A 262,088-nucleotide genomic window follows, 5' to 3' on the forward strand; every position below is an offset into this window, starting at 1 on the left:
AGGCTCAGTGGTTTAGACCAGTGTTTCCCAAACTTGGATCTCCAGCTGTTTTTGGACTACAACTCCCATCATCCCTAGCTAGCAAGACCAGTGGTCAGGGATGATGGGAATTGTAGTTCACAAACAGCTGGAGACCGAAGCTTGGGAAACACTGGTTTAGACCACATCGCCACCCGCTCTCTTTTACACACACACACACACACACACACACACACACAATAATCAATTTAGTCAGAATAACTGGTAGGGTTTTGGCAATGAGATAATAATCTTTTGGGGGCTGAAGGCCACATTACCATGAAATCAAATTCCCAGAGTGTGGTGCCATACAAAGACATGCAGTCACACACACACCACTTAGCATGGATACATCCTTAACATATGCGTAACACAGATGCAACCTATCTCCCCCCCATTCATAGATTATTTATGAATAATGTGGAAAATCAAAACTATTTCCTTTATTGTTTTTAGGATGTTTACATGAACTTCCATCAACAGCTCTAATCTCTGAAGCATCTTGAATAGCTCATCCTGTGAGATTTCCATTCTATATCTGTCAATAGCCACAGAGAAGAACCAACGGGAGTGGAGACAACAACCATTTTGTAGCTGCTGGGGAAAAGGTCAGAGTCGGAAAGTGTGCTGAAATGTCAGAGATCATGGGCTGATGCAGTTGTTACTTAGTTGTTGCGGGAATCCAAACATCATTCTCTCAGCAGCCCATCTGTTGTGATAAATGTCACTTTATTTCCCCCCTGGCACTTAACCGCAGTCCGTTGTTGCCGGGAAATTTTTGCAGGAAGAATTGGTGCAGGGGAGGGGCAAAGTAGCAGCGGCAAGCGAAGAAGGGTTTTCCAGGAAACAAAAATCTTTTGCACTATCAGGTTGCGGAAGTCAGCGGTGTTGTACGTCCTACCTTTGACCTTGTGGGATCACGTTGACAGCAAATGCTTCCTAATGCTGGCATGAATGCATGCAGAGACTTGGAGCCAGCAGGACTAACGGCCCATGCACGACAGCACCGAAACTTGAGTCAAGCAAATGTATGGCTCAGATACCTTCATACTTTGGTGTCAACATGGAGCCCTTCTAACAAGGCTTCTTTTTTTCAGTATTAGTTTTCTTACAATTATATCCTGCCTTTCCTCTGTCATAGGGCCGAAGGATGCTTCTATCTCATAGAGCCCAAAGCTACATATAGTTCTCCACATCCAGAAACTGACCAGACCAGCTTAGCTTCAGCAAGGATGTAGCTTTGTGTTAAGACTATACCCTGGATCAGTCCAAAGACCAATCTAGCAACCTGTTTCTCACAGCTGTCATCCAGATGCCTCCAGGAAACTCATAAGCCATGAAGACCAAACCTTGCCTCTCCCACTATGTCCCTCCCAGCACCTGGTATTCAGAGGTACTCAGAGTTGGTGTTTTGTGGTAGAGCATCTGCTTTGTATGCAGAGGTTTCCGGGTTCAGTTGTTGCCATCTCCAAGTAGGGAGGGGAGAAACCCGCTCCCTACTATCCCAGAGACTTCTGCATGTTGTCTTCCCTCCTTGTGTCCATTTGGAGTCAGTGCTGTATGGAATTTGGCTCCATGAATATCATTTTTTTTTTCCTTTAAAGGAGGAAAGAATTCTAATAAGTCTATTCCATCTCCTGCTATTATCCCCTATAACTTTTCTATCCTTTTTGTTGTTTTCTTTTGGTTCTAAGCAGTCCCCCTCTGCAGCATTGGAATAAATGTTTCCTGTGATTTTAGGCTCCCCTTCCAAAAAAAAGGTGGTAATGCCCAACCCCGCACCCTGCCCAACATGGTTATACTTTCCCCACAGCATGACTAACTCCACCAATTGTGTGAGGACATACTATTGTACTATGAATGAAGATATTGTGAGTATTGCATTAAAAATCCTGCTTTCCCCACTTATCATCTAGAAAGGTCCCATGTTGCCAACAAAGTATAAAGATATCAAATTCATAGGTTAGCTTGACTTTCATTCAGGAGCTTTTGCACATGAACCCCTTGTCCTGATGCAAGTCTCTGCATGCACTGATGCTGGCACTAGGCAGCATTTGTGGTTGATGTGATCCAAAAAGTTCAAGGCAGAAGATAACACCACTTGACTCTTCTTTGCGCAGAAGGTCCCAAAAGATAAATATCCTGGCATCGGCAGAAAAACTTACCAGCCAGTGAAGATCGAGTAGAAATGATCATTATGAAGATGTCTTCATAGCATAGTGGTTTGGATTCATTAATATGTTTATACGCAAAGAGGAATGATCTCACCACTAGGAAATAACAGATGGACCTCTTGGGCTGAGTTCCACACCTAGGGCAGGATTCACCTGATTAGCCCCATCAGCAGAAGCCCTGTGCCCTTTTGTAGAATCGTGCTTCCTCCCTCCTCCCTCTATGCTCCTCCAAAATTGGCTTGAGTGGGTTGGGAGAACCTCCGAAACAGTATACAGGAGGGAGAAGAGGGATTGTCCACCTTGCAAGTTGAAATCCTTCCACAGATGGGACATTCATCATAGTGCAACACTGAATTCCACCCTTAAAGTAGAACTGCTGGTAACAGACAAAGCTCCATTGGATTATAGGGAGCCACCCACCTGGACCAGAGATTTACCAATAGCTATGTGCACACCATGCACTTAAAGCACATGACTTCTCTCAAAGAATACTGGGAAAGGTAGTTTGTTAAGGGTGCTGTGAATTGTAGCTCTGTGAGAGGTAAGGCACAGTTTCCAGGATTATTTGGAAGAAGTCTTGTGTAAGAACATGCTGCACATTTATTGCTGGGATGGATGAGCATTTGTATTTCATGGTTTTAAATGTGATAAAACAATAAAAAATACAATATATTTTATGTACCCAGAGAAATCCCCTTTTACTTGCAAATACTGTTTTGCCCACTCAGTTCTTCTTGCAAGCTCTCTCTCTCTCCCCATCCTACCTTTGTCTTTCTATACCTATCATCAACTTGATAGGTATAGTCCCCTGGGATAGTCCCCTGGGATACTGCTATGTCCTACTGCTATTGATTCTTATTGCTTTGCTATTGATTGTAAAGAGCTGAAATTGGCCTAGAGCTAAACACTTTTCTAGTGTTAAGGCAATCAGCACATGATCTTCAACTTGCTGAAGTCTAGGTTCTTATGTGATGTTGACTGAATGGCAACAAAATCTATATTATTGATTTTCCTCCAGCCGCTTTGTTACATGTGTTCCTTCAGCTCATCTTTGCACTATCTGATTACACAGCTGATCCTATTTGATCCAGAGGGATGAGATCTATTCTGACAGCTGTGAAGCAGGAACTCCAAAAACGGGCCATTATAATTCTTATTGTTGTCCCATGTAACCCCTGCCCTCTAAAATAAGGGACAGAAGCGGTAATGGACATGGTATCTTGAAATGTGGGACATCACATTGCAAAGCCTGTAAACTCAGTCCCCAGGTATTTTAGCCCATCTTTTCATATTCAGCTCCGAAGGCAGCTGATGAAAGAGCTTCTCACAACATCCACAATCATTCTGTTGTTAAGTCTTCTATGTCAGAGCTTTCCAAACTTTTCATGTTGGTGACACACTTTTTAGACATGCATCTTTTTGCGACACAGTAATTCAGCTTTGCATTATTTCACGACACGGTAATTCAATTTTACTAGCAAACTGGAGGTTAAACTAGCCCCTTTCCAGCCCCGGGAGGAGTACCGGGAGTGTTTGTGTAACACACCTACACACTGCAGCCGACACACTAATGTGTCACGACACACAGTTTGGAAAACTCTGTTTTATGTAGTCTTGTGTGTGACATTTCTGACCTCACCCTTTACTAATTCTCTCTTCTTAACATGGGTATTGCCGCAATTGCTGGTAGTTGTCACAGAAATAGTTTAAAGTAAGGATTGGAATCATTTGCATGAACTGTGATAGGGTGCTGAGGGCTGCACTGGGGACCTGCATTGACATGATGTGGTTCTTGGACTTTACATTTGACACCTCCGATTTAGATGCATCATCTTTTTTTCCATTTGTTTTTCAAGTGCAAAACTTCACATTGGCTAGATATTTTTTAAAGAACTCTTTCCCACTTTCTGCCTTGCGTGAGCAAGCTTGAAACTTACAAATTAATAGTAGGACAGAAGTTCAAAGGCCACTTTAGCAATAACTACTACATATTTCATGACAGGGACCATGATGTCATCTCTTGGGCACTGCTTGCCAGGACTCTGCATGCCAGATAAGCTTTTGCAGGGAGAAATCCACCCAATAAGCCAGATAGAGGAGGAGGTAAGTTACATTAACATATGTGTCTTATAGTTAAAACTGCCACTTTTATTTTGAAACTTTCCAAATCTCTTTAATCGTGACCAACTGAAATGTTGACTCACCTCAAAAAGGATACTGCAGAGTTGGAAAAGATTCAGGAAAAGGCAACCAAAATGATCAAAGGGATGGGGGGCAACTTCCCTGCGAGTAAAAGGTTGCAGAATTGGGGAGTTTTTAGTTTAGAGAAAAGGTGAGTGAGAGGAAACGTGATCGGAGTTTATAAAATGATGCATGGCATAGAGAAAGCAGATGGTGAAAACTTTTTCTCCCTCTCTCATAACGTTAGTACGCCAGTGAAGCTGTGTGTTGGAAGATTCAAGACAGGTAAAAGAAAGTACTTCTTCACACAGTTAAACTGTGGCACATGCTCCCATAGGAGGCAGTGATGGCCACTAACTTGGGTAGCTTTAAAAGAGGCTTGGGCAAATTCATGGAGGACAAGGTTAGCATCCGTAACTAGCTGCTATGGCTATGCTCTGCCTTCCATGGTCAGAGACAACATCTGAATACTAGATCCTGGAACCCAGAGGAGAAGCAAATGCTCTTGTGTCCTGTTTGTGAGTTTCCCAGAGGCATCTGGTTGGCCACTGTGAGAAGAAGCTTCACCAAATGGACCATTGGTCTGATCCAACAGATTCTTCTTATGTTTTTTTGTCACAAAATAGTGAGCAAGCTTTTGAGTTCACCAGGTTGAATGTTAAGCAAAGCAGTGAGTGGAGTGAGAAATGGGCAGCAAGGACACATTTCATCCATGACTGCCCACTGGTGTGTTCCAGCTAGGAAAAACATGGCATGAAACCATACATGTGTGCAGACCCTTGTATACCAGCCACACACACAGGTTGCTTCTGGGTTGTATTTTTTTTTGGGGGGGGGGATTCAGTTGCATAGTGGAAATGTAGGTTTGCACAATTAAAGTGCCCTGTTGCTCTGATGGAACAAATCCATTAACACACACACACTTTTGTGGTTCAGAAAGTGATGGAGAAATCCACTGAAAGGTGGATGAACAAAAGATTAATGGGGAGATGTATAACCCAGTGCAAGCAAACGGAAGCTCATTGTCCTATAGCCACCCTACATAGAAATTAGAATGCTCAATAAAGGTTGGATATAGCCTAACTTCCACATAAGCTTTGTGCAAGCAAATCAGGATGAATGCTCAATGAGCAGGTCTGGAGAAGCCCACAGAAAAAGCAGATCTGGACAGGCCTGTGAGTTCAGTCCTGATACTGCAGACAAATTCCTGGGCTGAACATCTACTCAAAGGCAAATGATGTTTATGGCTTCTAAAAGCATGTCGTGTCCCCCATCACTACCACACACACCATTTTTCACCTGGCTTCACTTGGTGGATCTCCCAGTTCAGGTAGATCCCACAAGCCTGAAGTCTGCCCAACTCTGCTAGAGCATTTCTTTGTGGGAAATAGACCACCGGTTGCTCCCGGACTTCCCTATACGTAACTCTTGGGCTCCAAGACAGCAATGATCGTTCTTTAAAAACAGTAGTAACAAATCGTTTGACTAATGAGGGATTGCAAATCAAGGCCGGTCCAGAAGGACGCACGAGGAATGGGATGGTGACCTTCCTTCAGGAGGGAAATCGCCCCTCCCCCAGGGGGAGTATTCCTGGAGGAGTTTAGTAGAACGTGGCAAAGACTCTGTCGAGCGTTTCTGTTTTGTTTTGTTTTTAAGAAATTATTTCTGCCTCCTCGCAATCCCACCCTTCCCCCTCCGTTTAGCCGAATAGGGGGGGAGAGAGCGAGAGAGCCCAAGGCTCTTTGATCTGGAGTTTGCATTGATCCGAGAGCACGTCTCTTGCCTTCAGCCTAGGCACACCAAAAAAGTAAAAAGAGAGAGAGAGAAGGGGGGGGGGACTAAAGTGTTGCAGGTCATGGCATCTGCAAGCTGGTTTCTCGCCCCCTCCTCTCCTTCCCTTCTTAATTCTCTTTTCTGAGCACAATCCCCCTTTCTCATGCCCCTCCCCTCTTTCCTCCCGAGCCGGGCAAAGTAGGGGGAAGAGCCTGCGAAGGGAGCTTGTTGGGTCTGGAGCTCGCACGGGAGTTTGCATTGATCCATTGATTGCACATGGTCTCTCGCCTGACCTCCTTGCTCCCAGGGAAGCGGTCTCCATGGCTACTGGCCCGACTCCCCCAGTGGCAGACTGTAAATTCCTGCAGGCAGAGCTGAGCGCAGCCCGGGCGGGTGGGAGGGAGTGAGGCAGGAGCAGCAGCAGGCGAAGGCAAATAGAAAGAAAGGGAGAGGGAGAGAGAGAAAGGGGTGGGGGGAAAGGGCGTTGCTTGGATGGACCTTTCACAGGTCCCCAGCACTAGAGAGCAAGGCACTCTGTGGCTTTTTTTAATCTCTCCCCCTCTTTAACCAAACTGGAGCTGGCTGGGATTCCTTCTTCCAAAAGGAAGCAGCTGAAGGGAGAAGGACGATCAAGTCCACTTAAAAAAGATACCGCGGCGGGTCTGCCTTCCTACTTAAAGTAGCATCAGGGAAACCCAACGGAATCCTGAGCAGATTTGGCCATCCTTTTCTCCTAAAGCGCTTTCTCCAGTATACACCACCAGGAAAGAGTAGACCTCTCTCTCTCTCTCTCTCTCTCTCTCTCTCTCTCTCTCTCTGTCTTTCTTGGCTTAAAGTTTGCATGCGCTCAGTGCGTTGTTTGAAAGCATCAGAGGAGACCCCCCCTCTCTTTTCCTGGCCCGACCTTTCTGCATATACAAGCCAATTGTAATGGGGGCCCTGGAGATTGTTGGATTGTACACGCTTTCCTTTCTCCTGTACTGTGGCAACACCATGGCTAAAGCCAGTCAAGGTAAGAAGAATCTCTCTCTCCCCCCCCCCTCCTATTAACCCAACTGTGTATGTATGCATCGTCCCCCGATTTTTAACCCTTTAGTCAGCCAGTGAGATTGGCAAGCACCAGCAAAATACCTAATTTGATGCAGACCTTTTACTGCCACCCTTTAAACTTTTTTTAGTAGCTGTGTTTTGTCGGAGATTCTGTTAAAATTGCTGTTTGGTTGTGGGGGTGGATACTGTAAAAAGTTTCACTCCTCCCATGAGCTAGAAAGGAGGAGATCGTTATCTGTAACCCCTTCCCTGGTTCCTCTTATCTGTTATGGGATCAATAATGGTTTTAGAAATAATTACCTGTGAAATATTGATGAGACATGCACGTGCGTGATTATCTTTGTTGAATCCGATGAGTTATTGTACGCTGTGCATATATAGCTTGAGAGCTAGACACAGATATTTGGAGCAAAGAGACATATTTTGCATGTGTCTACCTGCAAGTTGCCTGATTACTTTGTAGTCTCTCCTCATGAAAAAAGCAGATGCACACATGGACAATTATATAGCCTATCTCTTTATAGTTTTCCTTTTGCTGTAATAGTAGCATATCACCTCCAGATGAAATGGACGGAACAGCATGTGATGGAAGTAGGGGAATGATCTGGAGATGTTTTAAAGGACTCCACCATATAAGTATTAGGTGATATGACAATACATTAGCCATGTGGCTTGTACCTCTTCCCTTTCTCCTAAAAAGTTTTTTGTTGTTGTTTTTTTGAGGGGGAAGCACTCTCAAGGTTACTGTGACATATCTTTAGAAGTATCTATTTTTTAATAATGAAAGCAAACACACAATAGATGATAAAGGAAGTCAGACTGGGAAAGTAGAAGAGTGTGTTCTTTATAGAGGACAAAATAAAAACAATAGAGAGAGGACCTGGCTTCATGTAAAGCTGTATGCTTTTAGCTTAAAAAGGAATGCTCAGGCTTTCCTCTCCTTTCTGATTATCTTTGGTTCATACATTGCTTTCATACCCTTATCACAATATTTATTTATTAAGGCCTTTTGGTTTCAAATTCCATTGAAGCCCTGGCCAGATTTATGCTAAAATAGCAAAGTAAAATTCCATCCTGTAGAGACTTGACGGATACCTTCAGGGGAAGAAGGGGAGGAGAACGTGATGTGGAGCTGGGCTAGATTCTTGGTTGGTTAAAAATGAGCAGGTTAAAAACAGCCATTGCCTCAGTTTCCAGTAGAAGAAATCTGAAATGACATTTCAGTGGAACAATGCTGACTTACATTAGTACAAAGTTACTAACCTATCTAAACCAATATCAATAACTTAAACTTTTTATACATAAGCGTGTATTTTTATAATACTTTAAGTTGTCTGTTGTTGTTTCTGTTTTCTGTACACTGCTTAGAGATATACTTAATATATTAAGTAGTATAAACAACAAATAATAGTAATAATAAAAATCAATACATTGGCTGGGGATCCTGACCATTTTTCTTTCTTATTTTATTTTCTAAAAAATTATTCCTGATGTATTGAGGTCATTCTATTTCAAAATACCCAGAACAGTAGCTCATCTTGCAAGACGTGTACATTGGTTATGTTGCTAGCACACTTGCTGCTGTTCATGAGAATGATATTTACTTGGGGAGGAGTGAGCGATAGCCACAGACAAAAAGTTTGAACTTGAGGCTCTTTGTCCTCTCCGTCCTTCTGGAGACCGTTGTGATTATGAATCAAAATGGCACGCTTTTCCTAATCCCTCAAAAGAAGGAGAGATCCAAGTGTGGTGCATGCACACTGCCTTTCCAGTGTCGCCAAACGTTGGCAGTAGAGAGCAACTGGTGGGGTTGGCAGTGAAGCTGACAGCACAATCCTATATATGTCCACTCATAAGTGAGTCTCGTTCGAGTTCAATGGGACTTACTCCCAGGTAAGTGGGTCTAGGATTGCAGCCTAAAGGAACCATGCTGTTTGCATCTCTGTGGTCCGAGGCCAAAACAAGGGTGAACTCAAGCAGAGGTGCTGCAGTAACTGGTTCCAGAGATTGCTCCATACTGCCCTGACCCTCTGCTTAGAGATCTGCAGGCTAGAACAGTGCTTCTGAGCATGTGTGACCTACTGGATCAGAAACTGAGGATCAGCCAGATCGATGCCCATCCATGCCGCTGCAGTTTGCCTACCCTGCTTTTAGTGGTACCTGCATTTGGATATGCAGCCCTCTGCGGATCTCTGTGCGCAGATCTCTTAGCTGAATGGGGGTGAGATAGCAGTGTGTGGGTGATGTGGATGTGGGGAGGCAGGGGGGAAAGGAAGCAACATTTCCTCCTCTTTGCTCTGTCCCTTTTTATTCCAGTTCCACAACTTTCTGTATGTGAGATCCACCCTTAAGATTTAAAACTTAAAGAACATGATTAATTTACGGTAAAAAAGGAGGTAAGAAAAAAGGTGTCAGGGAAAAAATGTGGTTTACACTTGAGCTGAATAAGATACTTAGGAAGCACATTTATTTTTTCCACCTACATTGTTGTGCAACAGTTGGGCACTGTGGCTCTTACGAAAGGTTTGCCCACTACCTTCAAGAATCAGAGTGGGGCCCCAGGGTCACACCTGGCCTCATGCAGATTGCTGGCTCCATGGCTCAAAAGAGGATATGGAAGAAGCAGTGCCTCTGGCTATGAAACGTGGCAGCTATGAAACTTTGAGGGGTAGGGTGGGGAAGAGGCTGGTCTATCCCTCACCCTCCGACAATCAAATTGGCCCTCATCCATTGCTGAGCAGGCTTTCAAATTATAAATCTGTCCAGCTTCCACCTGTCTACTGCCCAGTCACAGCGGTGCTGTAGGCATCACAGCTATATGTTACAGGATTTGCCTACATTTTAATAAACAATCTAAAACAACAATGATTCTTGCATTTGTTTGGCTCACTGATTTATTTGGAATATTAGACTGCTCCTTGCTGACATTCTTAATAACATTATGAATTTCCCACTGGTTGTTTAGTCTGAAAGAAACAGCTTTATTTCAATCATTCTCCAGCACTCTTTCAAGAGAAGCCAGGGGATACAAGAATGGTTGGATCGCTACTAAACTTGCTGGGTCAGTTTTGGAATGGTGGGCAGAATTATATAAACCCACGTAATCTGGATTTCATAAACAGACAACAAAAGATGGTAACAAAGAATTGTAAGTGTTGAATGTCCAGCACATTCTGTTTCCATTTCATAAACTTGGAGGCAAAGTGCTCAGAAAGTGGAATTTTGTGTGGCTGTTCACAGATGTAGAAAAGCAGGACTGGCTAAAAGATGAGGCAGTGCTTCAACCTCGTGGCCAGAAAAAAATTAAAAATTGTTTGGGGGTGTTTTTTTCATGCTTAATGTGCAAACTTTGACAATTCAAATAGGTTGCAATTGAACCCAAACCGACAAATCATGTAGACTGGCACTCCTTTGCAGTAAGTGGATTTTATCTTACTAGGCCAGGCTTCATCTGGAAGTGAGTATAGTGATGATAACATTTCTACTAACGTTGGAGTCGATATGCTTTGGCAAACATGGATGGGGGAAAACATCTCATGTTCATGGTTTCTGTTGTTTACATCAGTGAAGCCTGCCAGTGGAGTTTTGCCTTTGTGGGAGGCTCATCTATCAAATCCTCCCTTTTCTGAAAGTAGGGCCACTTGGGCAGATTTTTGCCCAGCATTCTCTCTGATGACAGACTTAGAACACACCCACCAGGTTCCTGTGATGTCCTGATACCTGTCAACCCATCTTCTGGGAATGACTAATTCAGATAGTTAGAAGTTTGCTTCTAACATTGTGGTGTTAAGGTAGTGGATGGGGATGGATGACTCACTTCATATCTGGAATACCCATCCATTACAGCTTGCCACCTGATCACCATTTTGTCCCCCTTATTGGGCTAGGCTGGATCCCGTTTTATCTTTGTGAAAATAGGCAGTGGTAAGATACACAACTAATTCGACTCAGTGCTTATCTTCTCAAAGCATTCTGCTCCTTTAGATCTTCTTCAAATCAGGAAGTCCAGTGACAACCTCCCTGTGTTCAGAAACAGATAACAATGCATTGGGTTAACCCTTTGGCCCAGAGTTCAAAAAGAACATTTTCTGCTAACAATTTTAAAATGCACCTTTGTACATGCTAGTTAGCATATAAATCCTTCTGGTGCCAAAAGCAGTGAAGCTAAATGAGATTTTGGAAGATCTAGTGAGAATTAGATATGGTAAGCCAGTAACTCAAATAAATTGTTAATGCACTGTTAAAATCATTAATTTGGCTATGCTAAAATCTTAATATTCCTGTGGATTGTGTTTCAATGGAATTGAAGGGACTCTGCCTCCCATTACAATTTATACCTTCCCAGAGGCAATGGTGCAGAGTATGATTATGAGAAGGCTGATGCAGAGCATTGATGGATTTGGGAGATAATGGGTTGGGTTCTTTTAAAGTCAGAAAGCACCTGCAGGGCCTCAAACAAGGGAATTTTTTAAGAATATAATTCACTTGATTGCAGATACATCATGATCTACTCCTCCCCCCTCCCATCTCACTACCTTTTACTGTAACTCATGGGTAGGCAAACTAAGGCCCGGGGGCCGGATCCAGCCCAATCGCCTTCTCAATCCGGCCCGTGGAAGGTCCAGGAATCAGCGTTTTTACATGAGTAGAATGTGTCCTTTTATTTTAAATGCATCTCTGGGTTATTTGTGGGGCATAGGAATTTGTTCTTTTTTTTTTTTTTCAAAATATAGTCTGCCCCTCCCCACAAGTTCTGAGGGACAGTGGACCGGCCCCCTGCTGAAAAAGTTTGCTGACCCCTGCTGTAACCTCTCTCTCTCCCCCCATTCCCTATCTCCTCCTCCTGCTTATTCACTCAGAAAATCATATGGGATGATAGTCTTCCGCACCCCTGAAATATAAAACCGTAAACATTTCAACATGAAGCAGTTCAAAGAAGAACTTTGATTGAAGACGTCTAACATGCCTGTACTTAGATTTGACAGGGGGAGGGGGCTGGGAAAGGGGCTGAAAGTCTTTTTTTGTAACACCGAAACGTACAGACACCTTGAATCATCCTGTCCTGAGGGGCATTACTGTCTCCCAAGTGCAAGGGTTATATTGTTTTGACTACCACCACCACACACACAAAAAAAGAGGCACACTGGAGTAATCTACATAGGAAAATATTCCAGAATAATTTTAACCTTCATTTTCAAAGTTATAAGTCCCCAGAGAGGCTTAGGAGAAGCTTACGATGATGGTAAATAAAGTGTACTCTGTCTGCACAATCTTAAAACTAGCCTCAGTGTGCTGGCTTCTCTTCAGCTTACGCTGCAAATATCATGGGCTTCTTTTCCATCCTCGAGCTCTTGCAACTCTCGCTTTATCCAACTGAGTGTTAATACTTTAAGGATAGTTTTAATTAGTTAAAAACAGCACGCAGAAAAGTGCAGGTTTCTATCTTTGCAGAGGTGGGGGTGGAGAGAAGGTAACTTATTAGCTTTTATGACTAATGTGTCATCAATTTATGTAGAAATTTAATTAATGATGCAAGACCCTAGCTGTAAGTTAGCACGTTAATGCCTGTTCCCCCCCCCCAATATGCAGACTTAAGTATATGCAGTAATCACTAATCCTAATGTTTTTCCAGGATAGATCATAGCAGAGGTGCCAACTTGTGAGGGTGATTTGGAGGGCCTGGATTCACACTTGCGACACTACATGCATGCATGGTGCAGAGGAGCTTGGGGTGCTAAACATGGCAGTAGCGCAGCTTCATTGGCTGGGACCTGCTTTCCTTCTCCTTCCCCTCCGTGGCAGAAGGAGGAATAGGAGAAGGAGCTGGCCACTTAAGCCCCTCCAAAATATTGAGGGGTCAAAAGGTTTGGGCCCCAGGAGTTGGCATCCCTGGACCATAGAAAAACAGTTTGAGGCCTTACTTAAAACCAAACTTGCATCTTAGGGAAGACAACAGTAATTTAACAAAATATGTGAAGGAAATATAAGCTTTAGGGAGGCATTTGATTTTGCACAGCCCCAGTTTGTCAGTGTTAAATCAGAGGACCACAATCTGATTGTAAAAAGCAGCAAGAGACACAGGACGCTTCCAGACATTTTTCAGGGGGGACTTAGTCATATATAAGGAAATTCATATTCCACGATTATAGTTGATTGGAAGATCTTGTGCCACAAACCTACTTCTTCCAAACAGCAGATGTTTTGTGATAAGGAAAATGAGGAGAAAATGCACTGGAAGATGGGAGAAAACACTTGGTGTTGATGCAATGTCATCTAACCTCTTTGCAAACAAATCGGGATGAATCCACAAACAGGTTGTCTGGAAGCACCCAGGAAGTAGACGGCACGTTTTGAACACAGAAAGTTCTGTCAGATGCTTCATTTTTAATATTTGGCCCCAGCAGACCTCAGGAGTGTTCAGAACCTGCTCCTCTCTGTTCCCATGACTTTAGGGGTGTTCAAACTGACTTTATCAGGTCCAAGAAAGTAGTGGGAGCTTCATTTAATGACTGGTTATTCAGAGGAATGCAGATGAGAGTGGAATTAGCTCACTGAGTCCTCTTAATGGTAGGAAAAAAACTATACATCACATATTTTATGAACTTCAAAGACATGCCAACCGTATAATGCTGTCTCATGATTTATGTTTACAAGGTCTGCTATCTTAGTGTAATCATACAGTATAATTACTTTTCCTTGCTTAATGTGCCTAACAAGAAGCAAGGCATGTATCAACACAATGCATTATGATTCAGCCTTTCAGCAAAATGCTCCATGTATGAATGTGGACAGGACACCTTTGGGGAGAATCATATGCTGGGGACTTGTATGGATCAGTTAATTATGTACTGGGCTTTGGTTGTAGCATCTCAAATTCTGTTTTCTGAGCCTTTGTTTCACTGTTCTGTAGGTGGAATTGTGGTGCTCCATTGCGTGGATGATACTTATTTAGTGGACCCACCTTCTCTCCCATGAACTTGGAACCTTGCAGACTTCTCACATTTTATGTTTTTTTTCTGTCTAAATCAGCAAACTGGTTTGAGCAAGCCCTCCAAACAGTGATTTCCAATCCTGGTTTGGAGGGCTCATCCAAACCATAGTCTGCTGGTCCAGACAAAACACCCAAGTGTGTTTTGAGTGTTTAATACATTGAGTAATGTATTACGAGGGGAGAAGAGAGTGCTTGAGCCCCGTGGTGCAGTGAGGAAATTTTTAATCCCAGGACTTAATGGTTTTATTGCGGGGGGGGGGGGGGCGGCAAAGGCTTTGGATAGCCATGTTCAGTTGTGAAAATAACATTTCTCCCACCACTACTCCATGCTTTATAACTGCTTCAGCAGTCCTGATGTGTTAGAGCAGAAAACAGGTTGTCAGCCCTGTTAAAAAGAAATAATCTGAGCATGCGCGGTTTCACATTTTAAACTCACTTAAATCATAGCCCAGTCATGGCTACAGGAATACGTGGGGCTGGCTTCTGCTATCCTGATGCTAAACACATTTACTTTGGAATAAGCACAATATAAAGTAAAAATAATAAAATGAGTACTTGTAACTATGTACATGCCTGGCCGGTTGCCCCTTAAGTTTTTTATAGTAGGAAATGACACCCCTGAGGTCCAGCCTAGCTGTAGCACGGCTTCAGCCCTCAGTGTATTTGGTCAGTTGTCTGAAATCTTTCGATGTGTCAAGTAAGGTTTGGAGGATAGAGTTGCTTCGTTTGGCACTCACCACTGAATATTGCTAATAGAAAGAAGGGTACGGTTAAATGACTTAGACTACCTAGATCAGGGGTAGGCAACCTAAGGCCCGTGGGCCAGATGCGGCCCAATCACCTTCTTTCTCTCTCTTTTTTTCCAATTTTTTTTATTGATTTTCCCAAATTTTAAACAAACAAACAAACAAACAAACTTACATCTTAACTGTACTTAATCCAATCTTAGTGATATTGTTAAATGACTTCCTCGAATCCCCCTGGCTAGTTTCATTGTATATCATTGTAACAGTTTTCCAAAGCCAATTTTCTCATAAAATTAACTTAGTCACTTTATCATCTTTCTTCCTTTTCATTTTAACTTTAAACATACTATTCTTTAACATTACATATTTAAATCCTAAGCCTATCTGGTATTTGCAAGTTTTTCCAATTAAGTTATCTTAGCATATTTAACTACTGGTAAATAGTCTTTGAATTTCATCCAATCGTCCTGGTACTCCTCCTCCTCCTGGTCACGGACTCTTCCAGTCAGGTCGGCTAGCTCCGTAAAGTCAATCATCTTCATCTGCCATTGGCCCAATCACCTTCTCAGTCCGACCCTGGGAATCAGCATGTTTTTACATGAGTAGAATGTGTCCTTTTGTTTAAAATGCATCTCTGGGTTGTTTGTGGGGCCTGCCTCGTTCTCGTGTTTTTATATGACTAGAATGTGTGCTTTTATTTAGAATGTATCTCTGGGTTATTTGTGGGGCATAGGAATTTGTTCATTTTCCCCCTCCAAAATATAGTCCGGCCCACCACATGGTCTGAGGGACTGGCCCATGGCTGAAAAAGGTTGCTGACCCCTGACCTAGATATATGTTTTGGCTGTTGTGATTCCCTATTCCCATTTGGTAAGGGGAGCAAAAGGACTCTCCCCAGCCAGTACGGCCAGTGGTTGGGAAAAGCTGGAATGTAGTAGAATGTTGGGGACTAGCTGTTGTATATGCAGATGATTCTGCTGAAAATCTGCCACAGAATGCCAAGTTCTTTGTGGATGCCCCACAAATGCCTCCTCCAGCTCTTTCAAGCCATCTTAGGAGGGAGACGAGAGTTTCAGCATTTCTGACACCCCTTTTCATCTTCTTCCAGACAAAGCAATGTGTTGTCTTCTGACCAGACTCCTTAAGTGCAATACAAATTGCCTTAGCTCCTTCGTCTTCTCCCTTGCTGTTCTCTGAGCCAAACAAACTGTACCACAGTGTCTGAGGTGGTTATTAGTGCACTGGTAAAAAAGAAAAGAAAAAAAAAAGAGGGGGGGGGGCTGCTGAAGTTATAAAGCTTTAATTTGGCCTTAACTCAAGTGGAAACTCTGCAAGACTGCCAACAGCTACACATACACATTCACTAATTATTATTTTTTTAAATCCTGTTAATGTACATTATATTAAATTAAATAATAAAAGTTGCTTTTAAAACCTATGAAGTTCTTTGAGACTGAAGAAAATAATGATTTTTTTTGGTTTAATTTTCTATTTTTATTAGCTGCCCGGTTCCCATCTCCCCCCCCCCCCCACTTTACAATAATTGACTAGAACTTTAAACATAAAACACAGCAATTAAATACCTGGAGGGGAAAGTAGTGTGTCCGCATGCAAATTCTAGGTATTTCATACTCATTTAAGAGAGTTGACAAGCATGTGAAGTGGGATAATTCTTTTCTGTCTGCCTATGTAAAGAAAATAATATATAAATCCTGCCTTGGCGGGGGACAGTCACTGATAGCATGAACTGGGGTTCCTCCAGTTTCATCATAGGTGAAGCAACTTGACCACTCCCCTCCAGAAACATCCCTCTTAAACTGCTAACAAGAAGGACCAAATGATTTTATTCCTCTACAGAAGTGTTTGTTTAATAGGGCCTTGTATATAGCATTCTAATAATCTGTCTTTTTGTGGGGGGTAATGTTATGTGTGTTTGTAATGTTGTAAGTAGGCAGCATTTGGATTAGAGAAGCCAAGGGGCCGAGACTTAATGGGAGAATATCAATGGCTTCTGGTCATGGTGGGTATATGTAGAGTTCCTGTGTCCCAAAAAACCAATTGCTGAGGAACAGAGGCAGTGAGCAATTATTATCCTCTGTGTGTGCTCCCAAGGGAACCCGGTTTGCCAGCCTGGGAGACATCATGATGAACTAGATAGGTTTTTGGTCCTCTTCTGTTCTTAGTGGGCATTCACATGTGTGAATGCATATCCCCCCTTTCTTTCTACAGTGGTGCCTCGCAAGACGAAATTAATTCGTTCCGCGAGTTTTTTCGTCTTGCGATTCTTTTCGTCTTGCGAAGCACGGTTTCGGAAAAGTTTTGGAAAAGCTTCAAAAATCACCAAAGTCTTCAAAAACCTCAAAAAAGGCTACCACACCGCGTTCTATGAGTTGCTCCTCGAAGTCAAGTCGCAACTGTATTAACGGTTTTAAGAAAAAGGAAACAAACTTGCAAGACGTTTTCGTCTTTTGAAGCAAGCCCATAGGGAAAATCGTCTTGCGAAGCAACTCAAAAAACCAAAAACCCTTTCGTCTTGCGAGTTTTCCGTCTTGCGAGGCATTCGTCTTGCGAGGTACCACTGTACTTCAGTAATCTGGTTTGAGAGCAAGGGTGGGGGACCTCCAGCTCCAGGACCAAATGTGGTCCCCTAGGCCTCTCTCTCTGGCCCTTGGGGACTCTCCCTGGGCTGCATCCATTGCTGATTCTATTATGTGTTCTCCTTGAGTGCTTTTGCCAAGCTCCACCCACTTTTGCCTCTGCCCCTATCTACCAGCGACATGCATCCCCAGGAAGTTACTGGTGAGGGATTGAAGAAGGTTGTGCTACCTGAGATGCAGTGCTGTCGGCACTGGAAAACAGAGGGCCAATTCACGCAACTTGGGGCAGATCCAAACCACACATTCAAAGCACATCCAACACATGACTTCCCCCCCAAAGAATCCTGGGAAGTGTAGTCCCCCCCCCCCCCAAGGACTGTACTGTAACAAACTACAGTCCCCAGGATTCTTTGGGGGAAGTAATGCACTTTGAAAGTGCTTTAAATGTGTGGTCTAGATCTGCCTCAAGTTGGTATGCTGTGAATATGGATTGAGTGGATCCGATCCGTGGAGTATTCAGCACTTGCGGAAGCGGTTGTGCAATTGCTTCAACATGCAGTGGTACCTCGGGTTAAGTACTTAATTCGTTCCGGAGGTCTGTTCTTAACCTGAAACTGTTCTTAACCTGAAGCACCACTTTAGCTAATGGGGCCTCCCGCTGCCGCTGCGCTGACAGAGCATGATTTCTGTGCTCATCCTGAAGCAAAGTTCTTAACCCGAGGTACTATTTCTGGGTTAGCGGAGTCTGTAACCTGAAGCATATGTAACCCGAGGTACCACTATATTGCTGAAACCTGCTGCTCTCAACCCATAGTCATTTTGTGACTGCTTAGCTGGTGAAACTTAACTGCTTTAGCTTGAACCAAATTGTTGTTGGATCCATTCAATTAATGCACATTTTTAGCACTACGAGTTTGAGCCCTTAGTAGCAGTAGCAGCATAGCTACTGCAGCCCAATAATTTTAGCCACACAACAACCTCCTAAGAAATCGTTGCCTCGCAGAAGGGAGCAGGATCTTCAGGGCAAGGGCTGTGGGTGTAGAGCGCTGGTTGAATAATAAGTTCAGAATTCTTCCCAAAGGTAAGAACGGCAGTGTGATCACGTGCGACAGAAAAGAAAAGTGCAGTGGGAGCCACCAAATACAAATAAAAAAAACTGTGTTTGTTGAAACTTCCTTGTATGAGCTTCCAGTGTGCTTTACAAGGGCACCCACAGAGCTCATATCACATATGAGAAGGCCTGTTTCAACTGGCACTACACAGGGGCAGAATTAGGCTTTATTTCACCCAGATCAAACACGTGAGTTTGGCACTCCTAACGCACATTCGCACACGCACACACTGGCTAAAAACCTCAATGGCGCCCCTCTGGAGGCTTCACCCGGGGCAAAGAACCCAGCTTAAACCCTCCCCCTGCCCTGTAGCTATGACACTGCAGTACGTACATAGGTAAAAATCAGATTATGAACAGTTGCAGATTGAGCAATATATGCAGCCATCGGTATAGTGGCCACATAAACCATAGTCACAAAGATAGGACTCTCATAGATAAGCTAGTCATGTGTGGTGGCGCCACATATAATTGCAGTGATTTCAATGATGTGCCAAGTCAAATTAATCTCTCTCCAGACTTGCTGTGGCCCAATTGAAATTACCGCTGCTGTTTGAGGAATCTCATAGCGTAAAAAGCTTAACATGTGATTGCAGCTCGTGTACATGGCTGCAGTGTGGGGACATGGAGGGAAGGAACCTTTGACGTCTATTTTTTTTTTAAAAAAAACCCATGGAATTTCTCCAGTTACAGAGATGCACACTCCCCGGCTAACAACAACCCTGTTGATGTGTTCAATGTCCTAAATAAAGTGCCCCATCCCTTTTTAAAAAAGAGAACTTCACAGCCATACAAGTATATAGTCCAGGACTGCTGTGCTGTAATTTTATTTGCTTGGTGTTACACTTGTTTTCCTAGTTTTTAGACTCCTTGTTCTATTCATATTGGGATGGCTGTATGTTTAAAGTACACAGAGTTCCAGAGAGTCTCTGTCCTAAGTTTGGTTTTCCAAAGGCAGCCAAGGTAGGAAGGATCAAGTGGGAGAAAGAACATTTCTTCCACTTAGGTAACTCATTCCACAAATGAAGACTCCATTGATTTTTTGGGGTGTGTATGTGTGTCAAATGTAGTTCTAGGTTTTTATCATCATCAAAAACCTTGCATTTTAAGTACTCAGTGACCCAAGGTACTGTACAAATGCCACTGAGAAAGTATTTTTATTGCAGTGGTTCTATTACTCAGTACACTAAGACAAAACCTAGAGCCACCCTACCTTTGACACAGTGGAGATAACTGTTTGGTGTTCAGTCAAGATAAGCACAAACTTTGTAGCATCCTGATGAAATAATAATAAGACATACCACAAGGACTGCCTCTGCCTATATGAACTGACCCAGACCTTGTGATCATCACCTGAGGCCCTTCTTTGTGTGCCTCCTCTGCGGGAGGAACGGGCCTTTTCTGCAGTGGCTCCCCACTTGTGGAATACTCTCCCCAGAAAGGCTTGCCTGGTGCCTTGGTTTCATATACTTAGGCACCAGGCAAAAGCATTCCTCTTCTCCCAGGCCTTTGGGTAATTAAATAAATCTATGAACTTTAAAACTTTTCTGGGGGGTTGGGAGTGTTAGTGTTTTGGTTTTGTGATGTATTTTTGTGGTTTTTGTGTTTGTGTTTTTGTGTAAAGCATCCCGTGATGCAATTGTAGTATGCCAGAGAGAGGAAAGGCCCCTTTGCAAGGTGGCCAGAGGGCTTTCTGCCCCATCGCAATGTTGATGTCAGAGGAGTGGTTCTCCTTCTCTCAGCCCGGTGCTGTGAAGGGGAGGAGAACCAGTTTCTCTGCTCTTCAGACACCAGCCTCTGAAGAACAGGGAGAGCAGTTTTCCTCTGAAGAGCAGCTCAGCTATTTGGATGTCTGAGGGTCTGGTAGTTTGCCATGGATTGCAATATCCTACTAGCTTTGCAGTTGCAAGCCTTGGAAGTTGCCAACAAATCAGAAGTGCCTGTGAAATCCAATTGTTAACACATAAACTTAGCTTTTGTTTTTGTTTTTATATTATATTTTTATTAGTTTTCAAATACAAAAACAAATTTATACATTCCATACATCTTAACTACATCTTACTTCTTCTTTTTACTTCCCTCAATTTGTCTGCCATTCCTTCCTATTGTTACTTTTTACACATTTCTGCCCTTTTAACCCTTTCCCCTCACAGATCTTCCTTAAAGCTTGCAAATGTAATTTTATTATCACTCAGTTTTTGCATAAACTTAGCTTTTGGGGGGAATAGATGCTCTTTCATGACTTTTATAATGTTTCCCTTACCGTTTCCCTTAGCCAGTGTCCCTAGAAGTCCCTAGAATATAGAAACATAGTTGTATTGGAAGCAGCCTGATACTGGTTCATCTACCTCAGTATTTTTAAAGCTGACTGGTGTTACGGTTTCACACATGGGACATCTCCAGCCCTATGTTGGGGATTAAACCCAGGACCTTCTGCTGCAAGACAGATGCTTTAGCCCTAAACTACAGCCCTCCTTGGTCAGAATGGCAGACAGCAGTTATGCTTACTGCCCTCAATGGCCCTTCAAAAGAGAAGGAAAAGGTTACCCAAAGTTAAATATTCCTTTGCAGACGGATGCAATGCCAAATTATTAAGGCCAGCCGATTCCAGGACTTCTGTCTTTGCTGAATTGCCCTTTGAATGTGAAGCAATTTAAATGCATCTTGGCAAGCCCCTGCGGTGAGATCAGGCTTGCTGCTGCCCAGGGCTCTGGTACCTGCACCTAGAATTACTCAGCACCAGCGGCAATTTGCTGGGGGACAAGTTGCTATTGTTTATGCCAAGGCCTTTGCCAAAGTCTGCAGAAGCCCTAAATCTGACTTGGGCCAGAAAGTGGAGCCTGTGGCTACATGTGGGCAGCAGCAACCGCTTTGAAGCGGAAGGAAAGGGTTAGGGGGTGCTGCATATCCTGCTGTGAGCATTTAGTATTTAACTTATGAACCCTCAACCACAGCCTCACTCGTGGGTAACTGGCCTAATATCTCCAAGGGTCTGGAGCCGCTCCCATTTTGTGGCATGCTCTCTATGAACCCCTAGTCTCATTTAGGAAAATGTGGTCACAGAGTTTTCTGTATGGTCTTGTTTGGAAGGCTGGGTTTTATTCCCAGGAGTTAGAAAATATGACTCAAAGTAGAATTTACTTTCTTGAGGGCTGTTGCCATTTCCCCCCTCATCCGTTTTATTTGCACACATTTTAAATGTGAAAAATGATGTCATTGCAGGTGTGTCGGGTATATCTCTGTGTGCATTGGTTACATGTATATGTAGATTTGAATAGAAACAAGCGTCTTACACCAGAAATGTTTCAGAGGAAGAGAGAAGTCTTATTATTTTACTATGAGTTGCCAGTATCCCAGATCCGTAAATCTGGAAAGCATAATTGGGTCTCCTGCAAAGCAGATACAAGCGCACATTGCCAAATGATGTTTAATGTAACATGTAGTTTTGGACCACAGGCTTAGACCCCAAGTAGTGTTAAGTCTCTCCTTCTATTAGTGCAGTGATTTACCCGTGCGGAACTGAGCTCCCCACCTCTCCCCTTCCCGCACTTCTGAATCTGTTCTGTGGTTTCCCCCAACCCTCCAAAGCAGATTTGAGGAAGGTATGGGTGGAGGTGGTGAAGGGTGGCAAGTCCCATTGCACAAGGGTAAATCCTTGCACTAATGGAATAAGGGCTAGGACTGCTTTGTCAGAGGTCATGGCTATCTGTTCTCTCATGAATGAGGAATTTGTGCTTTGCAATACATTAGGCCTAACAATGGAAAACTAATAAATGTACCATTTCCTTCAGCATCTTCTGGTGCTATCCTCTTTGTCTTTTTCTGACTGGGGACTGAGTTTCCCTCAACTACCATCTTGCTCGCTCTGAAAACTTGGTAGCGGGGTGAATTAATAATACAGGCCCCACCCTTTGATGCAAAAACATTTCCAATGTGGCTTACAAAACTTGTGATAAGCACATGGCTGTGCTCATACACACGTGGCTCTCTTAATTCTGTAGTGAGCACACTGCACATTCTGGGTCCTATGTACATCTCTGTGCTAAACAGAGCACTACACTGTGCCAGCCATGCAAAGAGATCTGCTGTGTGGTGGTGTTTCAAAGTTTGTAGTTTAAGAAAGGACCCCACTCTCCCGAGCACACGCAATTATTCAAATACATACAATTAGTTCTACTTCAAATAAAAGTATATTTCCATATGTCCCTATGAGTTTCTGGTGGTCTGTATCCATGTTCTTTTGTAGTTTCATAGGAAGTAAAGCTAAACCAAGTTTTATAAAACTTTGTATTGTTTCTTTGGACTTGAACTTTCTTAGCTAGCTTTTCCATTAATATCAAGTCCCATATGTGTATAAACCACATTTCAGACAAATCAGTGTTTAAAGTTCTCCATTGTCGATCAATTGCAAGGTGTGTTGCTATCATGAGGTAAGTTATGAGGTACTTTTGGGTGAGGTCCTGGGCACCTGCTGATTAAATGGAAAGAAGAACAGTCTTTGGGTCTGTTTGAGCTTTGGTAAGTTCTGTTTCCCAAAAAACATAACCCGAAAGGCTATATACTCAGGGGCAGGATCACCAGTCTACTGCTGTGATTGGTGATCTGCATGTCCCGTGGATGCCCACAAGAGGGCATTTGCTTGGGACAAACCCAGGTTTAAAGAAACATCTAATTTTAAGTCGCTGGGATTTACCGGTAAGTGCAGTTTTTTCAGTTCTACCATAAGCTTCCTAGAACTTGTAACATTTTAGTTGGCCTTCATAAAATCATTATCCTAATGTGGTTTTTGGAATCTCCCTCCCCCCAAGTATGTTACCCAGATGCCCAGTCATGTTGGTGCCCCAGTCTTTCCCCATCCCTACTTGACGCCTTTAGCTTCATTCTACAAGTGACCATGCGAAGCATGAGGCTTTGACAAGCACAACAGAGGGAGCAAACAGTGGCATAAGCCATCCATCCATCCTCATTAATAGGAGACAGACTTGCTCTCACAGTCTGGGAGGAGTAAGAGCTCTGGATGCATGCAAATGCCTCTGTTCACTCATTGTGAACACACACTGCAATTGGACCACCAGATAGCCCTGTTGAGAAAGAAGCAGAGCACCTCCATCTGTAATCAACAGCTATTTGCATTATTTAAGGATAGGATTCTCGGTCTTCGTTTTGCACTGAGAAAACTGTTGGCACCCCACAGCCAATAGAACTACAGAGCCCATGATGCTACCTCAGCAAACATCATACCACTATACCTGGTTGTTAAAAACAACACCATCCACCCTCCTCTTGGCTAGTTGACATTAACACTAACAAAATTAACCTTTCAGTTGCACATTAACCCTCTCTGCTGTTGTACTTCCAACACCTCAGTGTAAGGATGAACAAGCTCATTAAAGTCTGGCTTATCTCAGGTCTCAGAGATAGCATGCAGGGGGAGATTATGTGTGCCTTCTCAGGGCTCTTAGGATTTCAGGTCAAGTCTAGAACACATCAGTTTTGAGTGTTGATAATTGCACGTTTTAGCCAGTATAGTTTTACAACCCAAGTACTGATCCAGGAAATGCAATAAAGGAAACTAAAATAAATCCCTACTTCAGCATCACTTGTGAAAACAGCCTTCCTTGATTTAAAGAAGCTGAGATTTTCATTCGGTGATTAGTTTTGGCTTTCGTATATGTGGTGAAATAAGGAAACTTGGCAATGCCAAGCGTCACCCCATGCCAGTTTAGCAATCTAGTCATGTTATCAGGCCAAATTACAATAGCACAATGCTCCTTTACCACAAGACAAGGAAGTGAGGCTCTCAACAAAAAGTTGGATTCAGCTTTCCTCTCCCCGTTGTAAATCTTTTCATGTCTCCTGTGGTTTGGGTCAGATTGTAATTCTTGATTGATGGCCCAGGGATGTGGTGGTTACCCTGGGCTGTGGTTAATGTAAAATAACAAATATGAATACATTGTGTAAATGTTTATATAGCACATATGTATGTACTGCCTTGCTGATGCAAATTTAAGCTTCCTAGTAAAACATACTGGAAATATGAGAATAATAGTGGGGGGGTTGCATTATTACATGTAGGGGTTTCTCCTGCTTGATATGTGACCTTTTTCATAGCACACAGCAGTTTACGGAAGCTATTTTTACATCTCTCCCTAGTGCAAAAAGTCAAACCTAGAACCGTGCTCTGGGTTCCTCGTGTTGGACAATAGGCTTGCCTTTTAACATCTAGTGAAGTTTGTTCTTGCAGTGACTATTCCTGCCTGCAGGGGTGAGGGACCAATTCTAATGGTCCACCCCCAGACACTGATGTGCTCCGATGGGTTTCTTCTGATGGCTCTGGATGGACTTCCCAATGTATAGAGAGTCTGGTGGTGGAGAGGGTTGTGATAGAACAACTGCAGGTGTTTCCAGGTGACACTGATTACCTAGATCCACTCCAGTCTGGGTTCTGGGTTGTTTTTAGGAATGAATCCACCTCTGATGCTCTGGTGGAGGACCTTTATTCAGGGAGAGGGTCAGAGAGAGTGAAACCTAGTCTCTCAGTAGCTTTCAATATCATGGACCTTGGTTTCCTCCTGGACCAGCATTAAGGATGGGTATCAGAAACACTGTATTGGAGTGGGTCCATTTCCCACCTGCATGGTCAAGTCCAGGAAGTAGCCTTGGGGGAGTGCACTTTCCCTGGCACTTGTGCTACGTTCCACAGAGCACTATTTTGTCCCCAATGCTCTTTAACATCTACATGGAGCTGTTGCCATTAGGATTTTTGGACCATGATGTTGTTAGTATGCTGAAAACATGTGGCTCCATAACGTCTGAATCTGGAAGCCTGTATTAGCTGTATAAGTGGTGCTAGATTGATGCCTGAATTCAGTGGTGGACTGGATGAGGGTCAATAAACTGAATTTGAATTTTGGGAGGACAGATGCTTTGTGGGTAGAATAACAGAAGTGTAGATTTGGAAGGGACCATGAGGGTCATCTACTCCAACACCCAGCAATGTAGTAATCTCAACTAAAGCATCCAAGGCAGATGACCATCCAACCTCTGCTTGAAAATCTCCAGTGAAGGAAAGTAGGTGGCCCCCAAGTCTGGATGATAGGCCAATTGCCTGTTTTGCTTTGTTCTGTTCTGGTATGCCAGCTGTAGCTATATTTGGAGCAGGATAGCCAGACTGCTTTAGTCCACGTGTTAGTAACCTTGAGACTGGATTACTGCAATGCATTGGATTCGGGGGCTGTCCTTGAGCCCGGTCTGGAAACTCCAGTTAGTGTGGATTGCAGTGGCTGGACTGCTGCTGAGAGCATGTGACATCTCTGCTTAAAAAAACCTGCATTGGCTGCTCATATGCTACTGGGCTAGGTTCACAGTTTCTCTATTAATATACAAAGCTCTGAACAACTTGGGTCCAAGGTACCTTAAGGACCACCTGAGCCTAGGGGCAGCACAACCCGTTTTGCTGCCTGAGGAAAAATGAGAATGTGCTGCTGCACTATACAGGCAAGGGAATCTGTCGTGAAGGTGTGGCAGTGCCCACAAAGCGGTGGTGGCTTCCAGCGAGATCTTGCAATATTCTAATGAGATCTCACAAGACCTTGCCAGAAATTGACACTGCTGCTGGCACTGCTTCTCCACTGATGAGTTAGGCAGGGTGCCTGTGGGGGTGACACTTCTTCAACTTCTGTCATCCAAGGCGGCTGCTTCGCCCCACCTTATGCTGGCCCTGCCTCAGCCCTTATATCCCACCTTGAGCAGTGAGATCTTCTCAAGGGGCACCTTTAATTGTCCCCCATGATTCAGAAACTCATTTGGCTTCAATGAGAAGTCCGGCCTTTCGTATCTCTGGCCCCAAGCTGTGGAGTACTCTTCCAGAAGAGTATTGGCAAGCATCTTTTCAACTGATTTTCCAGACATCTCTTGAAGACCATTTTATGCCAACGTTAATATTATTATTAGTTTATATATAGATATACCCTGCCTTTTTCCCTGACGGGACTCAAGGCAAAATTACAGATTAAAACAAGTACCTCTAAAAACATAGAAAAATCAATTATTAAAATGCAATTAAGCATTGAGAATTGAAACTATATACTTATATAAATCTGTTTAAAAACATATCAATGATTACAACAAAAATAGCACAGCACCAGCCCCTTAATTAAAAGCAGTCAATTCCCAAAAGCCTGTTGGAACAAGAAACACTTCATCTGCCAGCGGAAGGACAACAAGGAGGAAGCCACTCCAGCTTCTCTAGGCAGGGAGTTCCAAAGTCTGGGAGCAGCCACCAAGAAGGCCCTCTCCTGTGTTCCCATCAAGTGTGCCTGGTGGGACTGAAACACACTCCCCCCCCCAAAAAAAATCTCAAAACCTGGGCGCTTTTGCATGAGAGAATACGGTCTTTCAGATAGCTTGGACTTAATCCATGTAGGGCAGGGGTCCTCAAACTACGGTCCGTGGGCCAGATTTGGCCCGCCAGGGTCTTGAACCCATCCCGCACGGCAATTGCAGAACCCGCCGCTGTCTAAGGTGAAAGGAAGTGTGGTGTCCCGTGCGTGAGCGCGACCTTAAGCCTTATTGCAAGCGATATCAGCAACGTGGGAGCAGTTGCGAAGCTTGAAGCAGCGGAGGTGAGAGAGCACAGGACTGTTAATTGTGCAAAGGCGGCCCTGGGGGTCTCTGATAACCCTGCTCCAATCGTGGGAGCCAAAGCAAGCAGCCTGTGCGGTGGCAATGCCGTGCCCCAGCCTGGGGCTGCACTCGCTCGCATCCAGCTGCCCGTGGGAAGCCACTACTGCTGCCGCCCCTGCCGTGGTCAACTCCGGGAGCAAGGAGCACCATCCCGCCCTGTGGGTGAGGGGGTGGGAGTTTGTGGCGGTGGCAGCAGATTCCCTTCCAGCGTCAGCGAGGAAGTGAGCGCTCTGACTGCTGATATGTAAGTGAGGCTGAGCATCACAGCAGCAGCTTATCCACTTTGGGTGTGGGTGTGTATGAGAGAGAGAGAGAGAGAGAGAGAGAGAGAGAGAGAGAGAGAGAATCGTGTTTATCTATCCATCTTTAATTTAGCTATCTGTGGCCAGCTGCCCCCCTCCACCTAAATCAAGTAAATCAATAAAAATATTGATCCTGCCCCCCCAACATGAAGCCTCCCTTCCATAAATCCTGGCTATGCCCATGTAGCTATCCCTCCCTTGAAAATACCATTTCTTCCTGTTCAGTCCATCCCTACAGCAATGATGTTCGTGATATAAAATATATGTGCAGTGTGCATAGGAATTGGTTTGTATTTTTTTCCAAACTGTAGTCTGGCCCCCCAACAGTGTCTGAGGGACAGTGAACTGGCCCCCTGTTTTAAAAGTTTGAGGACCCTTCATGTAGGGCTTTATAGGTGAAAACCAGCACTTGTGCCCAGAAACAGCTGGGTGGCCAGTGGAGCTGTTCTAGCAAGGAAGTCATATGTTCCCTATAACCAGCTCCAGTCAACAATCCAGTTGTTTAAACTTTTTCAAGATGAGCTAGTCATTTTTATCATAATTTTTTATTTTGTATTGTATTTTATGTTTATTGTGCCTGCATATTTTGTTGTACACTGCCTCAGTATTTTATATGAAGGGGAGGTCTTTAAGTAAGCTCATCAATCAATCAATCAATCAATCAGTCAGTCAAAATCCTGCCAAACAATAGAAATTCAACCTGTGAAGATTTCCTAGGAACATCTTCTCTGTGGCTCACCTGTTGATTTTCTGTTTGCTATGCAGCTTTTTAAATTTTAGGAACTCTGCCAGAGATAGTAACCCTACAGAAGTGAACAAAAGAGGCCATTATAATATTTGGGGCTGCTTTTCTTTATACAACAAGCAATGAAACCCAACCCCTACACAAGTGCTTCCTGAATAAATAGACCATGGGTTGGAACACATCCCCAAACACAAGATCAGCTGTTTAGGTAAATCTGGGCAATTGTTGCATTGGTTTTAGAATGTAAGTTGTACTGCTCTTTGAGGATTATGATGAGAAAACTTGCACGTTCTTCCCTACCAGTGTATTTCAGGCTGATCTCTTTTCCACCCACCAATTTTGAGATTGATCTCTCACTTCTGCTTTTCCTCAGATTAGTTTCATCTTCTCTGAGGTTTTCCAGTGGCTACTAAAGCAATATTTTCAAGAGTCAAAGATGGGAGGTAGAACAAAAACTATCCGAATCAGTTTTCCTGCAGCTCAATGAAATAAGCTTTATAAAACCTGAGTTTATAGATCAAAACAGAGCACCTTGTGAAATTTCTGCTGCATACATTTTGCTAAATTTGAGCAGTTTGGTAGCTAAGAATAAGCTCATATACACAGCCAATTTCTGAAAGCCAGATGCAACATAGCTGTTGGATAAACTGGACTTGGGAGAGGATGAGGAAGGGTTTAAGTTTGTCTTTGCATTTCCTAAGACTTGGTGCCAAGTGGAGACTGGCAGACTCCCTTTAGTTGTCTTCCATTGGGTAAAATGATTTTATTTTTGGTTAAAATACACACTGTGTAGTTTGGAATCTCATGATGCACACACATAGGTAAAGCCAGAAATAATAACTTTGGCTGGGAATACAGCCAAAGTTATTATGTCTGGCTTATGATGGCAACAGATCAGGGGGAAATGAGGAGGACAGGGGTAAATTCTTCCCCATTCCCTCTTAGCACAGGGGGACGGACGGATGGGCCTTTCACCCTCCAGATGTTGTTGGAATCCAACTTCTGTGAGCTCCCAGCCAGCATAGCCAATGGTGAAGGGTGAGAGAAGTTGCAGCCCAACAACTTTTGGAGCTTCACAGGTTCCTTTCCCCTGTCCTACAGATTCAGGTGTCTGTTTTTGTTGTTGTTGAGTAACTATTTAGGATCTGGCTTTTTTCACACACTCATACTTTTTAAGAAACGTAAAACTGTGGTGTCCTGTCCAGATGTCCTGTTCCCTGCAGCACCAAATACGAATTGCAAGTGTAACAGTAATCACAGGTGAAACACCGCAAACAGAATTCAGTCAGAACTGAGATGAAATATACAGTGGTACCTCGGGTTACATACGCTTCAGGTTACAGACTCCATAACCCAGAAATAGTACCTCGGGTTAAGAACTTTGCTTCAGGATGAGAACAGAAATCGTACTCTGGCGGCGCGACGGCCGCGGGAGGCCCCATTAGCTAAAGTGGTGCTTCAGGTTAAGAACAGTTTCAGGTTAAGTACGGACCTCCGGAACGAATTAAGTACTTAACCCGAGGTACCACTGTAATGGAATATTACATGACCTAAGAAGATGCATGTTTTGAAATAGTCTTCCTTTCTTTATTTCCCATATTTATGAAGAGTTCTGAACTTGTTATTCCTCTGCAGCATCCTATTGGGCAAGTCCAGACCTGTTTAACTTCAGCACCAGATCATGTACCTTTTGACTATTCTCTGGGCCTTAAGACCTAAAGCGTTGAGCACTCCACCAACAATGCCTGGATTACAACCAGTAGAGGAAAAGCTGTAAAGGCTGTCATTGACAGAGCTTTATTCAAGATTCAGGCATGACCCAAATCTGACCATTTACCAACTGAACCACATCCTGAGCAAAGCCAGAGCTTATAGTTGTTATTAATCATGTTATTTCCTGAAGGACCTGAGAACAAGAGTTAGTCACTGTACTGTTGAGGCTTGGAAGGAGCCAGGTGAGCAATCTTAGTAACAATGCTTGGTAGAAGGAAGCCAAAAATTATTCACTTAGAAGAGGCCACAGTCATCTGCACTCACCACTAACTATGTCTCCTGCTGGCTTTGTAGATTCACAGAATTGTAGTGCTGAAAGAGGCACAAAGGCCGTCCAGTTCAGCTCCATGCAAGGAAGTGGAATCCTCTATACCAGATCACTCTGTGATGGAAGAATATAATGTAAATTATAGGGTTCTACAAGCAGAGCAGAAAGAGTCATAGTGAACCTTGCCAATAGTATATGTGGCATAAGGAATATGTTTAACAAGACAAAAGCTGCATTCCTCTTGCTGAGAATCTTGCCATTGATTCCCTTATTTGAATACTATTAATTGCATATCATATTTATATTTATTACATGCAAACTGCCTGATCCTATAAAAAGTTAGGTGTGTCTAAACCTATTAAACTCAGTAGATTTAGATATGCCTAATTATTGCTAATGTCAGGCTAAATTTTTCCTCCTTTGCTATATAATAAATGCAACAATTCAAAACAGTTGCCTGGTTTCTTATTAAGCTGAGATGTGCACAAGCTTTGTGCCCACTCAATTGGTATTTGTATTTCTCCTTCCCTCTTCACATCTTGGTGTATTGTGATTAACCCAGGAAGTTTCTGTCCACCATAGATTCCCTTTACATAGGGATGGGAATCTATAGTTACTATGATTGGAACAAGGCAGCATCTTAAACCAGCTGCAAACTATGGTTTGTAATCCTAGCATGTGCAAATCCTGGTAACCATAATTTCCAGTTCAAGTTTAACAGGACACTATGGTTAATTCATTCAGGAAGTGTTGAATCATGCTGTAGGCGCAGGCATGGCCAAACTTGGCCCTCCAGATGTTTTGGGACTATAACTCCCATCATCCCTAGCTAACAGGACCAGTGGTCAGGGATGATGGGAGTTGTAGTCCCAAAACATCTGGAGGGCCAAGTTTGGCCATGCCTGCTGTAGGGGAAATGAAGAGGAGGAGCAAGGAGGAGTATGTGGCACAAGGCTTGTGCTTATCTCAGCTAATTAAGATGTGATAGGTGCATCTGAATTGCAGCACTCTCTTGTATCAAATGTTGTGCTCTAATATAGCATATTATTGATCTCCCTGTTTCGTGTAATGGCTGGATATTAATAGCTTATGTTTGATATACTGTCAGATTGACTAATGCCATTATCTCTGTAATGTATGAATTCTGAAGCCATTCCCTTTTATTTAGTTCTGATTGTGCTCATCAGTGTTTAGCAAAGGCTAATTTTGCATCAGCCAAGGAAACCAGAAGAGAGACTGGGGGTAGGGGGCATTATTCATTTATGTGTGAGATTTTGTACCCAAACTTCACCACTAAGTCCCAGGGCAGAATTACAACAAAGGTTTGCTGCAATGGGTTTTCGCTACTGAGGAAGGTTTTGCCATAATCCTGGAAACTGACGTATTGCTCCAAAATGGGATCATCCTGGAAACTGGCTCCAAAATGCGATCATCCTGGAGCACAATCTTGATGCCTGGGGAGATTCAGCTGATAGGCCTGCTCTTCTGAATTCAGTTTGCAGGCTTCCCGACATAAAGGTTGTCTGGTGTGTTTAATGAAACTCAATAACTCAGGCTTTTATGATGTCATTTCCCCCCTCTCTTTCATTTGCAGATATTGACGAATGTGTTGATGGGACTGACAACTGCCACATTGACGCCATCTGCCAGAACACTCCCAAATCTTACAAATGCATCTGCAAATCTGGCTACACCGGAGATGGGAAGCACTGCAAAGGTAGGGAGAATAGGTCAGCCCATTGAAGCAAAGATGGGGAGGAAATGCTTGCACGCTCTTTTATGCTGTTTTATGCGGAGGGGCAAAAACCCATTATATTTCAAAGAGTTTTTTTATTAGTTGTGTCTTAGCTGCAGTGAAGTTCCTTTGGTGTCTCTGAAAAATGTGAAGATCACTCTGCTACACTCACAGCCAATGTGGTCAGAATAATGGCTCTTCCAGATGGTTTTAATTTTATTTATTAAGCTAAATAAATGGATTATTCATTTTGTGCGGGGGTGAAACAGCATGGGGCTACCAGACTGCCTCTGGTTAGGCACTGATGAGGGAGAGGCTTGCTTAGCTTTAATAAGTATTCTTAGATAATTTCAGGGCCCTAGAGAATTTGGTGAGTTCTGTTTCAGCTTTCATTATCCTCCTTACCACCACCGCCGCCACCGCCACTGTCAGATGCAGTGGTCTCCACTGGTCAGTGTGGCTGAAAGAAACTTGCCCATGGTTATGGTGGACTGTGTGTACCTGTGTTCATGACAAGGGTGCTGATAAGTGGGGTTCCCTTCTACAACACAGGGACCCCACTTATGGGACATGCCCTGAAGGGTTTGTGGATCATAGAATGATAGAGCTGGAAGGGACCATAAGGGTCATCTAGTCCTGAGATCTCGTGCTCCACCAACTGAGCCATCTCAGTTTATGTTCATCATGTTTGATAGCTTCCATTGAGATACAGTGGCTTGGGGAACGGCTGTAGCTCCATGGTAGAGTATCTGCTTTGCCCACAGGAAGCCCCCAATTCAATCCCTAGCACCTTCAGGTAGGGCTGGGAAAGTCTTACTTGTCTGACAGAAACCTGGAGAGCTGCTGTGAGTCGGTGTAGACAGTACTGAGTTGGTTGGATCAGTTGTCTGATTCAGTATAAGGCAGCTTCCTGTATCCCTGTAACCAGTGCTATTTTTCTAGAAAACACACAGCATGAACGCCTCCCTTGTTCTCTTATAATGGCAATGGCGCCCACCTTGACAGGTGCCGGAACTGAGTTCCAGCTGACAAAAAGCCCTGCCTGTAATCTACCTCCCCATTGATGTGGAGGCCGCTCCCGAACAACCATAAACCCTGACCGCTGCAAATTGGCAGATACTGGGAGCTCTCGCACCAGCCAAGAAGTTCTTAAGCTGCAGCTGTGACTAGAAACAGGGTGGCCATCCCACCGTGCGGCTCTAATTCAACTGCATCTGTCAGGAGGAGGAGTGAGAGGCGAGGAGAAGGAATGGAGTGAAAGTAAGGAGGGACAGAGGACAGGGAAGAGAGTGGAGGGGGTGACCAGGAGCTGAGGGGATGGTGAGGAGGGGAAAAGAAGCAGAAGATAGTAGAACAGTCAAGCCAGAGGAGAATGTGGGGAAACTGAAACGCTGCACAATAAAGGACCTCAGGCAAGAAGGTTGTTGGGCTGATGCCAGGGACGCGGACTTATAAAAAATATTGGGGGGGCCCGGGAAAGCTCATGAATAATAAATAAGCTCATGAATATGCAAATAAAGTGGCGCCGCCTCCTCGTGAGCGAATAGGGGAGAGCGTGCTGCGCCTAGCCCCATGGAGTCGGCGCCTATGAGAGAGCCAGAGAGAGAGAGAGAGAGCCCGAGAGAGAGCGAGAGAGAGAGAGAGCGCAGCCAAGCCCCCTTCACCGCCTGCCCCCCCCCGCCAGCCCCCTCTCCCCTCCTCCCTAGGCGGCAGCTCCGCCATGACCACAAACGGCGGCGGCAGCAGCAGCAGCCGCGCGCGGCCCGGGCTCCCCTCGCCGGCCGCGGGAGCCAAGGCGCGCGATAATTTGCTTAAATTATGTCAGCGGCGCCCGGCAGAGCAGCCCTCTCGGCCACGGCAGCCCGGCTCTCCCAGCCCCCGGGGGCCGCCCTCCTCCCTCGCGCAACCGCAGCGTTCCCGCCCGGGGAGGCGGCGCCCCCAGGAGAGGCGGCAGCAGCAGCCGCGCGCGGCCCGGGCTCCCCTCGCCGGCCGCGGGAGCCAAGGCGCGCGATAATTTTTTTAATTATTGGGGGGGCCGAGCCCCCCCAATAAAATTTTTGAGGGGGCTCGGGCCCCCTCAGGCCCCATGGGGTCGGCGCCTATGGCTGATGCTCCCTCTTACTCTGAGACACCCCAAATAGCAGATGAATAGTCCCCAGATGTTTCTGTGGAGCACCCCTTTCCAAATTCCAAACTCATTTTAAAAACATTCTTAAAAAAACAAACACCAACCTATTTTTTGCTTCCTCCTTATCCATGCAGTTCTTGCTTGCAGTTTGGGCTTTTGTTGGGTGTCCAATAGGCTTTTCCAATAGGGTGGGTAGGTGAGTTGTGGCTATCTGAGTCTCTGTGTGTGTTATACATGTGGTATGTGGGCCTATGTGAGTGTGATCCTCAATGCAGCCCTTGGACCTTAAAAGGTTAGCCATCCCTATGTTAAAATCCCTGCAGATGTGGCTGCCTCTGCCCTTCACAGATATCCAGCGAAAACGGTCAGGGAATAATCTAATCTGTAGGACCTGAAGTGGTTCCCAGACTGGACTGAATAGCCCTCATAGGCTTTCCTTACAGCAAAAAGGCTGCTACTAAGGCTCATACTTACATGTTGACCCAAGGGCTGAAACTTGGGTTAAATATAATTATGGGATTTTCCCCCAGCAAACAGATTTGGTTTTCATGAACAGTCTTTCTAAATCGTGATGAACGTGGCTCCTGTACCCAAAGTGCTGTCACAGTGTCATCTCATGTGACATTTTTTTCTGGCCCTTTCTTGCTGAAATCCTGAATCAAAGGAATGGCTAAATTACTCTGTGCGTCTGAGTTACTGGATTTCCCCCCTATGTGGTTCCACCAATTATTTTCAATTAAGCAACTTAGCCACCTCAGTGTTGGAGTTTTATCTCCAGTGAATGATCAAAGTATCAAGCCCATCTTGAAACAGAACTGAGAGAGCTAAACTCTGAGATCACATAATAAACAAGGACTTGTTTTGAGTGCATCCCTTTATCAAGCTTCCAATAGTATTGCATGCATAAATTCCTGATTGGATAATCAAAAACTAAAGGCTATATTTCTGGGATTATGTTGGACAATGGTAGAGATGCATCCATCTTGCATTTAATATAGAAAACACAATTATGGTGGCTTTAACAAATGACCTGATGCCAAAGTTTTGACCATGAGTGGCAGTTTCTGACAGGATACATAGTGGGTCATTTTGAACCATGTGACGTGTGAACAATTTCGTTGTAAGCTGCTTTGAGTTTATTGACGGTGAATACAATTGTTTGAACAATACTATTGATGGTCTAGTAAACTTATAAACTCTAGCTAAAGCCCTTCAATGATTTTCATGCATGCGCTCAGTGAAAAGTTGGTAATTCTTGGACCGCTGATGTTCTCCATTCTATGTACAGATGTTGATGAATGTGAGCGTGACGACAATGCTGGCTGTGTCCATGAATGTGTCAACATCCCAGGGAATTATCGATGTACCTGCTACGATGGCTTCCGCCTGGCACATGATGGCCATAACTGCCTCGGTAAGAGATTCATGCATTGTCAAACTGTTTATATTCAAAACATATGAAAACAACAGTGTAAGATTTGCCATATAGACTTCCTATTTCAGAAGCAGCCTGAAACAAGAGCTCTCAGAGATATGAATATTTGCATTCTGGATCCAAAAGTTGAATTCTTTCTGTGAATTGCTGAGTGCAACTTTTCTGACTCAATTACATTGGCAGGCAGGTGTCCTCCAGAAATTCCTTTTTTGTGTGTGTGTGTCTCATAGCTGTTACGTATTTGGTCATAGAGCTCTGCATTGTTCAAAGCAGACAGAGGCAATGAGCTCTGAAATGTGCACTGTATCTGCTGAAGCATGCTTTCTTCAAATCCATTGTTTCTTCTCTGTTCTTTTGCACTGTCTTACGTATATTCAGTGGAAAGATGAAAAGCATCTTGGCCCAGAACTACAGTTGAAATGCAGCAGTTTTCTATTTCTGCTGACTCTGCCATCACGTGGCATTGCATAAACACCCCAGCTGTGAAGTTTTGCTGCAGGGTAGATTGATTCTCTATCTCATAGAGAAATACAAACTTTTCTGAAGTGGCTTCTTCTGTCAGGTTGAAGATTAAAGTAAAGATCATTAACACTTTCTTGGGAGACGGAGATAAGGCAGCTGGATTTATTTTCCAAACAACCTATGGAGAAAAATCATGTTAGTGAATAAAGCTTCTTTTGTCTATCATTTTGTTCCAGTGGGAAAAAACAAGGGGTGGGGGAGAGATGGTAAAAGTTAATGTATGTTGAGTGAGTGCCTGTTATAAAAGCTTCTTCCTTTCCTTGCTTAAGTTATGTTAATATCTTATCTTTAAGGATAGTGATCCCGGTTATAGTTCCCCATGTAGGAAAAGATCCTCTGCTGGGGCCTGGGATTGCCTGCCACCTCTGCTGCTGCCATCTTCTACCCCAGGCGTGAGAAAGAGAAAGTGCAGTGACTAGTACCCTTGAGCATTCAGATTGAACCTTTGTGGGGTAAACGCTGGGAGCATCTTGGTCCCTAATTCAGACACTCCTTCAGCTCTTGTTCTAGCAAGTGAGCAGGGCTACAGGTTTTCCTGAATACCGTCAGAGGCAGCATTCCTAGAAAAGTTGCCTGTCTGCAGCAAGTCTTGGCGAGCCCCTGGATTCTGCCAGCTGGCAAATGGATTGCCTGCCTGCCAGGGTGACTCACCGAGGCACTTGCGCAGGGATGAACAAAATCATTAGACTTGCAGGCACAAATGATGAGAAGAATTTAATTACGGGCTACAAAGTGCTTTCTTTTCCCTTTTGATTTCTGTGTTTTCAGGTGGTGTGCACCACTTTGGTTTTTACACTTCTGGAACACGTTGTAAAACAACAAAGAGGAGCGTATGGAGCATCAGGTATGGAGAACCTTTGGCCCTCCAGAACTACTACTCCCATCAGCCCAGTGGTCAGGGCTGATAAGTGTTGCAGTTCAGCAACATCTGGAGGACCAAAGGTTTCCCACACCTGTCCTAGATAGAAAGCATATGCACTGCCACTGAGTCATAGTGGAAGTGGAATGATTCAATTCCCCCCTCCCCAGATTGTAATGATCAAAAGGGTTTCCATTCTTGATATGCAATGTGTTGCTCACCATATGTTGTTGTACTACAGCTCCCATCAACCTTAGCCAGCAAGGCCAGTAATCAAGGATGATGGAAGTTGTTGTCCAACAGCATGCGGATGGCACCACATTGAGAAACCTCAAAAAATCACAAGCTTGAAAATAAGGTTGTTAAAGCTAGTGTTATTTTTCTAGAAAAAGAGGTGCCAGAACTCACCATGGACATCTTCCTTGTTCTCTTATAATAGCAGGGGTACCCACCTGAGAGAGAGCTGTCATGATATACATATAGGGTGAAGCAGTACCCTATCCCATAGGATCTAGAATGCCATTGGGTTGCAAAAGTAGCATAGCCAAATCTGAGTTTGTCTCAATATTGTCCTCCCTACATGCATGAGAACTTTTCTTAAAGCCACAAAGACTCTAGATTGCTGACATCACAAATCCACCTTCACACCTCTCATAGTAGCAAAAGTCTATATCGCTCTCATTGCTCATCTGTTAGGCCAAACTTGCTTTTCCGTTGAGATGTTTCCGAGCACAATTCAAAGTGCTGGTGTTGACCTTTAAAGCCCTAAACGGCCTCGGCCCAGTATACCTGAAGGAGCGTCTCCACCCCCATCGTTCTGCCCGGACACTGAGGTCCAGCACCGAGGGCCTTCTGACGGTTCCCTCATTGCGAGAAGCAAAGCTACAGGGAACCAGGAAGAGGGCCTTCTCGGTAGTGGCGCCCGCCCTGTGGAACGCCCTCCCATCAGATGTCAAAGCGATAAATAACTACCTGACATTCAGAAGACATCTTAAGGCAGCCCTGTTCAGGGAAGTTTTTAATCTGTGATATTTTACTGTATCTTTGGTTTCTATGGAAGCCGCCCAGAGTGGCTGGGGAAACCCAGCCAGATGGGCGGGGTACCAAAATTTTATTATTATTATTATTATTATTATTATTATTATTATTATTATTAGCCCCCTGGAAGCAAAAACCATTCACACACAGAAATGTAACTGTTCTGTCCTGGTTGCCATGCAGTTACTAAGTCTTGAACTACAGTATTTTTTTTTTTGCATGTTTTTAAAAGTATTATGTGTGATTATACCATAAGCATAAATGTCTCTAATAAACATTAACTTACTGTTGTTGTTTAGTCGTTTAGTCGTGTTCGACTCTTCGTGACCCCATGGACCAGAGCACGCTAGGCACTCCTGTCTTCATTAACTTACCGTTGCCAAATATACAAGTTGGCCCTAGTGCTTCTGCATATTAGGGTTGCCAGCTTACTAAAGTCACACTTAAAGATACAGTATGCATTTTAATTGTGACACTTGTAGGAAAGATGGAATTTAAATAAGATGGGGAGGTATAAAAACAAACAAACAAACAAACAAACAAACAAACAAACAAACATGGATCTAGACCTCTAGTGAATGCCAGGGTGTTTAGTCACTTGCTTTTCTGTCAGTGACTTATCTCTGCCCCCTTTACCCCCTCTCATTACCAAATGCTCTGTTTCCTTCTCTGAGATGGGTCTTGGCTTCCTTGTGCGAATTTGGGCTGCGGGCGCATTCTGTAGCCCTGTATCCTATTCCACAGTTGCCTGCTTTCTGCAGCTATATGGGAGTAGTTTTCTGCAGGAACTGTTTTGTAAAACTTTGCTGTTAAAGCCCTGTATACTATTTTTGTTGTGTCTGGACATATGAGTTTAAGTAAAAACAGCAGCAACAGCTGGGATTCTTCAGAGTTATTTAAACACTGACATTTCATCAGTGAAATGCTGCCCCTCCCACCCTCACTGCCCCAGGGTCTCATGTTGAAAGATTGTAATCTCCAAGTTATATATTTCAAACACATTTTTAGGGGAAATTGCTGACAGGGGAGGTAGCTGGCTCTGAATTCTTACTCCCATGCAGTAAATCTGTGAGTGGAGAGCCGCTGATGGGATGATAGCAGTGTACAAGCCTTGAATGATTTTCTCCCCTTCTGTCCCTTCTCCGTTTAAGGCACTTACACACCAGGTATTTCTGCACATTTGCAGTGTCCAAAGAACTTTTTTTTTTTTGAGGAGGAAGACACAATGATATGCTTGAGTTTTATCCCATTTTTCCTCTTCCTGGAATAATCTGATCAGTACTGTATAGATGTGAAAACTCCAAAGATGAGGCTGTTTCAAAATGGAACTATTCAGTGTTTGGAAGCAGTTTGTTTCTAACGTGTTATGTGATGTTTCTGGAGGGTGATTTCTAATGCCACACAGCCTTGGTTCCTGCTTGGCATAGCTAGGCACACCTGAGCCATTTTATTTCTGGGAGCAGCTATGGTAAGGTTACCAGAATTTTTTCAATAAATCCGGGGACACTTTTCAACTTCCTACTAAATAGATGGATTTTGTCCGGGGACAGATATGTAAATCTGGGGACTGTCCCCGGGAAACGGGGACGTCTGGTAACCTTAAGCTATAGAAAGGTTGTTGCTTTTGCTTCAGAGGTGGCAACCTTGCTCCATATAGAATTTTATTTTATTTGTTTTTAGTATTGTAATGGGACTTGCATAACATCAGAAAGCCTAGCCTGGAATTTATGAATGGCCCCTGCCTATCTTTCCTCACTTGGTTCTATAACATGAAAGCATTTGAAGGTTGTCTGCTCTTCCTTGGTTGATATAACTGCACTGATTTTGGCATAACCTGGATGAGCTGTGTTCTCTTTTGATACTTTGCAAATTCTGCTGGCTTACATAATTGCCTACTAGCTCAGAACAACCTTGTTCCCACTAAGACCACAAAACTGGCCTTTTTTCTTTTAAACTGAGCACCATGTAAACAAAAATATTTGCTTATAGGCAGAAAATATAATGGAGGAGAGGTTTCCCCCTGATTTCGAGTACAGCCACTTACTGTGTGCTGACGTAGGAACGATGGGCAGAACTTCATTCTGTATCACAATGTGAGAATCAAATGCTGTGATTCCCAGCGCTTTACAGTCTTTGTAATAATCTGCAGCTTCCCACAAGGATCATTTAACATCTTTAATGTATCTAAATATCTAACATCAGTTGCCCCTGCTGCTGTGTGGGAGCTCACCTCTTTTTCCAATTAGCCCTGCTGTGGGCGGATGGGGGGGGCAGGTTTTCCTCCCAGTGTAGAAGCCCCAGGATCCTGCTCTACTGACACAGGGTGAGCCCCACATCTGACCAAACAAATGAGTTAATAGCAAACATGATGAGAATCATAATATGGGGGGGAAGTGTGCAAATAAAGCCCAGGCCAAAACAAACCTTCAGCCTCACTTTGGAGAGCTTGAGCTCGCCTTGATCCGGCAGTATGTATGAGCCACACTGTTGTCATTCATTTATAAAAACAAGAGATATCAGTGCTCAGGTTTGCTTGGAAATCACAGCCCGACATGTTAGCCTTTCCCCACTCCCTACATCCAGATGCACGGGCATGGTGACTGTGGGAAAGAATTGTTTGTTTTATTGAGACAACTTATATATCCTGCTATTCCAATGCACTTGCGTTGTGCAGGGTGGCTTGCAGGAAATTAAAAACAAAACAGCCCCATAAGAATAAAATCAACAGCATAAAAACAGAAACTAGCTTGGCAGATAAAAACAATTTTAAGCCAAGCATCATTCTACCAGATAAAAATCAAACTGCCAGAAAAGGAAAGTTTTAACCAGTCATCAAAAAACAATAAAAGGGGTGGGTGTCAGACAGATCTCATGGGGTAAGGTGGATACGACCGCTGAGAAGGCCTTTTTATTTTACTTTTTGGTTCTGTCCAGTTGTGCCTCAGCTATGGCTGGGAAATGGAGAAGAACCTCTGCAATAGATCCAAGCCATTTAGGGCAGGCATAAGGAAACAGCCCTCCAGATGTTTTGAGACTACAAATCCCATCACCCCTGACCACTGGTCCTGTTAGCTAGGGATGATGGGAGTTGTAGTCACAAAACATCTGCAGGGCTGAGTTTGCCTATGCCTGATTTAGGGCTTTAAAGGTTGTTTTTATTGTTGTTCTGTGCTTCTTACTTCTCCAAGAGTTTCTTGTTCTTTATTGCATGTTCATTCTTATTCTCTTGCTACTCCATATACTTGAAATCATCTTCTGGAAGATTTGTGGGTCCGTCCCCCAACTCTGAATGTTCAAATCAGCCTTAAAAACATACCCCCCATTGGTTTTTTAAGATAGGTAATATAACTAACCATATTTTATCCCCCTACAGACCCATGTGTGTGGGTTAACAGACAAATTAATCAGCCTACCCCTTGTGTTTAAAAGCATGGGGCTGAGGAGAGTTTAAATACCATCTTAAGCAGTTTAATTGAAAGCATAGAAAGAAATTAGTGGTTAGGCCGATCACCCCCTTTCACTAACCCGTTTATCAAAGAAACATACTACAGACTGTTGCAGAATAGGTGTAATATGACCCCATGGATCATATTGCCAACTAACGCAAAGCACAGTGCACATGCTCAGAAGCACTATTTCCCCCTGTTCAGACTATGTTATAAGAAAAACGGGGCTAAAGGTAAAGGTAAAGGTACCCCTGTCCGTACGGGCCAGTCTTGACAGACTCTGGGGTTGTGCGCCCATCTCACTCAAGAGGCCGGGGGCCAGCGCTGTCCGGAGACACTTCCGGGTCACGTGGCCAGCGTGACAAAGCTGCATCTGGCGAGCCAGCGCAGCACACGGAAACGCCGTTTACCTTCCCGCTAGTAAGCGGTCCCTATTTATCTACTTGCACCCGGGGGTGCTTTCGAACTGCTAGGTTGGCAGGCGCTGGGACCGAGCAACGGGAGCGCACCCCGCCGCAGGGATTCGAACCGCCGACCTTTTGATCGGCAAGCCCTAGGCGCTGAGGCTTTTACCCACAGCGCCACCCGCGTCCCTCTTAATTAATCTCAGAAGATTCCAGGGCATTATTTGATTAAGGGCTCATCTATGCCTCTTGTTTTCCCCACCATTGCCTTCTGGGGAAACCTGCTGTTTACCTCTAAATCAGATCAAACAGCATATTGCTGTTTGTTCCAATTCAGTAGTAAAGAGTGTGTTTTCCAAGGGAAAGCTATATGTCAAATGCAAGACCACCTAGGAAGCATGGGACCAGTGGAAATCTGCTCGGACTCATGCTTTCTAGGCACGGCACAAGTGGAAGTGTGAGTGAGCCTGTATTCTAGTTGTAAAAGCAAAGCTGGTGAATATGCATTCTCCATTAAGAGAGATTGATTCGTTTCTGTAGTTTATCACAAGACCTAGAGCAGTGTCCAGACAAGATGCTAGAATGGCTGGGAGGTACCAACTTCACAGGTTTCAGTGCTGGCACTTGGTGCTAAAACCAGATTGCTGTGCTGAGTTTAAGAACAACAGCAGCAAACTGTGTTTCCCAGTATACAATCTCCTGTCCACTTACTCCCTTTGCATTCTTTAGGCTTGCTATGCCAGGTATTGCTTTGACCCACGCATAGGAGTGGGCTTTTGATGTCTTGTAAGTTTGAAAGAGAAGCAAGGGGGGAAAAGGACAATTCTGGAACTATCTTCAAATCCTCTTGAAGTGGGAAAAATGGGCAGGGCAGATTTCATTCCAATTAGTGTATGTGGGGGAAATCGCTAGTGAGCTTATTATGCGAGGATTATTCATGCATAAGCTTTCCATTAAACACAATCCAGTGGATTTGTCGCTCAACCCTAAACTCTACATTTAAAACATCTGGAACTAGCCAAGGGTGGGGCAATTCTCCTGCTTTCCTTTCCCATTATATGGTGAGTCCAAGAAAAGGAAGGGAGGAACAAAGAGAGGCTGAATGGAAGAATAAATATTAAGTCAGATCCATGTTGAATATGGTTTTGGCAGAAGCGACAATGGGGCCGGTTGTCAGTGCACCTGTGGTCTTTCCTCCCCTCCTCTATGGCTCCATATGACACATGCTTTCCAGTTGAACACTTGAAGAAGGAAGAAGAGAAATATTGAATTGGTTCTTTCTTGGGAGGAAAAGTGGAAGATTCACTCTTAGTCTTTTTACATCTTGTGTAAGGACTGAAGCAGCAACACCACACATTTCAGCCCACAGCGAAATGCGTGAGTGACCCACATGCATGGACCGTGTACATATCACTATGGGTTGTTTATGTTTCCTTGGACATCTTATGCTGCATTATTATGAACTAATCCAGTAATTTTGGTTGTTATTTTAAAGATGCTTTTATGGTAATGGTTAACGTGATTTGTGTTAGCCTAGTTTGTTTTATGTGGGTTTAATGTTTTAACACACCTTTGGATCAAAGGGAATCAATCAGTCAGTCAGTCAGTCAGTCAATGTACAAATGGCCACCAACTTGATAATGGCTTTAACATGGAGGATAAGGTTATCAATAACTATTAGCTGCAATAGCTGTTGGAGGCACAGTGCCTCTGAATACTGGTCGTTGGGTATCCTAGGCGGGGAGAGTCCAGTTGCACTCAGGTCCTGTTTATGTGCTTCTTGTTTGGCATTATGAGATCAGGATGCTGGAATAAATGGGCCTTTAGTCTGATCTGGCAGGGCTACTCCTATGTTTTTAGGTTCTATGAGACAGAAAGATGATGGAGTACAGAGGAAGAACTAGATTCCATCAGGCTTTCCTCTCAGACATGTCATTCCACACACTGTTTTCATAGTCCAGTTTACTGTACACCAATAAAAATGAAGTTTTTAGTATAAACTAATAGCAATCCAATCACTAAAGGGGCACAAAAGTGTACAGCAGTAATGTTCAATGCAATGTTTTAAATGCAGCTTTTAGAAAACTGGTCGCTGCAGACTATACTGCTATCTTTTCTCATGACAAACCTGGGTCATTTCCTTCTGGTTTCTGCCTCCTGCAGAGCTGGTTTATTAACAGTTGATTTCAGGGAAGCTGAGTAAGAACTTTGACATTTAAAAACCAAGATCATTAATTTACTTGGTCTTGGCAAGAACATCACGTGGGACAAGTACTGTAGGAATTAAGTGGCTGGGCTACACTTCTTTCTAGATATTTCTCACATCCATACACTCTTTTCTTACTGTCACCCAGTCAAACCTGTAAATCCATCTTCTGCTTCGTCTAACTTATCAGAGAGACACTAATTTCCTCAGCTTGAGGATCTCACCCTTCAAGCAGATGAGAGAAGAGAAATGTAACTGTGTTCTGTTTATGTTCTGAAATGCAACATGGCCTAGTGGTAAGGATATCAGTGACACAATTGGGAATAAATACATTTTTGGAAGTATGTAAACAATGCCTTCCAATAGCTTAGAAGAGCAAAATTTAGCTCATAGAACTCAATGGGACTTACATCTTCATAAAACACAAGCTTCTTTTCTTCTGCTCTGGAGAGTAGGACCTGAACCAGTGGATTCAAGTTACAAGAAAGGAGATTCCAACGAAACATCAGGAAGAACTTTCTGATAGTAAGAGTTGTTTGACAGTGGAACAGATTTCCTCGGGAATTGCTAAACACTCCTTCCTTGGAGGTTTTAAAGCAGAGGTTGGCTGGCCATCTGTAATGAATGATTCAGTTGAGATTCTTCCATTGCAGGGGGTTGGACTAGATGACCCTCATGGTCCAACTCAACAATTCTATGATTCTGTGAATTGTACAATAAACGGCTGATTTATCATGCTGTTGACTGAGAAGGGGAAAGGAAAGTCTAATTTAAGGTCAGTAGCTGGGAGAGGCATGAGCTGTTTTAAACCCAAATAGGGAAGCAGAAAATGACTAAATAAGGGGCCTGTAGCTGAGAGAAATGAAAGCCACTTTAACACACTCCAGACAGGAGGATCTATACTGATTGAAAGGTGCAGTCCTAAGCACCTTTTCTAGGGGTAAGTTCTATTGAACCAAATGGGATTCACTTTGGAGTAAATGTATTAGGCTCTTGCCCCTGGCTTGTGTGTTGCAAGATTGTTACAGGGAAAAGAAACCTATATTAAGCGCTGAGTGGAACCATTGTTTTGATTCATCTTCCAGATGATTGTGGAGGAGTTTTGCCCCAGCTGTACTAAAGAATCTATTGTGGAAAGATCTACATAACAGGCTGCGTTCTGTATTTGGCCACCTTCCTGTTCTGTAATATGGGAGAGAAAAATGTATAGGTCTAAAGAAGGTATTACAGACTTGCCTCTTCCGAGACCTGTGGAAGTTTTTTTGGAACTTGGTTATTGCTAGAATAAATCCCATTATCGTCCTTTTCTTTATCCCTAATAAGATTCCGAGTGACCTTTTGAACCAGAACAGGAATTTGAGCTGTTGTCCAAATCAAAGATGGGGATCTTTAGTCTTCTGCCTGTCTATGTTGCCTTTAATAAAATAGGCATTAGGTCTGCCGTCTCACTTTAGCTACTGGTTTTAACCAGCATCTTGTCTTTCTTGGGTTGACTTCAGGGAAATTATGGTTTCTTTATCAGTAAGAGTTTTACAGACTGTTATTGGCATGCAGGGGACTTAATGTGCCTAAGATAAAAATCACATTATTGAGAAAACACAGGAGCACAAATGATCACAAACACACAGTGCTTTCTGCCTTGTTGAAGCCATCTGATGTAATCTGGCTATGGCTTAATCTAGCTGGAAATATATAGAGAGCTCCTTCGCACAAATGCATATGCAGGATGTATGTTTCCCTTGGGGACTTGAAATCAGGCATCCAGGTCCAGGTCTGTCTACTAAACCAGTTGCCTAATCTTGCCACTACTCAAAGAATAGTTCAGAAAGGGAAGTCCTATTTGGGCTTTTCCCTCTATGCAGCAATTTCTGAAGGGAGAGAGCTGGCTGGCCTCACATCCACCACCACATCCTGCACCACCCTTACCACTGCCATCCTATCGCTGCTGGGAATGCCTGTAAAAGGGAGCCTGCTGTATACCTACCAGTGTCTACTATTAATTAGGAGCTGTTGTCAATTGTGGGCCTTAAGCAACCATTGAGGAAGAAACAGGAGTCAAGCTCTGCAGTGTAGGCAAAATCCCTGACAGACTGGGAGACCTTTATCTTCCTTCCAGATCACAGAAGAGCCAATGGCCTCCTGTGGATGCTTTCCCTTGAAGCTTGATGGCTCACCACAGAGGGTGGCAGCACACAAACCATGGGTCTCTGATTTTAGAGTTGGCAACTTCTGACACAACCTCAGCTTGGATTATGAGTCTTTCTTAGCCCCCAACTACTGATTTACTTTGCTATGAGGTTCTATGGACAGGTGAAAAGGATATTACTCGTTCCCAGAATATTTGTCCATGCATAACTGCCACATTTTGTGGTGATTTTCCTTACTTTCACAGTTGGTATGAATATATTTGGTTCTTTATGGATATTTTTGACGGTGGAATGGACTCCCTTGGGAAGTTGTGGACTCTTCTTCCTTGGAGGTTTTTAAGCAGAAGTTGGATGGTCGTCTGCCATGGATGCCTTAGTTGAGATTCCTGCCTTGCAGGGGGTTGAACTTGATGACTCTTGGGGTCCCTTCCAACTCTATGATTCTATGATTCTGTGTTTCAGAATCTGGAAGATCATGAGGCAAGACTCCAAAACACGCTGGTGCTATTTTAGAATGTTATTATTTGACAAATCATTGAGGAGTTTCTTTTGTTCTAAGCCATTTGCCTATAGTTTATATCTATACATCTTTCCTTTGGCGTCATAAATCTAGACATTGGCTCTGTACACATCATACCTCACATACGAACCACATTTCCCCCCCTCCAAGAATTCTGGACACTATAGTTTATTAAGGGTTGCTGGAAATTGTAATTCTGCGAGTGGTAAACTACAGTGCCCAGAATTCCTGGAGGCAAATAATGTGCTCCAAATGTGCTTTAAAAGAACACTGTGTTGAACAACTTGGTTAAGCAGTCCTTAAAATGTTCATGTTTTGGGATAGAATCTTAATAGTTGGCAATAGTCTGCAAGACGCCATTCATGACAGTGCGTTTGACTTTTCTGTGCATATGAGCTAGTCTGTGTGTTTTAATTAGCCCCTTAGACATTTGTTCAGGTATTCGGGTCTGATCTGAAATTCCTTCTCTCTGCATGCTGTCATCGACATGCTATTCTGACTTTTCCGGAGTCCGCTCCATGGCCCCACGGCTGATGTCCGAAGGGCTCAACTTTCCACTTAGCTGTTGGGCTTCAAATGCTCGAGTTCACAGGAGGTTTTCTTTGGCACTGGGCCTCTTGCCTTCTGTGTGTGTGTGTGTTGAGAAATGAGTTTGGTTATATTTCGCTTCTGTTCTATGATCAAGTATGTGAGGGATCCTGAGAGCAAGAAAATGCACCTTTCTCCTGCCTGAGGCACCAGCTCAGCACTCTACTTGGTCATCTATGATAACTTGAAGGAGAAGGTGTGCATTTCTAGCCACCAATATTTCAAAAGATCAGACGTAAAGTGGCAGGCAGATACTGGATAAGCTTTCACAATACAGTGGTACCTCAGGTTAAGTACTTAATTCGTTCCGGAGGTCCGTACTTAACCTGAAACTGTTCTTAACCTGAAGCACCACTTTAGCTAATGGGGCCTCCTGCTGCCGCCGCGCCACCGGAACCCGATTTTTGTTCTTGTCCTGAAGCAAAGTTCTTAACCTGAAGCACTATTTCTGGGTTAGCAGAGTGTGTAACCTGAAGCGTATGTAACCTGAAGCGTATGTAACCTGAGGTACCACTGTAGGCTGAACCACTGCCGTGATTAGATCTACATGTTTTGCTGGAAACTCGGTTATTTTTGGTTTTCCAAAAAGTATTGGATCAGAGATTAATATTAGTCAAGAAGGAGACATTGGAGTAATAGCAGCTTACAGAAAATGATAGTTTGTTGGACTGCAGGCAGCAGAAATGACAGGAAAAAGATGTACATTAGTCACAATTTTAGTAGTATGTGAAGTTCTGGTCTTGAAAAGGACATAGGACAAGCAGGAAGTGGTGAGCAACAATAGTTGGGGGGATGTGAGACATACCAATAAAAAGTTAAAATAGTTAAGACATTACCTTAGACAAGAGATGAGTAAGAAGAAATGTGATTGAATGATATGAAGTCATAAGTCACTTGGAAAATGTGGCCAGCAACTGGTTGTTAATGCTTTCATGTAAACTGTTGCCAAATTCGTTTGCTGGGTGTGTGTGTAGACACAGCCAACCTGCTGAGAGGCTGTTCATGAGGGGTGATGCTATTCTGTCCTCTGGAATACCTTGGTCAGAAACAATCCAAATCCTTATGATGGTAGACATTGGAAGCAGACCTCCTAGTGCAACCCCCCCCCCCCAACAACACCCAACCGCCTTTAGGGTGGCTTCCACTTACTCTCTGAAAGCAATGCCTGCTGGTTCAGAAAAGGTTAGTACAAATTGTCATTTTAATGTTGACTGACAGTAACACCAGTGTTGAGAGGATGGCTCTCTGGGGCTCTGCTCCACAACACCAGCCGTTCCTTTTTTAGAAATTTTTTTTTATTGAATTTTCAATTTTACAAACAAAACATTTTACATACCATTGAATATGCAGTGACCTCCCTCCCTCTCCTTCCTTGGCTCATTTTACAGTGGTACCTCAGGTTAAGTACTTAATTAGTTCCAGAGGTCCATTCTTAACCTGAAACTGTTCTTAACCTGAAGCACCACTTTAACTAATGGGGCCTCCCGCTGCCACCACGTCGTCGGAGCATGATTTCTGTTCTCATCCTGAAGCAACATTCTTAGCCCGAGGTACTATTTCTGGGTCAGTGGAGTCTGTAACCTGAAGCATATGTAACCTGAAGTGTATGTAACCCAAGGTACCACTGTATTTATATTCTCTTCCTGCATATTTTACTAAAACCATTTTTGTCAGTTCTCCATTTTTACATCCCTCGAACAATAATGACACTGTTGATTTTATCTTAATGCTGCCAGCGTTTTCAACTGTGTACAGTTACTTTCCATATAGTCACTAAATATTTTCCACTCTCCTTGCACTGATCCCCTTTCCTTTGTTCCCTTTAATGGCCCATCACCCAGGCAATCACCTCATCAAGAAACTGGCCTGGCTTATATTTTAAGACTTGCTGGATCCAGCGGTTAGAAGGGTCTCAACCCCGCCCCAAACTCACAACACTATCTTTTAGCACCCTGGGCTCTGCCTGCCTAAAGTACTAGTGTAGGGAAGCACACAGCAGTATGTTTTAATCAGGCTAACAAATCTTTAAAGCATTATGCCATGTTTACAGCTTTGTTTTATTAAATTAAAATAGACAAGTGGACAAGAGCTCACAAGAGTGGATTGGATGTGTGAGGTTCCTTAAAATTAATGAGTTCTGAGGCTTTTCTGCTCCAAATAGCAAAACATCTGTTATGTTCTGGGCCCTTAAAGAAGCCAGAAAGAATCTCTGCCCAAGATTTTGAAAGTCTGTGTTGCTTAAGGTTCGTGCCTTCTCTCTCAGAAATAAACAACCCCTCCCCCCCAAAACCAACCCAACTTTTTTCTACTTTTCTTGTAAGTGAAGCCTATTTCCTTCTAGGCAAAACTGTAGAAATGGTGGCTGTTATTTTCTGGTGCTGTGCTGTGTCTTGAGTTGCCACCAAGCGATTTTGGGTAACCTTAACACCTTGGCCAGCACAACAGCTGCAAAGGTGCACCAGACCTATGAAAACAACACTCGGAAAAGTGTGCTCTTTTCCACTGACCAATCAGGGAAGTCCAGCATGTGTTTGAAAATAAGCCATAGAGCCAAAGAAGGGAATTGTGTGTCTGGCTTGGGCTGAGGTTAATTGCCAGAAGTGACATACAGCAGGCTGCAGTTGAGGTCTAATCCTGGCACAGAGAGGTGAAAGTCAAATGGGCCATAGGGAGGAGGCAGGCTGCAGATCAGGCACTGAATCAGGCAAACAGAAGCCATGGTCCAGAGGCATAATCACATGTGGCCCAGTGGCAACATACTGGAGCAGCCAGGTGGGGCAAAGCAAGGGAGTCTTATGTGCTGCTTGGTTCAGTGAGTTGCTGACTATGAGGAACTGGCTTCCATGGACAGGTTTTATAAGGTCTGATGTGTCTCTGTTAGCTTGTGAGGTCAGTTGACTGGCTTCAGGCTATGGAGGCAGCTGAAAGTAGTTAGCCCAGTAATTCAGCCTAGGGGCTGCCCTTGCCCCACAGACCTTTGGCTGTCTGGCTGAACAAAACACTGAATTGCAGTGGGTAAACAATTACTCAGAAAATGAAATGCAGCGAATAAACAGTGGTGTCATGTGGATGAACAAAATAATGGCAGTTTCGGGTGGGGGGAGCCACTCCCAAGTCTCCACATTTGTTTTTGCCCATCGAAACAGTGTTCTGTAAGGGGGTTTATTAATGCTGGTCAGTCACCAGCATTTAGGATTTATAATGCATGGTGTGTCTGTTGATAGAGGATGGGGCACCCAGCATTACCTGAAAGCATGTCTAAGAGTGGCACTTACTTTTCCCCGTGGGAAAGGTAAATGAATGTACTCAGGAAGAACACTGGATTTGGGTGTAGCCCTGTTTCCTTGTCCCTGGTGGTCCCAACCACTAAAGATCAAGGCATCTATCTCCATTATCTCCATCCACTATTTTGTTACTTAACTGTGCTAGAATGTTGGGTCAGTTTAATGGAATATGGGAAACTGCTTTTTATAAAGTGATATGTTTATATACTTTGATGTCTTTCTGTTGTATAAATAGTGTGATGTAAGCATCAGACTCTCATTCTCTCCTTTGCTTCCCGAAACAGATGTGGATGAGTGTGCAGAGGGGAATGGTGGCTGCCAGCAAACATGTGTCAACATGATGGGGAGCTACGAGTGCCACTGTCGTGATGGCTTTTTCCTGAGTGATAACCAGCATACCTGCATCCAGCGCCCAGAAGGTTGGTCATTAACGCCTTTATTTCCTGCCAGGCATGTCACCCTCTGCCTCGATTGGATATTAAGGTTACATAAATAGATGGATAAACAGCTGTATGGGCATTATGAGATGTCAGATTTGTGTGTGTGTTATTATATGGTTGAGCACACTCTAGCTTACAAGTTGGGCCCTTTCCAATATCACTCCAAACAGTGATGGACTGATAGCATCAAACTGGAAGTCAAGGCCAAAAGGAGGCTGGGGTAGGGTAGTCATTCACTCTGATTTTGCTTCTCTGTCTTGGATTAACAGTGATCATCATGGGGATGGTTCAGTCCCAGTCCCCATATGAACTGCAGGTTTTAATACGCTGATTAAAAGCATTTGTCAACCACAAAACTTGGAAGTGCCCCGAGTTAACAGCTGATTGTAGTCTTGGTTGGAGAGCCCGGCTCTTTAGCTTAAGCTGCAGAATTCTCGAGACTCTCTTCACTTAATATATCACATGTTGTATTTTGTCTCTTGGATACAGATGTGCTAATAAAAACAAATGCATTTACAGCGTAATGTTAATAATTACTACTAAACCATTTACAACCAGGGCTATTTATATAAAGTGCCAACTTCTTTGGGATATGAGATGTCAGAAATCATGTGCATGTGTTTAAATAATTGTTTTAAAGTTTATTATCAACAGAAATGTAGAATATAAATGTGTGTGTGTGTGTATGTGTATATATATATATATATATATATATATATATATATATATATATATAAAAAAAACTTGTACCCATTTTATCATTCACCCTGCATTTACACTTGTCTAGCCACATTGGGCACTACAGTAGTGGTGATGCTGTGATGAATATGGGTTATGTTGGAAGCTGGGAGTGGGCAGTCAATTATACACTTGATTCATCTAATGCGAAGTTTGCACTGAACTATTTAGCCCACATTATCAACATGGCAGATTGGTAGTTTGAACTGATACTCATACTGTGCCCACCACAGTGATATATAATCATTACCATGTCATCATCCATAAGCTTTGTAGAAGAATTATGATTTAGTGTTTTTCCTTAAAGGAAAGAAGAAAGAACAGCTGGATTAGGTAAACCTAGTAGCTATACCTAGATTTACATAAAGACCTAGATTTACATAAAGTTTTTGGAGTGTTCAAGGAATTTCACACATTTCTGACCCCCATGAAATTTATATATCACTTGATGGTAAGAAACAAAATTCAGTGTGGTTGCATCTTGTCATCCTCACAACCACCCTATAAGAAAGATCAGTAAGGGTGTCGCTCTCTTATTGCAGTTGGGGAAACTGAGGCTGAAAAAAAGTGACTTCTATAAGGCTGTTTAATGAGTTCATGGAAGAGCTGAGATAAATATCAGGTGTCAAGGCTGACAGCTGTCAGAGGTGAGCCAAGAGCAGGAAACTTTGTGTTGAACCAGGGTGTCAAAGCCAAGGGCCAGGGCCAGGAGATAGCACAGAAGCACACCAGAGCCAGGATGACCTTGCTGCTCATGCAAGATCCCAGCCCAAATGGGAAGTCTTCCTAACCTTTCTTGTTCAGGAGGACCCAAAGCCCAGCCTGGGTGGATGAAGCCAGTCTAGAACAGGCTTCCTCAACCTCGGCCCTCCAGATGTTTTGGACTACAATTCCCATTATCCCTGACCACTGGTCCTGCTAGCTAAGGATCATGGGAGTTGTAGGCCAAAAACATCTGGAGGGCTGAGGTTGAGGAAGCCTGGTCTAGAACCTGATAATACTTCACTGCCAGAAACAACTGCCAGCTGCAGTTCTGATAGTTCACTGCTTGGGGCAACTGCCTGCAGAACAAACAGTTCTCAGTTGTTAGCTCTGACAGCTCTCTGATATGTAGTTCAGTCTCATAGTCATTCTGCTAGATAAGCTCTATGCAAGCAGAGCAGAAGACTCCAACATCAGCTTTGTCAGGAACAGGCTCGTCTGTGTTTGATGCTGACGGTCAGGCTTAGTTTTGTTGGAGACCATGTCAGTTAGAGAAGCTGCGGCAAAACCAAACAAGCTTTTTGATGCAAGCATCAAAGACCTTTCAAAAGCCTGTGAAACTCTAATGCCAAGTAGTGGCAGCTAATGCATATCCCTAACAATTTACCGAAGTAAAAGAGGGAAATATCTTGCCACAACAACCCACAGGACTCGCCTTTTCTTGTCATTTCTTGTGTCTTGGTTTTACCACCTCATCTTTGGCATTTATTTTCAGTTGCTTGGAATAGCCTCTAAGAAAAGCTAAAAAGCCAAGAAAGAAAGAGTTCTTGTTTTTGCCATGAAATTTGCAGTCTCCAGCTGGCACTGGATTCTGTTTTGATTTGTCTGTCCCCCTCAATCCCTGCTTTAGCCACAATAGTTTATTGAGGTAACTTTTTTCTTTGGAGTTTCTGTGCACCTGGCACAATTCAAAATGTTCTGAATTGATTGAACCATGATCTCCGGCATTGTAATCCCAGATCTGACTCCTGCTTCTTAATGCTTATAGTGGGGGGGGACCTGTGGCCCACCAGATGTTACTGTTGTTGGACTCCAATTCTCATCAGCCCCCAGCTAGTGTTCCCAGTGGTCAGGGATTGTGGGAGTTGCAACCCAACAACATCTGGGGTGCCACAAGTTCCCAGCCCTTGGATTGTTTTTTTTTTTTAATGGCTTTCTTGCTAATTATTGACAATTCTTTTCTGCCTTGAGCAGAAGTGTTTTTGTTCATGTGATGAGTTCATGTGATGCAAGATAACAAGGTCAGCAAGATTGTGATCTATAAGAAGCAAACAGTAATCCTCAACTCTTGCAGTAGGGTAAGGAGACGAATTTCCCTCAAATGGAATGCATTAATAGTACTGTATCAGGCTCTGGTAAAAGAAATTGTCCTCATGGGAAAATGTTCTAAGTAGAAGGAAGAGAACCTTCCATACGAGATATGATTCAAAGATACAAACCTATCATAGGTTCAGGGAAGACGATGGCTTGCCACGATGACGTGCAAATGAGGTCAGTGGCTTGCTTCAATTTTCTCTTTATTTTATTTTTGGACTCTCTCAAGCTCAGCCCTTCTTTATCCTCTTCCTCTGGGTAATTTGACTGTTCTTTGGCCTACAATATTTCTGATGGTATCCTCACAAAATCCAGCTGTCTCTTCCCTCGTTCTTTCAAATTTTCATATAGCTACTTCTGTTTACATGTCTGATCATTGTCTTAAACTCAAACGTTAGAAGTATAGTGTTTCTCACTTTTATTTCTTCCTTGTCTCTCAGTTATCAGCTGTCCAGTGCAGGCATTGCCTTTAATGCTTCTCTTTCTTTCTCAGCTCACAATACTGTTTGCAAGATTCCCCCCTTTAATACTTCTCAGATTTGTCCTCTTACCTGCTTCTTCTACCATAACCCTTTTTCAGACTCTCATTCTGTCTTGTGTTGATTAATTGTTGATGAGTAAGTAGTGTTTTGCTTATTGGTCTTCCTGCCTCTCAGCTACTTCGAGAATAATTATTTTGCTTATTTATTTTTTGCAGTTGCATCGTGGTATATACCTATACGCTTCTTGTTTCTGGCTTTCTTTATTGTTCTTTATACAGTTTAAACTTCTTCTAACCTTTAAATCTCTTTGTGATCCTGCCCCATATCTGTTCTGTTCCTCGGTTCCTCCATTTATCAAATACTAATCTTTTTGCTAAACTTCCACACCCCTCTGCTGTTTCCCATCTGTGCTGTTCATTATGTGTAGCATTTTCTGCCTTTGATATTCAGTTGTCCTCCTCATTGTCCTACTTTAAGAAAAAGATTTCTCTCTCTTTTATTTCTTCCTTAGATCCCTCTGATTTTTTAAAAGAATCACTTTTATCAATTAATTACTGAAGAGGTGTTGTTGTGTTGCTGTAACTCTTTTGCTTCACACACAGCACATGCAATTCTCCACTCCCTCTACACTTCCTTGGCTTTTGCCCGTGGGCAGATCAATAAATAACAGCATATGGCAGATTCTGATTCTCAGGTTATGATGAGTTCTGTCACATTAAGCAGATATGCCTGGTTTTATTCTACTGTCCTGCTCCCTGTGAGACCAAAGAGAAAAGCAGGAGGAACTGGAGAAAAGCAATGGAGAAACTGGCTGAAATTACTGGAGACTGAAGGGATAGGCTGACTCAGGCACCCATTCTCAGAGTCTCCCTTTCCTTATAAGTTAGTTGTTTTTTAAATTTTTATTTGTTGTCGGAATGGTTATTGACATAGCACATAAAATTGCAGTAAGAATGATAAGTGTAATATATAAAAATAGAAAAATAAAATGAGAATACAGAGGGGAGGGGAAAACCAGGAAACAATTGAGAGTGCAATGCTGTATACAATTGTCACATATAAGAAGAAAAAGGTGAGTCAATTTAGTTCTCAATAAAGCCTCTCCATTTATTTATCTGTAAAGCAGGAGGTTTAGTGGGCTGTGCAGATAAGTTAACATAGGAGAAAAACTTATACCAATTAAAATAAAATCATCTATTTTTAATGAACCATTAAGGGCTCTCCGCTTGTATGTCAGGTGTTCTGAAGTGCAATGTCCCATACTTTTGCTACCCGCCTCTGTTGGGAAGCAGGTGAGTCGGATTTCCAATGGGAAACCACTGACATTCTGGCTGCGGCAAGAAGCATAAACAGAGATTTATGCATAATGGGAATTGGTACCACACTACAAGGATAGGAGAACTAGGAGGTGATGGTGGAAATAGTGTCAAAAATTGGGGTCCAGAATCTCTGAACTATGCAGCAATTCCACCACATGTGAAGCAATGTTCCAATGTTTCCACAATCCCACCAACATAAATTAGAGTAACCTTTGCCAATTCTTGATAGGTGGAGTGGAGTCCAATGCCATCATAACACTGTTTTCAGCGTGACTTCCTGTATTCTTACAGAAATCATTTTAAGTGGGGGTTTGGACCACAACTCTTCCCATAGTTGTTCCTCTATCGTGAAATCCACCTCACTCTCCCATACTAATCATAGCCCCTGAAAAGATCCTAATTCCACGCTAAGTAAAATTCTATATACAGTGATACCTCTAGTTGTGTTCCACTCTGGTTACGGACTTTCAGCTTACGAACGCGGCAAACCCGGAAGTGTTTACTTCCAGGTTCAGCATGCGCAGAAGCGATCTGCACGCTTCGCAGAAGCACTCGATCGAGCTGCACACATGTGCGGAAGAGGCACTCTAGTTGTAGACTTTTCAGGGTGCAAACAGCACCCCAGAACAGATTAAGTCCGCAACTAGAGGTACCACTGTATATTGGAAGCCATGCTCTTATTACATGAGGTAGCATTAAGACAAAATGATTCATAGAGTGTCAGGGAGTAGTGACCTTCTCCTCTGCTCAGCAAGAGCCAGGCAAAAGAGTAGACATGAGTTAGTTGGAGCCAGTTGTGCAGGCTATCGTTTAGTTTTTCTTTTAATGAAGTTGCTGAACTAGGACAACCATTAGGCAGAATATCTTTGATCCTTTATACTCTTTAGTTCCCAACATCAATAATGGAGGTATTTGTCATTAAAACAGAACGCTGGATGGTCCAGAATGGGTGTTAATCTTTTAAAATAACATTATAGCATTATTGTGTTATAGCACTATACTCTTTCTTTCTTTCTTTCTTTCTTTCTTTCTTTCTTTCTTTCTCTTTGTTGAAATGTATTTCGTTTTGTTTCGTTTAGTTGTTTAGTCATGTCCGACTCTTCGTGACCCCATGGACCAGAGCACGCCAGGCACTCCTGTCTTCCACTGCCTCCCGCAGTTTGGTCAGACTCATGTTTGTAGCTTCGAGAACACTGTCCAACCATCTCGTCCTCTGTTGTCCCCTTCTCCTTGTGCCCTCCATCTTTACCAACATCAGGGTCTTTTCCAGGGAGTCTTCTCTTCTCATGAGGTGGCCAAAGTATTGGAGCCTCAACTTCACGATCTGTCCTTCCAGTGAGCACTCAGGTCTGATTTCCTTAAGAATGGATGCGTTTGATCTTCTTGCAGTCCATTGGACTCTCAAGAGTCTCCTCCAGCACCATAATTCAAAAGCATCAATTCTTCGGCGATCACCCTTCTTTATGGTCCAGCTCTCACTTCCAGTAGTGATGTATGGAAGTGGAAGTGAAGTGTATTAGTGCTAATTAAAAGATTATGTGAGGGGAAAACCTGGTTCATAATATGGCATCCACTGCAAAGGGTTATAATGAATGTTTGTTGAGCTATGATAGGTTTAGTTTCTCAGTATGTCATTGCCTTTGTCAAAACCACATGACTTTAAAAAGAGTAATGCTAAAGGCATGGAGATTGTGCTGTTTTGAAAAAGCCAGACTTTCTACCATTGGAGAGATTGGATAACCACAGGATGAGAATGTTCAGATGATGAAGTTGTGTAGATGCCCTGTAAAAAGGTGAATCCATGAAGCCTGGCAGTTCCACCTAATGTGGAAGCACCCTTTGTTTTACTACATTCAGGATGGGAAAGAATGTGTCCAGCTGATCATTTAAATCTTAAATCTTCCACTGGCAGTTGCTGATATAACAGTGTTGTTGTTTCAGCTCCCATTCAGATATCTAGAGTCAGCCAGTTTCTGTTGAACTTTCTATGGACCTTACATGAAATTATAAGCCTTTGACCTTCTATAGACTTCATCTCCAAATCTTACGAGTGGTCAGTGTTTGCTACCCTCTCTTGGAACTCAGGTATGTCTGGCTAGGCTCTGGTGAACTTAGTCTAGTAGTGAGCCATTGGCTTAACTATTTGTCCCAGGAGGACTGCTCCAGTTTTGCAGTGCTGGAGCTGCCGATTGTTTGCACTCATCTGTATGTGGATATTGAAAGTTCACTAGAAATGAGCACTATTATGATTTGTGAATAAATTTCTCTCTCTGACATACCACCATTCCTCCTTAGTGCTGCCATGGATGCTCAGTCTATCTTTCCTGTTTTTGCTTTCAAACTAAGACTGCCAGAAAGGGGGAGGTGTTGGTTAAAGTCTGCAGTGGCAGCAGTTTTTACAATGTAAGCTGATCATAAACTGCTCCTTCTCAGAAACTGAAGCAAGCTCTTCCAAAACTCATTTCATGCATCTAGCTGGATAGCCATGAGATGGAAACAGACTTGATTTTAATGACTCAGGCTGGATTCAAACCAGTAACTTAGAATTGGAGGCACTATTATTTCTTACTCATTCCCCTTCCAAACATGGTGTTGGTTTTAGGTGTTTTTAACCCTAGTTCTGTGAACCGCTGGGCCTCTTCATGTTTCTTCGTCCAACCCCTGCACTCTACAATGAACTCCATCCATGTTGCCTCTCTGTAGTCTTTTGCAGTGCTTTGAAAGGGGGTTTGTGTAGCTTTTATAGTCTGCTTGAATTGATGCACAGTCTTGTCACAGATACTTTAGAAAGCATTCTTGCTTTTTCTACTTATGTTTCCTCCATACTCGAAAATACTCGAAAACATTGCAGATATGCTTCCTTTGTGCTGCAGCACTGAATACAGGAAGCCACTGAGCAGAGGTCCCCTCAGTAGAATTAGGGAGATTGTGTTGCATAAGGTTTGGAGCCGCTTCTCTGAGTTTGGGTGTGTGACCCAGTCTAGCTTTCATGCCTTTTGTTCTGCATGTTCTACACACATGTAAATGGCCAATTGCAAAAGAAATCCAACATGGTCAAACTTTTGATTTCAAATGATGAAACATATGGAACTCGTCCACAGTAGGCAGTGATGGCCACCAACATGGCTGGCTTTAAAAGAGGATTAGACAGATTCATGTAGGGATAATGCTATCAACAGCTACAAGCCACAATGGCTGTCTTCTGTTTCCACATTTAGAGGTGGTATGCCTCTGAATAATAGCTGCTGGGAATCGCAGGTGGGCAGAGTGCTTGTCTTGCTTGTATCTGGTTGGCCACTGTGAGAACAGGATACTCGACTCTGTGGGGGCATTGGCCTAATCCAGCAAGTCAGCATTTCTTCTGACATTTTCTCATTGCATCAAAGACTTTGGGTTATATTAAACACAGCATTAAAGTGATTGTTCTATCAGCACAAGGATTTCTCTTTGTGCAGCAGAACATTTCCCCCTTCTCCCACCACCTTCCAGAGCAGATTTAGGGACATGGGGTGGTGGGGAGATTGGGGCGGGGGAGACCTGTTGTGATAGTGGTCATCCTTGTGCAGTTAGCTGAATACTGCCATTTCTCAGCTCCTTGCATCTTCAAGGAATGGAGAAATAGATAGAGGTTGAACAGTTAAACTGAGGAGAACTGATCCATGAATAGCTTTCATGCAGAAAAGCCTTCTGACCATGAACATGTCCGTATCCTCATTAAATGCACCTTGTTTACCAGAGGGGATCTTTCTTGGGTTTCCCTCCCCACCTCAGGACCCCTCAGTGTTGTTGTTGCTGGCCCATCCACTACCAGTATCTGCCCTGAAGTCAAGTAGCTTTTTGGCTCAGTTTTGGCACTCTGTGCCGACAGCACCTCCAAGGAAGCTTGAGATTATACCCTGGGTAGACTGTAAAATAGTCAGACAACTGTTGCGGTTGCATCAATTACCCTCTTGACGCTGTAAAATGGCATGAGAAACCCTGCGCTTCCTATGTAGTCTTTCCCAGAGGGAGCCAACCAGCAGCTGCTTGCTTGGATACTCATGCTCAAAATGAGATGCTTCTGAGGGAACGCGCCAGAGTATTCTGCGTGCAATCTCTTACTGGAATCACGCTGTGTGTGACCACACTAGCTGTCTCCATTCCTCCTGTCTGCCTGTGGATTTTGTTAAATAATATTTAAAATCCGTCGAGTGTTATATTCGGTGTCCGCAGAACCCAGCTTTTAGAGCTGAGGTTCTGGCAACTTTTTCTTGTCTGCAATAGTAGTGGGATAGCGAGGCTGTGGGTATCATCAGATCCTTGGTTTTCCAGTTGTGATGGAGCCAAAGAGCTCAGGTAGGGACGGCAGGGGGAGGAAAATATTCAGCAATTGGTTGGTTCTGAAAAAACTTCAGCATAAAATAGGGAAGGAAGTAGGGAAGCGTGTGAGAGAATGTAAGGTATTGGGAGAGCAACTGTAGACAGAAAAAAACCAAGATCATAAAAAAACTGTTTTCCCAGATGCCTATCCTAGTTATTCCTCCTTGCTTATTTTTCGGTTGCTGATCCTGGACAGTGAGTATTTCATAAACTATGTTTTAGCATATTTGTGGGACTGGGTCCCATAAAACGCTGTTCGTTTTCCAGGCCATGTGCAGCAGTAACAAACTTCTGCTGGTACTGGTCCTTCTCAACCACTAGCTCCCCTGTCCCTTGGCAATGTCTGTAACATGCTCTGATTGTGTACATGGTTAGGCCTATAATGACAGCCACGGTTTCCCTCTTCTCTCTCTCACACACAGCCCTATACTTTCATATTACTGGTAAACAGTCACATAGGCTGAATTAATTTCTGGTTATAGGCCTTTGTTAGCCAATAAATATTTTTGTATTGGTGCATTTATTTTTGTGTGATATGCTTATAAAAACAGTGTGAAGAGGAAGTGAGGCACATGCTGCATTTCACAATCTGTCACTATTTCTGCTCTACTTTCAGACTTGTCTGCACAAAAGCTTTTGCGTAATCTGGGAAAACCATGATTACGTACTTGCACCTCTGTTTTCCTATAGGGTTGAGACTTCACTATTTACTGTACTATGCTTCAAAAAATATATCAGAAGTGATTCATTCCAAAGACAAACATAAAGAGAGCCAGCAGTAAGTGGCAAATTGTGATTTCCTACACATTTCCCTAAATCCTTGTTCCAAGCATCCCTAAACCAGCAGCAGTTGTGCTTATCACAACCTTGCTCTGAGCATCCACTTTGCAATGTGTGATGCAGAACCCTCTTCATGTCCTAATACTACCACATGGCATGCTTTACGCAAGCTTTTATTTGGGCAGAGGTCCCATTCTCTCTTCCTTGCCATTGCTTTGTCCCTCCTCCTTCATTAGTAGTTAAGGTCCTTGCATAGTAAAAGACCCATGAAATGTCCATGATGGGTAGTGTTTAGTGGGGAAGGCTTCCATGCTTCCTTAAGATGCTTAATGTCAAATGCCTCCAGATTTGAAATCCAAGCTGTGCATATATTGTTCACTAGAGCAGTGGCTAACGAATGATGGGTCTTGTTTAAGGGGTTGCTTAATGTGCTTCTGTCAGCAGTTCTTTGGCAGGAGAGGGGTTGCAAGCGCAGAGAGCTCTGCCCTCTCCTGCTACGAGATGCATTAGACTGCCAAGAATAATAGCAGTGGCGAGGAATGAAACAGATCCGAATTGCTGCCGACAACTTTCAGAAGTCTGTCTGGGTTGGTGCTACAGCGCTCTCCTTGAAACACGAGTTCCAATATGACTTTTTTAAAATGCAAATTGCAGGCACGGGGTTGCTGGTCTGGATTAGGAACTCAGCAGGTGGCAAAGGGTTAAAGCCGCCTGCCCTCCTCCCGCATTGCTAGCTTCCAGGTGGGTGGAGCCCTTGCTGACAATTTGTGAAGGCCAAAACTGTATACATACTCAAGAGCAGAACCATACAGTTAGGATTAGATGTAGTTTGACCCTGTGTGATGCCTGCGCCCTGTTATGTGGAAAATCAGCTCCATTTGTTCACCTGCTGCTGCATCTGCTGGTTTAGGTTTTCAGTATAAGAGAAGAATTGATAGTCCTCCTCCATGAATTAATATGCTGTTTCTTCTTTTCAGACTTCAACATCAGCCTTGCACAACAAGGCAAGCAGACAGACCCAATCCCTGTGGCTCCTAGTCTGTTTCAGCCCTTCCAGGCCATGAGACAGGGGGCATGGCCCTCCTGGCTCTGGTTTCTGCCTGTGGTGGGTGGCCGACATGGAGAGATGGATGCTAAAACTCGGAACTCAGCGGTCCTCCGTGCCAGAGCAAAGCACAAACAATCCAGGGGCATGAGTCAGCAGCAGCACCCTGTTTTGTTTGCAGCTTGGATGGGCCAGACAGCAGTGTCTGTAGCTAATGCTGCCTCTGGCAGATTTACAGCACAGAGAGAGCCTGAGAGACTTTTGACCCCTCTTGGGGCCGTAGTTGGCTGTCTGCCTACAGCATCATTGAAGAATAGAGCTAGGGATATGGAATGAGAAGGCTAACTAGGGTACTGGGCAACTGGAAAGATGAAGGGAAGAGGTTGGTCAATAGAGATGGCTGGAACAATCTAATTGAAGAGAAAGTTTGCTGCTTTGATGTGGGATTTATAATGCGAAAGGTTGGAGGACGCTCAGTTTTGGGCACAATGGAGCAGTGGCAGTGGAGTGAAATGGCAAGGAATGCAGTGTTGAGTGGTGATCATCTCCATAAAACATACAATTCATCCTAGATTTTTCATCTAGTAAAGTATGAACAATAAAATATCCATACTGTAGCACATTTTACTGAAATTGAGACAGAGGCTGTGCCTGTATTTAGCATGAAACTTACTGGTACTTTTCAAAAAAGCTTTTTGGTGGTAATCTGTAGATCTCAAATAACTTATTCTTCATTATTTGGTATCTTGGGACTTTGAAGTTAGTAAGATGCTTTACTCTGCTGGGTATTATATTTTTCTTTACTATGTGCATTGTATATATTTTTAATTTGTATATGTTCAATGAACGGTGGTCTAGATTGCTGCTGAAACAATTGGGAACCAGAGGTTTTTACTTTTCCTTAGTACACTTTCCCCGTATACTTTAATTTCTACCCAGAGATAGATTTTCAGAAGCTGGCTGGCCAGCCCCTTGAGCCAGGGCTTTCTTGTATTTAGTAATGGGAGCTTCCAGACAGCTCACATTAACGGGATCAGTGTGCTGTTTCAGTACACCCAAGCCTTCCATGCTAGGCATGCAAGGAACTTCAGCCACATGGCTGCTGCCATGGACTAGTGTCTGGGTCAGGTGTGGGGTGTGCAGTCTAGTCTTCTTGCTGTGAATAGGAAAAGATACTTTACTTTCCACAGAACACATCCTTTCCAATTCTGGCACCCTGTGGAGTACAACTCCCATCAGCCACAGGCAGCATGGCCAGTGATCAGAGCTGATGGGAATTGTAGTCCAGAACATGTGGAGGGCACCAGATTGGGAAAGGCTACTTTACAGTAACCTGCTCCAGAAGTTATTTATGCATGACTTTTCACAGTTAAAGAGTATATTCTCCATGTATATATACCTGGAGCTTTTCCTTGCTTCCTTTAGTGTCTTTTGGGTAGCTTTTATGTTGCTTCTTTTCTCTTTTAGAAGGAATGAACTGCATGAACAAGAATCATGGTTGTGCCCACATCTGCAGGGAGACCCCAAAGGGTGGCATTGCTTGTGAATGCCGACCCGGCTTTGAACTCACCAAGAATCAGCGAGACTGCAAGTGTAAGTTACTGCCTGGGGACCCTCTCTCGAAAGCCCATATAAAAGCAGCATTGGGTGGTTTTTAAATGAAATTGTGCTATTTTGCAGAAGAGGCAGGAAACACACAACTGAAGTCTTGTATTCTTTGGCTAAGACCTGATTTGGCAAAACCACACAGTCAATTTTTACAATATATTTTTTTTAAAAAATTGCACATCCTTGTATCTATACACCTAAAGGTAAAGGCACCCCTGACCATTAGGTCCAGTCATGAATGAGACTGGGGTTGCATGCTCATCTCGCTCTATAGGCCAAGGGAGCCGGCGTTTGTCTGCAGACAGCTTCTGGGTCCTGTGGCCAACATGACTAAGCCGCTTCTGGTGAACCAGAGCAGTGCACGGAAATGCCGTTTACCTTCCCGCCAGAGCGGTACCTATTTATCTACTTGCACTTTGACATGCTTTCGAACTGCTAGGTGGGCAGGAGCTGGGACCGAGCAAAGGGAGCTCATCCCGTTGTGGGGATTTGAACCGCCAACCTTCTGATTGGCAAGCCCTAGGCTCTCTGGTTTAGACCATAGCACCACCCGCATCCCCATCTATACACCTAGTTATACCCAAATATATATGATGCAGTGCCCTAGCTTAAAGGGGTGAGCCTTCTCTTACAAAGTAGATCTCAAGTTGGCCATCTCCAGATTGTGAAATTGTCCATGTTTTAGCATGCTGGACATGTGGCAGGTGTATTGGTGCCAGTTCCCCATTTTTAAAAAAGAGGGGGTGGGAGAGCTGCCGGGAATAGTGATAGTAGTAGATTCCCCTTAACATCCATCTTAGAGCATACATCTTTAAGGATGTATGAGCTTTCATGCAAGAAAGGGAGAAAGTGGTGTATAAACCCTGGCAAATCAAAGATTTGTGTATAGAATACCTGCTCATTGAATAATAGGTTGTGTGAAAATCTGGTCTGGTTATACCTTCACTTTAAGCAGGTTCACTAAGGTAGGACTCCAACACCTGAAAGGTGATTTTTGCACACATACATGGGCCTGTGTCCCTGGCGGGGACTGGTTTCACTGACTCCCCAGGTACACCTATGCTTTCTGCAACAATTCCTGCCTTCTATCTATATCTTCCTCTTGGTGCCACGTTATACAAATAGTTTTCCCCTTCTATGTGGCAGGGATAATGGAGCCAATTGTTTTTGATTTGGTGAAGTACATTCTACTGCACAAAATTGTATGTTGTTATAAATTTGTTAAGGTCTTTAAAAAATATTGGTGTTTTGGCTGCTGCAAACTCAAAAGGCTACCTACATTATTTGATGAGTGTCCTTGGAGTGCATAAACCACTGAATTTTATTTAGATCGATATTTTCAGTGTCCTAACAACTTGGACCCAAGTTCCCGAGTAACTGACTTCATGATGATAACATTTGAGAGCTATCATTTAGTATGTGCATGTTTTATTGCCCCTTCCAGTGACCTGCAACTATGGAAATGGAGGATGCCAACATACTTGTGATGATACAGATCAAGGGCCAAAGTGTGGTTGCCATGTGAAGTTTGTACTACACTCTGATGGGAAGACATGCATAGGTAGGTGAGAGCTATAGTGCATACCTTGGCTGAAAGAGCTTTTGTGTATTCTCAATGGGGAATAGAGTGCAGTACTTATTAAATGTCATACATATAAGGCTGTATAAGGCTTCTGCCATAATAAATTATGGGAGTTTATATTTTTCCACCTAGTATCAATTCCAAATTATGTTCAAGATGAAAATAATATAATGATATAATATTAATCTAATTGCCTCTGTCCCTCTAAAAGTCACCGTTGAGAGAAGAGAAGAAAAAAGCTAACAGTAAAAAAAATGTGTAAGGTGCCAAACATAAAGACTGTGTTTGGACATCACACTAAACTATGCCTTAGAGAGATGTGAACGAACCCAGCTTCTTTGAGATTGCACACTTTTGCCCTCCATACTTCTCCCTCACCCCATGTGTTTGGAAGGAGGTGGTCAGAAGTTTTCACCTCCATTTTTTGTTAGCCTCAGTTAGTTATGTCATCCAAGCATGAGAAACTGTGGTTAACATTAACTATAGTTAGTTTCAAATGGGCCTCATTTAAACCATGGTTTCTGAAGATGGCTTGTTTAAAATAGCCATAGTTAACATTCATTACAGAGCTGGATTTGGACAACTTTACAAGTACTTAACCAAATGTTTTGGCAGGGTAGGTGGTTTGCCTTTGTGGAGGGGGACTCTGAGCATCAACAATCCCCCCCCCCATGAAATTGTTGTTTTTGTGGTTCCCACAGCAGTTTTAGATTTTCAAGTGTGTCCCTGGGCCCAGAAAGATTAGGGAACTATATATTAAATCATAAGATACCATGATGTCACAACCTAGCCTTTGTAAAGCATTACTCTGCACTTAACTGTAAATGATTTCCAAAAGACTGCTTTCTGCCACCTTCCACCATTCACATTAGGAATAGAATCCATAAAAGTTCAAAATGATTCTATATTGCATCCAAAGGTCCAGCTGCTCTGAATTGTTCGCTGTCTGGTACATTTTGAAAGGAGATGGAGTTTAAAAACAGTATTTTTCCACAATGACAAGTTATTGAGCACAAAAGGCTTCACCTGGCAGTCATTTTGTATTGAGATTAATGTAATATGTTGGTTGACCTGGCTATATAACTAGGGTATGATGGGTCTGTCTGATTCAGTTTTCTCTGTATCTCAGTTTTCCAGTCTTCAATTAAGTTCTCAACATTTTTACAGCAATTTGTGATTTAAAAAACCCCCTGATGAATATTCATCACCATTTTAGTGTGAATTTCTCCCAATGTCTCCGAAGACATTTTTGTCTTCGATTTTGCCTAATAAACTGTTTTGCAATTTCCCCTTACAATGCATTTTTTATGTTATCTTCACTAATATATGCATTTGGATTTGGATTTACTTGGCTGTGAATTTTAAAGGATGGCTGTGTTTTGGTTCAGAAAGTAAGAATTTGGTAGGTTTGCCTTTAAATGTGGACTTAAATCAAGTTTCTCCCACCATCCCTATATAGAACATAGGACCACTTGGGGCCATTTCTGATTACACATTTTGTGAAGCACATCTTCTACACAAATATATACGCCCACACAAATGGATGAGCATGTTGGAGATTGTAGCCCTGCCGGACTTGGGTCATTAGTTTGGCACCTGAGCCTTTCTGCAATCTCCTAGTACAACTTTTTGCCCTCAGGTAGAGCATCTTCACTGACATATTCCTTTATTTGGAACACACACACACACTCATTCTGAGAGAGAGGGGGGGGGGGGAAGGTGACTTCATAGTTTCTTTTGGCAACTTGATCCTTTGCTGAACTACTTTTTAGAGTTAATATGTTCTTTTCCATCCAAGCTTCAACTTAAATTGCCATGGTATGATTATGTTTCTTCTATTCTCTTCAGATAATACTGTGAAGAAGAATTTTCCCCACCCCAACCTGTTTTAATATGGGCTCATCCACACCTCTGTTTGCATTACCACTTTCTCTGGGGAAAACCCACTCCTTATTGCTGAATTGGAACAAATGGCAGTTGTGTTTCCCACAGGTTCAGTGGTATAGAGCAGGTTTTCCAGGGGAAAGCTGCAGAGGCATACCTAAGGTCCCTTGCTCACTTGGCAAAGAGTTGCATCAGTGCCTCCCCTCCAAAAAAAATCACTTTAGCACAGTAGCCACATTAGAAATTACAACATTTTACTTGAAGAGTCCAGAGTGAGGACAAGGCAAGGAGGGAAGGTGAAAAAAGTCACACACCCGTGTGCCATGGCACAGGAAGAACTGGAAGTTTCTCCCACATTTGATCTCACTGCAATAGCAGTGGTACATCACCACACACATATACACCAAAAACTTCATAGTCTGATGGGTGATTTTTGTCGTCGTGCCCCAACCAGGCCTGCGCCCCCCAGCAGGGGCCAGTTTCACCAACGCCTGGATATGTCTCTGGAAAACTGCAGGGCAAATGCAAAATATCTTGTGCCTATGCCTAGAAAGTGCACAAGACAAGTTGAAATGTGGACAAGTTTTACATAGAAGTTGTCACTGTGCTGCTTGCTCTCCTTCCTCTTTTTTCTGGGATGGACATACACATTTCCTTCAGCCTTTCCACATATGAGTTGTCTCCTAGACTTTTCATTCCCCATATAGCTTGACTCTGAAATGTGTGTTGGCAGAACACAGATATTCTGTTTGCTAAGCTCTCACACAAATGTTGTCTTGATACAAGTAGTGCAGGAACACAGAGAGCCTTCTGTAATATCAGCAATGCTACAAGTTCCTAATGCAGATGTACACATACCTCCTCACCCTGTGAGGAAGATGTCTATTATTCTGTTTCTGGCTGGTTCCAGGCTGCTGCTATTTTTTTCAGCTGTGATTCAGTCACAGACCAGCAAATTCAGGTTACACAATTAAAGTGGATTTGCTGTTCTTGCACAGGAAATCCTCTTCCAAAAACTCCAGGTATTCTGCAGGAAGAAAAGCAATGGGAAAATGCACTAAAAAGTAAGGGATAACAAACTGCTTGATGCAATGTCATATAAGTCTCCCTGTAAGCAAATCAGAATGAATGCACAACAACCAGTGCAGGGCATATAACCTCTGTACAAACTTTGTGCAGGAGGAATGCTCAATGAAATGGTTGTCTGACTATTATCAGGGGATGCTATTATATCAGCTCCAGGTTTGGAGAGCCATTGGACAAGATGCCCTCTGAAGGGAGAAGAGCCCTTTTCTCTGAACACCCCCCACTACACCACCTTATTTCTGTTCCTGTTACTCATTTGCTTGCTTTCCCCCTCTAGACACAAGTTTCACTACCAACCAGAGGAAAAGAACAAGATTAGGTCCCTTTTCCTTGTTCCTGTCACTGCTCACTCACATGGAGAGGACAAGTGAACCAGCTATGCCTCTGTGTGTGAGCAACTTGACAGACACCCACAAACTAATCAGGAGAAGCTTTTTGATGCACACATTTTGGCTGCCATTTGCTTCTAGGGAGAAATGGCCCCTGTGAGACAAATAGCATGAAGATGCAACAAGCTAGGGACAGGGAGGAAAGATTAATTCCCTCCTAACTAATGTCCAGAGGGGGAGACATGAGGGATGGGAACAGCAGCAATGCCAAGCAGAAGCCTTGGTGGAAGTGATGATGATTGCCCTTTCTAAACCCTAGGAGCCAAGCTGATGCCACCCCAAGACACTGTATAGGGTGGCAGTCTTAAGCTCTTAAAAAACAGCCAGCGAGAGAATCACAGTTCTGTCTTGAGTAGTTTTGAGGATAGCAGTGGGACAGATGAACATAGGAACACAAAGGCTACAAGTACAGGATTGTTCTCTGTGGTGGCTCAGCCATGCTTCAGGTTTCTAATAGAAAATGGAGTTTAAACACACATGCACGCACACAATTTTGCTTGCCAAAAACATCCACAAATAAAATGTGGTTGCTTAATACTACAGATGCGCAGTTGTGCTCAGTAAGTTTGGAAATCCTTATGGGCTGAATAACAAAGACAGTTTCGACTTCAGTCAGTAGATGCTGCAAGAGTTAGCTGGGAGTATACGACATGTTTGGAACTTGGCGTTCATACAGTATGTCTCTTTAAAACTGAATTGCAAACAGAGATAAAAGTCACGGCTAGTTTTGCCCTTTAGCTTGATGTTGTATAGTTGATCTTTTTTTTTAAAACCAATTGAAAATGGGGGGACGACAATGACCAGCTTGCAAGCATGGTATGGTATGGGGTACTTCAATGCTTTATCCCCAACTTGTGGTCCCAATCTGGATCAGGTCCCCACTCCTAACTATCAGCAATGGGATAAGCCCCCAATTGTTCCAATGGCAGCTTTCTTTCCCAATGCAAACAGCAAGTATGGTCAGCCTCCTACCCCAGCTATTGGTTTAACAAAAAAACAGTGACACAATGCCAAGCTATGTGGTAGAACTCACGTTTAGTCCAGCTCAATCCCCTGCCAGCTATTGGTTAAACAAAAACAGCAACACAACGCCAAACTTTGTGGTAAAAGTCACGTTTAGTTTGGCTAAAATAGTTAGCATTGAGTCTGAAATAAATGGAAGAATGTATAATGGAACAAATGGAATAATAAATCAAGTAGCGTGGCGTTCTCTGGTCCATGGGGTCACGAAGAGTCGGACACGACTAAACGACTAAACAACAACAACAACAAAGTGTGGATGAACACCTCTTGTATCTGTCTGTCTAATATAATTTTAATTTAAACATGCCAGTCAAAAAAATAGTTTGAATGTTTCAGACATGTAGTCTTGTCAATGCACAGGAATTTCAGAATTTTAAAACACATTGAATGAATGAGTCTGCATGTTGCACCAGATAGTTGTTGTCTTCTCTTTATTATCCTCTTTTTTCTCTTGGAGAGGTTAATATTAGAACATAGCAGCCTGTTCTAACCAAAAATTTGGCATCATGATCTCTCAGCCTGAGAACAATTGTTGGAATGAAAGAAAACCCAACACATTTGATTTGTGTGTGTTTTGGAATAATAAAACATCAGAGAGAGATAGAAGCTTTACTGGTTTCAGATGCATGTGCAGCTTGACAGCAGATTAATTTTAAGACGCCCCATGTGGGAAGTAATCAAGCCACAAATTGCTGTAAATAATTTCTATTCTTATTGTAGTTTTTTTTTAATGGAATAAAAACCAGCTTAGATATTGCCTTTGAGTGCATCTGCTGAGGTTCTCCGTGCTCTCCATACAGTTTTCACATGATAGTTTCTTGCTGGAATCAAGCAAACCTTGACCCTTGCACTGAATACTTTGATTTAACATCCAGTGTGATGATGCTCCCATACCAACCAAAATCAGCCCAAATCCTGCTCTCCCTCCACCTCCATTATTGTAAGTTTAGAGTACATATCTGACCTCAGTTGTGGCAGTAGCTGAGTGTCTTACAACTAGTTTGTATTCCCAAGACATCCATTTAGTGCTGTTATTTTTATGTTATGTATGGAGAATTGTGGTCCAGAAACACTGGCGCCTGGATTCTTAGCAAATAAACTTGGAAATAAGTCTCACTCATTTCAATTGAACTTCCAAGTAATGTGCTTAGTAGTGCAGCTTAAAAGCTCGATCCCAAGCATGGGCCAAGCCTCATCTTTAATTTTGCTCATATGGAATAATGATTAGTTTTTTATTTACCAAAGTGGAATTCTAAAAAGTAGTTCTCTCATCTCATCTTGTATGGCTTGTCTTTATGCCACATCCTCCTTCTTGCCATGCAATACTGTGTACAAACTTCGTTCTGTGCATTACATAAGCATGAAAGAGAAAACTCAACATAGATATCTTACAGTGAAGGTTCTTGTTACTTTATATATACAATCCTCTGGGCTTTCTTTAGTAATGTAATGGTATTAATTCACATCTAAGCTAACTGACTGATCCATCCATTTGCTATGATTACAGGAGATGTTGTACTCAAAAGCCAGTTATAACCTTTCCTAACAATCAGCTTACAGTGTAACACTTGATCTATAGTTGTTTTTCATTTATAGTTGGAGACTGAGACTTTTCCCTGAAAGTAGCACTTCTATTGAACAACACTTTTATTTTCCCAGAACCCAAACAGCAATATTTTGTTGATGAGAAAAATCAGATGTTTTTCACTCAGCTAATGCATTGAGCAGGGTGGATAGACTTAAATTGGAGCAATTTAAAGCAATGAGTTTTTAAAGATCTACCCCTTCCCCTTTTAAAAATCACCAAGTAAAAAGAAAGTTTAAATCAACTTTTCCATTTTGAAAGTCAGCGCGCACACTAACTGCTTGCTAAACAATTAAAACATATTAACAACTAAATATATACTTTGTACCAGGGATGAGAAAGCTGTGGGTTCCAACTCCCAGTTCCCATATCGGTGTGTGAGGGATGATGGGAGTTGTAGTCCAACCAGTAGCAGTTTATGTGGGGTAGTGCAGCAAAGGTACCCTTCCAGTGTTAGCACAACTACAGTTTATGTGGATGGGTGGGTACATTGGTGGGAGCACTGAATTGGCTCTGCCAGCATATCCATAAAGCTCTGAATTTGCCCCTGCCCAACCCTAGCCTTGCCCTGCTAAGCTGCAGCAATGCTGGGTATTGAAGAGCAGCTCTACAGATCTGCCCCACCTCACTTGCTGCTACTGCTACATCTCGGCCAAAACTTCCCCAGCCTTGCTTTGTATAGTCTAGGGGTCAGCAAACCTTTTCAGCAGTGGGCCAGTCCACTCTCCCTCAGAACTTGTGGGGGGCTGGACTATATTTTTTTGGGGGGGGGGGGAATAATGAACGAATTTCTATGCCCCACAAATAACCCAGAAATGCATTTTAAATAAAAGGACACATTCTACTCATGTAAAAATGCTGATTCCAGGACCGTGGGCCGGATTAAGAAGGCGATTGGGCCACATCCTACCCCCGGGCCTTAGTTTGCCTCCCCATGGTCTAGAAGCATAATGTAAATCCTTTCATCATGCAACCCACATGCCTTTTGCACTACAGATTCATGTCTCCTTCAAAACAGGAGGCAGATTTCTCTATGTACACATGCAAGGCTACCAGCTACTCTGTGAAAACTTCCAAGAGTAAGAGAGGATAGCTAAGAAATGCTGGCTCAGGCCAGACGTGGCTGTTTCTTGGGATCTCGTTGAAGAATCGGTGGCTTTTAAAAATGTATCCCTAGTATTCAGGTCTTCAGACAGAAAAAAGGCTGACAGTTGTACAAAAGTACTGTTTTGTTTAGGAACTTATTCTGCACTCCAAAATGGGGAGCACATCAAAGAATACATTGAAAAGGCGGGGAACATGACACACGGGACACCCCTGCACCGAAAATGAAAACCTGGCCTTGCAGAGCACATAGCCTGAGCTTTTCCTTCATTTGCCCCTGCTTCTAGCTGCGTGGATGGGAAGGAAAGGAGTGAAGTCTGAAGCATCCCATTCATGTGTACTGCAGGGTACTCTCTGCTCATAGCTGCTCTGCTTGTAAAACACTGTCGGATTGTGCAGGCAAGGGTTATTACAAGGCATCTAATCTCCCCTCCCAGTGGGGGAAGCCCAGGGGACAGATTTATAGCTAGGCGAGAGGGTAAGATACCTGCTTGGATATTTATAACTGCCCTTTTTTGTTTTATAGCCGAGTCTTAGCAAACAGCCATCCTCACCCACCCCCCTTCACCCATCCTTCATTTCCGCTGAAATATTTCATCATTTCACAGGGAATAAAGTTTCCAGCAAGGCAAATGCAAACCCACTCCCTTGACCGAGCACTTTGAAATTGAATGCGGTGTGTCTGAAAGGCTGCTCCAAACAGGTCGCCTAATACAGGTCCCCTTCAGATCACGCCGTGGCAGGAAGTGCAGTGAACTTGCTTGAATGACAGTTTCATTAGGCCATGGCTGGTGTTTTTCATTCCCCCCCTACCCCATTTTTTTTTAATGCTGCTTTTAAAAATGTAGATAATGAATAACATTCCTCTTGTAGAGTTGGGTCAGTCCTAATGAAGGTTGCCTTGTCCCTGGGATCAAAGGCTGGGGGAAGAGAGGGCAATAACTTTTAAGTATCAGTTATTTATCCTCTATAAAAATGATTAGTGAATAAAGAGCTGCACAATGGTTTTGTGGAAGACTAGCCTCTAACACATGGCAGCAGAATGAAAAGAATGAACTTGTATGTGTATTTAAATGCATTGGTGCTGATAGCAGTGTATATTGCGCAGCATTCTGAGGATTTAAAATATTTCATTCTTTAAAAAAGTAAGACAGGTTTCTAGTCCTTATGGCTGCAGAGGTAAGCATGACTAGTAAAATCTCAAAAAGTAAGCAGAAGTTTGAATAAGCGAGAGACTTTTACTTAGTGGTAGATTATATTCTTTGCATACAGAAGGTCTCAAGTTCAATACCTGGTACCTCCAACTAAAAAGATCATGTAGCGTTTGATGGAGAAAAACTCTTCCTCAGACTCTTGAGAGCAACAAATGATCTGATTCAATATGTCAGCTTCTTACATTCGGTCATGGGGGGGGGGGGATTGCTTTACATATCCCTTGTCTCCTCCCATCATGGCCAACAGGAGACGACAAATGTAAATATATGCAGTTTTGCTTTATTGGCATAATTTATTGGGCACAGAATATTCCAATATGTACATATGTAATAGGTGTATGTGTTGCTATGTTGATTGTAGACAAAATTTACACTGTCCCCCAAAATTAGTGGAGATCATGGTGATTTCAGAAAGTGGTAGATCTCACAGTCTTGTGCATTGATTTTACTACTGTTTAATCACATGCTTGGTAAGCTTGGTATTCAATTTTTTTTTTAATTTGTCGGTATGAAAGTACTGGCAAGAATGCAAGTGGAAGGTGCAGGAGCAAAATAAAAGTTTTTTTAAAAAAAATATTTGCTATACATCCATAAAACTGAAAAACGATTGCATTCTTGGGGAGTAGCTATGAAGAAAACAACACCTTCTCTCTGCTGTAGAGGAAAAGAGAACATCTCCTTCCGCCGCCCCCACCCCCATGTAGGCACACATTCACCCAAATGCTTTGCATGAAGGGGAGGGCTGATTCTTCACAATCTGCTTGATGTTCACAAAAGCTCTGCTTCACAAAAGCTCTGCTTGTCAAGCACAAGATACGGAGATATTATTTGTAGCAAGATATGCTGAAAAGTGTGGGCTCCACTTCATCAGGAGCAATGGGGAATGAACTATTCCTGCCCATTTATTCTTTCTCATTTTCAGGGTGCATCTGTCTTTTCTCCACACTCTTGACTCTGGGATTTGGTACTCATTAGGTCTAACAAGCCAGCATTCAGACGCTATGACTCTCTCTTGCTCCCTTTGGGATAACTTATTCCACATGCTTGGTGTACGCTGCCCGGTCGCATGCTCTCTTGTGCTGCCAGCTTGTTGCGCTTTGGGTTAGGTTTGTCCAATTAGCTGTTTCTTTGTGTTGTTTGTAAGTGCAAGGCGTTAATATGGGTCAGCCTTGTGATGTCCCAGGAATAGCAGATGGTTTCATAAAGTCGTCCTCCCAGTGCTGCGGCAAACTTCACATATTCATGTCCCTTTAATGGAGGAACTGGAGGTTTGCACAAGTTCAATTCTTAGGAGGGTTCAGTGAATCCAAAATAGGCCATAGCTCCAGGCTGGGATAAGTTGATCCTTATCTCTTAGTATTCCCTATTCCTTTAGCCCAAAAGGCCTTGTGCAGCTCAGTACAGTGGTACCTTGGGTTACATATGCTTCAGGTTACATACACTTCAGGTTACAGACTCCACTAACCCAGCAATAGTACCTCGGGTTAAGAACTTTGCTTCAGGATGAGAACAGAAATCACATGGCAGCGGTGCGGCAGCGGCAGGAGGCCCCATTAGCTAAAGTGGTGCTTCAGGTTAAGAACAGTTTCAGGTTCAGAACGGACCTCCAGAACGAATTAAGTACTTAACCCGAGGTACCACTGTATCTGTTCCAAATAATCCTTAATGACATATGTTCATCTCAGGCGACTTCAATGTGCTTTGAACCTTTGCTTCTTCCACTGAGCATACTGCTGGTCTTCAGTTTCAATTGGTTTCTTTCAGAAACAGGATTTTGGTTTGCCACTCTTTTTGAGGCCATTTGGTTGCTATTCCAACATGAAAGTGTGGCTGAATTACATAGCATCTTTTTTTCTTTTTTTTAAAGCCACTCTTGGCCCCAGATCAGCAAACCACTTTTGATATGGCGACGCTTAAAAAAGCATTGCACAATTCAGCACTGGCAAATAATGCATGGAAAACCTTGAGGAAGCCTTTGCATGTGTATAGTTCATTATGCACTGTAGATCATGGCCTAGTTGTCCACAATCGTTCCCAGGCATCAGCCCAGGTATCTAAAACATATGTTCCTTAGAGAAGACGCATGTTCAGTAAAGCACTGGAAGCAGACTTGAGAGAACTCAACTTCCCTAGGAAATAGAAAAGTGTGGTACCTTTTATGCATCTCTAGCCATGAGTTACGCACAGCCAATTCTTCAGATGCTGTTATCTGAAGAGTCCCATGTCAAACTCTGGTTAAGAGGACCTGGGGAAAGGCATTTATAGCCAAAATATGAGAGGTTGCTCAGAGCAGGACTGTTTTGAATTTATATCCCTTGATGTGAAATAAGTTGTAATCCTTTGCACACTTACTTGGGAGTAAGAATAATTTGGCAGCCTCCAGCTTATGCATCCTGACAGTGCAAGGATTTCTGCTTCTGCAGTAGGACTCCCCCAGCTGCCGTGTTCCCTCCTAAAACCGCTTGGGGAGCATAACAGATTTAGGGGGCATGTGGGGGATAATTGCAGTACCCCTCAGGCATTTGGACCCCTAAATCCACCTCTGCTTAGTGCTACTTTGGATACAACTATTTGAATGCAGTGGGACCTACTGTTGAAGGATCATCATAGGATAAAACTGTTGTCATTCATTTATCTTCTGCTGAAGTAGCTCAGCTGATTAACTAGCATCAGCAGAGACCTACACCTAAGTTTGCAGATGAAACATGACAGATAAGCAGATCTTGGGTTCCAGAATACCTCTTAAAACAGAAGCTGATGGGTGGCTTGTTCTGTATTAGCTGAGGTTCTGTCTTTGCTGTTTTGAACAGTCAGGTTTTCTTTACATGCATGCTGCCTTACTGCCCAAATGTAGTTCTCCTCCTCTGTGATAAACAAGAGCTCTTTCAAAGCTGCTTCTACATCTGGCTTGAGAAACTAGTTTAATATAGTAATAGAGTTCAGTTTTCTCTCTCTCTTTTGTCTGTCTTTTTATTCTCAGCCTATGCTCTGGAAAAACCCACTAGTTAGTATTCTAGCACAGCCTGATATATGGTAGTAGACAAGCGGGGGTGTATGGTGATTGGTGAACAGGAAGGAAACCATTATGAAATTGATCCATTGGCCAAGTGATTGGGTAGTTTCTTTCAGCCAGATTTGTGGGGGGAAAGGGGAGGGGAATCACTGAAATTTTGTGACTCATCTGTGCTTTGGGAATATTTACATTTTTTAAAGCCAAGCTCCTTGCTAGATACTGTTTCTAAACCACTTTTTTATAATATTAAACAGGGGAGAGGCACCTCCAGCAGCACGTTACCCCCCAGACGTTTTCTAATGGTAAATATTTTTGTTCTCTATCTCTATGAGGAGTTTTAACTATAGCTGCATTTTGTATTTTTGAATATAATAACTGGGCACAGGGGCCTGAGCTGTTGTACTAACTGCATGCCTCACTTTGCACCCTAGAGAGTAGGGCAGAAGGGCCACTCAAAGGGGCACTGGTGCTTACTAACTATCTAACCTGTCCCATCTCTGCTATTTCTAAATCTCTTTTTAGCCTTTGTAATCTGCATGGTCCCCAGCTATCAGGGAAGAGCGTGCAGGCCTGGAGCTACACAGATAGTGGAGAAAAAGACATGCATGGCAACAGAATTATCCCACAAATAACAGAACTTTTATGCAATGTGGGGCTTCAGATGGCTGCTTGCTTTGCTTGGGCTAATGGACTGTTCTTTTGCTAGAAAATATAGCCATCCGCTTTTAGGGGTAAGGGGCAGTGTGTGTTCTGTTATTTGCTTCTGTATTGTGTAATCGCTAAAGCAGTTTCCAGAAGCTTGTCTGTCTCTGCTAGGTACTTAGCTGACTTTCATCGCTTACGTATGCAAAATCTACAGCAGTCTTTAATGTGCCATTAATGTGTTCAAGGATAGCGTTAATTACATCAATGGAAACACAAAGGCAACAAGGATTCAATGACTTGCCCCAAAACGGTGTTAAGATTCTATGGCAGAGCCAAATGTGGAGCCTGCATTTGGGAAACTTGTTTTTGAGTTACCTTTCTTATTGCCGCCATATATTACAGCAAGTATTGGCTTCTGTTCTACTACCTAATGAAAGATTTGTAACTTAAAATAGCATGCTAACAGACCTGGATAAAGATGGGGGATTGTACTTTGATTACAGTAGCAACTATGAGCATTGCATCCATATTAAACCTAAGGACACAACAGGAAACTTTGAAAAACCATGCCTACATTCTGTGGATGTCACCAGCTAGTCCCTACTTGACACTTTTGACTTGATAATGCTGGGTTAGCTCTGATTCACATTGTTTTATGCAGCTCTGAAGTATAGACCGAAGCATAAGGCTGAGCTGAGTGCATCATTACTCACTTCTTCCATGAGGATTCACATGAGATGAAAGGCTATGTGACTGTGAGAAGGATGGGGATCTGCCCTTTTCTAAGCCGCCTTATTTTGTAATGGTAGAGTTGAGGTAGGAGATAAGCACTGATGAAGCAGAATGGATGAAGGGAAAAAGGAAGGTCATTTTGTCTCTTACCAATGATCAAGACAATATCTGCAGAGACTTAAGGTTACCACCACACACACAATAAGGCAAAACTCTTTCAAATGGGTTAGTGCCATAATTGGTGGTAGACAACCACTATTTTTACAAACTTAATATGCTACATAGTCTTCCAAGGCCTCTTCCAGAAGATCATTTTTTGATACTATTTCATCACTCCTTGATGCTAGATGATTTGCACCAGATATGTGCAGTCTGTGTCTCAAACTGGAGTAATTCTCAGTTGTTTTGCTTGTCCCATGCTTGAAATGAAGGATTCCTATTACTAAGTGATAATAATTTTTGTAGGGTCCTGGCATCATCTTCACATTTTTCACAGCACTAGTAATAAGCTTTCTTTCTTTTCCTGTCTGTCTGTCTGTCTTTTTCTTTTGCATCATAAGAATGCTAAAACTTGATTACTCCCCAACCATCCCCCAGTATTGTACTTGGACCACCCACTGTCTATTTAAATCAAACCAAAGACTGCATTTCCTCCATGGGGAATATGCTTTTGTTTGTTTGTCATAATGGTATCAATATAGCAGCCCACCGACATGCTGAATATGCTTGTGGGGAATATGCTTTGAATGTAATAATGCTTCTGAAACAATTTGGTGGGTGATGCTAGGGAGGCTACTTACAATTTTGAGGGGGGAAATAGCTGATGAGGAAAGGGTGAAATTTTCCCCTTTTTCTTCCTCCTTCCTCCCACCTTGCTGCTCAGCTGAACAAAATTGCTTCCCATTGTTTGGGGCTTCATTACACACATCAATTACCCATCAAACATTTTTGCACCATAACTAAAGTCAACATTACCCCACACCTGTACTCTGGACTGGAGATTGCAGACCAAGGTGTCGGCTTTGTGGTACTTCAGAGTAAGGCTGGCCCTGGCTGTTGTACACTCATCTTTGGCAAATGTTTCCTTGTCTTGGCAGCTCACATGTTTTGCTCAACAGTTCTGCTCTGACTATAGAAACATTTGTTTTCAGCTTGGAGATGTCTGGTTGACTCATGTTAAACAACTCCCATGTTCCATCCTGGAAGGCATTACTTCTTAGTGAAAGAGCCAGTGTGGTGTAGTGGTTAAGAGCGGTAGACTCGTAATCTGGTGAACCGGGTTCGCGTCTCCGCTCCTCCACATGCAGCTGCTGGGTGACCTTGGGCTAGTCACACTTCTTTGAAGTCTCTCAGCCCCACTCATCTCACAGAGTGTTTGTTGTGGGGGAGGAAGGGAAAGGAGAATATTAGCCGCTTTGAGACTCCTTCGGGTAGTGATAAAGCGGGATATCAAATCCAAACTCTTCTTCAAACTCTTCTTTCTGTATACTGATGGCAGTCAGCATTCTTCACCTGATCTTAACATTGGCAAAAGGTCTACAGCCTTAGCTCTCTGGAGATCCTTTGTCATTCAGTTCCTGTACAAGAGAAATACTAAACACTGGAAAGGGATGCTGCCCCTGAAGATCCTGATCAAAATTAGAATTGATTCTCACTGCAGGAAGAAGTTACATGATGCTCCTCCATAACACAAAAAAACCAAAGACAATTCAAGGTTTCAGGGAGAAGGATTACAACCTAGACTTTTCCTTGACACACTAGATTTTAATATGTAGAAGTATTTTCTATGTTTTCCCCTCTGTGGGGCAGCATTTTACTATGTGAGCTCCCACCTACAGCCTCTTAAGTGGTGCATCCAAGACATAGGTCTTCTACTTCATTAAGAACTATAATTACTGATTTGGCAGGATCTCACAAAACAGAGACAAGAGATGTCTGGGATGCTGACTTAACACGTATGGAACTTTTCTGTTTGTTAGCCAGTTGTGCTATAGCCTGGTGTATCTGCTGCGTAGTGCTCCAGAAGCAAGGTAGTCTTGCTTTTCCCACATGCATGCTCTTTGTGGTTTTGTGGATCATGTTGATTCTCTGGAGAGCCATGTTCCCCATAGTCACTCAAGATGAATAGAAAATATCACAGATTCTGCTGTCTCTTAATTTTGGAAGAGAAAGTACAGTAAATTGGTGTCTTCCACTATGGTGCCTTCCAGATGTTATTGGACTGCACCTCCCAACATCTCTTGACAATTGGCTGTGCTGGTTGGGGCTGGACGGAGTTACTAGTCCAACAATATTTGGAGGGCACAACATTGGCCACAGTAGCAGCATGAAGATTGAAAAATGCTGTTGTATCTTAGAGGTAACTGGTCACTGTGATGTGTACGCTTTTGTAAATAACAGTCCATTTCATCATACATTTGATTTATCATGTTTCCTCTCTCCATGAGCCATGTTGCCTGTCTCTATTGATTTGCAACATTTTCTTTTCCTATATGGCTTATTAGTCCATTTCCTAATAGAGAGAGGTTAACAGCGTGATTTGCTGTTTCTTAATGTGCTGCATAAGATATTCATTAATATGAACAAATGACATATGCAAATAATACAAAATGCCTCAAGGCAATTAAATTCAATACAGACTGTAAAGATTTACAGAAGGATCATGTAAAACTATGCTAGGACAATAAAATGCAAAATAAAAATTCATTGTTGATGGGTTTAAAAACGTCTAAACATTTTAACAGCTTGATTGTATAGCAGTAATTGCATAGCTAATTATGTAATAGCTACATACTAACTTGGCATATGAGAATATAGTTAAACACCTCATTAGTGCTTATGGCTCAGTGGCCCAGAAAAGATCTTAGTTATTTTCCCCAAGTTCTGAGCACCGCAGGATGTTGATGACCTTTTAAAATTCTGTCTGCTTTAAGGCCACTGCGTTCTTACACAAAAAATGTTCCATATGTGCATTGGTGCCTGTGGATCTGCCTCATATGATAATGGTTACTATGGATCTGCTATTGATATAATCAGCTCAGGGTACACCCCGTCCAAAGTTTAAGATGGCAAATAGATGTAAATCTAAGAGTGGGATATAAATTTAAAGAATAAAACATTAGGCTGTTTGGAAAGAGAGAAGATGATGATCATGACAGTGATGATAATGATAAATATTATGCCAGTTTGGTCTGAATATTTCAGGTTGCATGTTATAATGGGCGCACAATTGCAGTGGGAATGTAACCACCTACATTGCTTAGTCTGAAACCAAATGATTGATCAACATGTGCTATATTAGTGGAATTAATTAGTCTCGGAATCATATTTGTGGATTTGTACATGCAGAGAAAAACCAAGTTTACAGTGCACTAATGGTGCTGAGGTGTGTCCCCCAAAAATTGTCCTACAGGGTGCAGCAGAAGAGCCAATGTGGCACCCTCAGATATTGCAGACTCCAACTTTCACCTGCCCTGACCACTGGCCATGTTGGCTGGAGCTAATAGGGGCTGTAGTCTAGGCCATTGGAAGGGCACCACATTGGCTACTCTGGATAACAGAATGTGCAACTAATATAATCCGTCAAAACGCTGATTAGTAAATTTTGGGGCTTGCTTGTTTTCTTTGTTTTATTAAGATCAAGCTGCCTAGACTACGTAAGCTTGGAGTGGGAAGGAGGAGTTGTCACAGGGTGACAGGGAGAGAGAGGCAGCTTCAGTGATGGAATGTTTAGGGAGAAATGTAATTAGCAAGTTGCTTCACTTTTATGCCCTGCAGAGTGCCTAGCAAAATACTGGTGCAAATGAAATGTGTGACGCATTTCTCCTAAAGCTCCCATTAAATTTAATTGAGGTAGATTGCACTCTAAAATGTGTAGTAGTTGTAGAAATTGTAAATGAAACTGATATAAAGTTCTAGTGCAAAGAGGTGCCCAGTTTGGGCAAAGTGGCGAGGGTGTGTGTGTTCAAAAAGTATGATCAGAATTCAACACACCTTTCTTCCTAGTTGGAAGATCAGCTCAGACCATTATATAATAGTCTAGTTATTATATTGTAAGAAAAATGCTATTGTCTTAGCTACCAGCCCTCCATAACTACACACCTTATCAATAGTTGTGACATTACCTAATAACTGTACGGAGACTATGATTTTTTCACTTCAGTATGTAAGCAAATTGCTGGTTAAATATGTTAAGAGGGACACGTAGGAGCTTTTCTATGAAACTGGAGTGTTCTTAATGAGGGCCACCCACAACGTTCTGTTCTGAACTTCCTTGTTCTGGAATAAGAGATTACGTGTTGCCCTAAAATAAAGTCTTATGTAACCACTGGTACCCTGAACATGAACTCTTGCTGCCTTTGGAACATATTGTTTGCCTTTTCTATCGGCCTCATAACAAACCATAACTGGCCCTTTTGCATACCAAAAGCCTAGACTTCATGGATGCTTTTCACAAAGTATATTTAAGAGGAAATAGAATCTTCAGTGACTTGCTTTGCTTTGGCCCAGCCCTGAAACTACAAGAGTTAAAGTACAACATTTGCTTTGATGGGTTACATTACATAAACTGAGTAAGTATGTTTATAGTATTTTAGTTTCATAGGCATGGGTCACTTTTAGACGGAAAGCATTCCAGTTTCTTTGCTCACTAATACCCAAAACAGATTACATTCCTTAGAGCCCAAGACACATACTGTAGTCACTAATATTTTCAAATATGAATCTTCATTAACAAGCTACTCCATTTCTATGCAATGTACTTTGTGGCAAGAACAACAAATGAAGATTGATTTGCAAGCACATTTTGTCAAGATGTAAATGATGTGTGTTAAATACTTCCCTGTCCTGAGTAGCAAGCATCTGAGTTGGTTAGAAGAATTCAATTAAAGTAAAAGCCCAGCCAATGCTGCTATTATTCATGTACGCAAAGGCAGATTATGTATGTAACAGCAGTGGGTGGCATAGTAGGGTGGCCCCAGTCACCTAACTTCTGATTGGTCACATAACATCTGCTTGTGGGGAGGAAGAGGGAGAAGTGGTGAAGAGTTTGGCATAGTGCAAATGCACCAGCAGAGCCAGTCCATGTTCCTGCTGGTGTGTTTGCACTGTGCGAACCTCTTTACCACCTCCCTCTCTGCCTTCTGTGTACTGCCAGCCACACAAACGACCAGAGGTCAGGTGAGAAGCAGAGTCCCACCATGCTGTCTGCTGCTGGTATGTATGTATGTATGTATGTATTCATTCATAGCATTTGTATCCCACTCTTCAGCCAGAAAGGCTCCCAGAGTGGATTACATATCAATATCAATATGTATATATAAACAGTAGCTACCAATTACTACAATCCAAAAAGTTACAACATAAAAAGAAAACAGGGTGGGGAAGGAAGATGAAATCAAGCAAACTTATGTTACCAGGTTCTCATATCAACTAACTGACATCGAAGCAGATAGGTCTAAAAACAGGCCTTGTTGGACCCTTTAGAAATAGCCTGGTTTCCCTACCTTCCCTGTGGTGTCTGCAGCAGAAATGTGTTGATCTTATGGGGAGTGGTTTGGCTTTCTAGAGCCTAACTGGCTTCTCTTTACTCCACCATTCAGAGCAGATGGTTCTGCTGCTCCATCTCAGTCAGTTCTGAAATCCTTCATAAGTGGGGAGGAGCAGCCCAGGCTTTCTGGTGAGAGCAGTAGCATGATGAAATGGCAGTTCCTCATGTCTGCTTGTTCTTCTTTTCCTCACATGGCTGTTGGAAATGATGGGCGGTGGGGGTGGCAAACCAATTATTCCCTTTTTAACTTTTCTGCCATGTACACACTATGACAGGAGTGTCCTGAACTATTTTTTGCAATGTCTTTGGCTGACAAAATGAATTTCTGTGAAACCGATTATCTTACAGGATAATATTGGGCACTCTGCTTTCTTTCTTTCTTTTTCTTTTTGAAAGTTTGATGTTTCATTTCCATTCATAAGCAGAAGTGGATTATTTTGTATACCTCAGTCTAGCACAGTTCATGGGAAATCATTTGCCTCAATATTCCCATTTTGTATTTTTTTGTGTGAACTGCCCTGGGATCTTTGGATGAAGGGTGGCGTACAAATTTAATAAATAATAATAACAAGAAGACTGAATACCACCCATAAACTTTATAAAAATTTCATATCTATCCTGTCAACACTCGTATAGTCTTCAGGAACTGTTGCTGAAGTTTTGAAGTATTTACGCATACCTTAAAAGTGTTCTCCATTGTTGGTTTATCTTCTTTCAGAAACGTGTGCTGTCAACAATGGAGGCTGTGACAGCAAGTGCCATGATGCAGCCACTGGCGTGCACTGCAGCTGCCCAATGGGATTCATGCTTCAGCCTGATAGAAAAACGTGCAAAGGTAAATGGCAGCCAAATGTATATCCAGTGTATGGGACAACACGTTCCACAGAACAGGACTGGGCCTTGTAGAGTTCCTTCTTCAGTTTACAACTTGGAAAGTCAAATTTTACCTAGATGGGGCACTATAATTGTGTGACGTCTCCCAGTGCCCCTTTCCATGAACTGCCTCATTTAGCTGTTGCCTCCACAGAGCCGTCAATGGTATCCTCATCAACTGAGTTCCATAGTAACTCTGTCCTTAAAATTTATTGTGACATTAATTAAAACTGTTGATCCAAATCTAAGAGATGATTGTAGCATTTTCACCAGAGACTGCTGGTGACAACTGTCTTAGCCCATAGCTGTCAAGTGTCCCTTATTTGAAGGGACAGTCCCTTATTCCAGCGCCATGTCCCGCTGCTGTCCCTTATTGATGGATGTCCCTTAAATGTCCCTTAAATGATGTCCCTTAAATTTCAAAGGAAGCAGCTCCTCTCCCTCCCTCCCTGCCAGCCAGCCAGCCAGCCAGGGAGGAGGGAGGCTCCAACTGTGTTGCTTGGCTGTGTTGCTCACCCAATAAGAAGTCTAAGAACGACTGGGGGGTGGAGCTTGAATGCCTTGTGTGTGGCTAGTTAATGCAAGCTGAGGGGGGGGGGTTGAATGCTGGACGCCATTTTGTTGCACGTGCTGCTGCAAACTTTGCAGTGCAAAGCCAGACCGGGGAGCCATCTTAAGTTGAGGCTGCATAGGCCTTGTGGTGCATGTGATTCAGATTCTATTCAGTTGAACCTCTGGTTACAAAGTTGGTTGGACAGTGTTCTTGAAGCTACCCAGCATGAGTTTGACCAGACTGCAGGAGGACAGGAAGACTGGAATGCCTGGAACAGGTGAGGCTGCAGGTCCCTTATTTTGGCTGCAGGTCCCTTATTTTCAAATCTGTAAGTTGACAGCTATGGTCTTAGCCATTGCTTTGACCTGGTTTTCCAAGTGTAGCAATGGGTCTGGTGAGCAGCCCAAGGTAGTGAAACCTCCATGTTCTAGCTTCATTCCCTCTTCACAGCTCTACCAAGCATCATTATTTCAAAAGCCTGCCAACCTTTTCATTATTTCTTGACAAAGAAATGGGAAACATAGAAAATTGCCTTCTATGACATCAGACCACTGGTCTACACTGACTGGTGCTTGAACTCCAGAGTTTCAGACAGGAGTTTTTTCCAGCCCTGTTTGGAGATACAAGGGATTGAACCTGCAACCTTCTGCATGTAAAACGTGTGCTTTGCCGCTAAGCTACAGCCCCGAGGACTTTCTCAAAAGATTCTCCCCTCTTCCTCTGCATCCCCCACCACACGCAAGTGCAGTTGTTACTTATTTGTTGAATGGGACATTTTCAACACAAGGTAGCACTTCTGTTGTGGGGATTTCACATTTACCCAGCACTCAAAACTGCTGATTTTTTGCTAAGAAAATTCTGTTTCTGCCCCTACTTCTCAGCTATGGTGTCTTTTTGCAGCTGGGAGTGTTGAGTGAAATATCATTCCTGTCTCCTGAGTGTTTATTGAATAGTGCCCATGGCCCCAAGCAACACAACTCCCCAAGATGCCAGTGCCATTTAAAAAGGGGATCCATTTATTTTTTTGTTACTTTTGAAGCTGAACGTCAACCTGCTATACAACTCTCCTGGCCTTATGCTGCCTCCCTCCCCGCACCCTCCTTCCCATCACAGCAATGTTCATCCATGGACTGTTGGCATTTTGGAGACTGGGCCTTCCAGAGTTAAAGCTATATCTCCCACTGATGAATATGTACATGCGTGCACACACACGGCTTCCCTCCCCCTTGGTTAATTACATGAGGACAGGGTATCACGCTATTGCTGCTGGGTTGGCATTAGCATGAATACGAGTGAGAGAAGCGTGCGGGCTTTTTTATCATCTGGAAAGGCTTGCAGAGAAAAAGGTGAGACTCCACAAATGGAGGGCGTCTGTGTTCTGTCTCTGGCAGCTCCAGGGAACGTGACCTTAGTTAAAAGGGGGGGGGGGGAGCCCTTCTGCTGAAAGCTGTCTAACCGCCTTACTGATTCCAGACCCCATTTGCTTCATTATTATTTTTCAGAGCTCACCGCCTCCAAGATGCTAGAGTTCCAGGAAAGCATAATAACCCAGAGCCATATCCCCTGTGTCTGGGATTTTATTACAGTTTGGAGCTGTTTTACTGCTAGTTCACTTCACTCACAATAACAACAACAACAACAATAATGATAATAATAAAAAGCTCCAACTTCATAGTTCCTGCTAGAACTGATGGGATGGGGGAGACACAAGGGAGCAGCCTCAGATGAGGTTTGCTTGAACTTTCTTTCTGGGATTCATCAGCCTTGGTTCATTCTATTTTACAGACCATTTCCTAGCAATAAATTCTCTGGCTTGTAAGTAAAAATATATCTTAACAGGTAGCAGAAGCTATTTGAGAATTTAGGGAATCGTGTGTGTGAGAGAGAGAGGGGTGTGTGTGGATGTGGGAGAGAGAAATGTTGGTTTTTGCAAAACAGCCAAATTGTAAAGGTTTGGTTTTTTTAGTCTACGTTTATTTTCAAATTCACTGTTCTTTGAAAACTATTTCCTCTTCCAATATAGTTATTTGCAATCCCTCCTGTTCATTATTTGAGTGCTCAGAGCTAGTTAACCATTGCATCCAGACAGTGATTATTGTGATTTTGGACCTAAGACTGGTCTTAGCCTTCATGTGCAGAGAGCTAATAAGGCTAAGCCACTGCCACTTCCCCACCCCTCTCCACTTAGGGCACAATCCTAAGGGGGCGTTGCAAGGATCATAGGATACAGCAGATCTTTTCCTCTGCCTATGGAGAGGGAGGCCAATGAGCAGATAAGGGGATCTGGTCATACAAGCCTCTCTGCTGCGGGCACAGAAACCCCACTCGCCCTTGCTGCTTTGCTGTTTGTGCTCCGATAATAGTAATGGCATGTTGGGAACTCAGCAGAAGAGGCTTTGGATCCAGCCAATTCAAAGGTCTCTCATTCCTCTAACACATTCTAGGAATTGCCAGGTTGGTGGTGGTGCGTCAAGTGCTAGTCCTGGGACTGTACTTACTTTCCAGCTCAATGGGGCAGGCAGGTGAAGAAAAACACCAGATCAGGGGGAACACACCTTTTTTTCTGCTGGTGTGAACCTACCAAGGTGTTGGATATGACAGTTCCTCCATCTTGGATTCTCTCTTTCCCATAAGATTGTCCTGCTCAACTTCTCATCCAGATACAGTAGCAGACAGCCTGCTGGGGCAGTACTGCTCACTTAACCTCCAGTTGATCACACTATTGCTGCTTACCAAGAAGTAGAAGGTGAGGTGGCAGTGAGGTCAGTGCAGTGCAGACTCACTTGCAAGAGCATCGGATTGACTCTGCCAGTGTGTTTGCACTACACTGACCTTACTCCTGCATCGCCCCTCTACCTCCCAATAAACAGCAGCACAACCAACTAGGAATCTTGTAAGTGGCAGCAGCCCACCATTGCTACTGTCCAGTCATTGGTTGTTGTGAACCTACAGTCTTAGCCATATATCTGTCCCTTCTCAACAACTGGTGGCTTCCTGCTCATCTTGATCATAACGCTTCTGCTTCAGAACAATGCTCTGGGTAGCCTGCGCACTGTGTGCATGACCAACATCAACTTAGGCAACAGAACTTGTTCACAAGGATGTATTTTGAGCAACTGCCTCTGAGGAAATGCCATGGTGGGCTACACTATACCTACAGGTTGGGCTACATTCTTCTTACTATAAACAGCTTCACATAGCCCCCTTTGAAGTTCATCTCTCTCACCTTTCCGGTGCTGTTCTGCTTTCCCCACCCCACCCCAAAAGTGGCAATGGATGCCACATTTTGGACAGAACTTAATTGCACATCTAAGTCCCTGCTTGAACTGGTTCCTTTTGGCTCAGTGCACAGCTAAGCCAAGGTTTGGCTTAGCATGTTTGTTCAAATCAGGGCATGTGGTTATTACTGAGGACCCCTTATTTTTCAAATGCCAAGCAGATCAGAAGGAGTGGAGGTTGGATGGGTGCAGGGAGGAGAGGAAGTGGAGTCCCCTCCACCACATGGGTTGAGTGGGAGGGGATGGGGGGTGCATCAAGCTGCTGTCAGTGGGGCAGCCAGCAAAGCTGCAGGTCCACTGTGGCGGCTGCTGCTGCTTTTCTGCTACTGAGAAAAGCTGCTCCACCTCAGTGCCAGGGGAAGGTAGTGCCTGGAAGTGAAGGATGCTCAGCTGCCCCATTCTCTGTCAGCGTGAGGGAAGGCAGCTCATGTCAGCAGTGTTATCAGCTAAGATCATTGTGCGATATTGGTGATGCCTTGAAATTAGCTGCTCTGTTCTCCCTTGCGCGAAGAGTGATATATTGCCAAGTCAAAATTGTTAATCATGATGTGATTTCAAAACTGATTTTGGCCAATACAGTATATTGAAAAATTGTACACTGCTAAAACAGACCATAAAATATGTGGTATCACCATGCAAAAATGACAAAAAATAGTTGGAGGGAAGGCAAGGGATGGGGCCGCGAATCCCATGGGTGCATTCCGTGGATTCCCAGGGGTCCCCGGACCCCTAATTGGGAACCACTGGCCTAGAACAAACCTTGATGACAGCATATGGGGGAAGGAGGAGAGAGCTTAATCAGAAGCTCAGGTTCAAATGGCATGCTAGACCAAATTTTGGTTTAGTTGTTATGCCACGCTGAGCTAAAAGGACCCAGGAGGAGCAAAACTGCTACAGTTCCCTCCCTGAGATCCTACACATTCATGCTAAGCCATGGTTTAGCTTCATGTTAACGTCACCTGTGTTTTGAACCCAGGAGTACCACCCACCAATTCCATTTCTTTGTTGAGTGGGCATGCATTCAACTCTCACAGTTTCTTAACTGTGTTTTGCCTTGTGTTTCCCCCCTCCCTACTGCAGATATTGATGAATGTAGGTTGAACAATGGCGGCTGCGACCACATCTGCAGGAACACAGTGGGGAGTTTTGAATGCAGTTGTAAGAAAGGATATAAGCTGCTGATCAACGAAAGGACCTGTCAAGGTAAAGTCATCTTGGGACCTTTGCTGAAAAGAGTGGTGCAACTATTGTATGAGTTCAAAGGCTTTAGGCACTGAGCTAGATTTGCTCACAGTTGTGGCCTGCAGCATTGGAATGCTCCTTCTCCTAAGCACACAACACGCTCCAGAGCTAAGAAATTATGGGACAGTTTTCAAGGAAACATGATAGCCAGTCATTTGTTCTGTTCTCCATAAGAGTAAAAAACAGTTGAAATTCTTTGGAAGATCCTGAGATAGGCATGACTGCATGAGCAGGCCAGATACTAACTGGCCATGCTTTCAGGCACCCACCCAAGTAGAAAGGGAAGATGCTAAAATACTGCTTCAAAGATGGAAGAGGGACCTGATGCAGAATGGAACTGTATCAATTAGTCTCCACTCCTATTTACACCTGGCAGCTTTTTATTAAGCAGCAATATAATGAACTTATCTGTATGGCAGTTAATTAACACCCTTAATCCCCTCAGGCTTCTTTCCTAACTTTCTTAGTCCTCAGTATACTTTGTTGGAAAAAAATAATGTAAAGTTTGTATTGCTGTCTTGATTTAAAAATAAACAAACAAATGCATAAACATGAATTTTAGTTCATCATTCTGAGCACTATAAATCTGGTTTTCTTATTTTGAAAAAGAGTTTAGAACCAGGTGGAAAAAAATGAACTTTGTAGTGTAGAAGAGGGAATTTTGCCTGCTGAAGTTCCCTGTTTAATGGTTGTGTAAAACAGGAGTTTTTGTATAAAGGAGTTCTGTCTTTTTTCACCTGGGCACGCTGTTTAAAACCCTGCTGTCCTGAAATAGATGTTACTTCAGCATATCTTCAGAGTACATGCAGGAGAGGATCCATAGGTGGGGGGTATTTAAGCTGGTGGCTGCTTTCCAGGGGCCAGCCCTAGACATTTTGCTGCCTGAAGCAAAGGACAAGATGGCTCCTTCCTTTAATGGACAAAAGTCAGTAGGGCTGATCAGCATCGTCCACCAGACCTGAGGGCACCAGGCAGACCACGTGTCCTTCAACAGAGTAGAATGAACAGGGTCTTGGAAGGAACGGCAAGGGAGAGAGTTGATGCCACTGTCCCCATAACCCAGCATCTGCTGCCTCACTCTACTGTTTCCCTGTGGGTTGTTCCCCTGTCCAGTAGGTTTAATTGGGGTGTCGAGAGGAGAATTTTGGTGTATATATATATATATATATATTTGCTTTCGTAGATTTTCACGGGTACAGGAATGCAGGTTTTGGTGTCCTCGGATGTCTTCCCGTGTAAAAGTTGGGGTGTCTAGGCGACGTTTCGACGAGGTCTCACTCGTCATCTTCAGGCTGGTGCTTTCGGCTTCTTGTTACTGGAACAGAGCAGGATCTCAGTGTTTGAGTTCCTATAAATACTGTTGAAGGTGTGGTGTATAGCCTCCAATGTTCTGGGCAGAGAGGAGGTTCCCAGGCTAGTGTGCCTTTTCTTCTTTTGTTCCTTAATTACTTGAGGGATATCTTGAGTGATTTCTCCACACCTAATGACCCACCTAAGTGGGATTCAGGATATCACTCAAGAAATCACTCAAGATATCCCTCAAGTAATTAAGGAACAAAAGAAGAAAAGGCACACTAGCCTGGGAACCTCCTCTCTGCCCAGAACATTGGAGGCTATACACCACACCTTCAACAGTATTTATAGGAACTCAAACACTGAGATCCTGCTCTGTTCCAGTAACAAGAAGCCGAAAGCACCAGCCTGAAGATGACGAGTGAGACCTCGTCGAAACGTCGCCTAGACACCCCAACTTTTACACGGGAAGACACCCGAGGACACCAAAACCTGCATTCCTGTACCCGTGAAAATCTACGAAAGCATATATATATATATATATATATATATATATATATATATATATCCCCAAAATCTGCCAGCCCAGCTTTACAGAAGTAGATTTGTTCAAATTTTCTAATTTGAACAAATTTACTTCTGTAAAGCTGTTTGATCTTTTCATTCAGGGGGAAGGAAAACCCCAACATTTAGTCTGCAATCCTGTGTGCACTCACCATGGAGCAAGCCTAGTTGAACTCTGTAGGGCTTACTTCTGCGTAGGCATGCATTGCACTTTTATTAAGATATTTGATCAATTTCATTGTAATTTTTTTTTAAAAAAATCAAACATTCAGAAATAAGGTGCAGATTTTTGGGAGATCAACAGCCAAGTCCTCAAAACTGTCATTTCCAAGATAATGGGAATTTATTCTCACTTCTGTGGTTTTTCTCTCTCTTTTGAATAGGAAATGTATGGTTAATTTGTGCTTCCATGCAATTAATGTGGCTAGTCTATTTTACTGACTCATGTTTAGTTGCTGCCTTTTCACTGTAGAGGCCCTTATAGAAAACAGTCAAAAGCAACATTTTAAGAAGTATTAACATTAAATAATTACAGTACAAAAAATGCAATTAAAATATTTAAATCCAATTAGCTCAAAGACCACAGCCAGATCTGACAGAAAAGGGACGTTTTCCCCAATCATCTGTAAATCCCAGTAGTGCTTAATCCCACTCTGCTAAAGAAATTGTCCCTTCCTATGCTTTACCTCAGCATGACTAATCATAAAAAAGGGGAAAGTATTTCTCTTCCTGTACAAATACCTTGGAGACACATAGCACTTTGGGCATGCAAAGTGTTAGCTAGCCCTCATACACTTCACCGCTCACTGACATGATACCAGGTCACAACCCAGGCCTCAAGAGGCAACTGGCTTGGGTCTACAGCTGGGTTCAACATCAGGGCCTGTTTCCCTCTCCAAATCAGCAGCTGTAAGTTCTCCCCTCCCTTCTGGCTGGGGAAGGCAGCTGCTAACATGTGATGCAGTGCAGGTGTTTTATTCTGACTGCATAAGGCCTGGCCCTAGGGAAGCTGGGCGTGTGTTAGGAGTTGAGGCGGGAAGAGTTGCTTTATGCTTAGGTTATGGCCCCTTTCATCTCCATCCAGGTTCTGCCTTCATGGCTTTCTTTTTATGAGTTTGTGGCAATTAGGTTAATGAAGCCAATGACGTAAACATGAAGCCAGTAGGCTGGCTGTGGCCAACAGACTGTGCCTTCCAGCGCCAGTGAACTTCCCTTTAGGAAAAGAATAGGTGGCCCTGGCATCTCCCTCAGCAAAGACTCTACTGGGAAAGCATATTTTCTGCTTCTGGTTACTTCTGAGCATCTCACTGGGAAAGTGGCAGTGGAAAACTTGCCACTTCCAGCCCTTTTGCTCCATTTGGGGTTCTTGTTTCAGCCCTGAGATTCAGCCCTTTCACTTGCATACAAAGTTGAGGAATGTGTTGGCCCTAATCTTGTGACGCACTCCCAAGCTGATACCTCTGTCCTAATTAGTCAGAAACGATTTCCACCTTTCCTCCCCTCCCCAGTTCTGTACTTGTAGTCACTGGCACGGTTTAGAACCACTTTTTCACTCATAAACATTATGTACTAAAAGGATGGGGGAAAGATCCCTTTATTCAGGCAGGCAGATAGGCAGTTTTTATCCCAGCATTCCTCCAAGGAGCTCAGAGCAACACACATGGTTCCCTCTCTTTTATCCTCAACAACCCTGTGAGATAGGTTAGGCCGACAGAAAGGGAGTGTGACTGGCCCAGTTGTCACCCAGTGAGTTTCATAGCTCTGGAGATTTGAAGCTGGGCTTTTACCTTTTTTCAACCTTCATGATTTTTAGTGTAACATTGTGGTTAAGAGTATTAAGGAGTAATTGCTGTGCATGAAATAATATTGAATATGTGTACTTCAATGCTTATTTTACTTGAGGGGGTTAGGTCTTTCAATGCAGCCTGGACTGCAGAGGAAATAATGGCAGTTGGACATATACATATACATATACATATACGTACACACACACACACACACACACACACATATGTGTGTTTGCTTCTGTTAGAATGACTTTGACAAAAGACTGCTGGCAATGGGTACAGTTTCAAAATCTCTGGTTATTGAGGAAGTAAAATAATCCAGGCCTCAGGGATGTACTGTCTACTTGGTGGAATGTGGCTTATACACTCTTTTCCTGTTCCCAGATATTGATGAATGCTCCTTTGACAGAACCTGTGACCACATCTGTGTAAACACACCAGGGAGCTTCCAGTGCCTGTGTCACAAAGGCTACACACTCTATGGACTCACCCACTGTGGAGGTATCAGTGTGACAGATAAGGATGAATGGGACTTGGCTGTTCTTTGTGACCTCTTTGGCACCTCTTTCTTGAACTTTAAACCTTCTACCTCTCTCAGGTATAACTGTCCTCTTTCTGTTCTAAGCTGAAGCCTAGTGACCTTTGACCGCCAAGGGACCAGTTCAGACTGGTTTTCATTTATGGAAGCTTTGAGAAAGTCTCCATTGCTCATGTAGTTTCTGCTTCACCCAAAGCAGGGTCCTCCCTGTAATTTTGTCAGTAATCATTCAGCTCTAAGCTGAACACAGAACCTGGAGAATATCAGCAAGCCCAAAAGCTGGATAGAAGTTAGAAAACAGTTCTTGCAAAGGGAGGTTCTTGCACATTGGGTAAGTAAAGTCATTTTTAAATTCAAAGATGGCTAAAAACTGTTCCCATTAATGTGCAAGGTAATATTCATTACCTTTCAGAGGTACCTTTCTTTCAGAAGACACTGGTGCTGGCTTCAGTTGGAAATGAGACACTTTACTATATGATGGTGGATCACAGGCACAGTAAGACAACTGCTGTTATCACAGTAATATAACTCTCCCGTATCTCATGTTGGATGGAAATCTTTAGGCAGGATGCTAATAGCTCAGATTGAGGTCAATCCATTGATTGGGATCTTGCATTCTAAACACCGAGGCCGTGTCTGCTGTCATGCATTGCAGTTTGACATTCCCTCCCACTCCGTGAAGTTGTTAGTAATGAATTTAGACTGTGTAAAGAAGTGACCATGTAGAGTGGTGTCTCTGACATGATACAGCACATTACTGCAGTTTAGACCCAGCAGCTCCTGCCTTCATGGTCCTGCAGACATTAGCAGAATAATGTAGTTCGGGATCAGCTCATAACCAGGTTAACAGTGGGTGGCCATACAGGCAGTGAAGTTACCAACATAGACCTGTGAAAATCTGAAAGCACAGACATGGAGAGCCTTTCAGAGTACAGGTCATTCACTGTTTGTGTACCACAAATTACTGGGTGTCTGGTATCCCAGTGCTTCTGTCTGGATTATACTGGTGGCTTATCCCTTAAGACAGGAAAACAAAAGCAGGTCTGTTCACTGCAAGGATAAACTCTGCAAATCTAAACACTTGTTGGATCTCACATCATCAGCATAAGCATATGTATGTACAGTAGGGTGCTGTCTATAATGAGTCACACCATTGGGCCATATAGCCCAGAATGATCTGTTCATATTGATAGTGGCTCCCCAGTATCTTGGACAGAGATGTATTCTAATCTTGCTGAGATCCTTTTGATAGTAATCACTAAGGGTGGAACTTCTACTTCTAATACATGTGCTCTACTACTGAGCTCTTCTCAATGCATCTTAGTGGCCCTAGTCAGAGAATCTTTGTATGGTGAGTTGCTTATCTGATGGATTTTATGGACTGTGTTTGCCCTTGCTTGAAGTGTAGAGAATACTATAGTTTATGCAGAAATGTTTCATTTGAATGTTATTTATAGTCTCTACATAATTTGTCCACAAAACAGCTCTAACACAACAATTCCAATTTTAGACAAAAATTAAACCGAGACTTGCCAATGATTGAACCAAGCAAGGGCTGAACAGGTTTCTTAAAGCCTGGTCTACCATTCCTGCACCAGGACCACAAGAGAGATTTCTGCTCCACCCCCCTCTTTCTTTCTTGTGAGACCACATTTAGTGAATTATGTTTCCTAAAATATGTTTGCTACTCTTTGCAGAGAGTGGCAGGACCAGACATTTGTCTCTGCAGCTATAAACAAGGTGACAGGAACGATTTGTGTCTTGTCCAGTGGGATGTGAGTAGGGAAAACCCCACTGTGAGTTTTTGGCAGCGGATTTGAGGTGGGTGGAGGGGAACTTCAGAAAGTTTTATGGTTTCTCAATGGAGGGGGAGGAAAGGGTTGGGGTTGTGCCAGCAAGAAAAATGGAAAGACAGATGGAAGGCGTGGAGGGGTTTGTTGGAGCGTGTTGCTGCAGCAGTGTGGCTTGCCACGATAAATATAAGGGAGAGTTATTTCTCTCAAGATGCCCTAGATTATACAGACTGAGGCAGATGCATAAACAGACTGCAGCAATTACACGCACACAAACATGCACGCAAGTAAAGTATGCAGACTGGCAAAAGTGAAGTGCACCTGAAAACTGAAAACACAAATTCGCCCGTTGGGCTCAATTTGCCACTCCTGTCAAATTGGTGCAGATTCATGGTCTTCAGTGTGGTAAAATGTAATCACAAATCAAAAACAGCATATTGTCCGAGTGCCAGTGTTGTCACGCTGCTTCGTAAGTATTGTTTAAACTGGATGCTAGACCTTTACTTGATGTCTGTCCAAAGTGTGCTAACATTCTGTGGCTGCCAAGTACAGATCCCCTCTGTACTTGCTTGAGATGAAGCTGTTTCTGCTTAGGCAACCAATTTTGTTCAGTCCTTTGCATGATAACAGGCAGAGCCCAGCTATGGGTCACAGGTGTGGACACAGAAATCACATTGCAAAGAGACAGTTGTAGATGGAGTGTGTCTGCATCACTAGCATATTTTGTGAGAAATGTCACATTTAATTGTCCTGCTAGGAGAGGCTTATTGTATGGAATTAGTTGCTTGCAAAGGAAGGTTTCATTTCATTTTTAATCATAGACCTGAGATGCATATGTACAGGAGGCTGCACGCTTCCGGTGCACTATTGCTAAATGGGGGGGGGGGGAGAGAGAGAGAGAGAGAGTGTGTGGAAACGCTCCTAACAGAAACAAGGGCTATAGGGCTAAGCAAAGGTTCCTCCACCCTTTAATCTTATTATGGTTCTGGGAGTGGGACTGGCGACTATGTACACACCATACATACAGTTCTCTATGAAAGCTCTGTAATGGATAAACTACAGCTCCCAATATACTTTGCAGGAAGTTATGCACTATAACATTTTTTAACAGCGTTTCCATGCACTGCTCTGGTTTCGCCAGAAGCGGCTTAGTCATGCTGGCTACGTGACCCGGAAGGTGTACGCTAACTCCCTCGGCCAGTAAAGCGAGATGAGCACCGCAACCCCAGAGTCGTCTGCGACTGGACCTAACGGTCAGGGATCCCTTTACCTTTATGCACTATAAATATGCTTTAAATGTATAGTGTGATCACAGCTGAGAGAGAAGGTTTTACTCAACACATACCTATGATATGAAAGTACAGCTGCCTTAGACTACCTAAGGAATTTGATTTGAAGGGTGGGCATCCAGGCCCATAGCACATCTTCTTTATGCACTGTGTCATGTTACCTGTTGAGGAAATAAACCAAACAAATCAGTACACAGGGGAGATGGGGGCAACTGGCTAGGTCACACACCAGAATAGAAAAGGAGCTAGATGCTATATCACAAATTGAAAAATGAGTGAAAGGGGGCTGTTTCCTGTTGAAGAAATCAAGCATCATTTTGCAATTTTTATCAAGAGAAATGTAGGCAGCACAACAGAAGATAGCAATTCTGCTGCTTTGCTTGGCGTTGTTTGGGCCCTAGCCTCAGTAACATGAAGGCAATGAAATATTGCAAAGCTTGTAAGTCAAGATGGAAAGGTTTTGGTATTTGGGGGGCTTGTCTACATTTTGCATTCCTTGGCTCAGCTACAGTAAGTGATTAAGAATTTAAATTATATACCAGACACCTGCAGCCAGAGATTTGCCCAGTTAATCTGAAGTAATATGCAAATTTCTGCCTTCCTCACTTTTTCACACTGTTTTCAAAAACCGTCCTTCCTGCTCCAAGGCTTTGTATGATGAGGTTTCCTGCATCTCTCTTCTGCTTCCTTGATCGCATGACCTTCAGCCCTCACCCTCTCAATTCCAGTGCAACATATCATCCATACATCTTGTGTGGGACTTTCCCCGTCTTCTTCCTTCCTCCATGAACCATACCCTCGGTTATTGTTCCTTGTAGGCTCTGTGTCTCCCTTACAGTAGACTGCACTTCTAATCCCAGGCTCTTGTGTGCAGTGTTCCCCCCATCTTCCACCTTATTTTACCTCAAGAACAACAACTTTGCATGGTTTTACATTCTACCTGCAGCAAGCATCCCTACAGGTTTCTAGGCCCTGCCTGATATTTTATCCCTTCTGATTTCCCCACAACAGATGTATATACCAGTGCTGGTCACATCCAATGTTTAGCCATAAACTTTATCACTTGAAATTATTTGAAAAGAGAGGATCAGGCAGACACCATTAGGTAGTTTGATTGTCATTCATCTTGCTTTGCCAAAGTAGGACTTAACTCTGTGCTCTCCTGCTTTAACTTATGGCCTTATTTGAACATTCATTACTCTTCTTTGGAATTCTCTGATTCACACTGAAAGCTGAAAAGGAATCTTATCCAAGACCACATCAAACAATTAATCCATTTTTCATTGCTGGTTTAGGACACTAAGCTCCAGGAATACTTTGTTCCCACAGTAAATGGGATTTAACCCTGTGGAGGAAGATAGAAGTGAAATTAAAAGGAATATGCTAGACAGGTCTTTTAAAATAAAAAATTAAAGATATGTCCCATCAGTATCATTATTAGACTTCAGAGATAACTCGGACTCATGAGTGCAACACGATTATTAACCCAACCCAGTGCTGGGCTATTCTGTGCCCTAGACAAAGCTAGCTACTTGCACTCCACAATTGTTTTAATTGCTAACTTCAGTGCTCAAAAACTGATGTCTTGTAGAAAAAATTGAAAAGCACAAAATTTGAAACTGCTAAATAATCTTTGTGAATTATGATGTTAAAATTTAAGTCTCTTAATAGTTTCAATTTCAGGCACATCAAAATCTCAATTTGTGTGCTTTTTCTTCTTGTGGTGGCATAAGCCTTGGAAGTCTTCGAGCTATTGCTGTAAGTCCACAGCACAGAACTTCAGCGCCAATATCTTTGTTTCCATTGTGCATCCAAATGCTTGCAGCCCTTAAGTACATCTTCAGTAGATATTTTGTTGATAGATACTGCATATATGATACAGGAAGCCAAATAGGGAATTATAGTGGAGCTGTTGTAGCTTGTATGGCCACGACTGAAACAACATAGTAGAAACCTACTTTGAATTTCTGCTTTGGTCCTCGCAGTGCCTCTTCTTGGGCCTCATACTCAAACTGCCATTTCTTCCTCCTTTTTCCTAACCTGTTCTGTCTCAAAGTTTGGTAGTATTTCTAGCTCCTTTGCCATCTCAATAAGATCTATCAAAACTTGTTGAAAATCCTCATCATACCTGGAGTAATTCTTGGTCACTTGCAGTTGCCCTTGTCACTGAGTTTAAATCAGCTTCCTTATTTTGTAGCATTTTGCTCGTGAGTTGCACATCGAAAAGGATGTTATAACATGTGATACCACAAACTATTTTATTTATTGATTTATATAGAGCATTTGTAGCCTGTTCTTTCACCAAAAAAAAGCCTCCCGAGTGGCTTGCATAAAAACAAAACCAGACAATCGCTACTCACGGGTTTACGAGCTTACAAAAAGTGGCTTGCAAAAAGATGAATTGGCACAAACATTAGTTTGTGTGTTCCACAGATTGATTTTTGCTCTGTGTTTTAGAGGCAGTATACTTCTGCATGCCAGTTGCCATCTTGTAGTACAAGAAATGGGGTGGGGGTGTCAGATCCCCCCAAATAGCCCAATGAGGATTGAGATTGCTTAGTGGCTGTGGAGGGAGGCTGGGAAATGGAAAACTAGGGTGGGGAATGGAATGCACTGGAGTGGGTGGAATGTTGAACAGCAACACTGCACACTCCTAACGTTTTGCTGCAGGTCCCATTTGTTGACTGCATGAGGCATCTGGACACAAAAATGGGAAATAACTGGAGACAGCTATCACCACCATGCTTTGCTTTGTGCCCTTTGTTGCCCTCAGGGGAAGGTTGTCACATTCCACTCAGGATTATGGTTTTGAACCAGAATTCTAAAGGGGAGTGACATTCAGAAAATACTGGGGGCGGTGGATTCTTTACCACTGAAATTAGGTGAAGCAAAGTGTTACCTCTTTCCATCTTCAGGGAACTTCACAGACTTGCATGTGTTGCCATGAAGAGTGTGAGAGCTAAGAGTGGCAGACCACGTGCTTTGTATGAAAATGGTTCAGTCCCTAGCATCTTCATGTAGGGCTGGAAAACACATCTTGGAGACCTGCTGTCAAGTCATTGTGGAGCACAGCCGGGCAGCCAAGTGCAGCCCATTGCCGCCCTCAATATGGTCCATACTGAGAGCATACAAAGAGAACCCTGCCTTTTAAAAAAAGCTGCGTTAGAATTGCTGGGGAGTTCAGACTTTAACCTCCCTGGTAATCCCAAGCAGCTGGGGAGGGGGAGGTACTTTAAAATGGGGGGGCAGCCTAGGAGATGCCTGTCCTGCCCCTGCTCATGTCAGGAGCTGGAGTCTAGTGTGAGTCAGTAATCAAAGAAAAATGCGGTGTCAGTGCAGTTAACTCTTTATTCAAGATACCAAAACGGCACAGGCCTAGTGATCCCAGCAACTCTTCCCAGTAGGCCTGCTCCAACAAGTTGCAAGGATTGAAGATCCCTGCTTTTCCACCACTCTCTAAGTGTCCCCCTCTCCAGGGTCTTTCCCAAGCAGTCACAAACAGCACCAGCACACAACCCCCCTCTTCATTTCTCTGCGTGTTCTAGGAGACCGGGGGGAGGTGAACTGCTTGCACCAGGAGGGGGAGACTCCCTGGCTTCTTCAGCAGCCTGCCCCTCACTCTCCTGGCCCCTTTCACCTCCAGCTTCAGAGTTGGAACTGCCCTCTGCCACAGCCTCTTCCTGCTCACCAAACCCTGTTACCTCTTCTGCTTCTGGCACCTCCTCCCAGTCTGCTCCTTCTTCTCCCCTTGGCTGCTCATCGTCATCCTACCACCAATCCCCTGGCTCTGAGCCTTCTTCCCCTGAGGTGCTCCAGCTGGTGCCTCCCACCACTCCTATGCATCCAGCCAGTCTGTGACAGCCCAGCACTAGGTGCAGCCCTGCCCATTATATGTGGCCCTGGACACCCACCCGCTGCTGCATGTGGCCCTCAGGAACAAAAGGGTTGCCCATTCTTGGTCCAGGCAGTACTGAGCTAGATGCACCAAGGGTACAAGGTGCATTCCTAACTTTCTCCTAGCTAAAAGCTCCCTTGGGATGGGAGAAAGTGAGTTACATAAATAAACAAGATGAAATGGAACCAAGCCCAAGAATGGCTTGGCAGTGCCATATGAGTCAGCACCCAGCCTACTCCAAAGAGTTGGGAGCAAAGCCCATGACCTTAGTGTGCCCCATTGTGTGGGAGTGTGCTTTGGCAAAGCCTGGAAGACTGAAGCCTTTGTAAGTGGAGGTTTCAGAACAAAGCCCTGCCTTCATGAGTTGTTTTGACTCTTCCTCTCCCATTGTTTGCTCGCTTCATGCTAGACCTTTAGCATTGATTTCCATGGTTGTGGTTCTCTGTGTGCCATAATGGGGAGAGCTGCTGAAAGGGGGCAGCATTGGTAGACTGTCTGACACAGCTGTCTTTTGAACTTTAGCAACCAAGCCTTTCCATTTTATTCTGATCTCTGCTCACAGTCACACTCTTGATTTCTGGAATGACTCTAAAGCAGGGTCTGATGAGTTCTTTCTCTCATCGTTGATTACCTATTCTTGATTGGCAAAGGTAGGGATGAGGCAGGCTTCCTGTACAATGGATGGGATTAGACATTTTCTATTGTGGGAAATATTAGATAGACTAAGCAGGCAGCAGGTTGCATTTCCTGACAGTTGCTAAGTTTTCCTAGAATAGGTTTAGAGCAGTTTTCCCCAACCTAGTGCCTTTCAGATTCCCCCACCCTGATTATAAATCTTATCAACATATCCAGTGACCAGGGATGATGAGAGTTGTGGTCCAACAACATCTGGAAGGCACCAGATTAGGGAAGGCTGGTCTAGGGAAACAAGCAATATTTTCAAAATGTGCCTGCCCTATGTATTTTGGGGCCTATTTATATCTCTGGACCTCCATTACCTCTAAAACATCACTACCACCAGCTGATGGGGTTGTGCAATTACATGTTTAGCGATGAACTTGGCTTTTGGCAGACCACCTAAAAGATGAATTAGCAGTAACATATCAAAAGATGAATTTAGCCTGTGGCAATGCAGCGACACAAATGGCAACATAACTGGGAGTCAGGATGGGCTGGCAGAAAAAGGGCTGGCACAAGCTGAAAAGGTCATATTACTGACTGGGCTGCAGTTCCACCAGATGCTTGGGAATGTGTGTGGAACAGGTTTGTATGTGGAGGTTAAGCATTACTTAGCAGCAAGCTAATTTCCCATGAAGCTCTAGTTTGGCCTTCCCAATTACAGTATGCTTTAAAAAATAAATTGTCCACCAGTCTAAATCTATAATAGGTGTGTGCACACTGGGGAATGGGACATAAGAAGCTGCCTTACCCTGAGCCAGATCTAACTCAGTATTGTCCGCACTGACTGGCAGTGGCTCTCCAGAGTTTCAGGCAGGAGGATTGAACTTTGGACCTTCTGCATGCAAACAAGATGCTCCACCAGAGCTACACACTGAATGGAAAGCCCTTGTGACCATCATGGAGCGCAGCATTCTAAATGTGCAAGGGAGGACTGTCATCATTTCTAATCACTCCACTCAGTATCAATACCTCTAGCTACATATTTTTCCCATTCTTTGTTAGCCTTTCCAGTTTGTTTTCCTCTGTTTTCTCCTCCACTAACAAACTTGTAAACTGTTGGAAGTGCTGCAGAGATCATCTAGTTTGTACTCTGTTTTATTTAAGAAACTTTGCTAACAGAAGCACCTCAAGGCAGGACCTTATGTCTTTGACTTATGCTGTAAACTCCCATGTATGCTGATGGCGCAATATATACAGTATATGAATATTTGATCTGGCAGCTGTCTTTCCTGAATGACAAGGTGAATCAGCAGCAGAGGTTATCGTATGTTTTTATTGTCTTCTCTCCCTCTCCCTCCCTGGTCTCTTTCCCACTTACTCTTTAACACTTGGTTCTTTTTTGTCTGATTACCAACCCATATTATAGTTCTGGAACCAGAGTCTTGGATACTCTAATCAGAATGTTCCATTTGTACTATGTTGTCATATACTTATTCATTGCATCTCTTCGTTGCCCTTCAGATGTCGATGAATGTAGCATCAACCGAGGAGGCTGCAAATTTGGCTGTATAAACACCCCTGGCAGCTATGAATGTACTTGCCCTGCTGGGTGCAAACTTCATTGGAATAAAAAGGATTGCATAGGTGAGTGTAGAAAAGGGGCTGAGGTCATGCTGCCCTCCAGAGGCAGAATGTATTTCAGCAGGCAATGTTCTAGCTGAGGACAAAATTTCTGTAGTAGCTGAACAGAGAACAAGGAGACTAATTTTAATGTGGCATTGTTGTATGGCACTGTTTTGATAGTTTAAATTCTGATGCTGTTAAAAACCACAAAGTTATTAATGAGAATTCCACACGCTGGCCTGGTGCTGTGTGATTGCCAGTAATGCAAAACTTCTCACCATGCTGTGATTTATTGAGAGGAGTGAGATTGCAGAATAGGCAACCACAACATTTTGCTCAAACACAGAAAACTAGCTTAAGTTTCGCAGAAATGTGTTGAACATTCCCATGTGTTTTTTTCTGCAATACAATAAAACCTAGCAGAGGCATGTCCAAAAATGAAATATGAGATTCTTAAACAGCTGTCACAGAATCTGTGTTTGGAAATTCAGGCATTCTTAATTTTTAGCAGATTCTGCTCTTGCTGGTCCAGTAGTGACCCTGCATGCTTTTAGACTTTATTCCTTCAGCAGTGAGCTGAAAAACTCAGTACAACACATGCAGAGAAGTTGCTGTAGCAGATACAAGTGGAAACAGTAGTACAGTAGTAGTAGTAGTGGACTAATGCTTATTTACTTCCACTGGAGAACAAGGTTTGGCTTTGCACTGTAGCCATCCCAATATTTGTGTGCTCTTTTTAAAATTACACCATCTCACCTGCATATTGCTATCATTGCTGTCTGTTGTTGCTTGTTCTTCAGAGCTGGTGATATGTTTGGCTGGCGCAGTATCTCCACGAGCCACACTTACCTGCAACAAGAATGGCAAGAAGGACAGCTGCTCCCTCACCTGTGCCTCTAAGGCTCGCTTCCTGCCTGGTAGGTGCACCAATCTGCCACTCCTTCACCCCAGGAAATTTAATAGCTTCAGATGCAAGAAGCTGCAATATTTGGAGGCTTGTGGGCATTGTGCCATTATGGGACCCTGTTATTCTCTTGCTAAAGGTAAAGGTAAAGGGACCCCTGACCATTAGGTCCAGTCGTAGCCGACTCTGGAGTTGCGGCACTCATCTCACTTTATTAGCCAAGGGAGCCGGCGTATAGCTTCTAGGCTCTTGCTACTGGGTTTTTAATCTTCTGTCCCCTTTGCTCTCATTTTTCTACTGCATTTGAAGCCTTATTCAATTCCATTCCTCAGTCCTATGGCCTGTTCCCTTTTTTATCCCCACACAAGCTCTTGGAGGTTTTCGGCTTTGATTTCAGTGGCACTTGCAGGAGAAGGAACAGTTGACAAAGAACTAGGATGTGAATGGAGGTTATTTGTGCTTCTTTAGTATAGCACTTAACCCATCATCAGTACTTAGTATCCTTGGGCAACTGCCAAGGCCCTGATACCCTAACAGAGCCCACCACTGATGCCTACCAATGATGTTGTGGTCCTGTCCATAAGGTGTTCACCTGATTCCAAAGGCTGAATAATATACACATTGGGACATAAGTTGTCACATTAGCTTAAGGATGTAAGCTTGCAAAACGGGAACTCTCCCCCTCTCCTACCACTGTGTGCACCCCATGCTCTTCCCAATTCTCCCCTGGAGGGTTGTGGAACCCTTTAAAACAGATTTAGGGGGTACATGGGAGGTGATGGATGGGGACGTTTCATTGCACAAGTGGAAATCTTTGGACTGGCAGACTGAGTTAACTTAACCACTACATCAGATGCAATCCCTGGCTGATTGGGGACTTTTTAAGTACTCTTCATGCATTTAGCTTTGGCTCACTCTCCCTCTGGCAAGGCATATGTGATCTCACTCATGAATGGCTCCCACAAGGCTGTGAGCCATGAGAATTTTCTCAGATTATCCACACTCTGGCACCATCTGTGCTCCTTTTATGTGCTTGTATTGCACTGGGATTCTTTGGTGGGTTGTTTATTCTTTCTGAATGGAAATCATGGGGGTGGGGAAACATAGTAACGGGTTCTGGCCCAAACTGGGCTGCTTTCATCCATATGATTGATGGGCAAGATCAGGCTTGGGCTAATCTTTCGAAAATACATTTGGGGTTTGGGTTGGGCTGGGCTGGGCTTGCAAATACAGGCCCATGCAGGCATACATTTAGAAATATCTGGCCACAGGCCTCCGCTGATTACGACTTGATTCTTTCTCTTTGCAGAGTCTGACAATAGCTACACAGTGAGTTGCGGTACCCCAATATTGCGGCAGGGACCTCCACAGAGGCCCAGCAATGTCAGCCATCCCTGTGTTGGTAAGTTTGGTCTCCTGAGTCTTCAGGGCTCCTCCCGAGACGGTTGGCTCCCCTGATACTTAGCACCTGCCTTTTCTTTTAGAGACTGTCGCTGCTCCAATCAAACAAAAGGCTTCCTTCAAAATCAAGGATGCTAAGTGTCACCTGCACCCACGCATGAAAGGCAAGCAGGATGAGGTGGGCAGGAATGCTGCACTAGGTGAGGTACTCCCTCCTTCGTATGTCTTCTCAAAGTCTTCCCTTGGGTCTTGTATGTCACGAAAGTAGCTCTCTGGATTTAGCCTGCAGTCCTTGTAAGCATTCTCTTGTGATGCTTTTAAGGACCAGGGAACTGTGCTTTCCACATTTGCCATAGTTGCATACTGCAACTATTAAAAACCAGCCATACACAGAGAGAGCTTGAGGCTCTGGGAGTCAAGTCTTCCTGCACTCACTCATGGGCATGTGGTTGGGAAGCTGTGGAATAGCTGAGGCTTTTGTGCCTTTGAATGTGTGAGAGCCCAGAAGCAGAAAAGAGAGGATAAAAGGATGAAAAGAACCCTACGCAAGGGGGCCCTCCCCTCCACAGAGGATGATGTAGTGCGGAGGAAAAAACTGATAGCAATAACACCACGAATGGCTGTGTGGGATTGTATCATTGGGAAGTCGTGCCTGAGAAAGTGCCTTAGCTAGTGTGGAGCTAGTGTGGAGTGAGTAAAATGATGAGCTTCCTGTCACGGGATAAAGGAGAGAAGCCCTGCTTAATTGTCACAGAGGAAAATGCCTGTCAGGATTTCAGAGAGATCTTGCTTGGAGGATATTAACACCGCACCCCATCTTTCCTAGGTGGGGCAGCCCCTTGCTCAGATTGCCAGGTGACATTTGTGAACTTAAAGTGTGATTCATCCAAGAAGGGCAAAGGACGCCGTGCCCGCAACTCCCCCAACAAGGAGGTGACTCGCATCACGTTGGAGTTTGAAGCTGAAATCAAGCCCGAAGAAATTACAGGTAGAGGAGGTGACTGAGAAAGCTTGGCTTTCCCCTCAGGGGTAGGGGACAACATCACAGAGTAATATGAGGAAGAGACCTCATGTTCCAGGAACACCCATCTCAGAAGAGAGTACAAGAGAAGGACTGGTCGACCCAACTTTCCTAGATATTGTTAAAAGATTGTTTAGAAAAGGCAATGTCTTGTTTTATTTATGCATACACACACTGTCATAAATATATACATACACAAATTCATTGAAATTAATGGACGTGATTACTAGCTTAGGCCCATTCATTTTAGTGGGTATACTTAGTTGGATACAACTTTATAATATGATGAGTTCTTTAGTTCACAACATCTGGGGGGTGGGGCGATGAGGTTGAGGAAATTTGAAATATATGAAGCTTCCCTTTTCTGACTCAGACCATTGGTCTGATTTATCCAGCATGGTGCACTCTGATTGGAAGTGGTTCTGCTGGGCCTCAGACAAAGGTCATTCCCTGTTCCACTACCTGAGATCCTGTTAAGTGAGGATGCCTGGGATTTCAGCCGGAATCTTCTGCATGTAAAACATGTGCTGTACTATTGAACTATGGCCATTTCCCTAGCATGAGACCGGAATAGATTATGCTGATTGAACAGCAGCTGGAAATAAAAAGGGACATCAGGTTGTCTTTGGAAATGGGGTTTTTTCTTCCTAGTGCTAGGTTAAACAGCGCAGTCTCATTCCCTCATCTCCAGCCAGCTGCAATCTGAACTGTGTGCGGCAGAAGGTTGAGAAAAAACTGAAATCAGCAATCAAAGCACTGAAGAAATCCATAAACCAGGAACGATTCCTGATCCGCTTTTCGGGGATGGAATACGAAGTGGCACGGAAGCTGAGCATGACTCCCGAGAGGCAGGAGAGTTGTGGGCCGGGACAGGAGAGACTGGGACCTAAGTGTGGTAAGGAAACAACCTGAATTGGTTGGGGGTGAGGAAAGGGAGAGTAAAAGAACCATTTGCATATTAACTGCAAGCCTTTAGTGCTACACTGCTGCTCTGATGCCACTGCTGCCAACTCTAACATCTATGGCAGCCACATGTGCTTACAGACAATAGATACGGTTCCTGTGCTCATTCTTTTGAGGGCCTGAGCTGTATTATTGTAACATGGGCAAGGAGAGATCCTGGGGTCTCTGTCCTACAAGAAAGACAAGGGTTATCTTGGGCATTGTCTTGGCACATGTGTCACTAGCGCTTTTGCCTCTCTCTTAGTTAGCTGCCTGCAAGGAACGTATTACCATGGTCAGATGGAGCAGTGTGTCCCTTGCCCTCCAGGGACCTACCAGGAGAAAGAAGGCCAGCTCTCCTGTGACCTTTGCCCTGGAAGTGATGCTTATGGGCCAGCTGGAGCAACAAATATAAGCGCCTGTGCAGGTACAGGGATGAGCTGCAAGGTACTCTAAACCTATAGCTGAGGTCCAATATCCTAGGACACTTGATAACCCGTCCCAGAGTAGCCAACAGTAGCTCTCGGAACTAGAATGAATTAGTGGCCACAGCAAAGGGAATGGAATTGATAACACCCACACAAAAATAGTACTGCAGTGATACCTGCACTTTCCCTTCCACACCAAAGAATGGCAACTAGTTCATACGTATTGGCCCTAAACACAACATTTACAAGAGGCCTAGGATGGTGGTTTTGTATGTAAGTAACTGGCATGGTAGCCACTTCTAGCTTTGATTCACTACTGCACCCTTCGCACAACCCTTTGCACAACCTCCAGATGTTGGGGCTACAATTCCCTTCATCCTTCACCACTGGCTGAGCTGATGGGAACTATAGACAAAATATCTGGAGGAGAAGGCTGACTACAGCAGTATCTCAGTGTTCCCTCAGAAAAGGGCCCCAAAGATAGCTGCCAGATTGTGCACAAGATGCTTTACTTCCCCTCTAGCATTCCTCCTGCCCTGTCACTCTGGAGCCAGTTCCACTTTGAAGTATAGAAAAAGCTACAGAGGCTACAGCTGCTCATATGTTCTAAACTGTTTCCTAATTCCCCAGCTAATGACAGGAAAACAGCTGTTGCCATTGATTGCACTCAGAAGTAGGGCAGGACGGGCAGCTCGGAGGTGCACCTATTATTGCCGTCCCTGGCGGTTACTCTTAAATGGCAAACTTTATTTAACATAATTTGTTAAATAAAGAATCTGGGTTTGTGAAGCTGCAGCCACGGGGTAGTTCAGCTTCATTTCTTCCAAATCTGTTTCGGGGGAAATTCTTCACATCCAGGACTTGGATAAATGGATCCGATTGTGGCGTTTCTCCTTCATACCATGGGCATTATCACATTCCAGTACAGAGGCAGAAAGGTTGCCCTAGGCAATTTCTGGGATGGCCAACGGTTCTCATGGTGCTCTCACATGGCTCAGTTATATTATAGTGCATGTTGCATGCTGCTGGTACATTAGAAGCAATGTGTATAGGGAGTCAATACTTAATCTGGACCAATGAGTATCTCTTTTCTCCTGCATGGCCCACAGGTCAGTGCCCCCCCGGCCAGTACTCTGTAGACGGTTTCAAACCCTGCCAGCCATGTCCACGTGGCACCTACCAACCTGAAGCAGGCCGAGCTTTGTGCTTCCACTGTGGCGGGGGACTGAACACTAAGCATGATGGAGCTTTCTCCTTCCAGGACTGTGATACCAAAGGTATGCTTGGGGCAACAGCACTGTATAAGACAGGGATGAGGAACCTCAGGCTTGGCCCTCCAGACCTCTCTGTTTGTCCCTCGGGCCTCTCCCTATGCCGCATCTCTCACTGCCCTGAATTGCACTCAGTTTGAGTGTTTTTGAGCCTGGCTGGAACAAGTCCTTGAACTCTGGTAATGTGTCTTCCTTGACTGGATGGAAGACAAAGAGGTGTGTGTAAAGAAACTAGCTTAGAATAAATCATGCTAGTGCTTCAGAATGTTCAGTAACCCACCAGGAAGTCCCTGGTTGAATCTTGCCTTTGGCATGAACTCACCAGGTGGCCTAAAGCAAGCTACCGTTAGCCCCAGCCCTTCCTATCTGCAATATGGGGGGTTATAATGCTGACTGGGATGCGGGTGGCGCTGTGGGTAAAAGCCTCAGCGCCTAGGGCTTGCCGATTGAAAGGTCAGTGGTTCAAATCCCCGCGGCGGGGTGCGCTCCCGTTGCTCGGTCCCAGCGCCTGCCAATCTAGCAGTTCGAAAGCACCCCCAGGTGCAAGTAGATAAATAGGGACTGCTTACTAGCGGGAAGGTAAACGGCGTTTCCGTGTGCGGCTCTGGCTCGCCAGAGCAGCTTCGTCACGCTGGCCACGTGACCCGGAAGTGTCTCCGGACAGCGCTGGCCCCCGGCCTATAGAGTGAGATGGGCGCACAACCCTAGAGTCTGTCAAGACTGGCCCGTATGGGCAAGGGTACCTTTACCTTTACCTTTATAATGCTGACTGACCTTTCAGGATTGTTCTGAATATTACAACTACATAGCCTATGGGAAGTACTTTGGACACTTAAAAGTGCCGTACAAATTTTTAAGTATTATATTAATATCAATATGGTAATAAATGGAATCCCTGTATTACAAGGGATTCCATATGTCAGATGGTAAAAAAAGCATATTTAGGACTAATGTACATTTTGTCAGGAGGCAGAAAGAGAGGTTAGAATCATAGACTCATAGAGCTGGAAGGGACCACAAGGGTTATCTAGTCCAACCCCCTGCAATGAAGGAATATTTTTGTTCAGTGTGGGGCTTGAAGCCACGACCCTGAGATTAAGAGTCTCATGCTCTGCCGACTGAGCTATCCATGTTCAGCCACTGTTACTATGCAACTTAGGGCTCCTGCTCAATTTGCCTTGCATCCTTTCAGTGATATTCATCAAGCCTTCTTGCACGATTAGAGAAAGCAATGTTACCAGCAAATTAACTGCCCCAAATAGCTTTTCATTTACATGAATGCTTGCTGGTCTTGTATTATTTTGGCAGTCTCTGACACTTTTTCTTCTCTTCAATGTAAAGTTCAATGTTCCCCGGGCCATTATTATAACACCAGTGTCCACCGCTGCATCCGCTGTGCCGTAGGCACTTACCAACCTGACTTCCGCCAGAACTACTGCATCACATGCCCTGGGAATACCACCACAGACTTTGACGGCTCAACCTCTGTGTCACAATGCAAAAGTATGTTTTGTTCTCTGCAGACTGCACGTAACAGAATTCATTTGCTGAAATTATCTCTGTTTCATTAGCTTCCTATTGGTTTTCCTTATGCATGCAATAGTAAAGTTTATGGACCAATCTGTACCTGTGTTTACACACAACCCTTATATAGCAACACTGGCATAGACTTGTGTCGCATCTGGTGCTTATACAGTGCCAAGACCCCGTGTCCCAGCTCTCCCTTGGCAACCAATCAGGTTCTGCTTCCCAGATAACATCCTAGTGATCCCTGCATGTTTTGTTGCAGACCGTCAATGTGGAGGGGAGTTGGGAGAGTATACTGGTTATATTGAGTCTCCCAACTACCCTGGAAACTACCCTGCAAATGTGGAGTGTACTTGGAATATCAACCCACCGCCAAAGCGCAAGATTCTCATTGTGGTGCCTGAAATCTTCCTGCCGTCTGAGGATGAATGTGGGGATGTCCTGGTCATGCGGAAAAACTGTAGGTAACCAAATGCTGTGTAGGGGCCATGCAAAAAGGGCAGTGTGGCGATGGGGACTGGCCTAGGTTTCCTCCCCAATTTCTGGACTATGGAAACCTCAGGAGCTATGGAGACTTTGTCTCCCTGCCAGCACGAATAAGTGATCAAACCAAGGGATTTGTGTGCCTGCCCTGGCTTGATGGAGAGACAGGATGGCAGTTCCATGACTGGGGACCAAGCCAGTGCAAGCAGCTTTGTAGGTCAGCTGAACTGCTTCCTGCAATGCCATCCCCTGGTGGTGCTGCAAAGTAGTAATGAGCAGGCGAGAGCTCCTTCTCCAACAAAGTGTCATAGTGTGCAAAGTGCTTGCATTCTGCTGCTGGAGATTCTGTTTGAGACTTCTGGTGGCTTACAGTGCTGACACCTACAGGATATTGGGGCAGCTGCAAATACCTGATGTATCCTGGATTAAGTGAAGCAGATTATACCCTTGAACTGAGAATGCAGAAAAAATGATTCTAAAAATCAGGTGTACAATATATGCTTTGAGCAGTCCCTGAACTAACATCACAGTAAGGGTGTAGCCTGCACAGCCCTCACTGATCTTACAGCTCCGTTGTCTCTGACAGCCATGCTGATGGACTTGGGACCATTGTATATTTTCCTCCCTGCATCCATCAATATGGCTCTTGTGGGGATCTCTGGAGCAGTTTCCCCATCTTGGGCATGGGGAACCTCCAGTCTTTGAGCCGAATTAGAACCAGCAGGGGTCCACATTTGGCCCATGAGGGCATTTCCTCCAAACTATGCTCACTTGACATCAGATGTGGGGCAGGTAAGGATGTGGCTATGAAGGAACAGTCATGAATTTGAAGTCTGCTCTTAATTGTTCCATTGCAAATGGCACTAGCTGACAGCATAGATCAGTGTTGACAGTGAACCCCACTGGGATCAAGTGCACTAGGAAGTTCCTGATACTGGAGCCAAGGGGACTCGCTGTCAGCACTGATCAGTGCTGAAAGGGAGCCTGTTGGAACACATGCTTTCAGCACCAACCAGCTAATTGGCACCTAAAGTGCCCCTCCAAAGGGGCTTGCTGCAGTTCCCACTTTGAATCCAAACCATGCCAGCAAAGGGGCAAAGTAGAGAACCCGTTTGAAGGCATGCTGTCAGCACAAGCCAGCTGACTTTGAATTTGTCACCTGGCAGCATACAGAAATCAGATGACTGACAGGTGAGTGGACTCACCCACCTGTCAAAGTAGCCCGTGGAGTATATGGCAGGGGCTAGGTCCGCTAGCCAGGAGTTTCTGCACCCCTGCCCTAGATGGTGCACCACATTTGGCTCCGCAAGCTCTCTCTTTCCTGATGTCTCTTCTGCTTGCTTTACCACTAAGCAAATGAATCTGCGCTTCTTTACTTCTGCCTCACCACCCCTGAAAAGGAAAGTTGCCTTCAGTAGTTAAGCTGCCAAATGGCATTAAGCTATCCTCAAAGTTTATAACCTTGGAAAGGAAAACACACTCATTTTTGTCTCGCAGATGTTAGGACTTCAGCAAAGGTGTGAGGCAAAGGAAGCAGGAAGAGCTTTGCTTAGATTTCAGCGGTGTTTTCCTTTTTGCTCAGCCTTCCTAGATCTTTTAATGGGGTTTATCTTGGGATGTGAGATCTGGGTGATTCCACACAACACATGGTCCTGTTCTGTTCTGCCTTGCAGCATCTCCTTCCTCCATCACCACCTATGAGACATGCCAGACTTATGAGAGACCCATCGCCTTCACTGCAAGGTCCCGGAAGCTGTGGATCAACTTTAAAACTAGTGAAGCCAACAGTGCCAGAGGCTTCCAGATACCATACGTCACCTATGACGGTAAGAGAAAGAAAGGACTGCAGGTGAATGAAGGGCAAATACCTAGAGGATGAAGTGGGGCTGTAACCTCCTGCTTCTGACGCTACACTGTCCTCACTCCTCAGAGACCATGCACTAAGCCTTCCTTGCCAAGAGAAGGCAAGGCACATACAACTCTTTGTTCATAGGCTTCTGCAGGTGTCTGTGCTCAATGCATGGGCTTTAGGAATCAAGGCTAGCATGATGTCTGGGGCAGTGCTAGGAGGCATAGCCCCTCTGCATCCTCCATGTGCTTGCCCTACATATGGATGAGCATCTGCATAGGACGAGCATTTTGAGGCCAGTGAATGGTTAAGAATGGGGGCATGGTCTGAGGTGCTACTCCCCCCTTCTGCATTCTGATTTGCATGCAAAACCTCTATATGGTTGGATGACACAGCCTCTCCTCCCCCTCTGCTGTTGCCTCTCCCATCTTAGTCCATGATGTTGCTCCCTTCATCTCTTTCTCTTTCTGACCTGGATTGCACCTGGCTGAGGGAGGGAAGAATGAGGCGAGTCCCTTGAACAGTCTCCCTGACCTGTGGTCACTTGCAAACTCAGAGCCAGTGTTTGGCTGCCCTCCTTTGTACACCCCAAGCCAGTGAGCCGTTTTAGAATGTGGAATTGGGTCAGAATTTGGGGGGAAATAAAGGAGCTACTCCAAAGAAAGAGACCATTGAAGCAGCTTTGTGCAGCATCAAATTCCTTTTGCTATTGTTTGTAGGTACGTGTTTCTTTCAAGTAATAGCAGGTGTGTTAATCCCTTGCTTTTTCTTCCTCATTATCCCTCCCACTTACTTTCTCAACAATGTAGAGGATTATGAACAGCTCGTTGAGGATATTGTACGAGATGGCAGGCTATATGCTTCTGAAAACCATCAGGAAATACTGAAGGTGAGGCTGCCTTTTTTTGTTATTGGGGTAATAGAGCATGTGCTTAGCATGCATATGATTCCACATTCCTGCCCAGGCATCTCCTATTGAAAGAGGATCCCAGACAGCAGGACTCGGAACTATTATGTGACTTGTCCTTGGGGAGCTCCTTGCAGAGGGTGGGGAAACACTGAATTGATGATATAAAGGGCCAACTACACATTATGTTACATGTGCACTTTAAAGGTCATAGGTCCCTCAAAAGCCATCTACAGTCGTACCTTGGTTTTTGAACAGCTTAGTTCTCGAATGTTTTGGCTCCCGTACGCTGCAAACCCAGAAGTGACTGTTCCGGTTTGCAAACTATTTTTGGAAGCCGAACGTCTAACAGGGCTCCCGCGGCTTCTGATTGGCTGCAGGAGCTTCCTGCAGCCAATCAGAAGCCGCGCTTTGGTTTCCAAACATTTTGGAAGTCAAACGAACTTCTGGAATGGATTCTGTTTGACTTCCAAGGTACGACTGGATTCTAGTCCCTATAGTGGGAGAGCAATGATTGAGTAGCAGTAGGAGCTATCTGTCTGCAAGCAGCCCCTGTGGAGTTCTGCAGTGTGTGCTACACACCCTTGCTCCTAAAGTTAACATGTCCATTCTGTTTGTTTTCCCTGCAGGACAAGAAGCTGATCAAAGCTTTCTTTGATGTGCTGGCTCACCCACAAAACTACTTCAAATACACAGAGAAACACAAGGAAATGCTCCCACGATCCTTTATCAAACTCCTCCGGTCCAAAGTTTCCAGCTTTCTCAGGCCTTACAAATAGCCTTGTGACACTTTTCACCAGCCTTCCAGGCTCCTCGACAGCCAAGAAAACTTTTTCTTACACTTAATTCTTATTTTTCAATGACTTTTTCCTACAAATACAAACCCCATTTTCTCACTATGCAGATGACTCTAACCATTGGTCTTCCCTTGGCTTTTCTCCAAACCAAATTCACTGATGACATTGCCCTTGGAAGAAGCAGCTGGCAACCATCCCCTGAGCTTTCCATACTGGTGTCTCAGCCCATGGAGTTCACATATCCCAGTAAGTGATACACTCTTCACAAGTGGCCTCTACTGGGACCTGTAACTCCAGGGCAGTTTCCGCCTTCTCCCATATATGCAAATTATGTACGGCCCCTTCTGCTGCAAGGCAGCTGCCAAAGAGGCTGTTTGTACATCTCTCTGCACACGATTGTCTGCTTCTAGATAGAAACACCCCTGCTACCATATCATGCTCCACTCCTGGGACACAGAAGAAACGGGGAGACATTGAGCAGCTTCTAAGCAGTGGAACCGGTCCAGCTGAACTCTTTCGTAAAGAATTGGGGGCAAAGGACACCCAGAATGCGGAAGGTTATGCCTTATTTATCAGACTGTTGGGGGGGGGGGTTAAAAGAGAAAAATAAACCAAGCACAGTCTTGCAGAGAGGATCAGACAAAATAAAGCATAAGTTGTGGGGAGGAAGATCATGTAAAAGAAAAAGACGTATCACAGAAGTGTGAAAGTAAATCGCCCATGTTCATGATGGCAAGTTTGGTGACTTAAGAGCATCGTTTCGTGACGGAGTCTTGACTTTTTGCATTCAGAGAAAACATTGGCCTAGCCACAATCTCACATGGAATGATGTCTGGAAAAAGGGGAAGAAAACATGGTAAAAAGTGAGACTTTCCAATGTGATTTCTCCCCCATGGAGACTGGTGCTGAGAGATCAGACTTCTTATAAGCTCTGCCAAAGAGTAACTCAATGACACACAAAAAAGCAAGCAGTGTGAAGGGCAGGAGTGAGTGAATGTTTGTGCACTAGGACGTTCTCCTTTCTACCTTTTTCATATTATTAAGTGCAATCATTTTTGAGTTGTCTTTATATTATTTAGAGGGAAGTTTTTTTTTCTCCTAGAAACTACAATATTTATACCTGCCTGAGAAAAGAGAATGTGTGTGTGTTTGTGTGCGTGTGCGTGCATGTGTTAAAATGAAACAGAAATGAATACAGACAAGGATTTGGGGAAATGGTGACTAAATGTGACGTAAGTTTTCAGCTCTTGGAATCTTTTGTTTTTCCTCACCACAGTAAATTCCAATGTAAATCCTGAAGATCAAGCTCCTTGATTATCCTGTAACCAATGAAAGGGACACAGGACTTGCGCAGAATTTTTCTAGTGACTTGGAAATTACGTTTTGGCCACAAGCAGCTCTTGAGAGTAAATTCAATTCAATATCAAGAATGCATATTAGGTATCTCATATTGGAATGCATCCCTGTGTTAAAGTCTTCTAGCATTTGCAAAGTGTCATCTAACCTCCACTCTTTCTGACAAGTTAGCTTTGCACGGGCAGGGAGGTTTTGATATATTTGAACCTGAGGTTCCCCATTTAGATATTGAGGTGGTGTAGTTCATTTTCTGAATGTTTCAGTAGGCTCTTATTTCTCAAGAGGTGCTGGGGCTCAAGTTTCATGGGAATTTGCATCGTCCACCTGAAGGCTTTCCCCCCTAAACTCAGAGCCGTAGCCATGAATTCTCAGTGAGAAGGGGATGCTCTCTGCCCCTGCTCAGAGGCACTGTAGTCTTCCCTTTTTCAAAGCCTGAGTTCAGCACTGAACTCAGGTTTTGAGATGAGCTGTAGTGAGCCCTAACTTGAAAACTGAAGTATGCCATTGTGAGTTTAATTCTTCCCTATGTAAGGTCACTTGTCAGTCACTGATCCATAATCCAGTGCAAATACTAGTGATGAAATCCCAACTTCTATGGGTGAAATTGTTGCCTTCTCTGAGCCATGACCTGAAACTTACAATTGGAAATGTGTCTTAAAAAGCTGCGAGGCTGCACTTGGATCAGATCATCTCTGTTTCCTGTAGTGGTATTGAAGCTTTTCTGCCTGAGTGTTAATAGTTTGCTTTTCTTCTCTTTCGGATCCAGAATTGGAATTTGCCCCATTAAATTTACTCTAATCATCTCAGCATTGAAGTTGAATTGCCTCTGATGTGAACATTTTTGCAGTACTTCAGCAGGACATATGGCATCATAGTAACACCTAAGAATTCATATCTGGCTCTGATGTCATCATATTCAGCAATTTCTTACGGCATATAAGCATTTGTTTATCTGGGGAGGGGAGGGGGAGATGCTCAAGTCCAATTGCTTACTGTAGGCAAAAGTACAAGGCCAGCTCTGAAGGAAAAACTTGTATTGAATTTGGCTTAGAAATTCTACCTGTTTTCCTTCTAGCTAGAGCCCTTCTTTCCATTCTATCCTTAATGAAATGTAGAAAATCTAAAGGTTTGAAAAGCTGAAAATTCCATCTCAACATAGGAAATATAACAATTTAAAACAACAAAGCTGAAATATTTATAATTGCATTGTGCAGTAATCCACAGTCCAGTATCTCCTATAAAGTAATGATTAAATGATGAAAAAGGTGTAGTCCATAAAGTTATTTGCACTTGATAAAAGAAATTGTATCTGAACTTGTAAAAAGAAAAGTTTGCATTTCATATTGTCTTTTTTTAATTATTAAATGGAATTTCTTGGTGTTGTGTTGATCTTTCAGAAGTGCTTTCCACTGCTCTTATTTGTAAATTCCAAATTCATAGCATTGCTACTGCTTAGAATATTGTTCTGTTCCTTTCTCTCTCTTTCATTCCCCTCTGGAAACTGACTGATTTTGGCACTACAGTGGTATCTCAGGTTACATATGCTTCAAGTTACATACGCTTCAGGTTACAGACTCGGCTAACCCAGAAATAGTACCTTGGGTTAAGAACTTTGCTTCAAGATGAGAACAGAAATCGTGCTCCGGTGGCACGGCGGCAGCAGGAGGCCCCATTAGCTAAAGTGGTGCTTCAGGTTAAGAACAGTTTCAGGTTAAGAACAGACCTCCGGAACGAATTAGGTACTTAACCCGAGGTACCACTGTATAAGGCTTTAAGATACCAAGAGTTCTTTGAGCTTCAAAACCTCAAAAAAAATTTGAGTATTTTGGTATGGCCCATAATTATGCCAGATGAAGTAAAATAAAGCCTAATTGGTATTTTTGCAACCTTAAAAAGGCAAAGGACCCTTGAGTCCAGTCACGAACGACTCTGGGGTTGTGGAGCTCATCTCACTTTACTAGCCGAGGGAACCTTAGTTTGCTTTAAAACTTGGGCTAATAGCAAAGAGGACCATACCCAGAATGGATCCTGTTAGGATAGGAGCTTAGAATTACTGTTGCTTGCACATCGTTGTTGCTGTCCTTGCATGTAGTGCTGATCCTGCTAGTATATTTTGATTAGTGGCAGGCAGGCCACAGACACAGCTGATGTCTGGCTTTTTGATGGGCAGCATATATACACGCCAATCATCCACAAAAGCACTATTATAATCTTTGGAGAAATGAAACATTTGCCAGTATTTTTAGCAACTAATGGTCCCTATCAATAAAAGAATACTTTCACTCCTGCGAAGCATAATCCACCAGCAATTATTTCCCTTGTGCAGTCCTCTCACAACTCTCCTTCAGGGTAAAACTAGATGTTATGGAGAAGGGGTTCTTAAACTTTCTATTCCCAATGTTCGCCTGAGACAACAAAATTCCTGAGGCTCGCTTTCCACAAAATGGTGTGGGGGCAGAGCCAGTCAAAAATTGGAGGCAGTGTCTGGCAAGTCAGCTGGAAATTGCAGACATCACTTTTTTCTTTCTTCTTTGTCAGGTCAAAGGAATTGCATAGGTAAGATGACCTCAGGAGGCTCTTGCTCAGGCTTCCTCAAATTCAGCCCTCCAGATGTTTTGAGACTACAATTCCCATCATCCCTGACCACTGGTCCTGCTTAGATAGGGATCATGGGAGTTGTGGGCCAAAAACATCTGGAGGGCCGAGTTTGAGGAAGTCTGCTCTAGCTGAAGAAGCCTTTTTCTTTTGTATTTTTCCCTTCCCACCCCCACGTGCCCCTCAAAGAATTTTTGCCCATCTTCTTAATTTCTTCTCCCATTTTCCAAGATCCTGTGTCTTGCACTGGCACAAGCAGGTCAAGGGAGCCGTAGCCTATCCCGCAATGTTCCGCAGCAGCTGGCATTTAGAGGAATCCCACCAGTGATCCTGGGTGTACCATAAAGCCATCATGACTAGTAGCTATCAAGAAAAAAATAAAATAAAAGGTCTGGGGAAACAATGGGGCTGTGTGTGGAAGAGACAGATGGTTTTTCTAATGCTTGGCACAGGGTTCATTTAAAGGGCTGGAAAAGAGCTCCACCACTTTAATCAGAGCTGTCTCCAGGATTTGGGGGGCGGGGGCTGTTGGTTCTGGTACCCTCAACAGAGCACTCCCTAACTTGAAAAGGTGGAACATGCTGAGAATTCTTTTAAGCTGTGCCTGATCTTTTTGAATATTCTGTGTACAGTGAAATGGTAGCACTGTTAAGACCATGGGTAGGCAAACTAAGGCCCAGGGGCCAGATGTGGCCCAATCACCTTCTCAATCTGGCCCGTGGACGGTCCTGGAATCAGCATTTTTACATGAGTAGAATGTGTCCTTTTATTTTAAATGCATCTCTGGGTTATTTGTGGGGTACAGGAATTCATTCATTTTTTTTCTTCAAAATATAGTCCGGCCCCCCACAAGGTCTGAGGGATGGTGGACCGGCTGAAAAAAATTGCTGACCCCTGGTTAAGACACTACAAGTGGTTTGTAGTGAGGTTTATAGTGAGGAAAGTGTTCTTTCAGTAGAATAAATGAGTCCTAAAAGCTACACAAAACAGTACATGCATGGAAAGGGAGGGGAGTAGAGCCACTTGTCACCAGTGGCACTTATCTCATGAGTGCACATGGCACTTAGAATTGTAGTTCGAAAGGACCCCAAAGGGTAATCTAGTCCAACCCTCTGCAATGCAGGAATCTCAGCTCAAGCTTGACTGATTATAGTCCACCATACAGCTCTCTCAAAAAATAAATGTCATTTGGGAAGGAAAATCGAATTTTTCCAACAAAAATACTTTGTGGCTTGAAGAAGATTTCTTTGCAACACAATCACTATCTTAAAACTAAGCCCAGGGCTGAGCGCTGAGGTGGTCAAACTTCCTGACCGCACCAAATAATTCAGGGTGGTAAAAACAAGAAAGGAATTACCGGTATGAACTGCTCCAGGGGCATCTTCACCAAATCAGGTAAATGGGCATTAAAATGTGAAATGGCAAATACCTCTTCAATAATTTCTCCTTTAATACCACTTTGCACCATATGATGTGAACTAATTGAAAATAAAATTACAAGAGCAAATTTCTGGTGCGATGTCCGCTGGGCGGCCCTAAGGATATATTCTTGCCGTTTGCATTCTACCAAGACAGAGAAACTCGATCTGTGGTTTTCGCCACGTGGCCAGCAGAGGGAGCCGCTCACCCACGACTTGCGCTTCCTTTCGAGGCATCGTTTGTTTTTGTCGCACCTGCAAAGGTGGGTATATAAATAGAAGGAAGGGCAGATGCTTCGCCGGGATATCTGCGCATGCCGAAGAATCCGGGGCATGCGCACTAGCTTTGCTTTCCTTTTCCGGGATTTGGAAGCGACCTTGGCGGGGCCCCGGAACCTGGATAACAAAAACGACAAGCAGGTTGGCGAAGCTGGATAAAGCTTCGTCATACAGGTTGCAGGGCAGGTGGCTGCGGGCGAGGCCTGGTGCATGGCGGTCAGGCGGCGGACTCGGCCCTCCACAGGTCGGTGCCGGCAGGGAGGCGGGGATGAGATGGGGAGATGCTCATGTGGGGGGTGGATTTCCATCTGCTCCGCCGAGACGCTGCACCCTGGGAGAGAAAGAGGGGGTGCCCCCGGGTCCCCTCCACCAGCAGAGTCCCCATTGCCCCCTCCGACGTCCCAGAGCCCTCCTTTTTTGCGCAACTTACCCCTCAGGTTCCTGCCCCGCTTTCTTTTCCCCCCTTCCCGGACGCCTTGCAACAGCTGCTTGGCAGGCAGAAATTCGAGTTGAGATCTCCCCGACTGTGTGGGGCAGCTGTACCTGTTGGGTTTCTGCCTGCCTAAATCAGAGGAGCTCTTTCTCCATGGAGGGGACTATAGATGGGCACCCCTTTCCAACTCTACCATTCTGTGGGGAAAGGTGGCTGGCTCCCTTTTCTGGGAGGGCTCTTGCGTGCAGGCAGAGACGAAGTGACCTGATCATTTCCCATCAAGCGTGCTGCGTGCTGGTAAAATGTATGGCCAGGAAAAGAAAAGAGAAAAGCGACCACAGATGGTTTTCTGTGGAATATCTCCCAGCTCCTTTCCCGATTGGTAAAATCTCTCCCAGTTCAGCATCCCTCACCTACGTGGAGCCCCAGTTATATCTCTTCAATCCAAATGCTAACACTTCATCCGTGATTTAGGTTTGGTTGCTGAACACCCATCTATAACCCTTGGTCTGTTAATGTACAATACCATTTGTACCACAAGACCCCTGCTAGTAAAATTTTAGAGAATACATTGGTCAACAGAATTTACCAAAATCAGTGCTGTCATTTCCCTCTTTCCTAAAGCTTTTCGCAAAAAAGTAAAGCTTCCTTACAAGTTCTGTTGATCTTATTGTATGTTTAAGCAAAGAATATGGAATGATGCCCTTCAGGAGGCTACTTAGCAAATGCCAGTTATTTTCCTGGCAACAGGAAAGGGGAGAGGAACACAAATGTATAAAAAGCGCAAAAAAAAAAAAAGTTTCTGTAGCTCCATGGCAGATCATGCAGAATGTCCTAGGTTCAATCAATATATGGCATCACCATATAGGCCTGGGAAAGCCCCTGAAACCCATGGAGAGCCACTGCCAGTCAATTTAGAAAATCCAGAGCGAGATTGTCAAGACTCCATAAGGCAGCTTTTTGTGTCCCAAATTATGGAACAGTAACAGAAAGGAGACTACTTGCAATGCTAGCCTGAGTTTCTTCCAGTTGTATGACTAAAGTTTCACCACAGGAGGTGGGGGGGGGGTTAGTTGAAATGGCTTAATTGACCAGATTCAGTTTGCAAACTGCCAGTTCATCACTCCAGACTGAAGTTGGTGCTATGCAGTTATTGTCTTTCATGGGTCTAAGGGTGTAGTTGTGCCAGTTTATGGACCAAGAGATTTTGACGAGTCAGTAAAGCTGCAGTCTTATGTTTACAACATTGGCCAGCCAGATATCTTTGGGGAAAACCACAAGTAGGACATGAAGCCAACAGTACTCCCCTGTTGTTTGACCTGTATCCGAGGTAGGCTGTCTCCGAACATGGAGATTTGTCATGGCGAATAGCCTTTGGTAGACTTAAATTCTAATCCTGTCCAAAGAATTCTACTCGGATTACTTTTTATATAAATGTGAAGAAGTTTATATATAACTTGCTGTTTATGTTTTAGTTCTAACATGGAGAACCATCTTATATGTGGAATACATGTCTAAGGAGCCACCACCAGAGCGCAATGGAGAGCTTTGGCTTACAGGAAACGACCCTTTCTGATGGAACAACAACCTATGTTCAGCAAGATGCTAATGGTGAGTAACTTTGGTGCTGTAGTGGCTGCCTTCTTGTGGCTGGTGAGATTGGGACTGATCCAACCATATGATTAATGTTCAAAGCACTACACATGCAGGAAGATCTTGGACATATACACTAGGTTAAAATATTTTGTTGGACAAAATTATAGTGGACAAATTGTTCATGTTTTTCAATTTAAATAAAGATAAAAACACAGTAGAGTTTAATGTGGTTTTAATGGTGAGCTTTTAGAAAGAAGAATGTGATCTGTGAGTCCTGATTGACCACAGTATGTGTTTGAATGACCAATATGGTACAGATGCAACAAACAAAGCAATTTGACATCAAACTGCCACACTGAATTGGATGGATATATGCTACAGAAGCAAGAGTGGAGTAAAAATGTTCAATTTTAAGGATGTCTCAGTTGGAATGTGGTTTCTGACTAAGTGATTCTAAAGGAAAGTGTTTCTAAAGGAATCTCTATTTAACCAAATGAGGGAAAGGAGAACTCTCATTTCCTTGTTTAAAACCATTACAATATCTTTTTTAAATGATGTGCATAATTGATTGCAAAAGGCTATTGGCAGAAGAGTTCTGATTTTTATTTTTTTAAAGTAATGTTTGGGTTTCTCTATATTTACTGACATGCCAATTCTTGTACCCAAATAACTTATGGCCATGGTTGCAGTTTTATATATACATACCTGGGCATAAGTCTCATATAACTCATTAAGACTTATTTCTGAGACAATATACTTAGATTGCACTGTGAGGCTGCAGTTCAATTCATGTTGCTTTTGAAATTACCTTGCTTCTGAATAAACATGCAGTGGCTGAGCTTCCGAAAAGCACTTTGCTTTGTAATTATTTTCCTTGAAAAGAGATTGTCAGGTGAGCCTGGGTGAACATGTTGAATCTTGTTAACCTGGAGGGCTTTTTCAATGCTGTAACAAATTCTCTTGTCATCTGTTTCAGGAGAGAAGTTAATTGAAGGGCAAGTGATTGAACTTGAAGATGGATCCACAGCTTTTGTCCAACAAGTAACATTGCAGAAAGGTTAGGAGTAATAGATGTATACCTATTTCAGAAATTTGGGGAGCTTTCACTGCTTTTTTCTGTTTGCAGTTTTCTCTGTGAGTGAACCTCTTGTGAAATTTGCACCAAGCAGTAGTGCACTTCTCACAGTTAGAGATGCCTATTTCAGGTTGAAACTGTAAATCAGCAGGAGGCACAAACTCATGTAGAGCAGATAAAATGTGCTGGATTTCAACAGGGCTGCTAATTAGTAAATTTCCCTAAGGGCATCTGTTTTGGACCTACTTGATATTAATCTTCCGCAAGAATAATATTTTGTGTGTAAGCTGCTGTAGCATTGCAGTGCAATCCTGTTCATGGTTACTTAGAACTGAGATTCATTGAGTTCAGTGGGCTAACTCCCATTTTGGTGTGCCTAGAGTTGCAATCCTATTCATATTGTCATGGGGGTACATACCATTGTTTCCTTGAGAAAACATGCATAGAATTGAGCTGTTAGTTTGATCAAATATACATCACAACTTAAATACTCCGAATTTCTTATCTGAGACCCATGTTGTACATCATGAGGTAGACAGGTTGTAGATTTCAGCTTGTAGGAATCTGGACTGTACTAATTCTGGTTGTAAGCTATGTGTCGTTTTCCTTTAATGCCCAGAAGGCAGGAGGCTTCTGAATGCCAGTTGCTGGAAATTGAAGGAGCGAGTGGTCTTGTCCTCACATCCTGCTTGTAGGCTTCCCATAGACACCTGGTTGGCCACTGTGATAACATAATGCTGGATTAGATGAGCCATTGACCTGATCCAACAATCTATTCTTACACCTCCATGTAAAAACAGATACCTTGCATGTAGTCATGTTGTAAAGAAGGGAGAAAGGTTCCTCTCCCTGGTGTCATCATTCATCACATGGAAGAAGCTTTGCAGTGGGAGGAGCACTGAATACTAGCTGTGATAATGGGCTGCGTTACTGCCTTTTTATGCAATTAGACTTTCCCCCCCACTTGTGTCATTGAACTGACATGGACTGGCTTCTCTTCAAGGATTATAGAGCAAGGGCCCTGTAGGCCTTTGAGCAAACCATGGCTAGAATTCTTGAGTTGTTCTTGTAAAGTCAGCTTTGTTTACTTTCTGTTGCATAACAACCTTACAATGCATGGTGTTTATTTTTGTGTATGTTCTGATTTGTTCTGTAGAGTCCATCACATTTGAAGATGGTCAGCCAGTAGCGTTGGAAGACGGCACTATGGCTTTTATACATCATGCTCCCCAAGGTAACGATCAGTCTTTGAACCTTCCTTTCCACATACTAGGTAAAATAATTCATACACAGTGGGTAGTATTCAATGATAACGAGTCGCTTGATTAAAGTTAATAAATATTACTAACTTCAGTTAATTCATTTCAGTGCATCAACTCTGAGTATAACTTAGTTGAATGCAACCCAGTACTCTAATAAATGTGATCACAGCTGTGTGTGTAGCTATTGGGCTGGACTCAACTTAATTGTTGCACTAGCAGGAGCCTGTGAAACAAGTCCCATTAGCACAATGGGGCTTCATCCTCCCCATATGCCTCCCAGTTGGCTCTGGGGGTTTGGGAAAACTTCAGAACAGTGCATGGGGGGAGGAGATGGGAGCTCATGCTGTCTGGGAAGCAGAAATGCTTGTGCTGACAGAACGATCATAATACTGTGACACTGAATTCCTCCCATAGTCTTTTTAAACTTACACCTCTGTGACTTAGAATATTTATTGTTACCTCACCCTGAGTCAAGGGTGACCTGAAAACAATTCAGGTTAGTGATGAAGAGAGAGAGCTCTGAAGGAAACTCTCAAGGGGGGGGAGGAATCAGATGTGCAGATAGATGGTGTGGCTCTTTGCATCACTGCCAAACCTTAAGTTAGGGAACAGAAAGAGTCAGCAAGCTTAAGAGCTCTGTCCTCCCCTCTCTCAGGATCAATCCTGATTTGGAGAGATAATTGAAGACTACCCTTGACTGGTTTAGATATCATGGTAAATGGTGGTTTAAGGAAACTAGGTAACTTTTATGTTAAGAGTTGGAAGGGCAAGTGCTTGAGCATATCATTTACTCTTGATGCTTCACAGTATGGTTTGGTAACAGGGACTGTGTTCTGTTTCAGTATCTTATCAAATCCTTTCCCTGTAGCCATACAAAATCGTCCTATCCAGATTGACAAATAACTACCAAGCAAGTAGATTGCTCCTTATTGCTCTACAAACAATTCAAGGATGTGTGGAAATCATTCTATGGTGATTGTATAATGATTCCACACAGCTTTTGATTGTAGAATGTGTTTCATGTTGCAATTTGCAGCCATAAATAGAGTTGGATTCTATTGGTGTTTGCAATGATTGAATTTTGAACTGCCGTGAAGATTTTGCCATTGATGCTTTTAACTCTTCATCTTTTTGCCAGCTCTAAATGATCAAGAGGTAGATAAGTAGCAATTAGAGCTGACATGTGCTACTACAGTGTTTGTGGTCCCCTCCAGAGGGTTATGACCCCAACACCTTAGAAGCAATCCAGCTGGAAGATGGATCCACAGCTTTCATTCATCGTCCTGTCTCCCTGTCAGTGGGTAGCACCACACTGACAGTGCAAGCAGATGTGGGACTGGAGGAATTGGCTGTAGGAGAGAAAGATGATTCCTTTGAACTTGATTCCATTACTGCCCTCAAGGACTGTGCCAGTAAGGTGAGGATATTATTCTGCTTCTGTGGAAGGTTCAAATCATCCTGCTTTGTGATTCTGCAAACAGAATGAAATACCAAATTTCTAGAATAATATAAAAGTATTAAATGTATTTATTTGAAGCATTTATATTTTGCCCTCCATCAGTATTAGCCCCCAATATCTGGCACTCGTGGCATCAATTCTCCTTGTCTGGTGACATGACTCCACTTTTAGAGTATGTGTGTTCGTAGCAGATGGAATGGTGACTTGCAGGACTCGTTCAAGCTTAACTTCTTCTTTATGTTGCTTGGCAGGGCTTCCACGAGGAGGAAGTGGAGAGCAATGGGAAGGAACCAAAGGTTCCTGATAGAGTTTACCGCTGTGGTTACAGTGGTTGTAGCCGCCTCTTTACCACATCTCATCATTTGAAGGTAAGTCATCGTTGTAAGCTCACAATGTTGCCTTTTAAAAGCTCTTCTGTACCTATAATGGGAAACCATTGATGCTGTGGAAGAGACAGTAATTCACCAGTGCAAGCTTTTAAAAAAAAATCTTTTGGAATAGATTTTAAGAGGCTGGATCTGCTGCAGTGATGTCAGAGGGAGCCTGGGTACAATCCTCTTCTCAGCCTCTATATTTTAAATTTTAATCTGTTTTAGTATTTTCACTTTTTGTACGTTTTAAGGTAATGCTGTATTTTTTTCCTGTTTTTCTTGTTTCACCTTTTTGTAAACAACTTAGCTTTTTCAGTCAAGTGGTGTATACATTTTATGAAATAATTAAAGATAAATATTCCAAATTGGAATCGTCCCATTCAGTTCGCCTGAGCCTTTGTTGTCTTCACAGGTGCATGAGCGGGTTCATACAGGTGATCGTCCATACAGATGTGACTTCTCAAGCTGTGGGAAAACCTTTACTACAGGTAATGTGTGTCAAGAACAAAATATGATCTTGTTCAAGTGGAGTTATGCAGGTCTGAGAAGGAAGATCCAAATGTAGCAAGCTGAGGACTATTGAGCCTAAATGGATAACAAAATTGAACTAAGTGCAAGGTATAGTTCCTGGTGACTCAAGCTACTTAGCTTACACAAAACTTCTAAAAATCAGTGTGCTGCATTTTGGGTAGTCTCTTGGAGTTACTGTGCTGCTTGCGCCATCTTGCCACGCCGCTAACCTTGCATAACCTTTTCCCTTGTAGGTTATAGCCTGAAGAGTCATGTGAGAACCCACACGGGTGAGAAGCCATACAAGTGTCCAGAAGATTTATGCACCAAAGCCTTCAAGACTTCTGGAGACCTGCAAAAACATATCCGGACGCATACCGGTATGTCCCAAAGCAGTGGCGTAGCGTGGGGGGTGCAGGGGGGGCCGGCCGCACCGGGCGCAACATCTGGGGTTAGGGCAAATCCACAGGTTAGGGGGCGCAAATCCACGGGTTAGGGGGCACAAATTACTTGCCTTGCCCCGGGTGCTGACAACCCACGCTACGCCACTGTCCCAAAGTGTTTATTATTTTATTTGGGGGCTATCCCAGAGCAGAAATCTAAACCGGGGGAGGGAGGTGAGACAAACCCAAATACTCCAGAAAGAGGCAAAAGGGCTACTAATATTTTTTTTGTCCAGATTCTGTACCAAATAATTCCATAATTTTAATCTAGAATAAATTGTGCAGATTTATATAAGTGTATTTCTATGTATAATTTTTAGTATGGGATTTGCAGGCACCATTTATCAGCTCTTTTCCCGTGCTCAGCACTTTCCAAGTATAACAGTTAGCTGATTGGCATGCACTTTTTTTTTTTGGCCCACATGGTTTGATTTCAAACTGTGTGGGTGAAAATAGGTCACCGAATGTCATGTGATGTGAAGTGACTGATACCCACCTGCCAAACCTGTCCCTCAGGTGTGTGTGGATCCAGCTCCCCACCCCCGATCTAGAATGAGGCACTGTTCAGGTTGTAGCTGCCTAAGGAAAAATGATGGAGGGCCTTTCAAGCTGTCATGCTCATACTAGCTTCACATACGGCAGCTGGCTCTTTGACACCATAATGAAGGTGGAAGACCTTTGCCCAGCCTGGCAAAGTAGCATTCTCACAATTACAGTGTAGATATATTGTGGACTTAAAGGCAAGAGTGTCTTAAAATGTCAGTACTATCGCAGGCTTGCTAAGGGTGCCTTCTCTCTCTTCCCCTGAAGGTGAGAGGCCTTTCAGGTGCCCTTTTGAGGGCTGTGGCCGCTCATTCACCACCTCAAATATACGCAAGGTCCACATCCGGACACACACTGGTGAGCGACCATATATGTGCCCAGAGCACAACTGTGGGAGAGGGTTCACTAGTGCCACCAACTTCAAAAACCACATGAGAATCCATACAGGTAATATTTGTGTATGTGTGTGTATCTTAATTTTCATATTTCATTAACGGGAAACACCATACAGGCAATCCTCAGCATGGTATACTTTCACAATCTGTGGGGGTGGTGTCACTTGGTTGAACTTCATTATGTGTAACAGACCATCCCAGTGACACATTACTGCATTGGGGGGGATCAACATGGAAACTATAGTGTGCTTGCTTGCTTGCTTGAACCAGTTGTCATCTGTAAGATGGCCGGTTAAAAGAAAATATGTATTGAACTACTAAAAACCAGTAGAGTGAGATTTGAAGCTCCCTTCCCAATTGCTTAAAGTACTCTTGCAGTGTAATCCTATACCTTTTTGAAAGGGTTTTTTGAAAGGGTTACATACGCTTCAGGTTACATACGCTTCAGGTTACAGACTCCGCTAACCCAGAAATAGTGCTTCAGGTTAAGAACTTTGCTTCAGGATAAGAACAGAAATCATGCTCCGGCGGCGAGGTGGCAGCAGGAGGCCCCATTAGCTAAAGTGGTGCTTCAGGTTAAGAACAGTTTCAGGTTAAGAACAGACCTCAGGAACGAATTAAGTACTTAACCTGAGGTACCACTGTATATTCAATGGGGCTTATTACCTAGCAAGTGTGCTTTGGGATTGCAGCCTTTGCTTTATGCCACAAAGTGACATTCCTTTATATTTCCTCCTTCTTATTTCCCAGGGGAGAAGCCATATGCATGCCTGGTGCCAGGCTGTGGGAAGCGCTTCACTGAATATTCTAGCCTTTACAAACACCATGTGGTTCACACACACTGCAAGCCATACACCTGCAACACCTGCAGCAAAACTTACCGCCAGACCTCTACGTTGGCTATGCACAAGCGCACTGCGCATGGGGAGCTGGAAGCTACAGAAGAGAGTGAACAGGCCCTCTATGAGCAGCAGATGAGAAGTGAGTAGGCACTAGAGTTTTGTGGGAAGCTTCACATCTTGAGTCTATATATTATTGTCGTTTCCTGGCTCATTGCCATGCTTCCTTGTGCTTCCTAGTCCTTAAATCAGGCTTCTTCAACCTTGGCCCACTACAATTCCCATCATCCCTGACCACTGGTCCTGCTAGCTAGGGATCATGGGAGTTGTAGGCCAAAAAAACATATGGCGGGCCGAGGTTGAGGAAGCCTGCCTTAAATGCTCCCTTCTGTTGTTCCTGCCTTACCTTCAGAGAACATTTCAATGCCGTTTCAATGCACTCTGCTGCTCAAGTAGAGCACTCTGCTGAATCTCCTTTCCTTGTTCTCCCAGTTGCCACGTTTGATATACCATCACTGAAACACCAGTGTATTGTTTCTGTGAAGGTGGAACACGAGGAGGAGCAGGAGGATTGCAGGGCTGTGCCAGTGACTCTCGTATCTCAGGATGGAGCAGAGCAGGTATGGAGTCTGCAGAACTTGAAACTAAATCCACAGAGGTAACAACTCTCCGGTTTTGTTACCTTGGACAGGTCAGATCAGATAATCTTTACCCTGAAAATGCCCTAATCCTAAACATTGGCTATAGTACATCTGCATGCAACATCTACTTAAATCATGTTAGCCCCATCCTTGGTACTTAGTTGGACAAGGGTTCTAATCACACCAGTTTGGGTGAATGAACATTGCAGAGCAGGGTTTTATTTATCTGTTTGTTTCATAAAATACATACACCATACACTTGATTGTAAAATAAGCCCCTCAAAATGGTGAATATCACAGAGCCAGGGATAGCCCTACATTGGACAAAAGATTCCTGCATTGCAAGGGGTTAACTAGATACCCCTCATGGTCCCTTTCAGCACTACAATTCTATTCCTCTATTACTATATCTTCCTATTAGTGGTGATGTAGTCCAATTTTTCACCATTTGCGTATGCAAGGAACGTTATGATTTCAGGTGAAGAACATGCCTGTGTGAATGAGCTTTTTGTCACTTGACTACTTCTATTCCCCATGCTCCCAGCCCATGAATCGGCTTGAATCTTTTCTTTTTAATCTGTAGCCTGCAATTTGGCCTGACTGCATTTTCACCTGCTCTTTGCAGGTCCGTCTGTCTCCTGAAGACTTGCAAGTACTTGGCTGTGATATCACCATGCTAACACAGAATGGCACAGCAGTATCAGTACCCCAGGAAGATATTTCAGCAAGTGGTACAAATGTGCTGATTGGCGCCGATGGGACTGAAATACATCCGGTACTCATTTCTTCTAAAACCTTTGACATAGTCTGGGAAAGTGGTTTTTTTTATATGTAATGGTTGTGCTGATGTGATACTTTTCAGGTTACAATAGTCACTTCTGGGACAAAGGCATCCGAGGATTTGCCCACAGCATCCATCCACCAGCAGCAGCTGACAGTGCTAGCAACAGCAAAGGACACTTATATTGCAGTTCAGGTATTTCATATACACATCTTAGAGTTTGCAGGCACAGGTGTTTTGGTCATGTTGGAAGAGAGTCTCTTGTCCCCCTCCCCAAGGATGCATACAGGTGATGAGTCTGACCTCATACTGCCTTACCACTATGCAGCAGATGCCACATTTTTAGGGCATTGATTGACACAGAGACCAGCCAATCATGAAACTAACTACTCCTTCTTGGCAGCCCTTGTTTCAGTCACACAAAGCAGGTTTTTAAGTGTAAAAATAACTGAGCACCAAACAAATATTTGAGCAGAGAACAATGCAGGCTCTTGAAAAGCTAATCAAACGGGACAGCCAGTCTGAAGCATCAGGTGAAGGAGCAACTATTAAAATTCAGTTTGAAACCAGGTACTTGTGTTCTTTGAGGAGTGAAGTGGGAGACCAGACACTTTTTAAAAAAAAAACTTGGTAACTTCCTTCTGGGTTTCAGACTTCTTTGTTCCCCATCAATTACAATAAGGAGAAATTGCCTTTGTTGTGAATTTTTTGTAGAATGTTTAGGGATTTTAAAGACCACAAAAAATACTCTATTCTTTTCATCTTGTGATTTTAGGATTTACAAAGAACACATTAATTGTCATACAGAGCAATATTACTGTATTGGTCTGAATATAGATTACACTTTCCCCCAAAATCTGGCTTGTATAAAACCTGAGTGCAGCCTATAATCACACTCTTACAGGTAAGGAACCTATGACTTCAGAGATCTCATTTTAGGGCTGTGATCTCTTTCAGGGGCAGCTTATATTCAGTCCAGTACCATAAGTAGCTGTCCCTTGTAAGCACATAAAGAGTAGTGTCATTGATAGCACAATCTGATGCAGAAGTCAGTCCATTGAGTTAAATGGGGTTTACTCCCAGGTAACTCTGTATAACAGCGGTAGGGACCCTTTGGCCCTGCACCAGGCTTGGTCCACCAGGGGGTCCAATTTGGCCTGTGATTTCCCCCCAATCATGCCTATCAGCTTATGCCGTTGGTAACATCATCTGATGGATGGAAGGACAGGCTTTAATTCTTCATTGGCTAAGCACCCAATTTCCGGCAGGGAACAGGATTGTGCAGCGGGATTGCTTATCATTTGAAAGGCATTAAAGTCCTTTGCCTTCTACTTTAAGTGAGCTGGGGAGGGGGCATCTTAAGGCTGAAAAGGGCTCTTTGAAGCAGCATCTCCACTTCCATTAAACAGTTTAAAAAACATAGGGAGGCTGCTTCAAAGAGTACTTTGACAAAGCTTTTTAAGAGGCTCAGTGCACAAGGGCTGTCTTAAAATTGCAAAGTACCATTTGAAGCAGCTCCCCAAAACCACATTTTAAACACGACTTTTAATAGAAAAGGGTGAGGCTGCTTCGAATACAAGTTTTTCAAAGGCTTTAAGATAGCCCATTGTGGTCTTGCTTGAGCCTCTAGGGGCATCAGGGGTTTGAAGGGGGAGCATGGGGAGACTTGCAAAGTTACAAAATGGATTTTGTACACAACATCCCAGTTGTGATGCCATAATGACGAGTGGGTAAAATTTGGCCAATGAGGTGGATCCTGATCAGGCTGTGACCTGCAGAGCCAAAAAAGGTTCCTCACGCCCTGATGTATGGGATAGATGAAGCCAAAGTAATATATTGTATGTTCACAGCTGCCTGATTTCCTTTTGTGCCCCTTTTACATTGCTACCTGTTTTCTTTTCCCACCATGCAATCACTTCATTTCCACATAACTTCCTATGCTATTTCTTCACTTCCCCGTTGAGCTACTTCTGCTTCTGCATATCTACTTCCAAATAATGTGCAGTGGTACCTCAAGTTACAAACGCCTCAGGTTACAAACGCTTCAGGTTACAAACTCCGCTAACCTGGAAGTTACCTCGAGTTGAGAACTTTGCCCCAGGATGAGAACGGAAATCGTGTGCTGGCAGCGTAGCAGCAGCAAGAGGCCCTATTAGCGAAAGCATGCCTCTAGTTAAGAACAGTTTCAGGTTAAGAACAGACCTCCGGAATGAATTAAGTTCTTAACTGTATGTATATAGTGTCTTAAAATAATTTGTGTGCGAAAGAAAGCTAGCAGTGGTTAACTTTGCATCCAATGTTTACTTTGAAAAGTTACGTGTCTTTAATATTATCTTTCTCTCTGCCTAATTGCACTTAGATGCATGCTTTGTCTTGGGAGCCAGTTCGTAGGCCAGAGATTAGCAAGTGGACAGTCCATAACCAAATCCATCTCCTTGGATAATTCTGGTTGGCTCTTCAGTTGCCAGAGACAGAGGGTGTCCAAAAGTGGAGTTAATGATGTCTGTGACAATACGGGGCAGCATCCAGTGAACTTGTTCCACTGGTGCACCATAACCAACCAGTGCTCAGTCTGCAGGCAGGGCTGTTTGTGAATACGTCCTTAGTGCTAATCTCATATTACTATTATCACTTTTCATCCATGTACCTGACCATCACTTGTGTGTCTCCTAACCGAATACTTTTTTTTTTTTTTTTGCCATTTGGGTTCCTTTATTTCACTTGGAAACACCAGGCAACTCCATGCTGTCATTAGGCAGCTTCAGGCAATTGATTTTGGGTGTCATGAAATGTTAGCAGATTATTGACTATTCTGATTTTTTATTATATGTTTTTACTGCCAGGGAGGGAAAGAGGTGCTTGTGAGATTTTCTGCCTCAGGCCTCAAAATTATTTGACCTTAGGTATTAGTCACCATGACTTGGAGCAGTGGGTGGTGGAGATGGGACCACAACTCTATTTAACTGCAAGCAAATTTGAGAGTGATGCCGTCTTTTTCTCTTTCCAGGTAAAAGAGCAGCAGAGCTCAGATGATGCCATTAGTGTGTCAACCTCAGCAATTCAACAGGAGTCTGCAACTCTTAAGGTATCCACATCAAACAGTGGGTGCTGAGACCTCCCATGGAGCTGGAGCAACTGAAGACGGGTGGACCACTGGAGTCTTCAGAACCTCCAACTCAAAAGCCAAGTGATGGGTGCTTATCCTTCTGGACCTGAAGAGATCCCTTACTATTTGCTGCCATCTGTCCGGCATGAATGAGCTGATAACTGAGAAGCACAGATGGTGAAGTTACATGAACTACTGGATGAGACTTGGTTTAGAAATATTCCTCCTATAAGTGCTACAACACGTTTTATGGCCTCTTTAAGAAAGCCTTCCCTTAACTTTCTGAGGTGGCATCCGCACTATCATTCTGGACCTTTCTAATTTCTGCTGAATGTTACTGGATGAATGTGCACTATCATTCTGGACCTTTCTAATTTCTGCTGAATGTTGTATTTAATTACTTGGAGGGCTAGAACAGCCTTCATAAGATTATGGGACTTGCATGACTGGGGAGATTTATCTCTTTGAAGTTTCTCGCATTAAATGTGTTTTTAGCCATAGAAAGTTCAGGAAAAGGAATTACGGGTAGATGGGTGCTTTCTACTTTTCCTTACCTCAGATACATGGGAGCAGAAAGTGTTGGCACAGGAGCGGTCACACTCTCTCTGAGCAGAACTGAAATGCACAGTACCGGAGAAGGACAAATATTAATGTGATGGCTGTGATGTATGCATTTCCCCCCAATTATTGTGGTTGCTTCCCAGTCTCAGCAAGTGGAATAGACTGAAGCAGACATGCCAAGGAGAAGAAACAGCTTTGTATTACATTTTCTTTGCCTCTTTCACTCTCTGAAATAACAGAAGACGCTAAATGTGTATTTAATAAAATTTTGGACTTGATGTTTTCGATTTTCTCAGCAGTTGCCTGGACTTCCTTATTAAGGAATTGAGACGTGAAGCAGAATGTGCCTACCTCCCTGGTCATACTTCACTACAATAAGCTGTAGAAATGTGTGATCCAGTTAAGCAGCCAACAGAGATCCCTACTGATGTTACCATACAGGGTTTTAATCCTGTTAGGTCCCCCTGAATGAGTGACAAGTCAAACAGCATTTCATTCTGTGAGCCTGATCTATTGTTTGAACTGCCTATAGTTGTATAGGGGATACTGAGTTCCCCTTCTAAATTGGCGTTCTGTTGTTGTAGCATTAGGGAGAAAGTCATCTGTATCACAACAGCCTTAGCCATGACATGTGAACATTGCTCTGAATGGGCAATATGGTGCTTCTTTGTTTTTTATATGTTCATTTTGCATATAGCTCATGCAATTGTATTCTTTTACTCATTTTACGAAGCTGTGTTGGTATGAATATAAGAGACACACCCAGCTCAAATAGTACTGCACTGTTCTGTTGCAGTTACAGCATGTGCAGTGCTGTCTTTTCAAGCCTCCCTAGACCATAATTGTTTGTTCTTAGAGCACTGCCAGGTGTTCAGGCCTCTTTTTCATCTTAGTATGTTCTTCTGGCATTTAAGTTCTCAGACTAAAACTCAGACCAGGTTCATAAACCTGGAACACAAGTTGACCAAAGAGCAAGCAATATTCTGTACTCCAATACTGACACATCCTTTAGATAAAAAACTTTTTAGACTAGTAAGCCCATCAACTTTGGGGGGCCCAACTCCCTCAAATATTTTATTGTGTGTGTGTGTGTGTGTGAAGGGACCTCAGCCCCTAGGAGTTGGCACTTAAGCTACATACTATATACCATGAAAGCACATTATTTCCCTCAAAGAATTCTGGGCACTAGTTTAAGTTAGGCTGCTGGGAATTGATTCCTCAAGGGTGAACTAGGGTGCCTAGAATTCTTTGAGGGAAATAGTGCTTTGAATGTGCTTTGAGGGTATATATAGTGTGTAACATAGCCTGAGTTTAACTTTCCCTTCAGGAAATTAAGAGCTGGAGCATCCTTATCTGATGGCCTCTGCTTGGAGACCTCATCCTGCATATTGTAAACTGCCTTGAGTATGCTGAGGGGGCAGGCAAGATTAAAACAATTTTTTTACAACAAAATTTTGCCAAGTAGAAAGAGGCCCCCCAATAGGTGGCATTAACCGTGAGAATAATACATTTATGTAGCCCCATGAAATGAGTAACCAGGCAGGCGACATGCCACATCTGAATGTTGTTGGACTCGAATACAAATTGGACTCCCGCTAGTGTTTAAAGACGGGCGAACTTCCTGTCTTAAAAAAAAAGATTTGTATTCATTGTTCTTTGCTCAATTACACTGAACAACGAAAAGGGGGAAGGAAAAAGAGCGAGAAGGTGGCGCGCAAGCTCCCCGAGCGTCGAGGCGACAGGAGGCGCTGCGGCTCCAGGGCGCCCTCGCTGCCGGCTGCGCGGCGCAAAAGCGGCGCGTTTCCTGAGCGGCCCGAGGGAGGATCCTCCTCGCCCAGCCAGCAGACTCTGTCCGCGGGGCGCTCGAGCCATGGAGTTGCGAGCCGAGCTTCTGAAGTCCATCTGGTACGCCTTCACCGCCTTGGACGCGGAGAAAAGCGGCAAAGTGTCCAAATCTCAGCTGAAAGTAAGTGGAAGCGGGGCGAGGGAGAGAGAAAAGGCGGCGGCTGCCTTCTCCCTCAGAGCCCGCGGCGGGCTTGGGGCGCGCACTCCGCCTGCCCCCAGCAGGGCTGCCGGGCGCTTTGGGAGCCGGAGGGCAACTTTGGGAGCGAAAAGAAAAGAAAACCCCCTCACAGCTGTGGTGGCGAGTTAGGGTTGTGGGATTGCTCGTGAAAGCGGGGGATATCTAAGGAGTCGTGTTCTTCTCTTTTTTAAATAAAGGGAAGGGATAAACATTATGCACTTAAATGTTCTGGTCTTTTAAATATGCCTCCCCCCTTTCTCTGCACTGGGGTGTGTAAGCATGTGCGTATTAGAAATAGACATTTGCCTTCTTCCTGTCGAATTTCCTCTGCCCTTTTCCGAGGCAGCTGGTTGCAAATGCTGCGTTCCTACCCACGCTCTCTACCGATCTCATAGCTGGCTGCTTTTAAAATGGGGCAAAGGTTGTGCAGAATGTGGGTTCTGTCCCCCCCCCCCTTTTACAAAAAAGCGTTTCTTTCTCTCTCTTCTCCTTCGCAGTAATCTTGTTGGGTGGGCATGAAAGATCTTCTGCTGAATAGACAAGACTCGCTTTCTTTAAAGGGGCAAAATGAAGAAGAGCAAAACTCTCCTTCCTTGTAAAATCCTTGTAAACTTTGAAATAGCAACAAAGGCGGTGCTTTGAATTACAATGTGGACGCTGGGATTTGCTTAATCACAGTTTTCGGAGCGGGGGAGATGGCAGATGAGATGCAAATGCATGCAAGCCCAGCCAAAGTAGGGCAGAAAAGATCTGAGGAAGGCTTGATGCAAATAGTGGCGACACCTTGTGAAATCAACACAAGCCGATGAGCGTAAGTGATAAAGGCTAAGGCTGGCTTCCTGCACTGCTCTTACATAAAGTGGCGGCTGAACCAGTGGGGAAACTGTTTTGCCCCCTCTGGACCACCATCCTTAGCCCCTGAGCCGTGCCAAATGAATGTAAATGCTGGGCATCCCAACTGCTTGCAGAGAACTCCCACGTTGCTGTTGCTTCTCTGTTTTTTTATTGCATCCTTGAGTTTACCCAGCAATGCCAGTGTCTCAAATGTGCTTTTGCTCCCGCAAATGGGCTGTGTAATAATAACTTTCCTGTGAAGGTTTGTTATATAGCCTTACACTTAAGCCCCTTCCCGGATTTTTGCACCTTTCCCCAAAGTTCATCATGATTGGTCACAGTTTACCCAGGGCAGGACACTTGGAACCAGCCTGGGAAAAGATTCTTCTTCTTTTTTTAACGCGTTTCTAGCAGCCTCAGACTAAGCCTTAGATTTAACTGTGCAGCTGTACATGACTTTTGAGAAAGTATTTGCTTGTTTGCTTTTTAAAAAAGCAAAAGCGTCTAGTATGAAAAGGAGCACTGATGAGGGCCTCTCTGTGTTTATTTGCACACGCTGGCCTTGCAAGGCGGGAAGGGTGAAGAGCAAAACAAACAGCAGCATTGAGCCATTGCAAGAATTACATCACTGCCATTTCTTCATGGAATCTTGCTGAGAGCAAAAAGGGGTTGTGTGCTTGTGTTAACAACTTCCACTCCTTGGTTTAAACGCTGCAAAAGCACAGTATATTTATAAGCAAAAGCATTTTTTGTGGTTACTTTTTTACACATCAGTATTACATTGCTACAGTTTATGACAGGCAGGGCCAAACTTGGCCCTCCAGATGTTTTGGGGCTACAATTCCCACCATCCCTGACCACTGGTCCTGTTAGCTAGAGATGATGGGAGTTGTGGTCCCAAAACATCTGGAGGGCCACGTTTGGCCATGCCTGGTTTATGAGCACAGGTCAAGCAGTCCTTTGGGGTGTGTGTTTAAGCAGTGGGATCTGTGCCTTTTGACAAATATCCATAATACAGCAAAATATTTAATTGTTTGTAATGATCAGTGGACTGGAAAATTTTATTCACCTATACTTTTCCATTGAAAACATTTAATTTTTATAAATGCAGTGTTTTATAAATGTAATTACTACCATAATGGATACAATACCAGTCAAATTGGATAGCTGGAATGGATATAATGCCAGTCAAATCAAGAATTGAAGTTGTAATTAACTCCTTTCAAGTGACTATCCATAGAAAGCAGATACTTTTATGCACATGGTTTTTCAGGCATACTAAAATTAATGTTTATGTCTTCTGCTACCTCTGTTTATAAATTTAATAAATAAATAATAATTAACATAATAATGTATCCTCTCCCTCTTTTGCCTCCTTTATTATTATTATTATTATTATTATTATTATTATTACTTTCCCTTCTCCAGCAGGTCCCTAAGTAGATTACCACAATCTAATATTCAGAATTTAAAACAGTTAAAACAAATCACAATCACAGAAATAGAGTGGATCCTTTTAAACCACACTAACAGCACCATTCTGTTCTTGTTTACCTAGAATTAAGTGCTACTCTATTCAATGGATCTTGTTCCCCAGTACAGTAAGTGTGTTTAGATCTCCCCCTCCCTTATAGTTCAGTTACATTTGGCTATATGCAGCACATAACAGTAACATGACGTACATTTTAAAATTTCATTTATTAAATCTAAGTCAAATGTTAAATCACAACTCAGTTAATTTAGGGTGGTGTTGAAAATATTTCCAGGAAATGTTTGGACTTTTTCTGGAAAATCACTATTGATGAAAACCAATGAGTATGTAGAGCCAGTTTCATGGCCAAGAAATACAGGTGCGCCTGAGGGATTATTACATGTGGTCTGAAACACACATGTGGTCTGAAGTCCCTGCTTGAAGGATATTGTAGAGTAGGAAAGAACCTCAAAGTTTATCTAGTAACTAGGTCAGCCCCCTTACACAGGAAATCCACTGCAACAGCATCCCTAGTTGTTGGCTACATAGCCTTTGCTTAAAAACCCTTAGAGCTTATGTGCTATACATCAGGGGGTTTTAAACAAGGGTCCGTGGATCCCTAGGAAGTCCATGGATGAGCTTCAGGGGGTCTGTGAGCTGGGTACATAAAAATAGTCAGTTTTTAATTTCCTCCCTGCTACATTGAAAAAAGTATTTGTGGAAAAAATATGGGGAGGGGTTCCAGAGCTTTCATCAGATTTTCAAAGGGATCCAATGTCTCCAAAAAGTTTAAGAGACTTTTTTTTTTTTTGTACATAATTAGACAGTGTTGTTAACTATTTATAGAATTGCTTTACACATGTGCCAGTGTTGGTGCTTTAACTACGGTACTTTTATGTGAGTGTGGTGCTCATTTTGTGTGAGTAAAGTCACTGAAATTAAGGACCTTTTGGAGCATTTTAATACAGATGATAATGTAAAATAGGTATTGTGAGTAACCGAATAACACCGTATACTTAACCAGCAGGACTCAGTTGCCTCTCATTTTACTAATTCCTTTAACTTTAGAGTAGTTTCTTCAACAATGGAGGGAAAAAATGAGTGTGCATTCTGTGTGGGGCTCTACTTGGGCCTGGTTTGTAAATTCCCAACTGATGCAGAATGTAGCAGCCAGACTATTGCTGGGGGCACCTAACTGACAAAATGTGACTCCGTTGTTAAAATGTCTGCGTGGGCTGGCCATTTATTTTATTTATTTCATAAAATCTATATACTGCTTGATGGTAGAAGACTTCAAAGCAGTTTATAAAAACAATAAAACCACAAGATTACTATTAAAAGCAATAAAAAATAAATAAATTAAAAACACATCAGCATTCAAAATATCTGGTAGGGATATTTACTACCAAGCCAGATTCAAGATCTTGATATTCATTTACAAAGCCTTGAACAAATTAGGTCCAGGGACTGCCTGAACCCTTATATCTCAGTTCAGTCACTGAGATTGTCTGTAGAGCTGTTGCTGGTTGTCCCCTGAGTTGATGGAGCTCATTTGACATGGACAGGAAACCAAGTGTTTGGTGTCATCAGCCTAGTTCCTTGAAATGCCCTACCAGTAGAGTTTCAGAAGGCATCTTGTATGTTTACCTTTAAACGTTTACTGAAAACTTTTATATGCTGTCAGGCTTATGCAAACAATTAAGAAAACATCTTCTGAAACAGTTGAAGATCTGTGATTTCAATTTTTTATGCGGCTTTTACTGTACATACAGAATTGTGGTAAACTGATATATATTGGCCAGTGGTCAGATTATGGAAGCTGTGGTCCAGTAACGTCTAGAAGGCAACTGCTGCAATAGAAAAAGATAATTTTCTCAGCATGGGAATACAGTGAGTGCCACTCATTTGTTCACCTGCTATGCAGCTGTTAAAAGTGCAGGAGCCCTGCAGAAGAGGAAAGTGGTAATTCTAAGTATCTGATAACGTAAACAGGCTCCTTTTTGTGGTGCTTCCCTGCCCCCCATTTATGGTTGTGCTGTGCCTCACAGATATGTTTCCTGTGGGTATGCAGAAATGATGGTTCCAGTGTCAGCAATAAGATTTTTCTTCCTGTTTAGTTGCATACAGCTCTCGCTTCTTTAGAAATCTACATGGTTAGGATTGTGCATCTGTGAAACCTGGTGATTTCAGAGCTGGTGCTCATAGGTAAAATATTTTTTGAGTTGACTGGAGACCTTAGAAATCCACGTGGAGTAAATTTGAACTTGGTGGCTATAATGAACCCCTGATTCCTGTAAGATTGTTTGCTGCAGCACTGCATTTGAGTATGATGTACTTCCATGGTTAAAGCAATGCTCACAACTTGGTGATAAATGCTGCTGAGCTTACAAAGTACTTACGGCCATGAGTTGAGATTATGGCTACTACTCTGAGACTGCTGTCCTAAGCATGCTTACTATGGAACCTGTTGAACTCGATAGAGATCACTTTTGAGTAAACATGCTTAAGATAGTGCCATTAAAAAAACGATTCCTTAAAAAAAAATTCTCCTATTGCCAAACCAAACTCAGGTTTGCACACAACAGAACAAATCCATGAATGATAATTTCATGGCTATAATTATAGCTCAGTTGCTGGAATGTTCAGTGGTGGTGTATCTCTGAGGTCTGCCTTAGACCAGGGGGGTGGCTAACCTGTGTCACTTGAGATGGTGTTGGACTACAGCTCCCATGAGCCTCAGCTAGTATGGCTAGTGGTCACAGATGATGGGAGCTGTAGTCTAATAACTCTTGGAGGGCAACAAATTAGCCACATTGGACTATATTCTAAGAACAAACAGGAGATGACTACTTCCATCATGCTCTAAAACAGCGGTTCTCAACCTGTGGGTCCCCAGATCTGCTCTAAAAGATGCTTTATAATGTGTCAGATTGTTTGTCCAGCTAGGCCAGTGTTGTCTACTTTTGACTGGCAATGTCCCTCTAAGGGTTCAGGAAGATGCCTTTCTCATCACTTACTATGTGATAAGAAAACTGGAAGTACCAGGCATTCAAACAGAGTACCTTCTGCATGGAAATCATATGTTCTGCTTATGGTCTCTTCCGTGATAAAACCGAAAGTGTACCTCTTGACTTGTCAATGGATTTAACCTGTTTTCAAAGCCAATCATCAGGCAAGGGACCTACAGTGGCCATGTTTGAACATAGCAATAAGCCAGATTTTCTAATTTACCTTAGTTTACTGTGATTGAGCAGTGTGCTAGTGCACCCTGCCTGGTTGTTTCTGCTTTGCTCTTAGTCTGGCAAGAGCAAAATAAGCAAACTAGAAAACCTTGGTATCCTATAATGTCTGAACCAGGTATTGTGGATTGTTTCTCTTGAACAAGCCATGATCATTAAAGGTAAAGGTAAAGGTACCCCTGCCCGTACGGGCCAGTATTGACAGACTCTGGGGTTGTGCGCCCATCTCACTCAAGAGGCCGAGGGCCAGCGCTGTCCGGAGACACTTCCGGGTCACGTGGCCAGCGTGACAAAGCTGCATCTGGCGAGCCAGCGCAGCACACGGAAACGCCGTTTACCTTCCCGCCAGTAAGCGGTCCCTATTTATCTACTTGCACCCGGGGGTGCTTTCGAACTGCTAGGTTGGCAGGCGCTGGGACCGAGCAATGGGAGCGCACCCCGCCGCGGGGATTCGAACCGCCGACCTTTCGATCGGCAAGCCCTAGGCGCTGAGGCTTTTACCCACAGCGCCACCCGCGCCATGATCATTCGCTAACCTTAAAACATGGCCTGTTGTTGACTTGCTGGCATTGGCTTGTTAGGGAACAGCAAAATATGACCCCTGGTTTGATTTTAATGGAAAGCCAAAGCTTCCTGGTTTGTTTGTTCTGCTCATGCCAGGGGGGAAGCAGAGTGGAAGCAATTGGGCAGCACGTACCAGCATGTTTCTCATTTACAGTAAGCCACAATATGTCAGAAAATATTACATGGGAATGCAGTCAGTGTTAAGAATATGAGTGTCTCTCTGCTTGTGCAGAATGCCTTTTTTCCAACATCTGCTTTTAAGTGAGCAGGACTTCAAGAGTGAAGTATGGGGTTTTGAGTAAGGCTTGAGCTGCCAATTCTTTCATTTATCAAAATTATCTCCTATTTAAAACTGCATCTCCCAGCCTGCTTACTTCTAGAGCCCTTTTCTCATAGCAGGTTCACTAATAAATTTTTAGAGCTGACATTATAGCAAAGTCTATGTGAACAGAGGTTGCAACTGCGTTTGTGGCTTCCTGGGCTGTTTAGTAAGGGGGATTTTTTGCAGGCAGAGAGCCACCTTACTGTTGCCGCTGTGTCTCCTTAAGCTTTGCATGTTGCAACAAGGCAGTTTTCACGTGATTTGAACTTTCCTCCTTTTAAAATCCAGTAGTTTTTGCAGCTTATGAATCTTCTGATCTAACTCATCAGTGATTTTTTTTTTTAAAAAAAACCTTTTATCTTGCAGCAAAATTATAGTGGGAAAGCCAAGTAGGCTTTAATTTACTGTTAACTAGGGCAATACCTGATTAGTGAAATCATAGTCACTTAATTGTATAGATCGTAGTTTATTTTAAATTTGCATATAAGAAGAACACAATGAATCTAAATAAATTGTTTGTTCTATAAGTGGTGCGCATGTATTGCAGGAAATATCTTGGACAGATTTTGCATTTTCCTCCTCTCACTCACTAGAGGGAATGCCTTTTCTAGAATGGTGGTTGCCATGTGCAGTTTTTGTAAGTACTTTTACAAAAAAACCTAATTTTAAAATGTGTTTCCTGGTTTATCAGGGGCACCTTTTTTAAACTGATCAGAATGTTTTAAATTCTAATCCTACTATTAACCCAAGTTTAGGCCTAGCTCCCTTAGGTTACAGTTTGATGCAAGGCAGTGGGCAAGTAAGGAACACAATAAACTAGTAAGCACAGAACAGGGGTAGTAAAAGTGATGCCCTCTCAATATTGTTAGACTCCACCCAGAGCCAGATCAGCTCATAAGGCAGGGTGAGGCCGCTGCCCCTGAGGTGGCATCCCCATGGGCCACCAGCCTGCCTTGCCACCTCTGCCAGTGCTGGTAGTGGAGAAGCGGTGCCGCCATTTGGGCCGAGATTGCGTTCATTTTGGTTGAGATCTTGCCTCAAATTGGTGATCTCAATAGGCAACGAGTTCCAAAGTGCAGGTGCTGCCACGCTAAACGATGAAGTTCTTACCAATGTGGAACGGGTATTACAGTATGTGGCACCTGTAGATTGAATTACTGCATTGCACTTTACATGGGGCTTCCCTCACTGTTGATCTAAGAGTAGTTTATAGAGAAGGTTGCAGCACAATTGCTGACAGGAGTGAGAGTCTGTCATCATATTGCACTCCTGCTCAGAAGTCAGTGCTGGTTGCTGATTAGTTACCAGGCCAAGTTCAAAGTTGACATCTTTCCGCAGGGCCTGCAAGACAGAGCTGTTCCACCAGGCCTTTGGCCAAGGCACAGTCTGACCCCCTCCCTTCTGTAATCCTCATAGAACTCTAGCCCAATGGTTGCCATTAATTTGATTCCGAATTGATTTTAGAATGTATTTTAATTAATTGACTGTGATTTTATGTAAATCGTGCTATTTTTACTGTTGTTAGCCACTCTGAGCCCGGCTTTGGCTGGGGAGGGTGGGATATAAATAATAATAAAATTATTATTATTTATTTAAGTTTTGCTATTAGTATTTAAAGCACTTAACAGCTTTGGACTGATTTACTCAATGGATCACTTGAGTAAGTGATGGGCCTACTCCAACCCTTCAATCTGCAGAACGTCCAATTTACAAGTGCCACAGAATATAATCTGTATTAATGAGGACTTGATCTTTTTGTGTGTGGCAGTGCATGTACCTTTCTCATCACTTACTATGAGACTTTAAGCAGGAACCTTTCCTGTATAGTTTTGGACACACGCAGTATAATTTAGTTACCCATATTTTACTGATTTTATCTATATTTTAATAATAATCTTTACTTTTGTTTTTTAACTGGTTTTGTGGGTTTTAACTGTTTCCGTGAAGAGCTCTTTGATTAAGTGGTTGATAAAGCTCTCTAAATAAAGCAATCCCTGGCCATTGGCAATTCTAGGTGAGGCTGATGGGATTTGGAGTCCAGTGACATTGGGGAGGCACCCCATTGGCTACTCCTGTGTAAAATGGCATAATAGTATACAGTCATACCTTGGGTTGAATGTGCTTCGGGATGAGCGTTCGAGTTGCGCTCTGCGGCAACCCGGAAGTAACGGGTGGCGCTGTGGGTAAAACCTCAGTGCCTAGGACTTGCCAATCGTATGGTCGGCGGTTTGAATCCCTGCGGCGGGGTGAGCTCCCGTCGTTCGGTCCCAGCTCCTGCCCACCTAGCAGTTCGAAAGCACTCTTAAGTGCAAGTAGATAAATAGGTACCGTTTTATAGCGGGAAGGTAAACGGCGTTTCCGTGTGCTGCGCTGGTGCTGGCTCGCCAGCTGCAGCTTCGTCACTCTGGCCACGTGACCCGGAAGTGTCTTCAGACGGCGCCGGCTCATGGCCTCTAGAGCGAGATGAGCACGCAAACCTAGAGTCGGACACGACTGGCTCGTACGGGCAGGGGTACCTTTACCTTTACTTCGCCGCTTGCACATGCGCAGACACTCAAAATGACGTCACGTGCATGCGCAGAAGCGCTGAAACATGACCCGCGCAGACGCACGGACATGGGTTACGTTTGCTTCTAGATGCGAACGGGGCTCCGGAACGGATACCGCTCGCATCTAGAGGTACCACTGTAATAGTAACAAGTGGGACCAGCAACAAAACATTCAGGACACTCCATTCCCACCTCATCTTCCACCAAGTCAGTCATCATTCCAAGTCTGTCTCCCCCTCCCAAGTTCTTGTGTGCTTCTGCAAATCTTGGGGTTTCCCCATTCAATGAATGGTGTCGTTTTGCTACATAAGGATCAACACTCAAAGAATGTGTCCACCATTGCTGTATGAGATATGCTGTTTGCACGATGCACAACAATGGGTCACTAGACCCTCCTCTCCATCACCCTTCTCTGGGCTAGTCCTTTGCTGGCATGTGGGGTTGTAAAAAGGGGCAAAAGGAGGAGATGCTGAGCCACCACCATCTGATCTGCCCATGCATCTTCTCCTAGTTTAGGATTTGGCCATAAGATGATTGAATTGTATGTAGAGAGCTTAACTAACCTGATGGTGGTAAGGTTACCCAACAGAAGTTCAAGAATACCATAATGATTCACCCACGCAATTCAAATCTACTTTTAAGTGTATTCTGAATTCCCTGGTGTAGCTTCTAAGCATGGGCAGGAGTCAAGGGACCTGTTATAATCTACAGCAGAAGGAAAAGCTATTTTTGCCCAAACTTTCAAGTAACCTTAGGCCATGCTCTTGGCTGTTGATCATAAGCAGTTTTTCTGCACAGATATTCGTTACAAAACGGGGGGGGGGGGGGAGCCAAGCAATAGAAGCAGCATTGTTATTTTATTTTATTTCATAACATCACTTTTATTAATTTTTATCTTTAAACTGTTTTACATAGTTGCACTGAGATATATCTTATGTTTACATTAGATTATAGCCTATGGCATGCAGCAATTGCAGGTCTACTCTATGCAGGTCTACTCTACACTGTATTCAAGAAAGATTAGCCCAGGTAAAATGTGTGTATATCTTCTTGTTATCAATGACCTGGAATGATGTGTGTGTATGTCCTGTGACACAAATGTCCATTTGGTCATGTGGAAGAAGGGAGAAAACTTTGCAGCTCCTCAGTAACCCCAAGATGCTTGGTAGAGGAGCTTGTTGTGTTTGGGTTCTTCTCCAGGAATGTCCATACCATAACCAATCACAAATAATGTGCTCTGACAAACTGGTGTCTGCTTGTGTTTGTTTGAAGTGGGGAGCTTGTGACAGACGAAGCACCCAAAGACTCAAGCTGTGACTCATCCTTGAAATTTGCCTGATAACTGGTGGTCTTCAGCTAAAAGAATAGGTGTGTTCTTGGTATTACTTATAGAGGGTGAGTCCTTTAAAAGAGGCCCCGTGGATACAGAGCACACATGTTCCACGGGTCCTCTTTTAAAAGTCTCACCCTGTATAACTATCCTAATTGAGAAAGCCTAGACAGCAGGTGAGGTGCTAGATGACTGGAGATGCGTAAATATTGCCCCAGTCTTCAGAAAATTGGGATGGTGTGAGTGGGAAGAAAGATGCAGCAAACTGCAGACTAGTCAGCCTGACTTTCATACCAGGGAAGATAACCAGAACAGTTTGTACTCAGGCTTTTTGTTAATGTTGTGGTTGGTAGGAGCCAGCATGGATTTGTCAATAAGTAATCGTGCCAGACTAATCTTATCTCTCTTTTTTTATTAGCTTACTGGTTTAGTGGATTTTGGAATGTGTTGTGGACAAAGTAAATATTGAGTTCAGCAAAGCATTTGATAAAGTCCCCCATGATATTTTGGTTAGCAAATTGGTTAAATGTGGTCTAGTTGATAGTATTGTCACAACTGTTGGGAAATGATGCCCAATGATACCCAAAGCTTTCTCATTTATGGTCGTTCATCACATTGGAGCAAAGTTTAAGTGGGGGGAAGACAGAGCAGCACAGGACACACACACACTCTCTCTATCTCTCTCATCAATTACTTAGAGATGGAGGGATTCCTCATCAAATTTGCAGATGGTGCAAAACTGGGAGGGATAACTTTACACCTCCAAGATGGGAATAAAATTCAAAATAAATTTGACATCTGCAGCGGAGGAGGAATACATAGTTTGGCAGCAATACATGTGAAATGATCTTGGGATTATACTTGGTCAGAAACTGAATGTGAGTCATCAGGGTGATGTGGCTTCAAAAAAGTCTAATGCCATTTTAAGGGTTTCAATGTAACTATAGGGCAATATTCAACTAAATAACTGCATGAGTGGAATGACTTCCGCTTGTGCAATGGCACTCCCCTTTCGCTGTCCCCCTGTGCAGGCCCAGCACAGTCCCCAAATCAGCTCTGTAAGGTTGGGGAAATCCTGAGAACAGTCGATGGGGAGGAGAGGGGGAAAACTCCCACTGTGCAAGAGGAAGTTGTCTGCTCATGCAGGGAGGTACTTTCTGCTACATTGAACTAAGTTTTCCAAGCCATGGAAAGTACAGTGGTACCTCGGGTTACATACACTTCAGGTTACACACGCTTCAGTTTACAGACTCCGCTAACCCAGAAAAAGTGCTTCAGGTTAAGAACTTTGCTTCAGGATGAGAACAGAAATCGTGCTCTGGTGGCGCGGCGGCAGCGGGGAGGCCCCATTAGCTAAAGTGGTGCTTCAGGTTAAGAACAGTTTCAGGTTAAGTACGGACCTCCAGAACGAATTAAGTACTTAACCTGAGGTACCACTGTACTGTAATTGTTTCACCTTATTCTGTACTAGGCAGACACCATCTGTATCCAGGTTTGGGCACTGCACTTCAAAAAAAGGATACAGTCGTACCACTGCTCCCGAACACCTTGGTAGTCGAACATTTCAGCTCCCGAACAATCAAAAACCGAAAGTGAGTGTTCCGGTTTTCGAACAGTCTTTCGGAAGCCGAACATCCAACGGGGCTTCCAATTGGCTGCAGGAGCTTCCTGCAGCCAATCAGAAGCCACACTTTGGAAGTCAAATGTTTTGGAAGTTGAGTGGACTTCCAGAACAGATTCTGTTTGACTTCCAAGGTACGACTGTATAGACATGTTGGGATGGGTTCAGAGGAGGGCAACAAAAAACAGGTCCTGTGATAAAAGCTTGAAGGAACTGGGAAGAGAAGACTGGGGGGGGGGGACATGCCTGTTCTGGTATGGAGCAGCTCTTCACAATCTTGGGCGCATAGGTATTTTAACTGGAGGGGCCACGGTTTGAACTTGGGACCTCCTACTCTGTGCTTCTGAGCTACAGCCCCTTGTTCAGGGTTTAAGTTGTGTTTAGAGCCCATCTTTTCATCTTCTCTCTTTCATTTCTTAGGTGGAATTCAGATTGAGAGAGAGTGACTTACCCAAGGCCATACTACTTTTTGTATCTTATTGCATTCAAATACCACCTTTTCCTCCAAGGAGCCTTAAGGGGTGTACATGATTCTCCCCTCCCCATGTTATCCTCATAACAACCCTGTGAGGTAGGTTATGCTGAGGAACAGTGCCTGGCTCAAGGTCAGCCACTGAGCTTTATAGCTGAGTCCCAGAGACTCAGAAAGTAGCAAACTCCTCCTCTGTTGGAGACATTTAAGCAGTGACAGGAGGATGTCACGAATGTTTGCAGCGGAGTCATTGTATTGGCAAGTAGTTTTAACTAGATGACTTTTACAGTCCCTTCCAACCTTATGATTCTGTGGCATGTGCCTAGGTGCCCCAGGTCCAGAAAATAGACAAATTCGTATTGTATAATGTGACATGGAAGAAATGTGACATTTTCACCAGACAGATGGTCAGAACATCCATTTATCTGTTCCTCACACAGAATCAAGGTTTGTTGAATCTGTTCTTCATCCTATAATGCTGAAATCCTTTGCAATCCTTGCCCTAGGACTCACCGCATGTTGGGGAAGGAGTTCACCTCCTCTGACCATTTTGGAGCATGTCTTTCCTCTTTGTTACAGAACTTCAGTCTGCTAACCCTGGTTTTGCCATGTCTTGTCACCTTTTAACATGCAAGGCAAGCTCCAGATCTGAAGCTAGAAGGATCATTCCAGACTCTGGCAGTCGCCTCCAAGTGTCCCCAACCAGGGAGAAGAAAAGGAGCTTCATTCTCCTTTTGCATTAAACATTCCACCCCTGAGTCATGCTGGCGCCTGTTGCAGAGCACGGTTCTATGCCACACAAAAGCCGATTATAGTGCCACATTCAGCTTAGAGAAACGAGTCCAGTGTGCTGCAGATATGGGGAAATGGCACCAGAATGCATATCTACCACCTGCCTTGAAGCAATGAAGCTGTCTTTTTCAGGGGCAGATTAAAGGGGATTGGAGCTCACAACCAAGTGTTTAAGGTATGGGGGTGTATTTTAATCAGTTGTTCACAGCTGCTACCACCATTCATGGAGAGTGGTGGATACAAATAAATACAGGAGCATGCACACCCTCACAGTCTCCATCACCAGGTTTGTTAAAAAGATTCTAGTTTCTGTCCTAGGTGCCTCTATTTTGAAAGATGTTAGGTAGCAGGGAATGAGAAGAGGCTATGCCTGAAACCCTTGGAGAATCACTTCTGGTCAGAGAGTAGGCAGGGATAGGTTATATCAAGGAAAAGGTATACTGTAAAAGGTAAAGGACCCCTGGACGGTTAAGTCCAGTCAAAGGCAACTATGGGGTCGTGGCGCTCATCTCACTTTCAGGCCGAGGGAGCTGGCATTTGTCCACAGGCAGGTTTTCGGGTCATTTCTGGCGCAACGGAACACCGTGACGAGTGCAAGAGCGCACGGAAATGCCATTTACCTTCCCACCACAGCAGTACCTATTTATCTATTTGCCCTGGCATGCTTTCGAACTGCTAAGTTTCCAGTTGCCATATCAGGGATGGGGAGGCTATGACCCTCCTACTAGTCCACAACTCTCATCATCACTGGTAGACCATTCTGTTTTGGGCTGATGAGTCCAACAACATATTGGAGGGACGTATCCCTGAGCTATATAGCAGGCTGGCACGTTATAAAGCAGCTCCTTGTTTTTGCACCTTTCTTTTTCAGCCTACGTTTAGCACAGGGTGTCCCATCTTTCCTCGTATCCCTTGCATTTTTTGACATTTCATTCTCTCTTGTTTCCGCCTTCCATATTGTGGTGGTAAAGTATGTATATGTCACCCCTGTCTCTCACGTTAAGCTGGTCCTGTACCTGCCCAGGTTTATATGCCCTCTGTTGTCACCATGACTGAATTCAGCCCCAATCTGCAGCACCCACCCATGACTGGGTTGCAATTCACTGAGCATATTCCTGTACCTACCTGTAAGAGCAGGAACCTCAGGGGCCCAGTCAAGGATTTGGAGGGGATCTTTTATGTTCTTAGACAGGGCATGTGACTGGAAAAACAGTGAAAGAGGAATGCACATTTGGATGTGTCTAATTACTGAGCCGGGCCAGTAATCAACAAGTCTCCTACCCAGGAGGCACTGGACTCGCACAGCTGCTGCTATGAATTAGAGCAAAGAACACTGTGCGCTCCAGCCCATCAAGTGATCTCATACAGAGGAGGCGTTGTCACAACCCAGATTACAACTCTGTGTCTGGGGTTGGGAATGCCAGAAGAGGCAGGGGAAAGTATGCGTGCATGTTTAGCAGCCAGCACATCACTCAGCCTTGGAATCGGCCCATGCACATCCCTCTGGAGGCACCTGGCCTAGCCATGCAGGCTTGGACACTGGCTGAACTGTTGACTCACATAAAAGCAGGAGTGTCAGTGTGTGGGAGCAGAAGGAAGTGTATTGCTAGGTGTGAAAGCAGCCAAAAATAGGCCAAAGAGGGGAAAACCTTCCTGATCATTCAAAGTCAACATAAGAAGGCACTTTGTCAGTAGCTGATCCTTTGCTAACTCCAGCCTAGTGCTGTAGCCATGGTATGTGTGTCCATCCCTGTCTCTTTCTCTCTTTGCTAGCCTCTGTGACTCACTCAGAGATATTTTGGACCTCTGCCCTGAATTTCCAGCTTTCATTTACTAAAGTTTGTGTCTGCCTTAGGTGGCTGCAAGAAGCCACTGGTTTTAGCAATGATGGGGGGGGGGGCTATGAAATTGTGCCTGGATAGGTGGCTCCCCAAACCCTGGTTGGAATGCAAATTGCCCCTCTTACTGATCATCAGATGGATTATCTGAGTGGGATTAATCCTTCATCAATTTAATCTCCACAGATAATAACTGAGGCAGGGTAGCTGCATGCCTTTGTACATGTCTCCATGTGTGCGCGCATGTATGTATGAGAGAGTGTGAAATGACCACAAGCACCACCAGCATGTGGGGTGTAGTTAAGAGCGAATGTGGCTGTCAGGCCAAAAAATATTAGCCACCCTTGTTATAGCTTTTTAAATTTTATTCACAGACTGATAAGGGGAAATGTTCAGACAAGTAGGCATGTGCATTTGGCCTCCACCACACCTTCCCTGATGGGCTTGTACTGTGCTTACCAAGTTCCTGTGGTGGGCAGGAATCTCAGGGGCCCACGGCATTAGACATTATTGAGAAGAAGGCCCTGATGAGCAAAGTCTCCCAACCATTGGAGGAGCCCTAAGTATGTACATACAGTGTCCTGAGAGCAAGCAGAGTCTACAGATATTAGCAGGTAGCTTAGCCATGCAGCTGACAGGTAGGGTCAGATGGGTGTTGCAGGACCTTGGGTAGCTCCAAGCAAATAACTTGCTCTCCTTCCCAGGCTCTAAAGGACCCCTGACAGTTAAGTCCCGTCGCGAATGACTCTGGGGTTCCGACGCTCATCTCGCTTTACTGGCTGAGGGAGCCGACGTTTGTCCGCAGACATTTTTTCCAGGTCATGAGGCCAGCATGACTAAGCCGCTTCTGGCGAAACCAGAGCAGCGCACAGAAACACTGTTTACCTTCCCGCCGGAGCGGTACCTATTTATCTACTTGCACTTTGACGTGCTTTTGAACTGCTAGGTTGGCAGGAGCTGGGACCGAGCAACGGGAGCTCACCCCGTTGCGGGGATGCGAACCACCGACCTTCCGATCGGCAAGCCCTAGGCTCAGTGGTTTAGACCACAGTGCCACCCAGGCCCTACCCCTTCTTGAAGTGGAGAGTCTCAGTGCTCATCCACATGTTTCTGGACACAGACCAAAAAACTACAGATGAAGAACTGAGTGGAGTGCAGGGGGCCTGTGCAGGAAGCCTTAAATACCTTGGGAACAGACCTGAAGGAAGCCTATGTGCTCCATCAGGCCCACCCTCAAAGGGAGCCCTGCCTCCAAGCCTGTGTGCTATTGACAAATCTGCAGGCAGATTTGGATTCACTTTCTGGCTGGCAAGGTGAGTGTTAAGCCTCCTCGCTGGCCAGGCAGCCTGCAGCACCACAGAACCGGATAAAGCTGGCTTACCTTCTGCCCCGCACTTTCTAGGCCCTGGTATTATCATCAACTGAGGCCCTTCTTCATGTGCCTCTTCCATGTGAGAGGTCTAGAGGGTGGCAACAGGAGAATGGGCCTTTTCGTTGTCCCCCCCCCCCCCCGTTTGTGGAATGCTTTCCTCAGGGAGGCTTGCCTGGCATCTTCATTATATATCTTTAGGTGCCAGGCGAAAACTTTTCAATATTCTATGGCTTTTTAAATGTGTTTTTGGGAGGGGGTTTGTTGGTTTGTTTCTGTTTTTGTTTTATCTTGTGCTTTGTATTCTCATTTTGTATTTTGCTGTTGTGAACTGCCCTGTGATGAAGGGTGGTATGCAAATTTAATAAATAATAACAATAATAAGGGTGAGGCAGTGGGTTGGCTGCAGACTGTGATGGAAAAGTTAGTTTTTGCTGGGCAGATTGGTTCAACAAGTGTTTTCTTTTTATTTTTTTCCCTGCCAGCAAACTGTTAACAAAAGGCAGCTTCTGATTGGCCAGGGTTCCAGGAGGGAGAGTTGAAAAAGAGAGACAGTTTTTAGGTTGGGAGGTAGGGAGTGAGAGTTGGTTCTGGGTAGAAACATCCACTCTATCACAAGCTAGAGAAGGGAGTCTCTGAGCTTAGTGTGAAGGATAATGTGTGGTGTCCTGTAAGAGTAATAGGCCAGGAATTAACTGGGAGGCTGAGGCTGAGCCAGGATAAGTAGAAGCTGTGAGAATACAGTCTACTGAGGACTCATTCCAATCAGGAGGGGAGAGATTCTTCTACATTGAGAAGACTCCCAAACCAGTTAAGAGGGGTGTGGTGATCCCTTGGGTCTGTTACTTGGAGTAACTCAGGAGTAGGGTTGTCAAAGGGGTGTGTAACTGACAGGAAGTACCACCTTGTTTAAGAAACAAAGTATTAAGCGGCAACAGCTGTGCAACAACTGAGAAAGAGCAGAAGTGAAATAACATTAGAATCTGAAGTATCCTTTGTTTTACCCACTTTGTGTCATAAACTTCCAATGTTTAATAAAATCTTTCTTCTTTATTTGATCAAATCCTGCCTAAGACGACGAATTATTAAATTTTCCCTCACACAAGTCCCCCACATGATAATCTGGAGTAGTTTGTAGGAATTCGGGTAATTGGTGTTCTGTGAGGTGGGTGCGCTATATTTAAGTGAGGGCGGGCCCAATGGCACCAGGGGGGGGGAAATGCTGTCACGCCATCGCACATGCAAGCTCTGCACTGCCTGAAATGGCAGCATGGGGCGTGCGTGTGCCTGCTGCCTCCCCTTCAGCCACCCTATGGCTGAGGGGGAGGCAGTGGGCAGACTCCTTGGAGGCTCTGCGCAGCGTGTCCTGCCCTGGCTCACCCCGCCCTGTTGGTGGCTTGCCCCACCCTCTAGTGCAGGGCACACACCGCCCCAGGTGCCCAAGCAGCTGGCTACACCGCTGCTTAGTTCCCCAAATTATGCACAGCCAACGGGCATGGCCAGTAGCAACAAGCCCACACTGCCCCTTCACACATTAACCAAATGGAATGCCTCTTCTATCTCTACGAAGAAGTCCTTGATTGCCCCCACTCCGGCCTCTGTTTTCTGTAGGCCATTGTTTGAATTTGCATGAACATATTTAGCAGCAGAAATGCTGAGTCATCGAACCACAGTTGTACGATTTGGCTGATGCTAAAGTCTTTATTTCATATCTTTTATTTGTTGCTTGCATTTTAAGAGTGGATGAAGAAACTAGATTTGGTAAGTTCCAGTACTTTGTCTCCTTTTTGCACTTTCAAAAGGGCATGCTAGTTTGGTGCTGTAGAAAGGTAGCAGATAGTTACATTTGTTGTTTTTAAGATTTGTTTGCTGAGAGGGGAAAGGACAGGTGCTTGTAGGATTTTTATTTATTTATTTTGCCTTAGGTGCCAAAATAACGTGGTTGATCTTGGGTGCAATGCATCTTGACAATTTTTGCAGGTGGTGGTGGTGGTGCAGGGAGAAAGGCCCATTTGCTGCCCTATCTCAGACAGCAACATTCATAGAGAATTATTACCAATCTGGCTAGGTTTCCCCAATTTAAAAATATAAAAACATACTAAAACATCAAACACTAAAAACTTCACAATACAGGGCTGCCTTCAGATAATGCTATGACTACTGATCATGGTGGCTATATATGATGTGATCTGTATAGCAGTTGCTAGGGAGCAACAGTGGTGAAAGAATATTGCCCTTGTGTTTTGCTTGTGGTCTTCCTGTAGGTGTCTGCAGTGGAGGCTAGTTCATTAAGGCGAATGGTTCACTTTCCCACTCACTTCAGCCCACTCACAGCCAATCTTCACTTGCTGACCTCCTTAATTACAACTAGTCCAGAGGTGGCACTGCCTGTCAGAGCCCTCCTTCTTAGACTCTAATGTTGCCCTTGTAGAACTCAGCAGAAAGGAGGATGGGGACAAGCCTAGAATTAGCTGGCTCTGCCTGTCATTGCCTCTGCCTCTATCTGTTGTTGGATCTTTCACCCCTCCAGGCTCAATGGGCCCCAGCCACCAATAGGTACCTGACTTGACCACTGTGGGGAAACAGGATGCCAAGCAAGACACACCTTCAGTTTGATCTTACCATAGGTACTTAGGTGCCAGCTCTGAGCCTACAGAACATAGTTTCACCTAAGTCACATGCGATAGGGAGAAAAGTTTATGGAAGGTATATAAATGGACTTTGCTTAAGCATTAGCTCATAAGGTATGAGAGTGTCCTTGAGCTTGTTCACAAGCTTTTTCAACAACAGTGATTGCCTCGGCTAAATAGCAGCCCATTAAACCTTTGCAGTAAATAAATGCAGTTAATGGTTGTGCTGTAGGTGATTTGCAAATGTAAGGAGCACACTTTTTAATGTTAAATTTTTATGTGTTTTCTTCTAAGCTGCCTTGAGGGAGAAAATTATTAGAGTAGTAGATCAACTTTAAAATGAATTAGTGAAATAGGTTAAATAATTTAGGGTTTAAAGCAAGATTAACCAGTGCCCACAGGGCATTTTAGGGTACACAGGGAAAGGCTACTTGAAGTGGCCAGACAGCAGCTCACTCAAACCTACCTCTTAGAGATGAATGTTAAGGAAAGCAGATAGGATGTGCCCTCTAACAGTTTCCACTTAAGATAATTAAGAGAGTATAGCATGAATGGACTGTAATTCTAATTTAAGCCCTTAAACCCATAAATTTCCACCCACTCTTGTGGCCAATAGCACCTTTGGGGGAGGGCGTGATAATAGATTGAGGTTGTGGCATCCTTCGTCTGCACTGTGGCCCTAATCCAAATCCCACTCCTCCCACAGCTGCTTTTTGAGAAAGAAGCTCCAAATATGGAGCTCCCATGTCACATCTAGTTTGATATTGCAGACAGGTTTTGGCAGAGCCCAACATAACTGCAGAGGTGATACTTGCTCATCTTCTCACCTTTCTCTAGAGGACTTGATTTTCTGTCTCCTATTCCCTCCCCCCCTTTGCTTTCAGACTTGTCTCATGACTGGGATGTTTGGGGCTATGCATGGACTTAGAAAGCTAAAATTTGGTTGTCAGGAAGGGGAGTACCCTCTCAGTTCCAGAAGTGGCTAAAGTACCCTCTCAGAGGAGTGGCTAACTTAACCTGTTGTGGCAAAACCAGAGTATCTACAAATGCAATATAAAACATAGCTAGCATAATCTGAGAGTAGTAAAATTAGTCAGCCAGTTAACTTTCCAGGGGTTGCTGGTTGCTTCCTAGGGAAATATCCAACTATACCATACTCAGAGAAGACTGAAATTAAAGGAGAAGTCTATTGATTTCAGCGGGTTTCTTGAAGCCTAACCATGTCTACTCAGAAGTTGGTCCCATTGAATTCAGTGGGGCTTACACTCAAGTAATTGAAGTTAAGATTTCAGCCCTTGCTGATACAATGCAGGGGAAAGGCCATACCTCAAATTACACCCTCAGCATCTCCACCTAGGGCTGGGAGAGACTCCCTGTCCCTGAAAACCTAGAGACCTGCTACTGGTCTGTAGACATACTGAGATGGACCACTTGGTCAGGCTCAGTATAACGCCGTTTCCTGTCTTCCCGAAGTCACACGCTCCCAGTTCCTTCTGTTTATATTGTTTATGCTTTTACTTTGTTTATATTTGATGTTTTATTATTTTTAATTTGTATGTTATCTGCTTTATAAATAAACTCAAAGAAAAGCAGAACATAGACATCACTGTTGCTACTATTCCCCTCTGCCAACACGATGGCCTTGATCCAATTTGGGGTCTTTCTGCTGTTGCTTTTTAAGTAAAGAAAATGACTGTTGGGAGATCCTTTCACATATATCTGGCTAGGCTCTCAGGCAGACACTGCAGCAGATAGCAGCGGTTTTTCTGGCAATAATGAGCCTCTTCCAGCTAACTAAGCTTTATTCACCTTGGCAGCCTGGTCTTTTGGAATTACCCAATGTGCCTTTTATGTAAACTTTCCCCAGTCTCCCCACCCCCATGCCCAAGTCACCTATGGCAAGCAGTTTGCCCACCTGGAGTCCAGCCAGGACATCTGTTCTACAACAGCATGTATATCAATTCCAGAAGTGGTACACACTCAGACAAAGGAGAGAATTTTACATTGTTTGGAGATTATTTACCCTCCAATAGCTGAGCACTCAATACCAAACACCATTATGCTGGGTTGAATGTGAAAGATGAATAGGGTGAGTTTCAGATGATGCCAGCTAATCACAGCTTGGTTTTGAGGGAGGGAGCAGTTGCCTTCTATTTTTTGGTTATGGGGATGGAAAATCAGGGATGAGACATTCAATGCAGGACAAGGTCCCTTTCTCCTCTTAATATTTGCACTGAAGGGATTTTCTCAGCAGGCAGTTTCTCTTTCATTATAGTGCTGCTGTAGGGTTGCCAACTTCCCTACCCCTTTGCCCCTTGCAGAGCTCCTATGCACAAACAGCTGGATGAGAGCTGAAACTTAACAGCTGAAGCTTTTTCCAACACAAAGCTACTAGCGATGGATGGTACAATTCTGAGCTGTTGAATCTCTGCATGTCATGTGACTATTATAGGCACACGAGACCTATGGGGGTGGGGGTGGGGTGGGGAGCTGGCAATCCAATACAGCAGGGGTCTGCAACCCGCGGCTCCGGAGCCGCATGTGGCTCTTTTACATCTTTGCCGCGGCTCCGGGGCGGATACTTGCGAGGGGAGGAGGCGCATTGTGCGCCCCGACACTCCTCACTGTGGCGGGCGCTGTACTGGCTGTGATGTCGCATGGGGGCGGTGCGTGCATTAGTCACGCACCGTCCCGACGTCACCTTCCCGCCCGCTGTCAGATCGCGGCTCCTGAGATATATTTGTTTTAAATGTCGCAATGGTTTTGCGGCTCCCAGTTGTTGTTTTTTCTTCGGAAATGGGTCCAAGTGGCTCTTTTTGTCTTAAAGGTTGCAGACCCCTGCAATACAGCAAAGGTAGAAGAAGCTGCCCTTCCTAGTAATCTCTTTCCATGAAAATTTAAGGCACACAGCCACACCCCCTTTTGAATCTAATAATCATATGGAAAAGATCATAGTCCTAGGCACACTTCCTTGACAGTATGTTTTATTGACAGCATGTGGGATTTTCTTCCAAGCAATGCATTTATTATTTGGGTGAAAGTTTGATTGGCTTAATAAATCCCTACATCCACCATTTATTTGCAGAATAGTTTCCTTCTTTCTGTTTGAGGGTAATTTCAGGGTGTGAGTCAGAAGTGTATTCTGGGGTGCCTTTAAACTTTAAAGTGTTGGATATTCTTTTATAGGAACATAGGAAATTGCCTTACACCAAGTTTCTAGGTTTTCAGACAAGAGTCTTTCTCCAGTCCTACCTGAAGATGCTGGGGATTGAATCCGCAGAGCATCTTGGCTATGGTGCTGCTCACCCCCACTTTTCATCCAATTGCTTAGCAGCTAAATAGTTTAATCCTTGAAGTGTCACACATCAAATGGGAAGACATTGCCCTAAGCCAGACTGTTTAATTTTTTTTAATTATCATGAGACCATAGTTTTGGCAGCCAAGGTTATCATTCATGTGTCTGCATTTGCTCATGTTTAAGCCCAAAAGACAGGGGGCATCAGTAGAGGTGTGTGGGTGGGGGAGGCTGAACCCTTCCCCAAGGGTATTGTTATGTCAATAAGGCAGATGTGAGAATAAAAAAATATGTCTGCCCTCCTTGTGTCTAATTTGGTTCTGTCTTGTCCTGATGGCCTGTCTTTCCTCTACTCTCTCAGGTGCTCTCTCACAACCTGTACACTGTGCTGTGCATCCCTCATGATCCTGTGGCATTGGAGGAACACTTCAAGGACGATGACGATGGGCCAGTATCAAGTCAAGGGTATATGCCATATCTCAACAAATACATCCTGGACAAGGTAAGCCCATTTCCCCTTGGATCTGTTTAAAGCTCCTCCTTCTTAGATCAGGGATGGGGAACTTAGGGCCCTACAAGTGTCTAGGCAGTATCAAACGCAGGGCGGGAAAGGAACAGTTTTCCTAGTTTCCAGCAGGAGCAATTGTACACACTGATGATTGGCTGGTGATTTGAGATGTAACAGGAAGAACCATAGCTGTCAACGTTTCCTTTTTTTTTAAAGGAAATTCTCTTATTCCGAATAGGATTCTTCGCAAGAAAAGGGAAAAGTTGACAGCTATGGGAAGAACATAGGAAGCTGTTTTATACCGAGTGGGACCATTAGTCCATCTAGCTCTATACTGTCTACACTGACTGGCAGCAGCTCTCCAAAGTCTCAGGCAGGAGTCTTTCCTAACCCTATTTGGAGATGCTGGCGATGGAACTTGGGAACCTTCTTTCTGCTAAGCAGATGGTCTATCATTCAGCTGCAGCTGTGCCTTCCTTGTCCATTTCCCACCCCATCCCCAGAGCAATTTTTCAATTTAAAATCCCCCACTGACTGAGTTTAGCTTTTTTTTTAATGTAAATAAGACACTGAACAATTGTTTGAGTGGATCAACTTACTAGGAGCACTCCCCTGAGCAGGGAAAAGAATGGGTAGAGGGGCAAAAAGGAAGAGGCAACCCACATTTTACGTCGTGTGAGGCACAAAGGAGGAAGGAAACAGAAATGGGATGTCAGCCCTTCCAAGTGTGGTCAGATTTGTGCTACTTGGAGGATTTTCAGTTAATCATAGTGTCTTGAGTACCTCCCAGGCTTTCAAGGAAGGAAGCTGTTAATCCTGATTTTCATATTCATGACCACTTTATATGGAGGGACTGTGAAGCAGTATTAAAGCCCCTTGCATGGAATACTTGGCTTTGGTGGGTTCAGAGCATTTCAGTGTGAATGGAATCCTAGTTAAGGTTGAGAAAACGGGACAGCAAACAGGAGCAGGTTTGCTGCTTCTCTTCCTCTCCCCACAACCCACTATCAAGCCCTGGGGAATGTGCAAATCTGTGTCAATGAGATTCAAATGAATTTTAAAAGTCTGCTGGCAAAAACCCCACTCTCCCTCTTAAAGATCTGTTTGGATGCTTGTTAGGAAGAGAAGATTTTAAAATAAGAAACTGGATTCTTAAAGCCTGATTTCTCTCTCTGGTTCTCTGTATTTCAAAGGCATCTTTGTTCCTTGAAGGGGAATGTTATTAGCTGTCTTCTCCAGGCTTAGACACATACAGAGAGAGAGAGAGAGAGATCCATGGCAGCTTCATAGGGTTGTTCCTGCCATGTGGCAAGCTGAGCTAGCTGAGCTTTTTGGATAAGGAGGTGGAGTCCGAGGGTGGCAGAACAAGCAAGGGCCTGCTGCCAGCCATAGAGCAACTTGAAGCCTAGACACACCATAAGCCATTTTGCTATGGTGGCAAAAACTGTTCAAAAGTTTCACTGTTTGGATTTGATATCCCGCTTTATCACTACCTGAAGGAGTCTCAAAGCGGCTAACATTCTCCTTTCCCTTCCTCCCCCACAACAAACACGCTGTGAGGTGAGTGAGGCTGAGAGACTTCAGAGAAGTGTGACTGGCCCAAGGTCACCCAGCAGCTGCATGTGGAGGAGCGGAGACGCGAACCCGGTTCCCCAGATTACGAGTCTACCGCTCTTAACCACTACACCACACTGGCTGTTAAACTGCAACCCGGGGGTGGCGGGAACCTGTGGCCTTCCAGGCCTCATTGGACTACAACTCCCGTCATCCCTGACCAACAACCCTGTTGGCTGCATGTAATGGGGGTTGGAGTTTAACAAAAGCTAGAAGGCCACCAGTTCCCCATTCCTGCTTTAAACAGTATTTGCCATCACAGCAAAGTCGTGGCAGCACTCAGCACTCCGAAGGCCCCCTGTCGGTTTTTCTGGTCCCCCTAATGCCTGATTTTCTGATGAAGGATGTTAGCATCCTTCCTGAATTGTGCTACACCATGATGACTGGTTGTGGGAGAGGGAGGCAGGTAGGAAGAAGAAGAGGAGGAGCGGCAAGCATGTGAACCCTTTTGAGCACAAAACTCTTCCTTGTAAGGTAAGATTGTAGCCTTCCAGTTGCTAGACTCCACCTCTCATCAGGGGAGATGGGAGTTGTGGTCCAGCAACATCTGCAGGGGCCCATGTTCTACATTCCTGCTGTAAGGGAATTCAGGAGTGCTCAAATTACAGGGGCCCAGCGCCCTTGCCTTTTGGGATGACATACTTAAGTTGCAGTGCAAAGCAAACCTAGGAGGGAGTACACCCCATTGAGTAGATTTGAGGAAGCCAGGTTAGGATTCCACTGTTGTTTATTGTTTTTAGAAGGCTTTGAGAGGCATGCTTTGGTGTAGTCCTGGGGTGGCGTTTGTGAATGTCATTAGGGGTCCACTCCCTTCCTCCCCCCCCCCCCCACTCCACATTATTGAGTAGGCCTGACTTGCACTGCAACCACCAGCCCAACAGAATAGTCTTGCCTCAAGGTGGGAATGCAGTCTGAGAATACTCTTTCTGTTAATTTGGATATCTCCTCCAATTAGCAGGAAACGTGCTACCTTCTCCAGTGACTCACCACCCAGCAGCAGCCGTACAGGGAGCAAAACGAAACAGCTCAAGTGTGAAATGATTAAGGAAACAAACTCATGCATATAGAGAATGTGCTGTTTTGAAATAAATGATCTGATTGTCATGTCGCTCTCTATCAGTTGTGAAGACATGCTGTTTTGAGTCAAGCATGGGTTGGGGGGCGGATTTGCCCTCAGGAAAGCCCTTTTACCCTAGTGTAAAAGGTCACAAATATGCCTACAGAAGATCCAGGTGGTTTGCATTGGCTTCATAGCTATGGATTTTAGTCAATGCTGGTCCTACTCAGAGTAGACCCATTGAAACTAATGAACCTAAGTCCATTATCTTTAGAGGGTCTTCTGTGAGTAGGACTAGCATTGAAAACACCCCTATGTGTGCCCTATGTTTCTCTTGGCTTACCAGGGAATCTCAGATCTTGACACACAATCAGGTTTTGTTTCAGAATGAACAAGTTTCTCATTTCCAGCTATCACACACTCTAGTCTTTGCCAGTGCACTCCCAAAATTCTGTGAAATTAAAATTCCAAGGCTTGTAGGTCAGGTTAATGTATATGAATTTGCTAAACACACTCAAACTAGCTCCATTAATTATGAGTAGATGGGTGGGGTATAAACAATAAAATAATAAATTATTATTATTAGAGAATTCTGGATTTTCAAGGTGAATAACTTAGGCTTTGTTTTTCTTTTTCAACAAAGATAAATGGTACAATTTATCAAGTTGGACCCCTGTAATCTGGGCACTTCTGAATTCCCTTACAACCAAGTATACAGAAGTCACCCAGAATATATTTCTGACCTGTATCATCTTGTATGTGGATGCTTTTCTCTGCATCTTCTGGATTTTGATGCACTGGCACGATTAGGACACATCAACAGAGTGCTGATTTTGAAAACTGGATGCACTTTACCCTGTGCATCCTGTTTTCTGTAATCTACATGGTCTGGAGGTTTCAGTCCTGATTTGCCCCCCAGAGCTAGCAGGTGGTGCTTTCTGCATAGTTAGACATTTGCTTAGTGGCATATTTGTGACCTGAGGCAAAAAGGTAGCTACTTTTGCCAGGGAATTTTCTGATAATGCACAAGTGTTCCAACTTGGAAATCTAGACAGCTTTTACGTGGATGTAGCCTTAAGACTCTCCCAAATAACAGGCACACTTTGCAGGTCTGTAAGATACCAGAAAGGCCTAGTTGGCAATGCTAGGCTTCAGGCTTTAAAACTTAAAGTTTAAATTCAGAGAGAATTTAGACTCTTTTATTTGCAGAACATGGTTTACGTGTCAGCTGTGCATTATGCAGGGAGCTCTGGACTCTTTCGTGCCTTGGATAAAGCACAAGCTTGAGTCATGGGGCATGTGCTGAATTCCTGGCTGGCTGCCACTCGCTGCCCACTCCAAATGATCTGAATGCCAATTTATATGCAGGCAACCCCAGCTACAAAGCACAAGGATGGTCATAGCTGTTTCATTATCCTTTTGGTCCCCATTAGCTAGTGGCAGAACTGGCACATCTGCCTAGTGTTATCTTGGCATGGTAACCTTTTGCTGGATGAAAACTGTGAAACAGTAGTTTAGAGACTAGCTATGGAAGATGGCCAGATAACTAACACACAAACACGCACACACGCACACACGCACACTCCTGTTTAAAGAGCCAGGGAACAATTGTGTATCACTTCCTTTACTGCATAGTACTTTTTGAAGCTTGATGCAATTGCACAGGGGAAGCAAATGGAGTGCTGGTGGCTAACAGACTGGGCTATGAATCGGTATTTCCCCAGTTCAAATGTCATCTCTGCCATGAACTCGCTAAGTGGCCTTGGGCAAGCCAATCTCTCTCAGCCTCAATCTCTCCCAACCACCTTTCTCCTCTGCCATATGGGAGACAATTATATTGATGATTCACAAGCCACTGGTTGGCTACTGTGAGAACAGGATGCTCGCTGAGAGGGTCACTGTCCTGATCCAGCAGACTCTTTTTGTGTCCTCGTGCTATCTTAGTCAACGTCATGGTTCCCTTGAACTTTGGGGAATTGTTGCATTTGTTCATCTGAGCTATGACTAGTTAACAGTGTTTCCCAACCTTGTGCCTCCAGCTGTTTTTGGACTACAATTCCCATCATCCCTTGCCACTGGTCTTGCTAGTCAGGGATGATGGGAGTTGTAGTTCAAAAACAGCTGGAGGCACAAGGTTGGGAAACACTGGACTAGTATCTAAAATTCTTATGAGTAGGTGGAATAGTATGTTGTAATTGAAAATTAACAGAAATGCAGAAGTGTGTTTTTTATATATATAAAAAAGAGAACAATGACAAAAGTTAAAAGACTAATTCATCTGTATTATCTGAGTCAATTTACTTGGATGGTTTCTTGTAAATGTGTGGTTTACTCTCCCCATCTGGCTCTAAAAGCCTCTTTTATTCCAGGGGTGGGGTGGGGAAAAGAGATGGTGGCTGGATTTGCCAAGTAAGTAGTTCTCCACCGTGGCTGGTGCTGGGAGCCACACTACCAAAGGAGGAATATTATTATTAAGGTGCATTAGGACACATCTGCCAGTGCAGTGTTATAAGTTAGGAGAGAGTGCTCAGAAAACAGATGAACTATTTTCTGAATACTCAGTAAGAAAGTTTGTAAATGCCAATACCCCAGCTAAGCAAAAATGAGTTCATCCATTGCTAGTCAGTTAGAGTAATGAGATGCAAAAGGATATTGGACTCTTTTATCACCAACAGTTGTGCAGATAAGGACATTGCAGAAGAAGCAGCTTTTCTCATCTCTTTATGAGAGGAAAATTGCTGGGTCCCTCCCTGACTAGTGTTTTATAGCAGGTGTGTTTTGCAACAAGTTCTTGACACAATAATAGTTAATGGGAGTGGTGAATTTATTCTGTTTTATTAGCTGTTTTTGCGATGCTTCCCCAGTACTACCACATTATTGCTGTCCTGGGGTGCTATAGCAAAACAGGAACAGAAATAAACCCGAACATTCATGGTATAAAAAGTTATGGGGTTTTAGCAGGATGTTACATGAGATGCACTGATTGAAAATGAAGCCGTGTGACACCCCAAAACCTATGTAGGTGAAAACTGTGATGAAAGCAGGACTGCCTCAATATCATCACAAGCATCACAAACATGAATGCCTAAGAGAAAGGGCACCTGGAGGGTTCCTAAGCCCAGTGTCTAAATGGTATGTCCCTTAGAAAGAGCTGAAACCAGGTGCTTTGAGATAATAACTGGCTACCATCAGATGCTAAATATGCATATGTACTCCACTGCCAAAGATTAAACCATAGGAGAGTAACCTCTGGTCTGAAAGCCATACATATTGCACAACTGAATCTGAGTGGGTGGGGGGAGCCCAGAGGGAGAGAAGGAAGGTGTCAGAGGAAAAAATGGGGAGTGAGCTAAAACAGATGTAGCAATGGAAGGGTGAGGGGGAGAAGCCCTTTCTAAATGATCAGTTTAGACCTCTGGAAAGAGCGACCTGTCTTTCCACTGACAGTCTGTTGGATAGGAAGGAAGAGGTGAAGGGGGGTGCGAGAGAGAAAAGGCTGTAACATAAAGAGAGAGAAATAAGAGGGTGTCTCGGGCCCTACCCATTGCTGGCTTTGACCCTAATCATTGCCAGCATGCATCACCTGACTGGACACCTGAGAGCCAGTGTGGTGTAGTGGTTAGAGTGACCTCCTGTTGCTCTGTCTCAGCTTCTGCCAACCTAGCAGTTTCAAAGCATACCAGTGCAAGTAGATAAATAGGTACCACTGTGGTGGGAAGGTAAATGGCATTTCCGTGTGCTCTGGTACTCATCACCCCACTCAACCAGTCACTTGATGAGGCCACTGTAATTCTGTTGATGCAGCCTAGAATAGCATTAGGTTTGTTGGTTTGCTTGCTGCTGCATCACACTGTTTGCTCCAGAACACTAGAGCTATCACTTACGTTTTGTTTGCAGGTAGAAGAAGGTGCTTTTGTCAAGGAGAGTTTTGATGAGCTTTGCTGGACCTTGACAGCAAAGAAGAATTACAAGCCAAACCGGAATGGGAATAGCGTTGTATCCCATGAAGATGCTTTCAAACTTTGGTGTCTCTTTAACTTCTTATCCGAAGACAAGTACCCTCTTGTTATGGTTCCTGACGAGGTATGATTGCTTTTAAGTAACACTATTTTTTGTTTTGCAGTGCTTTTGATAAGGAATGAGTCACACTATGTATATTTTGCATCGTTAGGGCTTAGCCATGTGATTATAATCATTGTCTGAAGTGCAATTATATACATGTCTGAGTCTAGCTATCATAGATTTCTGTATACAGGCCTGCAGATCCAAACTATGCTGCTTCTTGCATCATCTGATCGCTGCTCAAGATTCCACCCTGTGTGGCCAAGGGATGAATATGGTGAACAAGAAGACGCCCTTTTCTACATGTTAACATCTTGCGTGTCCCTATGCAATCTGTGAGAGTTGCTGCTTTATAGCCCCTGTTTTGCTCATGCTTACAAATCTTGTGCACAATATATGATCTGTTATACTCATGCCGATTCCTCTATAGAGAGTTCTACCCCATTCATGCTTTTGAGTGGTATTGTTTTTTGATACACCCAAAAACAAGCGTTCTTGTATCTGGAACATAGGAACCTGCCTTATACAGAGTCAAATCATTGGAGCATCACTATTGTCCACTGATTGCCAATGATTCCCCCAGATTTTGGGTGTGAGTGTCCTGGCCCTCACAGCTAGATGAAGAACTGGAACTGCAGACTCTTGTTTCTGCCAAAGGCTTTACTGCAAAAGTCAAAACAGTGCATGGACCAGGCTCAGGTTACAAGGAGCCACAGAGATACATAGGCATGGCCAGGCACAAGCTAAGATGTTGACCCACAAGCAACATGCACCCTGCATCTTTCTTAAAAAAGGATGGGACAGGCACAGCAGTTAGTGCAAGCAGCCAAAGTCTCAGGGCTAGGCAAACGAACATGCACTCCTCCAAGTTAGGCATGGGAAGTCTACTTGTGTTAGCGCTGGCATCTCCTTGTTCTTGGAAGCATTGTCAGTGTGTGCTCAGCATCAGATTTATACTCTGTTGCCTCCTTAAAAGCAGGAGGCTCTGTGCTGACAGGAGAAAGCACCTGAATAGCAATATCATATCTCATTGGGGTTGAATTCTCCTCTGTTAAGCCACCTGGCCCCTCCCCTGTATCAGAGTTTCCCAGCTCCCCTTCCCCTCCCTGATGTTGGACACCTGACAGGGATTCCCTGGAATTTCTCCCGTCCCACTGGGAACCCTCCCCAGAGTCATCTAACTGCAGCTCCCTGATCTGTTTCTCAGGATCCAACCAGCCCTCCATGACAGCTCCATAGGGCTCCAGCTGGTACTTACCAGCCCTAGTCCTGGATATAGCAGGGACTGAACTTGGGACCTTCTGCCTGGAAATGATGTGATCCACTGATCTATGGCCTTCCCAAAGTGCCGTATTTCACTTCTGTTTATCAGTGTCCCGATAGCAATTTTCATCTGCTTCCCTTACATCCTTGCTTCTCCTAAAACTGCAGGTGCTTTGGGTTTCATAAATGCTGAATTTGCACAGTTGCACTCATACATGCAATCACACCTGATACATTTTCTTTATTTTTCCACACACACAAATGGGTAGCCTGGAGCTGGCCTCAGGCAGGGTAGGGTGGGAAGATTTTTTGGGGGTGGGGGAATAAGATTCTGTGAGGTGGTTGGATTCTGGGTTAACACTGTGGCCGTGTTTAGCTTCTGCTGGGAGGAGACTAGCCAACATATGGACAAGGCGTCTACATGAATGCATGCAAAAGGGTAGTGCCACAGACTCAACGTTAAAAAAACCCAACCCCAAACCAAACAAGCCAGCTTGGAGGCGGAGAGAGACAACGGTCAGGAAATGGGATAGCGTGTGACTTTCATTTAGGCCAGTCAGGCAGAAACATGCATGTCTAATTAACGTCATCCGTCCTTTAGAGTGAGAGTGTAAACCCAGTTCATGTGTGCAATGAGAGGATGCAGGCTGCTCCTCATGCTGCTTTCTGTTGTAGACTGAAAAACTGCAGCTCTGGACACACCCATTCTTAAAACACGTTGAGATACGAATCTGGAACATGTTGGCTCCACCCAAAGGGTTAATTGCAATAAAGAAATGCTGTTCAGTCTAGCAGAGCCAGTAATAACAGCAATAATCTCTAAATTCCACAAGACATGTTGTTGGAGGGAAGGAGATTTCCTTTGCTCCTTAGTACAAAGGCAAAATCTCAGTCAGGTGGCTTGTAAATCTAAAGACCAGAAACTAAACCCCGACTCACATTGGTCCCAAAGCCAATAAAGACCTAGCCAGAAAATAATCTCATATAGTTTCCAGGAGCTTCCACTGCATCTAGCTCATCAGCTGATGTCAGGTGTGATGACAACCATCAAGCTTTTCTCTCCACTGTGTCTGACACTCTTGCGCCATCCCCATTATAGTTCAGCAGAAAAGGCCCTGTGTGCACATGCAGTCATCAGCTACGCTTCCTGTTTCCTACCGAGGCATTTCCTGTTCAGGTCTTGAAAAAGCATGCTGTCTTTCTAACTCCACCAACAGTGGAGTTGAGCATCCGCTAGCGTGCATTTGTTTTTAAAGAATTTGGTGGTTTTGTGTAAGAATCCACAATGGATGAGGATTTTTAATTTTTAAATCTAGCATTGGCATCTGGCTTCTGAGTAAATAGTCAAAATAAACAATAAATCCTAGGAGATGCTGCAAACTTCTGTGCATCTATACAGAAGTATATCCCATTGAATTCCGTGGGACTTCATACCTAGGGAAGTGACTATGAGATTTCAGCCTTCAGGTTTATTTAGACACCTTTTCATACCACACGTAGTGGCAGCTGTGGCTAATAACTATGGGGACTAGTAGAGTGGAATGCAGGAAGGCCAAAGTAGACAAAGCCAATGACAGGCAAAACCAACTAATTTTACTTTTGTTTCTGTCCATTTCCCTGTTGGAATGCAGGTAATGGAAAACTCAAATGGGAATAAACACATTATTGTGCCTGTTTTGGTGGCGGCGATGGCAGCAAAGAAGCAATACTTCTCTGCCATTCTGTAACTGGGACGTTGTTTAGCAGAGCTTTTCTGAGTCGTTCATAGTTTACTCCAGCTTGGCCTGCAGGTGGATGTACAAGTGCCCTTGTAAGCTCCATATAATATGTTTGCAAAACACTTCAAGCATAAAGTTTTTTTTTGCATTTGGTATAACTTGGGTACCACAAATGCTGCATTCAGTTGAATGAATCCAGAACTCTGGTTCTTTTTAGAGGGAGGATTTTCAGTTATTGTGGCCTTGTGACACAGACATGGTGCTCGGGGGGGGGGGGGGGCGTTGAGGGTACCATATGTTGACTTGGCGCTTGCTTTCTCTGATTGATAACATCAAGCAGAAGAGGATTGATTTGTGGAGTCCATTAAGTAATAAAAGCCTTTTTGTGAGAGGGGGTAGTCCCAGTCAACTTGAAAGAGGTGGCTGTGAGTCCGCCCCCAACGGAAAGGAGATCATTTGCTGATTGAAATCTGCAGTCCTAAATATACCTTCTGGGAATAAGTTCCATTGAACTGAATGATACTTCTAAATAAGTGGACTTTGAATCTTTCCCCTGGGTACAGTTATTGGAGAATTTTAATGGAGAATATGTCACTATATATTGTTGCCATGTGGAACCACAGTTAGAATTCTTGAAGCAAGAACTGACTTGAAGCAATAAGAGTCTATGGAGTGAAATTCCACAGCACAAGAAGGAATTGTATGTGATCCCAAGGGGGAATTCAAACTACATCTGATACCTAGAAGTAGAGAACATGGTTAGTTCCTTCTCTGCTGACTTCCCCTGCTTGTTCCAGGTGGAATACCTCCTGAAGAAGATCTGCACAGCCATGAGCATTGAGCTCAACTCTGGGGAGTTAGAGGACTTCTTTTCTCAAGAGGCTCAACAGCAGAGTGGTTTGACAGTCTGGCAGTTTCTTGACTTGGTAAACTCGGGCCGGTTCCTACGAGGAATTGAGCGTGAGGCTATTAGCATGGCTATTGAAGAAGTCTACCAGGAGATCATTGGAGATGTGCTCAAACAGGTAAAGAGCTGTCCTTGATTAAGAAATCCTTTGCTTGGGTTTGTGGAACTACCTATGAACAGGAAATAATCCTGTAACACGGGGACCCAGCACAGCTTTCTTCCTCTCTATTAGAGAGGTCTGTATTGGCCTGATGGGGACTGCATCTACTGCACATTCTAGTTACCTTTTTGGACAATGATAACAAGAGCATTAAAGGGGTGGGAAATGATCTAATTTGTGGTATTTGAAGTGAGAGGAGCAGTAGAACAAGGTAAGGGGGGGGGGGAGCAACCATCTGGGAAGAGACCAGAGAACCTACACTGATGTTTATTTGTCTTTTCCTATAGAATGGTAACTGCATATGCTAAGGATAATCGGGTAGGCAACTTTTAGGCTTGTATGCATGTTCCATTTTTCTTCTGGGTTCTGCACACCAAGATATAGTTGCTGTATCTAGCATGGGATTTTGCATGCCAGTCCTTTGGAAGATTTCCCACACTTTGCTAATCCTGATCAGTCCTGATCAGCCAATCAGCCTGTCAGGAATCACAATACCCTTGTGGCCTGTGAGCTGTCAAAAGTGCCAAATCAGCATGCCTGATAGTGGGAAATTCTGGAAGCTTGCTGAGTGTACAGCATTGAGGATATGCCAGCAGCCAATGAGGAAATAGGACACTGTGCTAAGTCCACTGCGCAAAGAGGAAGAAAACAAGTCAGCATTCCTGACACCCACAAGCCACATGGTCCTGTTTGTAATAGTTCAGATGGCAGATCAAGCTCAAGGTTCATTAAGGTTGATATCTAGCTCATTCGAAGGAAAGGCTCGAGTAGAAAGCCTCCTGCTAGTTGGTGGCACTTGTTTATTCCAAATCAGAAGTAAATTGGCCATGTGGGAAGTTGTCACATGGATGCAACCTCATATAAAGCTAGTGATAAGGTATACCTTTCAGAATATACAATATGCATGTATTCACTTACTTATACCTGTGTAAGATAAGCTGGAGATCAGTTGACACAATCCATGTTCTAAATGTGCCAGTTTCTTTGGCTCCTTTGTGACACAAATCTGTGCTATGGCTGTAATATAGGCGGAGTCTTGCAAAGATCTTTGGTACAAATATCTTTGTTTACTCACTTTCTGTTTCTCTGTCTCTTTGGTTGGGAGCAGGGCTATCTATGGAAGAAAGGTCATCTGAGAAGGAACTGGTCTGAACGATGGTTCACCCTAAAGCCCAGTGATCTCTCTTACTATGTGAGTGAGGAACGGAAGGAGAAAAAGGGGAGCATTTCTTTGGACAGAAACTCTTGTGTGGAGGTAATTGGACATACTCTGAAACAAAAGGAACATGATAGGCAGATGCAGTCCTCTCATGAGGCAGCTGGTGACAGTGTGTGGCTTCTCCTCTCCCCAGTTGCCTACCGCAGTCTCATTCCCTTCACAATGCAGGAATATGCAACTGTAACATAAGCGGATTGTGACCTTGACATTATCAGCACCTGTGAATCTGACAGGACCTTATCAAGGTTGCTGTTGAAGCCTATGTACAGGTCCTTTTGAGGGAGGAAAAAAGCACATGCAGATCAAGCTGTCTGATTTAAACAAATAAACTAAACATTTGTAGACTATGCTTCAGCCAGTAAGGGTCCAAGATGGCCAATGACAAGTCCAAAATAATTCATAATGCATATTATAAAACACTAAAACAAGCAGTAAACCATAACTATTAACCATAACATGAGGCAGCAGCTTAAAACAAACAGCAGGTTTAAGCAATTACATATATTAAAAATACCTGGGGAGGAATAAATGCTTTTGCCTGGTGCCAAACAAATTGTAATGTAGGTGGCAGGCATACTTCTTTAAGAAGCGGGTTCTGTAACCTGGCATCACCAGCAGGAAAAAGTAAAGCCCTCTCCATTGCTGTTTTAGTCTGTGTTTCTGATATGGAAGGCACTTTGAGAAGAGCCTCAGCAGAAGATCTCAAAACAAAGGGTGTTATCCAAGATGACCAAGGGTCAGGAAACCAGGCCTTAAGAGGAATGGTTGAGGGAATTGGGTATGTTTAGCCTGGAGAAGCAAAGATTGAGAGGTGTTATGATAGCCGTCTTCAAATATCTGAAGGGCTATCACATGGAGGATGGAGTGAGTTTGTTTTCTCCTGCTCTGGAGGGTAGGACTCAAACCAATGGCTTCAAGTTACAAGAAAGTAGATTCTAATGAAACAGCAGAAATAACTTTCCGACAACAAGAGCTGTTCAACAGTGGAACAAACTTCCATGAGAGGTGGTGGACTCTCCTTCCTTGGAGGCTGTTAAGCAGAGGTTGGATGACCACCTGTCTTGTATGATCTAGTATGAGATTCCTGCATTGCAGGTGGCTGGACTAAATGACCCTTGGGGTCCTTTCCAACTCTATGATTCTGTGATCTCCACTTACACAGCAGAACGTCCTCTTCTCCCCATGTGCCTCCTGCGCCCTCCCCATATCTGCTCCGGAGGCTTGGGGGAATTCCTCAGGACGTATTTAATGGGTGTGAGGAAAGAGGAGAGAAAGGGGAAGGTTCCACTGAACAGCCGGAAGTCCTTGGTCTGGTGGAAGCACTTGGATGAGTGCTGTCCATACTGAGAAGGCCTTCCCCCAAAAGGAGAACTAAGAAGGAAATGACTATATTGCTGACAGCCAAGTATGGGGGAAACAAAGTAGAATCAGTAGTGCCATCATGGCACAAAGTCCAGGTCCTCACTTGACAAAATGAATACGAGAGCCTCCAAATGCAGCAGGACTTGTTTATCACACTTTGAAGTGAATTTTAGTGCACATTAATGTCTAAGAATGTTCCTTGCCCACATAAGTCCATTAAGACCATTGGGCAGTATCCAGTGAAATCAAGGACTTATGGCTGCACAATTGAACTTCCTCTCCTCTCTGCACCCCCTAAATATGTTCTCGGTCCCCCCAACCTTCCATAGCAGATTTGGGGAGGGTGTTTAGGGAGAGGACATTCTGTTGCATGAATAAAAATCCTTGTGCTGATGGAGCTATTTTGTTGGATACCATCCAGAGTCTAAAATTACCTATTGCACCACTGAGAGGAATTGAGGAGACAAGCCATGCTGTGCCTGTTAATAGTGAAGACAGGGGAGGGACGGACTGGATCCAGTCCAGAACTGGCCCCCCTCCATGGCCCCCTTTTGACAGGTGGAGAAGGCCACCATACCTATCAGTTGCCTGAAGTCAGGTGACTCTTCCTTTGCAGCCCCAGCTCATACTGTATGGGAAGAAGATTTGCAGCCATGGATTGAAGTCAGGCCAAGGCTGTAAAGATAGTTGCTGAAAGTAGGGTTTGCAATCAGCACTGGATGTAAATTCAGTGCTGACTGTTAGCTCCACTTTCAGCAAGGACTGGAAGCCAGCAGGGTTGCAGCTTCTCCCAGGCTGGGTTGCAGAGCCTTGATGGGGATGTTGTTTTGTGGTTGGGAAAGGCAGGGGTGGCCATCCTTGGCTTGAGGCATTTCAAGCCTTGGCAGTGTTCTAGGTGATCTTGTGGCTGAAGGGAGATGTCAGCTTTTCCTCCTTTATTCAAAGATCTTGCCCGACAAGGATGGGAAACGGTGTATGTTCTGTGTGAAAACACCCTCTCGGACGTATGAAATGAGCGCCTCGGATACCAGGCAAAGGCAGGAGTGGACGCTTGGTGAGTACTGTGGCTCTTCTCTCTTGCACTTTTGGAGATTTGCTGAAATTAAGATATGAAACTGAAAGTAGCAAGAGCCTCTGGCCCTTTAGGTAGCCTTCATTCATGGATTGGCTTTCTCCCCATGTGACTTGAACTGCCCAAGCTAAAGTAACTCACATGGCCAACATTTTATGAAAACATAAAAACACATGATTCTGGATTGAAAGCCAGTCTTGTGTAACTATTTGGGACTTCAGTGCAGATTATTTTAATATTGTCTTCTGCGAGAATCTTGGGCTCCTAGTAGTAGCTAAATAATATTGAGTGTTAGAAATAGGAGACAAGATAATATGGAACCACAGGGTCTTGCCAGTCTGACACTTCTCTCTCTCTCTCTGTGTGTGTGTGTAGAGTTCTTCGTTTGCATACCACAAAACTTTTATGAATTTGCAGTATGAAAAGGAAGTTTGGTTTTGCTTCCTGTTGAATAGCATCAGCCAAGAAAGCAGACATCCCAAAACTCTGGGGGTCATGGGTGCTGAATGTTGCAACTCTTCCTATTTCGTTTCTCTAACGTATTTTTATATTGCCCATCATCAAACTCAATTGCAGGGAAGTTTTAAAAAAATTAGAAGTGCAATTCATGAAAACAATGAGAATGATTAATCAGACAAGCAGATAATGGCACAGTTCAATGAGGTAAAAAGCCTGGGCAGCTAAGGAGGCTTATGCTTATGCTACGTTGCTTCCAGGCGAACCTCCTTGGAGAGGGTGTCCCCATGATAGGGGTGCTAAATCCCCTCTCTTTCTTTACCTGCCTCACTTTTGAAAAGGGTGAGGCTTTAGAGAAGACCCTCACAGGAGATGGCCCTAAGGCATTTGTGGGCCACATCCCTTTGAGGTAACCTTCCAGGGGCTACATGCCAGTGGTGGGTGGAGCCAGAGGCAAAAGTGGGAGGAGCAATTAATGTAAATCTTACCTTTGTGCACTAGGCTTTGTTTCTACATGCACTCACCTCTCCTCCATCCATAGGAGCAAGAGACATTATCAGAAATCAAGGTCACATTCCAGTCAGGCAAAACCAAGAAGTTACAAAGCAGGGCCAGTAGAGGGTGTGGCCTAGGAAGATCCCTGAGCACTAGCTATAAAGACATCAAGATCCACATTTGGACCCTGGACCTGAGTTTCCCTGACCCTAAGGGATAGAGAAGTGGTTGTGAGTCAAGGGGCTCTTTATAGTCGCTAGCCAAGCCAGCCCCTATGTCCCCTTCTGACATCTCTGGCCCTTCCTCCCCCGGCAGCCATCCAGATGGCAATCCGCCTCCAGGCCGAGGGCAAGAAGTCTCTGCACAAGGACTTGAAGCAGAAGCGGCGGGAGCAGCGGGAGCAACGGGAGCGGAAGAAGGCTGCCAAGGAGGAGGAGATGCAGCGCCTGAAGCAGCTGCAGGAGGAGAAGGAGCGCAAGCTGCAGGAGCTGGAGCTGCTGAAGGAGGCCCAGCGCCAAGCTGAGCTCTTGCTCCACGAGGAGGAGGAGCGGCGCCAGCAGCAGCATGAGGAAATGCAGAGGACGCTGGAGATACAGTTGCAGGAAGCTGAGAAGGTGGGTTCAAGGAGAAGGGCAAGGGGGCTCCCACATCCACAACCTGCCTGGTAGACCAGGTCAGTCAACAAAGATATGAATCCCTCCTTGCATCTTTGGTGGGTCAGTCAACTTGCCAACAATACCCAGGAGGGGTTAGGAATGGATTTTTTAGAGGCTTGTTCAGTGCTCTAGCTTGTGCAATAAGTCTCCTTGGGACCTTCAGCCTAGACTGGCTGGACGATGAGGGAGAACATCCTTTTGAGAAGCATGAAGTGATGGAAGGCCTGCTTTCTCTTGGCTTAAGATTAGCAGCTCACACGCCTAAGCACTACACTATGGTTTTGCTGTGGGGTGCTATCCAGATGTTCCAGGTAGTGCCAAATACAGTGGCTATACACTACTGATGGAGGTGCAAGACCAACAGAATGTGACATCTCTGCAAAAATATCTTCATTGGCTGCCCATGTGCTACTCTGCCAGGTTCAGGGTTCTTGTAATAATATGCAATACTCCCGAAGCCAAGCTGGTGCCAAATGTATTGCTCTGCTTTACTGTGGCCCACATCAGCAAGGCCGAGAGGGGGGGTCTTGTGCGGGCAGCCCAGGACCTCCATACACACTGCCTAGACTTGTGCCCCAGGGAGGTCACCAGAAGCACACTCCATTGTCTGTCAAGACAGACGGATGCCAATAACAAGCTTATATAGTTGTAAACTGCTGATATTAATCGAATTAAGGTACCCCTGCCCGTACGGGCCAGTCGTGTCCGACTCTAGGGTTGCGTGCTCATCTCGCTTAAGAGGCTGGGAGCCGGAGCCGGCGCCGTCCGAAGGCACTTCCAGGTCACATGGCCAGCGTGACGAAGCTGCAGCTGGCGAGCCAGCACCAGCGCAGCACACGGAAACGCCGTTGCCTTCCCGCTATAAAGCGGTACCTATTTATCTACTTGCACTTAAGGGTGCTTTCGAACTGCTAGGTGGGCAGGAGCTGGGACCGAACGACGGGAGCTCACCCCGCCGCAGGGATTCGAACCGCTGACCTTACAATCGGCAAGTCCTAGGCACTGAGGTTTTACCCACAGCGCCACCCACGTCCCTTCAATATAAATAGGGGCCTGCTGTATACTAGAAACTGTAATGTCACCTTTTTTTTCATGGCATGCAGATTACTTATTATTTGTTGCATAATTGTGGCACATCTAATGCAAGCAAGCAAGTAAGCTGTAAAATGAGGCAACATGCATCAAGTATTACTCAGGCTCTGTGCAACAAAGAACTGTGTCCGAAAAATATTTTTCTTGCTTCAAGTGGAATTCTGTGCAGTCACTACCCAGCTTCAGAGTGACAGCCATATTCCATAGTGCAAAACATCCAACTCGGCATTGTTATATTCATCATGGCATCATTTAATAGCCACCAAGGCAAATAGGCAGAAATCTCCTATAGGGGAGGTCATGGACCTTTCTTAATGTTCCAATAAGTGTTATCTCCCCCCACCCCACCCCCACAAAAAAAGAATTCCAATCTGAGGCCCACATCCCACTGAGCCACTCACTTTTGCTTCTTTCTACGCTGCTAATTATTGCATGCCTGTCTTTGTACATCCACAAATCTGTACTGGAGATGACAAAAGCCATACCGCAGTCTGCACCAACGGCTGAGTTGTAGGCTGCGTTTAGGTAGCTGATTCTGCCCCCTGCTGTTGGGCTGTGTACTCTACATACTAACCACATGGTATTATTATACCTGCAGGCTCGTGCTAACATGCAGGCTGAGATGGTACTGAAGGAGGCAGAGGCAGAACGTCAGCGCAAGCGCATCACAGAACTGGAGGAGATGCAGCAACGACTCCAAGATGCTCTGCACCAGGAGGTTAAAGCTCGTCAGGATGAAGAGGCCGTGAGATATGCACAGGCCCGGTACGGATAATGAATGCTCGGCTTTCTTCCTTCAACTAGCTCTGGATATAATGTCCTTTGACAGCTGAAACAAATGTTCAGCTGGCATAATTGTGACATCACTCAATGATGCTGGACTCATGTACTCCCTTGCCATCTACCCCTCTGGAAGAACTGGGAGCAATTCCAGGGCTGAGGCTTGCAGTTTGCTGTAACTATAACTTTGCAGGACACTACTATTTATGAGTGTAATTTTTCCGAGAAAAACTGAAGCCCCTTCAGGTGTTTTCATTGCACTTTATACACCTCTTACTGGGGGAAATCTGGAATTGGTACAGCTGTTCTGTGCTAGTATCAACACAAATGTCCTCTACTGCACCATTTGCTTTATATTATATTATATTAATTATATTATATTCCGAATGCCATCAATGTATGTATACTTTACAAAGTATAAGACAATGGTTCCTGCACCAAGGAGCGTTCAACAGAGGACGAGGAAGGAAATGGAGGCAGGGGTAAACAGAGAGGATATGCATCTATTTCAGCTGCATGTACTTTGGCTGAATTGCAGTGGGGTATAGATGAAGGGAAAGTACTAATAGAAAAGAGAGTTTTGAGGAGGGGTTTGAAGGAAGAGGGGTGACATGGCATCTCTGAAGTCTTCTAGGAGGCAGTTAGCTGAAAGCGAAAAGAAGATTAAGAGGAACAGTGGAGTATTTTGAGGGAGCAGGAAACCGTCAGACAACAGGGTGGAGGTGTAAAGGTCATGGACAGGGACACATCAGAATAAGAGCAGAGAGATAAAATGGAGATCAGGCCTTGGAGGACTCTAAAAGAAAGGGCAGGGGATTTGTGCTGGATCTGGGAACAGACAGAAGGCAGCATAGGGATTTAAAGGGGGGCGTTGCATTGTCAGAGTGACAACAGAAGTGAATGAGTTTGACGGCACAGTTCTGAATAGAGGTCAAGGTGAGACAGTGGAAAACTACACATGAGAGGATTGCACCAGGGCATTTGCTAAGGGGGTAGAGAGGAAGTTATAGTAGTTGGTGGTGGACCGAATCTTGGGATCAAAAGAAAAAGGAGAGACATGGGTAAAGCCCCAGGCTTTGCAGAGATTTGAGATGGGACAAAACATTTCCCAGAAAACTCTTTCCCCAATATCTTCACTGTGTCCTAAGCAAGGATTCCCAGAATGGAGGCAGTTGCACACACTTCTTGCAAATCATACTGTTTTCCTTCACAGTTACATGGACTCTCCCTGTGTGTACTGGAACTGACCAGAGGCTTAAACAAGAAAATTGCTCATAGGCAGGGTTGGTGCTATAATTAGGCCAACTAGGCAGCTGCCTAGGGCACTGACCTCAGAAATGCACCGTACTGACCTTTGAGGGGCACAGATTAGTTTTTATTCTAACCTATACCTTTCTGATAATATATGACTTTTAGATTTTGAAAACAGTTTTTCAGAAGTCAAACTTACAAGAACTTACATATGCTCAGCAGTGTTGCAAAAGAGACATACGGCTTGGCAACTATATCCATTGAACATGCCCAAGTATCAGCACTTGACCTGAAGGAATTGGTGACAGCATTTGCAAATGAAAAGGCGTGCAAAGTGAGATTTTGATGTGCCTGAAACCAAAACTTTTAAGAGACTTAAATTTTAACATTGCAGATGACAATAATATTCAAAATGATTTGTGTGCTAAACCATTTTCTTGTTTATTTGAGAAGGAAATTCAAAAACTGTTGTATTACTTATTCTAGCAATTCAAAGTAAATTTAGCAGTTTCAAGCCTTGTGCTTTTCATTTTATTCTACAAGACGTCTGTTTTTGAAAATTGGAGGTGTTTTTTGTTTGTTTGTTTGTTTTGCTGGGGACTGGAAGTAGTTAGCCTGGCCTACAGGGCAACAAAATTGCCCAGCACCAGCACTGCTCATAGAGTGAAATGTAACTGACTTCTTTTGCAATTTTGTTAGGTTGCTGAATGAAGAGGAGGAGAAATTGAAGCAGCTGATGAAGCTGAAGGAGGAGCAGGAGGAGTACATCATCAGAACCCAGCATGAAAAGCTGATCCTCAAGCAAGAGACGGAAAACAAGAGCAAGTTTCTGGAAGAGGCCCAACAGCAGCTGGAAGAAGTGAGAGTCAATAGAGAAAGGGTGGACCAGGATGTCATGGTGAGTGATGGAGCTGTCTCTGCTTCCCATTCTCTCTAGGAGAGTGTTACCACCACAGAAACATCTTACTTAGCCACTGTCTATCCCACCTCCCCATAAGTAGCTCAAGATGGCAAGGTACAAACTACATGCTTAAAACAGTAACTGATATAGCATTTGCATGGTGCAAAACTGGATTGTGCAATTCAAAAAGGACTCAAGTTGCCTCCTTATGTAGTCTCCTTCCCAAAGCAAGGCAATCTCTTCCCTGCTTCTTCCACACACAGACACACTTATTTACTGTTAGATCAAACTATCAAATCTGGGCCAAAGTAAATCACTAGCAGAAAACAGGTATGGTACACCTCTGGAGAGAGCTCCAGAGATTTAGTTCCAGATGATGTATGCCCTGTGAAAACTGCATCCCAGTACCTGTGGTGCCTTAAAAAGGAGACACTGTACTTGTACTCCCTTGGACCAAGTTGGTGGACTCTACTTCATTAGAGGTTTTTAAGCAGAGTTTGGGTGTCATGGATGTTTTAATTGTGATTACCCTCAGAATCCCTTCCAATTCTTCAATTCTGTTTCTATGAAGCTAGCATTTTTTATAGTTATCAGCACTTCTCTGAAAATATTAGGTGATCAAATCTGCAGTCATATAGCAACTTAAAAAACAACAACCCCAAGCAACTTACTGTGATTTATCTTCAATTTCCCACCTGTTGCATTTTGAGAGAGATTTTGGAATGAAAGATTATTCCTATGTGCACTTAGCATAATGTTGGGATAATTGCACTTAAAGTACAGGATAGTAACCAGATTTTGTATGAACAGTCCCCCTAGAAGGGCCCGTTGCTCCTGGTTTTGTGCTGTCTTTACTGTTGTTGTTGTTGTTTAGTCGTTTAGTCGTGTCCGACCCTTCGTGACCCCATGGACCAGAGCACGCCAGGCACTCCTGTCTTCCACTGCCTCCCGCAGTTTGGTCAGACGTCTTTACTGTATGCTTTGCTAATTATGTTAGAATGTTTGGGCTAGCAATGAAGAACATGGGAACTGCACTGTGTCCCATCAGTGCAAGGATTTCCCCTGGTGCAATGTAACCACCATAATTATTATTATTATTTATTTATTTATGTATGTATGTATGTATTACTTGTATCCCACCCATCTGGCTGGGCCTCCCCAGCCACTCTGGGCAGCTTCCAACAGAATATTAAAAATGTGATAAAAACATCAAACATTAAAAACTTCCCTAAACAGGGCTGCCTTCGAGATGTCTTCTAAAGTCAGATAGTTGTTTATTTCCTTGACATCTGATGGGAGGACGTTCCACAGGGCGGGCACCACTACCAAGAAGGCCTCTGCCTGGTTCCCTGTAGCCTCACTTCTCACAGTGAGGGAACCGCCAGAAGGTTCTTGGCGCTGGACCTCAGGGTCCAGGCAGAATGATAAATCTGTTCTAGGGGTTTCCACAACTCTCTGGAGCAGATTTGGGAGGGTGCAGGGTGCACATGGGGAGAGGACAGTGGGAAAGTCCTGTTGCACAAGTTGAATTCCTTGCACTGACAGGATGCAGTAGTCGAATACCAGCCAGAGTTTTTATTGTAATTTGTACTTTATATTTTATCGCTTCTTTAAACTGCCCTGAGAACTTGGTTGGATGGGTTGCATATGAAGATAAGTATATACATTATTGTTAATTTGTGATGCTGCCTGATTGATTAGTGCTTTTTTCCTGTTTCATTGCAGTTGGCCCAGCGGAAGCTTCAACAGGCCAGCACCAATGTAAAGCACTGGAATGTTCAGATGAATCGACTGATGCACCCCATTGCACCAGGAGGTAAGTGACCGCATTAAGTATTTGCATTTGGAGCAAATACACAGCTAAATCTGATAACTGCAGCCAATTGACCCACTGCTTCAAACTTGCACACAGCTGTATCTGGTAGTTGTTTGCTTACCAAGGAATAATCTTGCATTGCAGAAAGTAATATCAGCGATTCTTTTTGATCTTCCTCCTAACTGTGCACAGAGGTCAGATCCCTCCAGGGTTTATGAGCCATGTTGTTGTTCTAAAGATCCTTTGTGCTCTTATACAAATAAAAAAGTCCTTGTTTGGAACATTCTGCCTTGTTTGTTTGTTCAGTGGTACCTCGGAACTCAAACATAATCCATTCCGGAAAAACGTTCGCGTTCCAAAACGTTCGAGTTCCGAGGTGTGGCTTCCGATTGGCTGACAGCTAGGTTTTTTCACAGCGGAAGCCGCATCGGACATTCGTGTTTCTAGGAACGTTCAAAAACCGGCATTTTCAGCGTTTGGGAGCCGAAACATTCAAGAATGGAGCCATTCGAGTTCCGAGGTACCACTATATCCTGTTCTGTTATTTACTGTGACTGCTAGGTTCCTCTGGAGACTAGCAGATTTAATTTGAACACACATATTCTTGCATGCACATTCTTGAAGGTGCTTTGTTGCAACGATAGTGATGAGCTTATGCATGGCAATACTCTATTGTTGCTTCTAAGTGCTTTTGTTCATCTCTTTCTAGAGAAACGTACAGTGGTGAGTGGAGGGTTCCCTGGTTTCAATCCTGCACTCCTGTCCAGGAGAGATTCCTCCCTCAAACTGAAACAGAATCTGGAAAAGAAGAAATCTGATGCTATGAAGAATGGAAGCAAGGAAAACTTAAATGGGGAGATGGAGAAGCAGCTGCAGGCACCTGATAAAGATAATCCTAGCTCAGAAACCCTCTGAGTAGCTGCAGAAGCCAGGCCAAGCCACTTGTTGAAATTTTGGGGCCGGGACGTAAACATCATGACAGTTTAACAGTAACTATAGTATATACATATGAGCACTGGACAGATGTAAAGATTGTATAGGGAAGTATGATAAGAATTCTACTTTGTTAAGCCATGAGCTATGCTGGCAACTTGCTTAGTATGCAAAAGCAGCACCTGATGTATATAAAATGGACAAACCAGAAGTTTCCTTATCCAAAATGCAGGAGTATGGTTCTTTGGGATTACAGTTCCCTCGAAGGTACACTTTATTTGGCCTCTGCGGAAGATGAAAGATCCTCCTCACACTCTCATACTGGCATGAGGAATTTCAAACTGCTGTTGTTGCTGATAACCACTGCTGTAATGTGCCAAGATGTCTCATTCTTTTAAAAACATTTTTTTAAATGGTAAAATATATTGTGCTCCATTGTGGTTTGCAATATGTTGTTATAAACAGTCTGGGTCCTGCTTCTTTGGGACAATATTGGTTAATTTTCCATGTCTTTAATTAATTATTGTTATTATTTGGCAGCTGAAGATACAGATATGGCCCAAGTTTATATAATGAATTCTGAAAATGTTATGTTTCTAACTTTTGAAACCAATGTGCAAGCCTTGTCAAAGAGTTGTTGAGAACAAACAAGTTGATGCTCAGTTTCCCTGAATCGCTGTGCAATGTAGAGTATGAGTTTTAAATGAAATTTCTTTGTTTTTTGTTATCAAGCAAGCATTGTGAAAGATATATAGAGGGGGAAGGGGTTGGAGGAACTAGCCCAGTTCTTTCGGGGGTGTGGGGTGTGCTGTGAGTTGTGTCATTCTGATTATGTTACAGGAATACGACTGGTGTCCTAAGGAGAGCCTCTTATAAAAGCAACTGTAAATAGAATTTCCTGGTGCACAGCTGCGGGAAGGAAATGGAGAGGGGGAGAGAAGGGCTTGTGGAAGACGCAGAGGGAGAGTGAAGGAGAACGATACTGTGCTCCAGGGCAGCAAAAAATAATTCTAATTGAAAAATAGTAGTATTTTCAAAAGTGATCAGAGTGGGGGACTGAGTTTACTCCATAACATGACATAGGGCTCATCCAGTCTTCCGCTTGTGGTGCCACTTTCCCATTGGGGAACCCGATCTTTACTGCTGAATCAGAGGAAATGCCAGTCAAGTTTTCTGTGGATAGACATTTGCTCTGATTCAGCGCTAAAGAGCTGGTTTCCCTGGGGAAAGCAGCGGGGCAAACAGAAAACCGCTCTGCCCTGTGCTCAGAAAGCAAGGGGCAGGTGGGAAACTGCTCAGATTCCTGTTTTTCTAGATGTGGGAGAAGTGGAAGTGTTAACCTAATCATAGAAACAAGTCCCACTGGATGCAGTGAGACGCTGCACTAAGTGCGCTTAGGCTGGCAGTCTTGGCGTCTGAAAAGCTAACAATAGTTTCTCAGTTTCAAATGGTAAAAGAGAGCCACTGTAGCCTGCGGTATGCCCCCTCAATTCTTTTGTCCCATTTATCATCCGTGACAAACAAGTTTTGCAGGGTTTTGAAGCACTATGAAAAGTTAGTAAAACCTGTTTGGCCCCGGGTGGTAGCATGCCTACAACATGAGCAGTGATGGTTCTGACATATCCCCTTCAAACCTTTGGGAAATGGCTGCCAGGGTCTAGTCTCAATAAAAACAATATATAATCTTTTCTACCAGTAGACAAATCAATATTGGGGAGAGGAATTCTAGCCTAGCCTTCTTCTCCCTGATTAGCTAGTTTTAGGTGTGCATAGATTTCCCCCCACCACAATCCCAGCAGCATTGATTCATGTTATTTCCCTACTGTAGTGAGAATGGGCAGGTGTGTTGTGTTTTTTTTTATGTCTACTGATTGAGTAAACTAGCTCATAGATACATGTTAATAAGGCATGAACAAGCGAAAATGTACATACTGGGAGGTATTGGGCTGAGTTTTACTCAGGGTAGAACCATTGAAATTAATGAAATTTATTAATATCATGAAATTTTATTGCTTAAAAACAAAACATCAGCAATCCCAGACCAGAGCCAAAGTGTAAGTAAATGTGTGATTAACTAATGATGAAACAAATAATCCTTCCTGAAATCAATGACTAAGTTAGATCCATTAATTTCAGTGGTCTCCTCTGGTTAAAACTTAGTTGAGTACCCCTCAGTGCCCTTGATACACAATTTCTCAAATCTCTCCTACTGCTGTAGTATGAATTCATGAGGACGTGAATTCACTAAGAAGGTGGCAGCAGTTAGAGCTGTATTCATCCTAGGTGAACGCACAGTCACCACCATGATTTCTTCCTACACAGTGAAGTGTTCTCCCGTTTCTTTCCTTTGTGCACCCCCAGCAGTTCCTCCAACCCTCCAGAGCATATTTGAAGATGGCTCAAGGAGAGGAGGGGGGAAATATCACTGTGCTGGCACTTTCCCTTCAACTGGTGCAAGAATTTCTTTGACTATCATCCTTATCTTTGGCAGAACTTACAAAGTGGTGTGTGTGTGTGTGTGTGTGTGTGTGTGTGACAGCAGGGGGGCCTACAGTCAGTCATTTTTTCTTCATAGCAGGTGATAAAACTGCAAACTGACAGCTAGTTCATGGGATTTAGCTATGTCCGCAGGATTGTCTGCTCTGACTGGTAGCATCTCTCCAGAGTTCCAAGCCTTTCCCATCACCTTCTACTACTTGGTCCTTTTTTTCTTTTCTATGTTTACAAGAGTTGCCAGGGCTTGAATTAGGGACCTTAAGCACTTCATAATAATATTTTTCTCTCTCATCACAGAGATATAGACTACCACATTGGCCAATGAGGGCAGAAATTGCTGTTTGCATCTCCTTGCTTTTCGGCAATTAAACATTTCTCATGCCTTAATAGTTCAGCAATGAGATTTCCTAGAGGGGCCTCTTTGAAAATGGAGACGGGGCCCTCAGCAAGTTCAGCTGCCACATTTGCCGTTGCCTCCACATCCTTCCGTTGCCCCTGGACATATGTATACACCATACACTTAAAGTATGTGACTTACTCGAAATAATTCTATGATCCTACAAATTGTAGTTTAAGGGCGTTGCAGCTGGGGAGGAGTCGAACTACAGTTTCCATGATTCATGTAGGAAACAGCCACTATAGATGTATTTTGTTTGGACTTACTTTATCTCTTCTCAAGAAATGAAGCTGAACTTGCTTTCTACCTCATTACAGGTGGGAGCTACAATTGGCCTTATAAAACCACATTTCTTATTTTCAGCTAAAACAACACTGAGCAAAGCTGTTTCTGTTCTCTTCACTTCTGGTCCTGCTATGCTGACATCAGAAAAGAAACTCCTTGCATCAGCTTTTTTCCTGAGTGCTTCCTCTGCCGAAACACCACACACCTGCTTCTTCTGTAACTGCTTATCTAGATGATCAGTAAAAGCATGCTCAAAGGAGAGAACACTAAAGCATGATCCCTAGTTCACATATGATAGATGGTGGTGGGTGCAGGGAATAGCCACACTGCTCCCTTTCTTGGGTTTTTATTTTTTAAGCTATCCTGGTAGTTGTATACTTTTGCATAACAGAGACCACACAGGTTGGAAAACTTAAATGTACATATATATTGTTAAATGTGAAAGGTTTGCAGAATGAAACAATACTGAGGGAAAGTTGGTAACAGGTCGCCAAATGGTACAGGCATGCAAACTACCACTTTCTGAGGCTGGGCAGCTGAATTCCTAACCTGAAAGGAGATATCTGGTACCTTCTGTAACAGATTTTCAAGGCCAGAGCCACTTTCATCTTACAGCAGGCTGCTGCCTAGATCCCCACAATCTATTATATATTCTGTTACATATTTTGGAAAGTTGTTTGTCTGTTTGGACACCTCTTAAGATATCATAACCAAATTTTGCATGGTTCCTGAGATCAAGGAGCAGGTTTTTGTCCATGTTTGGATACAGTTAGATGCTGTTATGATGGACTGAACATTTTGAAATTGCACTGTCACTGATTTTAACCACTGATTTCAAAACACCGCTGATTTCGGGGTGGGGGGTGGGAAGCAGTGTTCTTAGAATTCCCAAGCAACACCAGGTACAAGACTGCTAGTTCAAGACAGACAGAAAAAACGTATTGTGGTAAAAGTTTTTAAGGACCTGCATTTCCTTAGCTGGATTTTCCTTCCTTCCTTTGCGTGTGTGATAAAAGTAGAGAAACTTAGGAAGTATTTTGGAGGTGTTCTAGTCCAGTGCCCTGCTCAGTGCTGTATGCCTCAGTTGTCAAAGGCCAGGGAAAGAATCTGAAGAGTTGGAAGGGACCCTGAGAATCATCTAGTCCAACACCCTGCAATGCAGGAATATGCAACTGCAACATACGGTAAGTGGATCAAAACTGTGACCTTGACATTATCAGCGCCTTGCTCTATCCATGCAACAACAGGAGCCCTGATAAATGATCATGCAGTCTTTACTCAAGTTCATCTAGTGAAGGTGAGTCCACCAAGCCCATCTGTTTCACTGTCAGACAGCTCCTACTGTTAGGACATTTCTCCTAATGACTTGCTGAAAGCTGCCTCTTTGCAATTTCGGTCCATTAGTTCTACCCTATCCTCTGGAACAACAGAGAACAGGTTTGCTCTTTCTACTGTGCGACAGCCTTTTGGATATTTGAAATCAACTTTCATGTCTCTGCTTAATTTTCTCCAGACTAAACATACTCAGTTCCATACCTGCACACTGAGGACAACTCTTTTATGTATCTGAAGAAGTGGTCTCTTGTGCATAAAGGCTTAAGCCACAGTAAATCTGTAAGTCTTTAGTGTGCCATAAAACTCTTTTGTGTGTTTGCTGTAGCTTGCCTTATCCTCTGGAACAATTCAAGGTGTGGCTGATGATCAAACTGTTCCTTTCTGGCTTTCTGCCCTGCAGAAAAGGTAGCCAGAAAGAAATCAGTGTGTAGGAGAAAGTGGAAGAAATATTTTTCTTCCTTCCATGCCCCGTTCTCTGCCTTTCCACCATCTACAATGGTTCTGATCCTTGAAAAGCTTGCTTAGCTTCCCAGTAGTATTCAGAATGGTAAAGAATAGCAGCAAAGTCAAAGAAGAGAGGCAGGCAGGAGAGCAATACTACTGGGGTAACAGTTAACTTACACTTGGCTACCACTTCAAAGTCTGGAGACAATAAAGGGCTAAGGAGTAGTCAAGTATACCTCAGCAGGACACTTGATAGTGCAGAAGTGGAGCATTGAGGTGTAGGGCCTAGGAAGAGATGAGTGAGTCTCCTGGGGCAGAACAGTCCAAAGGAGGGGGGTACCATGGCTGAGAAGGCATGCTCACTACTCCCCTAAATTCATAGGGCAGGGCATGTGGTGAAGGATACTGTACCAGAGTGACTTTACCTGTGGAGGCCAATAGTAAAAATTTAATTTGCTTATATATGCTGCTCCCCACTTTCCAACACTGAAATAAATCCAGGGCAGGGGCAGTTGTACATAACTTCCTTTGAATGAGAGGGTACACCAGAGACTTAAAAGTGCCTTTGCAATATTTGTATTTAAAATTATAAAAGCAGAACCTATTGTAACTGGGCTTCTAAAAACCAGAACCACAACTGCTAATCCTGTTTCAGATTTTTAAAGAGCAACTGCACCCCAAGGATATAGCCAACTCCAGCTATAAAAACTTCCCAGGTCTGCAAACTGCTTCATGTCCCCTCCCCCAATTTCAAATTCTGAGGTGGTTAAGGAACTATTCAGACCTTCTATGAAGTCTTTGCTCATTCATCAAATGATATTTTGGGCAACACCATAGTATTAGGCACATTCGCAATATTTCCTATTTCTCATTACACCTCCTAAGTCTAATGAAACAATTTCTAAGGTGACATATATATTTAAAACTTTTATGAGCATGTCACTTGGATTAACGAGATTTCCTTCCCAAACAGGCCACTATCAATTGCCTCAGTTGAAAATCCAGACTTTCATTTGTGCCACAATTTGCAGGCACAGGTCTCTGCTTTTCAGACGTGGGTCCAAGCAGCTTTTTTTTTCATGCTGCTTTCCTCGGAAAAACCCGTTGTTTATCACTGAATCAGAACAAATGTCAATCCACAGAAAACCAAATTGACATTTGTTCCATTTCAGAGGTAAACAGTGGTTTTTCCTAGCAGGGCCAAAAGAAAAACCATACACACACACACCACTCGGACCCACTTGTACATGCGCCCTTTAAAGATGGGCGGGGTATAAATAATAAATTATTATTAATTATTAAATTATTATTTTTCAAATCAAAGGTGCTCCTTTATTTCTATGCTTTGGTGCCTCTGCTATTTTCCTAATCTTGTCCTATTGCCATTAACTCCATGAAATCTAGAAACAATGGTTTGCTCATACTATGTTGTTTTTGCTCTCAGAAACTGCTTTTAGAAAGATCAGAGGTAAAAGCCCAATATTTCTTTTCTGACTGAAATTTTGATTTGCAGGGAGTCACTAATGCAGCCACATCGTGTAGGTAGTTTTTCAAATGTGATTCCCTTACCCCGAATAGCTTGGTTGGGGATACCCTGAGTTTAGTTTCTGTAAGTGTCTTGGGGTGCTAGGTGTCTCCCAGAAGAGCTGCAGTGGGAGCAGCGGACTGTGACTTCATTAGAGTGCCTAAAAGCTATGTCTCCACCCACACTCAACCTGTATATGTATGTAAATAAATGCAAAGATTACAAAACACTAATAAGCGTCCAGTGACATCTTTCCACAGGGAATCAGACTTGGATAAGCACCGTGGCCTAGAAATTTCTTGCCATTTACGGAAGTGGAGTGAGCGTTCACAATACTGTATTAAGTAGCAGTAAATTGCCGCTGTGTATGTGTCAACTACTTTTGTGCCCTGTTGCCTGTGCTTGTAACAGGGTGAGGAGAAGAGTTGGGAAGTATTTGTCAATTTCAGTTCTCTCGGTTTCTCATTTTTCTTAAATTCAGTTTTCCACATTTCTGCAGCAATTTTTTCTGTGTTTCAGTTCCTGTGTTTCAATTCCGTGTAGTGCTTCAGGAAGTGTGGATTTGATACTTCCTTTCAAATCTGAACTGATTCCGATTTCTCCCTGATTCGTAGGAGGGGAAGCATGCGGCTTTCCAGGCAGGCCTACATCCAGGTCCCTCTCTTTTATATATATAGAAATTAGCCAGTGGTCTTAGGCTGATCTAAAATGTGCACGGCACAGTAAAAGACATATAAGAGAGTGGTTATCGTTGCTCTTTTTTGTTAATAAATATGAAGACCCACCACCACTTTCCTGATAGATACCAGCAGTACATCATCCTAACGAGGTTTCTTTTTCGTCTGAAATTCTTTAATGTTATAGAACACATGGACCTATAAAGCTGCTTTACATTAACTTAGACCACTGGTCCGTCCAGCTCAATACTGTCAACATTGACAGCAGCTGCTCGCCAGGGTTTAAGGCAGCAGTCGCCGCCTTCTGCATCCTTAACTGGGGACATGGGCATAGCTAGGGCAGCTGCCCCCCTAAATCAAGTAAATAAATTTTAATAAAAGCTCGATTCTGCCCCCCCCCCCCCAAAAAATCAAAAAAAAATCCAGGCTATGCCCATGACTGGGGATTGAACCTGGCACCTCCTGCATGCAAATCAGATGCTCATATACCCCCTTGAGTTCAGTGGGGCTTATTCCACGGAATAAGAGCACCTTCAATGGGTTGCAATAGCCTCAGTGGTGCCTTCTACACCGCGTCCAGAGGCAGAAAGTCCCTGACCCTGAATGCATCCGCCTGTCCGATGTCGGAGACAGGCGCCAGGCCCAGCCAGCACTTGAGGGACTCTCCGCCTTTGGACGGCCGCTTCCATGGAAGAACCCGCTGCCACTCGACGACCACCGGGGCAGGAGGTAGCCAGCCACAGGGTTGGCCTCCTTTGCTGACGAGAGAGAACCTTCTCTCCTCAAGGAGGGGCGGGAACGGGCTTGGGCCGTCGTCGTGGCGATATGCTAATACCTCCCTCGCGCCTCTGACTGGCCAACGGGGGTGGCGATGCGAGGTGACGCCAGGCCCAGCGCGCGTGACGCGAGCGAGAGGGTGGGCGGGGACAAAAAAAAGGAGAGAGAGAGATTGCTGTGGTTGTCGGGCCGGGTTGGGGTTTCTCATGACAAAAGTTCTGCGCCGAGGGCGGCCGGGGAGCGCGCGCCCTTCGTGGCCGGCAGGTGAGGTGGCGGGGGAATCGGGCGGCGTTTCTAGGGCGGAGAAGGGACGGGGGGAGTTCTGTGTGGCGCGGGGCAGCTCGCGAGGTGGGGGCTGGGGGGGGTTGTCGGTGCCCTGGGGTATCTGCCGAGGCCTGTCCGCCTCCGGGATGCCCAGTGGCCGCTGCTCCAGGTCGGCTGCAGCTGAGCTTGGCCCCGTTGCCTGGCTGCGTGCCTTGCCCGGTGACACCAGCACCCCCCTTCCCCCTCTGAGGCTTTGGGGGCACACGGCACAGGACAGCTGGTGCTCGCTTGCCCCTTCCTCCCGTCCCCCACCCCACTTGGAAGGAGGGGGGAAGAAAACAAAAAAGGAAAGTCTGCATCTTAGCTTTTCCTTCCCTTCTCTCCAGCCCAGTTCTAGGTTATGCTACTCCCTGGACAACTCGCCCCCAACAACAGACCCCCATTCTCCAAAATCCACACACCCCCCACCAAAGCGAGTGGCGGATCGGGCGTGCTTGTAGCATGCTGTGGAGGATCGGGCCCCGTGGCGTTGCATGATCCGCTGCTTCCTCTCCTTGCTTGCTTGCCCTCTTCCCTCTACATTGGAAGTAGAGAGGGTGAGGATTGGACTTGCTGGGTCCAGTCCCCTTTGCCTGGTGTGTCCCCCAAGGGAGTGGCAGCAGTATCCCCTCCTCACCCTTTCCCCTTCCCACTCAGAGGCAGATGGCAAAAGGGCAGCTGATGCTACTACCTTTCCCAGCAAAGTAGGGAAGTGAGAGGCAGTGGCGGGGACCGGCTGACGCTGCCTGTAGGGAGGTGCACCACCCAGTCAAAGAGTGAAGGTAGCTGCTGTTGCCTTTGCCCACTCTCCTCTGTAGATGGCACTGCGGAGAGAAGTTGAGCCAACCGAGATGCCCAGAGAAAATAGTGGCTATCCTGGCAGGAGTTGCTTGCCTACTGTGTTGGGAAGGAGGAGGCTCTGCAACACTTTTTGAGCTATCACCTCAACCCTCTTGCCCTCTCTAGGGGGTCCAGTACTGTAGGTTTTACCCAGTCCTCACTACTTGGGAACCCAGAATGGTTAAAGTCAGCTGGCCCTGCATGGAATTGTTGCCTTATCCTCTCTCTCTGGGTGGCACGTCAATGGGAATTGGGGCCAGGGACTCCAATCCTTATTTTCCCTATTGTGGTGACAAGAGGGACAATGAGAAAAGAACAAACAAGCTGAGGGGGGCAGCTTATCTCCCCCCCCCCCCCGTGGCACCATGAAGACCAGTCCTTCCTAGCATGCTGCCCAGAGAGAGCAACCATGATCTGCCACCTCTGCCCAGCTGATTATCCTCTTTTTAGTAGTGTAGTGGGCTGCATTGCTTTGATGGGGTCTTGAGAAGGATGAAGGAAAGTGGAAGCATGTGCTGGCAAACAGTCATACTATTAAGCCACAGAGGAGAAAAACTCCAAAGAACAGCTGTCAACAAAAGTGATAGAAAGAGACAGAATGGTAGATTTGTGCTTCACTCTGTTCTTATCCTGATATAGTTTTATCTTAGCCTGATATTCAAGATAAATTTAGAGTACTGAGTGGACTAAATAAAATACATTCCTGATTATGATATTTGATTCTAAATAAGTTTTTTTATGGAAATAGATGTTTTAAAAGAACATTAGTTATTGCCCTTTATTATTTGACAGTTGGAATAGTGATAAAATTATCCTTGCTAAAGTTCTTCAGGGACTTTAGCCAGGGACTGCCAGTAGATCATGAGACTCTTAATCTCATTGTTGTGGGTTTAAGCCCCATGTTGGGTGAAAGATTCCTGCATTGCAGGGGGTTGGATTAGATGACCCTTGTGGTCCCTTCCAACTCTGCAATTCCATGATGTTAAAAAGGTTTTGAAGAAAATGCTGTCGTCTTTGATAGTTGCTGCTTCCTGAATTTTATTAAAGTAAAAGGCTCATATTTGTCATGGTGTAGAGTCTTTCAAAATGCTCTGGTTTGCTTCTGGTTTTGGTGTGAAAAATCCCTAAACCAAAGATGGTGAAGCTCCCATCTGTGGGCCAAACTGGGCCCAGCACAGAGTCCCAGACCCAGTTTGGTCCTTGAGGACACGTCCAAACCACCCACACCTGGCCTATGTGTGACATTAGGTGTTGGGCTGGTACAGACATGCCTTCAAATGAACATTGAGGAGCTCAACCTGTAAGCTCCTGATTACTCCTTTGCTTGGAGCAAAGGGCTCTCCCATTACCCATAATGACATCATGGAATTGGCAAGTGGGTTGTCCTGTTAAATCTGTCAAAGGTGGCCTGCAGGTTGGCGAAAAAGGTTCCCCACCCTTGCCCAAAGCTTTTATTAAAGTTGAGACAGATTCATATGATGCTTGGAGGTGTTTGTTCAGATTTACAACGTGTCCATGATACTTATCTGTTACATGCATGCAAAATTAGGATGGGGAGGAAGCTATAAGGCAGACTGGACAGCAATGTGATAATGCTAGCCTTAACAAAGCATCAATCAGTCCCCCAAAGCAACAGCAGACTTTTGATACTATTTCTTACCAGACAGCTGCAAGGACTCAACTTCCTCTTTTCCTGGATACAGTATATTTAAACTACTGCAGTCATACCTTGTGTTGTGTTGCGTCTTTTTGGCTTGTGAACGCGGCAAACCTGGAAGTGTATACTTCCGAGTTTTGCCACACACGCACATGCAGAAGCGCTCTATTGCGCTCTGCGCTTGCACAGAAACGCCACTCTAGTTGCAGACTTTTTGGGTGCGAACAACACCCCGGAATGGATCGTGTCCACAACTAGAGGTACCACTGTATACCTGACTTTTTGGTTCCCACACAGGAACATGGGATGTGATGCAAACATTCTAGTGGCTTTATGGTAGCCACCAGCCATCAAAAGAAATTGAGCAAATACCTTAAAAGTTATTTAGCTACACAAGAGCTAGACGGGAGGATCTGTGGGCCTTCCAAATCAACCCCATCCAACATGGTCAGTGATCAAAGATAGTGGGAGTTATAGTCCAACAGTGTTTGGTAGACTAACAAGTTTCTCACTCCTGGCCTAGTAAGAAGGTCATTCTCAAGCTTTGCATGACAGAAAATACCACTAACAGGAACCATATTTTGAATTGAGCAATGAAGGGCCAGCGTCATTGTCTGAAACTTATCACAAGGGAGTGAGTCAGTGGACAAGGTCAAAGGGTTCTTTAACTTCTTTCTCCCCAGCATCAACAGTGAATGCTCAAAACCTCTCCTTAATATGCACCTTAGCTCATTCTGTCCATGAGCTAAGACAATGGAAAACAACATTGAGCACTGAGGGATAGAAAACGCATATAAACTTTGGTTTTGTTCACAATTTGGGAGGTGTAAGGCAAGGGTCCTTGTTTTCTCTCTTGTGATAAGAGGGGACCCATACTTTATGTTTACTTTTAGGTATTTTTATATTTCTTTTGTCTCTCTAAGGAGCTGAGAACATACTTCTCTCCTCTCCTGTTCTATCCTAATAACAATCCTGTGAGACAGCTGAAACTTAGAGAGTTGTGTGAGTAGAGTTCAGAGCTAACAAGTGAGCTTCATTGATGAACAGGGAATTGAGGCCACATTTCCTAGGTCTTATTCTGACACCCGACTATTACCTGCTGCACCACACTTGAAATGTTCCCTCAGCCTCCTCTCCTCGCCCGTCTCCTTGGAAGTCCTCTGGGCTGCCGCAGCTGCTGCCCCTGGTCTCTGAGGTGCTCCCCTGCCCCAAAGAGAGGTGCCTCTTCACACTGCCCCACAGGGGCCTGGGAAGCACCCCCTGGCCAGCCCCAGAGGCACCATTCACCTCTGGAGCTTGTAGCCAGGGCTGCTGCAACAAACAGCCACACATGCCTTTGGGAGGCATAGACGTAAGAGGGAATCAGAGGAGGGAATAAGGGAAGGCATAGACGTAAGAGGGAAGAGGGACAGAGGCCAGTGTTGCCCGTGACACCCCCCCCCAACCATCATTCAAGGCACCCCAGGGTGCCATGGCACACTGGTTGAAAACCACTGCCTTAAGAGTTCTTCAGCACTACAACTAGATCCTTAATAAGCATCCATCTAAGTGCACAAGAAAAGCGTAGCTATGTAGCCAGAATATGACTTTCTGGGCTTAGGATGGGGGAGTTTGTGGGCCTCCAGATGTTGTTGGACTCCATCTACCATCAGCCACAACCAGTGTGGTTGTTGATGATGCAAAATGTAATCCAAGAGTATCTGGAGGGCCACAGGTTCGTTATCCCTCTGTGTGTGTATCTCTCTGTTTATCTAAAGCAAATCCTAAAGCTCTGTTTACTTGTTTGGAATGAAGCCCAGTTCGGTACATTTTTCTTCGCACATGCTTCAGATTGCAACCTTTTTTTGGTGCCTTTTATGCATGGAGTTGAAACATGTTTTGCTCTCTTGCAGTTTCTTTCCACTTGGGACTTCCTTCATGCTGACATGGTAACAACAGGTTGGCTTTCACCGACAGGTGAATGGAGAAATTTGGTCAAAAGAGGTAACCTGCTCTTAAAATCTCAGTTTGGGGGTTCTATGTATATTTGATTATATATTGGATTATACTCTGGAAAGTCTCAGCAATGGATGTGGGGGTTGTTTTCAGATTCTGTTGGTTTCATATTCTGCATGTGATAATAGTACTTCTTATTGTTTGAACAGCTGACAAATATAAATGAACACGATATCTCTCAGTGTTATCTGTGAAATACAGTAATAAACGAGAGAATGTATATTATCCTTCTGTTTTAATCTGTGCTTTAGAGTATTATGGAGTTAGAGTGTGAATTGGAGTTGTGGGTAGCATGCTGCTAAATTCTACTCATGTTTGGTAGTTTATTCTCTGTATCTTACAGCACTCCCTCTGTGAAAAATAAGAATTATTAGCATTTAAATGAGTGCATGTTAGACACTGATGCTTTCCTGTGTTTTTGTAAAATACTGTTAGTCCCTGAAATTGTTCCAAATCCTGTTCATTAAATGATATGGGTGGTAATTAACTAAGTTTCGCTCAGAGTAGACCCATTGAAATTACTGAACATGACTGTATAAAGTCAGCTAATTTTAATGGGTCTACTTTCATTGAAACCTAGTTGAATACCTTTCTGTGCAATTCTGCTGCATGAAAAGGATTCACATATAGTTTGTAAATACTGTCACTGCCTATCTTTGGAAGGCTTAGCTGACTGATTCACAAGCCTAGTTACCTTGGTTAAGACAAGGCTGTTGTTTCTTAGTACCAGGTATAAGTTATGTATTTCCCTGGCTTTACCAGGTTGGATATAATGCACAACTCCACCCTCTGTGTAGCCTTTTAGAAATGAGGACAGAAAATTATAGTGGTTTTGTTTGTGCTCTTCTGCAAACTCATCTGTTCATATTTAAGGCATTCCCACACTGCCAGTTCAGTAAAGCTAAAGGTTGTAAATTAATGTTTGAGCAAATGGAGGAGCTACTATGTTTCCTGGAATTTTGTGCAATGTGATCTCCTTGTCTCGCCTATGCTGACCCAGTGGTGTGCTGAAAGAACTAGCATGGACCATTGTCATTGTTTTGTGGTATATGGAGATTAGCTGGAATGAAGTGGAGCATCTGAAACCTAAGAGAAATCCCAAGTAGCTTTCTGTTTATTATCGCCACCATTATTTATTTGTATGCCACTTTCCCATGCTGAACCATCCTCAAAATGGCTCACATCAAAAAGTTTGTGTAAGATAATTCACTAACAATTACAATACATAATAAAATTTAAATAGTCATATAAACAAGAGGCTAACGAAAAAAATCATGTTAGCAAATATGCATTAAAATTAGTCCATTGATAATTCATAATAAGGTCCAACAATAAAATACAAGAACATAGTCCAGATAACAGCAAAAATAATATAATGTATATCCAAAATGGAATCTTAAACTCACTCTTACATTTACTTTAATCTTTAACTTTCTGATGGTAACAAAACTGTTTATTGCAGAAGATTTATTTCTATAATTTAATATCACCATTGCATCTTCATTGGACTTGTCATATTTTATTAGAAGAAGGAAGAAATATTATTTATTAAGGGTATTCCACCTGCCTTTCATCCCAACATCCTAGGGGCAGGGTACAATAGATTTCACTTCTATAGTTGCTGTAAAATGAATGCATCTGTATTAGAACTACATTGAAACTGTTTTTAATTTGTGGAAGTGTTTTTACTTATCTTGCTTTATGTTTATAACTGTTTTACTTGTTTTATAATTGTATATTTTTATGGTTGTAACCTGCCCAGGGACTTTATAGTAAAGGGCAAGTAGCAAAAAAATAAACAGACGCCTTCCTTTTAAATATGTATATGTAGCTTGATACTGATTGTGAAACGATTGTTTATTTTATTGCTTTTGTAAAGAAAATGCCAAACTTTTAGAGTGCCCTTTGTTACACTGTAATCACAAGGCAGATTCCTTCAAGAAGGGATCCTCATGATAGAACAGGTTTTGTGCATGGATCACACCCTCTGTAAAAACAAAAGCCTGAAATGGGGATACAAAATCCCTGTCATACCACTGCAAGCACTTCCAGAGTAGGAACAGTGACCCTGCTGTTGCCTTTTTGCTGGGGATGAAGAGTAAAATCCAAATATTCCTATTCACCAGTGGGCAACAGGAGGGGAGAAGAATGAATTTCTGAACTGGTTGAGAAGCAGTGATATTTAGTGTGCTCGGATTGCTTTGTGTTTGGGAGAGTAACAAAATGCTTTACCTTTACCTTACCCTTTTACTCTTAAGGCGAATTACCAGTTTTGAAAATATACTTGTGTTGCAACAAATACACAGGATTGATTGTGAATGGCTCTTGTAATGCAGGTTTTTTTAAAAGATGCAGTATAGTTCACTCAGTAACAAGAGTATAAGCAATTTAGACGACAGAGGGCACTGTGCTGCCTATTGTTTGTGCATGCAGGTGGCAAGATGTAGAGACCACTCAGTGCACTTGGAGCCCAAGGCCAAATGCAAGTGCTGCCTGCGAGAGGACGGCTTCCCTGTGCACTAAACAGTGTGTGACAGCATGTCTTCTACACATCATGTGCTTCCATGGAGCAGCAAATGGGAAGCCATCTGCACCCTTCACACCCAGTAACTAACCCTGCAACCTGGCAGATGCTCTGTGTGTTCATGTTTAAATTGTGTATGGGGTGTGGTGGTGCTTAGAGTGTTGGACTAGGACCTAGGAGACCAGGGTTCAAATCCCCACTCAGTCATGAAGCTCAGTGTGTGATCTTGGGCCACTCACTGTATCTTAGCCTAACCTACACCCCAAGCTTGTTGTGGGGATAAAATGATGAGGGTGTTTGGGGGAGCCATGTATGCCGCCTTGAACTCCTTGGAGACAAAGGTGGGATATAAATGCAATCGGTCAATAAAATAAACCATTGTAGGTGAAGGAATATGGTTAGGAAGATCCATATAATTATTGCTGGGCAGACTTACCAGTTTTGGCCAGGAAAAAGGAGTTGGCTAGAACAGCACATTTGGATCCACTAGCTTCTGCAAAAGCTGGGTGCAGGGTGGTCAGTTCAGCTACGTCTTGAATCCTTTATCTGCCTCAGTCTGATGAGTCAAGGTGATTTTGAAGAACTTTAGGAATGGCATGCAGGTTAGCACCTGCTTTATCCATCTCCATGAGAAAAGGCAAGATTGGGAAACGTGTGTGTGTGTGTGTGTGTGTGTGTGTGTGTGTGTGTAAAATATGAGTTACAGTAGTGTGTGTGTTCATGTGTTCTAGATATATCATGAGTTAGAATGGTATAACTCTTCTCATTCCTACTGAAGGTAGGATTATTGTTTTTCTGGCATGGAAAGAGAGACTTAGAGAGAGGTGGTTAAAATTACTTGCTGGCAATGTGTTTGATACAAGATTATTTAATGATATTGTGAAATTAGAGAGATTTTAGTAGTAATTTGCCCTCTTGTCTTTTTTAAAAATAAAAAACCCATCTTGATTAGGGTGGCTAACCAGTGGCTTTACAGATGTTTTGCACTACAGTTCCCATCAGATTCAGCAAGTACGGTATGTCCAATGGCCACACTTTGACCACCTCTGCCCTAGATTAGTCAGTTGGTTAAAGATTTTTGATTCTCTAATGAGGTGACATTAAAAGACACACTGTGTGTGTGTCTGTGAAGATCTCGAAAGCATTAGATACTCAGAGCCTTGCCATTAAGGTATCATTAACAATAAACATCAGGAGGCTTTTCAGTGAAGAGTAGGTATGGGATGAATGATAATTCTGGCTTGTGTTTGTGGTCATTGGTCTGGTTCAGAAAACTACATTCCCTTCTTGTTTCTAGTTGGTAGTCATGGGAGATTTACAAGTTCTAACACCCTGTTCAAAGAGGGAGAGCTCATTCTGAAACCTGCTTGCTTATCTTCTCTGTATTACCTACATTTGGCATAATAGCAGGGAGTGGTGTAGTGACTGTGTCATTTCCATGGCAAAAGAACAGCTTCCGCCTGTTTACTTTTCTGATTTTTATTTCAAAAGCTCTTTTCAGGAACTTTGTAAACATGAATGAAAAACTGTGGGTGGCCACTGCCTCAATTCAAAGGAAGCCTCCTGCACCCTGATCATGACATGGGTCTGAATTACTGACTTGTAACACCACCAGTGAATTTTCTGGGGACTCCCTGCTTCCCCTGGCTTAATTAGTGCTTCATGTACAACCCTCTTCTAAAACTGTACTGAGAAAGGGCAAGGAATTTGAGTGCAGTCATGAAGCAGTAGCTGTGCTATTTTCTTGGCCAGCAATTCCATAAACACTCTGAGCAGGTGGCAGAGGCAGAGGCGGAGCGATAGAGAAGTACACAAAAGTCACATGCTCCTTTCAGATGCTGCAGGCATTCTGCTGAATTCTCCTGGCGGGTGAGTTGCTGTTTTTCATGGTTTTAATATACTGCGGCCAGTGTGCAGGCAAGAGGATGTTTAGGGTTCTGTAATGTAGGAACAATATATTGCTTGGAGTCAGTAAGACCTTAATTTCTGTTTTCTTAGCATTTGGAAACGGAGACGCTGTGTGGGGGTTACAGAGATCTAGGCTGGAGACCTGTGAGTGGCCTCTGATCTATTCTCAGTTCTGTTTGTTTGAGCTGCAGGATCATGAATAAGTGGTGTGTGTTTTGTTATGAAAATTCTCATGGAAGGTAGTTCAACATGCCACTGCCCTGAATCTTTCAAAGCAACTGTGTTAATTAAGCTCAGTATATCAGCATCGGGTTTCTGCTGAGTCTGCTTTCAATAGGCTCTGCCTTTGTTCAGAGACACAGATCAGCTGTGTTCCATCTCACCCGAATGAAATGAAACCCTGCAGTGTGATTTTCTGAACTTTTTGGTGAGCATGCAACATTAGTATAACAGTTTCTTCCCGAAGCAGATTATCTTTGAGCACCTGGTAATAATATGCTATTAAAGTAAAGCACTGGCATTTCTCTTTCTAAGTAGCTGAACTCTGCCAGCAGTGACTCATAATATGGTCATTTTAATGTGGAAGATGTTGTAGGATTTTAGGTGTTGGCAATGTACTGTCTTTCTTCTTTTAGAGACTGAGCATTAAAATCTAAAATTGAAAAGCAGCATAACATTCCAAACAGACGCAGCAGGAAATTGTTGTTCCCACAGAGCAATTTCACAGGTCAAGTAGAGCTATTAAGGTGAAAATGCTGATGAAACATCAATTATGATACTTAGAGATATTGCCATTGTTGTGAAAACTGCTGTATAGTGCATACAGCAAAGTCATCAAAATATTCAGTAGTATACAGATGCTGGGCACAATTGAAAACTGATTATCTTTGAGGCTTTGGAGGTTTACATTACATTCTATTTTTTTAAGCAATGGGTGTTATTCAACTGAGTTTTCTTCAGAGTAGATCCACTGAAACATGACTGAATTGGGTCCATTAATTTCAATAGACCTATTCTGATTTCACTATTTTAATTTTTTTTGAAGCCACCATTCCTTGGAGAAGGACATGGGATATAAATTTACAATAGTGATGCAGTTACTTGCAGCTGCTATTCTTTTAAGTGTCTCTCTGTGCCAACCCATAAATAGGATCTGTGCATGTACAATGCCCATCTTTCAAAGATGACTGTGACATGTTTATCCCTTCTGTTGACCAAAATTTTTAGTACCCAACCATCAACTCTATCAAGACATTGGGAGTAAGACTCACCCTTTCGATTCCTCTTTAGTTGCCACATACTAGAGAAAGTCCTATCTGTTCTTTTCACAGCTGGAATTTTGTTCGTATCTGAAACAAAACAATCTGCAAGATAAAGCCCTTTTCGCAGTCCTTTCCCATCCTTTGAGAGGATTAACATTTTCATTTCAGAAACACTGCCCTGGTGGTGTACAGTCTTCAAGAAGCATGCAGAGTGCAGGAACAGATTCCCAGTCAAATGGTCAACATCTGTGGTGAATTTGGCTGGGCAAAGACCATATAACTGAGGCATGCTAAAAGTCTACCAAAGAGAAAAGCACCTATTTGTCAAAGTTCAGAGCTGCCCTCTCTGGAAAAGCCTTTGCTGCTCTTGAAATGACTTCTCAAGGCCCTTAAAAATAATTTCTTACTTAAAACACCACTACCAAAACATCTGGTATTCTGATCTGCATTTCTTGGGGAAATAAAAGGATATAAATCTAACCAATTAATCTTAGACTTAGACTTATAGAGTTGGAAGGAACCCCAAGAGTCGTCTTGCTGTCTTCACTCTTAGTATAACTATATCACAGTCTGTTCCCACATTCATTCCATTTCTGAGTTGATTATTTGACCACGGACTTATTTGTATTTGTTGACAAAAAAGCTTCAGTCTGTTTTCCACATGTGGCCTTGATGCTGGCGAGAGAGCTTACTGGGAAGAGATGCTGCTCTTCAGATGTACAGATAGGGTTACACCCTGGCAGGAAAACTTTCTCACGGGCCTTTTGTGTTGCTTTAAAATAGGAAATAAGATACTAGCTTTCAGGAGCAACCAAACCTATTTTTAACAGATGCTTCCGAGTAGGGGCATTTTATATCTTCCCATGTACGAAAAAGTTTTTCACACTGCAGTTTGTGTGACTGCCAGTTGGCAACCACATAAATTGCAACACAGCAACAGCGGGCAAAGTGAGTGACCAAAGCAGGCGGGTCAGTAGCACGAGTAAACAGGCCAGCAGAGCAAGCAAAGTGGGTAGGTGGGTGGCCCAGGTGGGCTTTCCCATGTCCCTCCTGTTGTTGTTGCTGCCACCCTCTGCCTCCTAGCTTGGTTTCATGCGTGGACAATGAGGGGAGACAAGCTGAAGGGGTGCTCCCCGTCATTGTCGCCACTGCTGCTACAGGTTGAAAACATTCTCTCCTTAGTTCACTGCCACCAGAAAGAAGTGTCCATTTATAAATGCACGCTTTCTTCTGCCAGCGAAAGCGGTGCGTGCTGAAAGAGGGGAAAGCTCTCTTCTCTTCATGCCCCTCTTCTCTGTGATTGACAGTCATGGGGGATCTTGAGACTAGGGTGAAATGTTGGAGGAGGCACGAGTTTTGGACAAACTGTGAGATAGAGTTTGGAAACGGGGTGGGTTGTGATGGGTATATGGGGGTGTTGGGGTGAAGGAGCTGTAAGGATATGGGAGTTGTCAAGACAGTGTGGGGTTTGGCAGGGTTGGTGAGCAAATGAGAGTCCCAAGTGGTGATAAATGTCATACTGATACAGATGTTGAACATTAGTAGGAGCAAAGCCTTTTGTTGTCTTCTCTACTGCCCCATCCTCCCAGCATAGTATTACATCATTTTTTATTTGATTTGTAAATGTTTTACCCATATATATATATATATATAGTTGAAGAATCTGAGATTTCTAAAGACAAGTACAGGCTAGTGAGATCCTGCCATTTTTGCTGCCACTTCATTCTGTGTTCGCTTTTATGACAGGTGAAGTTACTTTTCTTGGCAACTCTTTCTTAATACCTTTTGAAAATCCATCAATTTCAACATATTTCTTGTTTTGGACTAAAAAACCAGTAACAGTGATTGATGTCTTTTTTGGGAGGGGGAGGGGAGGAAAAAATACACTGCCCTGAGAAATGTGGGAGAGCTATTATGCCTTACTAATCCCTGTGAAAATCATTAACAGAATTGTCTCCTGTTGTTTGCTCAGTTTTTAATCCTCACAGTGTTATCTAAAGTAATCTTACTTCTGAAGAGACAAGATTTATAGACCGCTCTGATTGAAGGAGGTTTGGACCTGTCTTTTGTAATACTGCAATTAAATGCTTCAGACTTGAGGGGGTCTTCATCAAACCCACTTTGTTGCATGAAAGAACTCCCCAAACCCCTTATTACCAGAAGAGCAATTTTTGAATTGTTGGCTTGAATATGCATTTCTTTATTATATATATATATAGATATATTTAAAGTATTCACTATCAAAAATTTCCCCTAGATGTAAGCATGCTAAAATTTCCACAGGAAAAATCTCTAGATTTCTATAGAAAGCCTTTGTTCCTTCTTCATGAATGACTCATAGAGAAGTTTCTACACAGATCTTTCAACTTCCTTGTGAAAAAAATAGGTTCCTATGACATTGTCTTGTTTTTCCTCTTTACTGATGGGGTTTCTAGCAACTGCTCTGTAAAGTGTGGTCTAGATTCTAATCCTCACTTGTTCTGTTATTCTGGATGAGTTTTAAATTCATGCTTGTGAAAAAATGGCCACTATTCTTAAAGACTGACAAATTATTGTTGGAGGCACCTCTGCCTGTAGTTTTCGAGATTCTCTCCTTTCTTCACTCTGAAATAAGTAGACATATACGACTCCTCACATTTTCTGTAATCTTAAAATATAAAGATACATCTTAGAGCAGCCAAGAAGGCCCTCTTGAATGTTTGGAAGCAAGGTGTGCTTGGTGGTTGTAGCATTAATTTGGAAATTCTATTATTCTGAGATTGAGCAAGCTTCAGCACTTTTGAGAAGCATTGGGAAATCACCCTTTTGGGGGCTGGCTTCCAGTGGCTAGATTTAAGATTTTAAGAGGCAGGAATTTTAATAAGTGTTTTCATCTTATTTTTTAACCCATGTTGTTGTTAAACTGGAACCTTTTCCAAGGATAAAGGAACCTGCCACGATGCCCTTGGAACTTGCTCTGAAGCCTCTGGTTCTGATCTCTTCAGGAGACTTTGTCCTTGGCAGAATGGATGGTGTGGTAGATTTTGTTATGACTTAGCACTGCCTTGTTGGCCTTGGTGTCATCGTTTGTTGGTGTACAATGATATGACTCTTACTCTCTCATGGGCATAGTGTCTGATAGTCTTAGTGTTGCAGGGCCATCTGTTCACCCGCAGGTGTTTTAGTTTTGCACACTGAAAATGTATTTGGGTGCCAGACAGGAAAGTGTTGATATGACTGGCAAATGAGGTGAGAAAATGCAACTCTGTAAAGTTAATAGTTCCAGATTTCTCACTGTTCAGTCAGCAATCTCAAGGCATCTGTAGAGGGGGCAAAAGGGTTGCTAAGCACTTTTCTAGCTGTCTTGGATGAGTGCAGCCTAGACTGCAATGCTACCAGTACAAAGCTGAATTGTTGGTGTGAGTGGCAGTTTCTCTCTGTGCCTAGGAAAACAGAGAGGGAGAGGAACCCACTAGCTTCTGGCTGGAAGTTCTTGACATATAAAGTTAAATTATATGAAACTTCAGCATAGGCTTTCGTTCAGAATACAAAGTATGGGCCACTTGCAAAAGAAAGTAAGGCTATAGTCTTAACCCAACTTACCTGAACGTAAGCTTCATTGAAGTCAATGGAACTTATTTCTGAGTAGACATGGTTAGGCTTCTGCTGTAAGTCTGGGTTTAACGGCATTGAACAGCTTTCCTCAGCCTGGTGTGCCCTCCAGTGTTTTGAATTCACTCCCATCTGCCCCCGTCAGCATGACCAACAGTCAAGAATGAAAGAAGTTGTAGTCTGAAGCTTTTGGAGGATAACAGATTGGAGAAAGAAGACTAAGAAGGTAAGGAAACAAGCATTTAAGGCAGAAATAAATCACAATTCCCTGCTGTCTGTAATGCCATTTACAGGTTTTTATTCAGAAAGCAGTTTTATTGAGAAAATAATAAATACAGTTTAGTATAGCTTACATATCATAAATATGCAAGAATGCCATCACCCTGAAGTTTGATTGGGCATAGATAGGTGGCACTGTGAATTATAGTACTGTATGATGAAGGGAAGTGAGCTGCGGAGGGACAATTGGAACATGCTGCAGCAGCCCTGGACCGCTGGCTGCATTTGAAAATGCAGGCTTCTCTGTGGCTTCCTTCAGCAGCAGCAAGTGCTTGGAAACCCCACAAAAGATTTTGACAGGAGGGTGGAACAATCATGTGATACCATAAGAATGTCATGTGTGTGGCAGGTGAGAAGCTCCAGAGAAGCGGACACGGAGCAATGGATCCAAACTACAAGAAAGAAGATTCCACCTAAACATTAGGAAGAACTTCCTGACAGTAAGAGCTGTTCGACAGTGGAATTTGCTGCCAAGGAGTGTGGTGGAGTCTCCGTCTTTGGAGGTCTTTAAGCAGAGGCTTGACAACCATATGTCAGGAGTGCTCTGATGGTGTTTCTTGCTTGGCAGGGGGTTGGACTCGATGGCCCTTGTGGTCTCTTCCAACTCTATGATTCTATGATTCTATGGTTGCTCTCCCTACTTGTCAAAGCTAGCATGTGGGGTGGGACCCAAAACACTTGACTACTCTTGGCGTAAGGCGTTAATGGGGAAGGAATGGAGATGTTGGGGGGGGATAGGTAGGATTGGCAAGCATCTTTATATAGACGGCTGCTTCATCAGCAGGAGAGCAAATCTACAGGATGACTACGCAGTTTTTGTCCTGTTAGATCTCTGCCTTCAGGTGTTTGTGCTGATTGCAGTGAGTGGTACTGTTTGAATGCTAGTTGAGTGGATATAGCTGGAGTGTAGATGCAGAATCTGATGTGTGCAGTAGGATCAACTGTGGCAGGGTATCCCCAAAGCCTTATGAGGAATGGTTGTGGGAGTTGGGTATGTTTGGCCTGGAGAAGTGAAGATTGAGAGGTGATATGATAGCCATCTTCACATATCTGAAGGGCTGTTGCATGGAAGATGGAACAAACTTGTTTTTTGCTGCTCCAGGGGGTGGGACCCAAAGCAGTGGATTCAAATTACAGGAAGGGAGATTCTGTCTAAACATGAGAAAGAACTTTCTGGTGGTAAGAGCTGTTCGACAGTGGAATTGACTACCTCAGAGGTTGGATGGTCAAGGATTTGTTAAGGATTTCTCAGCTATGATTCCTGCATTGCAGGGGGTTGGACTAGATGACACTCAGTGTTCCTTCGAACTCTACAATTCTATGATTCTAGGACACTGAAAATGAGAATGTGGAAAGCAGGCCTGTGAAAGCCAGGAGGAGGAGAAACTTGGTTTGGTGGGTTCCCTCTGAGTGAGAGACAGCATAAGGAGAGTTGTTATGAAGTTACTACCTTCCACCTGAAAGTGTGGGATGTGCCCACTACTGGACCTTGGTTTATTATCTGTGGCCCTAATTGCCCAGCTGTATAGTGTGACATTGGATGTTGGTGCCAGGATGTGTCTGAATGGGCAGGTAGGAAGGAGTTGTGAATATGTTTCCCCCAGTTTCAGTGGTGATGGGTAGGGGAAAGTATAGCTGGAGTTGAGTGGCTGACTGGAAATGTAGCTGGTCTATCAACTGCCCTGTAGCCCAGTGGCAGAGCCACCATGGGACTGTTTTAAATGGTCATTGGTCCAACATATCAGGCAGGGCACACTCTTGATGTTGTCTTTAGCCCAAGTGATATGAGGGATAGATCAAACTTTTTTTTGGTGGTGGTGGGGATGCAATTCAGTCCCTTGTCATGGTTGGAACATTAGTAGTAATTAGTAGTAAAGTAGGCCTGTTTGGATGGCCCACTCTCAGAGACTAATGGAATTTGAGGAGTTCCTGAATTCTTGAGGAATTCCTAAACACTCTGGACAATCCTGTTGATGCCCTGGTTTCACTATGGAGTAGGGAGATGAAATGAGTGGTTGACATGGTCGCTCCTGAGCATCTTCTATGGCGTTGTGGAGCCAGGGCAGCTCCTTGGTATTCTAGAGAGGTTTGGGCTATGAAGCAAGCAGAATGAAGACTAGAGTGCAAGTGACACAAGTCTCACTCTGAAGCTAACTGAACGCTGGTTAGTCCAGTAACTGTGCCAGCCATGTGGCAGTGCATGCAAGTTGCAAAGAAGGCTGATTCACAGCTTGCATTGCATTCACTAGTCACTGGCCAGTGGAATTATTTCAAACATTCTGGAGGTTACTGACTTCCACAGAGGGGGAAGGACCTCTGGAGCATTAGAGGACCTACTGTGACCAACTGGCTATATATTTTGAGGATAAAGTCACGTGACTTCAGAGTGACCTTAATTCTGCAGTTATTGCAGTTCTAGATGAAATACCCAATGCCATAGTCAGTGATGTGTTGTGAGATCAGTTTCAGCTGATGCAGTCTGCTGATGTAGACAAGGTGCTGGCTATATGCCTGACCATGTATCCTCTTGATCCCTGTCCCTCCTGGCTTATTAAAGCTAGCAGAGGGGGTTTGACTGTTTGGGGCCAGAGTGTGGTTGGCACTGAAGTCTTTAAGGGGATGGCGTCTACTCCCTTGAAAGAGGCTGTGGTGCAACCTCTCCTGAGGAAACCAGGCCTGAACCCCTTGGACTAGAATATCAACCAGTTGCAACTACCTTTATTGGGGAAGGTGGTGAACAGAATTCTGGTAGGGCAGCTACAAGTATTATTGGATGTCATGGATTATTTAGGTCTGTTTCGATCTGGGTTCAGGCCTGGCCATGGGATTGTGTCTTGGTTGCCCTGATGGATAACCTTTTCGAAGAGTGGGACAAGGGGAGTGCAACTTTGCTTTTGCTTCTCGCTCTGTTTGCGACTTTCAGTATCATTGACAGTGGTATCCTACTGGACTGACACTGTCAAATGGGAATTGGAGGGCACTGTATTCCAATGGTTCTTGTCCTACCTACAGGACAATGCTTTTTGGGAGAGTGCTTTGTGGCCCTTTGCACTTACATGAAGCAGGATGACACTATTCTTTCCCCAGTGATATTTAATATTTACATGAACCTACTTGGAGCGATCATTAGGAGTTTGTGGGCAATGAGTTATCAGTATCCTAATGACACATCACGTGGCCAGCGTGACAAAGCTGCATCTGGCGAGCCAGCGCAGCACACGGAAATGCCGTTTACCTTCCCGCCAGTAAGCGGTCCCTATTTATCTACTTGCACCCGGGGGTGCTTTCGAACTGCTAGGTTGGCAGGCGCTGGGACCGAGCAACGGGAGCGCACCCCGCCGCTGGGATTCGAACCGACGACCTTTCGATCGGCAAGCCCTAGGTGCTGAGGCTTTTACCCACAGCGCCACCCGTGTCCCATACTTGTTTAATACTTAGAAGAAACTATTCTTCCTGTGTAGCAGCACCTATACTTTGAAACTCCCTGCCTGCTTGACATCAGGCAGGTACCTTCACTGTAATTTTCACCGCCTGCTTAAAACATTTTTGTTTCGCCAGTCCTATTCAGACATGTAGAAGCTACATAAGCATCTTCTCTCTTTTTTACTAGTGTTGATTATGATAGTCTTCTACATGTTTTTAAATACCCATTTTAACTGTTCTTATACTGAGGTTTAATGCTTTATTTTATACTTACGTAAACCACCTAGAGGCCAGTAAAGCAAGATGAGCGCTTCAACCCCAGAGTCGTCCGTGACCGGACCTAACGGTCAGAGCTCCCTTTAAACCACTTAGAGGTTTTCTTACAGGCAAGCAGTATTTAAATTTTGTTAAATAAATAGAATAAATCTCTATCCCCATGCCCAGAATACCTTCTGGATTGTCCTGCCATCTCAGTAAAAAAGAAAAGAAAAACAAGCATTTAAACACTGATAATTGTTGAACTGCCCTAGAATATGCAGAGTGGAAGTTTCCAGTGTTGGGAGAAGTGGAAAGTTTTTAAATTTCATAATTAAAGTAGAAATTGGTTTGCTATTCTTTGACTGTCTGTTGAGCATTACGGCCAAAAATTTCCATGTTGAATGCCAAGTGTGTAGACAACTAAATAAAAAGGTTTCTTTCTCTTCTCTTTTCAGGGATGCCAAGCATCTCTTAATCTTGGGTCACTAGAAATCCCCTGATTTCTGGATACTAAATCTGGAAAAGATTATTCTGGAAGAAAGCTAGTAAAATAAGTAAAATATGCTAGCTGGCTTGTGCCACTGGCATGTATTCCAGGTGGGCCACTAGTCCCTTGTTATAACCTGTTTTCTGAGCAGAAATATATACCCCCAGGATTCTTGGTCTCAATCTGAATCCAGTCCATCACTTAGTAGCCATTCTGATTGCTAACTTGGACCAGCAGTCCTTTCTTTCTCATGGATACTGCACCTGTCAGTGATGCCTCATCAAAGAACTGGAGTTGCAGTAATGATGCATACCCAGGCAACTGGGGTTTCGGAGATCCTTTTTCTGTTCTCTTTCTCTCAGGTGTTTTCCAGGATGTTGTTGCCTTTGCTGCTGTTCCTGGGGAACGGATGGATGGTTGTTTCTGCCAGCCCGAATGTGTCTGCCATCCCTGTGAAGTTGTGGGCCTGTCTGCCAAAAGGAGGAGTAGCTGAAGCAAGGTTGCTTTGTCGCATGCATGGATTGTACGCCAATGGATCCAACCCTGGAGTGTTCCAGAGCTTCTACACGTTCCATGCCGTCTCAGACTCAGTCAGCTGCCACTGGAGAGACATAGCCAATTGCACCCTCAAGACCAGTGGAGAAGTTGGACATTTTTGTTACAGCATGCAGACGGCCAGTTCAAGTGTTCGCATTCCTGTTTCTTGCCGACCTTTGCCTACACACCTGGATTCTCGTTCAGCTGGAAGCAGCAGCATCCAGGATGGTTCATGTGATGTTGCTCTCGTTTCTGCTGCTTTATGGAAACCTGGTGCACCGCTGCATCTGCGAACAGTTGTTGGAACCCAGAACACTAGGTTTCCTGGAGATCAGTTCCAGCTGTCCTTGATTTCGCCCTCCGGAAAGAACATCACCCGCCTGATTGTTAATTGGGAATCTCAGGAGTGGGAATTAAACGGAATGGACTTAATTAAACAGGGGCCACCAGACTGGGTGGTGCCGATCAGGGGGACACACTGTGACCAACAAATGTCCTCTATTAGGTTTAAATTCTATGGTTTTGTTGCCATCACAGAGGAAATAAGTGAGCAAGGTTCATACCGGGTAGAATTTGGCTCTCAAAACAAAACAATTCTTACATTTAATCCCCTGATCACAGACATCCTCCCACTTCGCCGTTTGACCAACCCCATCATTGGGTCTCATGTGTTGAAATTAGATCAGCCTGAACAAATTGTCATGCACCCCCAGACCTCACTAAAGGAGGTGCAGATTCATTTTGAGGGTTTGAATGTGTCACAGAGAGCACCTCAATGTGCTCCCTTTCTCGGAGTCAGCCACAGAGGTTGGATGGAGTGGGTTAAAATGTGGGATGGAGTACATCATGGGGAAAGGGTTAAAAGAGAACTGATGGATTGGCTTGGGCCCCTAGGAGCAGGTCTTTCTTTCATAGATGCAGCCAACATAGAAGTCTTGGCTAATAAACTTTCATATTCCACAAAACAAATAGGGAAACTGACTGCCCCATTAACCAAATCTCTCTTGCAGCTCACAGAACAACCACAAGCTATCAGTAAAGTGCTTCCAGTCTGGGAAGCAATATTAGAAGAGGACAGCATGTTGATTGTGTCTGGAATCCAGTCCCTCCAAAGCAATGTTTCATTGGCTTTAGCATGTGAACAGGCACAAGCAATCACACAGAATGTAGTCATGGGAATGATTCGAGAGGCCAAGGCGGGAAACATTCCCATGGAGGTGAGCAATTTAATTCGGCCAGAGCTCACTTCAGGAGAAATAGCCTTGGAGGCTTGGTGGAGGTTGCTAAATGCATCTTATGATTCTGCCCAGAATATGCTGCGGTTATTTTTAATAACCGTAGAAGCCACCCAGATCATCCCAATCTATCCAGTGGTCCCCTTGGGATTCCAGATTGACAAGGATTTGGTCATGTATTCCAGGGACTCCAATAGGTGGGCACGGATGAGGAATGGTGACTGGCAAACAGTTAATGTGCAAGGTTGTGTGAAAAGGGAAAACTTGGGCTTTGTATGTGATGACAGCAGTTTAGAAGAACATCACGAATGCTTCTCTCCTCAGCTTGTGAATAGTTCCCACTGCTCTTTTGATGTAATCCAAGAAGAAAGTTCTACTGTTGTGTATACTGGGAAGGGCTGTATTTGTGTAAGAACGCCATGTGAGTTTGTAATCATTAATGGTCTGGTTATCCAGCCTATGCTGCCTTATTTTAACCGTTGTTTTTGCAATATTAGTGTGCTTGTAGGCTGTGATTTCCAATTTCGGGTACCTGTTTGGACTGTGCAGCACATGAAGGCTTACCCCTCTTTGTATCGAGAAATCTCGCCTATTTCTCTAGGCCTTGGCCTTTCTACTCTGAAAAACCTGCTTTCTCACCCCTCCCTGAAGCAGGAATTGTTGAAAATCAAAGACATGGGTGAAAATGCTACACTTGAGATTCTGCATAGCAATAGGGAGATTGCTCAGATTGTAGCCACAGTTAAATCTGCTGGAGACCACGCTTGGTGGGAGGTGCTTCTTGGATGGTCTCCAAGTTCAAATGGAGTACTAAATATTGCTCTCCACCCTATTGTGGTGATTTTATTATTTCAAGTGGCTCTAGTGATCAGTTTGTTGCTGCTGGTCAGCTGGATGAGGCGGCAAACACAAAGACTTTATGATTTAGAGAACCAGATACAGGCTGCCAGAGGAAGGTTGTGATGGGAATACTTGCCAGAGCAAACACTCCTTTAATGGAAGAATGTTTCCAGATACCACAATTGTGATTTTAAGCTTCCATCTTGTCTGTTTATAGTTGCTAAGCTGACATGGACTAGCAGCTAAGGACAAGATGCTTGACCTCCAGAACGGTCACATTCTGTTGAATGGCTGTGAAAAGACAGGAACAGATCTGTGTGTTGTGTGTGGTTGTCAGTAAGGAAAGCTCAGTGCATGAGATCCTGTATAAATGGAAGGGCTATGCTCAGTTTTAGAAACTGAGATGTGAAAGCTATGAGCTAAATGGCACCTTAATCCTATGTTATGGGTGCAACAACAGAATGTCTAGGCCTGCTTTTTTATAAGAATACAAAGCTGAAAATGAATGAACTGCAGCTAAAATTGTATGTTCATTTTTCATGTAGTCTAGTCCTTCCCCTGCCCACCCACCTAATATCCTTAAGAGGGTCTCTTCTCCAGGCTTCAGACAGTAGCTGGAAGTGGGGAGGCAGAAAAAGGTCCTCCTGCAGTTTTAATCTGAAATCTTAGGCTCAGTACTGTACCCAGAGCTCAGAAACTGCTCGAGCTAAAGAAATTCCCTGTCACAAAAGGCGCCTAGAACAATGTGAGTTTCGAACACTGGCTATGCTTGATCGGGGCACTTGCTCTACATAGCTATGACCTATACATGAATAACACAAGCACAGAGCTGGGGAAAAGGGCAGAGCCTAACCCCAACCACCCTGCACTACAGAATCCTTGGATTCAGACTGTTGAATGGGAGTCATCCATGCTGCTGGCATTTATTGAAACACACCTATTGGTTCTGCATTTCCTGATCATTAACACTGGATCATACAGCCTGGAATTTTTAATATGTGTGCATATAAAAAATTTTTTTAATGTTTTAATACTGTAAACCACTTCAGTATTTTTAAATAGAAAGTAGTCTAGAAATATTTTTAAATAAATAAAATCCTCTGTACCCAATTGCAATCTATTTATCTTGCGTGTGCGCACAATCCCACACACCCAGCAGTAGTACTTTACCTGGGAAATAACCAGGATCATTTGTTTTTATTTCTCTAGGGGCTTTGTACTCTGAAATGAAATGAGCGTAGAGCTTTATTAATTTTTTCTTCTACCAGTTGCAATACAGTACAGAGAAGCTTTATTCATGGAGCTTAAGTTGAGATTCCATAATACAAGCACTGTAGGCTTCATTTATTTCTCCTGTCCATAACCTGCCTATTCCTTGGGATGTTGTTCCATGCTCTAATGTCCTTGGGAAACGTTCCAGACATTCTGGCTATCTCTAGCAGTAGAATGCACTTAGCAGCGCCTCCTGTTTTACAGCCAGTATGATTGGTTGTCAGCCAAAGAGATATGCTTTGCCACCTGAGAAGGTCTGGGACAGTACCAAAAGAGCACAGTGGCAGCTGCTCTCATACACAAACCTGAAAATAATATACTTGGAAAAACAAAAATGGGAATTATTATTTTTCCGAAAAACTTAAATAAAAATAAATCCTAGGCATAAACCAATGCATAAACTCATTGGCTGTTGACCCTTCCTCGTAAATTCAGTTCTGGGAATTGGCTGCTGCCTCATATGTTTGTGTACACAAAGTAGGTAGTGGACTGCTAACATGTGGCCTTACTTTAATGGCAGTGAGTACAAATTGAAATAGATGTCCTGCTAGAATGGTGCTTGCTCCTCTGTAGTCTTTGAAAATCTAAATTCGATTCCCAAACTTTTGGGGCGCTGAGGTTCTGCTCACCAGGCCTTCCTAACTGTATTGTGTCTCTTCTCCGTTAATTCACCTTCCTTTATGGCTTCCTCTTTGGGCTGCTTCTTCTGAGTTTCCAAGGACTCCACTGTTAACCTCGCAATCTGCCATGGGTGCTGGTCATAAGAAATACCTTATGAAGGGATGCTTTTAAAGACATCCCCTTTATAGGTTAAAAGGGAAATCGTGTAAAATGCATAAGTGAGACAAAGAGATGTAAGGCGTTGTTGTAAGAATGACATAGTGGAAGTAGTACTCCATTTAGTTTGAGGAGTAATGCCTCATGCTACTATCCCCCTCCAGGTGTTCTACTCTTGCTGTAAAAGCAACAAGGGAGTGACAAATGTGTTAAGCTCCTGCCATTGCCATTGCCATCCTTCTTGCCTCCATGAGCTGCAATCTGAAGCAGAAAGCCTCCTGTACTCACGGAAGCTTCCTACATGATTTAGCACTCCAATTTTTTCAGCATTAAAAAAACCCCACCCCACAGCTTTTTAAGAATATTACCCTTGAAGAAGGAAATATGGACAGGTCAATCAGAACTTAGCATTCTCATCGCCACTTGCATGTTATCTGCACACAAGTAGAATGTCTTAAGAAGGCTATTCTAATGCAGTAAGTCTCCAGTTTGAATTCTCACCTGAGCGATAGGGGAACCCTCTGTTTTCTCTTTGTCTCTCCTTCTGCAATAGAGAGAGAATAGTGCTAGCCTACTATACTGGGAAGTTTTAAGGACTCCTGAGCTGATGCACATTAAAGGCTTTGAATGCTTTATACATGCTATATAAATGCAACGTATAATGTGAAAAGGGTGTTCTGTTGGTTGGATCAACTGTTGTAACAAAAATATCCAATTTATTGGGGAGAAAGGAAGTAATTGGATCCAGCTGGATTAGTGCAGATCCCTGGACAGAAATATTCAATTGGCAGACTACTTTACAAAAATAAAATGTGTACTGATGCCAGATATTGTAACCACAAATTTAAAGATTTAAACGGACTCAATCCATACTTAAAATTAGCAGTGTGTGCTAATTTTATAGGGTGAGAAAAATGCAGGCATACTGTCATGCCAGATGTTTGAAGAGCTGAATAATTTAATAGTAGGTTATTTCACAAAACACTGTGCCACTTGAGTAGAGGGCATTGTCAACAGCTGCTAGTCCACCAGGAAATCCGAAAACAGATCATAAGCACTTTAAAAAGTATATTTTTAAAAAAGCAAGTTCAGTTCAGAACTGTTGGCATTTAAGTCTACAGGGGGATTACATATATTTTAGACTTCTGTTGCAGCAACCTGAAGCATGTCACTGTCCCCTAGACTGACTGGTGTTTACCACTGGGTTCTATTCACTTCAGTGGGGCAATGATGGGGCAACATTACTGAAGCCAATCTGGGTCTAGGATCTTCTGCATGCAAAGTAGATGCCGTACCACCGAGCCACAGCTCTTCTTCCATTATCTTATCCAAAAGCAAAAATGGAGCAGGTAAGGTACCAGAATATAGGGACTGCCCCGGTAAAGAGCAGTAGGAAACAGTGCTAAAAGGCTCCTGTGTGAAGCAGAAGGATCACAAAGAGCATGTTAAGCATTTCATGTGAGAAATGAATTTCTGCAGAGGTGGCCAGCAAATCCTGAAACTGTAAACGGGGCAGATTCTAAAAGACTCCTGTGCAAATGGTGATTAAAAGCGGCACACTAGAAGAAACATTCCATGCTACATTTTAGCTATCTAACTTCTGTGTTATTTCCCATAAGATACATCTCGCCTGGGCACGCATAGATGTAGTGAATAAAGCATGTGACTTTGCACAAAAACTCAGAATCTGAGTTTGCTAGTGGAGGGAGTGATTAGATTGCTGACCAGAAAATCAGTTGTGGGGATTTGGTTTGAAAACATGATCAGCCTCAAAGGGTCACCAGTCTCTTATCACCCACTGCATTTGTAAACATTGTAGAGATTATTGTCCTCTCACCGCCCCCCCCCCCCCGCTAAATTTTCTTCTCATGAGGTTTATACTCAGAGACAGAAAATGTACATGTGCCACAATAACTTGAGCTGTGTAATACTGTGAAGTATGCAAAATGGCACCACCATAGGCAGGCCATACTCAAACACTGCCTTGCTGAAGCCAAGTCTACACTTATTTTTTTCAACTTGGAGGAAAGTTCCACTCAGAGGAAGAAGGAGATGGCTGACCGCAGGAGGATAAGCAGGAGAGACCCAGTAACCTTTTTACTGGCCTTGCTCCAGTGCTTTTAGAAACAGTTGGATGTGAACAGTTAAGCAGGTGTAACTTTTCCTGGCATGAACTTAATCAGCTCTTTAAATATGTTTGTGTGTTGCTGCTAAAGTCATAGGAGCAAGACCTCTGGGTATAGGGCAGTATACAATAATAAAATAAAACAAAACAAAAAGATGGCCACACTCCTCAAAATTCAGCTTTCAGTATTTAGCAAAGCCAGCCCGGTGTCAATATGGAAGGAATTGGAATCAGGGTTTCTCTCAAGGGAAAGTTTCGTGTTCCAGACTAGGGATTGTGCATATTATTTATATAAACATTTCTGTACTACCTCTTAGTTTTAGAAATATGGTTAATGAAAACAAGATCACAGCAACAAGGCAAGTGACTTTTCCAATGAAAGGTAATCTAGGCATGAAATTCAAAGTGAGCCAAATGCTGACTGTTCAGTCCAACTTACAATTTACAAGGAAGTGGAACAGGAGCTGGAGGAAATGAGAATAGAGACCTGAGCAGAAGCTAGTATAGCCCAAGGAAGCAGAGAAGAAGACTACAAGACAGAAGCACTGTAACCTGTTGCAATCAGCCAAACTGATTACTATGAAGTACTTGGAAGTACTGTCCAAGATTAGCAATAGCCAAAGAGCAGTGGGAAGGCTCTACATAATGAAGTTTTTTTTAAAAAAAATAATAGCTGAACCTTCAGACCGAAGATTAAATGCAATGGCAAGAAAGGCGGCTGCCAACACCCAGGGCTGGTTGCGTACATGAACCAAGTTTAGCACTTGTTGGCCAAGTTGCGGCTGAAGAAGCTGGAGCAGCTGCTGGTGGATGGGCATCCTGAGCATGGAGACACTGCTGGACCTCCTTGTTGGTCTCTGCACTGAATGCAGTTGTGATTTGCTACCCCAAGGGACAGGCTTGTCTCAGGCTTCCTTAAGTAGGAGTGAACCCCCTGATTACTGATGTGGGCAGGCTACCCAGAGTCAATATCCACCTTTCCACTGGCAGTAGGCCCAAAAATCCCACCATCTCCATCATGGTCCACAACCTGAGGACCCCAGCCAGCACAGCATCTGGCTGAGCCAGCTTAACAGTGGGCATTATGGGTATTTTATGGGTATTTTAATGAACTAAATAAAATGAAAGATCATGAATCATGGAGGCATGCAGAGTGTCTTCTTGAACCTAGCAGTGCTTAGCTTGTTTTTTAAGTTGCTATTTTGTTAATGTTGTTAATATTGTTTTATAGATTATAAATGCTGTATTGATTGTTAATCATATAATATGCCTTTTGCTGTCATTGTGATGTTAGCTTAATTTTTTAGTTGCTGCTCTGTTAATAGTGTTTTATAGAATGTAATTGTTTTAGAGATGATTTGTTAATTATTCTATATCATTTATGCTGCATTTGTGGTTTTTATTATGTCATTGTTATTTATTGTTTGTAAGCCGCTTTAAGATTCATTTGAATGAAAAGCAGCATGGAAATACAATAAATCAAATATTCAGCTGACATATGGAATATGCATAGCATATCCTCTTCAGTAACTAGGAGGAGAAAACTGGGAAGAGACAGTAAGAGCCACAAATACACATATTCTCTTTTTGTGTAGAACTTCAAGGAGGTAGTGAGTCAAAATCCAGCAATTGAACGTATGCAAAAGTTGCTTAGCTAGGCTGCTAAAGTTATTGAAGAGAGACCACACAGTTATTTAGCATGAATTTGTGCACCTGCGCTTTATTTTGATTTTACTAGTGGCATGAGCAGATTACTCCCACCACCTTTCTTTTGACAGTAGAAATGCTGATTGTGGCTTCAGTTTCCTGTCTGCCAAAGACACAGGTGTGTGTGTTTGTGTGTGTGTGTGTGTGTGTGTGTGAGAGAGAGAGAGAGAGAGAGAGAGAGAGACAGACACCGAGAGAGCAGATAAAATCTCAGACAGAAAGAAAGAAAAATCTCAGACAGAATGAAGGAGGAGAATGTTCTCAACGCTAATGCTCTTAAATGAGATCTTGTCCTGGTCACAATGTTGGTGATGTTGGCTCAGTCTGTTGGGAACTTGAGTGAGCCTCCCTGGAGCATTTTCACAATTGTTATCCTAATGCTGCTAGCTGACAGTAGCAGAAAGCTTCCCTTCCCCACTCATTTTATATAGTCAATTAAAAAAACACACCCTTTCATCTTGTGTCCTTGGAGCCAACCCCTGAATCGCCTTATGGGCACAATGTTCCTTTGTGTTTGTGCTGCTCTCTGCTTCCTTCACTCTGTTTTGATTACTTACTACTGCTAACAGCTGCTTTCCGAGTTGCTGTGTTAGCTTTACTTAGGATGACGGCTGGTCTTGCTTTCATCTGCTGAAATGGGTGAGGCTTTTAAGCGAGTGCTAATTCCACAGGAAACAAATCCCCCTGCCATCTTCGGAATGCAGGGTGTTGCAACAAAAACACAGTTGTATGAAAATGGGATTTTCAGAGATCTGGATAAAGCGTTATAGGCGCAGTAACCATGCGGAACACTTGCAGCCTGATTTGAAGCATCTTGTTGAAAGGTAACTTTCATTGATTTCAATGAGAAATATTGTTAAGTGTTAGGATCGTGTGCTTTATAACTGATGCCAGCTTAGGACAAAGTGTGAACTTTCACCAGAGACTTGAGCAGTGTTGCAGATTTTGTCTGCAGTGCAGGTGAGATAACAGTCCCCAAAATTCTGAAAATTTTATTTTCAGAAAAGGATTCCAGATTGAAACCATAATACCTCTAACCTAGAAGCTGACAAGCATGAGATGAGTGAATTAGCACTCTCCTGCTTGTGATTCCCAGCAACTGATCTTCAGAGATATCTGGAACCAGGATCCTGATGATCATGAGCCTTAAAGTTGCACCAAATGCTCCTGGAGGTTTGACATGCACTGTTTTTCATAGGGGAAATTAATCCCTCAAAGTGGGTGGACAATATTTGTTCCTCTTAAATAGCTAGCAGTCAGCAAGCTTTAATGTTGTTTTGGGCTTACCGAAAGGAATAGATTTGTATGCAGCAGACAGAGCACATTATATTCGAGTCCCGGTATATGGTAAAGAAAGTGAACAGGGGCATAATCCTTCTAAAATAAAATACCCAAGCCCCATTGCTCTGATGGAGTTTAAAGATGAGAGAAGTCTAATTGGAAATGGAGTGACCGTATGTCCTTTAGTATATGCCTTTCCATGCCTAGCTTAATCTCAACCCTGCACCAGATGCTTTTCCTGAACGTCTTGCATTCATTTTTTATGCAGGTATTAAAAACCGGATTCACTTCATTACTTTCAAACTACAGTGAATGGTTTTTCCTCTGTGTGTGCCATTTCCTACAGTGCAAGTGTGGGGAAGAGGGCCAAGGATAACACTGCATGTGAATGGGGTCTCAGTTTCCTTTTATAAGGCACTAAAGGGGAGCTCTCTTCACTTGTTTAAAAGCATGCTGTATTATTTTTCTCACTTCTTTCACATGATTTCACTGTAAATGAAAACAAATGTTGTTTGAGCAGAACCTTGGGAGGCACCTTCTTTGATCCCTAACATAGATAAATGTATAGAACTAAAGCTCTGAGCAAGAAAAGAAGTGATCCTGCATTTATTTTTGTAAATACAGGCAGAAGCAAGTGTTTGTGCTTGTATGACACATACAAACGCACCTCCACTTTTCCTCAAGGATCTGAAATGCTTTTAAGATTGTTCACTGTGTCTCACACAATCAGTTTTAGAAATAGAGTTGGGAGGATTTGGGTGTCAGTTTTGTTTTTCAGCACTTACATCTGTAGCTTTTTATATAGCCATATGATTGCTTTCCTACAACTTCCTTGATCTCTCATATTTTAATGTAGAACTTTTCCATTAACTGTGTGCTACTTAGCGCTGTGAGTTCTTAATGTATAAAAGTAGCAGGATGCAACCCAGCTGATATAACTGAACTCTCCTCCACCAAAGAGATGTTCAGTTTTCTCCAGCTGTTTTAAGGAGTCTGTGTGAACGAAATGAGAGTGTTCTGTACATTTATTGTTAGAAGTAGCATTACTATTATTTTTAGCCTTGAACACAGCTTTCAAAACCTCTCCTTGGCTCAGATGCGTATCTCCAGGAAACACTGAAATGGCTGCATGGAAACAGCATCCCTAAGGCAGGCAAAAGGATTAGCATCCAAAGGCTGCCTCTCCATCTATTGCATACTTCATTTTTGTTTCTCTCTTGCACTCTGAATCCTCATACAGCAAACCTCTGCTTTAGATTCACACAAACATCTGCCCGCAGTTCTGGAGCACAGGGGAAGGGGGAGTGGGTAAGTAGAAAACTTTACTCATAGAAATAAAAAAAACACCCTTATTTCTTTAACTATAAAAATATGTTTTCTTAATTACATTCATTTTCATTCATTTATTTATTTACGGCTATTAGCCCATAAAATATGTACAAACATAAAAAAGCACAAAGGCTTAAAAACCGAAATATCTGACAACAGAAGGTGAACACTGCGATGCAAGGGTGGGTCATTGGGCAGAGCCAAATAACAGGATGGGGCCCGGAGAGCTCCAAGGGACGGTTCACAGAAAAAGGAAAACTGAAGACGAGATCCGACATGCACTCTCATCATAACTGTCCGATTAGATTTTGATGTTGTTGTTGTTTTTTGGTGGTTTTTGCGTGTGAGATAACCGCATTCAGGAATCTCGCCACCTGCAGAGTAACAGAAGGATCTGTATCCTGCAAAAGCAGTGCGGCGTGTGACTCAACAGGCCTGCCAACCAAGCGCAGTAAAGCAGGGCCCAGGAATTTAGTCCTGGCTATGCTATTGTAGGGGACAGTTGAACATTATATGTGGAAGAGATTCAACAGTTTTCCCGTCACACACGCATAGCGGAGACACCAAACCCTTGGAAAATCTGTGGCTCAGCAGGTTCGATGGAAGGACATTGAACCTTGCACGAATAAATGCAAGTCGGTGTGGTACTGATGAAAGAGATGACATGTATGATGGAAGGTCAAGTGGTGGGGTTATTCCGTGATACCTGGGGGAGCAGACACCCCCACCTCTGGCAAGGTTGTGTTGATTTTCAATGTCTGCTAATCTTTGCTCAATGAGGCTTTTAGCTGAGCGTAAGTTCATCTTTAGGGAGTCCGCTGGGGAAATTCCGATGCTCAGAAGTTTGGCATGGATTTTTCCTACCCACGGATTAACAAATTCGTCCCGCCAGAGGCACTGAAAAAGGTAATGGTCGGGAAGCCTATGCCAGCTGGACAGCCAGTAGCCAAAGACTCGCTTCCAGATGACAGTCTCCAATGTTGCAATCCTTAACTCCAGACGTATGGCTGCGTTGCTCACACACATGGGGAGTTTCAGGAGGCGACGGAGAAACTGATTCTGCAATGTCTCCAGCGATGTTAAATTGGACCCAGGGGCCCAGAGCGGGGCAGCATAGCAGAGGGTGGAAACCACTTTTGCGTGGTATACCTTCAATGCAGAGGGGATGTGGGAGGCTCCGTCAGCCGCAAAAAATTGGAGTAGAGCATAAAGTATTGTTTTCCCTTTGTTTAGTAAATACTGTATCTGTGGCTTCCAGCTTAGGTTGCAGTGAAAAAAGACTCCCAGGTATTTAAATTTGAAAACCTGTTCTAATTGGACTCCATCTAACTTCCAGCTGTAAGTTTTCCGAGACCTGGTAAAGACCAGGACTTTAGATTTCCCATGATTAATTGTCAGATGGTTGAGTTTGCAATAAGCCGCAAAAATCTTTAGAGCTCTGCATAAACCGACTCTAGAGTAGGAAAGGATCGCTGCATCATCGGCGTATAGGAGCAAAGGGCAGCGAAAATCGGCTAGGCGGGGGGCATGAATGTTGGCTTGAGACTCATTCAGAAAGAGCTTCATATCACTAATAAACAGGTTGAAGAGGAGTGGGGGCAAAATGCAGCCTTGGCGCACACCTCTATTTATTGGGACCTCGTTGGATAGGTTTCCCGCAGGTGTGAGTCTCACTCTAGCCGACGACCCGTGGTGTAATTGGGTTATAAGCCATAACAGTCTTCTATCTATGCCCCATCTCTCTAGTTTCTTCCATAGACAGTTTCTTGGGATACTGTCGAAGGCGGCCTTTAGGTCTATAAAAGCGACACATAGGCGCCCCCGCCTCGGGGCAGAATATTTTCTGGCAAGATGATACATAATTATCATATGGTCAGAGGTCGAATAATTGTTCCTAAAGCCCGCTTGCTCATGGCCAATCAAATTTGAGTCGTTTGCCCAATGAGACAGCTTAGACAGCAAAAATTTTGCATAGATTTTCCCGATGATAGACAAAAGGCTGATGTTCCGATAGTTCTCCGGGTCAGCAGGGGGACCCTTTTTATGGACTGGCACGATCACGGCCTCCTTCCATGACCTAGGGATAAGCCCCGTAGAATTAATTGCGTCAAAGACTTTGGCCAGAATTTCAGCCCACCACCTCGGTTGCGCAACAATAGCCTCAGCAGGGACTAGATCCGGCCCGGGGGCTTTGCCCGTTTTCAGATCTAATATCAAGTCCATTATCAGGTCTGGGTCGGTAGAGGGCCACAAAGGTAGATGGTCGGCTCGGAATTCCGTGGATGAGTTGGATTCCTCTGTCAAGGAGAAATATTTACTCAAGAATTTTCTTAATTACACATACACCCCACTTTTAACTTAATTGCTCTAAGAAAGAAAGGGACTTGGGTATTAAGTATCCTTGCTTGGCCAGGCATCAGAATTGATGCAATGCTCACAACGAATGGAGCTGCCGATTATTTGCATGAGTTGGCACACTTCTTGACTCAGGATGAATTCAGTGGAAAGCCATTCTTACAGCTATTTTTCATTCTTTAATGTAAAAAAAAAAAAAGATACAAAAGAATGAGAGTGATTTCTCATGGTGAGACTCCTCTTCAGGGTTATGTCTTAAGTTTTCTAAAAGGGTGCAGTATGTATGGCGTCCTTGGGCAGGGCCTTAGAGATTCAACTCCCTGTGTTTTTACCCCCTCCCCCTTTGCTTCCTGGGTTAGACATTCTGGGTATGGTTAATCATAGAAACAGGAAGAGATGGGAAACTAGCCCATCTTACAGTTCTGTCTGGAAACTTTGCAATGATAGTTTGGCTGCATTGACCTGGGTATGAAATGTTATTTACTTATGAAATGGATAGCTTGTTAGTTGGTAATGAGCTAGGATTCTGTAGAGAGCATTCAGTATATGTAAATACTTTTTCCTTCTCTTGATAAAATGGGATGTTTCAGTTGTCCACTCTGAGAAATTCAATTTCAGTATCTTACTTTAGCCTTAGTTTTTCAGCTGGTAGATCTCTAGGAAGAAAATCAGATAATATCTATTAGAGGAGAGGTTATTTAGTGATACAACCTTTCTACTAAGGTTTGGGCTCAGTGCCACCAAATCATTTTGCACCAGCAACCAGCCAGTAGATGTTTCTTTTTCACCTCTTTAGAAGGCAGAACACTGGTGTGAATGTTCTTAGAGAGAAATCATTTAACATAGCAGACAGAAGGATAATATGATCAGTTGGCTGGCTGCTAAAACTTAGGTCTCAGCTAGATTGGTAAAGAAAAAGCATTTTATATGTTCAGGTAGGTAGCCGTGTTGCTCTGACGCAGTCGAAATAAATAAAAAAAAAATGTCCAGTAGCACCTGAGAGACCAACTATGTTCTGGGTATAAGCTTTCGTGTGCATGCATCTGAAGAAGTGTGCATGCACATGAAAGCTTATACCCAGAACATACTTAGTTGGTCTCTAAGGTGCTACTGGACAACGTTTTTGTTTTATATGTGTTGTATATGCATTATATGCATTATAACACTGTGACACCAGATGGCGCTGTGGAGTCCTGTTTTTGCCAACACGATTTCTCGTACAAAATTTACAACATGTTTCCCTGAAACTCTTCATTGATGTATCTAGATCCAACCCTAGGAAGGTCAGCCTAGAAAGAAGGCACATTTCTATAATAGGGAATTTAGATTTTGTTCTCATCAGTGCACCACTGCCCAGATACAAGGGACTGATTGCTTAATGGCTGAATATTTTCCCCAGCATTATAGCATATTTTGTAAGCTTGGTACCATTCTGTTGTATCTAATAGCAACTTCTGCCACAGTGCACAACAGTTATATATCAATGTTTTGAATTTAAAAGGTGCATACCTGGCCATGAAATACCTTAAAACCTGTGCCACTAAGTCTGATCAATATATTGGAATCTTGCACTGAGATTACAGTATAAGGCAGGTGGGCTTATAAATAGCAGTGAAGTCTTCTGCATGGTATTTGTATGCTGTCCTTCAGTTTTGTTTTACTTTGCTTTGTTTTGTTTATCCTTCAGTTTTATTTCATGGTGTATATGTTGATTATTATTATTATTATTTAATTACATTTCACTCCCATTTGCTCAATTAGGTAGGGTGAGGGTGAGGCTTGATTGTCGTTCTGTCGCAAGACAGGAATGCACAGCAGATCTTCTTGTTATTGCTCCTTGTGCCTGGATCAGGCTCAACATCTGCTTACAGTAAGAAAGCACTCAAGTGATTTTGGCAGCAAAAAGGAGGATTGGTTACAACATGTTGAATAAAAATAAACCTAAGCTGGGTGTTTCAGCGCATGGGTGTCTCAAAACATCATCGAAAGTGGTGTGATCCCAGCTGAGCTGGAGAGGTGGTGACTCCAGCAAGTAATCAGTCATGCTAGCTATTTCTTGACAGCTCAGTATATGATTGAAATTTGATAGCTAGCCTGTGTCTTTTGTCTGATACTGTCTGTGTTTTAGTCATGAAGTGTCTAGAGGCAATTTTGTGCTGGATTTATTAACTCCTGTAAATAAACGAAGTGTGTTGGGGACCCAGTAAACAGTGTCAGTTCTAGAGACCTTTTGATGCCTGTCCTTTCACGGATTCCTTTTTTTACCTACTTCATCTGTACAAATATATAGGTGTTCAATTTAAGTATATTGCAAGCACCTTGATTTCAAACTGCTTCAGAAGCAAAGTGAAACTGCGTCTGTATATACCAGTATCTGCTTCCCTCAACTCATATAACCTGTCTTATAAATGCAAGTGAAGATTCCACTCTTAAGTGCATACATCCATAGTCTAACTGGCAGGGATAGTGCTCTTAACATAGATAAATTTAAGTAAATATTAAATTGTTTGAATATTAAAGCCCCCTTTCCAAATTATCATTTTTGTGTGAGACAAACAAGTTTTTGCTCATTTGCTTTTTGCGATCCATGTGCCTTTCCTCAGGTGCTTCTTTGGCAGGGATGTTGTACTTTTTGAGCAAATGACCACAGCATTTAATCACTGAGAAAATGGAGTATCAGCCCCCTACCCCTTTCTGCTCCTAGCTAGCCTGTCTGTCATGACTGGTTACAGTGCCTGTGACATGAGCTCTATCAGTCCCGACCTGTGATGACTATGTTGTTCTATGATCTCTTCAGAAGTTTTATCTGTTGTTGTGTTAAACATGTTTTTTTAAGAGTTTGAGTGCTCCCCATTAAAAGAGTGCTCATATAGGCTTTAAACAAGCAAAATATGATTAAAACCAGAAGCCTTATCCTACCCCCTGCAATAGTTTCCTACCTTTGCACTCCATTCAGAGCAGAAGGACTTAATATTTGAAGGATTATTTGCACTTATGTGAGCATGCTCAGGCACTCAGCTGTAGAGGCCCATCTCTGTTGCCCATCCAGAACAGATGTTAGGTTGATGGGTACCGGGGACAGGACCTTCTCAGCTGTAGCCCCATACCTTTGGAAGTCACTTCTCCATGGAATATGTTTGTCCCAGTTTCTATTAACTTTTAGGAGAGAGCTTAAATCATTTTTATTTCAAGCCAGGAGGGTGCTTGTGCCCTGACTTGTTAAAAATTAAGTAAAGAAACAAATAAATAAATATTAAAAACAGATAGCAGAAGTAGAGCTGTGTGCCCGTGGTAAAACTCTCAGCAAACCTTCCCAGCAAAGTTAGCTGTTCCATTCTGATACTGGATCCATATCGGCATGAGTATTTTGCCAAAGACAAGTATGCATGTGTGGCAGGTGGGGCTGTTCTAAAAGCCCTTACACAGCAGAAATAAATCTGTGGTTTAAAGTGATATGATACTGCAGATGGGGTCCTAAAGGCAGCTTTGAGTAAACAGTTGTCATGTACGCAATCCTCAGGTAACTGCTGAATTGCAATTTCTCCATTCATTTGGAGAACAATTATTGCCTTTCACACTACAGGTATTGATTACAGGTGCTAATATTATTGTGTTATCACCAATTACTGCTGCTGTGAAGGGCCAGTTTGCATACATTTCAAGGTCTTGTACTGAATTTTTGCATTTCTTTACTGTTCAGCCTTACATTTATTTTCTTTCACACCAAATTGTATATGCATCGGATGAAGTTGGCTCTAATACATGAAAGCTTATGCCACAATAAAAAAAAAAAAAGGTATTTAAGGTCCCGCAAGACTTTGTGCATAGAATGAATTTCAATGGATTCTCTGCAGCATTCCCTAAGTTGTGGAATTTCCTCCCCACAGAGGTGCGTCTGGCTTCTTTGACAGCTTTCAGCAAATGCTGAACACGTACCTCTTTACCCTAGCCTGTAACACCTGAGATAGGTGTTTTCAGGGCCCAGTCTGTTCCTGTGATTGTACTCTGTTTTAATTTAAAAATCTAAATTGTTGTAACCTGTCCTGGGACCTGCTAGTGAAGGGCAGAGGATGATGATGGCTACATCATTGTAGCATATTGAAAGGCTGTGTGTTTTTAAGGCTAAAACCCAAAGAAATTCCATGGTCAAATACAAAAATGAAGAGACTTCTGAGTGAATTAGACATAAATACGTAGGATGTTACTATGTGTTATGAGTAGTTCTGATATTCTTTTGTTGTTTTTCATATAATGCAGCTTGCTGGGGCAGCAATCTGAAGATGACTCTTGGGGAGGGGAGAACTTGAGGGGGAGGACGTTCAGCAGAAAAATAGACTAAGAGGAAAGGGTTAAGCCCTCCCACCCTCTGCTGGTCTTGTGCTTCAGATTGCAGCCTCAGCAGCTGCATTGAATAGCAAATCCCTCAGCATATAGAGAAATAGTAACATCTCTTTGAGGGGCAGATTACACAGTGTGGTTTATGTACATACAAGTAGTCTATTCCTGAGCAAACCCTCACATGGACAAACATAATGTATGAGGTGGATACTCAAGGATGTGATTGTCAGCAGTTCCCATTATTGTAGTGACTGGAAATAGTGCCACTGTGATTATGGGAAAAGTTGCTGGCCATAGTTGTTCTTTCCTGTATCGTATCTTGTTTCTCCATGCGATCCATTCCTAAAGAAGGTCAGGAAATGGAATATGTACACAGCAGATACAATGTAAATTGGTCTTAAGAGGGAAGGTGACCAGGATATGGAAACATTCTGTAAAATGCTCAACACACTCTGGAGATTGTGAGCACCTTGTATTTATGTGGAGGGGAATTCTTTTGCAGAGTTCTGTGCTTGTTGACAGTTCAGAGGTTAAAGTGATTGTCCCATGACCAATGGGAAGGCACTTGTATTTTTCGTAGCTTCCTATTCCTTTCCTTGTACAACCTTGAGTGGCCCATACTCCTCTGTCCTTGAGTTTGAGGACAGCTGTCCTTGCCATCACATCCCAAGCCTGTGAAAATCGGCACATTGCCATTGGAATACATTTGCCTAGTTTGCACTGAGTGCAGAGCTTGTGATCCTAGCACAGATTACCAATCCCTATATACACAGTGGTCCATTGGCCTTCTAAGACTCCATAGCACAATGTTTCCCTGTCAAATGCTCTTTAACATTTTCCTTCTCTTCTTTGAAGGCTAGCAGGAACAGCCTGATAGGGGCCCTTTTCCAGACAGACGTGGATGATGCCAGAGCTATGACAGGGACTGCAGTCTGGGCACTGAAGGGTGGTGATCAGTTATGCAACAGCCAAAGGAGGAAGTACCTGAGGTCAGGGAAGAGGAGGAGGAAGAGGAAGAGGCACTGACGGCAGTAGGTGGAACCTCAGACCCAAATGAAGGACCAGATAATTCAGCACCTTCTATCAGCTACACAGGTAGGTTGGAGAAGCAGGCTAATGCAGCCAACACATTTTTAAAGCAGCAATAGGTGGCTTTTACAGTGAGCTTTCCCCTCAGTAGGCAAATTTGTCACAATATGACAAATTCATTCTTTTATGCTGATTCCCCACCCCAAGCTAGTTGTCTCAGTACCTCTTTTCCTTTCCACAACACTCTTTATCTCTTGTCTCTGATTATGGTTTTTTGTTTTTGTTCTCCTTTTCTCCCTCTGTTTAGACGTTCACCCCTTCCTGATCACTCCTCCCTGCAGATGTCCTGCAGGCTCAGTTCTGAGCCTCTTCTCTCTTGCAATACTCTCTCTGTGTGTTCGTGCTTGAACTTTCAGTCTGAACTGCCACCTTTACGTGACTCCTGTATTTATTCTTTACATCCCTCTTTTCACTTTCTGTCAAGTCCCATGTTTGAACATCTCGCTGACATTTCCTTCTGTGCATCTGCTGATGTCTCTGACTGGCCATGGTGAAAATGGGATTTCTAATGTTTCCATTCAGCTTCTCATTCTTCCCATGCTCCCGATCACTGTCACATGCTCACACACTACATCCATGGGGTGATACTCAGCTCCTTCTAATGCTCTTCTTATAGCCAGGCTATGGTCATTCCGCTGATGCTTCCTCTTATTGATGCTATCTAGGCTTAGGTAGGACTTGGATTTGGCCCACAGGTCACCAGCTGGTCATTTCTGGTTTGGACTTCTGCTTGTTGGCTTCCCTTTGCTTTCTCATATGTGAGACAGTTTGGAAACACCCCCACTAAGATAATATTTTTGCCTCTCTTGCTGTGATTATGGCTCCCCTCATCTTAATGTCCCAACACTGCTTTCCTATCACTCATCATGCAAGGAATTCTCACATTTCAGGTTAATGTTTTTGTCTGTGACCCTCATTCATCTTACTCTCTTCTGCTTATAGCTCCCTCTCTGCTGAAGCTCCTCTGTAAACTACATTTCCTTTGCACCTAATCCAAGCCTCACCTTCATGTTACTCCTCAGGCATGCAATAACTGATGCCACCCACATCCTGTCTATCAAAGATAGCCCCAGTTGCTCTGAACTCCCCTAGCACAGGGAACCGTGCAAGTAGTCATGCAACAGAACACAGATGGTTTAATCAGCCTGGACAGGAATTCATTACTGTATGTTCTGTTGTCTCTCCTCTCTGTTGCTGTTGAGCAAGGGAGTTTGCATAGCAGAACTTTACAATGTTCACTGAAAGTGAGCAAAACAGGAAGAAAACAGGATTAATAAATTTTGTGAAAACTGTAGAATATGGTGAGTGCAAACAAATAATTTTCTGTTCAAGGGGGAGTTCAGAGAATACTGGCTTAGCTACCTGTGTACAGCACTAGTTGGCTGGTGCCTGTTACATCACAAACCCACCTACCTCCCATCCCTGGTTTACTTTCTCAGCTCTTAAACTGATTGCCCCTAACAAAACATAGATGATGAATGAACATTTTAAATTACTAAATGGACATGTGTTGCTTTCAAAAGAATACATTTTAAAAGATGATCTGAAATATTGGGGAGGGGCAAATCTGTTAACTATATCAGGATTCAGATTACCAATGTGTGCATCTGTCATTTATGATTTAAAGGGGAAAGGCAGCAGGGCTCATCCTATTGGGGGAAATCCACTGTAATTACTCTCCTTAACTTATGTTTGGACATGATCTTAGGAGAAACAGTGCTGAAGTTAGTATGGTGCTATATTCATACTTGCTGGTCTCACATAAAGAGGCATGTGTGAACATATCCAGAACAAGAGAAGTTATTTGAATTAACTTTTCAACAGATGCAGAAAAGAATGTTGAAGTGATCATGAGTGTGAGGGAAGGCAAGTTAACTTATTGGGCTAAAGTTACAGATAGGTAGCCGTGTTGGTCTGCCATGGTCAAAACAAAAAAAATTCCTTCCAGTAGCACCTTAAAGACCAACTAAGTTAGTTCTTGGTATGAGCTTTCGTGTGTATCTAAAGAAGTGTGCATGCACACGAAAGCTCATACCAAGAACTAACTTAGTTGGTCTTTAAGGTGCTACTGGAAGGAATTTTTTTATTGGGCTAAAGTTTCAAGTGTATTTCTGCCACAAACTTTGGGTAAATCCACCCTCAGTTTTGTGGACTTGAATGGTGGGAAAGTTTTCCTCTGAATATTTTATGTTGGTCACTTTCAGGTGTTATGCCATAGCTTTTGCCAGTGACCTGTAGAGATACCTGAGTTGCCTTCTTTTGATGTTTTTGTGAACTAATTCATTGAAAAACAAGGCTGTCAAAGACTCAGTGATTCTACTGAATAACAAATGATTTTGCCTGACCGGGGTATGAAAAGGAAATATGAAGGCACCCAGAACATGCCCAAACTGAGAAGAGAGATTCTCTTGCTAGCAGTGGCAATAAATTCCATTCTGAACAGCAGTTCTGTGGTCTCATGTGTTGAAGAGTGTTGGTTTCAGACACTTAAACCTTCTGTGCTTTGGGGAGGGGGGGCGGTTCTGATGCCGTAGCACTGCTGGATTCTAATGCATTGCTAGATTTTGTCAACTGGAAGGATGAAATAACCAGTGAAGAAAATGACAAGCATGTTATGCACAGTGGTAAGTTTACATCAAATACAGGCTGAAGCTGGACTTTCTATGAAACCCAGTGCTTTACAAATGCAAACTGGTTGGTTGCATCTGGGGAAAATGCAAAATATGGGTAAGGAAGTTGTGCTGTAGAGATGCTATGTGTCTGGGGCAGAACGGCAATGCAATGACTTCTTGTTTTTGTTTCCCTGTTAGATCTTTCCCAGAGTTCTTCACCTTCTCTGTCAGACCAACTCCAAATGGGCTGTGATGAGGCAACCTCAGGAAGTCTGAATGTAGAGTGCAGGGTCTGTGGTGATAAGGCATCGGGGTTCCACTATGGAGTGCATGCATGTGAGGGTTGCAAGGTATGCAATGTACAAACTCTATGCAGAAGGGGTGGCTAACTTGTGACCCTCCAGATGTTACTGAACTACAACTTCCATCATCCCAGATCATTGGCCATGATGACCAGGGCTCCTGGGAGTTGTTGTCTAACAACACCCGGAAGGTATTAGATTTTGTGGCTTTAGCACCCTCCTTCAAGACTCTTACCATCGTGTTTGAAGTCATACATTTATAGAGTCCTTAGGAGTCTCTTCACCAACCGAACCGGGCAGTGACTGATCAGGAAAATTCAAATGACTATAAAGTTTTAATAAGCTACTACTACAATGCACAAAAGAATAAGCAACAAATACAAAGATACCAGTTCTTATATTTAATGTTCTCTTCCCCTGTTGGTAAACTTTTGCCCTGTTTCTTGCTCCTTTTCTAGCAAGAATAGATTGCCTCATTTCCCAAGACAGGACATCAAACCAGTTCCTTTTTCTTTCTTTAACCTAGAAATGTGTTGGTCTGTGCTGCTGAAAACCCCTGACCTAAGCACATTGATTAGAAAAGTCTGTGTTCATCATCTTTTGGTCTGACCCAAGTGTATTCAGTTCTAATTACGTGCCAAATTTCACTTCTGCTTGTCTTTTTGAGTTCTAACTGCGTTTAACTATGCATTTATTTTAGCCCCTTTATTCCTCAAAGCATGATTTATTAGCCATATATTGTATGACTTATACACATGTTATAGTAGATCTACAAGAGCCACGTTTTAGCTACTCCTGTTATTCACAAGGTTAAAGGAGGCTTCAGTGAGTAAATTATGGAAGGAAACAGAATCTTTTCTTCAGAGGTTAAAGATCCAAGTATCTCTAACCCACAACTGGAACAAAGGTATAAGACTAACCTTTATTCTGATAGCGCAGAACAAAAGCACTATTCTGCAAACAGTATTAACAAGGTGCTGCATTCTGAAGACATGAAGTAATAATATCCCTTGAAATGGACTGGTAGTAATATTCCTAAGCTCTACAGACTAACGTCGACACCCTTCTGGAATTTGTCCCTAATTCGTCTTCTCTACCCTTCTTCCCTGTCACTATTCTCCATCAACTCTGGTCTCCCTGAGAACATAGACATTACTTTTAGACATAATCTTTGGCTGACATACTCCATGGGACACCTGTGAACCTATTCTGCTCCTGATCATTTGGCTGGCTGTTGGAATCGCAGAATGCCAAAGGAGTTGAGTTATTCAATGTCTAAGTGATGCCAAAATTATTCAAAGGGGGCGGGGGCGGGGAAGCTGAAGGGAGAGAGACAAGGATGTTGAAAAGCTGGATTTGTTTATTCATATCCCCCTGCTGGATCTTTGTGATACTACAAGTCTGTTTTTTGCTGTTTTTTTACACGGGACAATTATGTTTAGGCTTTCTTCCTGCTTGTACCATTCTTTTCTCCATGTGTATGTTAAAAAAATTTTTTTTTAAGAATATTTCAATTGAACAAAATAAAGTAAAAATTAAAAGTGCATAAAGAAATAAAAATAAAAGGTACATTATATCACTATATACTACAATTCCATATATGCAAGTCTAGTATGTAGGTATATGAATGTTACTATTATACAGATAGATTTATGGTTATTTATAACCTACCATATTTTTTAATAAACGAGTTCCAAATATTGTTATGCTTGTCCATACAAAGCCTACGTCTGTAAGCAATCGGTTCATAAGCTGGGAGTGTTGTCCTGCCTTCAGTCCTTCTCCATGTGTATGCTAGCATGTAGTGTGTTCCATTGTTCTGAAGTCTCTTTGCTTGTTGCTGAAAATGATATTCTGTCCTGAGACTCAAGTTGACAGTAATCCTGGGACATTTTATAAGGAGCTGCTGTGTTATCGCAATGACCCATCTCCCTGTTTCTTTTCTCCCTCTGCCCGCTCTCCAACAGGGCTTCTTTCGTCGAACAATCCGTATGAAACTGGAGTACGAGAGGTGTGAGCGGAGCTGTAAAATTCAGAAGAAGAACCGAAACAAGTGCCAGTACTGCCGCTTTCAGAAATGCCTCTCCCTGGGCATGTCGCACAACGGTGAGACTCCTCTCCTCCCCTTAGCTCTAGATACAGGAAGAAAAACATAGCTAGAAATGGAACTTTGTGTTTTCTGTAGGCAACGTGTTTAGTATTGTGGGTGGGGGTGTTTGGGGGGGAGTGTCTAACTATGTTGCTCTGGCAGTCATCCTCGTTAGCCAGGTAGTGGGTTGGAATCATTGCACAGCCTGCATGTCTTTCCTTCTGGAAATGATTGTTATGGACACAGCCTAAGAAAGGCATGTCAATGTCTATTGCTTCCAGTCTATTTTTCCTTGTTTTGTCTTTAGAAAAGTGGTTCCCAATTAGCTACCATATTTTTCGCCCTATAGGACGCACCGTCCCATAATGCACAACTAGTTTTTTGGGGGGAAATAAAGGGGGGAAAATTATTTTCCCCCCAGGCGCGGGGCTGGGGCGGGGGAAGCCCAAGTTTTCCCCGACCCCAGCCCCCAAAACAGGCAACTCTCCGCAAGCGGTGGGAGCCCGGCGCTAAGCTCCCGCACCTTGTGGAGAGCTGTGCGAAGCCTGGGCGCGCTGAGCTCAGTGTGCCCAGGCTTCGTCATGCAGGCAACTCTCCTCAAGCCGTGGGAGCCCAGCGCCGGGCTCCCGCGCCATGCGGAGAGTTGCCCGCCTGAAGCCTGGAGAGCGAGAGGGGTCGGTGCGCACCGACCCCTCTCACTCTCCAGGCTTCAGCGAGAGCCTGCATTCGCCCCATAGGACGCACACACATTTCCCCTTCATTTTTGGAGGGGGAAAAGTGCGTCCTATAGGGCGAAAAATACGGTAAGTACTGTGGACACCCTGTTTTTTAAAAGCCAAGCCATAGACCCCCTACTTTTGAAAACGTTGATATCTCTGTGGTAGTTTTTGTTATCTGAATGGTGCCACCATGCCCTCCAACATGTCCCAGCAGAAAACTGGGATGTGCATCTTCTGGGATGTGCTCTTGCATCAGTCACGTGACCTGTGTAAGAGCACAGTGCCCGAAAACACCACCTTGAGCTTCCTGATGGAAAAAGAGGGATATAAATGTAATAAGTAACACTCTTATTTTTTGTTTCCCTCCCCGTCCACCTATAATTGTATAATATGAAATGTCTTCAATAAATAAATAGTTGGAAAGACATGGGGATGTTATTTTGTCCCAAGACTCCTAACAGTATCTTCTTTATTACGTTTCTTCAGCCATTCGTTTCGGCCGCATGCCTGAAGCTGAGAAAAGGAAGCTAGTGGCAGGACTGACAGCAAGTGAGATCACCTGTCAGAACCAGCAAGTAGCTGACCTGAAAGTATTTTCCAAGCACATCTACAACGCCTACCTGAAAAATTTCAACATGACCAAAAAGAAGGCACGAGGCATCCTGACTGGGAAAGCCAGCAGCACTCCAGTGAGTACCTCAGTCCCAGAGGGATGAAAGTGGAGCAGAACTTGCCAGGCAAGCTCTTGGCATCTACAGTCCAAGAGATTCAATGCTGTGCCCAAAGCAGACTCTCTGACATCAAAGAACTTTAATCAACTATTTGGTCTTGCTCATAAAGAGAAGCTTGGTGTTTTGTTGATATTGAGGCTGCTGGTGTGATCAGTGTGACCTGAGTTACATCACCAGGATAACCAGAAGTTTTCTGTATTCAAATTATTCTACAGAGTTTTATCTGAAGAAGTGTGCATGCACATGAAAGCTCATACCAATAATTAACTTAGTTGGTCTCTAAGGTGCTACTGGAAGGATTTTAAAATCTTTTTTAATTTTTTTTTTGTTTTGTTTTGACTATGGCACACCAACACGGCTACCTACCTGTACAGAGTTTTAGTTAGTGCAAACGGTGGTGATTGAGTTCAATCCTAAATGCACAAAAGAAAAGAAAAGAAAAAATTATAACCCATTGATTCCACTGAGGGAATGTTTCCCATGAAAACACATTCTTCTTCCTTTTTAAGGCTCTATCCCATGTGGCTTCCCAAAAGAAATATAGAAGTTTATTTATACATATAGCTCACTGGGGACTATAAAATCGAGCTATATAGACATCAGCATTACCATCCAGGAAAAGGTGGGAGAATTTTTTTTAGGGTGAAAGGTCAAAAAAGTAGGCATCCCTATAGCATTATTAAATAGTGGTAATACATATTCATTTGTACTATTGAAGAATGCTTCTTTATCATTGTACACAGGTGTCATAATAACTATAGATAGGTAAGATGAACTTTCATTTTATATCCTGCTCCATCCCAGGAGGTAATTATCCTTGAAAATAATAGAAGGACCCAAGTTTTTTTACTCTAAATTGGAACTGGTGTCTGAAATATCCAGAAGTGCTTATTCTGTATTTCACTTCAAACTTCACTGAATTCAGTAAATTGAAGTTTTGTATAGTACCTCACCATCCTAATTATCAACAAGTCCTCAGTGCAATCTTTCTTCTGTATCAGCCTTAATTTTATTTTAAAGAAGTTGCTTGCTATTCTTCTTCTTCTCCTTCTTCTTCTTCTTCTTCTTCTTCTTCTTCTTCTTCTTCTTCTTGCTTCTTCTTCCTCTCTTCCTTCTATGAATTCAGCACAGTGTTGTTTGCTAGTGTTTCCGATAACTGGAGATACAGGATATCTGGCAGGACTGTGAGCACAGTTGTGTTATTTGAGCTTTTTCTTTTTCTTTTTTTTTTCTTTTGCTACAATTTAAGCTTCATTTACACAATAAATGTTTTGATACAATTTATGCTTCATTTACACAATATCCCAAGCCAGTGATCTTGTCACTTAGGAAGCAATGAAGCTTACTGTTTAAGTCAAACTGGCAGCTTTCACCAATAAATGCAGTGCCAATCTGAAAGTCAGGAAAGGTATGAAAAAGCATCAAGTAGAATATGAGTTTGGTACTAACAATTTCCTGATCCATTTTTTTTAAAAGATATTTATTAAAGTTTTTTAAACAATAAAACAAACTTCACATTCACAACCAAAAAGAGAAAACACCGTCACAATCAGTCAAAATAACCAAAAAAGAAAAAAAGTACAATAAAAAAAAAACAACCCCATACAAAATAGAAGAAAAAAGACATGGAAAAATGAGGGGGGGAAAAGAACATAAAAAACCAATTCCTTAGATGTTATTTTCATAACCCTCCTTCCAGACTTCCTCACATCTCCCTTTTCTGTGTTCCCCTTTACAAATTCTTGTTCAGCAATACTTCACCCTCTTTCCAATCATATTTTGTATTAACAATTTCCTGATCCATTTAAAAAAGCAGAGATCAGTGCAGAGATGGGCACAGTCTCTATGAGGCTTGCATAATCATAGACTCGTAGAATTATGGAGCTGGAAGGGACATGGTTCATAAGCATCACCACTCAGTATATCATGGGTAGGGAACCTTTTTCAGCCCAAGGAGCACATTCCCTTCTGGACCAGCTGCCACTGGTGAGCAGGGCTATAAACAAAAGTGGGTGGAGCAAGAGGAAAAGTGGGTGGAGCAAGAGAAAAGTGGGTGGAGCAAGAAATGACCTTTGTAGAGGAGGCTATTTTCTACACAAACTCACATTTTCTGGCTCCCATCTGAGGAAGCTAGAGGCATTAACAGAGTTGAAGAACACTTTCCAGCCAGGCAATAACACTTGGTGGGGGGCGGGGGGGGGAGCAGGGCCAGTGAGGGGGTGGCTGGCAGAACTCTGAGGTCCAGATGGAGAGATCTGGAGGGCCACATTTCACCCCCAGGCCTGGGGTTCCCCACCACTGCACTTTAGCCTATAGCTTGATTCCTCACTGCAGAATCCTGACTCTATGTGTTTGTTCTTTGTAGCCTTTTGTGATTCATGACATGGATACCCTGTGGCAAGCGGAAAAGGGTCTCGTGTGGAAGCAGCTGGTGAATGGGATACCACCATCCAAGGAGATTGGCGTCCACGTTTTTTACCGCTGCCAGTGCACGTCCGTGGAGACTGTGCGGGAGCTCACAGAATTTGCCAAGAGCATCCCTAGCTTCATTAGCTTGTACCTTAATGACCAAGTGACTCTGCTGAAATACGGGGTGCACGAGGCCATCTTTGCAATGCTGGCCTCCATTATGAACAAAGATGGACTCCTGGTGGCCAATGGGAATGGCTTTGTGACGCGCGAGTTCCTGCGCAGCTTGCGAAAGCCCTTCAGTGAAATCATGGAGCCCAAATTTGAGTTTGCTGTGAAGTTCAACGCCCTGGAGCTGGATGACAGTGACCTGTCTCTGTTTGTAGCTGCCATCATCCTGTGTGGAGGTGAGAAGGGGGAGTTCTTTGCTAGCAATAGTATATACTTTCTAAAAGCTTGCTGATGAAGACCGGGCCATTATCCTGCTAGGTTAAGAGCAGTTAATGTTAGTTTGAAGGTGTGATTGTGATGCTGGCAATGCAGACAGGATGAAAAAGCTAGAAAGTATTAAATCATCTTCTCCACAGTCCTGCACATGCTTACCTGAGAGTAACCCCTACGGAACACAGTTGGACTAACTTCTAAGTGAATATGGATAGGATTGCATCCACATCCAATTTACCACTTACCACAACATCCTTGTTACTTTCTTCTCATTCAGGATACCACCCACTTCTTCATTTTTAATCTTTAAAAATCCTTATTGTTATTATTTCTTTGCTGACTCTTGCTCTCCTCTCTTACCTCCCATGACTGTTTGGTACTCAGTACCTCTCTTAACTCTGTTGAGATCTTTGGCCATTTTGACCTTGTCTTTGGTACCACATCTCACACACCCCAGTTCAGCTTCTATAACTGATTTAACAGACAGATGTAGTGAAGAAGAAAATGAACCTTGCCGTGGAGAAATCCTGTTCATTCCTTTAAGTAAAAATAATGATAAATGTTTGCTGTAGTGCAGCATTGCTCAGTAAAGTGTGGTTTAAAATAAACAAATCTTTAAATAGTGAGTGAGAGGTCAGGGCAGCCTTGGCACTACTCTGTTTTCTTGTTTATAGAAGCACATTTGCATGTATGTGCTCATTCTGTGCATTTCTGTGTGTGTATGAAATCTTTTTAGAACAGCTGGAAAACTACTCCAGAGATTATGGGGAGGGTGGAATAGAATGTGTTACCATCCTCAGTGATGTCATGCAGCACTAGTCACACATAGCCTTACACACAACTGTTTTCATAACCTTTTTGAGAGGAGAGTTGGGTATTTCCCTTTCAGACGAAGTTGCCAAAAATCTGCAGAAGTTACACAATTGGAGCCTGCAGGAAGACAGAAAAAACATAGTTTGTACTTGGGGAAGTGACATCAAAACACCCACCTTTCGCTCAAAACGTCTCATCTGAATTCATCCTTGTTTCCCCAACTTATATAATACACAGCATCAAGTGGTTAAGATCACTTCAGGCAGCAGACATGTTTGCATTTGTTCAGGAGAGAGGGTGCTACATGTTTGAATGCTCCTTCATGAGGAAAACTCCCTACAGATGTCAAAATGTCACGCTGAGGAGCAGGCTAGTCTGAGCTTCTCTTGGTGTTCAGACAGGTAAAGGTTTGGAAAATAATGTCTCTCTCTCTCTCTCTCTCTCTCTCTCTCTCTCTCTCTCTCCCTTTTGTAGACCGTCCTGGCCTGATGAACGTTAAACAGGTAGAGGAGATTCAAGACAATATCCTCCAGGCCCTCGAGTTCCACTTGCAGGCCAACCACCCAGACACTCAATACCTCTTCCCTAAGCTGCTGCAGAAAATGGCTGACTTGCGACAGTTGGTGACTGAGCATGCGCAGCTGGTGCAGAAGATCAAAAAGACAGAGACGGAGACTTCTCTGCACCCACTCTTGCAGGAAATCTACAAGGACATGTACTGAGGAGCCTATATTTAAGAGATAGGTTAAAGCCATGGAATCCAGCAAAATGCTTTGTACATTAGCAAAGAAATCCCCTGTGTCTTCCATTCCTTCTACTGTAATTGCTTTTTTCTATATGATTGCTGCATTCTGTACATAGAGGGGAGGGGGTGTTGTACAGCAAAAGACTTGGCATCTACCACATGGTGGTAGATCAGGGCTTCCGTTAACATACACTAAGTGAAACTTAAAGGCACATCATAAGCTAAATATCTGTTGCTACAGTTCAGCTGTTACACTGTTCCAGAGCAGCTGATGTGTTTACACGCAACCTCGCAAACGTGTTTGAACTGTGGGTTGGATTCTGCGGTTGGACAACGCGGGTTTTGTCCATCCAGTTAAAGCAAGCAGTAGCTTGGCTGGCAGGTACAGGAACAGCACTTGCAACATATATCCGTTGTACATTATTTTTATATTGCACTCTGAATTCTAGCTTGGCCCTCAGCCGTAAATTCTAGGGTGTTACAAGGAAAGGGTGTGTGTGTGTTCATGCGTGTGTGTGTCTGTGTATACATTTCCCAAAGAAACCTCCAAGTGTTTGATGAAGGGTACGGACACTCCTTGTGGAGATACTTTGCTTATCTCCTTGGTGCACAAAAACAGAAATGCCTTCTCCGTGAAAGGCCATACCTCCTGTCCTCTGCATTTCCCTCTCTCTCTCTCTCTCTCTCTCTCTCTTTCTCTCTCTCCTTTGGGTTCTTTTATAGTGTAGCTTGTTGAAGCCCTTTATGGGCATGTGTGGCACTTTCAAGCTTACAGCAGAGAGATGGCTTTCTTCTTCTGTTCCTTGCCCTGTGCTTCAGTGCTTGCCAAATGAAGTTGAGCCTGATGTCGTGGAACTTTTGCTCTCGGATAGTACCTGCCAAAAGTCTATTTGCTTCCTTCCAAGGTAGATCCTGCACTTGAATAAGCACTTGGGTGTCTCCTTATCTGGGCTAGATATAATGTGGATTTTGCTTTTCAAAGGGCAGCCCATGGACCACTGTGAGATCACGACAATACAATGTTAGTGAAGACAGTGATGATTGCTTTTGTTTTGCTGCACTTCCCCACCTCCTGCATCCTGGTATTCTCCAGACTGCCCAAGAGAGGCACCCTCTGGGGGTACCAAGTGCCCCCCAATTTCCAAGGAGGGGCCAGGCCCTCTCAATATTCTGTGGCCTGCTGGAGACCCTGTCAGGCCTTCCTGCTGCTGCGACAGGCCCCATAGGGCCTTCACGTGGCTACAGCTGGCCCCGCTGGCCCTACCTGCAGCCTCCTCCCACCACACGTGATGTTACACACGTGTTGCCCCTCCTAAAATAAGTTATGGCAGAATCCGGTGCCTGTGCTGCCCAAAATAACTGAGGAAGACACTTTATATGTGAATTGCAGTGCCAGAGGCACATACGGCACTCTGCTGGTTCTGCCCATTGTTTCTTACACCTTCGTAATAAAAAAGTGATAGATAGCAAAAACCACAGCATTTCAACATCACCCCCTCAACATTTCCACACCAGATTACCAATTCTTACTGTATTTTTAAAGGCCTTATATCAGAGTCTGGCTCCTTTTGATTTCCTTGAGTTGGTCCTGCTTCAGCCTTAAGGATCTCACCAGACACCTTTTGCAGTTGTCAGCTCGCTTTGAACACAGGTCTTCTTTGCTGGTCAGTTGCAGCAAAGTGGCAGCAGGGAAGTCATTGTCACATGTCTGTGTGAACAGTGTGAGACCATTCTGCCTAGACATGGTTGATGCATTGTGTGAGTTGTCAAGTTTCTTCCACCTGTGACTTCCAGTATACTGTTCCCAGATTAGCATGAATGTTTGGGTATGGCCTGCTAGCCTTGGCACTGAGGTACTGTGTTGTTGCTATGTGGCCTTAGGCAAGTTTGCTTATTTCTGCACATTTCAAATAGACAGTATGCTTTCATGAAGGGAGAGAACTTTCTGTCCAAACAATCTTGACACAACAAACAGAATGTAATAATTTACAACTTTGTGGTGACGGATGTGTAGGTGGCACAAAAGTTTGTTTGACACTGCTAGTTGTCCAACCATTTCAGCTCAAATCATGCAATTTCCTTCTTTCTTTCCCTCCATACAGAAATTTTAGCATTTTGTCTTCATTTTCTAGATTTGGGTGCAGAGAACTCTAAAGACCATTCACTAGATGATAGGGATATTTTAAAAGTCTGCTGCTGTAAAGTTTACCTAATATATCTGTGGAAGGAGCATAGCTCAGCAGAACACATGCTTTGAAGGCAGAAGGTCCCAGATTCAATCCCAGGCATCTCCAGTTAAAAGGTCAGGGTGTAGGTGATGGGAATCGCCTCTGCCCTGCCCAATACCCTGGAGAGCTGCTGCAAGTCAGAGCAGACTATGTTGGGCATGATGAGCAGATGGGTTGATCTTTCCGTGCTTTGTGTGTGTGACATATTTTTAATTTGGATTTCCCTTGACAGTCTATGGAGAAGGGAAATAATAGTTACAATAGTTCTTCTCTCTGATGCTGTAGTTCCTGACGAGTTCCTGTCCGGCAACACTCCATCTTCGGGAACTTGATGATGTGCAGTTTTTAGTGCCTATGTAACCTGAAAGAGTAAGCCACATACCTCTGAGATTTTTCTCCACTCCAGCCACAGTAAATGAGAAGAGAAGAGAACCTCTTCCATTGGGAATTGTGGAGTGGATTTGCTGAACAAGAGAGCCTAATCTGTGTGAATTACCAACTCCATTGCTTCATGCTGAGATTACTGTTTTTATGTGTGCTTGCTTTCAGCAATGCTGAAATACATGTCTTTGGGCTGGGACAGAACTTTGAGAACTTAATTATGTCCCAGGTGTGGCTTTTGGGGAGGCACTGTAGCTCAGGGGTAGGGCAAATACTTTACCTACAAAAGGCTCTTGGTTCAATCCCCAGCTGTCAGGCAATGTAGGAAAAACTGAACAAGATGGCTCTACCTAGGTATAAGACAGCTTCCTGTGTTTCTGTTTTAAAGCCACAAAGCTCAGCTGTTCTGAACTACTAGTAGAAATCTTTTATTGCAATAACTCATGATTTATCATTTTGCACCCTTCAGAGAGTAGATGCCTTTAACCCATGATATATCATTTTGTACCCCTTACTGGAAAGATGCCTTTAACCTATGTGCATTCCTTATTAAGTAAGCAAAAATGTAAAATCAACATCATGGACATTTTACTCGGCCACTCGTTTGCCTAGAGTTTGATTATAACCTAGCTAATTTGCCACCAGCACTTTTTCAGACAGTACCAGAGTCTAGGCAATTTTTGCCCTTGGAATGCAATCCATATACAGTGGTACCTCTGGTTACGAACTTAATTTGTTCCGGAGGTCTGTTCTTAACCCGAAATTGTTCTTAACCTGAAGCACCACTTTAGCTAATGGGGCCTCCTGCTGCTGCCACGCCACTGGTGTGTGACGACTTCTCGCATCCTGGGAGCATCTACTTCCAGGTTAGCGGAGCTAGTTACCTGAAGTGTTCATAAGGAGGACTGTATGCAACCCGAGGTTCCACTGTAGAAGGCTAGAAAATAAGTTCAGTTTCTTAAGTGGTAAGTTCAGATGAGTATAGAATTGTAGTCCAAGTGCTCATGTGTTGTCTCCAAGCCCCTCTTCTACATCTACCAGACAACATTAAGGGTTGTATCTAGCACTCTACAAACAGAGTTCCACTCGGACAACAGCGCTTGAGTTTCTTTTTCTCTCCCTGCGTGTCCCCCAAATCTGCTCCAGGGTTTTTTTTTGCTGTGCCTCTTTATTTCCAGATTGAAATAACTGGTGTGTTTCATCTCTACCTCACAGGAATGCTGTGAGGCTGGTGGAATGTGTCTTAGTAAAGCAATTTGGAGCCTTCATGTAGCAGGAACCAGAGATCACTGACAAGAATAGTTTGTGATTTTTAATTTCACCTGCCCTAAACCCACCACCCTTGAAAGCCTCTTCACCTGCTTATCTTGCTATCCCTCAGGACTTGCTGGGCATGTATTTCCAGCACTTGAGGACTGCACACTCTCCTTTCTTTCTGGGATGTTGTAGCAATCCTGAAACTGAAATGTATATTTTTGCTAGAAGTTCAACCTCCAGGTGTTTTTAATAATATAAATAGTGACTGACAATTTTAAATTGGAAATAAATATTTAAGAAACTTTTACACTATAGCACTTCTTTAGCCCATTTCAGGGGCCTCTGAAACATCAGACATTAAAAACTTCTCTAAACAAGTAGACTAAGGAATAAGCCTATATTTCATCCAACTCTTCCAAAATTCAGAGAGACTGTGGGGCTGTTATTGTTTTTACAAACCCCCATTCACAATGTATTATGCTAGCATATGAGTAACACTAAATAATTCCTCAGAAGGGATGATCAAAACAATCTGAAGGGAGAAATTGTTTCTAGGTACAAGTATCGTATTAGGCCCTACCTTTAGGGTTTTTCTTCCAATTTAGTGATAATGGAGAGAAGTCTGCTAGCTAATTAGAACGGAATGCCTTGTAAAAAATACAGTCACCCAGAAACAGGTTGGGGGGGGGGGTGAGCGGGAATAGAAATTGTTTCTAGGAATGTGTGCAGTATTGCTTTCATGGAAGCTCTCCACAAGCTCTGGAAGAAACACATGATGAAACATGCTCCATTTTTCAACAAAGAGACTGGGGAACAGCAATGCAGGATGCTGTGCTCCTTTTTGTGTATGTAATAGGAGCGCATTGCTCTAATGGTAGCAATGGATTTGTCTGTGTGGATGGGGACAGTGGTACCATCAGGGTGAGACTTGGGGGCAGACGTCCAGGGCCCCATGTAGCGGAATATTCAGAAGGTCCCCAAATATAGCTGTGTCGGATAGTCACAGTCAGAAGTAAATGAAATACTGCGTATTATGACGTTATCTTGTGAACAGCCCTAAGACCTGTGGGTATAGGGCAGTATACAAATTTAATTAATAATAGTGATAATGATACAATATTATCTGAAGATGGAGAAAGGCCTTTTAAGGCTATTAAGCCCAAAGTCTAAAATTACTTAATTGCACCACTGAATGGGATGTTTGAGGATAAGAAAGTTCATTTTTGCCATGCATACTGTGGCTGTTTCTAAACCACAGAAAGCCATACTTAGTACGCCTGGGTGAGGCAATGAGAACTAGCAATGAAGGGGAGGACCTTTTCTATCAGTATCTGCTTTAGCACAGCATTAATGGGTCCTGTGGCTGTTGCTGCATTTGTCTGTTAATAATAATAATAATAATAATAATAATAATAATAATAATAATAATTTTATTTATACCCCGCCCATCTGGCTGGGTTTCCCCAGCCACTGTGGGTGGCTCCCAACAGAATATTAAAAACACGATGGAACATCAAACATTTAAAACTTCTCTAAACAAGTAGACTAAGGAATAAGCTATAGCATGTGTGGCTTTGTTCTCTCATGGGGTTTAAGAGCCAAGCAAGTATTCACCCTTTTAAAAATGGCTGCAGTTGAATTAGAAACATATAAAAATGGTAAAAACAGCAATAAACAAACACTGTTTACTTGATGAGGACATTGGTGCAAGCTCTTATGTAGTAGTGACAGCAGTGTTAGAAACTGAGATATGAAAGCTAGGAGCTAAATGGCACCTTAATCCTAGGTTATAGGCACAACAACAGAATGTCTAGGCACACTTTTTTATAACAAGAATACAAAGCTGAAAATGAATGAACTGCAGCTAAAATATTATGTTCATTTAGTCCTTCCCCTGCCCACCCCGCTAATATTCTTAAGAGGGTCTCTTCCAGTCTTCATAGAGTGACTGGAGGTGAGGAGGCAGAAAAAGGTCCTCCTTTCCTTCCACTCTGCAGTTTTAATCTGAAATCTGAGGCGCAGTATTCAAACTGCTCACACTAAGGAAATTCCCGGTCGGAAATGTGCCTAGAACAATGGGAGTTTCAAACACTGAGTGACAGTGGTAGTAGTCGTGAATCTAGCACTTTGAACACATATATTGCTTCAGTAATCCTTACAATTTAGGAAGATAGGGTAGCATTATTATTCCATCCCCCGGATAGGGAGAGACAAAGAGAGAATAGCTGCCCCATGGCCAGCTGGTGAGTTGCTAGGGGGGGGGGGGCAGACATCCTTTTTATTGTGCATTCCTGTAACTGTGACAGGGTTTATAAAAAGCAAAGGTAACTAGGTAGCCATGTTGGGCTATAGAAGAAAATCCAAAATCCACAGCTGGAAATTACTTATTGGGACCAACAAAAATGTCTGGCAAGCTTTAAGGTTCTCAAGAATGCTTAATCATGCAAGATGTTGGGAGGTGAGGGACTAGGAACTTTTTTCAAAAAGAAGGTACAAAAATTTGGCTGAGGTAGGTATGACCTCAGCTTGCAGACTCAGTTCCAAGATGGAGGTTGAAGGCTGAATAAACCTGTCCCAGGTGTTATAGATATCACAATACACACCTAGGTTTCTGGGCTAAAGAAGCTAATGCCTTCATTTCTGAGGTATAAAGTCTGGTTTGTAATCCAGATCAGTCCCAAACCCTAAATGCCTAGGGTAAGCAGAGAGTAGAAGTAAAGAGAAACATGAATCTTTAATTTAGCAAAGCCAGGCATTAATTTTGAATGTGGGATAAGTAAAAATGAGTAAATTAAAACCAAACTGTATAGTATATTACCTAGTGGCTGGAGGGGATGCAACCCTCAAAAAGGAATCCACCTTCCACTGGTTGTGAATTCTACCCTGAATGGCTGGATTTCCATAAGAAAAAACCTCCTAAATCAATAGTTGGACAACGCCTTTATTGAGCTATAAAGCCCAATATAAATTGTCAGAAATAGTAATCAGTCATGACTGCTTTATCCTAGAACCGTAGGTGTACCTCGATACTTGCAGCAATTTCCAGAAAGTATTTCAATCTGTAAACTCTATTTTGGAACTAAAAGAACCAGGACTTTTGTAGCACCTTATTGGCTAATGAATTTATTGTGGCATAAGCTTTCATGGACTACAGTCCACTTCATCAGACGCATGAAATGTTATCCTGAGTAGTGTATAAAAATCACTAACACACACAAGAGTTGCGGGGGGCGGAGTTGTAAACAGTGAGGTCGGGGGGAAATGAAAGGCAGGAAAAGTACGGACGATAATTAAAAATAACATTGGCAATTCACAAAACTTGATGGTGCCAAAGGGAGCCTGGCATCGGTAAGCCAATTGGCACACGTGCTAAAAATCCTTTGTTTCGGTTCAGTCCACAAGCGACTATAAATTCCACCTGCTACCACGTTGCTTGGGCGCTTAGCCCGCCCTCCCCTTACGAGTAAACGTTAGTAGCTCTAATTGTGCTACAAACGTCGCAACATGCACAGTTCCACCCTTTGCTAATAAAATAAAAAGTGCATTGTCTTACGTTGCAAAAAACATAAGCATCCTCCTCCTTTTATTATTCTGGAAGACCCAACGAAGACGTTAACAATGCAATCGCTGGCATGTTTCCCTGGAAGAAAATCCCGCTCCGTTCAGTGGGTTTTACTCGTAAGTAAACCTGCACAGGATTGCAGCCCCACAAAGTGCAAGCGGCGGGGCACCGGAAGCCAAACATAGGATGTTGCGCCGCCTGGCCGTCCCTCCATCCCCGCGCCTGCTGCGTACGAGGGCGAACGCAGTTTCCCGACGAGGCGGGACGGCTGGGAGGAGAGTCCTTTTCGAATTGAAGCTCTTCTATTCGACGGCCGACTAAAAAGCTGGGTGTGCCCGTCTGCTCTTCTCCAATGGGCTCTCCTGTCCTAAACCACTCCCCTGCCCGAAGTATTTCTGCAGGGAGAGGAGGCGGGTTGCATTTCGGAGTTTCTGGGTCCGACTGCAAGGGACACCGATGGAGCCGTGGCTATCTGTGGGGGAAGGCGGCGCCGGTGGTGGTAGCGGTAGCGGCCGCCGGGCTTCCAAAGGGCCTGGATCCCATAGGATCCCTTGCAGGTACCTGTATAGAGAATGTGCAGGAAAGGGGTCGCTGGGCTCCTCGAGCTCCGTCCCGTCGTCCAGAGGCGCGCCAGGCCCCAAGTGCGCTCGGACGGCAGCGGCGCCCCAAAGCGGAATTTTCCCTCCGTCATGGTTGTTGGGCTGTATGCTTCCATATAGGTGGCTGGGACAGGAAGTCGGAATTGCAGGAAAGTGATTCAGCAGCACTGTTGTTTTGCTCGACAGCTGAGCGGCTTCTTCCCAGTGACTGGCAAACTTTGGCGACCTCGCTGCTAACTTGCATCTTCTTCCGCCAGCGACCGAGAACTTGTATCGCGCTTGCTTGCTTTGCAGCCCTCGGAGTTCCGGAGACCTTTATCGGCATCGGGCAATCGGGTTGGGTTTGCACCCCCGTCGGAGAGGGGGGGGGTGGAGGAAAGATGGTGGGGGGGACGACTCCTTCCCGTAGTAGTGTTGCTGCTACTTTCAGGGCGTGGCGGTGGCTGTAGTGTGGCCCGAAACAAAGCCGTGCACAACAACATGATCACGCCCTGCTTTTCGGCAGCAAAAACTTCGAGAGGGTCCCCTCCCCATTCGTCTTGTATGTAAAAGGATAGGGGAAAGCGCACGCGCGCGCGCCGTTACCGGGTGTATTTGCTTTTAAGTAAACCAGGCTAAGGAGTGGTGTGTTTTGAACGGCTAGGTTCCTTGCGGCTGGGGGCGCTCGCAACTTTTGTGCAAGGAGCTTTCCAGGGCTGGTGCCTCTTAGCCAAGGGACTGAGAATTTCTAATAAACTTTTGCAAATGCAGCCCCCTTGAAAGGGGTTAGAGCAAAAGTCTTCCATAGCAAGGGCAGAGTCTGAAATAACACTCGGAACTTCATAAGAGCAAGATTTGCTGGTTTTACCAACTCCAGTGCTGTTTATATACCGGTGAAGTTTTACTGGCTTGGGTCAATATATGGGAAACCTAGTTTCTCCTAGTAGCTTTAAAAAGAAATATATGCACCCCTACTAGTTCTGCTGCTTTTAAATATGACTTGGTGTTGGGCAGTGCCTACTGAAGTGAGGGTCTACTAGGTGCAAATCACATGCCTCGTTTTTAGGTGGTTTATGGTTCCCTTCTTCAGTTACCATGCACTCTGCCTGCTCACCCACTTTAGAGCGCTTTGCCCACTTCAAATGTCTCCACACAAAAGGGAGGGTACATTTGCTTTGTATACAAAAGTTCCCAGGTTCAATTCCTGGCATTTTCCATTAGGGCTGGGAAGTACCCCATGGAGAGCCACTGCTAGTCAGTGTAGACAAAACTTAATCTGCCCTTTATTCTCTTTCCCTTGCCCACCTAAAACATTAAAGCTTATTTTGAAAATGGCATCGATTCTATTTGTGCACAACTGTAAACTGTAGTCTGAAACAAACTGACTTGCCACAAGCGAACAGTAAGCTGGTGGTAACCCACCTGCCACACTGCTCTTTTCTGAGCTGGAGGAAAACAAACCATAGTTCTGGATTAGTGTTGTGTGAGAACCGGGGTTCATGGTTTGTGCTTCTTCAAACAAACTACAAGTACCGCTTCCTACCCTAAGCCAGGACTGTAGTTTGTTTGTTTCCAGTTTAGAAAAGAGTGGAAAGGGGCAGGTACCATTTAAGCTGCTGCAGCCAGCCCTCTGCTCATTCCTGTTGTTGTTGTTGTTGTTGTTGTTGTTAAAATTTCTATACTGTACTGCCCTTCATCTGAAGAGCACAGGGTGGTTTACCATATAAAGTAAGCTGTAGTTGTTTCATACTGGCTTACGATTGTGTGCAATCTAAGCCCATACAAGCTATTTGCTTAATGCCTTTGTGCTTAATGCCTTTGTTGGGTGTGAAGCTGAGATGCTATCCCTGTCCCGTCTTGTAGATATACAAAGTTATCATTGGAGGTTTGGTTTATCTGAGCAAATCTGGACACATTGCAAATGTGATTGTCTGAATATTGTAATGATTTCTTCCTGACCTTGGCCATACAGAGGAATTTCAAAGAATGCTGCCTGATTGTAGTCTGAGGATGGATGGGAGATAGTATGATGATGGCAGGAAATAATTCAACCTGCCAGGAGTGCCAGAAGGATTTTCTGGGCCCAGGACACTGTGTGTGGATTGGGCTCTATGCTCCTCTTGTGAAATATGACAAGTTTACACTACAATTTTATGTGCTTCGTGCCACATCCAAATTTCTATCATCTTTTGCAGGGCCCCAAAATAAGTCTGGGATCACAAGCAAGAAGTCTTCGAAATTAACTAGGCGGATTTTGCACCAGGCTGTCGATCACTTGCAACCAAGTGAAGATGCCTGGACTCCAGGAGGGCACCTGACATCTCCACCATCTGGGGGTGCATGCCTGGGGATCATTGAATCTGGACTGTTTTCACACACTAATACTACATCCTGTAGAATTCAGTTATATTTTATCTGCACAATCAGAATGAATTTCAAGAACCAAATACTTTTTCTGTGCAGAAGGAGCAGTGAGCCACATTTTGGTTAATTGTTGTAGCTTGTCTTCACTTGCACCACTCCACTGTCCTGCTCACAGTTGCAAAGAATATCCCTATGTTATGAACGGTCTGTGTCACCACTAAGAAAAAGAGGTAGGAATATGCCTATACAGTGGTACCTTGGGTTAAGAACTTAATTCGTTCTGGAGATCTGTTCTTAACCTGAAACTGTTCTTAACCTGAAGTACCACTTTAGCTAATGGGGCCTCCTGCTGCTGCTGCTGCTGCTCCACCACTGCACAATTTCTGTTCTCATCCTGAAGCAAAGTTCTTAACCCGAGGTACTATTTCTGGGTTAGTGGAGTCTGTAACCTGAAGCGTCTGTAACCTGAGGTACCACTGTATACAGGGTGGGTCATTTAAAAGAGGCCCCATGGATACAAAGCACTTACCCTGTATATATGTGGATTGCCCCTGGATCAAGTGACTTTTAAGTTCTCAATGTTCTTAACATAGATCAAGGTAGTTGTCTGAATTAGCCAGATGTTTAACTGATAAGTACAGTCATTCCATCATTTGAAAAATAAGACTTTATTTTACCCCAAAGTGGCAACTAGACATTCCATTTTGGCAACTGTAACCTTGGTTTACCTGTTGCTCGGTCCCAGCTCCTGCCAACCTAGCAGTTCGAAAGCACATCAGAGTGCAAGTAGATAAATAGGTACCACTCCGGCGGGAAGGTAAAAGGCGTTTCCGTGCGCTGTTCTGGTTCGCCAGAAGCGGCTTAGTCATGCTGGCCACATGACCTGGAAGCTGTATGCCAGCTCCCTTGGCCAATAAAGCGAGATGAGCACTGCAACCCCAGAGTCGGTCACGACTGGACCTAATGGTCATGGGTCCCTTTACCTTTACCTAACCTTGGTTTAAGGAACCATTTGGCACCAAGCTTATATAACTGAGTGTCTAATGCTGTGAACAAGACACATCTGACAGTGTGAACAGACAATGCTTTCCCCCATAATTGTATTTTCATACTAGAGAAAGCTTAACCTGTTTAAATTCTGCCTGTCAGTGTTCCTAAAGACATAAGAACCATGCTCTCCCCTAATGGCAACCGATCAGTACATAATACATACTTTCTCTATGACAATGCCTATCCCTCTGCAATATAAATATGCTAAAGAAAGATTTAATGTTTACATACTTGGGGAAAATTTTGTATGAAATTAATCCTGAGTTAGGAAGAGAATGAGCTCAGTCTTTGCTGCTGCCTTTTCTTTTGTGTGGACATGCTATTGCCCAGTCCCAGCTACACTAAGATCCTGGATGTTGCCACTAGGCGACAATCAATTTCTCTGCCGGTTAAGAAGACAAAACAGCTTCAAAATGAAGCAGGAAGTTTCTTCAAAATGGCAATCCTTCTTCATTACATGAATTTCGAGAGAACTTCATAGAGTGACATATCTATCCTGCCACCTAGAAAGTTCTAAAAATGGCTTCAAAATAAACATTTTTGAAGCCATTTTGTATCTTCCCTTTGGCTTGTATGACTAAGTTTCTCTAGTAGTCACCATTCACAGTTCTGACTTCACTTGTTGGCTGAAAATATTGACAGGTGGGGGAGCAAGGTCACATATCACACAAAGCTCTTGCTTTGAATGGTGCCTGCATATTTTGCTTTCTGTCATTTGTTCTAAGGGGCTAGGGACTTTATCATTTCCTTTTCATCTCTTTGGGAAGTGTTTTGTTCAACCCCAGTCCAGAGTGGAAAGATTTTTGCATCTCCTATTTGGCATATTGATTTTACTGGGACTTTGGTCTCTTGGTCTCATTTAGGATTGAACTCTGATTCTTACTACAATTCTGCTTTTACTTCGTTTTCAGGAACTTTGCCCGTGGGACTTGCAGATGGGGTCAGAACTGCCGATTCTCCCATGATAGGAAGTCTACTCAGATCTGCAGATATTTCCAGAATGGGTTTTGTGATTATGGAGACCGCTGCAGGTAAGGGCTAGTTTTCTTTTCTTTTTGTGTTTTGTAAACAAACCCAAAACCACTCTTCCTTCTTCCCGCTTCCTGCAAAAATCTGTTAGATTGAAGGTACTAGAAGCTTGATGATGCAATATTTTTGGATGCATTAGAACTGGTTGTCCTAGTCTCAAAGTTAAGCCTTTAAGGAAAAATAAAATTCTGGGGAGGCTTAATAAGCTGTGAACTGCACAAAAAATGCAATAGGGAGAAGGAAATTTAACTCTGTGTTTATATTGCCCACCTGTAAATATTCTGATCACTTGGGTCCAGTGGAAAGTTTGAGAGGAGATGTTATTCTACCGTCTCTAGTCCTACAGACATTGACTTGACTAGATGTAGCAGAAGCCTATGGAAAAGACCAAACTAAGTCCTTGAGGATAGCACCATCAGTGGCATTATTGTAATTAGATGAGATTCAGAAACTTGGGCATAGACCTTATGCCCTCCTTGTAAGCTTGGTGATTTGGTAGATCTCTGGTCTGATACAATAAGGCAGTTTTATAAAAATGTTTTGGGATGGGTAGTAAAAGTACAGTAAAAGCATATGGTTCGTTGGTTAAGTTGAAGATGCTGTATACGAAGGTCCTTGCTGCATGATGGGTGGAGATTGTGGAAGTGGTGACTTTCCTGGGCCAACATTAGAAACAGGTGGAGCAGATTATCTAGAGTGGTAATGAAGTAGATGGACCAGCACCCTCATCTGGGCTTCAGTGGTTGGTTTCTGTCACTGCTAGCTGTTCAGAGAACAGGGCTCTCTCTGAACTCTTAATGAAACACCTCCCCTGTGATGATTTTACAGTAGCTGTCTACTGAGTTGGTCATGTCTCTCCTGACTGATACCTAAGCTGTATTAGACAAAGCTTCGGGGCTGCATTGTTGAAGGTGATGGTAATTTATATAGTTCCCCTAGGAACCTTATATTGGCTTCATAATGTAGAACAGGAGTGTGTAACTTCTAGTCTGCAGGCCTGAGAGGCCTCCGTTTTGGGCCTGCCTGTCCCATTTTTGGCTAAGCCACACTTATCTGACATAATATATTACATCAAGTGTGGGCCAGGTACAGATGCAGCTGGATAAAAAGGGTGGGGCTTTCAAAAGCACTGTGCCTTGATTTCCTTGTAGACATTAGGTAATTGACACATGGGCAGCCCCACCCACCTGCCAAACCTGACCTGTGCAGGAAATTGGGATCTAGCCCACTAACCAGATCCAGTTTTCTACCTCTTTGTAGGTGGAAGGAAAGAGGGCATAGATGGGTAAAACGCTCACCCTTGGATATTGCATTGCAGTCATTACTGCTAGACGTTCATAAATCCCCCCCCCCCTCATGTTCTTTTGAATTCTTTAGTGCTGTGGTTCCAACATAACAAAATAAACTGCAAATATGTTTGTCTCAGCCCAGGGGAGGGGAAAGAATTGCCATCAAGAGGAGAATTGGAAAATAATGTTTGGTAGAGAATACAGTGGAACATTGGGTTGCGAATGTGATCTGTGCAGGAGGCATGTTCGCAACCTGCAGCGCCACGTCTGCGCACGCACGTGACGCGATTCGGCGCTTATGTGCAAAGTGTGATTCAGTGCTTCTGCGTGAGCGCTGGAACCTGGAAGTAACCCATTCCGGTACTTCCGGGTTTTGGTGCGTCTGTAACCTGAAAACGCGTAACCCGAAGCGTCTGTAACCCAAGGTACCACTGTATTGAAATTTTAAGTTCTCATACTTGTGTCTTGGTGGTTATGAGAAAAGCCTGATTGGAACAGTGGGGATAAGTTTGTTCAGTATTGGAAACAAAACCCTGCAACTATTTTGAGAGAAGAGATATAAGAGGTTATGTAATAAAAATGAATTGGCGGGGTCAGAGGAGAGCCCTCTTCCCATCCCCCCTGCTAACTGGGCAGTGAAGCACCTGCTTAAATGGTGGCTTCTCCCTTATATATAGTGTTTATTATCCCAGCATGGTATCCCTCCCAGTGTCTGCTCCATGGAGTTCAGCTATATACCAAATTGTGCATAGAGTTCTAGTCATCCTGTCTTGCTGCTTGTGGAAGGCCAGCTGCTCCCTTGAATGTGTGTGTGTCGGGGGGGAGATGTGTGTCTTATCTCAAAGGCAGCTATTCCCTGTTTGAGCAGTGAGGTAATTTTTGTTTTTCTGGGCAAGAGGATACACTTTGTTCCTGTGCTGTGAATGAGTTGCTCCTGTGCTGTGAATGACACACTATTGGCATTCAATCTCTCAGCTACCAGCACGTCCTGGAAGCACCGCCCTTGAGCAGGTGTGGCTCAGAGGCTGCCTACCATGGACTGCGTGGATTGACTGTGAACCGCCGAGGCTCGGAGCCAGCCATCTTGCCAGAAGCTTCAGTGAGGAGTTGGGGAGCGGCCCGGCGTGGCTCAGAACCAGCTGTCTCGGGCATGGCACAGCTACAGATGAACTTTGGGAGCATGAGGATGTCATTTGAGGAGGAGGATGAAGAGGATGATAAAGCCATCCCTTCCTGGCACCCTCCAAACTGGGCCCTCAGTAAAGAATTTGTTCCCAGGCAGGCTGCTTCAGGTAAGCTCCTGGAGAGGCTGGTTTTTGTGGGCTTGGGCTCTTGTTGCAGCCTTTGTTGTAGCTTCTGGGGATGGACATTGTAGTGGGGCACATGAGCAAAACAGTTCTATTCCCTTGCTTCCCTATCTCCACCCTGCTTCTCACAATCTTTGTCATCTGGCTGCTAACTCATAATTCTCTGTCAAGATGACTTTGTTATTAAGACACACACAATGGGATCTTGATTTGGCAATGTTCTAATGGAGTCGTGAAGGAATTTCCGCACACATGCCCCACAGTCTTGAGAAGTGCATCTGGGGTCCTTAAACCAATATCCTAGTTACATGGAACATGCTTTTCTTGAGAAGCTTCTGTTTGGATAGGGCACCATTTTGAATGACTTTGTCCAGTCCCAGCCATGGAAGAGACCCAACATGACGGGCGCCACCAGGTGGCGCATTGGAAGATGGCCGACAATAACATCTCTCTGACACATACGAGGTAATTAAGGTGCTGCTATGGGAAGTATGCAGTCTTCCTACCCCCCCCCCCCCAGGAGACGGGGGGTGGGCGCTGCCTTGCCAGCGGTGTTCACAATGCACCCCCTGATCCGAGAGATGGGGGTGCCGAACACTTGGCACGAGCCCTCGGTGAAGTCAGATCTTCCTGACGCCGATTCCAATTAGCGCGTGCTGGTTAGCTTCAGCTCGGAATTATAATTGGAAACATACGATTGGAATGAAGCTGAAGCACATATATCAAGTAATGTTCGAGAGATAAGACTGCTGATTAATGGATTTCTGTGACCGGGAGTGCCGGATGGATAAGTAAATCTTCTGATGAATCACCACTAGGAGACTGTATGTTTGGAATGAAGGGGGGGTGGAGGAAAAACCTTTTTTTTTCCTTTGGACGATGTGATATTAATAACCCTTCACCCCAGATAGAAATAAGATCGTTGCGTTTTTATTAATCACAAGCAGGAATTCAAGAACTGTGTGGGATGGATTATAACAGGAGAGAGGATTGGTGAACGGTGAGAAAGAGGAAAATTTTCATGACGCAGTTAAAAAATGGCGTCTCGCCAAGACAGGCTTGCCGGAGAAAGAAGGACAGGGGGAGGAGAATCAGGATTATTCGAAAGAGAAGGAATGTTGGAATGCAAACTTGACCTGACAGAGCCTCCTGACTCATTTGATTTATTTGGCAAGCCTGAGAAAAGTAAAGGACAGACCGAAGATTAATTTTTTTTATGGAAGCGCTGAACAGAGGCTGTCCCTGAGTCATATGATCTTTGGACAGTACAAAACCCACACAAAGGATGCCTGTTTTCAATCTGCTTGTGAAAATTATCAGAGATCGCAAAGAAAGGAATATACGATAATAATAACAACAAGAAGAGAAAGAAAGTAACAAAGGACTATCTGGATTGAACTGGATAGAACTGTCTAATTAAAGCAGTAATATAAGTGATGTTTGGACTCGTGCGGAGCTTGATGTATGGGTACCCCCAACAAAATTTAAAATTTGGCTGCATAATTTGAAACTAATGTGATTTGGATAATGTGATGTGATTGGCCTGTTAATAAAAAATATTTTTTTAAAAAAGGAAAGGACCCAACATGACACGTTGGCTCATTCTCCAGTTCCCGTACAGCTATAATGAAAGGCCTCTTGTTTGTGAGGTGGGGAAAGGGAGCCAGGTCATCATCAGTTGGTAACTCTGCATGGATGGAGACAGGAAGGGACTCTTCCAATGGCATCTTTTAAAGGTTATTCATTCCAGCTTTCCCCAACTGATTCTCTTTTTCTTCCTTACATGTTGCATCTTTATCTCTTTTTAGAGAAGTGATGGGGGAGATTGTAAGCTTGTTATTCTAATGTTTCTGCGGGCCCTTGTATTTTTAGACACTTGATAGAATAATAGTTGGACTGGTGGCGGCAGCGTCCTAGTTAGCTGTTTCTCTGCTGCTCAGGTTCCACATCCCATGAAGAGAGACTTGACACCACTTCCCTGATGCCAGATGAAGCATCAGCCAAGGAGGCTGCTCCTGTGTCTGTGGTCTCGGAAGAGCCAAAGGTAGGTGGGATGCCTGCAAATGTAGAGTGATGAGAACAGACAGTGCCATTTCAATAAAAACCAGTGGGATTCTCCTGAGCTCTCTGACTGAGGGATTTTGGAATGCAGTTGGAGCAGGAAAGAAGTATTGGGAGATGTGAGGTGAGACAAGGAGAGGGGAGGGGTGCTTGAAACACACCCGGATTTTTAGCATCTGCCAACCAGGTGACCTCCTGATGCTCTGGATTACAACTCTTATCAGCCCCAGCAGATTAGTGAAGGCTGTCATATCATCACCCATGAACCTCTTTTGGTATGAGCTTCCAAGAAACAGGTTGCGCAACGACAGGAATTTATAACTTCAAGCTTTTGAAATGAGATTGATTAATAGGAAATCAAGTTTAGGCATGTGTGGTGGTGTTGCACCCAGCTGTGTGGAACCAATGCAGATTTTAGGTGGATGAACTTCGGAGAAGCTGGAGTGGCATGGAGAAGGCTTCCAGGACCTGTTTTAGAAAGTACAGTGGTACCTCTAGTTACGAACTTAATTCGTTCCGAGGTGCGTTCTTAACCTGAAACTGTTCTTAGCTAGAGGCGTGCTTTCGCCAATGGGGCGTCTTGCTGCCGCTGCGCCGCCGGCACACAATTTCTGTTCTCATTCTGGGGCAAAGTTCTCAACTCGAGGTAACTCTTCCAGGTTAGCGGAGTTTGTAACCTGAAGTGTTTGTAACTTGAGGTACCACTGTATTCTCCAACTGTTGTGTTCCTTTCCCAGGCAGTTGGAGGTTCAGAAGCGGCAGAAGCTGCTGCTTCTGCAGAGGTGCAGAAAAGTGAGGATGTGGTGTGTGGAATCTGCATGGACAAAATCTCTCAGAAGACCTTGCCTCAGGAGCGTTTGTTTGGCATTCTTCCTAACTGCTCCCATGCCTACTGCGTGACCTGCATCCGAAAGTGGAGAAAAAGCCGGGACTTTCACAATGCGGTGATTAAGTAAGTTCTTCATGGCCCAATTGCTTGCCTTGTGCTTGTGTCTTCTGGCAGGTTGCTGTCTGAAGTGTGTAGACTGGGTATTGGCAACCTTTGGCCGGGGATCTCCCACAATTGGGGCCCCAGCTGTTTTTGGACTACAACTCCCATAATTCCTAGCTAGCAGGACCAGTGGTCAGGGATTATGGGAGTTGTTCTGCAAAAGCAACAAGAGGCCCAAGTTTGGGAAACCCTGCTTTGACCCATCAGATGCCGACAAACAACAACCATTATCATCGCTGTCCGTTGGCCGTGCTTGCTGGGACTTGTAGCTTTAACCCCCTTTGTGAAGGCACTTTTTATCAAGGAGGTTTCTGGCTCTGCTGTTCTGGACCACACCCACAGGAAGTTGCTGTTAGGCTTCCATGTTGCTAAGCGTTCTGATGTAAGTGCAGTTGGGTTAGAGCGTGGTGCTAATAATGCAAAGGTTGCAGGTTTGATCTCCGTACAGGACTTCTGCATATTCTTGCATTGCAGGGGGTTGGACAAGATAACCGGGACCACATAACACTGGTCCTGAGAGATCTGCATTGGCTCCCAGTACGTTTCCAAGCACAATTCAAAGTGTTGATGCTGACCTTTAAAGCCCTAAACGGCCTCGGCCCAGTATACCTGAAGGAGTGTCTCCACCCCCATCGTTCAGCCCGGACACTGAGGTCCAGCGCCAAGGGTCTTCTGGTGGTTCCCTCATTGCTAGAAGTGAGGTTACAGGGAACCAGACAGAGGGCCTTCTCGGTAGTGGCGCCTGCCCTGTGGAACGCCCTCCCATCAGATGTCAAAGAAATAAGCAGCTATCCTATCTTGAAAAGATATCAGGGAAGTTTTTAATATTTAATGCTGTACTGTTTTTAATATTTGATTGGGAGCCGCCCAGAGTAGCTGCGGAAACTCAGCCAGATGGGTGGGGTATAAATAATAAATTATTATTATTATTATTATTATTATTATTATTATTATTACCCCTAAGTGCAAGTAGATAAATAGGTACCGCTTTCTAGCGGGAAGGTAAACGGCGTTTCCGTGTGCTGCGCTGGTGCCGGCTCACCAGAGCAGCTTCGTCACACTGGCCACGTGACCTGGAAGTGTTTCCGGACAGTGCTGGCCCCCGGCCTCTTAAGCGAGATGGGCGCGCAACCCCAGAGTCGGACACGACTGGCCCATACGGGCAGGGGTACCTTTACCTTTTTACCTATTATTATTATATAAGATGAACCTCATGGTCCCTTCCAACTCTACAATTCTTTGATTCTATGATACGTGGATTGCTTTGGGCCAGAAGCAGAGTGATTGCCCTTCTAGGGTTTGTCTGGGTATATTATATCCTCTCTATGTGCATTCCTCAGGGGCTGCCCAGAGTGCAGAGTCACTTCAACTTATTTCATCCCCAACCAATACTGGGTTTCTGATTCAGAAGAGAAAGAAAAACTGATTGAGAATTTCAAGGCACGAACCAGGTAAGCAGCTAGGTCACTTCAGCAAAAAAGGTCACTAAATATGTCTAATGCTGTTGAAGCATCTAGGTCTCCGATCTTGAAACCATTGTCAATAACTCCGAGAATGCCAGGCTGCCGACTGGCTTCATGGGATGAAACTGATGTTCTCATTGTGGTCATTTGCTTAAGAGCCAAATAGGAATTAGACTGTCTTGATTAAGGGTGGAATAACTTAATCCATGTGCATACACTTTGGTGTTCCCTTCTTGGTTAAGTATGCCTTGCTGTAATGCCCATGATTCTGCCTGCACACCCAGCTCTCAGCTCCAAAGCTAGCCTCGGTTCTGGGTTGATGTTGATGTGCAGGAGCATTCCCCAGCTGGGTGCCCTTCAGTTGTTTTGGACTACAGCCTCCAAAGCTGTGATGACTAGGGGTGGAGGGGGTGGAGGAACCAAGCTAAGTAAGTCTGATCTACAATATTTATTCAGATTTCTGAAAAGACTCACGCCTCTTGTGGCCTAATCTCATTATTTTTATTCCCCTAGCAAAATAAGGTGCAAGTTCTTTGTCAGAAGCAATGGTCACTGCCCCTTTAAATCAGAGTGCATCTACCTGCATGAGCTGCCTGGAGGTCGGCTCCCGGCTGCAAAGCCGCAACAGAGGCCTGAACGGCGGAGACGGCGGACCGTTGTAAGTAACAAATTCCTTGATGCAGTCATGATACGGCAAGCCATTATAAGCTAGTCATTGAGAGGTAGGGTGTCCTTTCTAAGATATTCTGCTTCCCAAAGCCCTCCATACTTAGGATCCCTATGGGATGCAACATGGAAATGCACACACTCTGCCTTGAGAGGCAACTGCCTCGGTAGTCGCTGGTCCAGCCCTAGGCATTTCTGTTCATCAAGCTTTGTTTTCTGGGGGTTGAAGATGACAGCAGCAGGCTAGGTCGGTGGTTCTCAACTGGCATACTTGGGGCTACTGCCCCTGCTCACATTGCTTCCCAACCCCCAACTTCCTTCCCCTATTCCATGGTATCCCTCTTGACTAGGGTTTCCCAAATGTGGGTCTCCAGTTGTTTTGGAACTACAGCTCCCACCATCCCTTCAATAAGCCCCATGTAATCCTTTCTCCTCCCACTTCCACCAGCTCTCTCAGATGCCACACATATGTCTCTCCCGCCCGTCGACGCGTACATCTCCTACAAACCAACAGCTCTTTGCCTCCCCCCAGTCCCCTTCAAGAGCCCCCCCTTAATCCTGCTGTGCCCACTTCCACCAGGCCTGTTTTAGCAACAGCACAGATTATGGGGGCTCACAGCGTATCTGCAGCCTTGACTCAGACCAGGTTTGTTGCAGCTGCTGCCCTTCCTTCCTTCCCTCTCCTTCCTTCATGCCTGTTCCCCAGAGTGCCGCCATTGCTGCAGGTTGGTGGTGGCATTCATGAAGGAGATAGACTTTCTCCCCTTCATTCTCCTCTCTGCTGCCAGTGGTGGTAGCATGGGAACGCCTGGCTGGCTGCTTCCCCCACATTCAGGGCTCTTCAGGCGTTGCCTTGCAATGTTGTGTGTGTGCATGTGCATTCAATTGCCAGCATGATGGCGGATAAGTACAAATTTAGTATATAGAGGCATGATTCCTTTAGCTTTTCTAGTGAAATGTGTCTATGCATTCCCTGTTCCGTGACAGATCAGTGGTGTGATTTCATCCAAAAGCCTTCTTTCTTGTGTCCTATATTGCAGGCCTTTAACCCATCTCCATCTGACAGCTCGGATGAAGATGATGACGATATGTACTTGATCCAGTGGGCTCTGACTGTTGCACTGTTGCAGAGGGAGAGGGACTTTGACTATTCAGACTTTCTCATTTGGGATTCGAGTGATTCTTCCGACTAGATGATGACGGTGATGACGACATCATTGGAGGCTGCGGGAACAATCTTACTGACATGTGAAGCTGTGGCTTGGGGAGAATGGGTGGGGAAAGAAGGGATCTTGATCAGTTGAATGGTTGTCTGGGGGGGGCTCTTAGTTGTCTGGCGGGTCTTCATTGCATTTTGCCTGGAATCCGTAAGCTGGGAGAACATAGTGCAAGGACCTGTTTTATGTTGGGAAGGCCTCCTGATTCCACAGGGCAAGATAATGGCTGTCACCACTGTTGGCATACGGTATCTTAACACGTCACCCAAGTGCACTGCCATTCTCCTATCCCTTGCTTGGCTATATCTTCACGTTCCTTTTCCCCGCCCTCAACATTTTATCACATCCTGGGCTTCCCAGCATTGGGATCCATGAAGACCCTCCCAGCTGTATCTCTTCTAGGAGGGTGCCAGGTTCTGCTAGTGCTCAGGAAGTCTGTGTATACTGGAGACACTGAGTTTTCAGGTGTGTTCATGGTGCTGCTAGTTGTTTCCTCAGGAAGGCAGGCTTGCTGAGCAGTGCTATTATCTGCAGCAGGCAGCACCTGCATCTTGCTTTTTGTCTAGCAGTGCTATCGGGTATCTTATCGTAGGCTTACGGAGGAGGGGTGTAACATAGGGTAGAGTGAACTAAATCTTGAATTTTTATTGATGCAGTGATCAACTTAGTATTGGAGGCTTAGAACTCGGTGATTTAAACCCTTAGGATCTGGGATCAGTAAGCCCCCTGAATGTATTTTTAATCCTAGAAGGATCGGGAGAGAGTATCAAATAAAATGAGCTTTAAAAATGTAGCCATGCAAAGTCTCTTTTTCTACCCCTCTGTTAACTTGTTAAAACGTGTTGTAGTGTATGAACACAAATACATTCAGTTTTTTTCTGTCTTCTATAGTATCCTGGTCCGTCCCGTCCCCCGAAAAAATATTGCACATCTCTAGCTACATGACTCAGAATGGAAACATTTAACACTGCTAGGCATAGGGGTGTCACTCTCTTGGCCTGTGGAGAAAGTACCAAGGAGTGCAGTGCCATTCAAACAACATTCCTAAGCATGCAAACTTGCCAGTGCATTCTCCAATCTGATGTAGTCAGTAGAGGCTGCCCCCACCCTGAAATCTGAGTCCAGAGACTTGGTACTTCCAGCTAATGTAAGACGTTTCCCCCCCTGAAGGCCACCTATGCTTTTGGCTGATTACAGCCTGTTCTCCATGCGATTCTTCTTTTGTGACCCCCCTCCATAAATAACTGACTATTTGAAACATATAAAGGCTTCAACTTGCACCAGTGTCTGGGTTCTTCTAAGATGCTTACGTTGACACTCAGAATGTTTAAATGCTGAAGAACCATTTTCTGTCCTCCACTGTGTAGGCAAAACATGTCCTTGATTCTTTCCAGTAGTACTAGTGAGATCATTCCAGTACTAAATTACAGCACTCAAACCCATGACATAACCTGACCCAAATAACTCTATCAGGTTTTGTCTTGGTTCATGCAAAACCTGTTCCAGTGAGTTCATCACCAAGGCTTACAACACTTGTTTGTATAGACAAGCTGTAAATCACACATAATTAAATTGTGTCAGGCTACTTGAGTATGGCAGCTACCAAGTCCTGCCTTGTGGATGTACTGAATTTGCTCTGATTGAAATTTTCCCTGTTGGAAAGCAATCCCATTTCATCTGTCCCCCAGCTATGCAGAGGATGGGCTAGGCTGTATGTGGAAGAATTTAGTTTCTAAACTTAAGCAAGTGGTGAAAGCAGTTGCTTGTCTTGAGACCATGAATCCCAAGGATGTGTCACTGCAGGATTTCCAAGATTTAGAGTTGGAAAGGGACTGCAAGGGTCAGCTTGTCCAACCCCCTTCAATGCAGGAATCCTGCCCACAGCCAACCCTGGATGGGCTTGAACCACCAACCTTCTGGTTAATAGCCAGATGCACTGACCCACTGCACCACAGGAGTCCCGTATATATAAGCAATGTAGGTTATTTTCACTGTAATACATTTAATTTTAAATATTTGTTTTTCAGTTTTTTTAAAGCATTCTCTTGGTGTGTGTTGCTTCTCCAAAACAAAACAAAATAGTGAAACAGGATTACATATGAGTAAACGTACATGAAACAGGAAAGTGTATGACTTACTTAGAAGAAGAAGAAGAAGAAGAAGAAGAAGAGGAGTTTGGATTGGATTTCACTCCCTTTATGGAGTCTCAAAGCGGCTAACATTCTCCTTTCCCTTCCTCCCCCACTGCAAACACTCTGTGAGGTGAGTGGGGCTGAGAGACTTCAGAGAAGTGTGACTGGCCCAAGGTCACCCAGCAGCTGCATGTGGAGGAGCGGAGACGTGAACCCGGTTTCCCAGATTACGAGACTACCGCTCTTAACCACTACACCACACTGGCTCTCAAACTTAGGTTTTCACATGGTAACTAATCTCATGAAGACAAACTAGGGACTGGCATTCATATGTTGAAAGGGAGAATTAAAATCTTGCATCAAACAAGATCTTCTATTTTAATTAAGGATGTGCACAATTGTACGCCTGCTCACAATAAAATCAGTGGGACTTTGCTGCAGAAAGATGCATAGGATAGCACGGTTTGTGTCCCTTTAGACACATAAAGGGACACCTTGAAACTACTACTGTGCATGTATAGGAGAAAAAGACAGCATAATAAGAAACTTTTCTTGAAAGGACACCAACACGTCACCTAACTCTCATATACAGTGGTACCTCTGGTTACGTAGTTAATTCGTTCTGGAGGTCTGTTCTTAACCTGAAACTGTTCTTAGCCTGAAGCACCACTTTAGCTAATGGGGCCTCCTGCTGCCACTGTGCCGCCGCT

The 262,088-nt window shown here is 43.7% G+C and overlaps 6 protein-coding genes and 1 long non-coding RNA gene across 21 annotated transcripts; 6 read left to right on the forward strand and 1 right to left on the reverse strand.

The window, feature by feature from the left end:
- Positions 1-6,603: 6,603 nt before the first annotated feature.
- On the forward strand, positions 6,604-116,991 carry SCUBE3 (signal peptide, CUB domain and EGF like domain containing 3). 5 transcript variants are annotated; one of them, XM_077928916.1, is made up of 23 exons: positions 6,604-7,158; positions 32,009-32,131; positions 35,566-35,691; positions 51,011-51,145; positions 63,433-63,558; positions 65,018-65,134; positions 76,708-76,755; positions 84,097-84,213; positions 89,163-89,285; positions 93,353-93,469; positions 102,626-102,748; positions 103,528-103,644; positions 104,941-105,033; positions 105,116-105,232; positions 105,859-106,020; positions 106,745-106,948; positions 107,261-107,422; positions 108,533-108,700; positions 110,036-110,197; positions 110,484-110,681; positions 112,378-112,530; positions 113,363-113,442; positions 114,090-116,991. In XM_077928916.1, the coding sequence occupies exons 1-23, from the start codon at positions 7,077-7,079 to the stop codon at positions 114,237-114,239; spliced, it is 3,003 nt and encodes a 1,000-aa protein (XP_077785042.1). In that variant the 5' UTR covers positions 6,604-7,076; the 3' UTR covers positions 114,240-116,991. The 5 variants fall into 5 exon arrangements, with proteins under 5 accessions (XP_077785042.1, XP_077785043.1, XP_077785046.1 ...); XM_077928917.1 differs by having other exon boundaries at positions 63,436-63,558; XM_077928920.1 differs by lacking the exon at positions 107,261-107,422.
- Positions 116,992-120,003: 3,012 nt separating this feature from the next.
- On the forward strand, positions 120,004-133,699 carry ZNF76 (zinc finger protein 76). Of its 4 annotated transcripts, none has more exons than XM_028734101.2 (14): positions 120,004-120,149; positions 121,814-121,949; positions 122,911-122,991; positions 124,166-124,243; positions 125,486-125,688; positions 125,982-126,098; positions 126,514-126,589; positions 126,866-126,991; positions 127,865-128,044; positions 128,743-128,973; positions 129,324-129,451; positions 130,098-130,247; positions 130,335-130,448; positions 133,261-133,699. In XM_028734101.2, the coding sequence occupies exons 2-14, from the start codon at positions 121,838-121,840 to the stop codon at positions 133,363-133,365; spliced, it is 1,701 nt and encodes a 566-aa protein (XP_028589934.2). In that variant the 5' UTR covers positions 120,004-120,149; positions 121,814-121,837; the 3' UTR covers positions 133,366-133,699. The 4 variants fall into 4 exon arrangements, with proteins under 4 accessions (XP_028589934.2, XP_077785048.1, XP_028589937.2 ...); XM_077928921.1 differs by lacking the exon at positions 120,004-120,149 and adding an exon at positions 120,191-120,635; XM_077928922.1 differs by lacking the exon at positions 130,335-130,448.
- A 1,933-nt stretch (positions 133,700-135,632) lies between these two features.
- Positions 135,633-184,723, forward strand: DEF6 (DEF6 guanine nucleotide exchange factor). Of its 3 annotated transcripts, none has more exons than XM_028734105.2 (11): positions 135,633-135,886; positions 158,631-158,771; positions 165,346-165,531; positions 169,289-169,516; positions 170,667-170,813; positions 173,085-173,193; positions 174,478-174,776; positions 176,509-176,675; positions 178,641-178,839; positions 180,568-180,658; positions 181,368-184,723. In XM_028734105.2, exons 1-11 carry the CDS (start codon positions 135,791-135,793, stop codon positions 181,571-181,573), a joined length of 1,869 nt encoding a protein of 622 aa, XP_028589938.1. In that variant the 5' UTR covers positions 135,633-135,790; the 3' UTR covers positions 181,574-184,723. The 3 variants fall into 3 exon arrangements, with proteins under 3 accessions (XP_028589938.1, XP_028589940.1, XP_028589939.1); XM_028734107.2 differs by lacking the exon at positions 135,633-135,886 and adding an exon at positions 136,562-136,754; XM_028734106.2 differs by lacking the exon at positions 135,633-135,886 and adding an exon at positions 154,073-154,105.
- A 4,937-nt stretch (positions 184,724-189,660) lies between these two features.
- LOC144324844 (uncharacterized) lies at positions 189,661-211,776 on the forward strand. 6 transcript variants are annotated; one of them, XM_077928925.1, is made up of 5 exons: positions 189,661-189,791; positions 194,220-194,310; positions 203,693-203,833; positions 204,236-204,326; positions 208,417-211,776. In XM_077928925.1, the coding sequence occupies exon 5, from the start codon at positions 208,429-208,431 to the stop codon at positions 210,787-210,789; it is 2,361 nt and encodes a 786-aa protein (XP_077785051.1). In that variant the 5' UTR covers positions 189,661-189,791; positions 194,220-194,310; positions 203,693-203,833; positions 204,236-204,326; positions 208,417-208,428; the 3' UTR covers positions 210,790-211,776. The 6 variants fall into 6 exon arrangements, with proteins under 6 accessions (XP_077785051.1, XP_028589942.2, XP_028589946.2 ...); XM_028734109.2 differs by lacking the exon at positions 204,236-204,326; XM_077928928.1 differs by lacking the exon at positions 189,661-189,791 and having other exon boundaries at positions 203,753-203,833.
- PPARD (peroxisome proliferator activated receptor delta) lies at positions 198,396-241,976 on the forward strand. The gene is made up of 7 exons (XM_077928930.1): positions 198,396-198,715; positions 226,706-226,945; positions 229,750-229,901; positions 231,821-231,959; positions 233,148-233,350; positions 235,758-236,208; positions 237,533-241,976. The coding sequence occupies exons 2-7, from the start codon at positions 226,810-226,812 to the stop codon at positions 237,778-237,780; spliced, it is 1,329 nt and encodes a 442-aa protein (XP_077785056.1). The 5' UTR covers positions 198,396-198,715; positions 226,706-226,809; the 3' UTR covers positions 237,781-241,976.
- On the reverse strand, positions 230,170-245,457 carry LOC114599254 (uncharacterized). Its single transcript, XR_003707273.2, has 3 exons — positions 245,223-245,457; positions 236,491-237,175; positions 230,170-231,985 (listed from the first exon to the last, which is right to left on the reverse strand). It is a non-coding gene; the product is annotated as an uncharacterized LOC114599254 (long non-coding RNA).
- A 199-nt stretch (positions 245,458-245,656) lies between these two features.
- LOC114599253 (uncharacterized) lies at positions 245,657-260,039 on the forward strand. Its single transcript, XM_028734118.2, has 8 exons — positions 245,657-245,788; positions 250,135-250,254; positions 252,517-252,833; positions 254,789-254,892; positions 255,647-255,861; positions 257,241-257,351; positions 257,877-258,021; positions 259,070-260,039. The coding sequence occupies exons 1-8, from the start codon at positions 245,688-245,690 to the stop codon at positions 259,220-259,222; spliced, it is 1,266 nt and encodes a 421-aa protein (XP_028589951.2). The 5' UTR covers positions 245,657-245,687; the 3' UTR covers positions 259,223-260,039.
- The last annotated feature ends 2,049 nt before the right edge of the window (positions 260,040-262,088 follow it).

This window comes from Podarcis muralis, chromosome 5 (assembly GCF_964188315.1).
Source record: "Podarcis muralis chromosome 5, rPodMur119.hap1.1, whole genome shotgun sequence".
Classification (NCBI taxonomy): Eukaryota; Metazoa; Chordata; class Lepidosauria; order Squamata; family Lacertidae; genus Podarcis; species Podarcis muralis.

Bases quoted from the DNA above. Each gene is read 5' to 3' on its own strand.
- SCUBE3 (XM_077928916.1), top strand. From the start codon at position 7,077: ATGGGGGCCCTGGAGATTGTTGGATTGTACACGCTTTCCTTTCTCCTG. The intron at 7,159-32,008 runs GTAAGAAGAATC...TTTCATTTGCAG, and splicing joins CATGGCTAAAGCCAGTCAAG to ATATTGACGAATGTGTTGAT. The intron at 32,132-35,565 runs GTAGGGAGAATA...TTCTATGTACAG, and splicing joins AGATGGGAAGCACTGCAAAG to ATGTTGATGAATGTGAGCGT.
- ZNF76 (XM_028734101.2), top strand. From the start codon at position 121,838: ATGTGGAATACATGTCTAAGGAGCCACCACCAGAGCGCAATGGAGAGC. The intron at 124,244-125,485 runs GTAACGATCAGT...GGTCCCCTCCAG, and splicing joins TATACATCATGCTCCCCAAG to AGGGTTATGACCCCAACACC. The intron at 126,590-126,865 runs GTAATGTGTGTC...TTTCCCTTGTAG, and splicing joins TGGGAAAACCTTTACTACAG to GTTATAGCCTGAAGAGTCAT.
- DEF6 (XM_028734105.2), top strand. From the start codon at position 135,791: ATGGAGTTGCGAGCCGAGCTTCTGAAGTCCATCTGGTACGCCTTCACC. The intron at 135,887-158,630 runs GTAAGTGGAAGC...CTACTCTCTCAG, and splicing joins TGTCCAAATCTCAGCTGAAA to GTGCTCTCTCACAACCTGTA. The intron at 169,517-170,666 runs GTAAAGAGCTGT...GGTTGGGAGCAG, and splicing joins TTGGAGATGTGCTCAAACAG to GGCTATCTATGGAAGAAAGG.
- LOC144324844 (XM_077928925.1), top strand. From the start codon at position 208,429: ATGTTGTTGCCTTTGCTGCTGTTCCTGGGGAACGGATGGATGGTTGTT.
- PPARD (XM_077928930.1), top strand. From the start codon at position 226,810: ATGCAACAGCCAAAGGAGGAAGTACCTGAGGTCAGGGAAGAGGAGGAG. The intron at 229,902-231,820 runs GTATGCAATGTA...GCTCTCCAACAG, and splicing joins ATGCATGTGAGGGTTGCAAG to GGCTTCTTTCGTCGAACAAT. The intron at 236,209-237,532 runs GTGAGAAGGGGG...TCCCTTTTGTAG, and splicing joins TGCCATCATCCTGTGTGGAG to ACCGTCCTGGCCTGATGAAC.
- LOC114599253 (XM_028734118.2), top strand. From the start codon at position 245,688: ATGGAGCCGTGGCTATCTGTGGGGGAAGGCGGCGCCGGTGGTGGTAGC. The intron at 245,789-250,134 runs GTACCTGTATAG...CTTCGTTTTCAG, and splicing joins TCCCATAGGATCCCTTGCAG to GAACTTTGCCCGTGGGACTT. The intron at 250,255-252,516 runs GTAAGGGCTAGT...TCAATCTCTCAG, and splicing joins GATTATGGAGACCGCTGCAG to CTACCAGCACGTCCTGGAAG.